The sequence below is a fragment of the Oncorhynchus keta genome, chromosome 30 (genome assembly GCF_023373465.1).
Source record: "Oncorhynchus keta strain PuntledgeMale-10-30-2019 chromosome 30, Oket_V2, whole genome shotgun sequence".
NCBI classification, from domain to species: Eukaryota; Metazoa; Chordata; class Actinopteri; order Salmoniformes; family Salmonidae; genus Oncorhynchus; species Oncorhynchus keta.
This window is the reverse complement of record NC_068450.1, coordinates 42,023,823-42,312,180: the sequence shown is the minus strand read 5'-3', so window position 1 is coordinate 42,312,180 and position 288,358 is coordinate 42,023,823. Positions and strand designations below refer to the sequence as shown.

At 42.3% G+C, this 288,358-nt stretch overlaps 6 protein-coding genes across 7 annotated transcripts; 5 read left to right on the top strand and 1 right to left on the bottom strand.

The window, feature by feature from the left end:
• Positions 1-4,561: 4,561 nt before the first annotated feature.
• Positions 4,562-25,249, top strand: sash3 (SAM and SH3 domain containing 3). Its single transcript, XM_035744675.1, has 8 exons — positions 4,562-4,739; positions 9,999-10,088; positions 13,789-13,926; positions 18,274-18,412; positions 18,498-18,655; positions 21,791-22,009; positions 22,299-22,443; positions 24,200-25,249. Exons 1-8 carry the CDS (start codon positions 4,671-4,673, stop codon positions 24,442-24,444), a joined length of 1,203 nt encoding a protein of 400 aa, XP_035600568.1. The 5' UTR covers positions 4,562-4,670; the 3' UTR covers positions 24,445-25,249.
• Positions 25,250-33,406: 8,157 nt separating this feature from the next.
• Positions 33,407-77,600, bottom strand: LOC118363617 (palmitoyltransferase ZDHHC9-like). Its single transcript, XM_052488451.1, has 9 exons — positions 76,639-77,600; positions 57,938-58,098; positions 48,150-48,308; positions 46,529-46,666; positions 45,235-45,281; positions 44,817-44,921; positions 39,060-39,163; positions 38,573-38,660; positions 33,407-38,094 (listed from the first exon to the last, which is right to left on the bottom strand). The coding sequence occupies exons 1-9, from the start codon at positions 76,800-76,802 to the stop codon at positions 37,891-37,893; spliced, it is 1,170 nt and encodes a 389-aa protein (XP_052344411.1). The 5' UTR covers positions 76,803-77,600; the 3' UTR covers positions 33,407-37,890.
• Positions 77,601-147,793: 70,193 nt separating this feature from the next.
• On the top strand, positions 147,794-241,193 carry LOC118363616 (short transient receptor potential channel 3-like). The gene is made up of 13 exons (XM_035744673.2): positions 147,794-148,087; positions 161,575-162,349; positions 163,448-163,498; positions 177,463-177,648; positions 183,039-183,203; positions 185,827-186,043; positions 192,392-192,625; positions 216,038-216,302; positions 217,464-217,659; positions 223,747-223,956; positions 233,801-233,875; positions 239,152-239,227; positions 239,596-241,193. Coding segments are annotated over exons 1-13 (2,604 nt in total). The 5' UTR covers positions 147,794-148,085; the 3' UTR covers positions 239,748-241,193.
• Positions 241,194-249,059: 7,866 nt separating this feature from the next.
• LOC118363615 (glutathione S-transferase P-like) lies at positions 249,060-252,223 on the top strand. The gene is made up of 7 exons (XM_035744672.2): positions 249,060-249,174; positions 249,434-249,466; positions 250,121-250,227; positions 250,839-250,926; positions 251,018-251,121; positions 251,534-251,635; positions 251,789-252,223. Coding segments are annotated over exons 1-7 (624 nt in total). The 5' UTR covers positions 249,060-249,173; the 3' UTR covers positions 251,978-252,223.
• An 8,102-nt stretch (positions 252,224-260,325) lies between these two features.
• LOC118363614 (glutathione S-transferase P-like) lies at positions 260,326-264,039 on the top strand. Its single transcript, XM_035744671.2, has 7 exons — positions 260,326-260,485; positions 261,293-261,328; positions 262,350-262,456; positions 262,787-262,874; positions 263,002-263,105; positions 263,291-263,392; positions 263,624-264,039. Coding segments are annotated over exons 1-7 (627 nt in total). The 5' UTR covers positions 260,326-260,484; the 3' UTR covers positions 263,813-264,039.
• Positions 264,040-269,078: 5,039 nt separating this feature from the next.
• Positions 269,079-286,111, top strand: LOC118363613 (protein farnesyltransferase/geranylgeranyltransferase type-1 subunit alpha-like). Of its 2 annotated transcripts, XM_035744669.2 has the most exons (9): positions 269,079-269,291; positions 269,629-269,714; positions 271,459-271,573; positions 271,715-271,819; positions 272,096-272,222; positions 274,186-274,334; positions 274,703-274,765; positions 283,799-283,970; positions 285,454-286,111. In XM_035744669.2, exons 1-9 carry the CDS (start codon positions 269,083-269,085, stop codon positions 285,619-285,621), a joined length of 1,194 nt encoding a protein of 397 aa, XP_035600562.1. In that variant the 5' UTR covers positions 269,079-269,082; the 3' UTR covers positions 285,622-286,111. The 2 variants fall into 2 exon arrangements, with proteins under 2 accessions (XP_035600562.1, XP_035600563.1); XM_035744670.2 differs by lacking the exon at positions 269,629-269,714.
• Positions 286,112-288,358: the final 2,247 nt, after the last annotated feature.

The window sequence follows — 288,358 nt, the reverse complement described above, 5'->3', positions numbered from 1 at the left end:
GGCTGTGTGTTTCTCCTGTGAGAGGGATTTACACCTGCACATCCGCTTCAGTTTCTAAATGTGTCATCTCTTGTTCGCTTTCACTTCCAGGGTTCAGGTCTGCTCTGGTAGAAATATTTTGGGTATTTTTGTAAAGCTGGCTCAGTGCTCGAATCCTCAACTAAGCATCTCTATCAGACACAACCTCAACTAGCATCTCTATCAGACAGAAATCACTATAAAAGGTGGAACTCTTCTTCTGGCCAGCAGTTGACTGGCATGACTAGTAACAGTGCCCAACAACAAGTGGGTGAATAGCACGTTGAAAACTCTAATGATGAGCACTCATAGCAGATAGGATGTGGAGGAGTGAAAGCCAAAAGGGATGGCAGCTTTTTTCTCGCACTCTGGTGGAGCTGCCTTCTGTTTCGTAAAGAGGTAAATATAGACAGAATGAGGGAGGAATGACCTTGTTTAACCCATTCATAGACACTACTGCCCGTCGGTGCCTTTTGAGTGTATTTTGGGGAGTTTTGTGAAGAGCCCCGATGCTTGTTCTGAACGTTAAAACACATCACTTGCGGTAATATTTTGGAAACATAAGGAACGTATCTTTTATATATGTAAGAAATAATTTTCAGAAAATAAATGGTTAAATTACTACACACCTTTAGGGAGGGAACTTTTTTTTATAGATAGGGATACATGGAGAAAATCAGACCTGTATAAAATTAATATGAATGGCCCTCCCTTCAGCAAAATATATTTGACCTAAATCCACCCTGAATGCTTTAAATTCCCTATACGCAAAACAATAAATAAAACAAAATGCATAGCAGAGAACGTGTCTACCGTTTACCAGGGCTGTTGTTCAGGGCTGCGGGCCAGAAGGTTGTGGGTTCACAGACCACCGCGGACAAGAGTAGGGATGGAACAATCTCTTTTATAGTAAAAGCATTGCAAGAATCTCTCTCTCCTTTATAGTAAAATTATTACACAAATCTATTATCGTAATTGCAGGTTTGAGAAAAATGGCCTTTTATAAACATTTCATACAATTAATACCACACAAATGACAGAAATTACAGGCTAAGAATGGACACAGATAGCCCTATCAAATCAAATGTTATTGGTCACATAGACATAGTCAGCAGATGTTATTGTGGGTGTGGCAAAACGCTTGTGTTCCTATATCCAACAGTGCAGTAGTATCTAACAGTGCAGTAGTATCTAACAGTGCAGTAGTATCTAAAAACGATTCACAATAATACACACATGTAAAAGTAAAATAATGGAATTAAGGAATATATAACTATTAGATAGAGCAATGTCAGAGTGGTATTGACTAAAATACAGTAGAATAGGATACAGTATATGAATACGAAATGAGTAAATCAGTGTGTAAACATTATTAAAGTGACTAGTGTTCCATGAATTTATATTTAACTAAATCAAATCAAAATCAAATCAAATGTATTTATATAGCCCTTCGTACATCAGCTGATATCTCAAAGTGCTGTACAGAAACAGAGCCCAAAACCCCAAACAGCAAACAATGCAGGTGTAGAAGCACGGTGGCTAGGAAAAACTCCCTAGAAAGGCCAAAACCTAGGAAGAAACCTCGAGAGGAACCAGGCTATGTCGGCTGTCCCGGGTGGAGATTATAACAGAACATGGCCAAGATGTTCAAATGTTCATAAATGACCAGCCTGGTCAAATAATAATAAATCACAGGCAGAACAGTTGAAACTGGAGCAGCAGCAGCACGGAGTCATCATGTCAGGTAGTCCTGAGGCATGGTCCTAGGGCTCAGGTCCTCCGAGAGAAAGAAAGAGAGAGAATTAGAGAGAGCATACTTAAATTCACACAGGACACCGAATAGGACAGGAGAAGTACTCCAGATAGAACAAACTGACCCTAGCCCCGGACACAAACTACTGCAGCATAAATACTGGAGGCTGAGACAGGAGGAGTCAGGAGACACTGTGGCCCCATCATATAACCTTTATTTAACTAGGCAAGTCAGTTAAGAAGAAATTCTTATTTACAATGGTGGCCTTGGAACAGTGGGTTAAATGCCTTGTTCAGGGGCAGAACAACACATTTTTACCTTGTCAGTTCGGGTATTCGATCCACCAACCTTCTGGTTACTGGCCCAATGCTCTAATCACTAGGATACCTGCCGCTTCTGGCCATTAAAGTGGCCAGTGAGTCCAAGTCTACGTACAGTGGGGCAAAAAAGTATTTAGTCAGCCACCAATTGTGCAAGTTCTCCCACTTAAAAAGATGAGGCCTGTAATTTATATCATAGGTACACTTCAACTATGGCAGACAAAATGAGGGACAAAAATCCAGAAAATCACATTGTAGGATTTAAAATTAATTTATTAGGAAATTATGGTGGAAAATAAGTATTTGGTCACCTACAAACAAAGAAGAATTCTGGCTCTCACAGACCTGTAACTTCTTCTTTAAGAGGCTCCTCTGTCCTCCACTTGTTACCTGTATTATTAATGGCACCTGTTTGAACTTGTTATCAGTATAAAAGACACCTGTCCAAAACCTAACAGTCACACTCCAAACTCCACTACGGCCAAGACCAAAGAGCTGTCAAAGGACACCAGAAACAAAATTGTAGACCTGCACCAGGCTGGGAAGACTGAACCTGCAATAGGTAAGCAGCTTGGTTTGAAGAAATCAACTGTGGGAGCAATTATTAGGAAATGGAAGACATACAAGACCACGGATAATCTCCCTCGATCTGGGGCTCCACGCAAGATCTCACCCCGTGGGGTCAAAATGATCACAAGAACGGTGAGCAAAAATCCCAGAACCACATGGGGGGGACCTAGTGAATGACCTGCAGAGAGCTGGGACCAAAGTAACAAAGCCTACCATCAGTAACACATTACGCCGCTCAAATCCTGCAGTGCCAGACGTGTCCCCTTGCTTAAGCCAGTACATGTCCAGGCTCGTCTGAAGTTTGCTAGAGAGCATTTGGATGATCCAGAAGAAGATTGGGAGAATGTCATATGGTCAGATGAAACCAAAATATAGCTTTTTGGTAAAAACTCAACTCGTCGTGTTTGGAGGACAAAGAATGCTGAGTTGCATCCAAATAATACCATACCTACTGTGAATCATGGGGGTGGAAACATCATGCTTTGAGACTGTTTTTCTGTAAAGGGACCAGGACGACTGATCCGTGTAAAGGAAAGAATGAATGGGGCCATGTATCGTGAGATTTTGAGTGAAAACCTCCTTCCATCAGCAAGGGCATTGAAGATGAAACGTGGCTGGATCTTTCAGCATGACAATGATTCCAAACACACCGCCCGGGCAACGAAGGCGTGGCTTCGTAAGAAGCATTTCAAGGTCCTGGAGTGGCCTAGCCAGTCTCCAGATCTCAACCCCATAGAAAATCTTTGGAGGGAGTTGAAAGTCCGTGTTGCCCAGCAACAGCCCCAAAACATCACTGCTCTTGAGATCTGCATGGAGGAATGGGCCAAAATACCAGCAACAGTGTGTGAAAACCTTGTGAAGACTTACAGAAAACGTTTGACCTCTGTTATATACCCTTTGTTGACAATGACAAAGTATTGAGAAATTGTGTTATTGACCAAATAGTTATTTTCCACCATAATTTGCAAATAAATTCATAAAAAAATCCTACAATGTGATTTTCTGGATTTTTTTTCTCATTTTGTTTGTCTTAGTTGAAGTGTACCTATGATGACAATTACAGGCCTCATCTTTTTAAGTGGGAGAACTTGCACAATTGGTAGCTGACTAAATACTTATTTGCCCCACTGTATATAGGCTAGCAGGGTTGCGTAACCCTATGTGTTCATCTTATCAGATTTCTCCATTGCCAAATCAGTGTGTGTTGTTTGATACAAAACTGTCCCTGTTTGCAAATAATTAAATCTAAGACATCATCAGGAATCTGAGCATGGTACTTTCGAAAGTTAGGCCAACCTTTCCACCCCAGACAGAGTAGGCCTACCGACACAGAAAATTGTCATCTTTAACTGCTGGCTACTCTTGTTCCGTGGCTTAACCCCTATTTTATGTTAGCTATCCCTTATTTTAGACAAATTGGATTAGAACCATTACTTTTTCTGACTATATCAACCAGTGGAGGCCGGTGGGAGGAGCTATAAGTGGACAGGCTCCTTGTAATGGCTGGAGTGGCATAAATGGAACAGTATCAAACGGTGTCGAACCAGATGTTTGACTCTGTTCCATTTATTCCATTCCAGCCATTACAAGGAGCCCATCCTCCTATAGCACCTCTCACCAGCATCCACTGATATCAACCATTAGTATTGTGAACTTAAGAGATGAATCGGCACTTTCACCAGCAATGTACGTCGAAAAAAGCCTGGCACCCAAGGTTATTAAGATAATGAAAAGAAAAAAAAAATACAAGCAATGTTGAGTTTCTCTGTCAAACCCAAACCAAAGCGCATACAGACGTTTGCTTCTCCACTTCCTGTGTGGTCACGTGTCTTCCTCTCAGTCTCTGCTCCACTCTGTCAAACAGGAAGTCACTCTTTTTTTCTCTCTACTGTTTTGTCAGAGCTCTCTAGAAGTGACATCAGAGTGACAGGAGCTGCTGAAGTCTGTGTTGGTGCCTGTCTCTCCACTGTTTGACCAAAAAGAATAGCAGGAGGAACCGTAGAGGAACAATGTTACGGCGAAAACCTTCCAACGCCTCAGAGAAGGAGCAGGTGCAGGAGAAGGTGCAGAAGAAGAAGGTGAGGAGGTTCGGGTTGTCTGTTTTTGGATGGGAGGATTGTGTCTGTGAGTCATGCTGATACAAAGTGCAAAGACAAAGAGGAGAAGAGCTGTCTGAACACCTCATAAAGGGCTTTGGACGGCAATTTTCTTTCTTCTCAAAATGAGCAGTGATCAAGTGAAAAAAAAAGTTCTTTGCTAAAACGAGAGCAACACAACGTGTTCATCTTATTGATGAATGAACAGATGATGAACAGTAATTTAGAGTGCTACTTTCTCTGGCTCATTCCCTTGTACAAACTCAAACACTGACGACGGTGAGAGGCACATTAGCCCATTGTCTGTATGTGCAGCCAACACAGACAGGTTTTGCTACACAGGCTTAGATGAAGAAACCTTTGTGGTGACCTGAAAAGAAAAACTTCTGCAACTTGCAAATGAAATAGATGAGAGCCTTGGTTGTCAGGGTTAAAAAGACAAAGTATTGCTTCTCTTGGCACTAAACCTTAGTTCCTCTAATATTGCTGTATGATTCATTGCTATTGGCCATGGACGTAGCAGCTAAATTCAGTTTGAGTCATACTTAGGCATTTTGTGGCTTCTCGCTCTAAAGCTCTACTGGCTTGGTTGGGTAACAGCTATTCTCCTATGTTTAACACCAGTGCCCTTATTTTCCATCTGCATGCATATTCTACGCTTCTATCCAAGTTTCATCATTACACATCTCATCACCTCACTGCTCCTCACCACCATGACACTTCAGTGGGTTTTGATGCTAGACAAGGCAAATGATTAGCTCCTCAGCAAGATCACCTAATGGATATTAGATTATACTAATGCCTATCACGATAAACTACACAAACGCCATCTTCTCTGAGAAGTTGTTCCCTCTAATTCAGTGGCATCAGGAAGAGATGACAGAGCACTATTGCCACCAAGGCTGTCTAGTCACCTGCAGCAATTGGATGCTGACAGTTGCCCAACATGTACCCCCATTCTGTGGATTTTTTAAATTATTTTTAGGATTCTTTAGGCAAGAAGGAGAGGTGGATATGAACATAGGCCATGGTGTCATATGGAAAGTAATGGCTGCTTAGGGGAGAGTGGGGTAAGTTGAGAAGCCCTTGTTTCTAGGAAACCATACACAAAATGTTTAATAATTTCATGGAGTCTGTGAAGAACAAAACATGAAAAAAGGGTAAGCAAGTTAGGTCCAAAAAACAGTTAGAGGTTTCATGATGCTTTGCCTTGGGGTCAGTTGAGCTCATAGCAAGTTGAGAAAATTGAAGTGTTTTCTTCCCAGGCATAATGCAAGGCATTCTTTCTGATCCCATGAAGTAAAAAAAAAAGAGCCTGTACTATGTTAAGTGTTTTAAAAAAAGTAGTAAGTGTTTGGTGTTAAGCCTGTGTTAAAAGATTCTTAAAATGAATAAAAGATTCTTAAAATGAATAAAAGACTAAATGGGGCTCCCGAGTGGCGCAGTGCTTCGCAGTGCTAGAGGTGTCACTACAGACCAGGATTCAATCTCGGGCTGTATCACAACCATCCATGATCGGGAGTCCCATAGGGTGGCACACAGTTGGTCCAGCGTCGCCCGGGTTAGGGGAGGGTTTGGTCGGGGGGCTTTACTTGGCTCATCGCGCTCTAGCGACTCCTTGTGGCAGGCCGAGCGCCTGTAAGCTGACCGCTGTCGTCCAGTTGAATGGCGTTTCCTCCGACACATTGGTGCGGCTGGCTTCCAGGTTAAGTGGGCAGGTGTTAAGAAGCGCGGTTTGGCTGGTAATGTTTCGGAGGACACATGACTCGACCTTCGCCTCCCAAGCCCGTTGGGGAGTTGCAGCGATGAGACAAGATCGAAATAGGGGAGAAAAAGGGGGCGTGATTGCGTTGAATGGGTGTTTGAAAACTAAATATAGACATGGTTTTGAAAAAGTAGTGTCAATATTTAATTCAGTACAGCAATTTGTAGGCGACTTAACTTAACCTGTCCCGTGGCTCAACATGCCCCATATACCCAGGATAAGTTGTGCCAAGAGACCACCTTTTTTGGACTCAGTTATGTTCTCAAAACTATAATGTTTTACATTAATTCTTATTTCCAGGGATACACAACATCCTGAAATGTTATGGAGATAGCTTTGTTAGAAAGAATACAATAAATTCCTTGACGGAGTGATGCTGAATATCAAAAACACATATATTCTCAACTTACCCCACTGCCATGTCGCTATAGAGAACTCCAAGTGGAAACTGTTTGACTGCATCAACGAATTCTGTATTGATTCTCAGTGCAGTATCAAATTGAGACTCAATCATAAAAACGAAAAGCAAAACAAATCTATGTAAAGAAACATTTTGAAGAATGTGTCCTTTTTATTGCTTGCTATTCTTAAACAACTTTATTGTGTTAGAGCTCTGATGCACAGATGGGGGATATCTTTGATTCATAGCTGAAGTGTATAATCAGAGATGAGAACAGACGCAAAGGCTAATTAAGGGGTTTATTGAAATGCATTGGAGAGACTAGAGATGGAGGCATAGAGCAAATAGAAGCACACTAGTCTATAAAAACAGCACACGTGACTTCAGCTTTTATCTTTGCCATATTCTGGGAATCAAATCAAATTTTATTTGTCACATACACATGGTTAGCAGATGTTAATGTGAGTGTAGCGAAATGTTTGTGCTTCTAGTTCCGACAATGCAGTGATAACCAACAAGTAATCTAACTAACAATTCCAAAACTACTGTCTTATACACAGTGTAAGGGGATAAAGAATATGTACATAAGGATATATGAATGAGTGATGGTGGCATAGTTAAAGTGGCTAGTGATACATGTATTACATAAGGATGCAGTCGATGATGTAGAGTACAGTATATACGTATTCATATGAGATGAATAATGTAGGGTAAGTAACATTATATAAGGTAGCATTGTTTAAAGTGGCTAGTGATATATTTACATCATTTCCCATCAATTCCCATTACTAAAGTGGCTGGAGTTGGGTCAGTGTCAATGACAGTGTGTTAGCAGCAGCCACTCAATGTTAGTGGTGGCTGTTTAACAGTCTGATGGCCTTGCGATAGAAGCTGTTTTTCAGTCTCTCGGTCCCAGCTTTGATGCACCTGTACTGACCTCGCCTTCTGGATGATAGCGGGGTGAACAGGCAGTGGTTCGGGTGGTTGATGTCCTTGATGATCTTTATGGCCTTCCTGTAACATCGGGTGGTGTAGGTGTCCTGGAGGGCAGGTAGTTTGCCCCGGTGATGCGTTGTGCAGACCTCACTACCCTCTGGAGAGCCTTACGGTTGAGGGCGGAGCAGTTGCCGTACCAGGCGGTGATACAGCCCGCCAGGATGCTCTCGATTGTGCATCTGTAGAAGTTTGTGAGTGCTTTTGGTGACAAGCCGAATTTCTTCAGCCTCCTGAGGTTGAAGAGGCGCTGCTGCGCCTTCTTCACGACGCTGTCAGTGTGAGTGGACCAATTCAGTTTGTCTGTGATGTGTATGCCGAGGAACTTAAAACTTGCTACCCACTCCACTACTGTTCCATCGATGTGGATAGGGGGGTGTTCCCTCTGCTGTTTCCTGAAGTCCACAATCATCTCCTTAGTTTTGTTGACGTTGAGTGTGAGGTTATTTTCCTGACACCACACTTCGAGGGCCCTCACCTCCTCCCTGTAGGCCGTCTCGTCGTTGTTGGTAATCAAGCCTACCACTGTTGTGTCGTCCGCAAACTTGATGATTGAGTTGGAGGCGTGCCTGGCCACGCAGTCGTGGGTGAACAGGGAGTACAGGAGAGGGCTCAGAACGCACCCTTGTGGGGCCCCCGTGTTGAGGATCAGCGGGGAGGAGATGTTGCCTACCCTCACCACCTGGGGGCGGCCCGTCAGGAAGTCCAGTACCCAGTTGCACAGGGCGGGGGTCGAGACCCAGGGTCTCGAGCTTGATGACGAGCTTGGAGGGTACTATGGTGTTGAATGCCGAGCTGTAGTCGATGAACAGCATTCTCACATAGGTATTCCTCTTGTCCAGGTGGGTTAGGGCAGTGTGCAGTGTGGTTGAGATTGCATCATCTGTGGACCTATTTGGGCGGTAAGCAAATTGGAGTGGGTCTAGGGTGTCAGGTAGGGTGGAGGTGATATGGTCCTTGACTAGTCTCTCAAAGCACTTCATGATGACGGAAGTGAGTGCTACGGGGCGGTAGTCGTTTAGCTCAGTTACCTTAGCTTTCTTGGGAACAGGAACAATTGTGGCCCTCTTGAAGCATGTGGGAACAGCAGACTGGTATAGGGATTGATTGAACAGTATTCTATAATGTTATTGATTGCGTCTAAGCCTTGTCGATCTGGGTAAGCCGTGTCTCATGCTGCATGCTGGTATAACCTGGTTGGGATCAGCCCACTGTATTGATTTGTGACCCAGGAAAGGTACAAAATGCACTTTTTAATACAGTCACCATCTGTGCAGGCAGCTTTGGGAGCAGCAGTGTCCTTTTGAGCTGTAGTCAGATATTGATCAGGATATACTGTAAGGATACATATCCCATAATATATGACTAAATATCCCATGACAACCTGCCGAGCTAGCGTCATGACTAAGCCTGTCTGATATAGATTTATTCTGTGAATCTCGACTGATAAGGACGTGATACCACGTATAGTGAAACATCAGTGTGTAAAGTACCATCTCAGGAGTGATTTTAACCAACAACACAAACAAACTCTGCACACAGCTGTTTCTAATGTTCTGAGAAATGTCTATCAGGTACATTTAGTTGAATGTAGCCGCTTCATGAAATAAGAGGAATTGGTTTTGTTAAATTCTCATTTTAATAAACTTGATGATTCAGAGTTTGTCATTACTGTAAGTGCTCAACAAGAGGCCTGAACCATAACCAGGCTTAAACCCCCAAAGAGTGGCCACAGTGGCATTTTGGCTCTTCTCAGCTGTGTCTGATATTTTTTTTTTAGATTTGAGGAAGAAGAAACTATTTAAAAGAAGTTGCCAAAATGATAAATTCTACCATGTGTTCTCTACTGTATTTTAGATATCATGCCAAGGTTCTATTTCCTCCTGGCTCATTGTCTCTATTACAACTGTCTGCGTATTTTACTAGAAGAACTCTCTGGGTGCAAAAATATGTTTGACGAAATGTTGTACGTTTTTAAAACCACATGACTTGAATGTCGAGATTATATTTTTTATGACTCATATGTGTATTTCGCTAGGTCTCCCCTACATTAATTCTCTGTGTCCTCCCTCTGTCTCCAAAGCTCACCCTGCAGAGGTCCAGCAGCTTCAAGGACTTCATGAAGCCCAAGTCCCCAGTAGTGGTGGACAAGGAGTTCAACTTGGACTACACAGTAAGTTTACAGTGAGACTGACTGGCTTTGAACCCAGGTCTCCAGTCTGCTGTGTTAGTCTTCTGAGCTAAAGCCTAGGCATTAGCTTGGGAAGCTAAAGCAATTTTTCAGGCCTATGGGGAAGTTTACTATTCACATGAGCATGGTTCACCGAACTACCACTATTAAAAACAAAAGCATCTCCTGTCTTCCATTGGCAGCCATATGTATTCACATAATTCCATCAGGTTACAGTTTAATAGCAAAAATGGATTGAATAAATACAGGGATGGTTTCAAATTCAATCTCTTAGTTGACTGAAATTCTAAAAGTACTTGTTCCTTGACGGAGGACATACTGGTTAACGTTCATGCAAACAACTGAGTTTCAACCATACCCACATTGACACTAAATTGTCTATTGAACACAAAGGGAAAACTGACACCAGTGTTTGAATCTTTAACGATAAATGGAAGTTTGCAGTTCGTGCTTCCCAAAAATTGCAAAAAAAAACAAAGAACTGTCGACAACTGACACCAACAATAGCCGAGGTCTGGACTTCCTCAGTTTCACGTTGATGACAATATAATCAAACTTGACTGGATAGCATTTATTTCTCTACTCTATTTTACAAACAGTATGACTGGAAGTTAGACAGAGGTAGAAGTTTAGAAGAGGTTTTCAACAATGAGAGGAAGTTCAGAGGATGAAGCTTAGAGCTGCGGGCAAATTAAACCACATTGAGAGACAGAAGGACAGAAATACCAGAGCAGGATGTCCTCTGTGAAAGCCAGTCAAGCAGAGAACCGCTGGCTGCTGTGTCTTCCAGACAGTCTGCTGCTTCTCAGCCAGATCCCATTCACCACAACTATTCCACCTCCAGAGATGATTAAATAATGAGATATCAGCCTAAGCAATGTTCTATTGATTTTGTAGGTGAGTGCGTGCATCCATGCTTTTGTATGTGTTTCTGCATTTATTTTCAAGTTTTGCTCTGTATGTATATGATAAATCTGCAGTATGTGTTTACAGTACTTGTGGTGATGTGGTCTGTTGTGCTGAAGATGGGGTTGTAGGCTTCCATGTTCACCATGAAGCCATACTGACACAGCACTGCAGTCCTGTGGGGAGGAGCTAGTATGACTCACTGCGCCATGCTCTGCTCTTCTCTCTCTCTCTCTCTGGGCCTTCTGCCGGTGACACACATAAACTGTCATCACAGCCAAGCCTCACTGGAAGCACTCTCCCCGACACAGCGTCCCAATCACTGATTCACGTCACACACTGCAATCCGTTTGTGTGTGTGTGAAGCGTGCGCATGAACCACTCTAGAGCACATCATCACACAAGTTACATTGATCACTTACATTTTTGTGAATGAAATCAGTTAGGTTAGGTGTAGGGCTGTTATGGTGACCGTATTACCGCCTCAGTGGTCATGAGTCATGATCACAGTCAAATTCCACGTGACCGTTTAGTCATGGTAACTAGGCTTCTTCTCTAAGCTCTGATGCTGATGGTCATAAGTAGCCTACCAAACTTGCCAACTGCCTGGTACTCAGCCCTCTATTGTTCTTCTAATCACTCTGACGTCAATGCAAATGTGATCAAAAATCAAATCAAACACTTAATGAGAGCCCATGAACTCATGTTGCGCAACATTTATATAGGCTATGCAATTGCGTGAGAAAAGAGTTGAGATGCCTCTTAAAAAATCCCATCAGCTTTCTATAGGCTAGGCCTACTATATTTATTTCTCAAGTTTACTAATATTAAGCATTTTGCTTATCTTTTACAACAGGAGTATAGCCTACCTGGGTGGCATGAAAATGAACCATGGGAAGAGTCCTCCATTCGCTTTTTAAGTGCATAGATGACATGTATTCTTTTCATGTATATTATGTATATTATTTAGTGAATGTGAAGATGAGATTAAATGAAGAATAATCTGATGGGTGACAATATTCACCTATCACTTATGAATGATGCTCCGCTTGTTCAGTAAAGAAAGAAACAGTGCATGCCTTTTTATTTGCCGACTATTTCAAAATCATAGTCGCCCACCTCATGTAGCTTAGCCCATAGTCCTATATGTCTGGATAAGGTTTGTGTCACAACTAAAGTGACCAATTCAATTATTAAAATAAGTAGAGGCTGGGGCCTCCAGAGTGGCGCAGGGGTCTAAGGCACTGCACTTGAGGCATCACTATAGACCCGGGTTCGACCCCAGGCTGTGTCATAAACGGCCGTGGGGAGTCCCATAGGATGGCGCACAATTGGCTCAGCATCGTCTGGGTTAGGGGAGGGCTTGGCCAGGGGGGCTTTACTTGGATCATCGCGCTCTAGCAACTCCCTGTGGTGGAAAGGGCGCCTGCAGGCTGACCTCTGTCGTCCAGTTGAATGGCGTTTCTTCCGACACATCGGTGCAGCTTGCTTCCGGGTTAAGTGGGCGGGTGTTAAGAAGCGCAGTTTGGCTGGTCATGTTTAGGAGGACGCATGACTCGACCTTGGCCTCTGCAGCAATGAGACAAGATTGAAATTGGGGAGAAAAATATAAATATATAATAATTAAGCAGAGCCTACCGGTGTAGAGCCTAACTGGCATAGATAGGCCGCACGTGAGTTTCAAGTCCATTTTCACCATAAAAATTCACCTTTATAATAAAGCATTACATGCATAATTGCATTTGCGGTCATTACTAACAATTGGATAGAAAAGGGGGTTAAAAATAAATACATGTTGCCTGTGGTATGTGGTCTGATATACCACGTCTGTCAGCCAATCAGCATACAGGGCTCAAACATCCCTCCCATCAAACATCCGGTTTATAATACGAATTGACATATCAGAGAGCCATGTGAGATAGGTGCTTTGGAGCACAACGATTGGCAGCTGGGAGAAGGGAATTCTAGTTATTATATTCAGTCCAAGAGCACAACGACCACTTTGGCCGCAAAAGGCCAGTTTGTTCTAGAGGGCGTTACGGCCACACAAGGGGGATGCCGCCAGGAAATTCGAGGCCTGGTGAGAATATTATCAAGTGCTTGTCAAATTGTGAATGAGAGACTGATGAAGTGTGTGTAGCCTGCACAAGAAACAAAACAGAGCTTTGCATGCAACATTTTTCAAATCACCATTCAAGTAGCATCATGCCTTAGAATGTATTCAATAATATTCTTCATACTATAAAATATAAAATAATGCCACGGAATTCTAAGCAAATCTTGTCTTCTAAATGAACTAGTGTAGCTCACAATATGGTATAGCCAGATCAGGGCCTTTTAGAAAAGGGCATCTCGGAGTATGCTAATCTGTTATTCTGAAATAGACTACATTTTCGTCATGTTTCTTTAGACTTGTCTGATGAATAATGAACGGATTTGTTGTGATGGTGTAGGCTACTTTAATAGGATTTATTAGACTTTTAAAATGCATGCTAGATGTTCCAAAGGTCTGCATCAGTGGCTTGTGGGCTATGCTTGGAAGACAGGAGATGCTACACCTGTTTATGTTAATTAAAAGGTCAATTACCGTGAGACCGGCAGTTATTTACTTGACAATCACCGGCTGACATAGTTTAATGACCGCACCAGCCCTAGTTAGGTGACCCTGTGCACTTCATTTGTGATCCACATAGATTAAAAACAGCACACAACACCCACATCTTGAAAAGACAGACTTATGTGAATGTTGAAATGGTAACCAAAATGAACCTTTTAGGTGCCAGAGGATATGCCTGTGGAGGATGCATTGAAGAGTGGCAGTAAGCAGGGGAAGAAGTCGTGGCGTAAAGTCATCTCACGCACCATGACCCGCAAAACCTCCAAGACGGTACAGAAGGCCCTGGCAGAAGAGGGGGTAAGTGTAGCGTGATATACTACAGTGCCCATAACACTATGGTTTGGTCTGAACAAAGATGGTTCCAAAGCTTACAACGTGATGTCTGTCTTCTTACCAATAAATCATCATAACTGACAGGTTGTCTAATAAAATGGCAATTAAACTCAGCAGGACCCTAAAAACCCCCAAAAATCCAAATAATAACCCAGATTTTCATTGTAAAGGGTTTACACTGTTTCCGATGCTTGTTCAATGAACCATAAACAATTAATGAACAAGCACCTGTGGAACGGACGTTAAGACACTAACAGCTTACAGACGGTAGGCGATTAAGGTCAAAGTTAGGACACTAAAGAGGCCTTTCTACGGACTCTGAAAAACACCAAAAGAAAGATGCCCAGGGTCCCTGCTCATCTGCGTGAACGTGCCTTAGGCATGCTGCAAGGAGGCATGAGGACTGCAGATGTGGCCAGGGCAATAAATTGCAATGTCCATACTGTGAGACGCCTAAGACAGCGCTACAGGGATACAGGATGAACAGCTGATAGTCCTCGCAGTGGCAGACCACATGTAACAACACCTGCACAGGATCGGTACATCTGAACATCACACCTGCTGGACAGGTACAGGATGGCAACAACAACTTCCCGAGTTACACCAGGAACGCACAATCCCTCCATCAGTGCTCTGACTGTCCGCAATAGACTTAGAGAGGCTGGACTGAGGCCTTGTAGGCCTGCTGTAAGGCAGGTCCTCACCAGACATCACCGGCAACAACACCGTCGATCAGACAGGACTGGCAAAAAGTGCTCTTCACTGAAGAGTCACAGTTGTCTTACCAGGGGTGCTGGTCAGATTAGCGCTTTTCGTCGAAGGAATGAGCATTACACAGAGTCCTGTACTCTGGAGTGGGATCGATTTGGAGGTGGAGGGTTTGTCGTGGTCTGGGGCGGTATGTTACAGCATCAACAGGCTGAGCTTGTTGTCATTGCAGGCAATCTCGATGCTGTGCGTTATAGGGTAGACATCCTCCTCCCTCATGTGGTACCCTTCCTGCAGGCTCATCCTGACATGACACTCCAGCATGACAATGCCACCTGCCATACTGCTCGTTCTGTGTGATTTCCTGCAAGACAGGAATGTCAGTGTTCTGCCATGGCCAGCAAAGAACCCGAATCTCAATCCCATTGAGCATGCCTGGGAACTGTTGGATCAGAGGGTGAGGGCAGGGCCATTCCCCCCAGAAATGTCCAGGAACTTGCCTTGGTGGAAGAGTGGGGTAACATCTCACAGCAAGAACTGGAAAATTTGGTGCAGTCCATGAGGAGATGCACTGCAGTATTTAATGCAGCTGGTGGCCACACCAGATACTGACTGTTACTTTTGATTTTGAAAAATTATTCCATGTCTGTTAGTCACACGTTGTGGAACTTGTTCAGCGTATGTCTCCGTTGTTGAATCTTATGTTCATACAAATATTTACACATGTTCAATTTGCTGAAAATAAACACAGTTGACAGTGAGAGGACGTTTCTTTTTTTTGCTGGGTTTATATTGTAAACATCAACATTATTTATATTCCAAAAATCAAATATAGATTCAAATATGTGATATATTTTTGGGGGACATAGATATTTAGTTTACCCCTGAAAGCGACACACTATATTTCCTGAATATCATATGACAACTAAAATAAAGGCAACATAAAGTGTCTTAGTAGGGAGTTAGGCCACCATGAGCCACCAGAACAGCTTCAATGCACCTTGCCATATATTCTACAAGTGTCTAGAACTCTATTGGAGGGATGCGACACCATTCCTCCACAAGAAATTCCATAATTTGGTGTTTTGTTGATGGTGGTGGAAAACGCTGTCTCCGGCACCGCTACAGAATCTCCAATAAGTGTTCAATTGGGTTGAGATCTGGTGGCTGAGACAGCCATGGCATATAGTTTTCATGCTCATCAAATCATTCAGTGACCACTTGTTATCTGTGGATGGGGGCATCGTCATCCCATGAGGGCATAGCCATGATAGACAAAATAATGGCCTGCCCAGAATGTTTAAACATGACCCTAAGCTTGATGGAATGTTGAATGCTGAATTAACTCAGAAACCACACCTGTGTGGAAGCACCTGCTTTCAATTTACATTGCATCCCTCATTTACTCAAGTGTTTCCATTATTTTGATAGTTACCTGTGTCACTACTGTACCCCTTTTTATGAATATCTTCAAAAGGTTGATAGTGCCTCCCCCTAGTGGACACATTTCAAAAAGCATCCAAACAAAGGCTTTCACACCTATAACTCATTCTACCATACAAGGCTCAGTGGTGTAAAGTACCTAAGTAGTACTTTAAAGTATTTTTACTTACGTCGTTTTTTAAGGTATCTCCGAAATAAAAGGGGGTTCCCGAGGAGCGCAGCAGTCTAAGGCACTACATCTCAGTGCTAGATAGTTCACTACATACCCTGGTTCAATTCCAGGCTGTATCACAACTGGCTGTGATTGGGACTCCCATAAGGCGTTGCACAATTGGCCCAGTGTTGTTAGGGTTTGGCTGGGGTAGGCAGTCATTGTAAATAAGAATTTGTTCTTAATTGAATTGCCTAGTTAAATAAATAAAACAATTATAATCTACTTTTTACTCCATACATTTTCCCTGACACCCAAAAGTACTAGTTACATGTTTTATGCTTAGCCGGACAGAAAAATTGTCCAATACACACAATTACAAAGAACACACGGTCATCCCTACTGCCTCTGATCTGGCGGACTCACTAAACACAAATGCTTTTGTAAATGACATCTGAGTGTTGGTGTGCCCATGGCTCACTTTCCGAACAAGAAAATGGTGTTTGATCACCTACCAACCAGTAAGAATTCCGGCTCTCACAGACCTGTTAGTTTTTCTTTAAGAAGTCCTCATGTTCTCCACTCATTACCTGTATTAACTGCACCTGTTTGAAGTCCTTACCTGTATAAAAGACACCTTTCCACACACTCCAACCTCTCCACAATGTTCAAGACCAGAGAGCTGTGTAAGGACATCAGGGCTAAATTGTAGACATGCACAAGGCTGGGATGGGCTCCAGGACAATAGGCAAGCAGCTTGGTGAGAAGGCAACAACTGTTGGCGCAATTATTAGAAAATGGAAGAAGTTCAAGATGACGGTCAATCACCCTCGGTCTGGGGCTCCATTCAAGATCTCACCCTGTGGGGTATCAATGATCATGAGGAAGGTGAGGGATCATCCCAGAACTACACGGCAGGACCTGGTCAATGACCTGAAGAGAGCTGGTACCACAGTCTCAAAGAAAACCATTAGTAACACACTACACAGTCATGGATTAAAATCCTGCAGCGCACGCAAGGTCCCCCCGCTCAAGCCAGCGCATGTCCAGGCCCGTCTGAAGTCTGACAATGACCATCTGGATGATCCAGAGGAGGAATGGGAGAAGGTCATGTCTGATGAGACAAAAATAGAGCTTTTTGGTCTTATCTCCACTCGCCGTGTTTGGAGGAAGAAGGATGAGTACAACCCCAAGAACACCATCCCAACCATGAAGCATGAAGGTGGAAACATCATTCTTTGGGGATGCTTTTATGCAAAGGGGACAGGACGACTGCACCGTATTGAGGGGAGGATGGATGGGGCCATGTATCTCGAGATCTTGGCCAACAACCTCCTTCCCTCATTAAGAGCATTGAAGATGGGTCGTGGCTGGGTCTTCCAGCATGACAACGATCCGAAACACACAGCCAGGGCAACTAAGGAGTGGCTCCCTAAGAAGCATCTCAAGGTCCTGGATTGGCCTAGCCAGTCTCCAGACCTGAACCCAATAGAACATCGTTGGAGGGAGCTGAATGTCTATTGCCCAGCGACAGCCCCGAAACCTGAAGGATCTGGAGGTCTGTATGGAGGAGTTGGCCAAAATCCCTGCAGCAGTATGTGCAAAGCTGGTCAAAAACTACAGGAAATGTATGATCTCTGTAATTGCTAACAAAGGTTTCTGTACCAAATATTAAGTTCTGCTTTCCTGATGTATCAAATACTTATGTCATGCAATAAAATGCAAATTAATTACTAAAAAATCATACAATGTGATTTTCTGGATTTTTGTTTTAGATTCCATCTCACAGTTGAAGTGTACCTATGATAACAATTACAGACCTCTACATGCTTTGTATATAGAAAACAGTGCCGATTTTGCAGGTTATCAAATACTTGTTCTCCCCACTGTATGTATATACACAACACACTTTTTTTGTATAACGAATATATGTCTATGGTTAGGGCATATTTTGACCTGAAGGCTCGGTCTGTTGTTGAACACCTAAATAATATCCTTTATGTATACAGGGGGAGAGTGGTGAGGAGGGCTCCCTGTCTCCCACCACAGACTGGATGCCAGGCCTGACAGCAGGCAATAGGACATCTGTGTGCTCCAATGGCTCAGAGGACACTGTTCACAGCCCCGTCTCTCGCCAGCTCTCTGGGTGTAAGTTAAGATGGATATATTTAATTTAACCAAGCCAAGTGATTTCCAGTGATTGTCTGACTATGGGTGTTGTGTATTACAACAGGTGGGGACCGCCAGAGCCTGGACAGTGGCTACAGCCAGAGAGATAGCATGAGGCTGGAGGAGTCCAGTACTCCCTACACAGGCCCCTTCTGTGGTCGTGCTCGTGTCCACACAGACTTCATCCCCAGCCCCTATGACATAGAGTCCCTCAAGCTCCAAGTAAGTAGCCTGGTTTAACCAGACTGACGGTCCACTTACACCATCTTTGGGCTAGGTGTGCCGCTAGCGCCCCACCTCGACAACATACGGTAGTAAAGTTGCAGAGTGTGAAATTCAAAATACAAAATTCGTAATATTAAATGTTCATGAAAATATAAGTGTATCACATCGTTTAAAAGCGTAACGTCTTGTTCATCCAGCCGCTTTGTCAGATTTCATTAAGGCTTTACGGCGAAAGCACACCATACGATTATCTGAGGACAGCGCCCCGCATACAAACACATTAAACATTTTCCAACCAAGCAGAGGCATCACGAAAGTCAGAAATGGCGATAAAATAAATCACTTACCTTTGAAGATCTTCCTCTGTTTGCATTCCAACGGGTCCCAGCTACATCAAATAGTCATTTTGTTCAATAAAGTCCTTCTTTACATCCCAAAAAAGTAAGTTTAGTTGGCGCGCTTGACTCAGTAATCCAATGGTTTCCCTCGTTCAAAATGCATACAAATGAATCCCGAAAGTTACCAATAAACTTCGTCCAAACAAGTCAATGTTTCTAATGAATCCTTAGGTACTGTGATATGAAAATAAATGCTAAAATTAAGACTGAGAATAGTATGTTCATTACCGGAGATAAATAACGAAGTGCGCACCCTCACCAACGTGCACCACAACACTACAGCCAAAATGGGAGCCACTTACAAAAACTACAAATTCAATTTTTCAAAAAATAAGCCTGAAACTCTTTCTAAAGACTGTTGACATCTACTGGAAGCTCTAGGAACTGCAATCTGGGAGGTATTCCATTCACATTCCCATAGACAGCCATTATAATGAGTGGTGAGCTCAACGACAAAAAAATCCCGGATGGATTCTCCTCAGGTTTTCGCCTGCTATATAAGTTCTGTTATACTCACAGACATTATGTTAACAGTAAAGAGTTTTCTATCCAATACTACCAATTATATGTATATCCTAGCTTCTGGGCCTGAGTAACAGGCAGTTTACATTGGGCACGTCAGTCATCCAAACTTCCGAATACTGCCCCCTAGCCACATTCAGACTGGTTTAACCAGTAAGGCCCTCCTGAAAGAACTTGTTAACAGATTGTGAACAGATTGTGAAATAAAAGAATGGTTCCTTAGTATTCATCCATGGCTGAATCTATATAGAGGCCAATTGTACTGAGCGCTGACCAGATTAGACATGTAGCCATTATTAGAGTAGCTCAGTGAAGTATAGAATTACACAGACCGACTTCACATACTGTATACCACAAAATGTATGTGATCATATACTACTTAACTGGAATGCAGATAATGCTTCAATCGAGGTAGTCATCCACTGTTTCTCCTGCAGAAAAGTGACAGAACGAACCACTTCACATAGTACTACAAAATGCACAGTGCCTTCAAAGTATTCATACCCTTTGACTTATTCCACATTTTGTTGTTGCAGCCTGAATTCAAAACGGATTATATATATATTATATATATATATATATATATATATATATATATATATATATATATGTGTGTGTTTTTCTCTCAGCCATCTACTCACAATACCCTATAATGACAAAGTAAAAACATGTTTTTAGTAATTTCTGAAAATGTATTAAATGAAATGACACGTAGTCCACCTGTGGCCAATTCAATTGTTTGGACAGGATTTAGAAAGATATACATCTGTCTATATAAAAGTTCCCACAGTTGACATTGCATGTCAGAGCAGAAACTATACCATGAAGTACAAGGAACTGTCTGTAGATGTCAGAGAGAATTGTGATGAGGAAGATACTGTATCTGGGGAAGGGTATAAAACAATTTCTAGAGTGTTGAAAGTTTCCAATAGCACAGGTGTCTTCCTCATTGGGAAATTGAAAAGAATATTGAACTACTCAGCCTAGAGCTGGCCATACAACCTAACTGAGCTACCGGGCAAGTAGGACTTTAGTCAGGGAGGTGGCCAAGGACCCATGACCATTCTGACAGAACTTGGCTGAGATGGGAGGACCTACACCAATTCACCAATGGGCTTTATGGGAGAATGGCCAGACACTCTTGAGAAAAAGGCACATGACGGCACGTGAGAGATTCTGTGGTCTGAAAACCAGGCACAGCTCATCACCAGTCTAACACCGTCTCTACCATGAAGCATTGTGGTGGCAGCATCATGCTATGGGGATGCTTGTCAGTTGCAGGGACTGTGAGACTGGTAAGGTTAGAGGGAACAATGAATGGAGCTAAATGCAGACAAATCCTTGAGACCTTTCTTCCGAGTGCAAATTACCTTAGACGGGAGAATATTTACATTCCAACATGACAATGACCCCAAGTATACAGCCAAAGCAATGCTAGAACAAGAATGTGAAAGTCCTTGAGTGGCCCAGCCAAAGACCATACTTGAATCCCATTGGAAAGACTTGAAGATTGCTATTCAACGCCACTCCCATCTAATTTAAAGCTGCAATATGTAACTTTTTTGGTGAACCGACCAGTTATAGATCTGTCATTCTCATCGTGCGCTATTTCTGTTTCCCGTTCTTAAGTTTCATTTTTGCATCTTTTACTTACGGTTTTGTACACCAACTTATGGAAAATATATTTCACTGCGGTTATGATGGTACAACGATTCTCTACACCATACTTGCTTGTTATGTCATATAAACTGAAATGATCTATACTATTAGCATTTTAGCAACCAGGAAAGGGCAGAGTTAACAGCTTGAGAATATCTGCAAGGAAGAAAGGGAGAAAATCCCCAAATCCAGATGTGTAAAGCTGACAGTCATACCAAAGATGACTTATAATCACCCTCAAAGGCGCTTCTACAAAGTATTGACTCAGGGGTGTGAATACGTATGCAAATTAGATTTTTGAATTTCATTTTCAACTAATTTGCAAAGTAATCTAAACATGGTTTCATTTTGTCATTATGTATTGTGTGTAGATGGGTGAGAAAAATCTGTCATCCTTTATTTAATTCAGGCTGTAACATAACAAAATGTGGAATAGGTCAAAGGGTATGAATACTTTCTGAAGGCACTGTATGTGGTCACATTGTATTATATAACTGGGAAGCAGATTGGATCTAGTTTGAATCCAGGTATTCATCATCACTTTCTCCCGCAGAAAGGCGACATCATCCAGATCATTGAGAAGGACCCGGTGGGCACATGGACAGGGAAGCTTAACAACAAGGTGGGCACCTTCAAGTTCATCTATGTCAACATCTTACCGGATGAGGTCACGCCGCCCATGAGGAAAATGTGCTCCAGCAAGAACCGCTTCTCCAAGGCCAAAAACAAGCCCCAGACCCTGGAGGAAGTTCTGGAGAGGATCGGTCTCACCGTAAGACAGTCATATCCTCTTAATCTCATACACATTCAAATAGACAATTGGCTTAGAGAACGCAGTCAAAGAGCAATCATTATTAACTCCGATCAGTTCAGATTTGGAAAAGGTGATGTATAAAGTGATGTATAAAGACATTAGTGAAACTGGATAAGTATCTGACAACGCATCTCATGTAATTGCATTGCATTCGTAGCCCTCAGAAATCCCTGTCAAATTATTAATATTTATATTTGGATTATTATGAAAAACTAATGCTGATGTGATGATTCTCTCTGTTGTTCAGGAGCTGGGCTCTTTGCTGTCTATGCACGGCTTCCAGAGCCTGGAGGACTTTGGCGGCCTGAAGGAGTGTCACCTCAACGAACTTAACATCACAGATGCTGAGCAACGTGCCAAGATTCTGACTGCCTCTGAGCTGCTGCGTGACTGTAGGTCCACACTCAATTCATTTACATTACATTTAAGTCATTTAGCAGACGCTCTTATCCAGAGCGACTTACAAATTGGTGCATTCACCTTATGACATCCAGTGGAACAGCCACTTTACAATAGTGCATCTAAATCTTTTAAGGGGGGTGGGGGTGAGAAGGATTACTTTATCCTATCCTAGGTATTCCTTAAAGAGGTGGGGTTTCAGGTGTCTCCGGAAGGTGGTGATTGACTCCGCTGTCCTGGCGTCGTGAGGGAGTTTGTTCCACCATTGGGGAGCCAGAGCAGCGAACAGTTTTGACTGGGCTGAGCGGGAACTGTACTTCCTCAGTGGTAGGGAGGCGAGCAGGCCAGAGGTGGATGAACGCAGTGCCCTTGTTTGGGTGTAGGGCCTGATCAGAGCCTGGAGGTACTGAGGTGCCGTTCCCCTCACAGCTCCGTAGGCAAGCAACATGGTCTTGTAGCGGATGCGAGCTTCAACTGGAAGCCAGTGGAGAGAGCGGAGGAGCGGGGTGACGTGAGAGAACTTGGGAAGGTTGAACACCAGACGGGCTGCGGCGTCCTGGATGAGTTGTAGGGGTTTAATGGCACAGGCAGGGAGCCCAGCCAACAGCGAGTTGCAGTAATCCAGACGGGAGATGACAAGTGCCTGGATTAGGACCTGCGCCGCTTCCTGTGTGAGGCAGGGTCGTACTCTGCGGATGTTGTAGAGCATGAACCTACAGGAACGGGCCACCGCCTTTATGTTAGTTGAGAACGACAGGGTGTTGTCCAGGATCACGCCAAGGTTCTTAGCGCTCTGGGAGGAGGACACAATGGAGTTGTCAACCGTGATGGCGAGATCATGGAACGGGCAGTCCTTCCCCGGGAGGAAGAGCAGCTCCGTCTTGCCGAGGTTCAGCTTGAGGTGGTGATCCGTCATCCACACTGATATGTCTGCCAGACATGCAGAGATGCGATTCGCCACCTGGTCATCAGAATTCCATATAATAACATACTAGAATCACACAAGAAACACTATAGGGGGCCCATGATCACAAAATAAATCACAGAAAGACTAAGCACACAGATGCAATGCTTTACTACAGGTAGATGATGCCATAATGTACCTGTAAGCAATCACTCCATTGTATGTATTCATTTCTCATTTACATGGGAGCATAGCCTCCTATGTGGTACTTCAAGATGTAATGGAATGCAGGACATTTTCAGCAAAGCCTACAACTGTTCTCTGTACAGTGCCATCTTCAGCTTTCTCTCCTTTCTTGGGAAACTGCTACCTAATTAGCTTAATTTCATGAGCCAAACTGTACAGTAAAAGGTACAATATTCCGCTCACAGGTTACTACATTGGCCTGTAGGAAACCCCATTTGGCCCTCAAACACTTTGATATGGGAGCTCTCTTCCCTCGAGTCAGATAATTAGCCCTCATTTAAAAACACCTGTTTCCGACCAGTTATGATCCATATCATTATGGCTGTTTCCTCTGTTCTGAACATAAGTGCTTGGTTGGCTGTTAGCTGCCCTCAGACTTCAACGTGCTTCCCTGTTTTAAATTACGTACACCACGACTGGGATTCAAACGAACCACACTGCGCTGACGTTGCACTGCACTTGACTTCAAAGGCAATTCCCCTGATGTTAGAGGCACATGGCATACTGAAATAATGCATTTGGACCAAAACTGAAATTGATGGGATCGTTACCTATGCTGTATTGATGATGCTGATTGTTTTGGTCTTTGTCCCCCTCAGCGGATGAAGAGTCTGAGCCAGAGGAGGAGGAGGGAAGTAGCACTGAGAAGGGTGACGTACCCAGGGACTCTGGCTGCTTCGAGAGCACAGAGAACATGGAGAACGGGCACCATGAACCAGAGGGAGAGCCTGGTATGGAGCAGAAGTCTAACCAGGAGCCAGAGCAGCAACAGAGCGAGGAGGACCAGCTGAGTTCTGTTGAGGAGCAACTGCAGGAGCTTACGGTGGATGAGGAGATCTCCTGAGAACTGAAGAGAATAGAAGCTCTGGAATTGAAGAGAACCTTGGTTGGTTGACTTCACTAATGGACATTATTCAAAAGCCCACAACAATTGGTTGATTTATTCAAACCATCAGAATAGTGATAATCAGGATTAAGCCATATATACTGCAAGGGAGTGTCTTTTCATTTGTTGCCCCCATACTTTTGTAACAAAGAGCCATAGGGACTGCAACCGTAGCATGCGCTCCGCCAGTAACTATTGAAAATGTTTTGGAAGAATGCAAGACCTTTGTTGAAAGCTTGGTGTGGCCAGGCCTGTAAATACAAACGTGTTATCCTTTTCCATGATACCATGGCATTTGAGCAGTTCTGAGTGGATTTTATATATACTAAAAAACGGTAATATTCTTCTGTGCGTTTCGGACTTGATATAGTCACGTAATTCCTCTTTCCCGTGTCTTTAAAAAAAAATCCTTTATTCTGTCATCTTCAATCTATTACTTTTGAACATTTTTTAGGCATTTCCATTTTAAAATGTTTTCAATGTGTTGTGCTTTTGCTTGAATGTTTGTTGTTGTTCAACCGTTATTTTGGTAATAGACAACCAATTCTTGAATATGACCTATGAATGAATGTTTCTATAGTTTGTGGACTGTATATAGCGTTTCAGACATTTGACAGCACAAAAGTCACATCTCATGTGTTCAGAGTTACTGTATATTTGCTTTTACCTTTTTGTTGTGTTGATCAAAGTTAATATCTGTATGTCTGTCATAGTAGTTAGGTTGACTTTTCTGTATTCAATTTGAAATAAAAACACACTTTTATACCAGTGTAGATTATTAAAAGAACTGATTGTGATCATATCTTCCTGACCACCTCCGAAAGGAGGATTTGATTGGTTGGACAGGCTATGGCGATCATGACATCAGCCAGTCAGGAACAAGGGCAGGGGTAAAAATACATGTCATCTGTGTGCACTTGAATAGTGAATGGAGGCCGCTTTACCACCAGTTCGTTTTTCAATCATACCAGGTAGACACCTCCAGTTATTTCTCTCCACCCATCAACCCATCTGCGTGACAGATGATATTCCTGGTAAAATTAAGGCGAAGGGAAAACCAGTCACCTCTTCCCCTCCACCAACATACACGATAAGATAGATGACCTTAGATTGCGGATTTGCTAGTTTTTGAGTCTCAAAACTGCGATTTTCTGAAACATGGGTTCGGGCAAGATGCTACTCGATGGATTCTCCATTCACTGGGCAGACAGGACAGTGGAGTCAGGGAAATCGAGGGGGGTTGCCTCTACACGCTAACCCCAGCGCTGGAAGTGTCAACCCACTGTTCATCTGTCTTGGGATAACTGATGCCGACCCTTCTAGGTCCCGAGGGAGTTTTCAGCTATTATCGTGACTGTAGTATACATTCCACCTCAGGATAAGAAAGATAACAAGCTGGCCCTTAATGAAGTCTACAAGGCTATAAACAAGCAAGACAATTTACATTCAGAGGCTCCTTTTTTGATTGCGGGCAATTTGAATTCTGCATCACTAAGACACATGATGCCCAACTTCCATCAACATGTCTCCAATGCCACTAGGGGCGATAAAGTCCCAGACCACTGATATTTTACCAACAAGCAACCATACAAGGCCCTCCCTCAGCCGCCATTTGGCAAATCAAATCATGACTCCGTACTCCTGCTTCCTGTTAACCTGTTGAGTGTAGTATTTTGATTTTTGGATAAAAAAAACATACCCAAATTTAACTGCCTCTTTCTCAGGCCCAGAATATGCATATAATTGTCAGATTAGGATAGAAAACACTATTGTCTGTGAGTTTTATAGAACTGATATTGCATGCGAAAACTTGAGGGAAAAATCAACCAGGAAGTAGACTATTTTGAAAGCTCCATGTTCCAATGAATGCCTTCCCTCCATTTAAAGGGATATCAACCAGATTCCTTTTCCTATGGCTTCCCCATGTCTTTAGACATGGTTTCAGGCTTTGATTTTGAAAAATGAGCGAGAAAGACCACATCGCGTCAGTGTATAGCTGGGTATCCCCAGAGTTTTGCTTGCGCAACAGTTGACAAATCTAAAGTCCCGGTTGATATATTATCGATTATATATTGAAAAAACAACCTGAGGATGATTATAAAAAATGTTTGACATGTTTGTGAACATTACGGATACTACTTGGAATTTGTCTGCGATGTCGTGACCGCTCGAGCCTGTGGATTTCTGAACATAACGCGCCAAACAAATGGAGGTATTTTGGATATAAAAATAATATTTATGGAACAAAAGGAACATTTATTGTGTAACTGGGAGTCTCGTGAGTGAAAACATCCGAAGATCAAAGGTAAATGATTAATTTGATTGCTTTTCTGACTTGTGATCAATCTACTTGATACTAGGTGTTCATAATGTTTTGTCGAGTGATCGATAAACTTAAACGCTTGGATTGCTTTCGCTGTAAAGCTAATTTTCAAAGTGGATTAACAAAAGGCTAAACTGTGTTTTGCCAAATTGCACTTGTGATTTCATGAATATAAATATTTTTTGTGATATTATTTGAATGTGGCGCTATGCAATTCAGCAGTTGTTGATGACAATTATCCCGCTAAAAGGATGAGTAGCGTCAAGCAGAAACTCAAACAGGAAGTACCCGTGACTCGCTCCGTTGAGAAATGGTCACCAGAATCAATTATGCTTACAGGACTGCTTTGATAGCGCGGATTGGAATATGTTTTTAGACTCCGCCGATAACTTTGATGAGCTTAATTACCTCCGTCACCGGTGTCGTGACTTGACTTTAACATTATTCTGAAGACTTATTTATTTAATTACCTAAATATGTCTAATTGTTACCCAATTAAATGAATCATTAACTAATTAGGATCTGGGACACCACGAGAGTGGTTCTTTAAAGAGTTACCATCTCCTGAATTAAACACGAAAAAGGTCTTTACCTATGACATCTATAAACAGTCAACTTATTAATCATAACCTCGTATCATATCATCATTCTGAACAGTCGTAACCTTGCATCTGCAAAAACCTGAGCCTTTCTTATGATTCAGTACTACACAAATTGGTTTCATTATTTATTTACTAGGTAATTAAAATGGTAACACAGGCTAAACATACACACTTAATACCCTAGCAGACTGACAACAATATGGCTAATTGTTACAAAAGACATGGAGAGAGAAGGACAGAGACACTTAACGTCGCTACATTTAGAAACTACAAATGTATACTTTGCACACGAACCGTCGCCCGCTTGGCATAAGAAATCAGGAATACATTTACCTGAAATGTCTTGGTTCACCGTGTATCTCCCGGAACCGGACCGCCTTGGAAAGTGGGTTGGGCCTTTTTCGGGGCACGCTTGTAAAGCTCTGATGATGCACAAGAGTTCCAACAAGTCTTCTACTGTTGTTCTCCTCTGAAGTTGTCTGGTACCCGGTGACTTGTAGTGTAGTCCTGAACAGAAAAATATGCTTCTTTGAAGATGGGCTCGCCAGCTCAGTTGCAGTCACCAATGCTCTGGATAACACAACAGCCTAACCAGCTCTGCTAGGGTGAGTAAAATTCTCAGAGTGAGCTGTTCTCTCATTTGGGTCTGGAAGTAGCTAGCCAACGTTAGCCAGTTAGTTTGGGTGCTTGACTGCTGTTGTTCGGTCAGAATGCTCAGATCAACCCTAGTCCTCGGCCAGAGTGTCCAGTGTGCGCTCTTAACGCTCCGAGAGCAAAACACTGAATTTACGAATGGACAGTCAGACAACGCTTTGAGTTTACGAACGTCCAGAGCACACTCTGAGCACTCTCTGGCACTCCAGATTAAATTTACGAACACACCTGTAGTATAAACCAGCTTTAACACCCTGACTACACCGCTCGCATAACGTGCACTGCAAAATAAATGTAAAAATCTATATTATTAAATTATCGCACCCACACTGCTCGCGCGTGTCAACGAATGTGTGAGTTTCCAAGGCCTAAATTAGAAGTGAGTTTTATTTGTGACGCAGATCACGCTGCAAGTCCTGCCTCTCCCATCTCCTCATTGGTTTATAGAAGCAGATACCCACGTGCCATCTCCTCATTGGTTATACCCTCGTGGGTGATTGAAAGACGAATGGTGTTGTCGGTCGTCGTGGTAATACTATGAATGTTTAGATGCCAATCACAATATAAGTTAAAGAAAAAGCCTGGAAAGAGGAGAGATGACTAGAAACAATTCAGTTGACCTCTTTATGTCTGGATTCATTGTCGGAGAAGAGGACCTTGTGCATTTCGGGTATAATATAAATAACAACTCAATGTTTATATCCCAGGACAAATTAGCTAACAGCAAGCTAGCTAAATAGGACAAATTAGCTAGCAAGTGCAAGCTAGCTAAATTGCCACAAATGTTTAATGCTTTTCGACCTGTCACCAAATTAATGTAATTGGTTCTGAGTTTGTTTTGATATTTTAACCTGCGTGTCGTGATCACGTTTGGTGTGGGGACAAACTACATGTATGCACGATGGCGCACGCGTGCAGCCGGTTTGGGTTCCGTGTTAGTCTTTAAATCTTTGGTTGTTTATAACATGGCCTCACATGTGAATCCTTAAAGAGATGGGTGGGACTAAGACTTTAGAGGGTGTGAACGATGCTGAATAGGTGTAGACAAAGAAGAGCTCTCCAGTGGGTGTACCAAATATTCAAAGGCCATTTTCTCAAAAGTGAGGTAACAAGTTTATCAAATTTCAAAGCAGAATGACTTTCCCATTGTTCCTCAACTGTAGTGTATGAAATACTGTTTCTAGCTCGGAGTCTCTACTTTTATCCAATGTAAAAAACACAATTACATATTTTGCTCCATAAGACCGATTCGAGCCTGTCAGTCACATATACAACTTGCACTCCCACACGTAGACGTACGTATGTGGTGTAAAATGTATTACGAGAAATTAATAGGTTACTAGATTTGATAAAGTAACAATGTATGAATGTATAATGGGTTACTGGAGTTTAACTTGCTAGGTAGAGACTTAGTATGGACAGAGCACGCCATATATAGGGGACTGATCTACAGTGCCAGCACAATTATAGTGAAAGTTGATCCTAGAAAGAGACTAGCCTCGAGATACATTTTTTAAAAGGACGCTCCCTCCAAAGTTTCTTCCCCTCTGAAATGTCAGTATTTTACAAAAATTCAGCGCATTACATTACATACATAGACATGTAATAAGTGTGAAGCAGAAAGTGAATGTACTACAGAAATAATTATATAGAGTAACATTGTTAAGGTAAATGAAAAACAATGGCTTCCAAGACTGACAAAGTTATGTTTTTAAACCTTGCAATAGGGGGAAAAGCAGAACATTGTTTGAGAGTGAAATTAGTGTATTAGCAGTAGAGATTGAGAAGGGCTTCCTATTGGGAAAGAAGGTAGTCCTAGTTGAAGGAAACAGTGAAAGCAACAAAGTGAATGGTAATATTAGTGGCTTTCAGATAGCACTCTAATAATGCAAAATCTTTGTAAATGTTTCATTATAGAAAGGGTCACATGAACAGAGGGATGGAACATTGGGACTGATATTAATTTAGAGGCCGCCATCTGGTGTTTGGGTTAGAGATAAGTTTCCTGGGGAACAGTGGATAGCCGTCAGTACTCACTGAACTCAAACAAGGTGATAGTTGTACATTTGAGATCGAGGTATGAATAATTGAATAAGACACGTATTTGACAAGTTCCAATTATTATTACTAAAATTCTATAGTTTGGGTAGCACAAATTATATAAGAAGGAAATATCATCTACAAACATAATCTATTTCCATTACGTGGAACTGTGTCCCGAATTGAAGTATATTCAAGTTAATGTTTTTAGTACCAACTACTGACTTAGCAGATTTGTTAAACAACAGGTTTCATATTTTGACTAGTTTATGTCCCAGGGACAGTTAGCACAGGACTGTATGTCAACGCAATAGTTAAATAAGAAGGTGCCTATTCATCTTTATGGAACATCATGTCAGCTGATAGGTCTGAAGTTTAAATCTGTATATGCATGCATCAAGACTTCCTGCCCAAGATGCAGTAAACTCGATTAATGATAAAGGTTTAGGACTGATTAAAATGTAGCATAGTGAAAACTAACATGTTTATTTTCTTTCTTCAAGGGCTTCTTCAATGTCCTCTACCAAGTTTTTGGTGCCTTGGAGTTAATAAAGGTAACTGAATCCGGCTGGTAAAGGAGCCCCAAATAAAGTAAGGTCATTTTGTTTGTTTAGTTTATATTTATTTGTTAGTGGTGTTGATACTGATTTATTGTGTGAGGTCTATTTATTTTAGTGGGTTTTTCACAGGTTAGAAAGGATGCACCTTAAAGGGCACACACATTAATTTTTCTGAAGTATCTATTGTCAGAGTTTGTTTGCACACATGTCAATTCTCCTGATAAGAAATGTACTGAAAAACCCAATGTAAACCTGATACACAATATGTTTGAAATATCGTTAAATAACATGCGGTAAAGGGAAATAAACACTCAATGGGGATGAATGACCTTTGACATCTGTTCTGACTTTCTGGTGAGGCCTGATCACAATCACTAGAAAGACTAGAGAAATTGGTTGAGATTTATTGGGTTATGTAAACACTTATAATTAGGAAGAAGTTTATCATCAACAGTCCTATGTGTGATTTGAAACATGAGACGGAGAGAGAGAGAGAGAGAGAGAGAGAGCGCTGACCCTGAATGAGGGACACCTGTCTAGTCTACTCTACCATTACCTTATGGGAGAGAGTTAAGTTAAGATAGTCATCAAGGGTTACAATTCTAATTTGATTTGTTATTTTAATTAACAGGCAGTGTTGTTTTTTGGGGGGCGCATGAATCACGATGTGAGTCGTGTCCAAAAGGGGGAATTACCAATTCCCTGGAGCTCTTTGCTAAATATGCAAATAGATTTTCTTCCCATGCCTCCCTGTAAAAGGAAAAAAGGTATGTTGTTAATGATTGACAGTTACTCCAAATTGATTGAAGTTTTCCCCACATCGAGTGATATATTATGAAGTGTATTTCTGTCGTTTTGTTTTTGTCTTGCTTCAATACAAATCTCATCAGATTGGGTTTGGTGGATGGCCGGGATTTCTCCATAAGAATTAGCCCTCCAACTCCCCGACCCTGTAACTCTGTGGTGAGATCGCCAAGATGATAGGGGAGAGTATAAGCCAATTTGGGGGGAAAAAAATGGTTTCGACTGTGTATTATTCTGACATTTGTATTAAGAATATTGGCAGTAGTACTAATTTGTCATACAATGAATAATTTGTCATAAATAAATTGTCTGGATTTCCTGAATCAGAAATGCCCTAAACTGTTGTTCCGATCTGTCCTCTCTCGAGGTTATGGCAAAGATGACCACAGATGGTATCTAGATGCATGGAAGGGATAATTTGACTGAGAACAGTGTAAACCTCATACCCTCTAACCGGCTGAAGTAATGGCGACAATGGCGTTCACTATGGTCCTTCTCCACTTCTACCGTGAGATCTAAATCCGAGCCGGCAATCTGTACAAAGCATCCAGTCGAAGCTATCAACTGCCTTTTCTCTCAGGATTGCGACATGAGTCCATGTGGAGTGAGCATGGAGAGAGATCCCATCCAAACTTCTCTCATGCTGCAGGTGTACTGGTAGGAAAATACATAATGGACTGTAAAACACAGTTGTGGCTCAAGTGAGAGAAATCGGGACACTATCAAGGGCCATCCACTTTGAACCACTGGGAGGACGAACTGAAACGCCAGAAGAATGAATGTTGGGAGGGAGGAGGGTGGTCAACCATGCTCGTAACTAATTTAGGCTTATCCAAAATTGTTCATTTGGGGTATCAGGTTAATTGTGGAGGTCTGCACACTGCGAAATGTATATTACTTTAAACTAGAAATACATTCAGATATCGATCTTTCCTTAACATGCCACTCGCAACAAAAGCTCCAGCTGAAATGTCATTGCCAGAATCCATAAATTAAATTGTGTAATGAAGCATATGTGTAACTGTATGAAGCGAAGGTCTAAAGCCATGGTTTTACAAGGACTGTAGAACCCAGAATGAAGGGTTTAAAATAATGAAGTGTCTCGTTTTGTGTTGATTTCCCTTACTTTAATAGGAGTACAGAACCTTTTGATAGAAGCTATAATCTAATGTTTAAATGAAAATGTAATGATAATTATCACAGATTGAGTGATAAAAAAAATGTATGTTTGTGCTTTTCTAATAACCAATTTCTGTGCTCATGCAAGTTACTGATTGCAGATATTGATGGTGTGGATTCGTTCAATTTGGCAGTACACCCAGAACCTTGTTCTGAGAACGAAAGACCTGTTTCAGGGGCTCAGCTTAGGGAGACGAAGCCTCGTGCGGTATTGGTCTGTCACATGCATGAACTAGTATTGGTCGGTCACATGAATGAAGCAAACGTGATGAATTAATTATAAATGATGAATAAGCTAAAATCATACAAATATAACTTGTCTGCAGAATAGGGACAGGAACTAAAGGGACTGCCCCGGTAGAGCTTCTGACAGACGTTCACAATGGTGCATCAAGTTTGTTGGAACCGCTCCAGTTAACTGTTGAAGTCAATCTTAAATTATACATAGAGTGTCCCATATGGAAGAATTTACACGACAGAACGTTCAAAACAATATTGTGACCAAACATGCAACCCATGAATAGGAGGACGGGCTCATTGTAATGGCTGGAGCGGAATAAATGGAAGTATCAAAAAAACATATAGAAACCACTTTTGACTCAGTTTCATCCATTCCATTCCAACCATTACAATGATCCCGTCCTGCTATAAATCCTCCCACCAGTCGCCACTGATAGCCTACTTTACTGATTTTCAGTTTGCTTCCTTCCTTGACTGGTTTTTGCCTTCTCCCAGGATCATAAGGAAAAATCATCGAAAACAATTGCTATGTTTATTTACAATCCCCTTCTCCAAAAGGATTGCTCATTTACCTAGCGCTTATCAATTTATAAATTGCAGTTCATGGATATTCTATCAGAAAATATAAAGTAGATGCTTTGTCTACTTGGAGCCGTCAGGTTCGCTCGACCTTGGGCTCTATTCAATCTGTAAAGCTGCTTACAGATTCCACGCTAGAAATCTAAAGTGAATTTCCGATTGAGCCGACATATGCAGCATTTACCGTGAATGCAGTCTCTGCTAAAGCAGGAACATTGCCATTACATTTCAGTCACGCTGTAAAGCTGAATTTTTACAATGCGGATTGAATAGAGCCCCATATTCCTGGTTCTCTCACGCATAAAGGTGGTGGAATGTAAGGGAATTAAGTCCAGGTCAGAATATGGTGTAGATGTAGCCATACCTTCGCTACACCTTCATTTCTGAGATATCCACTCCAAACAAATAGCGGGTGAATAGTCACTGAGATGGGGACCAGAGGGTCAATCTCGCTGATGTCAAAGAATGTCTATTTATAGCCCTGGTTGCACCTTGCATTAACATATGGTTCTCACGATCTGATCAAGATGATCCAATTACTATCTGTTCATGGTTCTGTGTCTACTCATGGTTTTTTAAATGTCTCTTATCCTTCCACTGTGTGTATTGTGACCAGATTTCCTGGTCCCTCCATGTATGAAAAGTATTTGACAGATATTATTTGGCAGTCAGCGGTCAAAATCCTTTCCATGCAATAATTCAGAGACAAGATGATTAATAATAATGACAACATCATTCAATTACCAGACATGTCAATCAATCATGTAAAAAGAAGTGAGAAATACCATGAAATATACGTAATCACAATGTTATTACTAAACAATGTGAACATAAATATTAGTCCATCAGTGGTATTGTATCTACTGCATTAAGTACGGTGTTATGTAGATCAGAGCATTCAGATCGGAGACCCTCGTCACGTACTTTTCACATTATAAATCAAAAATCATACATCCAAACATTGAGAGAAAAAAGTCCAAACTTCCCAAGTCATTGTATCGACACTTACTATATGCCCATAACGATAACATTAATAGTACAAGGGTCCAATTCCTTCAATTATCTTTCAACCAGCTTAAACTGTAACATGAACATTCCCTTTTTCATTTGTTAAATCACAATCACCAATACAGTCACACTTTCCATTGACAGCAATGCAGCAGCACAGTTATCTACGGAGAGAGAATTTTTACAACTGGCTAGAACAGAATACTATTCAGGGGGGGGACCGAATCAACTTAAATTGATAGGATTGGTTTGAGGGTAGACCTAACAACTGCTCCGAAAGACAAAAATAGATGTAAAAAAAAAAATCCTGAAAGGCCTTCTCAATACACACACACACATTCAGGAAATACTGTACAGCACTATTTGATTAAAACATCCATTTGTTGTCCATTTCAGAAGGCGGCTTACATTCTCAGCAGCTCTGGGGTAAAACATCCCCTAGGTACAGATCTATAGTAGGATCGGCATCCCCTCCCCCAATCCTAACCTTAAAGGGATACTTTGAGATTTTGTCAATGGGAACCTTTATCTACTTCCCCAAAGTCAGATGAACTCAAGGATAGCATTTTTGTGGCTCTGCGTGCAGTTTGAAGAAAGTTGCTAACTCTAGTTAGCATTGCCTAGCGAAACTACCTCCAACTTCGTTCATACTGGACGCAGAGACCATTGGTGGGGAAAATTCTAAACTGACACTGACCGGCGTCTAAGGGCAACAGCTCAAGTATCCTTCCAGAATCTGTAGACTACGCAAGTGAATATAGATTTGGCTTTCATCTTTCCTTCCCTAAAGTAATCTCTTCCATGACCTTCACCGGATTGTTTGATAGTCTACTCCAGATGTAAAAAAATAGTGATAAAAACACTGCAAGGGTCTAGATGGAAACAACTAGTAACTCCCCTACTCACATTTCCAATACAAATACACGTTTTCACCAGAAAAGAGAATCTTTGTGAAATTAAATCAACAAAAGTATAAAAACACACTGCTTGGCCATATACAGTAGCTCTGCAATCCTTTCCATTCATTAAATCGGATTATTTCAGTATCATTCTGTTCATATATAAATAAGGCAATAGTAAACATGATGCACTGCCCTCATTTGGGCCAATTGAGATAATGCGTGTGACTAAACACATTTTCGCTTCAGGCCAATCAGTATAATTTAGTAAATACTGGATCTCTATGGCAAGATGCATCATTCACCCAAGTTTCATCAATACAGGGCCAATGGCAGTCAGATATTGCGTCTGAATGAAAGGACGGACACAGATCTACAGTCCTCTTCATCGTGGGGTACAATTATCTTGGGCATATGAAAAGGATTAACGACTTTCAACGTGGTTATACTGTTTCTATACAAGTATACATCACAATTACTCTGCCTTGCATACAACACAAAGCGTAACACAAACTCTCTCCAACCACTATCAGTTTAACATATCACCCCAACAGTCAGGCAAGCCAGTCTCACCGACTTATCTCTTTGTGAATCCTGTCCCTTCGAGTTGTCTTGTACTGAAGCACCTGCAATACTCAACCACCTTGCCCCACCTCTCACAAACCCCCATAATCCTCTGCTCCATTTGGTGTGAAATTAACAGAATGTGTTGACGGGAGAAGAGAGAAAGCAGCTTCAGTTTAGATTTTTTTCGGTTTGATAATGAGCCAGTCACGGATAAGAGAGGAGGCATGGAGGCGTGGAAACAATGAAAGCTTTCCTCATCAATGGATCATGACATGGAGCAAGGACACAGAGTTGACAGTGAACGCTAGGAGGACAAATTCAGGAGTTGCATGACTTGCAAGAAACAGGGCAGGCCTTCATACACAGGCAAATATCTAACACTGGACACATGCACTTTCCAAAAACAGACAACCTGGGTCACTTCTCTTTTCATCAGAAATAGATCCAAGTTTTTTTTTTTTTTTTTTTTTTTTAAACACCTACATACGGGTATGTACATTTAAACAATGGCTTTACTTCATCTTTTTTTTTTGCAGTCTCATTGGTAACTATAAAAAGCGACTTTGTTTCTCGTTGGACAGTCTGCGTGTACGATTTGGAGTGCCGAGTCATGAACTGGTGTCTGAGGGTCTTCTCTGTAGATAGACAACCTTACAGTTATAGTGATAGCGCAGCTTCTCGATAAGGCACTGTAACTAGTGTCTACTGTCAGCAGCAATCAGGCCTTCTCTGTCACACACATACACCACACACACAGACACAGGTTGGGGTTTCCAATAAAAATGCAGTCAATTCAGAGGGTGTTTATTGGAACATTTATTTCATTTTACTTTCTTGAATTGACTGAATTGAAATTCCCAACACTGACACACACGCCTACCCAGACACACTCCGGGGACAGTGGCAAAGTGTCCATTTCTAATGCTAGATACAGGAACTGAGCGTACCCCCTGCAAATGGTCAGCGCAAATGTGGATGTTTAACTATTCCAGAATAACTGGACCTTTTGCTATAACAGTATAAAAATGGAAGGACGGTAGCCCGAGGTGGCACCTTCATCTCAACAAATCTAGTCAGAGATTTGAATGAGGATAGAACTCGACGCAGCAATATCAGTGGAAATCAGGTACTGTTGTTTGACTTCCCGGAAGAGACAACATGGTGGCTGACATATTGCCTCCCATGGTAAATGTTTCCTTTCACCACTATGTTGTACTGTTACAACACACCCTAAACAAGTTGTCAGGCCTTATATTTTCATTATCCAAACGGCCAACATTGCCATTAATTGCATAGGGGGCTGTTCGTGTGGTTCAGTCGAGAAGATGAGAACGGTCTAATAGTGTGTATGTGTTAAGAGGGTTTACAACACAAAAGCTAGTATGTTAGAACTGGCCTTTTCACATTTTAAAAAGTCATCATGGCTATAAAACAAAAAAAAGACAGAAAAAGTAGAATTAACTAAATCAGAGCGAGTCCACAGGTAGCCATATGCCAGAGGCGCCTGGGTAAGGGTGCACATTTTAGGACACCCTCAGCCTCACACTACCTGGGGAATATAGTCATCTGCATCCAGTGACATCGCAGTTCTTCCCAGTTTCACCATTCTCTGTGGTTATCCACGCAATGTTCAGGGGAACGAGAAAGGTGCTGAGCCACCTGCCCCTAATACCCTACCCCACCCTTCTGAAGTGTGAATGTCTATCAAGCAGTCCTGCAGTCACTGAGTTAGGGGAGAGGCAGTGTTTGGTGTGGGGCACCAACTCTACATATCTGGTGGAATGAGCAGGGAGTCAGAGCCCTGCAGTCATTTCCCACTCATTACAGGCAGATAGATGCTTTTCACTCATATAGAGGTTGATTAAAGTGTCTCCTCACAGGTCCAGACAGAGCGTTTTAGTGATAAACTGACTTTGGGCGGGGCAAGGAAGGAGTCTCCCACCACGCAGCTAGAGCGCCTTCTCCTTGGCGATAATGATGGAGGCCTCCACGTCAGTTTCAGGTGAGGCCAGGGGGGGGACTTTGGCGGGAGTGGGCGGCTTCTCCTTGGGGGAGGGGCTTCCTTTCTCTGCGTGGGAGATGGCCGAGTCTGCGATGCTGGACTTTGTGTCGTCAGGGGTGTGCTCGTTGGGGATGAGTGGAGCTGTAGTTTTCTACAGAGGGAACATGAAACAATAAGGATACTAATAGTAGCCAAAGACTGTAAACTATTGATATAACTATTGATATTTGAATTCAGGGGATGTGAAAAGGCAAGATACTGCACCAGTAAAAAAATACTGACAAAGTGAAGCACAAAATGGCTACAGTAGATGGCAACTGTAGACATTGCAATGTACAAAATGGCTATAGTAGGATAGACTAGACACCAGTACAAAATGGCATCTGTACAGACACAAAATGTCTACAGAACTGTGAGCTGCAGAGTACATTAATAGTATCTTTTTAAAAAAAATTATAAAGGAAAATGGTTTCTGCTCTACAGTACATCGTTCACACCCTTTGCTCTCCTCCCTCTATGCAATTGATTTAGGCTATATTGTATGCACGTTCACTGTACTAATGCTTTGTCTGGCAAGCTGAAACCATTTCAGTGCCAGACAGTAAATTTGTGTGCGTGCGTGGGCTTACTATGGTCTGTGGCACTGGATTGCTCTGGGCGGCAGTGGACGCAGGAACAGGCAAATCATCCTGCGTCAGCCCTCTTCTGTCCAAGACACTGCCAAGGGGAGACAAACATTTATCAACAACACCCTATTCACCACTGAACAGAAAGGAGAAAGCGAGAGAGAAACAAGAGAAAGACAAAGGAGGGAGGTCAGGAGAAGAGGATAAAGGGAGGCTACAGGATGAGAGAGAGGAATAATAGAGACTAAGCGAACAAGAATGTCGTGAGAGTGAGACGAGGGAGGGAGGGAGGGTCGGAAAGGGCGGGAGGACCAGAGGGTGGCTATAGAGGAGAAGAATAGTAGAGGGAAGTTAGCAAGAGGAAGATAAAGAGAAGAAGCAAGAGAGAAAGAGACCGTGAAAGGGTAAAACAATGAAAACCACAGCAGCAGAGTATTTTCTACACTAGTTAATCCTATGAGCACAGAATTGTGCTCCTTCTGTACAGTACCTGGGGTATGCAGGCCCACATAACACTTCACAGCAGTTCTTGACAATGTTCTTGTGGCTGTAGGGGTTTTGCAGCCTGTTCTTTCCCGACCATGAGCCTTTGATCTGTAAAACACAAAATACAGCCACCCGTAAAAAAATAACAAATATTTTGATTAGATCAGTATTGAAACCCCTGAGTCAATCACCTTTGGCAGTGATTACAGCTGAGTCCAGCTGAGTCTTTCTGGGTAAGTTTCTAAGGAGCTTTGCACTCCTGGATAGTACAACATTTACACATGATTATTTTTAAACTCTTCTAGCTCTGTCAAGTTGATTGTTGATAATTACTAGACTGCCATTTTTTGGTCTAGCCATAGATTTTCATGCCAATTTAAGTCAAAACTAACAAGGTCACTTTGGAACATCTAGTGTGTTTGACCTTGAGTTTTAGGTTATTGTCCTGCTGAAAGGTGACTGCCTCCCAGTGTCTGTTGGAAAGCAGACTGAACCTAGGATTTTGCTTGTGCTTGGCACCATTCAATTTTTTTAAGTCTTGAGAAATTCAACAGTCCTTAAACAATTACAAGCATACCAATAACATGATGCAGCCAACACTATGCTTGAAAATATAGATTGGCACTCAGTGATGTGTTGTGTAGGATTTGCCCCAAACATAATGCTTTCTATTCAGGACAAAATTGAATTGCTATGCAGTAAAACTTTAGTGCCTTATTGCAAACATGATGCAAGTTTCGGAATATTTTTTATACAAACGTCCTTTTCACTCCTCATTTGTCTCCTATCACAGCCATTAAACTGTTTCAAAATCCCTGAGAGGTTTCCATCCTCTCCGGCAACTGAGTTAGAATGGACACCTGTATCTTTGTATTGATTGGGTGAATTGATACACCATCCAAAGCTTAATGAATAGCTTCACCATGCTCAAAGGGATATTCAGTGTCTCCTTTACCAACAGAGTTCAGTGTGTCAAATCGGAGCGCCTGTTGTCCGGACCTCTGGCAGTCTCTATGGGGGTGCCACGGTGTTAAATTCTCGGAACAACTATTTTCTCTGTATATGTCAATGATGTTGCTCTTGCTGCGGGTGATTCCCTATTCCACCTCTACTCAGATGGGCCAGATGTATACATAATGGTGTCTTCTTTGGACAATGTGTTAACAAACCTCCAAACAAGCTTCAATGCCATACAACACTCCTTCGTGGCCTCCAACTGCTCTTAAACACTAGTAAAACTAAATGCATGCTTTTCAACCGTTCACTGCCCACACCCGCCTGCCCGACTAGCTTCACTACTCTGGACGGTTCGGACTTAGAATATGTGGACGACTTCAAATACCTAGGTGTCTGGCTAGACTGTATACTCTCCTTCCAGACTCATATTAAACATCTCCAATCCAAAATGAAATCTAGAATCTGCTTCCTATTTCGCAACAAAGCCTCCTTCACTCACGCCACCAAACATACCCTTGTAAAACGGACTATCCTACCGATCCTCGACGACGTCATTTACAAAATAGTCTCCAACACTCTACTCAGCAAACTGGATGCAGTCTATCACAGTGCCATCCATTTTGTCACCAAAGCCCCATATACCACCCACCACTGCAACCTGTATGCTCTAGTCGGCTGGCCCTCGCTACATATTCATCTCCAGACTCACTGGCTCCAGGTCATCTATAAGTCTATGCTAGGTAAAGCTCCGCCTAATCTCAGCTCACTGGTCATGATAACACCCACCCGTAGCACGCGCTCCAGCAGGTATCTCACTGGTCATCCCCAAGGCCAACACCTCCTTTGGCCGCCTTTCCTTCCAGTTCTCTGCTTCCAATGACTGACACAAATTGTAAAGTCGCTGGAGACTTATTTCCCTCAATAACATTAAACATCAGCTATCTGAGCAGCTAACTAAGTCGCTGCTGCTGTACCTAGCCCATCTGTTAAATAGCCCATCCAATCTACCTACCTCATCCCAATATTGTTTTTATATACTTTTCTGCTCTTTTGCACACCAGTATTTCTACTTGCACATCTGCACATCTATCACTCGTGTTAATCTGCTAAATTGTAATTACTTCGCTACTATGGCCTATTTATTGCCTTACCTCACGCCATTTGCACACACTGTATATAGACTTTTTCTCTATTGTGTTATTGACTGTACACTTGTTTATTCCATGTGTAACTCTGTTGTGTCGCACTGCTTTGATTTATCTTGACCAGTTCGCAGTTGTAAATGAGAACTTGTTCTCAACTAGCCTACCTGATTAAATAAAGGTGAAATAAAAATTCAAATAAAGTAGTGTTCTTTGTGAGGCATTGGAAAACCTCCCTGGTCTTTGTGCTCTAAATTCACTGCTCTAGTGGTGGACCTTACAGACAGAATTATGTGTAGGGTACAGAGATAGGTAATAACAATTTATGTTGAGTCCATGCAAGTTATTATGAGACTTGTTAAGCACATTTTTACTCCTGAACCTATTTAGGCATGCCCTAAAAGGGGTTGAATTCTTGACTCAAGACATTTCAGATTCATTTTTAAAATTAATTTGTAAAAATGTCTAAAAACAAAATGACACTGACATTATGTGTAGATCAGTGGCACAACATCTAAATGTAATCCATTTTAAATTCAGGCTTTAACAAAATGTGGAAAAAGGCAAAGGGTGTGAATACTTTCTGAAGGCACTGTAGCAAGGAATACATTTATTGCGCCATCTCTTCCACGCAGGGTAAATTCCATTTCAATTCGGTGAACTGAAATCCAAGTCCATTCATTTCTTTTCAATGAGGTATATTGTAATTTCAGTTCTGTAATTGACTGAATTGGAATGGAATAGACCCCAACCCTACTTCTGCCAAAAGCAAACAAAGCCCTTACAGACAGATCTCAGACACTGCCTGTCTGGTTACCATTATTTTTTAAGTTTTAAATAGGGGATATTCAGTATTGCCTCCCCCTACTAGAATAATTTCCTTTTAGTTAAACCTTATTCAAAAGTACAGTTCCATTTTTAGATTGTAATCCCACAGGGTTACAATTGACCTACAAAAAAATATCTGGTGAGGGATTTAATAAATTCCTGATCAAAGTATAAGATAGGCATGTTAATATGCATGTATACAGGGCATATTGTCATTAAAATGACCAAATTCTTTAACACAATTCTGTGTTGACAGGTAGTGATACTAGGATATATTTCTCCAAAATGGAAATAATTCTTTACACAAAGAGTTATCAATGCATGAAGTATCCAGCTGGTAGGTTTACAAAGCTACCCAAAATGTACCAAAGTTACCGGAATCTTCGGTAATTATCAGGTAATCCACAGTAATTTAGGTAATTTATACTTGAACAAAAACAAGACAAACGCACACAAAATACATAAAGTATGTAGACACCCTTTCAAAATGAGTGGATTTGGCAATTTCAGCCACACCCGTTTCTGACAGTTTTATAGAATCGAGCACATAGCCATGCAATCTCCATAGACAAACATTGGCAGTAGAATGGCCTTACTGAAGACCTCAGTGACTTTCAACGTGGCAACTTCATAGGATGCCACCTTTCCAACAAGTCAGTTCGACAAATTTCTGCCCTGCTAGAGCTGCCCCGGTCAACTGTAAATGCTGTTATTGTGAAGTAGAAACATCTAGGAGCAACAACGGGTCAGTAAGCCACGAAGTGGTAGGTCACACAAACTCACAGGACGCGACCCCAACTGCAACCAGATTGGCACCAAAACAGTTTTCAACATGGCCTATTGACAAAATAAAATAAATATGTGTAAAAAAAGTATATTTCATGCTGAAACCCTCATATTAGACATCAATAGTTTTTACTATGTTTACGGTTTATATTTAGGATGATGTTTTACAGCTTTGTTATATACATTTTTATTTTAAAGTCATCTTATTTTATATATTTTACAGGTGATAAAGCCACACAGGGGGCCAGAGATTATTACAGACTGCTGTGATAACCTGAAGTACCCAAAAAGGCCACTAGATGTCATTGATAAAATTCCTTCAAAACCCACAAGTTACCAAAATTCTGGTTGTTTACTGGTAAACTTAGGAGGTTTCCAGTAATATACCGTCCCTTTGAAACCCTACCTGCTGGTGAATGTAATGGAAACAGAAATTCCTCAGGGTGTTCAGAAATATACTAGACCGGTCCTTTCAGGTTAGACCTCAGATATACACTGAATGTACAAAACGATACAAATACCTTCAATAACTAATGTGTGGAAATCTACCCAAACATGTAAAGGAAGATATTACATTTTTCTACCTTTGTGTACCTATACAGGACACGTCAACAAACTCATCGCATATCCATCACGATGCATTTCTGTGTAGTACAAATCAGGACCTATTCGGCTACAGTCATTCTGTTATCAGGTGTTAATCCACTTCCCAAAATAGATTTTTTTTTCCAAACTCAAGGTGTCATATCATAGCCAATATTGTTTGCAGACATCTTTGCATTTTAATTCAGGAGAGCTATTTAACTGACTTTAAATTTTTTTTTTTTTACTTGTTCACAAATGGAGGGCTTTTAAATATATATTTTTTTAACCATCATTCTGTTACAGAAATGTACATCTGCACAGTGAAATGTGTTTTTGTACCATTTTTATTGGAAATGGTTGAAAGTAGTCCTTGTGCATATAAATATAGACTTGTATGGTTTGTTAAACTTTTGTTTCATGGTTTTGTCATTATGTTACCATGGAATTGTCCTCACTATTCAATAGGCTTTTGTAAACTTGATGATTTATTGTTTATGTAATGCCAATGGATTTGAGTGTCTAAGACTGCTATGTAGTTATTAATCAAACTTGAAATTAGAATTAAATCACTTCTGCATTGCCATAGTCAGGCAGTAAAGCTTTGTTCCCACCATGGTCATGAAATCACACCGGTCTTGGGTACTGCATAAAAACCTACGACCATTACAGGTTGACTTCCCTCACCAGCCTTGCATTCATCAGAATACAAAGTCTTTGCCTGCATTTGAAAACAAAGAAGCAGCTCCTATCAACTGACAGGGTCAGGTCTTATTGCATTATGGTTAAGGTTAGGATTAGGGATAGCGTTAATCTGATCCCAGATCTGTGGTAATGTAAAAACTTTAACTAGAGTCCCGACTGTGTAGTCGCTACATTAGACGAGTTACCTCCTACAACGTGCCAATGTTAGACAACATCAGTTTAGCATAGAGGAAAGGTGGGACGTCCGGCTTTCTTACGTCACTGCCTTATCCGCTTGTTGCCCTAGTGTAAACACCCCTCGGACACAAAATAGTATCTAGAATATTTTGAATAAGTGCATTTCTCAAGTGGCTAGTTTGCGTCAACCTTGAATAAAAACTGCTGCAAAGGTTTGGCCTGCAAACTTTGGCTTCAAATTTCAACGTTCTGTCATGTCTGCCTACAAGCTATGGTAAGACTTTTTCATATGCACAATTCCTGTCTGCATTTTAAGCCCCGCCTACCCAATCTCATGATTTCTTGGGAGAGTTGTCTGTCTGAGGAGGACCCTTCGTGGATTTATTTTTCCCTTTTCAAAGTTACCAAGAGAATCTCTCATGATTTCTGAGACTACCAGCTGTGTCAATAATCTAAAACATCCTCCCTTCCTCATTTCCATAATCACCCGTGCTGGATAAAAAGAGGAGAGGCAGACAGTTTAAACTGTTGAAACACAGCCCCTGTAATAGGAGTAGTGAATGGTAGAGAATAGATATACTCACATCCTCATTGGTGGTCTGGTTGAGGGAGATGAGATAAGAATGGAAGCCTGTCAGTCCCACTACTGACCACAAGGTGAAGAAACACACCAACACTTCCAGCACAGTGGGATGGGGTTAAAGAAACAGGACAGAAACAGTAACAGTACTACAAGCACCAAGTCCACAGGTCAAGGATTGGTCTTTGTCGAACATGCGGTTACGCCAATCACTACTGATTTACATCATTTTATGTTAAATGCCCCAGGGATGATTCATTTTATAACTTCATATAACATGATTTGACTCAAACCTGTCTATCTTACGATTATTATGAATGTCTGATTCTTTTAGGTTTAAAAAGTAAACTACAGTGGCCCTATGGGTCAATAACCAGATGGTATTGTGAACTGTAGATTTATGTGGAACTGAAAGGATATGTCCCAGGTGTGTCTTGTAGTGTCTTCACAAACCCAGAGTCCACCGAGCCTGTAGAGAGGAGCACATAGTTAAAGAATGTTCTGTGGAGCATATACAGTGCATTCAGAAAGTATTCAGACCCCTTGACTTTTTCCACTGTGTTAGCCTTATTTTCAAATTGATTCAAATGTATAGTTTTTTCCCCCTCAAATCTACACACAATACTCCATAATGACAAAAATCTGTTTTTTAGGCATTTTTGCAAATGTATTAAAATTAGACATTTTACTCAGTACTTTGTTGAAGCACCTTTGGCAGCGATCACAGCCTCAAGTCTTTTGGGTCTGACACTACAAGCTTGGCACACCTATATTTGGGGAGTTTCTCCCATTCTTCTCTGCAGATCCTGTCAAGCTCGATGGGGAGCGTCGCTGCACAGCTATTTTCAGGTCTCTCCAGAGATATTCGATCAGGTTCAAGTCTCTGGCAGGGCAACTCAGACATTCACGGATTTGTTCCAGAGCCACTCCTACGTTCTCTTGGCTGAGTGCTTAGGGTCGTTGTCCTTTTGGAAGGTAAACCTTCTCCCCAGTCTGAGGTCCTGAGTGCTCTGGAACCGGTTTTCATCAAGGATCTCCATGTACTTTACTCCCTTCATCTTTGCCTCGATCCTGACTAGTCTCCCAGTACCTGCCACTGAAAAACATCCACACAGCATGATGCTGCCACCAACATGCTGCACCGTAAGGATGGTGACAGGTTTCCTCCTGACATGATGCTTGATAATCAGGCCAAATTGTTCAATCTTGGTTTCATCAGACCAGAGCATCTAGTTTCTCATGGTCTGAGAATCTTTAGGTGCCTTTGGGAAAATTCCAAGCAAGCTATTCTGTGTATTTTACTGAGGAGTGGCTTGCGTCTGGCCACCGTACCGTAAAGGCCTAATTGGTGTAAACTTGCAGAGATCGTTGTGCTTCTGGAAGGTTCTCCCATCTCCACAGAGGAACTCGAGCACTGGCAGAGTAACCCTTGATTTCTTGCCTCAGCGGAACTAGGTCTCTTTTTCATCATATTTTGTCCGCATCCCTCACTCTCACTGACCCTTCCCGATCGAATACACCCTATCAACTGTCAAGAGTCACGGTTTCCCCGCACACCTGTGAATGTCCTATCGCGCAAATCTGTAAACACAGCCTTAAAAGTACTGCCATGGTCTGAAACTGAGCTGAATCTACATTTGCTTTTTAAAACTCTATTCTGCTCTGGTCTCGACTGACACCTATGTAGCAAAACTATGAAGGAACAGCAGCACTCACGCATCACCACGTGTACGATGGCGAAGGTGAAGATGTAGATGGTAAGCAGGGACAGGGACAGAGTGAACAGGTAGAAGTAGCGGTAGTTCCTCTTGCCCACACAGTTGCCCACCCAGGGGCAGTGATGGTCAAAACGATCTGTGGAGAAGGAGCGGGAGGTGGTCAAAGATGGAGAGGAGAGGGAAGAGTTTCTGTGGACACGGGATCAACATGTACATTTCAACACACACAGAAACAAACTAAGTTCAATTTAACTTGTGGAGTTGTAAAGGAGTGTGTTGGATAGACCCTTCCCCAAAGTTCTGCTGGTTAAAGGTTGAACAAAAATGAAAATAATTAAATAAGAAATTGATTTAGCTGGGTAGTCATTGAAAACTCCTTCAGACAATAACAACCAAGTTCAACAAAGGTAAAGTAGCTATTAGCCAATGTCCTCTGCTTACAATAGGTTCCAATCACTCAAAAACAAGCACGCAGTTCACAGGAAATAAGAGCCATTTCCCTATAATTCCTTTTTCTCTGATCTAAATATAGTGACCCCTGTTTCTTCATTACACTAGGACCAGAGCGAAGCTATCCAGGGTCAGACAGCTTTACACTTTTCTCCCCGTGGCAGACAACACGTACACATTAAAACATATATGATGGCAGCATGCAGGTGGGGCACTTCTGCATTGAAGCATATCGGGAATGAGGAAAAACCATAAATATGATTTGTTGATGTACTGTATATAGAAAGGAGCCCAGTGTGTATAATCAGCTACTAAATATTGTACGACAGGTTCATGGAAAACGCCTTCCTTCCAGCTATTAACCGCACCCACTAGTTTTACTCAAATATGTGAACAATCTATGTTTTTATTCACTACAATTCCGCAACAGACTTGATTGCATTGAAGAAAGGTCATGTCTTTTGTTTTGTCTAACTCCTGTGCAAAGACAGATTACCATTAAACCCACAGCCTTTATTGATTCATTGATCATATTGATGATCCCTTACTGCAGAGTGAAGGGGCCTGAGCCATAAGGAGGCTGGCTGGCTGTCCCAGGCTGCTGTGTCATGCTGGTTGTGTGAGACCAGCATGACACGGCACACAGATTTTGGGGGAGGGGGTCATACACAATACCTGATGTTTAAAGGCCAAATGCATGGTTCAATCATGACTAGCCAAAATACTGTTCTTCTGCAAAGCTTGACATGTTCATGCACACACATGAAAAACTATCCTCAAGAAACATTCCAAAGAGTGCTTTGTAGAGATCTGGGGAGAATGAATCAAACATGCCAGCATTCCAAATCCCCACTGGAAACCCATTTAGCTATAGAATGTCCATCTCCGGATATGGAAATTATCAATAGAGCTTTAGATTAAAACTATTTCCAATAAAAATGTTCTAAAACACTGACAAATAAATGTAGGTAAGTTCAAGGCTTGAGCAAACAAATAAAAACTTGCATCAGCAGAATGTGTCCTTCACACGCTGATAAAAAAAATAAGCTAGTTTTCACACAATACCCAGTCTCTGAGTGAATTGAAATGAATGTTATTTTCAGACCGAGTCTTCTTTCATGATAAGAACAAGATGAATTGACTGAAGGGAGAAGAGTGCTCTCTCTTACCCACACAGTTGTCACAGATACTGCAGTGTGAGGCGCGAGGCGGTCGGAAGATCTTGCAGGTGTGGCAATACTTCAGTTTGACGATCTGCCCGTTGATTTGGACGTTGCGGATCCGAGGTGGAGGCCGCTGCCCAGCCGGGACGTTTCCATTAGCCGCCTCTGAGACAACAAAAAGGTGGCCATTTGGGATCATACTCATTTAAGAAATGGAGTCATATCTATTCATGTTCATACTGTGTAGTGCAAGTTTCACACGCAGGTTAAGCCTAAATTGCCTTTAAATCAAGAATAATTATAATTTGGCTTCAGACATGTCTTAATCATGGATGATAATCCACATTTAATAAGTTAGAAGTCATAGATCGACCACAGGAAAATTACATTAAATCAACTAAATATACCAGACTTAACCAGAATTCAAACAATTGACCCAGAGTGCCTCTACCACACACATAATCATATAGTAGAGCATCAATTCTATTCCATCGCCACACTTCAAAGTATTGTATTCAAAGCTTCCAGTCGGGTTTAATATCTACACAGTGAGGCCGTGAGTTTAGATCCACAATGGCGGTTAAAAATTAAGGGCTTTGGAAGCACACACAAATGTGAATCGTCGAACCTTGAGAATGTCGCTTCTGCCCAAGGTTCCACACACAGACCGGTCAGTTATTTACCATGATGCTTAAGCATAGCAGGACTGTTGTTTTTTAAAACGTATTAACCTGGACCTGGGACGATGGGTCTTGTTGTGCCAGGGTATGTAGTCCTGTTTACAGTAACATGAATCGCTTAAAAGGAAAAATCCACTTCTTCCTTTAGAATTTAGTGTTAAATAACGCTTTTTTTGTGAACAAATGTTTCATTGTGGGGTTATGACGTTGGTTAGCAACATGGGAAATAGCTGTGGGAATCTGTTGCAATGCTCTCTCTATGGGCTGGCTGGCTAGCCAATAACACCAAAGACAATATCCGCATGTAACATGGCTGGTTAACTAACATCGCCTAAACAAACTGGACTAATCAATTTAGGAGTCAACATTCTCACCATGTTCAACCTGAATATCGATGTGCCTCAGAGTGGAGTTGAACATGCTCAACGGCATAATTTATATACTTTTGAGGAGATAGGAAAATGTTGTCATGCTACGTCAATGGGCCGCTTTGTGCATTCTGGACGATTCTGGGACAAGGAGCTCTCCCCCTTCAATGTGAGTCTATTGGGCGCTAAACTCAAAACCCCAACATTAAGACGAATTTCGTCAACAATAAGTATAAAACAGATATGCGATGTGAAATAATGAACTTGCGAGACGCAGCATGACAACGGGAGCACGATTGGTCAGTCATGTCTGTTCATTGGATTCCCATCTCCTTTCTATAATATCTCTGGGCAAAGGCACCATGCAAGTCACTAGACTAAAAGAGAAAAATAGGAAAAATATGCTATACCCTACGTTAAATTGTAAAAAAATGTATCGAGGTAAGAATATCACAAAAATATAATAAATTGCTCATTCGAGAGAAGACATCCTCCCGAGTTATGAAAATCAGCCAGTACGGAAATCTGACATTTAATAGATGTTTCCAATCTAAAAGTCGTATTCCTGTTAACATCCAGTCTGAGCGACTTTATCACGTTGCTACGTCCACTCAGATACACATGAAAACATTAAATGATCCAGGGAATCGATAGATCAAATCAGAAAATATAACATAAAACATTCAAAATGGTTGAACCTTTCCTTTATGGTTCATTTGAATAAACGGAATAACATGACTGAATACTGCCAGTAGGAATACCTGCTAGGACAGGTGAAGACAGCACAACTTGACCCAAAAATCGAACATTTACAGTCCCGAAAGCATTGAGGCCATACCACCTCATAACACTTCCAAAGTCTTTGCATGGTTAAAGCAGAATATATTAAGGATTTTGCTACCGCCATTGATGAAAAAAAAGTCAACACTGAACAAGCCAAATCAATAGTGTACAGCACACAAGATGGCGGGCAAATGTCTTCTTCACATAGTGAACAAACACTTAAAGAAACACCAGGCTTTTAATAAATCTAATCACATGTGAATCAAAACCACTTTCTACTTAAAACCATTGCTTTGTGGATTAATGTAGCTAGCTAGTGTAACGGTATAGCTTCCGTCCCTCTCCTCGCCCCTACCAGGGATCGAACCAGGGACCCTCTGCACAAACCGACAACAGACACTCTCGAAGCAGTGCTCAAAAGCCATGGCCCGGGGCACAACTACTTCAAGGTCTCACAGATTGAAACGCTATTAGCGTGCACCCCGCTAACTAGCTACCATTTCACATCGGTTACACTAGCAGTCCCTTGGGAAAAGTCGGTCTTCATCGGCCCAATTCATTATGTATTTCAGGAGGATCTTATACTGTTAGCATTCCTTTAGGAACTAGCCACTAATGGGCCAAGTGACAGCACCGCAGCTGTGTGCTGCCCTTTAGGACTCCCAATCACGGCCGGTTGTGATACAACCCGGAATCGAACCAGGGTCTGTAGTGACCTGTAGCACTGAGATGCAGTGCGTTAGACCGCTGCGCCACATGGCACAGTCCTCTATGGAATTCTACAGTATTTCAATTAAATGTTTCAAGGACAAAATTACATGTATTTAAGTACTTTATTGTTGTAGTGGGGACAGTACTCTCCAAAAATGTATTGTATATTAACAGTGCCTTCACTGTATTCAACCACATTTTTGGTGTTACAGCCTGAATTTAAAATGGATTTAATATAATTTGTCATTGGCCTACATATAATACCGATAATGTCAATGTTTTTATACATTTCTAAAAATATATTTCAAATAAAAATATGAATATGAAAAATATGAAACAAGTCAAGTATTCAACCCCTTTGTTATGGCAAGCCTAAATACTGCATATTGGTGGTTTATTTAACATAATATTTTTACAAATGTACAACATTTTCCTCCACTGAGTATTTTGTGTATATCGTTGACAAAATGTCAAAATAATTTGAATCCCACATAATTTGAAACTCACAGGGTGTGAATAGTTTATAAAGGCACATAATATAATTTATAATTATACATTAAGGTGTCTGCAATAGAATAAACATGAGAAAAAAAACTAATTTAGACATAAAAATGCATTTCGACAGCTTCCAAAATCTATTTTTTTATTTTACAATGGAGGAGTCCCACCAAGATGGCTACACGGTGGGGTGTAGCCATCATACAGCGCCACCTGTCAGTCATACAGGGTTTTATACACGTCGTTGGGCTCAAAACATCCGTGCCCACTAACACACCCCCACGTTCCATCACAAATGCCACCACCTGCCACACTAGCGAAAGATGGCATATTAAAACCGCACACATTCTGGGGGGGTGACGCAATCTCTATTGCACTCCACACTGACCTTTCCCACCTGGACAAAAGGAACACCTTTGTGAGAATGCTGTTCATGGACTAAAGCTCAGTGTTCAACACCACAGTGACCTCCAAGCTCAGGACCCTGGGACTGAACACCTCCCTCTGCAACTGGATCCTATACTTCCTGATGGACTGCTCCTAGGTGGTGAGGGTAGGCAACAACACACCCGCCACGCTGACCCTCAACACGGGGGCCCCTCAGGGGTGTGTGCATAGTCCCTGTTCATCCAGGACAGAGTTGTCGCGCACGACTAACGCCATCATTATAACGATGGTAGGCCTGATCACTGACAACGACGAGACCGCCTATAGGGAGGTCAGAGATCTGGCAGTGTGGCACCAGGACAACAACCTCTCTCACAACATGAGCAAGACAAAGGAGCGGATCGTGGACTACAGGAAAAAGGAGGGCAGAGGAGGGCTCTTCCCCCTAAAGAGGCTGAAAAGATTTGGCATGGGCCCTCAGATCCTCTTCAAGTTCTACAGCTGCACCATTGAGAGCATCTTGCCTATCTGCATCACCGCTTGGTATGGAAACTGCTTGGCAGCCAACTGTACAGCCCAGTACATCACTGGGGACAGTCCCTGACATCCAGGACCTCAATACTAGACAGTGTCAGAGGAAGGCCCTAAAAATTGTCAAAGACTACAGCCACACTCTGCTACAGTGGTACTGGAGCGCAAGCATTGACCCCCTTTTTATGCACACTCACTGGACTCTGCCCACACACACGTAATACATCCTGATTGACTAGTCACTTTTACCCCTACCTACATGTACATATTTCCTCAACTACCTCATACCCGGTACCAATACTCATTGTACACTTACTGTACAAAACATTAGGAACACCTGTTCTTTCCATGACAGACTGACCATGTGAATCCAGTTGAAAGCTATGATCCCTTATTGATGTCACCTGTTAAATCCACTTCACATCAGTGTAGATGAAGGGGAGGAGACATCGATTGTGTATGTGTGCCATTCAGAGGGTGAATGGGCATGACAAAATATTTAAGCGCCTTCGAACGGGCTATGGTAGTATGTGCCAGGGACACCGGTTTGAGTGTGTCAAGAACTGCAATGCTGCCAGGTTTTTCACGCTAAACAGTTTCCCCGTGTGTATCAATAATGGTCAAAGGACATCCAGGCAACTTGACAACTATGGGAAGCATTGGAGTCAACATGGGCCAGCGTCCCTGTGGAATGCTTTCGAAAATTGAGGCTGTTCTGAAGGCAAAAGGGGGTGCAACTCAACATTAGGAAGGCATTACTAATGTTTTGTACACTCAGTGAGCACAGTTACATGCACACAATAATACGATTATGGAGGATAGTCAGATTAACGCAATAGTTTAAAATATTTACATACTTTGGAAGATTAACAATTTCCCCTAATAATCCTGTTTACATGGACACATCAAAATCAGACAACTTGACTGGACTTTTGATAAATGCAGAAAATCCAGAAGAAAATAAACGTTCTACTACAGCGACCATATTATTGCCAAGTTGTTTGACTCGGAGTTCGGACATGTACATTTTGGATGTGAAAACTATTTCCAAGATGCATTCTTTCAGTTTTTCTGAACCCACTTCACTCGCACATAAGATAGAGGCTACCACTGCTGGCATATGTGCAGATCAAATATACGACCAGAACTGTGATTAAGCTGTTTACATGTCCTAATAATTCAAAAGATTGCTCAGAAAACCAGGTGTTTTAAATCAGCGTATGCTTACTTTAATTTTAAGATAAACAGGGTAAGGGTTTTCCATGACAATTTCCTTTCTCTGCCTGCTACTATAATACGTGTAATATTATTATTCGTGTGCATGAAAACATAGCCTAATTTTATTGTGTCCAAAATCTTTATTACTTATAACTCCGCATTGTTGGGAAAGGTGCTCGTAAGTAAGCATTTCATGGTGAAGTATACACCTGTTGTATTCAGCGCATGTGACAAATAAGATTTGATTTGTTAATTAAAAAAGGCAAGCTGAATTGAAGTTGGTGGTTTCTTTTTCTCGTACAAACATGTTTGAACAGCTTGATGAGGATGTGACTTATTTTTGGCATTTGAGCGATTTATCTCTTGTCATTTTATGCGACGGTGTGGTATGTGTGGGCTCTGTACAAGTTTACACTGAGGAAGACACGTTTGGGAGGAGCGAAAAATCTGTTATCAGGGAAGGATCGATGCACGCCAACAAAGCAATCTGTGGCTCAACATACTCCATCTGCTAAACAAGGTAATGTCACAAACTGAACGGCCGTGCTGTTCTAAGTAGTGCCATTGCGGCCATTGTTAGCCCAAACATGAGAACGTTATCCCAAATTCATTAGCATGTTAGCCCATGTTAGCCCAACAGTAAATAGCTTAGCTGTTGTTAGCATGTTAGCATGTTAGCAAAAAAATCCATTAGCATATATCTCTATGAAGTCAGACTGGAAGGCATGTGTCAGAGCAGTCACAAAGGGAGCATATCGTCCCAATAGGCAATAGCATGTTAGCACAATAGCCGTTGGCATGCATCTCAGTGCTTTCTGACTGGAACGCTCGAGTCAAAGCCGTGACAAAGGGAGTGCTGCCAGCCCAGGCACTTCCAGTGGACAACCTGCAGCAACGGCAATCATTTACAGCCTTGTTCTGTCATCTGGAGAGGACCTCTTACCAGTCCCCCCCACCCACGCCTCTAGACCGCAACGAGAGAGAATAGGGACACATGGAGGGCAATGTGAATCTTCACCGCCCAGACAGAGAGGCTGCACACTGAACAGCTAGAGAGGGAGGGAGGGAGGGAGGGTTGGGCTGTGGCATGGCTATTGCAGAGCAGACAGGCGTTTTCCTCAAGAGATAGAAAAGAGAAGCTGGCTGAAATAATGGCAACAATTGTGGATAGTGTTGGATCCTGTATTTTACATTATAGCCATTAGATATATGATTAAATATTATCTGATGTTGGTTGTGTGAGGTGTCTGTATTTGTGCACTGGAGCATCATTATGAGATTAAACAACTGCTTGCTACTTGCCTGTTTGTGTGTGACAAGAACTGAGTAACATGGTGTGACCTGCATGTTGCAAAACTGTAGATAACAGCCCAGCAGATGCTTTGTCCTTGCGTTTGTATGTAACAATATTGAGCACATGGTGTGACTTGCTGCATCTTACAAAGTTGTGATAGGGAGGGGTGGTCATCACGAGGTTTAACTGAGATAGAAAAATACAGAAGACGCAATGAGTTGGGGGGGCACATTCAGAGCGGGGTGTTGCGAGAACAAGCGGCCTTTTGTTAGATAACAGGAGCCAGGTGCGAGATAACGGTATGGAGCATGAGAGCCTGGATGTTCTTCACAAGCAGCAGTTACATCTATCAACAGAAGCGCCAAGAGGCGGGGACCCGCCTGAGCGCCTGCAATAGGCTGGGCAAGTTTAAACCACGCCCAGTCTCTACTGTGATAGACAGTTCCAACCAGTCTGTTGGCCTTTCGCAGTATAAAGAAAATTGTTTTACATACGTCTTGTCAGTTCCCTGTTCTGCCCTGCGTGGTATTACAGTGAGCCCGTATATACGAAAGTTGCATTTGCCATTTATTACTTAGCTAATAAACAATACATAGTATAAAATCGGTGACTCATTGTTATATTTATCCTGATACCAGATTTGAATTTACGCAACTCTAACAATAGTCCACTAGGGAGTGGTCAGGTAATCAAAACAATGACATGCATGTGCAGCAAGTTCATTCAGACCCACATCTGGCTAGGTTATACAAAGTAACATAGGAAGATTGTCTGCAAAATATCCCTATTTGGTTGTAACTTCATAATTAATGCTAATGTTGTTTAGATAATGACAACGTCACAATGCTTCGCTGTTGGGCCAAATCAATGAATTCAAACTCCGTCAAGGCTTGAAACAGTACACTTCAGATTGGAGAAAATAAATCTGACTAGGGGATGTGCTCAGAACAGCATGGATCATGAACCTTTAGCGATATAAAGCATAACAAACACGAATTAAAACAGGCTGAAGCTCTGGTCTCTACTAGATGTCGACCGACTGATTTTTCAATGCCGATACCGATTATTGGAGGACTAAAAAAAGACGATACTGATTAAAAATCGGTCGATTTATATATAATAATGACAATTACAACAATACTGAATGAACATGTATTTTAACTTAATATAATACATCAATAAAATCAATTTAGTCTCAAATAAATAATGAAACGTGTTCAATTTGGTTTAAATAATGCAAAAACAAAGTGTTGAAGAAAGTAAAAGTGCAATATGTGCATTGTAAAAAAGCTAACGTTTAAGTTCCTTGCTCAGAACATAAGAAAGCTGGTGGTTCCTTTTAACATGAATCGTCAATATTCCCAGGTAAGAAGTTTTAGGTTGTAGTTATTATAGGAATTATAGGACTATTTCCCTCTATACCATTTGTATTTCATATACCCTTGACTATTGGATGTTCTAATAGGTACTTTAGTATTGCCAGCCTAATCTCGGGATAGGCTTGAAGTCATAAACAGTGCAATGCTTGAAGCACAGCGAAGAGCTGCTGGCAAATGCACGAAAGTGCTGTTTGAATGAATGCTTACGAATCTACTGCTGCCTACCACCGCACAGTCAGACTGCTCTATCAAATCATAGACTTAATTATAATATAACAAACAGAAATACGAGCCTTAGGTCATTAATATGGTCAAATCCGGAAACTATCATTTTGAAAACAAAATTATTATTCTTTCAGTGAAATACAGAACCATTCCGTATTTTATCTAATGGGTGGCATCCATAGATCTAAATATTGCTGTTAACATTGAAGGTTGTGCAATGTAAGTCATAATTATGTACAATTCTGGGAAATTAATTACGGTCTTTGTTCGGAAAAAATGGCCTTCACACAGTTCGCAACGAGCCAGGCGGCCCAAACTGCTGCATATACCCTGACTGATTGCACAGAAAGCAAGAAGTGACAATTTCCCTCGTTAAAAATAATTTATGTCAGCAGGCAATATTAAATATGCAGGTTTAAAAATATATACTTGTGTTTTGACTTTAAGGCATTGATGTTTATGGTTTGGTACACATTGGTGCAAGACGGTGCTTTTTTCGCGAATGCGCTTGTTAAATCACCCGTAGGCTGTGATTCAATGACAAATTAACAGGCACCGCATCAATTATATGCAACGCAGGACAAGCTAGATAAACTACTAATATCATCAACCATGTTTATTAACTAGTGATCATGTTAAGATTGATTGTTTTTTATAAAGTTTAATGCTAGCTAGCAACTTACCTTGGCTCCTTGCTGCACTCGCATAACAGGTAGTCAGCCTGCCATGCAGTCTCCTCATGGAGTGCAATGTAATCGGCCATAATCAGTGTCCAAAAATTTAGATTAATCGATCAACCTCTAGTCTCCACACTACCTCACCTCACTTTATTCATGCACCTAGAAGGCTTTTGACATCGCTTGGTTCCTAATTCACAGTCCTCCCGCAGCCACCCGGTGACATTTGTTCCATATCCGGAAGTGACCTCGCTAGCCTTTAACCCTTAGGCATTTCATGTACAACAAAGGATTAGATCGGTATGGGCAGCATGATAGTAGCTCCACCTTGTTCTCCGATTGGCTAGATAGCTAGATGGAACTCTTTCAGAACTACAGAAGTGTCACACTACGTTGATCCAGTTTAGGTTTCGAATATACACATTTAGGGGGTTGGCCTAGGGCAGGGATCAGCCTGACTAACCAGTGTCTGTATGTAGCCTCGCTACTTTTATAGCCCTGATACTGTTATTTTCCAGTCTTTTTACTGTTGTTTTATTTATTTACCTACCTATTGTTCACCTAATACCTTTTTTTTGCACTATTGGTTAGAGCCTGTAAGTAAGCATTTCACTGTAAGGTCTACTACACCGGTTGTATTCTGCGAACGTGACAAATAAACTTTGATTTGATCAACCAGATTCAGAAGAAGATCATTTTGAATATTTTGTAGACTGCAATTTGATTGCAAGAAGCCCAAACAGATATTATATTTGACCAAAACATAATCATGTCAAGCCTTGCTTACGATCTTGTATACGATCACATGTCTCTCTATTATGCGGAAGGATACTTTGGGACAGATTCCCAAAATGACAACCACTTGGAACTGATTTGCTGGTGTTTTTACAATAAATAAAATCACCCGCCGGCCAAATTCAGCTGGCCGCCAGTTGGGGAACCCTCACCTAAGATTTTTTTTCTAGACAGGGCTTATAGAAGAATGAGGGAGGCATGGATGGGAATTATTATTATGATGACACAGGTATGGGTCAACTACTCACCAATTTCCATCTCAATGAAGGAGGCCTCCTCGGGGAGGGCGCGCGGCAACACCCCCGGGTCACTGAAGCTGGTCCTTAGCAGCATGGCCATGACAAAGAGGAAGAGGACCACAGCGAAGACGGGGATGGCAGGGGACAGGTGGGTTGCCAGGTATGGGCATCTGCAGATGTGATAAGAGAACCATAGGTTAATAGCAATATTCAAGCAAACAATGTACCACACAATGTTGTCTCTTAATAATACTCCCTACCGAGTGATTATAATGCGATTGACCCATAAAACATTAAGCTAAAGCAGCATAGTTCGTGCCATGGTGATAATTCTGTTTAGTTATGTTGATGCAAATTCTCATGAATTTAGTGGAAAATTACAATTTCTTGCATTCAATTTCATACCAAAACTAATGCTCCTCATCTGATATAAAATATGTATTTACATGACCCAGGAGCTAATCTATTTTTCCTTTTATGGCAGCACAACAATATGGCTGCGAAGATAACAACTTCATCAGGGGGTGGAAGAATCCCTCTGCTTATACACGAGAGGGTATTAGCGTCCCAACATTGTCAACAAAAGTGCTGCACAGTCGGCACTGAGAAACAAGCCTGTACACATTCTTGTAGAGCCGTGCTCAGAAGGTCACTGTCGCAACTGTGCTGTTAGCGCAGTCTGGGCTGCAACCCTTCCCCTAGGGCCACACACACACGCGCAATTGCAGCTATGGCCCAAGAATCAACAGCCGGAGACCGTGTTTACTCTTCCGAATGCTCACACTCTGTAGGGGGAGGGGGGAGTGCTGCATTAACATAAAACCAGTTGGCACGTGTAAACTGACAATAGAGTAAGGATACCATTCTGCAGCCAGGATGCCCCTCTAAAAAAGGCCCTTTTTCCCCCGAAGGTAGTCTGTAAAGTGCTGCGGCAGATTGGTAAGCACCGCAGGCCACTGCATTGAGCTATTAATAGAAAAGCTGCACTTCTCTCCTCCTTCCCCATGCGAAGAGATCACACATCCATAATGTAAGGGTAATATATTATGGTAACATTTCCCTCTTCATAATGAATTAGCAGCACATTTATAATACCTTGTGCGCTATATATGCCACATGGAATTCATTGTGAAGGGAGCATTGGAAAGAAGACGGGGTCAGACAGGACAAAGTATTGCATGTTAGACAGCGCATGGGTGATGAGTCATCATGAGTGTTTTTCACAGTGCCTGTGAGCAAAATGGTGTAATGCAGAGTTTCCCAAACTCGGTCCTCGGGATCCCCAAAGGGCACATTTGTTTTTTTTGCCATAACACTACCTGATGAATAGTTGAAAAATCAGCTGTGTAGTGCTAGAGCAAAAAACAAAAATGTGCACACCTTGAGGTCCGGACGACCGAAACCCTGGTGTAACAGGATATAGGTTTGATTATGCAAGAGGTATGTAAAAAGGAAATCATTTTTTCAAAACACCAGATTTCTAAAGACTGGATCTCCAGACAAAATCCCAAAACATTATCAATCCAAGAAGATTCTTTCTAGTTCAAAAACAAACATTCTCCCCACTCAGTCTGTTACAAATGCTGTTGTGATCTAAGCCCCAAGGCACCGACTGTCATTTTCAGTTCCCATTTAAAATGTTCAATTTCCTCTTTTTATTTGGGTGCCATTTTATGCTGACTCAAACACTGTCCTACACCACAGTGGAAACATACTGTAAGAGTGAGGAAGAGGTTAAGGGGAGGGGTGTAGCTCCAGTGTACAAGAGTGAGCCAACAAAATACAAGGTAACAATGTTCCTTTCACATTATGGAAATGGACTTGATTTCAGGACGCATTCCTTTTAACTCTTAGTAGAGCAAAAAGGCGCTATGTAGATTAGACGGGTACGTTTGCATACTGGTGCCATACTTGCAGGACAGGTCCGATAAGTTTCCCCCAGTACCTGGTTCCAGATCTTTTTTTGCGGTGTGTTCAACTCCTTTGCCTTGACAACAACCATATGAGTTGGCAAGACCGCACAAACAGATCTGGGACCAGGCTTCCTTTTCTACACTAAATGGGAAAAAAATGATAAGGGAGAGATCCATCCAATCAATATAGATTTCCACTGGTTCGAGCCCTGAGACAGTTGCCTAGAGCTTGCTTACTGCAGAGTCACAGACAGAGGACAGGAAGTGAATAAAGAGAACGGAGAGGGAGGCAGGATAAGGAAGCTTGGTCTCAGCCCTCTCGCAGTCTCTCAATTATGTATAATTCCAGCACTGATGAATGGTTGAGCATTCTAGTCACACTGTCATCACCTGGAATTCCTGGACATTACCAGTAGCCAAAACCAGTGTGGTACCAGAGCCATAAATTTGGCTTTGGGTGGCTCTTAGAGCCTGAACGATTTAAAAATCAGTTGACCGATATAGAATGATAATATTTGTATCAACGTTTAATCCACCGAAAAGGACCGATATAAAATGCAGAGAAAAAGCTAAAAAAAAATGTTTAAAGGACCGGACATAATCCCAACATAACTACACCAGTCAGAGAAGAGAGAACTAAATTCAGTGGCTACAGCTCTACTATTGATTAAAACACCACAACATTGAAAATGTGTTCTGGCACTCCCAAAAAAATGTGGTCACATTTAAGCATGTCCATGTTATTATTACGTCAACAGCGTAGTCAACTCACGTTCAGATTCGTAGTTCAGTGTTATTTGCCTCTGGGAAATCGAAAGATTATTTAATGTAATTCTTAATATATTCTCTTAATAAATTATTTTGTTTGTTCTTCCTCTACCTCACTGGGACCCAAAAATATATAAAAACCCTGATTCTTGCGATAGAGGCATTTGGAACGTCACACTAAAACATACATTTAAATGAATCGAGTCATTGAGCAACACAATTCATTTAAGATACCGGTATCTAAATCTGTAATTTCGCTGCTCTATCCCTTTAGAATTTTACCAATAGCCCATCATGCATGCTATGAACCCTGTAAAAGGTATCACACACTTTCCTAAACACATGAGGCTGAGCTTGTAACAGCAAATTCTTGGAAGCAGAGATAACATATCACCCCTGGAAATGTTTGCAATGCAAAGGCACCACCCTTACCTGGTACCAATTAGAATAGCTAACTGATGCAGAGTGAGAAGTTCACATCCAACTTTTAACTACTGGAGGGGAAGGGACATTTGCATGAGGGCCCTCTAATCTAGACTTTGAACCATTGAACTTCACACACACACACACACACACACAGGGGAGAGGATATGTACAGGACTCGTTAAGTAACAAGAACTGTTCCCTTCGTGTTGAGGTGTCGATGAAACGGGCTCAATTATCAAAGTTGGAGACATAGTTGAAGTCGGAAGTTTACATACGCCTTAGCCAAATACATTTAAACTCAGTTTTGACACTTCCTGACATTTAATCCTAGTAAAAATTCCCTGTCCGAGGTCAGTTATTTTTAAGAATGTGAAATGTCAGAATAATAGTAGAGAATTATTCATTTCAGCTTCTATTTCTTTCATCACATTCACAGTGGGTCAGAAGTTTACATACACTCAATTAGTATTGGGTAGCATTGCCTTTAAATTGCTTAACTTAGCTCAAGCGTTTCAGGTAGCCTTCCACAAGCTTCCCACAATAAGTTGGGTGAATGTTGGCCCATTCCTCCTGACAGAGCTGGTGCAACTGAGTCAGGTTTGTAGGCCTCCTTTCTCGCACACGCCTTTTCAGTTCTGCCCATAAATGTTCTACGGGATTGAGATCAGGGCTCTGTGATGGCCACTCTACTAGCTTGACGTTTGTTGTTCTTAAGCCATTTTGTCCACAACTTTGGAAGTATGCCTGGGGTCATTGTCCACTTGGAAGACCCATTTGCGACCAAGCTTTAACTTCCTGACTGATGTCTTAAGATGTTGCTTCAATATATCCACATAATTTTCCTACCTTAGGATGCCATCTATTTTGTGAAGTGTACCAGTCCCTCCTGCAGCAAAGCACCCCCACAACATGATGCTGCCACCCCCGTGCTTCACATTTGGGATGGTGTTCAACTTGCCAGCCTCCCCCTTTTTCCTCAAAACATAATGGTCATTATGGCCAAACAGTTCTATTTTTGTTTCATCAGACCAGAGGACATTTCTCCCAAAATTACGATCTTTGTCCCCATGTGCAGTTGCAAACCGTAGTCTGGCTTTTTTTTAATGGCGATTATGGTTTCAGGTTGTGTCGATATAGGACCTGTTTTACTGTGGATATAGATACTTGTGTACCTGTTTCCTCCAGCATCTTCACAAGGTCCTTTGCTGTTGTTCTGGGTTTGATTTGCACATTTCGCAACAAAGTACATTCATCTCTAGGAGACAGAACGAGTCTCCTTCCTGAGCGGTATGATGGCTGTGTGGTCCCATGGTGTTTATAGTTGTGTACCCTTGTTTGTACAGATGAACGTGGTACCTTTAGGCTTTTGGAAATTGCTCCCAAGGATGAACCAGATTTGGAGGTCTACAATTGTTTTTCTGAGGTCTTGGCTGATTTCTTTTGATCTTCCCATAAGTTCATGCAAAGAGGCACTGAGTTTGAAGGTAGGCCTTGAAATACATCCACAGGTACACCAATTGACTCAAATTATGTCAATTAGCCTATCAGAAGCTTCAAAAGCCATGACATCACATTTTCTGGCATTTTCCAAGCCGTTTAAAGGCAGTCAATTTAGTGTATGTAAACATCTGACCCACTGGAATTGTAATACAGTGAATTATAAGTGAAATAATCTGTCTGTAAACAATTTTTTGATAAATTACTTGCGTCATGCACACAGTGGATGTCCTAACAGACTTGCCAAACCACTAGTTTGTTAACAAGAAATTTGTGGAGTGGTTGAAAGACGAATTTTAATTTCTCCACCTAAGTTTATGGAAACTTCCGACTTCAACTGTATCTGCCCCATTTCCTGAACGTAGATTACACCCACTCTTGGACAAAACAACCGTTTACAGTGTGGCAAAAATGTATTTAGTCAGCCACCAATTGTGCAAGTTTTCCCACTTAAAAAGATGAGGCCTGTAATTTTCATCATAGGTACACTTCAACTATGACAGACAAAATGAGAAGAAAAAAATCCAGAAAATCACATTGTAGGATTTTTTATTAATTTATTTGCAAATTATGGTGGAAAATAAGTATTTGGTCAATAACAAAAGTTTTACAGGCCTCTCTCATCGTTTTTAAGTGGGAGAATGCACAATTTGTGGCTGACAAAATACTTTTTTGCCCCACTATATTGAGCATGCATTTTAACCCAGGACTAGGCTAAAACTGTGTCTGGGAAACTGGCCCATCATATACTTCACAAGTGGAACTCTAAAGTAGAGATGTTGCAGACTTCAAATATTAGTAGTCCTCATGCTGAGCAACACCACCATGCCTGAGCATCAGAGGGATATGTCATGCCTAACTACTTCCTACCCAGTCTTAACTTTAGCCGCCCGTCGGGGGCGGAAGTGAAATCACAATACCATTGAATTGTGTACCGTAATGCTGCGCTAGCAGATCTGCAGTGGGACAGCTGTGAAACTTACATCTTTTGTAAGGATGTCTGCCCACAACTTTCTCCCTCTGTCTCACTCTCTTTCTTTCTTTCTTGGGCACTGGAGAGAAAGAGCCCACAAATTACAATTGGCTGCTTCTCTCTTTCAGATGCCCACAGGAAATAGTTCCATAGAGGCCCCAGTGATCTCATTCACAGTCATCTCAACACGTTCAGTAGTACACGATTCCTTCATGTTTGTTCTAGATAGTATATTTCTACATGAACTTTCCACAATGCGTGTGCCCAGTTATCCTCCTGACATATTTGCTTGAGACTTTCAGCTATGGCCACAAGACAAAGTGCTGGCTGGAAACACCCCTTTAAAACAATAAGAAATAATCCCAACCTACAGTAAAGGTGCATTTTAGTGGCATAAAATTACATTAAAGCTGAATAATGAACTTAAGACAACACAATTGTTTAGTAAACTTAAGGACAATCTTAATTTATGTGCGTTCGGAATTGAAAACGGTCTGATCTTAGGTCAGAAAAAAAGTTGAATCAGCAACAAAAAGTTGTAACACAGTGGAGCAGAACAAAGTGTTGAATTAATCAGATAACAACAATTTGATTCCAGAAACATGAAATACCACACCAGTGACCTCTGACAGAGAGAGGGAAAAGGAACAGATTTTCCACAATACTAAAGGGCCCAACAAGCAACTGCAAAACATTGGTTGTGTCCCAAATAGCACCCTATCCCTGACAGTGCACTACTTCTGACCATTTGAGATGTAATACACATTGATCTGCAAATTGGGAAGGGACTGAAACCGTAAGACTCAAAATGCTGCTAAAGTGGCTACGAGGCAGTACGCGCACCTGAGTCCAGGCCTTTAAAATTTGACATCAGACAGAAGACATCTCTTGGGATAATAGTAGCAGCTGTCATCCATTACATAGCACTTTGATGAGGAGGCAAATATGTATTAAGTGTGCGTCCCTAGCTCGCCTGCTTGTATTGAAGTACAGATACGAACAGGATAATTTCACTCAAATTCACATAAACACACAACCTTTAACAAGCAAGCTTTTAGTCAACAAAGACTCCATTTCATTGTTATTGGAAGTAGATACAGTAGGTTTTCCCAGCTGAATAAATAAAAAAATAAGCGCATTGACTGGGTTATGTTCATTAGGCACAAAAACCTTGACGAATCATTTTAATTTCCCGTTTTAGAAATGGTGTTACATTGTGCCCTACTGAACACAACCATGCTTATTGTTATTGGAGCTAGATGCAGAATGGTTTCCAAGAAGCTGAATATAAATTAGGGATTTTACTGCATGGCTCGTGTTTATTAGACAGGGAAACAGACAAATGAATGAAAATCCAGAAGGTTTACAATTAGGGAGTGTTACAATGAGAGGTTAGATTTAGTTTCAGGGCTTAATGGAAAAAAAATTGGAATCCATTTTTTGGTCCCCACAAGGATGTTAAAACAAACAAGCAGATATGAGCAAGAACGCAGGCAGGAGAAAGCGAGAGAAAGAATGAAATAGATGCCTGGGAGACCTTGGGGCCTGTTACTAGATCCTCTGGCCAGAGTCAGACTGCAAGGTCAGCACTTGGCAGTGCTCTTCTCTCTCACCCTCCTTCCTCGTCACACACAAAATATATGAGGGAGCTGACAAGCAACGCTCTGCTAGGCTAGGTACACACCCCGGACGCCATACACCCCCCTACACAGGACACACACATGCTCTCGCTCTCAGTTACATGGGCAAACACAGATGATACACTGCCCTTGTGTGCCATGCTCCTGCTTCATCACTCACACTCCCCCTCTGGAGAGCTGAGCTGTGGAACATCACAGGCACAGTAAGCAGGTCCATGAGGACACACAGCCAGGCCTTCAGTTCAGAGAGCTAAATGACTAAAAAACTGGCATGTATGCATGGATGCCAAGGGAAGCCAGGCTTACCCAGAAAATATTATTTTGTGTTTCATCTCTGTGTTTCACACAATTCGCAAGGGGCTGAATGTACACTACATAACCAAAAGTATGTGGAGACCTGCTAGTCGAACATCTCATTCCAAACTGCATTTGGAGGCAACTTCAGCACAATAACTGTTAGTCGGGAGCTTCACGAAACGGGTTTCCATGGCCGAGCAGCTGTACACAAGCCTAAGACCACCATGTGCGATGCCAAGCGTCGGCAGAAGTGGTGTAAATGCTCGCCGCCATTGGAGTCTGGAGCAGTGGAAACGTTCTCTGGAGGGATGAATAGCCCTTCATCTGGCAGTCCGACGGACTAAATCGGTGTTTGGCGGATGCCAGGAGAACGCTACCTACCATAATGGATAGTGCCAACTGTGAAGTTTGTTTAAGGAGGAATAATGGTCTGGGGCAGTTTTTTCGTGGTTCGGGATAGGCCACTTAGTTCCAGTGAAGGGAAAACTTAACGCTATAGCATAGAACATTCTAGACGATTCTGTGCTTCCAACTTTGTGGCAACAGTTTTGGGGAAGGCCCTTTCCTGTTTCCGCATGGCAATGCCCTCGTGCACAAAGCGAGGTCGATACAGAAATATAGTCATGTCATGAATCACGGTGTCAAGACATATGTACTAACAGATTATAGAGCAAACAACTCAATTATCACAACACAGGTTGTAATTTGGCTTTTTTCCCCTGGATTGGCTTCCCCCAGTGAATTTACTCACACATCACTACTGCTATCAAAGCCTGAGCCTGTTCATTCGGTACCAAATGGAAGAAAACCGACAAACTGAGGAACCTAGTCCAATAAGAAATGCTAATTTCCATTTTCTGTTTAAAAACATGCCCTAATAAACACAACCCTGCTCTCTGCCACAGAGGTAAGCTCCCATTCAAAGCACAAACGCCACTGAAATGCATGTCTGAAATTCTATTATAAACAAAATGGTGAAATGTTACTGAGCAGGGGCACTGAGGAAATAGTAAGCCCACGTACAAAGACCACACGAGCCGTGAATCCTATTATATGAATCAACGCCGGGAAAAGACTGCTTCATCCTATCAATGGCTTCTACCAATTTGGCTCATCTGTTGTGTGCTTGTTGCTCATTTCCGCAATTTAGCACAGCTACTCTTCAGGGGTAGCTGTTCAGGGGCAGCTACTCTTCGGGGGTAGCTGTTCAGGGGTAGCTACTCTTCGGGGGTAGGCGCTCTCGCCGGACTGCTGATGGTTGGAGATTAGTAATAAGAGGGCTACCCGGTTGGTTGGTTGTTGTTGGACTGGGTCCAGCCCACTCGTGAAGACACTGCTTCTCTGTTCCCCCATCTATGCCTTGTTGCTTCTTTCTAATCCTAAATCCACATTAAAAGGAAGGGCCCTAAAGCAGTGAATTGATTCCCAAGGGAAGGAAAGTTAGTGGGTGGAGAACAAAGATGAGAGATCAGAGTGTAATGCAATCATAGAATTCCACTGAAGTTGTTGGCCTTGAGCTGTCAGAAGTAGTTTGTGTTTATTAGTAACCTGACTACCCATCCACATTGCTCCAGCCAAACTAGCGTTTTTTTCTCCACGATGAGTCTGGATTGGCTTTCCTCCCTGACATTTTCTAGAATGCAAAACACAATCGACCGTTCTGATTGGTCCTCGAAACAGAACTTTGATAGTCTGAAATGGTTAGACTGTTCAGAGACTCCAAATCGCTGATTCATTTGTTTTGAATATTGCCGCTCATTTTGGGAGGTCTGCACAAACAACTTCTAGGATGGCAGCGGAATTCAATTCAGGATGAGCGGTCAGGCAAGTTCATTAGGACTACACAAAGCAAAACTTTTCAAAAACGTTTTTGGAAAAAGAAAAATGAGAATTTCTTAATGAAAAAGTTCAGATAAGACCTCAGTTTCACACCGTTTTCTTCTGAAAAATGTATGTATTCAGTGCAGAGAAGATGCTAAACCAATTTTTATTTTACCTTTATTTAACTAGGCAAGTCAGTTAAGAACAAATTCTTATTTAATGACGGCCTAGGAACAGTGGATTAACTGCCTGTTCAGGGGCAGAACGACAGATTTGTACCTTGTCAGCTCGGGGATTTGAACTTGCAACCTTCCGGTTACTCGTCCAACTCTCTATAAACACTCGGCTACCCTGCCGCCCCAATGATGATTATATTGACCGGTCTCTTATTGGTGTAAAACCATGAAAGCACAGCCACCAAAAGCAGTTTCCGTGAACGCACACTACTCCAGTTAAACTAGTTTAGTAACATTCTTGCTAAATTAGGAATGTCAAACCTTTGCCAGACACCAACCAGAATCAGAGACGCTCCCCGTTTCCAGATGAAGAATCTATCCCATAGATTATCCATGGCAGCCTTGCGCCACAATGTGCTGTCGCCAAACTCCGCTATTGTCATGCACATACATACAGCACATGGGACAACGCTAGATCCATGGGAATCTAAGTAGAGACATCTCTTTAGGTGAAGATGGACTTTTTTTGGACCCATGATCGATGCCATTTTAAAAGATTTCGAAATCCATGTCAGACATCTCTTAATCTCTTAAAATATATATTATAGTGCAAGTGAAAAATCCCAGGTATCACTTCTCAGTTTCTAATAGAGTGCCTGTAGCTGTTGGTTAGTGGTAGTAAGCTAATCAATCAAACATGACTCTTGAAAAGCATCAAAACCACTGTGCCTATCATCAGCAAATTTCCATTAGCCCATCACAGGGCTAGAATAGATACGTCTCAAATTGCTCCGTAATGGAGTTTTGAATTACAGCCCCTGTTCCCCAGCGCAATATCCATGTTAATATTCAGGCGTCCCCCCATGAGGGACAATTGTAATATGAACGTAGCGTGCTAAACGCTAACAACACTCTCGCCATTAGTCATTGTTGGGCCTGGTCCAACCTCAGGCGCTAAGCTAGTGGAATCGGTATCAGTCTCAACTCTGGCCCTGGGGGCGGACAACGGTTCCCTCTGTGGGGACTCAGCTGAGAACTTGGTATGTTCATTAGGGCAAAATGTTTTAAAACGCTTTGCAACGTAAAATAGATTATTGATTGGAGTCCAGAAAGTCCCTCCTAGTTTCAGTCCGTTTTCTTCCATGTGGTGCCTAATTAACACAACCCAAACTCCCAGTGAGTGCACACAGAGATGGAAAGGGCTTGGCACTCACAGTAGCCCCAGAGGCTACAGGAAGCTGCAGTCTGCAGCCACTACCGCAGCTCCTCAGCAGTCCACTAGATGATTACATTAGGTCCAGTAGCTTAGCAGTAATGGTCCCTGTCTAGTGGAATTACATAGTGAAAATTGAGTCCATCGGCTAGAATATCATCAAAATCCCAAAAGTTATTTGTCCCTTGCTTCGTAAACAGGCTTAGACTAACAGTGAAATGCTTACTTACAGGCACTTCCCAACAATGCAGAGAGAAGAATAATAACGAGGAATAAATACACAATTAGTAACGATAACTTGGCTATATACACCAGGTACCAGTACAGAGTCGCTGTGCAGGGGTACGAGGTAATTGAGGTAGATATGTACAGTGCATATGTACAGTATTCAGACCTAGACTTTATCCACAATTTGTTACGTTATAGCCTTATTCTAAAACTGTCACCACAGTCTGAGGTCCTGAGCAGGTTTTCATCAAGGATCTCACTGTACTTTGTTACGTTCATCCTTGCCTCGATCCCAGCTAGTCTCCTAGTACCGGACACTGAAAAACATCCCCACAGCATGATACTGCCACCACCATGCTTCACCGTAGCTCTGACACAGGTGTGCGCCATTTCAAATCATGTCTAATCAATTGAATTTACCACAGGTGGACTCCAGTCAAGTTGTAGAAACATCAATGATGCTTAACGGAAACAGGATGCAACTGAGCTCAATTTCGAGTCTCATAGCAAAGGGTATGAATACTTACGTAAATAAGGTATCTGTTGTTTTGTTTTACCTTTTCGCTTAGTCGTTATGGGGTATTATGTGTAGAGTGCTGAGTAAAAAAAAAATCTTTAACAATTTTAGAATAATCAAATCAAATTGTATTTGTCACATGCGCCGTAATGCAGTAATGGTTACTCACAAGCACTTCACCAACAATGCAGTTAAGAAAATACCCCCAAAAAGAGATAAAAGTAATAAATAATTAAGGAGCAGCAGTAAAATAACAAGTGAGGCTACATACAGGGGGTACCAGTACAGAGTCAATGTGCGGAGGCACCGGTGTCGAAGGTAATTGAAGCAATATGTACAGTTGAAGTCGGAAGATTACACACACTTAGGTTGGAGTCATTAAAACTCGTTTTTCAACCACTCCACAAATTTCTTGTTAACAAACTATAGTTTTGGCAAGTAGGTTAGGACATCTGTGTGTATGACACAAGTAATTTATCAAACAATTGTTTACAGAGATTTCACTTATAATTAACTGTATCACAATTGCAGTGGGTCAGATGCTTACATACACTAAAGTTGACTGTGCTGTTAAACAGTTTGGAAAAATCCAGAAAATGTGATGTCATGGCTTTAGAAGCTTCTGTTAGGCTAATTGACATCATTTGAGTCAATTGGAGGTGTACCTGTGGATGTATTTCAAGGCCTACCTACAAACTCAGTGCCTCTTTGCTTGACATCATATGAAAATCAAAAGAGCTCAGAAAAACAATTGTAGACCTCCACAAGTCTGGTTCATCCTTGGGAGCAATTGGTGCGAATTGTGCAAATCAAACCCAGAACAACAACAAAGGACCTTTGTGAAGATGCTGGAGGAAACAGGTATACAAGTATCTATATCCACAGTAAAACGAATCCTATATCAACATAACCTGAAAGGCCACTCAGCAAGGAAGAATCCACTGCTCCAAAACTGCAACTGCACATGGGGTCAAAGATCATACTTTTTGGAGTATTGTCCTCTGGTCTGATGAAACAAAAATAGAACTGTTTGGACCATAATAACCATCGTTACGTTTGGAGGAAAAAAGGGGAGGCTTGCAAGCCGAAGAACACTATCCCAACCGTGAAGCACGGGGGTGGCAGCATCATGTTCTGTTGTGGGGGTGCTTTGCAGTGGGAAGGACTGGTGCACTTCACAAAATAGATGGCATCATGAGGGAGGACAATTATGTGGATATATTGAAGCAACATCTCAAGACAGTCAGGAAGTTAAAGCTTGGTCACAAATGGGTCTTCCAAATGGACAATGACCCCAAGCAAACTTCCAAAGTTGTGTCAAAATGGCTTTAGGACATCAAAGTCAAAGTATGGGAGTGGCCATCATAACACCCTGACCTCAATCCTAGCAAGGAGGCCTACAAATCTGTCTCAGTTACACAAGCTCTGTCAGGAGCAATGGGCCAAGATTCACCCAACTTATTGTGGTAAGCTTGTGGAAGGCTACCCAAAACGCTTGAGCCAAGTTAAACAATTTTTAAAAAGGCAATGCTACCAAATACTAATTGTGTATGTAAAATTCTGACCAACTGGTATTGTGATGAAAGAAATAGACAAAATCAATCTACTATTATTCTGACATTTCACATTCTTAAAAAAAGTGCTGATCCTAACTGACCTAAGAAATTATCATTTTACTAGGATAAAATGTCAGGAATTGTGAAAAAGTTTAAATGTATTTGGCTAAGGTGTCTGCAAACTTCAGACTTCAACTGTAAATGTAGGTAGAGTTTAAGTGACTATGCATACATAACAAATAGTAGCAGCAGCGTAGAAGGGGGAATGCAAACAGTCTGGGTTTGATTGGATGTTCAGGAGTCTTATGGCTTGGTGGTAGAAGCTGTTAAGAAGCCCCTTGGATCTAGACTTGGCTCTCCTGTTTCGCTTGCCGTGCGGTAGCAGAGAGAACAGTCTATGACTAGGGTGGCTAGTGTCACAATTTTTAGGGCCTTCCTCTGACACCGCCTAGTATAATGGTCCTGGATGGCAGGAAGCTTGGCCCGGGTGATGTACTGGGCCGCAGAGAGGTTGTTGTCCTCCAATGGTCATGTCTCTGACCTCCCTATAGGCTGCCAACATTGTTGGTGATCTGGCCTACCACTGTTGTCATTGGCAAACTTAATGATGGTGTTGGGAGTCGTGCCTGCCTGTGCAGTCATGAGTGAACAGGGAGTACAGGAGGGGGCTGAGCACACACTTGAGGGGTCCCATGTTGAGGATCAGCGTTGCTACCTTTAACACCTAGGGGTAGCCCATCAGGATGTCCAGGATCCAGTTGCAGGGGAAGTGTTTAGTCCCAGGGTCCTTAGCTTAGTAATGAGTAGTTTATGTGTCGGGGGGCTAGGGTCAGTTTGTTATATCTGGAGTACTTCTCCTGTCCTATTCGGTGTCCTGTGTGAATCTAAGTGTGCGTTCTCTAATTCTCTCCTTCTCTCTTTCTTTCTCTCTCTCGGAGGACCTGAGCCCTAGGACCATGCCCCAGGACTACCTGACATGATGACTCCTTGCTGTCCCCAGTCCACCTGGCCATGCTGCTGCTCCAGTTCCAACTGGCCTGGGCCCTAGGACCATGTCCCAGGACTACCTGACATGAGGACTCCTTGCTGTCCCCAGTCCACCTGGCCATGCTGCTGCTCCAGTTTCAACTGTTCTGCCTTATTATTATTCGACCATGCTGGTCATTTATGAACATTTGAACATCTTGGTCATGTTCTGTTATAATCTCTACCCGGCACAGCCAGAAGAGGACTGGCCACCCCACATAGCCCGGTTCCTCTCTAGGTTTCTTCCTAGGTTTTGGCCTTTCTAGGGAGTTTTTCCTAGCCACCGTGCTTTTACACCTGCATTGTTTGCTGTTTGGGGTTTTAGGCTGGGTTTCTGTACAGCACTTTGAGATATCAGCTGATGTACGAAGGGCTATATAAATAAATTTGATTTGATTTGATTTTGACTTTGAGGGCACTATGGTGTTGAACGCTGCGCTGTAGTCCATGAATAGCATTCTCACACGTGTTCCTTTTGTCCAGGTGTGAAAGGGCAGTGTGGAGTGCAATAGAGATTGCATCATCTGTGGATCTGTTGGGGCGGTATGCAAATTGGAGTGGGTCTAGGGTTTCTGGGATAATGTGTTGATATGAGTCATGACCAACCTTTCAAAGCACTTCATGGCTACAGAAGTCAGTGCTATGAGTCAGTAGTCATTTAGGCAGCTTACCTTTGTGTTCTTGGACACAGGGATTATGGTGGTATGCTTGAAACATGTTGGTATTACAGACTCTTACAGGGAGTTAGAGTCTCTGGTGGCACAGCTAACACTGCGATGCAGTGCCCTAGACCCCTGCGCCACCCGGGAGGCCCTAGCTATATGTCTTAACCTCTTGCGCCGAGCCATCCCGGATCCGGTATCGTGACTACAGCCTCAAGCTCATTACCATAACGCAACGTTAACGATTTCTAAAAATCACAAATGAAATTAAATAAATATGCCTGATCTCAAGCTTAGCCTTTTCTTAATACTGTCATCTCAGATTTTCAAAATATGCTTTTGAACCATAGAAAATAAATCATTTGTGTAAGAGTATTGATGGCTAGCTTAGCATTTAGCACGCAACATATTCACAAAAACCAGCAAAGGAATCAAATAAAATAATTTACCTTTGAAGAACTTCAGATGTTTCAATGAGGAGACTCTCAGTTACATAGCAGATGTCCAGTTTTTCCTGAAAGATTCTTTGTGTAGGAGAAATCGCTCCGTTTTGTTACTACACATTTGGCTACCGAAACGAACCGAAAATTCAGTCACCTAAACGTCAAACTTTTTCTGAATTAACTCCATAATATCGACCGAAACATGGCAAACGTTGTTTGAATCAATCCTCAAGGTGTTTTGTCAAATATCTCTTCATTGATATGCCGTTCGTGGAAGCATGGTTTTTCTCAGAATCCCATGGAAAAATACCAGCAGCTGAGTTTTGCGCAGGACACCATGCGGACACTTGGCAAATGTAGTCTATTATGGTCAATCTTCCAATGATATGCCTGCAAATACGTCACAATGCTCCAGACCCCTTGGGGAAACGATAGAAAGGGTAGGCTCATTCCTGTCGCATTCACAGCCATATAAGGAGATAATGCAAAACGTAGCCTCAGAAATCCTGTTCATTTCCTGGTTGCAGAAACATCTTGGTTTTGCCTGAAGCTTTTGTTCTAGGGCACTCAGTGAAAATCTATGCAGCTCTGGAAACGTCAGTGTTTTCTTTCCAAAGCTATCAATTCCATGCATAGTCAAGCATCTTTTCGTGACAAAATATTGCGCTTAAAACGGGCACGTCTTTTTATCCAAAAATGAAACACTGCCCCTGTCTGAAGAGCCTGAAGAGGTTAACAAAAGACTTTCGTCTGAGTGTGCTAGGGCGCAGAATAACTGATGAATTTACGAACGCTCAACACCCGTTGAATATGGCCGGTGTCAGTAAACGTAGACAAAAAAAAAGCACAATTAAATTGTTGCCAGCAGCACAGTTAGTCAACAACTCCAACATAACAGCTTAACCAGCTCTGATAGGGTGAGTAAAATGGTCAGTGGGGTGTTCTCTCATTGTGTCCGGAAGTAGCTAGCAAACTAGCCAATTATCTTGGGTGCTTGACTGCCGTTGTGAGGTCAGAATGCTCAGATCAACCTTACTCCTCGGCCAGAGCTTCCAGTGTACGCTTGAATGCTTTGAGAGCGAAACACTCTGAATTTATAAAACAGGCAATCTGTCACCAACGCTCTGGATAACATAACCCAACCAGCTCTGCTCGGGCGAGTAATGTTCAGTGAGCTGTTCTTTCATTTGGGTCTGGAAGAAGCTAGCAAGTTTTCTTAGGTGCCTGACTGCTTTTTAAGTTTATGTTTATGTTACTAGTTTTTGCTTAGGAGCCAGAGAAATGCTGCCCTGCGAGTGGTCATGTGCTGAATGCACGGAAGTGTAACAGTTTAACTTTAGACCGTCCCCTCACCCATACCCGAGCGTGAACCAGGGACCCTCTGCACACATCAACTACTGACACCCACGAAGCATCGTTACCCCATCGCTCCACAAAAGCCACGCCCCTTGCAGAGCAAGGGGAACTACTACTTCAAGGTCTCAGAGCCAGTGACGTCACCGATTGAAACGCTATTTAGCGCGCACCGCTAACTAAGCTAGCCGTTTCACAGAGCTGCACCTCGAGGTGTTTTTATATATATATATTTTTTTTTACAAAGGTGTCATGGACACTGCAGAATATGCCATTTCTGATACTTTATAGAAATCTAAATGTTTTACCTGCGTGTGACTCTGAAGGAGGATCTGATAAAGTGACTCTCCTTTCCTTGCATCTGTCAATTACAAGATGCACCCATCTTTTCCATGTATAATTTGACAACTGGTAGGGCTAATATTGTCACTCAGATTGTCAATGTAATCGTGTCTATAGGCTAATTCACGTGAAATTAGTTTCGGTATAGTTTCTATGGCCCGGCTGTGCAAGCTGACTGGCATCGTTTGTTCCCCGCTCATCATCATGGATAGAGTCAAAGGTATATTTTGCATTATCTTAAAGGCCTACGGCAACACATAGCATGTTTTCGTTTCCCTTACAATACATTTTTTAGTAATAGAGTTAGTCGATAAAACAGTCTTGTAACAGCTGCTTTTTACAAAGTTAAAGAGAATGGTATCAACTTACAAGGCGCAAGGTCAAATTATTAACATAATAATAATAATAATAATAATAATAATAATAATAAATGCCATTTAGCAGACGCTTTTATCCAAAGCGACACAGTCATGTGTGCATAGATTCTACGTATGGGTGGTCCCGGGAATCGAACCCACTACCCTGGCGTTACAAGCGCCATGCTCTACCAACTGAGCTACAACGCTGACAAACTCATCATGACACTATTGTTGTTCTAAATTAAAATCAACCTCTTCACCATCATCCTTCAGTTAGGCTTAATTTAAAATTCAATTGTGAAGTAACTTGCACAATTATCGCCAATTCGTCATTCATTCATTGAGCCGGCATAGTTTGCGTTATAGTAAATTAAACAGTCCCATAAAAGCTTCTTTCCACAAAGTTAAACGTAAAAGAGAATGGTATCAATCCACAAGACGCGCGGTCATCATACATTTCATGCCATACATTTTATGGAGGAAAATGTATTGTGGTTTCAGCGAGAATGCAAAACAACAAACTTCTTTCAGACTGAATATCCATGGTAACCATGGTAACAGTCTGCTTTAAGCAAGCGTTGGGCCAGTAACCTAAATGTCGCTAGTTTGAATCCTAATTGCTTCAGCGTCTCCATCGATAATGTTAGGCCCTGGCGGTGACCCGACTCACTGAGGGTGTCTCAGGGGAGTTGGGATATGCACATTTTCTCAAATCAATTTCACAGACGCATATTAATACACACTTGTACACGTGTGAAAGAGGACAAATAAGCACCAAATAACATTATTATAATAATCATATCTTATTCAATCATAACTTAATAAATATAACCTACATTTTAGGCATACTTCAGGTTATTATTTGCATCTGACTTTCCGGCCTATGGGAAAAGCGCCTCATCTAGGCTCCAGGCATAAACTCTTTTTTTTCCCCCTTTACTCAGTCGGGGTCTCAATTTACTGTTAAGAATTGTAGAATACACAAGGTGCAAGTCGGAAATTTGGTTGCGCATCAGCAATTTGTCATGTTATGTCAGTCACTGACAGTCACTCAAGTAGTCTTGCCAGCTATCTAAATTTATAGTAATCATGGCCAAATACAGACCAGGCCCTGAACTCCAAGGGGCCTCTATTGATTTTGCTAGTCACTCTCAATCAGATATCATTAACATGGCATAAATCATGGCAAAATGGGTAGAATTGCAGGGAAGTAACTGTATAACAGATTTTTTTTTAAGTGTAATAAAATTGCAAATATTGCTTCCCTTCCCATGGAAAAATGTGTAGAATTGCAGGAAATGCACTTTTGAATTATATGTATATTTTTTTTGGGGGGGGGGGGGTTAAAAGGCTGGAGCAGGCCCTGCACCTCATCCTAGAAAACATTTGACACTTGAACTGATGGTGCATGTTCAGGATTTCTTGAGAAAACACGCCCTAATTATGTACATATTGTTTGATCGTCGCCCAAATGAATATTGGAGATTAAACTATACTTACTCGAATGCGAAGAACAGGGAGCAGGTGCCGACGATGAGAAATACGGTTAGATAGAAGACGCCTTTCTGCCGGGCCATCATTACCCGTCCATCGCAGCAGAAAGAGTTTTTCCCCGGGAGCTTTTCCCATTTTCGTACCTTCCTTGCAATCATTACCGCCGACATACTGACAGATTACGTTCAACTCAGTAGTGACATATGATGTGTAAAGGCCACAGTATGTAGGCCAATTGGAAATATGTCCTTGCCTTTCAAAACGACAATGATATGGTAAAGTCAATTGCCTTGTAAACAGGCAGAATCACATCCGCGAGATGGTTAAAAAAAAAAAACATCTGAAACGGGCGATTCCAAATGACTCAGAAGCTCACAAATATGATACAAATAAAAATGAACTTTTGTTGATTTAAATCTGGTAGCCTAGTCAAGCGCCATCAATAAACCTTTAGTCCATTCAGTCTGATGCGACGAATGTCTTTCTTCGGCAATCCGCGTTAATTGCTTGTCGTTTGTTTCATACATTTGCACAAAATCCATGCATCCATATTTTCGGCAATGAAAGTTCTCTTTTCAGCGTGGCCACCTTCCAGTGCCAGAGGGCTTCCTTTGTAGAATAGAACACTAATCAGGTTCCCAAATTATCCCTTTAATAATGGAATTTGTTTGAATTTGATCAAAATGCTGGCGGCAGATTTTCTCGGGCCATAGGAAAGCAATCCAATCTTGGTACTCGCATCGGGAGTGGACCTTGACCGAGTGACGTTCATACCATCTCGATAATACTGATCATACGCGCGCACCACACAGGTTTGGTTTATGACGGTTGCTATTCAATAAGTCTCACTATTAATCAAAAAATAAATAACCACATCAGGCCTATCTTAAATAGCATATAAATTATCGTAGCCTAAAAAGAAGGTGTGTTCGCTGTGCTTTACCGCAAGACGCGAGTTTGGCTCGTACTTAATCAATGGGAGCAGAGAACACGCCCAGATTGAAATGTTTTCTCTTAAGGGGGCAGGCAGTACAGTGAAATAGAAATGAACAAAGGAGCGTGAGTGCCCTGAAACATTGGCGTTAGGCTACGGTATAGCGTTAAAACATCCTTAATGTTCGAATTAAGTCATGATGAAAATATTCCCAGACACAAAATATTAGCAAGTTTTGTCTAACAGAAATAATGAATTCTATTATTTTCTATTCTATTGTATTATACTCCACTCCATTCTATCGTTTTCTAATGTGTTCTATTCTGTTATCTAGCTTATTTCCTAGGCTTGAGTATCTTTTATCATTGTCAATCGTTGAAAAAAAAAAACTATTTCGGGCAATTTTGACTGTAATATATATTCTCCATAGAGAGCAAAGCACACATATGTTAGCCCTACACATGAACATAATATCATAGGTAGAACATATCTATCCTTTACAGTACAATTAGTCAATGGAAACATAGTATCAAAGGTCAACAAATAGGGGGAAATTATTATTGATCGGCATTGGTTTAAAGTCCCCATTTTCACAAGTTGGGCCAATGAGCAAATCCTTGCAGCACTTCCGGAGATCCACTGTGCAGGACATAATGCATGCTTAAAGAGCATCAGGAGCAACACCAGTGAGGATGAGAGGGTTGTAAAGGAAGTAGTGGAAGAGATGGGAGGGAGGGGGTTGGGCAGACCCCCCCCCCTTCTTCCGGAGGCAGTAAACAAGTAGTACCAGAACCTCTCTGTCTCCACCATCACCACCAGGAATCTGTCTATTTCCACCCACACAAGAGGATCATGGGTAATATATGACTTGTCAGAGGATGCCATGGATGAGCGGTATACAACTCAGGTTAAATGTTTACTACAGGGCGGCAGCGTAGCCTAGTGGTTAGAGCGTTGGACTAGTAACCGGAAGGTTGCGAGTTCAAACCCCCCAGCTGACAAGGTACAAATCTGTCATTCTGCCCCTGAACAGGCAGTTAACCCACTGTTCCCAGGCCGTCATTGAAAATAAGAATGTGTTCTTAACTGACTTGCCTGGTTAAATAAAGGTAAAATAAAATAAATTACTACGATATCATCATACACAGTTGTTTTCTGATTCATAATCTATCGCTTTTGTTTTACCCCCAAACAGTGGGGAGAAAACAGGCATGAATATATCATGTTTCTGTTAATTGATGTAACACAAAACAATTACATTTACACAAAACATACTCTGGAATAGGTTATGCCACGTACACTGAGTGTACAAAACATTAGGAACACCTGCTCTTTCCACGAGATAAGGAGAATCCAGGTGAAAGCTATGATACCGTATGTATGTCACCTGTTCAATTCACCTCAATCAGTGTAGACCAGAGGTTCCCAAACGTTTTATAGTCCCGTACCCCTTCAAACATTCAACCTCCAGCTGCGTACCCCCTCTAGCAACAGGATCAGTGCACTCTCAAAGTTTTTTTTTTTTGCCATCATTGTAAGCCTGCCACACACACACTATACAATACAATTGTTAAACATAAGAATGAGTGTGAGGTTTTGTCACATCCCGGCTCGTGGGAAGTGACAAAGAGCTCTTATTGGACCAGGGCACAAATAATAATATAATAATCAATAATTTTGCTCTTTATTTAGCCATCTTACATATAAAACCTTATTTGTTCATAAATAAATTGTGAATAACTCACCACAAGTTAATAAGAAGGGTGTGCTTGAAAGGATGCTCATACCTCTGCAATGTTGGGTTGTATTGGAGAGAGTCTCGGTCTTAAATCATTTTCCACACACAGTCTGTGCCTGTATTTAGGTTTCATGCTAGTGAGGGCCGAGAATCCACTCTCACATAGGTACGTGGTTGCAAAGGGCATGAGTGTCTTAACAGCACGATTTGCCAGGGCAAGGTACTCTGAGAGCAACCATATCCAGAAATCTGTCAGTGGCTTCTGTTTAAATTTCATTTTCACAGAACCGCTTGTTTAGATATCGGTAAGTGGACAGGAGGCAGGGCATGAAAGGGATAACAAATGCAGTTGTTTGTGTCTTCCGTTTTGGGAAAATAACTGCGTAATTGCGCACCCAGCTCACTCAGGTGCTTCGCTATATCACATTTGGCATTGTCCGTAAGCTTGAGTTCATTTGCACACAAAAAAATCATACAATGATGGAAAGACCTGTGCGTTGTCCAGAAAAGAGCTCCAACTTAATCATAGCCTCAATTTTGTTCCGCACATTAAATATAGTTGCGTAGAGTCCCTGTAATCCTAGATTCAGATCATTCAGGCGAGAAAAAACATCACCCAGATAGGCCAGTCGTGTGAGAAACTCGTCATCATGCAAGCGATCAGATAAGTGAAAATTATTGTCAGTAAAGAAAACTTTAAGCTCGTCTCTCAATGAAAGAGAAATGTGTCAATACTTTGGCCCTTGATAACCAGCGCACTGTTGTATGTTGTAAAAGCGTTACATGGTCTCTGCCCATATCATTGCATAATGCAGAAAATACATGAGAGTTCAAGGGGCCTTGCTTTAACAAAGTTAACCATTTTCACTGTACTGTCCATTTTGGACTGTCTTCCTTTGGCAGCAAGAGCCTCTCGGGGGATGCTGCAGTGTACCCAAGTGGTGTCTGGAGCAACTGCTAGCAGACCATTTACCACTCCACTATGTCTCCCTGTCATGGCTTTTGCGCCATCAGTACAGATACCAACACATCTTGACCACCAAAGTCCATTTGATGTCACAAAGCTGTCCAGTACTTTAAACATATCCTCTCATGTTGTCCTGGTTTGCAGAAGAGGATGTCTTCCTTAATTGACCCCCCATAAATGTAACGGACATATACCAGGAGCTGTGCCAGGCCCATCATGTCTGTTGACTCATCCAGCTGTAACGCATAGAATTCACTGGCTTGTATGCGAAGCATTAATTGTTTCAAAACATCTCCTGCCATGTCACTGATGCGTCGTGAAACAGTGTTGTTTGATGAAGGCATTGTCTGTATAGTTTTTTGGCCTTTTCCCCCAGCATTGTCCCAGCCATATCCCTGGCAGCAGGAAGAATTAAGTTCTCCACAATAGTATGGGGCTTGCCTGTCCTAGCCACAGTAGCTCACCATATAAGACGCTTCTAGCCCCTTCTTATTAATGGTATCTGTTGCTTTTATCCATGTCTTACTACTCAAAAGTCCTCTTTATTGTCGCTCAATAAACTCCTGTGTCTTATTTTTGAAATTGTCATATTTTGTTTCTAAATGTCTGTGCAAGAGTGAAGGTTTCCTGCGAGAGAGTAACGGTTAATGTGACTAGGCTACCTGTATTTGACATCGTGTTGTTATTTCGCTGAACACAATATGGTTTAATTACATTTTTGGTAGTGAAACGAGGCTAGTCGGCGAGAAAAAAACTCACCCAAAAATGTATAGCCCCGTTGGAAAATATCAATGTACTGTTTGAAAATGTGAAGAATTAAAATTTGTACAAATGTGAATCACATTTTTATTCGCCTTACCCCCGATGGCATTGCACGTACCTCTGGTTTGGGAATACCTGCTGTAGATGAAGGGGAGGAGACAAGTTAAAAGAAGGATTTTTAAGCCTTGAGACAATTGACACATGGATTGTGTATGTGTGCCATTCAGAGGGCGGATGTAAGTGCCTTTGAATGGGGTAGTAGGTGCCAGGCACACCGGTTTGAGTGTGTCAAGAACTGTAACGGTGCTGGGTTAACGCTCAACAGCTTCCCGTGTGTATCAAGAACGGCCCGAAACGAGATCAAGCCAACCTCACATAACTATGGGAAGCATTGGAGTCAACATGGGCCAGCATCCCTGTGGAACGCTTTCAACACCTTGTAGAGTCCATGCCCCGACGAATTGAATGAAGCTGTCCTGAGTGCATAAGGGGGTGCCATTAAACATTCGTATGGTGTTCCTAATGTTTTGTACACTCAGTGCATGTTCTTTGTACGTTCAATAATTTAGTGTCTGATTACTGAACTACAATTTACATAAAACAACTCAACTCAATTTCCTGGGATATATCAATGATACTGTTGGTTATTTATATACCCCTTAACCTGTCTGTTGAAAATGTTACCTCACATAGGATGCCAACATATCCATTTAATTGGGTAGACCTTTGTAACGACAATGATGTCACCATAGGCTACACTCTAGGCTACCAAGAACCATAATGGTTCTTCGGCTGTCCCTGTCGGAGAACCCCTTTTGGTTCCAGGTAGAACCTTTTCACCCTTGGATGTACCATTGTACTGTCTTTAACTATGGGAGATTCTTAAATGGGGAAAAATCTGTCCTCTCCTCGACTCCTACGTCCTCCTCTCCTCCTTGACCCTGAAGCCGATAAGTGGTCAAGTTGTTGAGGAGAGTGTATATTCGTGAGTAGGCGAACAAGAGGAGTGTCCTCCTCTTCTCTATTACCTACTTCACCACAGGATGCACAAGAGCATCCTCCTGGCGCCAAGCACATAAGTGTTTTAACATCCACCACACCCACTTATAATCAATCAGCTGTTGTTTTCTCAAAGGAGAAAAGCATGCACACATTTAAACACTACTTATCCTTGTATCTATCAAATGTCTGCCACACCTAGTTACATTCGTTTTGATCAATTTACACATTTATTTTGGGATTCCACCCCTATAAATGTAATTTGCCTGATGAAGCAGGAGTGGAGAATAATTCTTTATAAAAGCGCATTTGTTTCTCCTTTCCCCTCTCCTTGCCGCCTCTCCTCGAGAGGACGGAGGAGAGGAGGCAGAAGGCGATCAAAAACAATTGAGATTTTCCCATGTGTGTGGGTGTGAGGCTGGAATCTGATGACGTGCGTTTCCAATTTTGACCTGTGGGAGGCAACTATGTCTCAAAGTGTCTCGTGCTTGTGTGGCCTTGTCAGGTGGCTCCCTCGAGTGGTTAGACATAATTATAACAATTCAGGACCCAGAAAAGAAAAAAAAAATTAACATACACATTTCTTGTCCAAATTATCTTAAAATGTTAGGATTTTCTTTCAGGTTTGAGTTTCATGTGACTAAGTCCTGGTTCTCTGATGGTAACATCACAGGGAAGCTCAGGATAGCCTCACTGAACTGCAGTTGGAAGACTGGTGGGTTTATATGCTGGTTAACATTGCATGTAATAATTCTCAATGGATTGTATGTGTTACAGGAAGGCTTTAAAGTCTTTAAAGTATCCCATCCCTATGGGCAGAAGAAGCTGGGTGCCAGGTGCCAGATTACTCAAGTGTGTGGGATTGGTGGGAAATCAGTTAAATAAGAGTGAGAGATGGATTGAGTAGCCTAGCCTCTTGACATGCCGGGGGTTGGCCCGCGTCCATTTGAACCCTTTCTTTTGGCATGCCTATTTGTGTATTCAAATTGGTATAATATTATTTGTCACCATCAACTGAACATAATCTAACTTGCTTGGGCTTGGCGACACAGGAGTCAGAACAGCGCTCAAGTTGGACCCCTTTATGGAGGCCTACTCTGTCTCTGAATTAGCCTACAGTACATGTAGGCATACCGGTCCGCTGACTCTTACTTTCATGCTAAAATCAGACAGGCCTAACTAGGACCCACAGACAGTGAAATTAGGTTCATCAGTAGGCTGGCTAGTCAGTTCTGTAATGTAGGTCAACTATGATCAAATTGAACTCAATGGGTGGATTGATTCTGTCTGCAGATGGCAATCTCTCCGTCTGGAAACGAAGATAAATCATTGCATTTTGGTCAGCAGTCTCTCCTCAACTTACATCTTGCTTTATTAAACCAATATGTCAAAACAATTCCATCCAACCTATAAGAAGGTATTGTGACTCAATTACAAAATTGCTTAAATCTATAGATCTTCTAAGATTTAGACTACAGGAGGGTGATGGGCTATATGAATAAGGAGCTATGATGTTATTTTGAATTGATTGTGCACCTTGTTATGTTATTATGCAACATGGACTCAGGGGTAGACGTAACATATTAAATGTACATAAAACACTCAAATTAGAATTATATTTTATGTTTCGTATGGTATGTCTTAATCGTGGATGTCCATCATCCATTTTGTATGATATGTTACAAATTACAATGTGTTGTGGCTCTCTAACTATACCAAACGTAACATGTCATACTCATTTGAGTGTTTCGGATTTACATTTACTATGTTAGGCCTAGTCTTTGAGACCAGGCTGTATTATGTGTTGGCCTACAGATGTGTTTTGGTTAATGATTTTTATAGTAGGTGGCAGAATTGTACTGAAATAACATACTGTATGCATGTAATCTGAAATTAGTATCTCTGTGTGAGATGGTAATCTGAATTTGTCAAATAGCACCCAGCTAATCTTCATTTGTGCCTTTGCTTCATATATGTAACAGTTCTGAAAATATATAGATTTTTTGTTATGAAATATATATATGTATTTTGCCATTGCATAGAATCCATATTTAGCATTCAGCACATGCACAGCTGTATCTAACAAACAATGCTACAGAGCTCACTGGGGTCTATGATCAAAAAGACAAAAACTAGGACCCAATGAAGGAAAAGGAACAGACATGGAACGAGACAGTGTCAGCACACGGGTAACACAACGACATACGACAATTCATCCTGAAGCGGGGAACAGACAGATATAGGGGAGGTAATGACACAGGTGATTGGGTCCAGGTGAGTCCAATAGTTGCTGATGCGCGTGACGGGGGAAGGCAGGTGTGCGTAATGATGGTGGCAGGAGTGTGTGATGCTGGGGAGCCTGGCGCCCGGGAGCAGGCGTGACAAAAACAACATAGATCACTGAGACAAAAGGAATAGGCTATACACTGAGTATACCAAACATTAGGAACACCTTCATGAATATTCCACAAGCATGCTGGCCCATGTTGACTCCAATGCTTCCTACAGTTGAGTCAAGTTGGCTGGATGTCCTTTGAGTGGTGGACCATTCTTGATACACACAGGAAACTGTTGAGTGTCAAAAATCCAGCAGCGTTGCCATTCTTGACACAAACTGATGCGCCTGCCACCTACTACCATACCCAGTTGTCTGTCCCATTCACCCTCTGAATGGCACACATACACAATCCATGTCTCAATTGGCGTGATCCTGGACAACACCCTGTCGTTCTCAACTAACATCAAGGCGGTAGCCCGTTCCTGTAGGTTCATGCTCTACAACATCCGCAGAGTACGACCCTGCCTCACACAGGAAGCGGCGCAGGTCCTAATCCAGGCACTTGTCATCTCCCGTCTGGATTACTGCAACTCGCTGTTGGCTGGGCTCCCTGCCTGTGCCATTAAACCCCTACAACTCATCCAGAACGCCGCAGCCCGTCTGGTGTTCAACCTTCCCAAGTTCTCTCACGTCACCCCGCTCCTCCGCTCTCTCCACTTGCTTCCAGTTGAAGCTCACATCCGCTACAAGACCATGGTGCTTGCCTACGGAGCTGTGAGGGGAACGGCACCTCAGTACCTCCAGGCTCTGATCAGTCCCTACACCCAAACAAGGGCACTGCGTTCATCCACCTCTGGCCTGCTCGCCTCCCTACCACTGAGGAAGTACAGTTCCCGCTCAGCCCAGTCAAAACTGTTCGCTGCTCTGGCTCCCCAATGGTGGAACACACTCCCTCACGACGCCAGGACAGCGGAGTCAATCACCACCTTCCGGAGACACCTGAAACCCCACCTCTTTAAGGAATACCTAGGATAGGATAAAGTAATCCCCCCCCCTTAAAAGATTTAGATGCACTATTGTAAAGTGGCTGTTCCACTGGATGTCATAAGGTGAATGCACCAATTTGTAAGTCGCTCTGGATAAGAGCGTCTGCTAAATGACTTAAATGTAAATGTAATGTAATTGTCTCAAGGTTTAAAAATCCTTGCTTAACCTGTCTCCTCCCATTGATATACACTGATTGAAGTGGATTGAACAAGTGCCATCAATAAAGGATCATAGCTTTCACATGGATTCACCAGGTCAGTCTATGTCATGGAAAGAGCAGATGTTCTTAATGTTTTGTATACTCAGTGTATTTCTTGCAGCAAATATTTGACAACAAAAATGGCACTATGACTTTTGTTCGTATGCTTTCAAAAACACTTGCGTTGATTTATGGGCCGATTAATACATGTATACATGAATCTCGGGAACGATTAATACATGAATGAGTAACGTAGCATTTCATGAAGCTCACTGCATTTTTTAACACATTGCAAAAGTGAACGTGGACCCGATCATAACGCTCTCTCTTTTCTGTTTCTTATCTCTAGAACTGACTATCTTCAGGCAGTGTTTTATGACATCTATGTTGATAGTAATTAGCTAAAGATCACAACCTAGCAATATATGTCAAAATGCATAATTTATTGTGTGTATTGACAAACCAAAGGGCTGAGAGAAATTGCTTCTCCGTCCTACATCTTTGGCATTCGTTCAATGTCTTCTGGAAACATGCTTCACTTTGGCCACTAGATGTCTCTAGAGTGCTTTTATACTTATGGCAAAGTGACAAGGATTATATTATCTTTGTGGCTTATTCAGTTCATAGCCTGTCCAATTATTTTTGTTATTCAGTCAGATTTTTACAATTGACTTGTCAACTTGTGTGCTTATCCTGTCAATTTCATATGACAGCCCTGTGTTTACACCACAGGAGGCTGCTGAGGGAAGGATGGCTTATAATGTCCGGAAAGGAACAAATGGAATGGAATCAAACACCTGGAAACCATGTTTGGTGTATTTGATACCATTCCACTAACACCGCTCCAGCCATTACCACGAGCCTGTCCTCTCCAATTAAGGTGCCACCAACCTCCTGTGGTCTACTCCCTCTGCACAAGTTTTTGTTACGCAGATGCACACCTGGGTCGTGTTCATTGGGGCACACTGTAGCAAAATGTTTTGCAACGGAAAACAAAAATGAACATTCCATTTTGGACAAGTCCAAGTAGTACCTCCATGTTGCAGTCAGTTTTCTTATGTTTGGTGGCTAATGAACACATCCCTGATACTGCTCACCTAGTGAATGCAGGCATTGTGCTCCCAGACACAAGAAGGTGCTTCACTAGCTTTGAAAAAGAGCTCTGTTAAAACGCTTCAGCTTTTCACTAGGAAAACAGCACAATTTAAAAACCAATATCTACTTACCTTCCAGACAACCAGCCCTCAAGTCTGTTTTAAAGAGCTTCATCTATATTATTTGATGATTTTATGGAAATAATGTACTGCTTGATGTTATCAAGTGATCGATACTGTAATTACCCAGTATAAAAACGGCATAAGAAATCACAGGAGGTTGGTTTCACCTTAATTGGGGAGGACGGGCTCATGGTAATGGCTGAAGCGGAATCAGTAGAATGGTATCAAATACAGCAATTACATGGTTTCTAGGTGTTTGATGCCATTCCATTTGCACCGTTCCCAGCCATTTATGATGAGCCATTCTCCCCTCAGCAGCCTCCTGTGTATGAAATGCTGATTTAGCTGATGAATGGTTGCTATTTCTGGATGGCGGCTATGAGCTCTAGTGTGAGAATCCTTGCCACAACCAAACTGCATGATGATAACTTAGTTGGAGCTGGGGAAAAAAATGGAAAATAATGGTGTGTCTCAAATGGTGCCCTATTCCCTTTCGTGCACGACTTTTCACTAGGCTCCATAGGGAATAGGGAGCCATTTGGGATGCAGCCTATGCCTGTGTTAGTATTGGGTCAGTGCAGAAAAGTTGTCCACATGAACTGTGTTCTACAAACAGCCATTTTTGACCACCATTCTTTAAAAAAATGTTATTTACAACTGAGTCCGTGTACGTAGACTGCAGTTATGTCACGGCGGTTAGAAATCTAGTTGAAATTCAATGGCATCCCTCAATGCCCTGCAATACAGACAGCAAGAAACAGACAAGTGGACACAAACTGCACTGATACTGTCTATAAACACACACACACACAATATTTATACTAAGTGAATGGGTCATTTGGGACATGGCTTCCAGTAACCGATGAGACTGCGAACTAACCTTTCAAAATATATTAGTCTATTCAATAACAAATATGGAATGATTTGTCCCCTTACAATTTCTTGATGATGAGCCGTTTTTTTGAATCAGCTGTGTAGTGCTCAGACAAAACCCAAAACGGACCCCAGGACCGAGTTTGGGGAAACCCTGCTCTAATGGTTGACATTCTGGGTATCCAACACATAAGCACCATTAAAATACAATGAACATTTTTACAAAACAGGTGGTCAAAACGGTTTACGTTTATGAGTAGATCGATCCTTCTGAATAGGCTTAAAATGTTTAGAGAAGTGGGCATAATAATATAGAAGTGGTGTCCCCCAGGGCTCTGTTCTAGGCCCTCTCCTATTCTCGCTATACACCAAGTCACTTGGCTCTGTCATAACCTCACATGGTCTCTCCTATCATTGCTATGCAGACGACACACAATTAATCTTCTCCTTTCCCCCTTCTGATGACCAGGTGGCGAATCGCATCTCTGCATGTCTGGCAGACATATCAGTGTGGATGACGGATCACCACCTCAAGCTGAACGTCGGCAAGACGGAGCTGCTCTTCCTCCCGGGGAAGGACTGCCCGTTCCATGATCTCGCCATCACGGTTGACAACTCCATTGTGTCCTCCTCCCAGAGCGCTAAGAACCTTGGCGTGATCCTGGACAACACCCTGTCGTTCTCAACTAACATCAAGGCGGTGGCCCGTTCCTGTAGGTTCATGCTCTACAACATCCGCAGAGTACGACCCTGCCTCACACAGGAAGAGGCGCAGGTCCTAATCCAGGCACTTGTCATCTCCCGTCTGGATTACTGCAACTCGCTGTTGGCTGGGCTCCCTGCCTGTGCCATTAAACCCCTACAACTCATCCAGAATGCCGCAGCCCGTCTGGTGTTCAACCTTCCCAAGTTCTCTCACGTCACCCCGTCAAAACTGTTCGCTGCTCTGGCCCCCCAATGGTGGAACAAACTCCCTCACCTCTGGCCTGCTCGCCTCCCTACCACTGACGCCAGGACAGCGGAGTCAATCACCACCTTCCGGAGACACCTGAAACCCCACCTCTTTAAGGAATACCTAGGATAGGATAAAGTAATCCTTCTCACCCCCCTTAAAAGATTTAGATGCACTATTGTAAAGTGGCTGTTCCACTGGATGTCATAAGGTGAATGCACCAATTTGTAAGTCGCTCTCGATAAGAGCGTCTGCTAAATGACTTAAATGTAATGTAATGGCATATGCATGCATACAGCTAAGATAAACCCTAATAACAGAGGACAGCATAGATATTAACATGAAATAATGAATTATTGACATTTTTATTAAAGGTTGGAGATGAGGCCATGGTGGCTGCAGATCTCCCGCTTGGCCGGTCTGTGTGGGACAGAGTGGAAGGTTGTCACCCACCTCTGCTGTCCAATAAACCTGTCCTGTCACAAGTCCAATAATCTCTCCACCCCTCCCCGCCTTCTCCTTCTGTCACCTGGGTCGCTTGCCAGCAGTCTGTCTGCCAACACATGTCAATGCTGATGAGCGATATCCCATCGCTGTGAGGCAAGAGAGAGGGAGACCTTGTGGGATTTGGACTGGTGGCCTTGATGTTGCTGACTAGGCTGTGAGGGAAAGAGAAGGAGCGTGTGTTTGTGGACCGTGTCAGGGCCGTGACCAGGATCTGAGTTTTAGTGAGGTCCGGACGGACCTAAAATTATATTTGGAGAACAGCAAAACCAAGGTAAAATGACCCCAGTCATTATCACATCGGTAGCTATAGCTTCATTAACCTCAGTCGATCGACAAACACATTGCCTATTAGCTATATACAATTAGCCGCTACACATTAACTCACATTAATTTAGCCCTGGGATCAAAAACAATAACTTAATACGTACAGAGTGATCAGTGTAGGAAATAAACTATTTTATTAACAAAAAAAAGTAAACAAATGAGTTTGCTTCACAGATTTTTGTGGTGTGCCGTTCTATAGCTAATTTCCTGCAGTTCTACACATTTTGCCATGTGGTGGGGAGGAATGTTTACAGTTTACAAGCTAATGCCATGACTCATGTCATTTTCATATGATATCTGAGTGAGAGTGACTAACAAAATCAATGGGGGCCCCCTGGGCACGTGCCCTGTGTGCCCGGTTAGTATGATAGTATGATAGCTGGTTAGACTAACAATAAATTGAGACGTCATCTGAGTTCCAAAAACCAAATTCTATATTTTAAAAAATATACATTAAAATGTATTGTCCACCGGAGCTGTTGCCAGAGAATTTAATGTTAATTTCTCTACCAACACCGCTTTGGAGAATTTGACAGTGCGTCCAACCCGGCCTCACACATACATTTACTTCGGAAAGTATTCAGACCCCTTGAATTTTTCCACATTTTGTTAATTTACAGCCTTTTCTAAAGCCTTTTTATCCCATCTACACCAAGTCATAAGGTCGAAGGAATTGTCCGTAAAGCTCTGAGACAGGATTGTGTCAAGGCACTGATCTCGGGAAGGGTACCAAAAAATGTATACAGTATTGAAGGGCCCCAAGAAAACAGTGGCCTCTATCATTCTTAAATGGAAGAATTTTGTAACCACCAAGACTCTTCCTAGAGCTGGCCGCCCAGCAAACTGAGCAATCGGGGTAGAAGGGCTTTGGTCAGGGAGGAAACCTGGCACCATCCCTACGGTGAAGCATGCTGGCGGCAGCATCATGCTGTGAGGATGTTGAGACACGGCGGTTGGAACCAAATATTGCACATTTGGACTCATTAGACCAAAGAACAGATTTCCACCAGTCTAATGTCCATTGCTCATGTTTCTTGGCCCAAGCAAGTCTCTTCTTATTATTGGTGTCCTTCAGTAGTGGTTTCTTTGCAGCAATTCAACCATGAAGGTCTGATTCACGTAGTCTCCTCTGAACAGTTGAGATGTGTCTGTTACTTGAACTCAGTGAAGCATTTAGTTGGGCTGCAATTTGTGAGACTGGTAACTCTAATGAACATATCCTCTGCAGCAGAGGTAACTTTGGGTCTTCCTCTCCTCTGGTGGTCCTCATGAGAGCCAGTTTCATCATAGCGCTTGATGGTTTTTGTGACTGCACCTGAAGAAACTTTCAATGTTCTTGAAATGTTCCGCACTGACTGACCTTCATGTCTTAAAGTAATGATGCACTGTCGTTTCTTTTTTCTTATTTGAGCTGTTCTTGCCTGAATATGGACTTGGTCTTTTACCAAATAGGGCTATCTTCTGAATACCACCACTACCTTATCACAACAAAACTGATAGACATTCCACAAATGAACTTTTAACAAGGCACACCTGTTAATTTAAATGCATTCCAGGTGACTACCTCATGAAGCTGGTTGAGAGTGTGCAAAGCTGTCATCAATGCGGGTGGCTACTTTGAAGAATCTAAGATCACTTTTTTGGTTACAACATCCATATGTGTTATTTCATAGTTTTGATGTCTTCACTATTATTCTACAAAGTAGAAAATAGTACAAATAAAGAAAAACCCTTGAATGAGTAGGTCTGTCCAAACTTCTGTCTGGTACATACAATTAAGTTGGATTTGTTAAAACTTTGGAAATGTGTGCGTTTCCAAGTGCCTTACTACGTTAAAATAATTTCTGTATGTCGTGTTATACCGTTTCAACTGTAGCTCACTGTGTATGAAGCATAATATATTTGTGTATATTCCTTATAACCGAAGGCACACGAGGTAACGTTACTCATTTCATAACATTTATGGTGTTATATTGAATTGTGCTTATGTACAGTTGAAGTCGGAAGTTAAGATACGCTTAGGTTGGAGTCATTAAAACTCATTTTTGAACCACTCCACAAATTTCTTGTTAACAAACTAGTTTTGGCAAGTCGGTTAGGACGTCTACTTTGTGCATGACACAAGTAATTTTTCCAACAATTGTTTACAGACAGATTATTTCACTTATAATTCACTGTATCACAATTCCATTGCGTCAGAATTTACATACACTAAGTTGACTGTGTCTTTTAACAGCTTGGGAAATTCCATAGGCTAATTGACATAATTTGAGTCAATTGGAGGTGTACTTGTGGATGTATTTCAAGGCCTACCTTCAAACTCAGTGCCTCTTTGCTTGACATCATAGGAAAATCAAAATAAATCAGCCAAGAAATCAGCCTCAGAAAACAATTGTAGACCTCCACAAGTCTGGTTCATCCTTGGGAGCAATTTCCAAACTCCTGAAGGTACCACGTTCATCTGTACAAACAATATACACAAGTATAAACACCATGGGACCACGCAGCCATCATACCGCTCAGGAATGAGAAGTGTTCTGTCTCCTAGAGATGAATGTACTTTGGTGCTAAAAGTACAAATCAATCGCAGAACAACAGCAAAGGACCTTAACAGGCACAAAAGTATCTATATCCACAGTAAAACAAGTCCTATATCGACACAACCTGAAAGGCCGCTCACAAGGAAGAAGCCACTGCTCCAAACCCACCATAAAAAAGCCACACTATTGTTTGCAACTGCACATGGGGACAAAGATTGTACTTTTTGGAGAAATGTCCTCTGGTCTGATGAAACAAAAATAGAACTGTTTGGCCATAATGACCATCGTCATGTTTGGAGGAAAAGGGGGAGGCTTGCAAGCTGAAGAACACCATCCCAACCGTGAAGCATGGGGGTGGCAGCATCATGTTGTGGGGGTGCTTTGCTGCAGGAGGGACTAGTGCACTTCACAAAATAGATGCCATCATGAGGGAGGAAAATCATGTGGATATATTGAAGCAACATCTCAAGACATCAGTTAAAGCTTGGTAGCAAATGGGTCTTCCAAATGGACAATGACCCCAAGCATACTTCCAAAGTTGCGGCAAAATGGCTTTAGGACCACAAAGTCAAGGTATTGGAGTGGCCATCACAAAGCCCTGACCTCAATGAGAGGCGTGAGAAAGCGTGTGCGAGCAAGGAGGCCGACAAACCTGACACAGTCACACCAGTCATCAGGAATGGGCCAAAATTCACCCAACTTATTGTGGGAAGCTTGTGGAAGGCTACCCGAAACGCTTGACCCAATTGAAACAATTTAAAGGCAATGCTACCAAATACTAATTGAGTGTATGTAGACTTCTGATCCACTAGGAATGTGATGAAATAAATAAAAGCGGTATTAAATCATTCTCTCTACTATTATTCTGACATTTCACATTCTTAAAATAAAGTGGTGATCCTAACTGACCTAAGACAATGACTTTTTACTCTGATTAAATGTCAGGAATTGTGAAAAACTGAGTTTAAATGTACTTGGCTAAGGTGTATGTAAACTTCCGACTTCAACTGTGTGTGTGTTTGTCTATGTATATATGTATATGTATATATGTGTGTGTATATGTTCAGCTGTACAGTATATACACATGGCTGAACACTAGTATCTATCTATCCTATGAAGAAATTATGTTCATCTTCATAAATGTTATCAGGAGTCAAGAAAGATGAGAGAATATAACCTACATTCTGGAGATCTCCTTGGACATAGAAGGTCATTTTTTGTGCAAGGAGAAACGCTTCTCTTCATTAATATTCATTAGATGACTCATAATTACAAGATCAGAGACCTAACTGTCAGAAAACTCCTGCTCTGGCAGCTAAAGATGGAACCAATTAAGGCAATATTATAGTGATTAAATGACCACAGGCATTTATCAAGCCATTCTGAAAAGAAATGGAGAACGAATAAAGTCTATTTGATTTGAAGAGAATATATTTGGAGCAGGTGGTTTGGGCTTTATCATCAATCATAGATTTGTCCTTAAATTCAATATAGCCTACAGTGTTAGGTTTTGAGAGAGTTTAGTGGTTTGGCCTCAGTCTATTTTCTCTATACACATTCCATCCACAAGGGGCATCAGCCTCCATTGACAGATGCTTGGTGTACTGGAAAGCTTGATAATGGAGTGATTGCTCACAGGCAGGGCCGGACTGAACCTTCAGGCAGGGCCCTAAGCAAGATTTGGTTGTGTGTACATTTTGGGTCCCCTCTTGTCTTGAAGGTGGAGAAAAACATTTACCTCTTGAAGTTCAATTCTACACATTTTGCCATGGGGCTTAGAGAAAATGTTGACATTTTTTAACACATTTCATGCAATTCTGCTCATTTTGCCATGGGTTGGATAAACATGTTTGCAGTTTTAAAGCAAATTTCCTGCAATTCTACACATATTGCCTTGACTTAGCATGTTAATATGATATCTGTGGTCCTTCTGTGGCTCAGTTGGTAGAGCATGGTGCTTGTAACGCCAGGGTAGTGGGTTCGATTCCCGGGACCACCCATACGTAGAATGTATGCACACATGACTGTAAGTCGCTTTGGATAAAAGCGTCAGCTAAATGGCATATATTATTATTATTATTATTATATATCTGAGGGAGAGTGACTAACAAATTAATTAAGGAGAGGGAGAGTGACAAAAAAATGTCAGGGCCCTCTGAATGTCAGGGCCCATGGGCAAATGCCCTGCATGCCCACGTCAGTTTTCGGCCATTACTTTCTACAAGTTTAGATAGCTGTCTAGACTAACTTGCAAAATATTTTGTTGGTCGGGGCCCACTAGCGGCCGGATGCCCTAAGTGACTGCTAATGTCGCTTATGCTTGGGGCTGGCCCTGCTCACAGGTGTGGATGATTTGATGGGTGATTGTGGATCTGAGAAGTTGCTGGAGAGTAGCCTCCATACTCGGCATACTTTTCCCGGTTTTGGTTTGAATCCCGTTCATTTGGCATGCCTTTTGTATATTATTATTTGCGTCACCAATCGGACCTGCTTGCGTGGGCCGAATACAGTGTCTCAGCCAGCTGTATACTTGCCCATATAAAATACAACACCCCAATCCCTTACCTGACTTCTCATGTTAAGTGCATCCACTCAGAATTTACAGGGTTTAGCTTATCCGAGCTTCCAAAGATTGGGCAAGAGTAGGAGGTTTAGATGGGGCTGCTAACCGGTTTTGTAACAGGACATAATTAGAGCTACCGACATCAGTGGAGCGCATATTTTTCAATTTGTAATACAGACATTGATGTATTGTGATCATTAACTCTTCAAAACACACACACACACACACACACACACACACACACACACACACACACACACACACACACACACACACACACACACACACACACACACTGCAGCATGCACTCACACTGACTAGCTAGCACAAAGCTTTCCAGAGCTCTAAATTATATTAGCCTTTTATATGCAACCTCTCCTCCACTCAACCTCATCCCACAAAACTCTCCGATTTACTGCCGGGATGAAGCACTGGAGATAAAACACACAGCAGGGCAAAGACCAATCACTGGCCGGGCCTCTCTTCACTAGTCACTCACATACAGATGAGAAAGGGAAGGGGAAAAAGGGGTCTATATTTCAAAAGGGATGAGATATGACTCAAGAGTCCGTACAACATTTACACAGTAGGAAGGAACAAATTGACAAATTGATAATTTTAGGCCTGAAAATTGATCATTTTAGGCCTGACTCCCAGTCCCAGCGCGCTCATTTGTTTTCCAGGGAGCAACTCCGTACTGGGTCTGTTTAATATTTAGATGACCTGACACACAAGATCAGCTAATCAACTCCTCCATTCTCATGCCTTTATTGTTGGCAATTACAGCTTCTAACAAATCTCTGACACCCAATTTTCACAGCATCACAAAATCCACCACTGTGACCCACTGGTTTTCAGGTTCCTCATCATTGCCCCAATTTTAGAGGAACAGGAGGTTGTTCTGATGGGGAACGGGAAGTAGCAGGGTGTGGTGGAAGAGTCGAGTGAGGGAGAGAATACTAATAGTGGATGGTCAGACAGCTTCCTCTCCTCACTAATGCCCGGCATATTTATGAGCTAGGAACTATATTGGAAGGAAGGCAGGGAAAGATTGCAAACCTCTCCCTCTCTATCCATGCATTCACTCTCTTGGTGTTGAGTAATGTAGTGTATCCATCTGAAACTCTATGAAAAACGTTAGAGTTGTGGGAGATTATTATTATTTGTGAATTCTAATGTGAATTTGTCTCAAGTGGCTGCCCAAGGGAGGCTGGTTTTGGGGTGAATAACTTTGCAGAGGATGTTAAAAGATTAGTCGGTTGGGTCAATATGTTCATTCCCGTCATCAACAATGCTGCTGGACAATGCTAATGTGTCCCATGGCACATTTTTTAACTAGACAGCTGGACAAAAGAAAAGATTTGACCAAAAATACATTACACTGTAACGAGTGCACTGAGAGTCAGGAAGCAAGTTCAGGGAGTGAGTGTTTTAATAAATAAACTTAATAAGAAATACAAACAACGCACAGACATGACACTGGAAAAGAAACAGTAACACCTGGGGAAGGAACCAAAGGGAGTGACATATATAGGGAAGGTAATCAGGGAGGTGATGGAGTCCAGGTGAGTCTGATGACGTAGGTGCCAGGTGTGCGCCATAACGAGCAGCCTGATGACCTAGAGGCCGGAGAGTAAACTAGTATTTTGTGCTTCTTCTTTGTTATATATTACTGAGAGCTAAGCTGCACTGTGCAAACTGGATACTATGTGGGTACTATTTAATGAAGCTGCCAGTTGAAGACTTGTGAGGCGTCTGTTTCTCAAACTAGACACTCAAATGTACTTGTCCTCTTGCTCAGTTGTGCACCGGGACCTCCCACTCGTTCTGTTCTGCTTAGAGACAGTTTGCGCTGTTCTGTGAAGGGAGTTATCTGGGCACAGAGCGAGACCCAGATGCAGACACGAGAGGCAGATGGTTTGAGTCTCTGATATTTATTATAATCCAAGGGGCAGGCAGGAGAATGGTCGTGGACAGGCAAAATATCATAACAAGGTCAGAGTCCAGGAGGTACAGGGTGGCAGGCAGGCTCGAGGTCAGGGCAGACAGTATGGTCAGGCAGGCAGGGTCAGAGTCAAGGCAGGCAAGGATCAAAACCGGGGGGACTAGCAGAAACAAGGCAAAAGCAGGCGCACGGAAAAACACGCTGGTTGACTTGACAAAACAAGATGAACTGGCAACAGACAAACAGGGAACACAGGGATAAGTACCCAGGGACTAATGAGGAAAACAGTTGACACCTGGAGGTGGGTGGAGACAATCACAAAGACAGGTGAAACAGATCAGGGTGTGAACGGAGTAGTACACAGCATTGTACCAGATCTTCAGTTTCTTGGCAATTTATTGCATGGAATAGCCTTCATTTCTCAGAAGAAGAATAGAATGACAAGTTTCAGAAGAAAGTTATTTGTTTCTGGCCATTTTGAGCCTGTAATCGAACCCGCAAATGCTGATGCTCCAGATACTCAACTACTCTGATGAAGGCCAGTTTTATTGCTTCCTTAATCAGTGCAACAGTTTTCAGCTGTGCTAACAATTGCAAAAGGGTTTTCTAATGATCAATTAGCCTTTTATGATAAACTTGGATTAGCTAACACAACGTGCCATTGGAACAAAGGAGTGATGGTTGCTGATAATGGGCCTCTGTACGCCAATGTAGATGATATTCCATTAAAAAAACTGCCGTTTCCAGCTACAATAGTCATTTACAACATTAACGATGTCTACACTGTATTATGATCAATTTGATGTTATTTTAATGGACAAAAAATGTGCTTTCTTTCAAAAACAAGGACATTTCTAAGTGACCCCAAACTTTTGAACAGTAGTGTATATACAGTGGCAAGAGAAAGTATGTGAACCCTTTGGAAATACCCGGATTTCTGCATTAATTGGTTATACAATTTGATCTGATCTTCATCTAGGTCACAACAATAGACAAACAGTCTGCTTAAACAAATAACAAAGAATTATATGTTTTCATGTCTTTATTGAATACACCGTCTAAACATTCACAGTTCAGGGTGGAATAAGTATGTGAACCCTTGGATTGAATAACTGGTTGACCCTCCTTTGGCAGCAATAACCTCAAACAAATGTTTTCTGTAGTTGCAGATCAGACCTTCACAATGGTCAAGAGGTATTTTGGACCATTCCTCTTTACAAAACTATTTCAGTTCAGTAATATTCTTGGGATGTCTGGTGTGAACTGCTCTATTGAAATCATGACACAGCATCTCAATTGGGTAGAGGTCAGGACTCTGACTGGGCAACTCCAGAAGGCGTATTTTCTTCTGTTGAAGCCATTCTGTTGTTGATTTACTTCTGTATTTTGGGTCGTTGTCCTGTGCATCACCCAACTTCTGTTGAGCTTCAATTGGCAGACAGATAGCAGGAGAATGTTAGGCTAAATGTCTTGATAAACTTGGGAATTTATTCTTCTGTCGATGATAGCAAGCTGTCCAGGCCCTGAGGCAGCGAAGCAGCCCCAAACCATGATGCTCCTTCCACCATACTTTACAGTTGGGATGAGATTTTGATGTTGGTGTACGGTGTCTTTTTTTCTCCACACATAGTGTTGTGTGTTCCTTCCAAACAACTCAACTGTAGTTTCATCTGTCCACAGAATATTTTGCCAGGAGCGCTGTGGAACATCAAGGTGCACTTTTACAAACTTCAGACATGCAGCAATGTTTTTTTTGGACAGCAGTGGCTTCTTCTGTGGTGTCCTCCCATGAACACCATTCTTGTTTTGTGTTTTACGTATCATAGACTCGTCAACAGAGATGTTACCATGTTCCAGAGATTTCTGTAAGTCTTTAGCGGACTCTGTAGGATTCTTAACTTCATTGAACATTTTACGCTGTGCTCTTGCAGTCATCTTTGCAGGACGGCCACTCCTAGGGAGAGTAGCAACAGTGCTGAACTTTCTCCATTTATAGACCATGTGTCTTACCATGGACTGATGAACATCAAGGCTTTTAGAGATACTTTTGTAACCCTTTCCAGCTTCATGCAAGTCAACATTTCTTAATCTTCGTTCTTCTGAGATCTTTTTTGTTCGAGGCATGGTTCACATCAGGCAATGCTTCTTCCGTTTATACTATTCAGGCTACTATGCCTTCTGTTGACATTTTAAAAACATTCCTAACTATAACAAACGCGTTACACTAGATTTTGATCAAGACATCGCCACGATTTGAATGTCTATTCAGACACTGTAACATCCATAACGGAGGATGTAACATCCATAACGGTCGTTTTTTGCTCTCTAGAATAATAATGGGAATCTTTTCAAAATTATAATTTTTTTGTGTTGCAAAAGTGTGTTGACAAAGGTGCTTGGTCCGAAACATGCCAGCAATAAATATCAATGAAGGGAATTCAGCTACCATCGTGAACCTTCTTTTACTGAAGGTGAAAGGACTCCTAAGAGTTTCTCCACAGTTAGTCATAGTCAGATGGCCAGGAAGCAGGGTGGCGTAGGAGGGAGGGGGGGATGTCGACCATAAAATCATTCAGCCTCTGTCATCGCCAATGGGAAACGCCCAGAGGTCACAGGGGACACAAGCTGCGATTACACACAGAGACGTTCTGTCTGTATCTCGCAATCCACTTACCAGCCACCATCTTGCATTGAATTACATTGTTAAATGTAACACTACTGCTTTTTACTCCCCCTCTATACCAGAGCAGGTTGGCATTTATTGTCATAAATCTTGCCCTGGAGGCAGCTCTGCAAAATGGTCACTAGCTGGCACAGCCATAAAGTCATAAAATCTAAAATAAAATTTTAAACCTAACCATAACCTCACTGCGAACCCTTATGCCTAACTCTAACCTTAAATAAAGACCAAAACGCACATTTTTGTTTTCATAGATTCTTATGATATAGCCAATTTAGATTTGATATGTAATTGTGCTTGGGTTGGTCTTGAAAACGACTTGAAAGCAAGACTCCTACCACCTATGTAAATGTGTCTTTAAATAAAATGTAAACGTTAGAGGGTGACCTGATATTACACCCTGCAGCTACCTCTAAGCTCTACGAATCTATATTTGATACCATCACAAGACCTCCATGTTCACCTGTCCACTTTTATCAGTTTTTACTGAGCCATTGTTTTGCCAGGGGATTAAAGCAGTCTGGCTTCAATAAAAGCCCCCTCACTCTCTTACAGTCTTCAGAAGCTGCAGGAATCATACATCAAAGCCAAAACAGACACAGAAGTGCTGGCCATAATCATGTACAGTGCATTCGGAAAGTATTCAGGCCCCTTGATTTTTTCCCCCCAACATGTTGTTATGTTACAGCCTTATTCTAAATTGAAAGGTATTTGTTTTATATTTTTAATACATTTGCAACCTGTTTTTGCTTTGTCATCATGGGTTATTTTGTGTAGATTGAGGGGAAAAAATGAATTTATTCTAAAATAGATTAAGGCTGTAACGTAACAAAATGTGAAAAAAGTAAAGGGGTCTGAATACTTTCCAAATGCACTGTAAGCATAGCAAGGCTATTACAATACGAACAATGTAAGGATGAAATGTTTGTGATGGTTTTTATCCAGTGAGGGGCCAAAACAACTATAAACCCTCAAAATGTATAGTCGTCCAACGTGAGCAAGACAAAGGAGATGATCGTGGACAACAGGAAAAGGCAGGCCAAACATGCCCACATTCACATCGACAGGGGTGTAGTGGAGCAGGTCAAGAGTTTCAAGTTCCTTGGTGTCCACATCTCCAACAAACTATCAGGGTCTAAAAACATCAAGAAAGTCATGAAGAGGGCACAACAATGTCTTTTCCCCCTCAGGAGAGAAAAGATTTGGCATGGGTCCTCATATCCTCAACCAGAGCATTGCTGGTTGCATCACTGACTGGTACGGCAATCGCTCAGCCTCCGACCGTAAGGCACTACAGAGGGTAGTGCGAACTGCCCAGTACATCACTGGGGCCAAGCTTCCTGCCATCCAGGACCTCTGTACCAGGCGGTGTCAGAGGAGGGCCCTAAGAATGGTCAAAGACTCCAGCCACCCTCGTCATAAACTGTTCTCTCTGCTACCATACGGCAAGCGGTTCTAGGTCCAAGAGGCTTCTAAACAGCTTCTACCCCCAAGCCATAAGACTTCTGAACATCTATTCAAATGGCTACCCAGACTATTCGCATTGCCCCCCAGCCTTCTCCACACCACCTGCCCCAATGCATAGTGCCAACAGTCAAGTTTGGTGGAGGAGGAATAATGGTCTGGGGTTGTTTTTCAAGGTTGGGGCTAGAGGCCCCTTAGTTCCGGTGAAGGGAAATCCTAACGCTATAGCATACAATGACATTCTAGGCAACTCTGTGCTCCCAATTTTGTGGTAACAGTTTGGGGAAGGCCCTTTCTGTTTCAGCATGGCAATTCCCTCCTGCACAGAGCATGGTCCACACAGAAGTGGTTTGTTGAGATTGGTGTGGAACAACTTGACTGGCCTGCACAGAGCCCTGATCTCAACCCCATGAAACACCTTTGGGAGGAATTGGAACGGCGACTGCAAGCCAGTCCTAATCACCCATCAGTGCCCGATCCCACTAATGCTCTTGTGGCTGAATGGAAGCAAGTCCCCGCAGCAATGTGGAAAGTCTTCCCAGACGAATGGAGGCGGTTACAGCAACAAAGATGGGACCCACTCCATATTTATGGCCATGATTTTGAAATGAGATATTCGAAGAAGTGTCCACATACTTTTGGTCATGTAATGTATATTGAAAGCAGGTGCTTCCACAAAGGTGTGGAATTAACATCCCATCGTCTTTGGGTTTATGTAGAAAAATGCTGGGCAGGCCCAGTTGCCCATTATTTTGGCTGCCATAGCTAGAGATCTCAGTGACTTTGAAAGAGGGGTGATTGTTGGGGCACGTTTGGCAGGAGATTCAGTGAAGAAGACTACTCAACTTGCTGATGTTTCACGATATGCCATGGCCACCAGATCTCAACCCAACTGCACAACTATGGGAGATTCTGGAGCGGCGCCAGAGACAATGTTTTCCACCACCATCAACAAAACACCAAATTCTCGTAGAAGAATGGTGTCATATCCCTCCAATAGTTCCAGACACTTGGAAAATCTATGCCAAGGCACAATGAAACTGTTCTGGTGGCACAAATTTGGTCAAAGGAAGAGTACAACCAACTGTCTCAGTCATGGGAGGTAAAACTCTAACGTTAAAGGCCCAATGCAGCCATTTTTATATCAACATGAAATCATTTTTTATTTACTTTAACAGATTTCCATTAAAATGGGAAACTATAGCTTTGGGGGGGGAAACAATTTCTCAAGCAAGAATTTTGCTAGGACTGTCTGGTAGTGGGTTGAGTGAGGAGAGGGGGAAATGGAAAACTAGCTGTTATTGGCAGAGAGGTATGGGACTATTTGTTATTGGTTTACTAAACAATTTACTGCATGGTGATGTCATCATGGAAGTATAAACTCCCACCCACTCCCGCCCTACTGATTTTAGAAGGTCCTGTGTAGATTGTATTTTCAACCAGCAACTATCAGGAAATAACACCAATCAAATGTTTTAACACTTTTACAGTGTGTGACGACCCTCCCACTCTGTCTGCCGAATTCATTCTCTTTGCTCTTGTTTTCCTTAATAGGCTGTCGGTGGGCGGACCTGGGTGGGTCGTAAGCGAAATGAGACACACCTTGGCTCGGGTGTGTCCTGGGGATAAATACACCTTTTCCCCCATATATCGAGTAGACTCTCTTCACGTGGACACAGTGTTGTTTTTGGATGTGGCAGTTTGGGGCTTCTTTGTATTCATTTGTTTTGGCACCTCTCAACACCCCTCATTATCAGGTCTATGAGTGTGTCTACTCACTCACTGACACTACTGACCACACACACACACCATTGCTACTTGGAAACAGTTTACTTTATTTAATAAATGTTTGTTATTTCTTTATATCTGCGTTGACTCCCTTTTCATTACGGTCTACAAGCTGGTTCGTAACAAGTGTTCATTTCATCAGCTGTTGTACAATATGATGAAACACAGAAAAACTATTTTGACTGCACTGGGCCTTAACTCAAAGGCACACTGGGAAATATGCAGATAACGTATCAACAGCACAATATGGTATGTCAAGGTTCTTTGTTCATTTACTAAATATCCCCTCAACTTTTCTGATTACCTGTGTTCATTCACCTGCATTCACAAATGTGACTATATCGAGAGGTAAAACACAAATCCAGGGGGATAGAAACGTGGACTACATTTAGAAAACGTAGCAAACAGAAACCATGCTGTTTGGATGGCAGCTGAGAGGGTTATTGTGTACAATGTGCTGCTGCTTCAGGATTTTTTTTCCAAATATGTCACACATGGCTTCAGTTCACACCCTGCCAGACCTCGGTTCAAATATTTTTTTTTAACAACCTCAAACCCTGCCCATCTGGCACTCCAGGCAGTACAGAGCAAATACTCAATGTAGTTTAACGATTTCAAATAGTATTTCAACCCAGGTTTAGAATACTAAACAGTAGCGAACATACCATAGAGTACTCGTAATGAAAAGATTCTAGTGTTTTCTCCCAATTTGATATGAGTACAATTCAGGGTACAGTAAACAAACAAATCACTCAAAAATGGCCTCAAGGGGCAGTCGATAACTCATTCACCTGTGCCAGAACTCTTCACTCAGGTTGCATTCCTCTGCTCAGACATTGCAAGCATCAACCAATGTTTGCGTGCCACGTCCTCGGCTGAGCCCTTGAGCACCAGATTGCTATAAAATATGATACGGTTTGCAGATATGTAAAATACCTATCCAGGCTTTGTAAGATCTATAAGGGTCAGATAGGTCTGAGCAGAGGAACACAACCTCAATCTTAAACTCATTAGAAAGACTGCTTTCCTGACCGGAGACTTGCTAAAAAAATGTTTAACTAGGCAAGTCCATTAAGAACAAATTCATATTTACAATGATGGCCTAGAAACAGTGAGTTAACTGCCATGTTCAGGGGGGAAAAAACGACAGATGTATACCTTGTCAGCTCAGGGATTCAATCTAGCAACTTTTTGGTTACTAGCCCAACTCTCTAACCTCTAGGCTACCTGCCGCCCCAAAAAGGCTGCTAATGTCAGCCTTTTTCAATTATCCTTCCTAATTGAATCTGAGACGTTCCCACTACACGCTATTCAGCTGACTCGACATATTGGAGGATTTCACTGACGCCTGAATGGTTCAGATTTTTTATCGAGGGCACACCAGGTCATCTGCTTCCCTTTAGCCCACACTGACAGCATACTAATTTATGCTAATGATTATATACAACTTTATCACGATGGATGTTATTAGATGGCTAAATGTTTTGAGCCACTACGAACTGACCAACATGTCTCGAAACAATGTGCCACATTCTTCAACTTTCTCATTTCAAATTTTAACATGAATGTTAATTAAGTTAGTTTGGGTGACAAACTGCATAACTACACTTAACAAAAGTATAAACGCAACATGTAAAGTGTTCGTCCCATGTATCATGAGGTTATATGCACAAAAACCATAAGCACAAAAACTTTATTTCTCTCAAATTTTGTGGACAAATGTGCTTACATCCCTGTTAGTGAGCGTTTCTACTTTGCCAAGATAATCCATCCAGTTGACAGATGTGGCATATCAAGAAGCTGATTAAACAGCATGATCACTTGTGCTGGGGACAATAATAGGCCAAAAATAGGCCAATTCCACAGATGTCTCAAATTTTCAGGGAGTCTACCTACAATTGGCATGCTGACTGCAGAATGTCCACCAACATTATAAATTGTTAAAGCAGCATAGCTTTCTCCAACTGTAGGCCCTGAGTGTATTTGTTTGACTTATTTTTTTTTAACAAATCACTACATTTGGCATAAGCCCCCATAGAGAAATTCAGACACATATGTTCAACTCATAGCTTATTCAGTGACTGAAAAGTAGCTAGACTCGGGAGCTCATGGGAACACAGGCTACATTAGTAATGTGGTTAGACATCATTACACCACGGTCAACAATAATTGGCAACTAGTTAATCTTCAGACACCAATCATCCTCTGACCACCATATTTAGACTCATTACCTCAGTCTTTAATGGTAGAGGTTTTTTGTTGTTGCTGCTCCCTTGGCAGAGAGCTCCTTTTTCTTTACGCCCATTCAGCACCAATCACACCCTTTTAGGCCTTAGTCCCACCCACCTCTTTAAGGAGTCACATGCGGACACATGTCTGTCTATGGCCTTGTACTAAATCGAGTGAGGGTAAGGAATATCTCCAGGTAAAAATACACTTTACCTAGTCCTTAGCTTATACCCTAAGCAGGGGTGGCCAATTCCAGTCCTCGAGGGCCTGATTGGTGTCACAGTTTTGCCCCAGCCCCAGCGAACACACCTGACTCCAATAATCACCTAATCGTGATCTTCAGTTTAGAATGACATCTGATTAATCAGCTGTGTTTGCTAGGGATGGAGAAAAAGTGTGAGACCAATCAGGCCCTCGAGGACTGGAGTTGTCCACCCCTGCGGACTAACCTGACTTTGGTGCAGGTCATGTTCGTCTTCAAATTATTGTCTCTGGTAAACACACACTATATCAAATCAAATAAAATCTGATAAGTTTATTTTTCACATGCACAGGATACAGCAGGTGTAAATGGTACAGTGAAATACTTTCTTGCCATATCAATATCAAAAATAGAAAATGTGTAAATATAAAAGTATCATAACAAATAGAAAAAGTGTCAATGCTAGTACAGAAAGAACACAATAATATACACTATGTACAAGAACAATATCAATAATGGCAGTGATACTGGTAATAGATGAGGTAGTTATAGTATATGCATATAATCAGGGTTGGAGTGTCTGAGCAGCAGGATACATTTATAATAAGAGTCATGTGAGTGTGCATAATCAGTGCAGATAGTCTGAGGGTGCAGGTAGACAGCCATTGATTAGCTGTTCAGCAGTCTTACAGTGGTGATGGACTGGGTCGTCTGCATCATGCATCAACAAGGGAATCTACATTCTGAGAGCCTGTTTCTGTCCTGCCCTCGACTTCGATGCAGGGCATGTGATGTCCTTGGCTTCTTCATCCAAAAACACCCTGATCTTCTCAAAAGTATATGTCTGTCGAGTTGTGTCCAGTCCGGGTGGTGTTTGTACAGGCAGGCCATCTCTTGGAAGAAGGACGTCAGCATTGCGCAGCAACTGAAACCTGTCCCTGATTGAGTCTGGGCTCCTGCATTTTTCAGCATGTTTTTACAAAAATATAGTTTAAAGTGAGATAAACTTGGATTTTTACAGGACATATACAGGATACTACCCTCCACGACAAACTTCACTCCAAATCAAAACTTCAGACCTACAACCTGATTTTGGACAAATTTACCTGGAAGGATTCCTACTACAAAAGATGTCTATACAGCAAATGCTCTGGCAAACCAACGACCAGCAAAAGAGGCACAAGAAACCTGAAAACACCATCCAACCTGGAACTGAGTGAGTAATGTTTAGTCTGAAGCTACTTTTAAAAATAAATCACAATTATATATATTTTACTTTATAAGGTGCAAAGTGAGAGGTGTCAAAGCCCCTGAGCCCAACAATGGCAGGAGCCTTTAAAACCCTCGATCTGTGCAGAGGCCATTACAATACAGTTCCCCCTGGATTTATCTCTATTTTGAACTGGTATACCGCCAGGACACTTCAATTGTAAATTACCGCAATAAGAAACACTATTGTTGACTTGATCACAGAATATATCCTCCTTGCAATCTCCAAAATACAAGCCACAGGACAACTTTGTTTGGACGTCGTAAAGGACCATTTGCCGAAACTGAAGAGTTGTAGCTATAGCTTTTTCCACGTGGAAAAATAGGTATTGAGGGACAGAGACCTGCTGGCCAGCTGGGATTACTATAAGGAATCTGCCTCCCGAAAAAAAGCTTCTCCCAAGTGGGTGTGACACCTACTTCCGTTGCCTGCTGTAATGCTGCTTGGATTCCACCTGGTGATCTGTTCACTTTCTGGCCTGTCTCCCCCTGTCTGGTACAGGTACCCCCACCACACTCCCCCCTCTCTCCTGAGCTTTCGCTCACCTCCAGCACATACGCACTGTTGGGGTGAGTGACTCTGAACTTACAATGGCTAGTCCCAAGCCATTATATTTTTTTCTTGTGCTTTATGCTTTTTGCCTCATGACTCCTACGGGCTTTGTTGACTATGAACTTGCTTGTTTACCCAACATTGGGACAGACTGTTTGTTCCCACACCTGGAACTCTGAGTCTATCGGTTACTCGGACTCTTGGCCTCCCATCCTATTCTAACCACCTCTCGCCGGCTTTGTATTCATGTTACCTGATGAAATTGCTGTACATTATGATCTTGTTGCCATCTAATACACAATTTAACTGTAATAATAGAGCTCTCCCTGTCCTGCCGTGCCTTGATTGTGTTACTGCTGATGATATGGAAATGTGCATGTACACCCTGGCCCATCTACTGTTGCTAGCCCCAATTCTGACTTGTGCTCTGATATCTGCTTCACTGATTTCTGCTCTCGTAAAAGCCTTGGTTTTCTGCACTTAAACACTAGAAGATTATTACCTATTAATGTATCAATTGAAAGTGTGGGTTCACAGCTCCAATCCAGATGTGTTGGTCATTACTGAGATGTGCTTAAGGAAGAGTGTTCCGAACACTGATGTTAACCTTTCTGGTTATAGCCTTTTTTGGCAAGACAGATCTTCCAAAGGTTGGGGAGTGGCAATCTTAACCAAGGATCAACTTCAGTGCTCAGTTGTCTCCACCAAATCTGTCACCAAACCATTTGATTTGCTGATTTTAAGCATTAAACTTTCAAATAGCTCTTTGTTGATTGTTGCTTGGTGTTCTCGTCCATCATCAGCACCAGCCTGTACCCTAAATGCCCTCAGCTCTCTCCTGACCCCTTACACTAAGTCTGAAATTGTCCTTCTAGGTGACCTAAACTGAGGCATGCTTAAACCACCTGACCAAGACCTAAAGCAATGGGACTCCCTAAATCTTTCTCAGATTATTACCAATCAAACAAGGTATGACTCCAAACACCCAGAAAAGGCTACTCTCCTTGATGTTATTCTCACAAATCATGCTGATAGGCATTAGACTGCTGTTCTCTGTAATGTCCTTAGTGATCACTGTTTTCCAGCCTGTATTTGTAAGTGCTGCTCAGTGAATCGACCTGTCCTGATTTGTCATAGTCGCTTGCTATCATCACCAAGCCTATCACTGACCTTTTTAACCTCTCTGTATCTGACCGTCTCTCCCCTCTGGGGTGGTTCCCAGTGCTTGGAAGACCGCCATGGCGTGTCCTTTATTTAAATGGGGAGATTAAGCTGTTCTAACTGTTATAGGCCAATTTCAATTTTGCCCTGTTTATCAAAAGTGTTGGAAAAACTTGTCAACTGACTGGCTTTCTTGATGTCTATAGTATTCTCTCTGGTATGCAATCTGGTTTCCGCTCAGGTTATGAATGTGTCACTGCAACCTTTATGGTCCTAAATGATGTCACCATTTCCCTTGATTCTAAGCAATGTTGTGCTGCTACTTTTGACTTGGTCAAAGCTTTTGATATGGTAGACCATTCCATTCTTGTGCACCGGTGAAGGAGTATTGGTGTGTCTGAGGGGTCATTGGCCTGGTTTGATAACTACCTCTCTCACAGAGTGCAGTGTATAAAGTCAGAACATCTGATGTCTCAGCCACTCCCTCTCACCAAGGGAGCACCCCAAGGCTCAATCCTAGGCCCGCGCCCTTCTCAATATACATCAACAACGTAGCTCAGGCAGTAGGAAGCTCTCATCCATTTATACAGTATGCAGATACATTCTTATACTTAGCTGGCCCCTCCCCAGATGTTGTGTTAAATGCTCTGCAACAAAGCTTTCTTAGTGTACAACAAGCTTTCTCTGCCTTGTTCTGAACATCTCCAAAACAAAGGTCATGTGGTTTGGTTAGAAGAATACCCCTCTCCCCACCGGTGTGATTACTACCTGTGAGGGTTTAGAGCTCGAGGTAGTCTCCTCAAGGACTCCAGAGTGGCACAGCAATCTAAGGCACTGCATCTCAGTGCTAGAGGCGTCACTACAGACCCTGGATCGATTAAAGGCTGTATCACAACCAGCTGTGATTGGGAGGCCCATAGGGAGGTGTACAATTGGCCCAGCATAGTCCGGGTTAGGGTTTGGCCGGGGTAGAACGTCATTGTAAATAATAATTTGTTCATTGACATGCCTAGTTAAATAACAACAACAAAAAACAAATCATACAGGTCCTTGGGAGTGTGGCTAGACGGTACACTATCCTTCTCTCACCACATATCAAGCTGCCGGATAAGTGTTACGGATACAAGCATCCTGTGTGTGTGTATTTCTTTTCTCTCCTTCTCCCCTTACAGGTGGCAATCATCACTCTCCAATCAGTCACCAATCAATCATCAATCAGAAGACAAACCTGCTGCTGTTTCCTACCCAATCACAGTTCCTTTCCCTTGGTTTAAAAACCCTGTCAGTTGTTTGCTCTGGAGCTCAATCTCTCTGTAAATGCCATATTTCTGTAGATTGTGCTGGTTCACCCTCTCTGACTATGTCTCTATCGCTCTTTATGTATTGAGCTATCTTTTGTTTGAGGACCTCCATATCACTTTGTCCTCACCTGTGAGTATTGTTTTTGGTTATGGTGTTTGTTTGCTGGTGGGAAAAGGGGGAACCAAGACAAGTTGCCCATGGGCATACGCTACCTGTAGGTAAACTTCATAAGGTGAATGCACCAATTTGTAAGTCGCTCTGGATAAGAGCGTCTGCTAAATGACTTAAATGTAAATGTAAACTTTTAAAAACACTAGTTAGAACTAGGTGGACCACCCATTGTATTTTTGGTTAGTTAGCTGTTGTTGAAATAGGCTAGTCTAGCTTATTTTTATTGTTCCTTTCCTTGGGTCCAGCTCAGCCCCTTCCCCCCCATTACCGTGTGTTTTCTAATAAACCATGTGTGACGGTAATTTAGTTGTCTGGTTATTTTGTTCTCACTTTTTTTTTTTTTTACTTTTATAATTTTCACGAGTTATGTTACGGGTCTCGTTACCATCTCCCCTAGACTGTCGGGCCAAAAGGGATTCGTAACATAAGGTTAAATCTAGACTTGGTTTCCTATATGGTAATCCCTCCTATTTCACCCCAACTGCCAAACTAATCCTGATTCAGATGACCATCCTACCCATGCTAGATTACGGACACATAATTTATAGATCAGCAGGTAAGTATGCTCTCGAGCGGCTAGATGTTACATATTTCCTCCTACTCAAGCACAATTTAACCCCGGCGCTCTAGGCTAGTGTCCATAGGGTCTGTGCAGCACACTGAACATTTTACATGTTCTGTTATCTCCACCCGGCACAGCCAGAAGAGGACTGGCCACCCCTCATAGCCTGGTTCCTCTCTAGGTTTCTTCTTAGGCTTTGGCCTTTCTAGGGAGTTTTTCCTAGCCACCGTGCTTCTACGCCTGCATTGCTTACTGTTTGGGGTTTCTGTACAGCACTTTGATATATCAGCTGATGTAAGAAGGGCTATATAAAATCAATTTGATTTTTAAAAAAATAATTACATCCCTGGTTGTACATTTAGCTAGCCACCATACAGGAAATGATGCCTTATGAATCTGAAGATAACGCTAACCAACTAGCAAGCTAGGTTTAATGTTAGCTAGCTGTTAGCCAGTTAACGTTAGCTACTTGCTAGCAAACAGTAATGTTAGGCAGATTAACTTTCTGACTAAACTAGTCACGAGATCAATGTCTCTACATCTACAGTAGCTAATGTTACTCTTACCATAAACATCAGGGGTGTCAAACTCATTCCACGGAAGGCCGAGTGTCAGAGGTTTTGGTTTTTCCTTTCAATTAAGACCAACACAACCAGTTGAGGGAAGTTTCTTACTAATTAGCACCCTTAATCCGTCAAAGTACAAGGTTGGAGCGAAGACCCGCAGACACACGTCCCTCCGTGGAATGACTTTGACAAGTGGTATACATGGATAAATGCTTCACGGCCGACTGGAAGTCCTCTGTCATTTGCGTTTTTTCTGTTCAGCTTGCTTGGGACGTTGTGTCATGTCGTTCCAGTTCACACTGATGAGTCCCAGATGAGCTGCTACATGTTAGATTCGTTTTTCAATTTTAATTTAACTGTCATTGAAGTTGGTGGCAACTACTGGTTTTAGATCTGAGGCGAGAGAAACTATTGCCATGTTTTGGTAACGGCTTGGAGTGACATCATACACCCACAGCCTCAACCGGATATGAATGACTCGACCGGATAAGCGATAACCCAGCATGTTGATAAATTATTCTAAGAAAAGTTCATGGTTAATAGTGCCATTCTTTTTAATATCAATGCCAAACTAGTATGGGTCATCATGGTAATGTCTTTGTAGGCCTTAAAAAGTTTCAAGTTGATAGCCCATTCTGGAGTGGATTTATAAATGGAGACACAGCATCTGATTTCCTGATTCATCAGTCCCTCAGCCATCTCTTAACCAATCCTTTATCTTTTCTCAAACTACTGTAAGTTAAGAGATGTACCTACATACTGAACGGTGGTGTTATTTGGACTTATGATTCATGAGAAGTAGTTTTTCAAAAGGTTTTTCAAAATGTAAAGATGGAGAAAAAGCTGTCCTGATAGACCTTATGGGTCCTTTAGGCAAATAGGTTCAGCTTGACGAAAGACACAGCGTTTCAAGTCTCTAGGTCAAATGGGGGAAGGATTTGAGGGTTTAAGTGAGACTGCTTATAACAGTTCCACCAATAGGCCAATTGGTGCCATTCTTTTAGACCAAGTTACTCATGGCCTTTACTTTCTGTGTGACAAATTAGAAAAAAAGTTACCAATGTATGCTTGAGTTATTTGACCATGTCAAGAAAAACATTCTTTAAGAACCCCCGGTAATATGGTCCACCCCAGTCCTTGAGGAAAAATGTGCTATTGTTCCATCTGTCTGTGTTTCCTCCACCTTGTTTTATAAGTGCTGCTCTGCTGCTTTCATCTCCTCTCCTGCATCAGTGTTGCGTCTATCATGGCTGACAAAGAGTCGAGACTTATTGTACATCCAACTAGCAGGGGCTGCCAGGTCTGATGTGCAATAAGACCATCAGGACATAAGGCAGCCAGCCAGGCACAAAGCCCCACAAGCTCTCCCCAAGTAGACAATAACAATTCAGCACTTTTGTACTCCGCTATAGGGATCTAGCAATGATTCACAAACTTGTATTACATAACTGTGTACAGAAACCCCTAATAAGCCTTATACAGTAGTCACTGGGGTGGGAATGTAGTACTGAAAAATGTTTGTCCAATAATGTGACACTAAATCCTTGGTAGTTGCTACTAATTCTCCCTGTATTTGAATCCATGTATTAATATCGGGGGGTGTTGTCTACCAGCAAAAGGGCTTTGGTGAGACTTCCTGTTGGCAGAAAAACTATATCATACCTCATAAGAGAGGTGAACTAGTCATGGTAGGTTTGTCTCCAGGGCATTATCCATACATGCAAAGTCAAATTAATACAAAGCTTAGTTGTCATGAATGTCACCTCTTTGTCAAACAAATGGCCAGAAAAGGAGAACCAGGAATCTCCTCACTGAAAAAATGGAACCATCTACTTTTACCCAATTACACACTATATAAACACAACTATCTGTAACGTACAGAAGTTTAACTGTACATACCCCTGGGTTTAAGATTCCACCCAAGGTTATTATAGTTGTGTTCGATGGGGTTGAGGTCAGGCTATTTTTACGTGCTACAGGGCTGAGCCGTTGCTGCCCCTAGACGTTTCCACTTTACAATAACAGCAGTTGACTGGGGCAGCTCTAGCAGGGCAGAAATTTGCCAAACTGATTGTTGGGAAGATGGCATCCCATGACGGTGCCACATTGAAAGTCACTGAGCTCTTCAGTGATACTATTCTACTGTGAATGTGTCTATGGAGATCGTATGGCTGTGTGCTCGAATTTTATACACCTGTCAGCAATGGGTGTGGCTAAAATTGCCGAATCCACTAATTTAAAGGGGTGTCCACATACTTTTGCATATATAGTCTAGGTTTGGTTTGGTTTGGTTTAAATTATATATAAATAACTCCAAATGTGACTGGTGCACTTAACCAGCATGATTACCACAGCATTCTTGAGCGATACGCCATCCCATCTGGTTTGGTCTTAGTGGGACTATTATTTGTTTTTCATCAGGACAATGACCCAACACACCTCCAGGCTGTGTAAGGGATATTTTACCTAGGAGAGTGATGCTGCATCAAATGACCTGGCCTCCAGAATCCCCCGACCTCAACCAAATTGAGATGGTTTGGGATGAGTCGGACTGCTGAGTGAAGGAAAAGCAGCCAACAAGTGTTCACCAAATGTGGGAACTTCTTCAAGACTATTGGAAAAGCATTCCAGGTGAAGCTGGTTGAGAGAATGCCAAGAGTGTTCAAAGCTGTCATCAAGGCAAAGGGTGGCTATTTGAAGAATCTCAAATATATTTTGTTTCGTTTTAACACTTTTTTGCTTACTACATATTCAATATGTGTTATTTCATAGTTTATGTCTTCACTATTATTCTACGATTTAGAAAATAGTACAAATAAAGAAAAACCCTTGAATGAGTAGGTGTTCTAAAACTTTTGGACCAATTGTGTACATCTTGTTTGGCCAGCATTGTGTCAAGTCACTCCGGTTCACACTTCCCGTGGTATGTGCAGAAAGTAGCCCATCACAACTTTTTCCAACTGATCTGTTGATAGCCCCTGCTAAATTCAGGGCATCAATGTTGTTGAGAAAAGCAGCAAAACTTTTGCAATTCTCCATGGTTAACAACATATATATATTTTTAAATCTACGGTAGAAAGGATTATCATCAACACATTCTGACCAACTCACGTTATAGACAAGCATGCTACATGGCAGACCAATCCAAATTCATCTCCCGGCATGTTCAGCTCATCCATTATCTCAGCCGAATAATGACTCATGGGAAGGTTCCTGCCTTTTTTCTGTGATAAAACCAACTATGCTCGTTAGTTAACAATTATATTTGTATTTACTGATGGCAAACTGCTGTAGGTGTTGCATCAAAGATGACTGCCAGAGGATTCAGTATGCATGCGAAGCGCTCACGCAGCAGCTTCAGGAGGACCCGTGCCAACTGTTTTGCAACAGTAGTTGACTGCAAGTGTGCCTCAAGGTTGAGAAGACCCGGCACCACATCAGACAGCGAATGGCTGTCAGTTTGAAGTTGGTCGTTTGGATTGCGAACAGCTCTAGCAATTTCCTAAGCTCTTCTAGCGTGACCCAGTCACACTCCTTGCTCCCCCTTAGATTTCTTCCCTGTTAGCTAGTGATCTTGATTCCGCCATTAGTACGTGAGCCCCCTAAACGGGACCAGATCATTTAACTTTGCATCTTGATTGACCTTGCAGCATGATTGATTCATTTCAGACAAGGGGCCTCATATATCAACCCTGATTGAATTTCGTACAAAAATTCTGGCGTAAATGGAGATTCTAGGATTTGCGTGCCCCACAAATTATTGGGATTTATGCAACATATACATGCACGCGACATATAAATCTGAGCCATATTATATTTGTGCGGTCTGGCGCAAGCGTTACAACCACGCCTGGAAAACGCCTTCCATTCAACTTTTAAGGTAACAAAAACACAGTCATTTGCTGTATGATTTGATGATGTTGGAACTGGACCATGGTAGTTCCTAAAAGAAAGCTCATTGGCAAATGTGATCACATTTCTGTAGAAGTGTGGGCAAAATGTTTCAGTGACTTTTCCAAACTAAAAATGCATGCAGCTTAGCAATTGCCAAACACTGCCAGCGCATTCTGCAAGATCGACTGCCCTTTCAAACAATTTAAAAGTAAACTCTACAGCCAACCATTCTATGCAAAATATTAATTGTTGTTTAATATTGTGTTTATCAATATGTTATTGTGTTTCTTTCTCTTGCCTTGGCATAGACTCTGAATTGAAATAGGCTAGGCTACATACTGTCAAGGCTGCCGGTCTATTTACTTTTCAGCATGCTTGTTTTAGCTATTGAATGAGCAATTGATAAATGGTAGTTTAATATTTGTTGTCTAATTTAATCCTTGTGTGGTGTTTTTGTTATTCACCCAATGTTCGCAGGTCTGAAGGACCCACAACATTATTTGGTTTTTAATACAATACAGCCATAACAATTTACGTAAAAATACTTAATACTTAGATGTTGACTTATATCAATTACAAGCAATATAGACAGCATACATGGTTAATATTTGCCATTTTCCTCTGCTAGATCACATTTATCAATACAAGCGGTATTTGTTTTTTTGTTGATAAAACTGAACAAATTGGAAGGAACGAACCATCAAACAGGCAAAGCGTCAATGCAGGACTAAGATTGAATCCTACTACACTGCCTCTGACGCTTGTCGAAAGTGGGAGAGCTGAAAAACTACTACGGATTACAAAGGGAAACCCAGACACGAGTTTCCCAGTGACGCGAGCAAAATGCCTGCTATGATCACTTCGAGGCAAGAAACACTGAAGCATGCACGAGAGCACCAGCTGTTCTGGATGACTGTGTGATAGCGCTCTCGGTAGATGATGTGAGCAAGACCTTTAAATGGGTCAACATTCACAAAGCTGTGGGGCCAGACGGATAACCAGGACATGTACTCAAAGCATGCACGGACGAACTGGCAAGTGTCTACTGACATTTTCAACCTCTCCCTGACCGAGTCTGTAATATCTACAAGTTTCAACCAGACCAACAGTCCCTGTGCCCAAAGAAGCAAAGGTAACCTGCCTAAATGATTACCGTCCCGTAGCACTCACGTCGGTAGCCATGAAGTGCTTTGAAAGGCTGGTCATGGCTCACAACAACAGCATCCTCCCAGATACCCTAGAACTACTGTCAGGATTTGGCCAGGGTTGTTCCGGTTTTTGGTCACTAGATGCCCCCATTGTGCCTTTTGACCTTTTGTTTTCCCTTGATCCCCATTATTATTTGCACCTGTGCCTCGTTTCCCCTGAGTGTATTTAAACCCTTTGTTTTCCTCAGTTCTTTGCTCTGTGTTTGTATGTTAGCACCCAGCCCTAGTACTCTGTGAACTCTTGTTGATCCCGGTGGACTCTCTTGTGGAATTCTGTTTTTTTGTTCTTGTTTGTTTGTTTTTGAGTATCTTTTGAGGCTTTTTGTGCTATACCTTCCACCTTGTGGATTTACCTTTTTGTCTTGGAGTATTACCTTTGTTCTTGTGGAATTGCTTTTGAGGTTGTGGAGTTACATGTTTTGCTGAAGAACTTCACTTTTTACTTCATTAAATACACCGTCTCAAGTACTGCTGTGTCTGCCTCATCTTCTGGTTTCTGCCGACTATTCGTGGCTCAGTTGGTTAAGTGACTGTTTCTCACTCCGGAGACCCGGGTTCGTAACCGGGTCCTGACAGAAACACAGAGCCAAAAATGAACCCAGAGGCAGCCAGTTCCCAGGACCTTGTTGTCATGCTGTCCCACCACCAGGAGACTGTCCAACGCCACGAAGCCGCCCTGGTTCAGCAAGAGGCCTTAATGGCTAGACATTCTCATCTTCTGTCGGAGATGCTGACTTCCATAAAGCAGATATCTGATCGACTTACCCCGGCAACAGTTCCCGTCCCAGTACCTCAGATTCACGTACCCATGGCAGTTAACCCTCTGGCTGAACCTCGTCTTCCACCTCCCCAACGGTTCTCAGGTGATCCAAGTGCTTGTAAAGGGTTTCTCACCCAATGTTCTCTCTCCTTCGAGCTGCAACCCTCGTCGTTCCCCACCGACCGGTCTAAGATCGCATATATCATCACCCTGCTGTCTGAAAAAGCCCTGGCCTGGGCTACTGCTGTGTGGGATGCCCATAGTTCCTGCTGTGCCAGCTACTCTGCCTTTGCTGAGGAATTCAAACGAGTGTTTCAAGGCCCAAGCAGTGGTCCTGACTCAGCCAAACGGCTCCTGACTCTCCACCAAGGTCGGCGCAGCATGACGGACTATGCCATCCAGTTCCGCACGGTGGCAGCAGCGAGTGGCTGGAACAACGAGGTGCTCACGGTGTGCTTTCTGAAAGGCCTTTCCGACACTATCCAAGATGAACTGGCCACTCGGGAACCACCAGACAATCTCGAGTCCCTGATCAAGTTGGCCTCACGCATTGACCAGCGTCTGAGAGAGAGAGAACTCAACCGTAGACCTCTAGCCCCTATCAGTCCCAGCTCCGAGTCCCCACCTTTATCCTCGCTGGCTCCACTGGAACCCATGCAGATTGGACGCATCTCCCAGGCTGAGAGAGACCGCCGGATGAGGGAGCGACGCTGTCTATATTGCGGCAAACCGGGCCATTTCCGTTCCACGTGTCCCGGGCTCCAGGGAAACGCTCTGTCCCGTACAGACCGGGGGGAACTGTAACGGGAAACATAACCTCCTCCCATCCGTCCAACTCCTGTCTGCTCATTCCAGTCACCCTTTCCTGGGACAACCACAAGCTACACCTTCAAGCCTTGGTAGACTCTGGAGCCGCAGGTAACTTCATGGATGGTGTCTGGGCGAAGGAGAATGGCGTTCCCTCTGAACCTCTAAGTGACCCCATGAGGGTTACTACATTGGATGGAAGCCCTTTGGGATCTGGACTTGTCACTCATGTCACTACCACCTTGCGACTTTCAGTTTCACAACACCAGGAATTGATGAACTTTCATTTGATCTCCTGTTCCGAGTTCCCTCTCGTCCTTGGATACCCCTGGCTTCACAGCCATAACCCTCACATCGACTGGTCTGTGGGCACTATCAAGCAGTGGGGTCCTATGTGCCAAGCTACTTGTATTTTCCTGAATTCCCCGAGTTCTACTCCCGAGTCTTTAGAATCCATCGACCTGACCCGAGTTCCCGAGTGTTACCATGACCTCAAACTGGTATTTAGCAAACAGAGGGCCACCATGCTACCACCCCATAGACCTTATGATTGCCCCATCGAACTGTTTCCGGGCACTTGCCCCCCCCAGGGGTCGGATCTTTTCCCTATCTCCACCCGAACGAGCTGCTATGGATACCTACATCAAGGACGCTCTGGAAGCAGGCCTCATGCGTCCATCCACCTCCCCGGCGGGAGCAGGGTTTTTCTTTGTGGCCAAGAAAGACGGTGGATTACGTCCTTGCATCAACTACCGGGGACTCAAGCCATAACCGTCCGTAACCGTTACCCGCTACCCCTTATGGCCACAGCCTTCGAGCTGCTCCAGGAAGCAGTTGTTTTCACTAAGCTTGACCTGCGGAACACATACCATCTTGTGCGGATCAGACCTGGTGACGAGTGGAAGACCGCTTTCAACACGCCTACTGGTCACTATGAATACTTGGTGATGCCCTTCGGCCTGACCAACGCCCCAGCGGTGTTCCAAGCGCTCATAAACGATGTGCTTAGGGATATACTTAACATATTTGTGTTCGTTTACTTGGATGACATCCTCATCTTTTCGAGCTCTCTTCAAGAACACACAAAGCATGTCAGACAAGTACTCAAACGCCTCCTAGACAGCCATCTGTACGTTAAGCCGGAAAAATGTGAATTCCATTCATCCCGAGTACAATTCCTGGGATTTGTAGTGGAACCCGGTCGAGTCCAAATGGACCCCAGAAAGGTAGGGGCGGTAGCGGATTGGCCCACCCCCAAATCCGTTAAGGAAGTTCAGCGTTTCCTGGGCTTCACTAACTTTTACCGCAAGTTCATCAAGAACTTCAGCTTGGTGGCAGCCCCTCTCTCAGCTTTAACCAAGGGTGGCAATGCAAGGTTTTTGTGGGGAAGAGAAGCTGAGACGGCCTTCCAAGGACTCGAGCAGCGCGTCCTCTCTGCTCCCATCCTGATACTACCGACTACGGATGAACCGTTTGTGGTGGAGGTAGACGCCTCAGAGGTTGGTGTTGGAGCTGTCCTGTCTCAGAGGGGTGAAGACAAGAAGATTTGCCCTGGCAGCACACGGGGCAGGCATTGACGAAAGTGGCAACGTCTTCTCTTATGGTAGACCACCAGAACTTACGCTGGATGAACTCCAAGGTGCGACCTACGCCCGGGTGACAGGTGAGGCGAGAGGAGTGCCCCCACAGAAGGACCTGAGTCCTCACTGCCTTGGGGACAAACAACCGATTGGCAGGACCTCCTTTCGGGTCCGGTTCAATAGCTTGAGCTCGTCTCACAGTATCCTCAACTTGCCACGAGATCGGAGCCACGATCTTAGCAGCAGGAAGGACAGGCATGTCCGTGTCATCTCGAATGGCAGGAGCGTAGACTTGGGACAGGGCATCCGGTTTGAGATTCTTCGACCCGGGCCGATAGGTGAGGATAAACTGGAATCGATTGAAGAAAAGAGACCATCTAGCTTGTCTAGAGTTCAACCGCTTCGCCTGCTGGATATACTCCAGATTTTTGTGGTCCGTAAGCACTTGAAACGGGTGAGAAGCCCCCTCGAGCCAGTGTCTCCATTCCTTCAATGCCATCTTAACCGCTAGGAGTTCACGATCCCCCACATCGTAGTTCCTCTCAGCCGGGGTAAGCCGGTGTGAGAAGAAAGCGCACGGATGAAGCTTCTCACCTCCGCCCGCAAGGACTCCTTCACCCTTTACCTGTTCCCCACAGACCCTGGTCCCATATCTCGTTGGACTTTATTACTGGTCTTCCTCCATCCCATGGCAATACTACTATCCTAGTCAAAATCGACAGGTTTTCAAAGACGGCCAGGTTCGTCCCTCTGACTAAGTTACCTTCTGCCAAGGAAACGGCTTAGTTGGTAATTAATCATGTGTTCCGAGTCTTCGGCATTCCTCAAGATATGGTTTCTGACAGAGGTCCCCAGTTCGCCTCTAGGTTTTGGAAGGCCTTCTGCCAACTCATGGGGGCTTCTGCCAGTCTATCTTCAGGGTACCATCCGGAGTCCAACGGCCAAACAGAGAGGATGAATCAAGAGCTGGAAACCACCCTCCGATGTATGACTCGTAATAACCCGTCCACATGGTCGTCCATCATTGTTTGGGCCGAATACGCGCACAACACCTTGCGCTCCTCCTCCACTGGTATGTCCCCGCACGAGTGTCAGTTTGGCTATGCCCCTCCATTGTTCCCGGACCAGGAGGCAGAAGTCAGAGTGCCTTCAGCCTTGAAGTTCGTCAGACGCTGTCGGCTTATGTGGAGGAAGACCTGTCTTAATCTTATGCGTTCCTCACAGAGGTACCAACAACAAGCCAACAGACGTCGCCGTCCCGGGCCTACCCTGCGCCCCGGCCAGAGTGTCTGGCTCTCCACAAGAGACTTACCACTACGGGTGGAGTCTCGCAAGCTGTCCCAAAAATACATTGGTCCCTTTAAGGTTGCCAGGAGAGTTAACCCAGTTTCTTATCGCCTACACTTACCCAGATCCCTTAAGATTAATCCCACGTTTCACATTTCCTTATTAAAACCTGTTGTTTTTTCTCCCCTTGTCCCGGCAGACAGACCTCCGCCTCGTGTCATTGGAGGCCAGCCGGCTTATACCGTCCATCGGATACTGGATTCCCGCCGGGTGCAGCGGTCCTGGCAGTATCTGGTGGACTGGGAAGGCTACGGTCCCGAGGAGCGCTCTTGGGTTCCTGCCAAAGACATACTGGACCCTGACCTCATTCGTCAGTTCAGGGCCCTCCACCCTGAGAGAGCTGGTAGGAACATCAGGAGCCGTTCCTAGGGGGGGGATTCTGTCAGGATTTGGCCAGGGTTGTTCCGGTTTTTGTTCACTAGATGCCCCCATTGTGCCTTTTGACCTTTTGTTTTCCCTTGATCCCCATTATTATTTGCACCTGTGCCTCGTTTCCCCTGATTGTATTTAAACCCTTTGTTTTCCTCAGTTCTTTGCTCTGTGTTTGTATGTTAGCACCCAGCCCTAGTACTCTGTGAACTCTTGTTGATCCCGGTGGACTCTCTTGTGGAATTCTGTTTTTTTGTTCTTGTTTGTTTTTGAGTATCTTTTGAGGCTTTTTGTGCTATACCTTCCACCTTGTGGATTTACCTTTTTGTCTTGGAGGATTACCTTTGTTCTTGTGGAATTCCTTTTGAGGTTGTGGAGTTACATGTTTTCCTGAAGAACTTCACTTTTTACTTCATTAAATACACCGTCTCAAGTACTGCTGTGTCTGCCTCATCTTCTGGGTTCTGCCGACTATTCGTGGCTCAGTTGGTTAAGTGACTGTTTCTCACTCCGGAGACCCGGGTTCGTAACCGGGTCCTGACAACTACTCCAATTTACATACTGCCCTAATAGATCCACAGATGACGCGATCTCATTCACACTTCAGACTAACCTTTCCCTACCTGGACAAAAGGAACACCTATGTGAGAATGCTGTTCATTGACTACAGCTCAGCGTTCAACACCATAGTGTCCACGAAGCTCATCACTAAGCTAAGGACCCTGGGACTTAACACCTCCCTCTGTAACTAGATCCTGGACTTCCATACGGGCCGCCCCCCAGGTGGTAAGGGTAGGCAACAACACGTCTGCCATGCTGATCCTCAACACTGGGGCTCCTCAGGGGTGTGTACTTAGTCCCATCCTGTAATCCCTATTCACCCACGACTGTGTGGCCAAACCTGACTCCAAAACCATCAATAAGTTTGCTGACGACACAACAGTGGGTCAGCCTATAAGGAGGTGGTCAGAGAACTGGCAGTGTGGAGCCAGGACAACAACCTTTCCCTCAATGTGAGCAAGACAAAGGAGCTGATCGTGGACTACAAGAAAAGGCGGCAGAACAGTCCCCCACTAACATTGACTGGGCTGTAGTGGAGCGGGTCGAGAGTTTCAAGTTCCTTTGTGTCCACATCACCTACGAACTATCATGGTCCAAACACACTAAGACAGTCGTGAAGAGTGCACAACAAACCTTTTCCCCCTCAGGAGACTGAAAAGATTTGGCATGGGTCCCCAAATCATCAAAAAGTCCTACAGCTGCAACGCCGAGAGCATCCTGACCAGTTGCATCACATCCTGGTATGACAACTGCTCAGCTTCTGACCGTAAGGCTCTACAGAGGGTAGTGCGTACGACCCAGTACATCACTGGGCCAAGCTTCCTGCCATCCAGGGCCTATATAATAGGCGGTGTCAGAGGAAAGCCCGTAAAATTGTCAGACTCCAGTCACCCAAGTCTTAGACTGTTTTCTCTGCTACTGCACGGCAAGCGGTGTCGGAGCGCCAAGTCTAGGACCAAAACAGCTTCTACCCCCAAAAGCCATAAGACTGAATAATTAATCAAATGGCCACCGGACTATTTACTTTGACACCCCCCTCCCCCTCCATTTGTTTTGTACACTGCTGCTACTCGCTGTTTTGTTTTCTATGCATAGTCACTTCACCCCTACCTACATGTACAAATTACCTCACCTAGCCTGTACCCCTGCACACTGACTCGGTACCGGTACCCCCTGTATATAGTCTCGTTATTGTGTTACTTTAGTTTCTTTGGTAAATATTTTCTTAACTCTTCTTGAACTGCACTGTTGGTTAAGGGGTTGTAAGTAAGAGTTTCACGGTAAGGTCTACACTTGTTGTAAATAAAGTTTGATTTTATATATTTGTTTTGTCCCTCCCCAATTTGCACCTGGCTGGGTTAGAGTGGGGGAAAATACAGATGTGTTTTTAAATGTATCAAAATAATGTATTATTAGAACATTGTCCAGGTTGCCACAATACATTGTGTAGTTTCACACACCACAAAGGGTAAAGAGTGTGAGAAAAATATGAGACACTGTGAGGGTCAGCCACATTCACCCAGTAAAACCTTGCAAAGGGACTGGGGGAAACCCAGCTGGCAACCACACATATTAGAGAAGGGGAATGCCTTAATCAGCGCCCAGTAGGTGGCGACTCCCCTGGTGAAGTGCGCCACCACAGAGGATGGTGCTGGGAGGCCAGCTAGGCTATATGCTTGCAGGATAGTGTCAACAATCCAATGTGACAAACAGTTCTTTTGAGAGAGGCTTACCCTGTATTTCTCAAGCACGCAAACAGCTGATCCGAGCGACGGATCGACCGAGTCCGCCCCACATATGCGCTTAGGGATCTCACATGACACAGAGTGCGTACATCATCATCATGAGCCCCAGGGGGCATGGAGGTGGATGAGGCTCTTAACAACATTTCCCTGTTCACGTGACCTGGGGGCAGGGCCTTTAGTAGGAAGGCAGGATTAGACCGCAGAGTAACACTGGCCTAACCCGGGCCTAGCCGATAACACTCATCACTAACAGACAGAGCATGGAGCTCGCCAACCTTCTTCGTAGAGGCAATGGCCACCAGAAACGCTGTCTTAGCGTCTAACGGTTCAAAGAGAGGTCTGGATAGTACTCCAATAACCAGATGCAAATCCCATTTGGGAACTGAGGGGTGAAATCGATGGACTCCCTCAAGCAGAGGTGGGCAATTCCAGTCCTCCAGGGCCTGATTGGTGTCACAGTTTTGCCCCAGCTCCAGCTAAGCACACCTGACTCCAATCACCTAATCATGATCTTCAGTTAAGAATGCAATTTGATTAATGAGCTGTGTTTGCTAGGGATAGAGAAAAAGTTTGACACCTATCAGGCCCTCGAGGACTGATTGGTGCTGCCCCCCCCTGCCCTAAATAAAACCTTGCCATGAGCGGGTTAGCTGCCAAGCAGACCATCCCGCTCTTCATTATGACATTCTGAAATGGCTGCATACCTTAAGTGTGGATGCAGCCATGCCAGCATCAAACTAAGACCTCAAGAACTGGAGCACAATTCTTATGCCGCAACAAGTTCTTGATGATCCGATAAATGGTTGATTTAGGTGCAATCTAACTGGCAGCAATATCCTTGCCTGTGAAGCCCTTTTGTGCAAAGCAATGATGATGGTACGTGTTTCCTTGCAGGTAACCATGGATGACAGAGGAAGGACAATGATTCCAAGCACCTCCCTCCTTTTGAAGCTTCTAGTCTCTTATTCAAACTCAATCAGCATGACAGAGTGATCTCCAGCCATGTCCAGTTCATTTGCATGGCAAAGAGGGACTTTGCAATTCATTTAAATCAATCTGATCACTCTTCATAACATTCTGGAGTATATGCAAATTGCCATGATACAAACTGAGGCAGCAGACTTGTCATTCTCAAAACATTTGGCCATGACTGTACTTTGTATTCCTCATTTACTTAAGTGTTTCCATTATTTTGGCCTAAATTTCAATGAATTATGGGAAGCTGTAAAATAAATTCATTTTTTCTTTACCAGGGCCTGATGGAGTCCTTATTTGTTTTTCTGGAAAGAAGTGGGCCCTCTGCTGATGAACATGATCAATACTTCGATTCAAAAGGGTTCCTTCAGAACATCTGTAAACACAGCTCACATCTTTCACTGTTATTGAAAATGGATACAACTCCTGTGTTATGTTCTAATTATTGTAATATGTCGCTTATTAATTCAGATTAAAAAGTATTTTACAAACTAATGCAAGGGGATCAAACGGGATTTGTTAAGGGCTGCCTTGTATCAGACAATCTAAGAAGACTATTGCATGTGATTCATTTCGCTCCAGATTCAAACGCTTCCTCTGCTATCTTATCATTAGATGTTGAAAAAGCCTTTGATTAGGTTAGAATAGCAATACTTATGGATGGTACTACTGTAGGTCATCTGGTCTTAGGTGCTAAATATATCAATCTGATTAAAGTTTTATACCTCAACTCTGGCGCAATGGTGATGACTGGTAATAATTGTTCATCTCCAGAGTGGCTATGCCAAACCCAGCATCATATGATGTGTCACTCCCTGGCCATAGAGAGGCTTTTATTCTCTATTTTGGTTACGCCAGGGCGTGACTAGGGTGGGCATTCTTGTTTCTTTACTTCTATGTTTTCTATTTCTTTGTTTTTGGCCGAGTGTGGTTCCCAATCAGAGGCAGCTGTCTATCGTTGACTCTGATTGGGAATCATACTTAGGTAGCCTTTTTTTCCCACCTGTGTTTTATAGGTAGTTGTTTTCTGTAGAGTTGATTTTGCCTTACAGAACTGTTTGTTTTTCGCTTTGTTATTTTGTTAGAGTATTTTGATTAATAAAGTATCATGAACACTTACCACACTGCGCTTTGGTCCACTATTCCTTCCGACGATAGATGTAACATGATGCAAAATGCACCATATGTAGATAATTTATGTATTTCAAAAGTTACATACATTATCTTGAAAACTTTTGGGACTATGTCAACAATAAGCCTTGTTCACACTGCAGGCCTTAAAGTGTCAATATGTCATTTTTGAGGTGACCTGACCGCATTCACATAAAAATGTGAGTTATAGATCTACACTAATACTTGAAAGCAAGTCTAAGAAGTGGTAGATATGTTATATGTGTGCTACTTCTATTCTTAAGTTTTGTTTTTGCTTCTTCTACTTTAAGTTTTCTACACCAGCTTCAAACAGCTGAAACAACAGTATTTTTGCCTATGAAAAATATTTTTCACAGTGGTTTAGAAATCAGGCAAACTATTAGTTTTAGCAACCAGGAAATGGCAAAGCATTTTCTGCATAGTGCAACTTTAATGCTCAAATATTATTTGTTTTAATCCATTTTAAAATACTGACTGTCCAAACAGTGACCAAATAGGATTTGTGTGTGTTCAGACAGCAGTCGTTTTCTGACATGGCTATGCTAGTTGTCATAGTAACGATGGGTGTTTGCACAGTGGTGTAAGCTGACTGGTGGTGCTGTGCTTCCTATCCCTCAGAAGTTCTGTGACAAGCTAAGGTGACACAATGCCTACCATGGTTGTTTCCCAGTTGCTTTGAATGTTTAAAATCATAGTGTTAGAACACTTTTAAAGCCTCAAAGGATAAGATGATCCAACTTTCAAAACAAGTCATTTTTGGCTAGCCAAGGCAGTCCACTAGGTTGCTGTTCAGCTTTCTAGCACAATCAATCATTTATTTCTAAACAATTAACAAGCTAATTAGCTACCACATGTGGTTGTCAAACTGTCAACAGAGAGGCTAGTAAGCAACAAGATATGCCAAATAACTGTCTGAAAACCATTTGTGGGCAAATCAACCAGATTTGAATGTTCAGACACAAGTCACATGGCCAAGAATCAGATTTGTATCTGGCCTAGGAAGGTAGTTTGAAATGTGGCTTGAAATATCGTATTCCATGTGCTTTTTGAATGTTCAGACTGCAGGAAACATTTTTGATTATGAACACGGCTTTAGATATCAGGGAGATGACATTTACAAGAGTCTGGAAGCGATTGTGACCAAGAATTATACTTCCTTTTTAAAATAAGATTTAATGTGATTATATAGATGGACTCAGTCCACATTATTGTTCCAGTCTAGCAATTAAAAATAAATGTGTTGCCCCGTATCACCTCTAAACTCTATAATTCCTCTGTGGCAAGTAACAGGATATTGGGACAGGCTTCATAGTGCAATTTCCAGTTTTATTTGGAATAGGAAAATAATAAAATATATAAAATGTCTTTAGTACCCTCCCCGTTATGTACCTTCTGTTCACAGAAAGCCATCGGCTCATTTATGCATGTAATGTGGAATTCTCATCAGGTTTATTGTTTTTGAAAAAAAGATCACAATATCCCTATCCCACATACTTGGGAGTCGATGTACCTTGCTCTCCTGTTCTGTTGCTTTTGAATGGCAGCACATCAGTATCAATGTCGTTAGATCACAAAAGGACAGTGGCTAGCAGGCCTAACCACTGCAAAGATCATATTGCCTAAGATGGAAGCCCTAACATACACTGGCATGGCTCTAATGGCTATTCTCGTTTTTGAGATGCTGTTCTTTTAGAATTGACCACTGCTCATTGTCATGGAGCCAATGAAATAACCTTATTAATGTGGTCAAATGCAACTGAAAGTGTAAGATCTCTTACTATGAGAAGTTCAATCTAAAGGGTCACTCGGGTGGGAGGTGTTGGGTGGATTTTATTTTGGGTTTATTTTCTAATTAATCTTGTTGTTTATACTTGTAGTGGTAGAATCCATTAGAGTAGCATCTATTGTTTCTTGTACAATGAATGTACCTTATGTTATTGATAGGCGTGTAATTATTATCATGTGATATGGATGTGCAGTGACATGGTATGTCATTTGTCCAGTGCTGTTTATTCTGCCGATTAATTGAATACAGAATAATAATACAAGTTGTAAAAAATAAAATGAAAATAAAACATCCCATAATGCTAAGGGTCATGTATAAAAATGCTGGGCAGACCATTATTTTGCCAATTGTTGTAGTTACCATGGCTATGCCCCCATAGGATGACAATGCCCCGATCCACAGGGCACGAGTGGTCAGTGAATGGTTTGATGAGTATTGAAAACGTTGTAAACCATACGCCATGTCCGTCTCAGTCACCAGATCTCAACCGAATTGAAGATTTAGGGGAGATTCTGGAGCGACGCCTGAGACAGCGTTTCCCACCACCATCAACAAAACCCCAAACGATGAAATTTCGCAGGTATGTGTGCAGTGGTAGAACGCCATGCTCTCAAGAACATTTCGATTTTCGGGCATTACTAAATTACATCATAGCTCTTGCACGGACCAATTTAAAACATTTAATCTCCATTTTTGTCAGAACTGCCTCTTATCTTTCGGTCTCATTAAATGTTTTGATGCGTCTTTGCCTCTGTAATGAGGTTAGCTACACACATACAGTATGCACACGCGCAAACACACAGTTTCAAATATACAGGGCTTCAAACATCTGAGACTGCCCGTTTCCCTCTCTGTCAGCACGGATGAATCCAGATGGAGGGATCCGATGTATCAAACTTGACAACACACACTCCAACCAATCAAAGAACATACAGTGTGGACCCAGACCCAGGAAAGCCATTATCTGAACAAAGTAAACATACCATTTACCCATGCACATGGAAGTCTGGGGAACTTGTGTGTGTGTGTGTGTGTGTGTGTGTGTGTGTGTGTGTGTGTGTGTGTGTGTGTGTGTGTGTGTGTGTGTGTGTGTGTGTGTGTGTGGTGGGAGCGCGTGTGACTCTAGAAACGATTAGCTGGATCTCTCTGTTCTGTTCTCTTCATGGACTATGTTTGATGATTAACTATCCATCCCTGTGCCCACATCAGTATCACTCATGCGTAATCGGGTTGGCTGGCATTTGTCTGAATCAGTCGGGGCGGATGTACTTACTCAAGTGTTCTGTTTCAGGGAAATGTACAGTCCCAACCCCCTTAGCTTTATTACTAAACTCACCATAAACTCACTATAGTAATCATAGAGTATAGCTCAGTACCACAAATACTATAAAATTCACTAGATTAAATGCTAGCCATTCTGCTCACAGAGCCAATAATGTTATTTTTATATACAGGTAGATAACCAGGCAATTCCAATCGAAATTCACTTTCTGAATTGAAAATAGCCAGTTAAGGTCTGTGAAGATTATTGTCAATTCAATTCCAGAAATGATCAAATTGAAAAAGGAATTGACCCTGGATGTTCCGCTTACAGTCACTTCGGAGCCAATGTGTTGCTTTACTGACCACCAACATGGCCTTGATATCATAGTATAATATAACCACTAAGCATAGAGTATTGCTCCCAGAGACAGGACAGCGGAAGGCAGAGGCCAAGACATTAATAAACCTATTTACATGAATAACACAGCCCACATGGCATAATCTACAGCTGCCATCAGAGGCTCTGACTGCATCCAAAATGGCACCCTATCCCCTTTACCGTGCACTACTTTTGGCCAGAGTCCTTTTGGCCCTGGTCAGACGTAATGCACTATAACAGGAATAGGGTGCCATTGGGGACGTAGCCTCTGAGACCGCTGTCACAATCTCCTGTCATGTGGGCATCAAATGATGTAGCCAGGCAGTGCTATAGCGACACGAGAGATGGACAGGGACATTTCATAACAACTAGCCAGTCTGGAGCCATGCACATGCAAAGGCTTTTGGCTGCCGGAAGCTGTTGATCATACAAGGTCTGACGTAGTGCAGGGGTACCATGTCATTGGTTAAGAGTGGGGGGAGGGTTGTGTGTGTGCTCGTGCGTGTTTGCATCTGTGTTAGTGGACAATAGAACAAGGCCCACAAGCAGTAACCCTGACACCTTTCTGACAGTAACAAATGCCACAGGCCAAGTTATTGGAAATAGAGATTAGGGAGATGAAGGTACAGCAAAGAAAGAGAGAGACCTTGAGAAGAAGTCAATAGCATAAACATGTATCAGGCAATAGTTACACCCAATTCTCATTCTCTCCATTCATGAAAAACAGAAATGGTATCACTGTAAATAGACAGGCTTTTAATTTCAAAGGAAGGGGGGAGCGAGTGAGAGACCTTAACCGAAAGTCAATAATGTAATTTCTTTTCAAGTTAATACTAACACTCATTTCTCACTACCCATTTACCAGTTACACCACACCTAACACACAGTGAGGTGCTCTCAATCATGAAAATGCTGACTGCAACTGCCAAACGTGCTACTGGCCCTAATCGAAGGGTGTTGAGCAGAGCAGGTAATGTACAGTGCCTTCGGAAATTATTCAGACGCCTTAACTTTTCCATATTTTGTTACGTTACATCCTTATTCTAAAATGGACCCCCCAAAAAATCCTCAGCAATCTACACACAATACCCCATAATGACAAAGCAACAACAGGTTTTTAGAAATGTCTGCAAATGTATTTTAAAAACTTAAAAAAATATTCAGGCCCTTTACTGTTCAACTCAAAGTTGAGCTCAGGCTTATCCTGTTTCCATTGATCATCCTTGAGATGTTTCTACAACTTGAATGGAGTCCACCTGTGGTAAATTCAATTGATTGTACATGATTTGGAAAGGCACACACCTGTCTATACAAAGTCCCACAGTTGACAGTGCATGTCAGAGCAAAAACCAATTAATGTGGTTGAAGGAATTGTCCAGAGAGCTCCGAGACAGGATTGTGTCGAGGCACAGATCTGTGTTAGGGTATAAAAAAGCTCCCCAAGAATACAGTGGCCTCCATTTTTAAATGGAAGAAGTTTGGAACCACCAAGACTCTTCCTAGAGCTCGGGGCCAGGCCAAACTTAGCAATCGGGGGAGAAGGGCCTTGGTCAGGGAGATAGTCACTCTGGCAGAGCTCAAGAGTTCCTCTGTGGAGATAGGACAACCATCTCTGCAGCACTCAACCAATCAGCCCTTTATGGTAGAGTGGCCAGACAGAAGGCACTCTTCAGTAAAAGCCACATGAAAGCCAGCTTGGAGTTTGCCATAAGGCACCTAAATACTCTCGAACCATGAGAAACAAGATGGTCTGGTTTGATCTGATCTGATGAAACCAAGATTGAACTCTTTGGCCTGAAGGCCAAGTGTCACGTCTGGAGGACACCTGGCACCATTCCTACAGTGAAGCATGGTGTGGGGATGGTTTTCAGCTGCAATGACTGGGAGACTATTTGGGATCGAGGCAAAGATGACTGGAGCAAAGTACAGAAAGATCCTTGATGAAAACTGGCTCCAGAGCAAGCAAGCACCTTTTGCTGTCTGCCCAGAGGGTGTGTGGTTGCACACCCACACACAAGCATAAACTTCTCAACCTTAAAGAGATCCTTCAACACATTAGAAATCACATAAACTTAAAAAGGTTAACATAGATTTTTCCCTCATTCCTCACTTTTGAGAGTAATCTAAATAAAATGAAAAATGACGAGTAGGCATACAGGTATCAAATGTTCACACAAGCAATTTCCACTCAAACATGTGAGGGGAAAGAGGCTCTCCTTCCACAATGACCATATACTTTTGGGCCTTCTGGGCCTCTACTCCTGACCGGCTCCTTTCACTCAGGACTCCTTTATCATTTTTTTTTTATATATAATTAGTTTTTTACCCCCTTTTCTCCCCATTTTCATGGTATCCAACTGGTATTTACAGTCTTGTCTCATCGCTGCAACTCGCGTATGGAATTGGAAGAGACAAATGTCGAGAGCCGTGTGTCCCCCGAAACACAACCCAACCAAGCCGCACTGCTTCTTGACACAATGCGCACTTAACCCTGAAGCCAGCAGCACCAATGTGTAGGAGGAAACACCATGCACCTGGCGACAGCGTCAATATGCACTGCACCCGGGCCCGCCACAGGAGTCGCTAGTGCGATATGGGACAAGGACATGCCTGCCGGCCAAACACTCCCCTAACCCGAACGACGCTGGGCCAATTGTGCACCAATTGGGCACCGCCCCATGGGTCTCCCGGTCACGACAGAGCCTGGACTCGAACCAAGAATCTAATGGCACCAGACCACTGCGCCACAGGCCCATTATGCTCAGGACTCCTTCTACGATTACCACCTTCTCCGCAAAGACATTTACATATAAATCATTCCATCTAACCCATAACACATTCATTGCTCTCTACCTATATAGTTATAAACACACTAAAACACTTGCTCAAGTCAGTTGCAAAAAATGTGTTTCCACCAATCCCTCATATGGAACAATGATCACTTTCATGTTCTACCTAACTAAAACCATATTGACTTTCACAGGGAAGAGAGGACACATGTTATAACATTTACCAACCTTGATAAGAATGATATTGGGGCAAGCTACATTCTAGTGGCTCCCCTCACTGTCTCTAGAAGTCTTGCCTTCCCAAATCATAATTAGACCCATTGATAAATTATCCAACCCAAAATTCGAACGACATTGCTTTGTGATTCATGTTAGTTATATCACTCCAAGTTAAAACCCTCAATGTAGCATACACCGACACTAGAAGAATGTACATTTACATGAACATACAGTATATTTTATTTTATACTTCTAGTATTAACTTCTCTCATCACGGTCATAATTACAGATCAGTATCTTAATGCATTCTTAGTCAAAATGACTATAAATTGTGCAGTATGTAGTCCTCCACAATCAACTTGATATCCCAAATAAACCATTTTGGGCAAGTCTAAATGGGCACGGCACTCATTCTTCTGAAGTCTCTTCGTTGTCTTCTTCAGATAGCTTTACATTTCCTCTTCCCAATGGCTGTAATGGCTCTCTTCTATCTCCTCCTCTGACGAAGAGGTGGAACAAGGATCGGACCAAAATGCAGCTTGATGATGATTCATGATATATTTTAATGAAGGAAAAACTATACATACAGAAACTACAAAAATAATGAAATGAAATAATGAAAACCGAAACAGCCCTATCTGGTGCAAACACAAAGAAAGGAACAATCACCCACGAAACACTGAAAGAATATGGCTGCCTAAATATGGTTCCCAATCAGAGACAACGAAATCACCTGCCTCTGATTAAGAACCGCCTCAAGGCAACCATATACTTTCCTAGACAACCCTACTCAACCACAATCCCAATACCTACTAAAACCCCAATACAAAAACACACCACAAAATAAACCCATGTCACACCCTGACCAAATAAAGAAAGAAAACACAAAATACTAAGACAAAGGCGTGACAATGGCATACATGTTCAAAGTGGATGGCCCATGATAAGGTCCCCATTTTCAATGTATGAGGAATAATCTGATTTTCCCAGACAGACTCATGTCTCACCTGAGCCGCCACCACCTTTATCACCCATTATGTCTTCTCTATTTGCCGACCAGTATACCAGAAGAGAATGAGAGACGTTTAGAACGAATCTCTCTCAATGCTCACTCCATGTGGACGGTCTCAGGACTCATGTAGAAGTGGTGAAGAACAAGGCCATAGTGAACGCCATTGTCACCATTACTTCAGTCGGTTAGTGGTGGTTGAGGATCACACTGTTCTCGGTCTAATTATCCCTTCCATGCATTTAGTCGCCTTTGCCATAACCTCGAAAGAGGACAGACCAGAACAACGGTTTAGTTTGGGGCATTTCTGAGTCAGGAATTCCAGGAAAACTCTTCACTGTATGACAAATTATTACTTCAACAACTATTCTTAATACAAATGTCTAAGACACATGTCAAAGAGAATAACAACACATAGTTGAAAAAGAATTGTAGACCTCCACAAGTCTGGTTCATCCTTGGGAGCAATTTCCAAATGCCTGAAGGTCCCACGTTCATCTGTACAAACAATAGTATGCAAGTATAAACACCATGGGACCACACAGCCATCATACCGCTCAGGAAGGAGACCCGTTCTGTCTCCTAGAGATGAACGTACTTTGGTGTGAAAAGTGCAAATCAATCCCAGAACAACAGCAAAGGACCTTTAAGATTTAAGATCAAAATTATATATATCCTCTTAGTCCTACAGCAGGGCAAAAAAGTATTTAGTCAGCCACCAATTGTGCAAGTTCTCCTTAAAACATGAGTGGAACAGCCTGTAATTTTCAATAGGTACACTCTAAATCTTTGACAAACAAAATGAGAAAAATTACTTTAAAATCACATTGTAGGATTTTTAATGAATTTATTTGCAAATTATGGTGGAAAATAAATATTTGGTCAATAACAAAAGTTTATCTCAATACTTTGTTATATACCCTTTGTTGGCAATGACAGACGTCAAACGTTTTGACTGTAAGTCTTCACAACTTTTCTTCACACTGTTGCTGGTATTTTGGCCCATTCCTCCATGCAGATCTCCTCTAGAGCAGTGATGTTTTGGGGCTGTTGCTGGGCAACACGGACTCAACTCCTGGAAAGATTTTCTGGGGTTGAGATCTGGAGACTGGCTAGGCCAGCACCAGGTCTTGAAATGCTTCTTTACTGGAAGCCAGTGGAGAGAGCGGAGGGCGGTGTGTTTGGGATCATTGTCAAGCTGAAAGACCAGCCACGGGCATCTTCAATGCCCTTGCTGATGGTAGGCTTTGTTAGGGGTTTAATGGTCCCAGGCAGGTCATTCACTAGGTCCCCCAGTGTGGTTCTGGGATTTTTGCTCACCGTTCTTGTGATCATTTTGACAACGTGGTGAGATCTTGTGTGGAGCCCCAGATCGAGGGAGATTATCAGTGGTCTTGCATGTCTTCCATTTCGGATGTTGCTCCCACAGTGATTTCTTCAAACCAAGCTGCTTACCTATTGCAGATTCAGTCTTCCCAGCCTGGAATGACAGGTCTGTTTTGTTTCTGGATCCTTTGACAGCTCTTTGGTCTTGGCTCTGGGAGTTTGGAGGACACTGTTTGAGGTTGTGGACAGGTGACTTTTATACTGATAACAAGTTCAAAAAGGTGCCATTAATACAGGTAACGAGTGGAGGACAGAGGAGCCTCTTAAAGAAGAAGTTACAGGCCTGTGAGAGCCAGAAATCTTGCTTGTTTGTAGGTGACCAAATAAATTATTTAAAAATCCTACAATGTGATTATCTGGATTTTTTTCTTATTTTGTCTGTCATAGTTGAAGTGTACCTATGATGAAAATTACAGGCCTCTCTCATCTTTTTAAGTGGGAGAACTTGCACATATGGTGGCTGACTAAATACTTTTTTTGCCCCACTGTATATCGACATAACCTGAAAAGTCGCTAGGCAAGGAAGAAGCCAGTGCTCCAGAACCACTATAAAAAAGCCAGACTACGGTTTGCAACTGCACATGGGGACAAAGATTGAAAAATAGAACTGTTTGGCTACAATGACCATCGTTATGTTTGGAGGAAAAGGGGGATGTTTGCAAGCTGAAGAACACCATCCCAACCGTGAAGCACAGGGGTGGAAGCATCATGTTGTGGGGGTGCTTTGCTGCAGGAGGGACTGGTGCACTTCACAAAAGAGATGACATCATGAGGAGGACAATTATGTGGATATATTGAAGCAACATCTCAAAACATCAGTCATGAAGTTAAAATGTGGTAACAAATGTGTCTTCCAAATGGACAATGAACCCAAGCATACTTCCAAAGTTGTGGCAAAATGGCTTAAGGACAACAAAGTCAAGGTATTGGAGTGGCCATCACGAAACCCTGACCTCAATCCTATAGAACATTTGTGGGCAGAACTGAAAAAGTGTGTGCGAGCAAGGAGGCCTACAAACCTGACTCAGTTACACCAGCTCTGTCAGGAGGAATGGGCCAAAATTCACCGAATTTAATGTGGGAAGCTTGTGGAAGGCTACCCAAAACGTTTGACCCAAGTTAAACGATTTAAAGGCAATGCTATCAAATAGTAAACTTCTGACCTGCTGGCAATGTGCTGAAATAAATAATAGCTGAAATAAATCATTCTCTCTACTGTTATTCTGACATTTGACATTCATAAAATAAAGTGGTGATCCTAACTGAGGATTAAATGTCAGGAATTGTGAAAAATTGAGGTCAGGAATTGTGAAAAACTGAGTTCAAATGTATTTGAATAATATGTAAACTTCCGACACCAACTGTATCATTTTATACACTTCTATATCCCACTCAAGGTGTATATTCCAACCAACTTGGAGTAACTGTCAATCATTACCAACATGTATTTCTTCCTTTTACAGTCCGGCATGTGAACAAAATAAATGTGCATATTTAACCAAAAAGCCTTAGGGGACTGGTAATCCCCCCTTTTGACACGTGACTCACATTCTGATTAATGTAAAAAAAAGATTAAAAAAGAACACCATGTTAAATAAAAATAAAACAAACATTACAACAAATCAAATTAAAACTACCCCCATTAATATCTCCAGAAGGAAAAAAATTCATAGGTCATAGTAAAATAGACTAGAGACAGGCTTTCCTCATTCAGGGGAAGCGCTCGCTCTCTCACCCCTGTGGTCCGAATCACACATAAGAGTATTGACAAATTATAAACTTCTTCGTAATTATCCGTTTTAAATATTAGCTTTAATCTCACCCAATATCCAAATCAAATCTAATTTTATTTGTCACATACACATGGTTAGTAGATGCTAATGCGAGTGTAGCGAAATGCTTGTGCTTCTCGTTCCGACCATGCAGTAATATCTAATAAGTAATCTAACCTAACAATTTCACAACAACTACCTTATACACACAAGTGTAAAGGAATGAATAAGAATATGTACATAAAAATACATGAATGAGCGATGGCCGAACGGCACAGAGGTCAAAATTCAATTTGTGTGCTTTATAAAGTGCATCCTTTGTTAACTGTAAAAAAAAACACTAAACCCAAATAAAATAGACAAATAATTCAAATTCACACACAATTCACAGACCCACTCTGACTCTCACTCAGTCAAAACAGAAAACAAAGGTGGTGCCCCAAAAAGACAGACCAAAAAAATCGCTCGACGCTTTGTAAAATGTATCGATTTATTTGCTCAAAGTTCTGGTTCAGGTGCCATGTCTGTTTCTCTGTAAAATGACAAATCAGCTGCTGTCGTGCAGTCGAAGTAGGAAAGACACACTCACGCACACTGACACAGTTCATGTAGCCTACTGTTACCAGTTAGGCCTAATATGTTGGCTGTATATTGTATTAAATATATTTCATACCTGTTATATACTGTAGTAGTCTAATTAAGAAAGGGGGTTTCAGGCGAACATTTAGGCTATATTGAAGTAGCCTAGTGTCTTACAAGTTGTTAGACACATATGTAAAACAATAGGCTAACGAGTAACAGCAAAAGCACTAGCTCATGTCAATCTAATATCCCCCATAGTACCACTTTAGTTGTGATACAAACTTTATCAAAACATAAACTATGGGCAAGGTAACATCAGGTGTGCAACTATGATGAAAAATGACGATATATAATTCAAAGGGATATGCTAATATTGCCACTCAGACTATTCTTGATTTAATCTTGTCTTTAAATATACTAAATAATATACAGTATGTGGGAAATTTGTTTTGATTTAGAATGGACCATTATCATGCACCTGTCTCGAAACATGGGCAGGGGGAAAAATAACCTTTAAAAAGCTGATGGGATCCTCTTCTTTTTAATAGAGGCCATCACTCTGTTTTCTCGCACAATTGCATATCCTATAGAAATGTTACGCAACATGAGCATATGAGCTCTCCTGAAGTGTTTGATAAGATTTTTGATTACATTTGCATTGATAAAGTGATAAGAGCAGTGGTTCTTAACCTTGTTGGAGGTACTGAACCCCACTAGTTTCATATGCGAATTCACCGAACCCATTGCACTTCCGGCGCCGACAGAGATGGCCGCAACTCGCGACCAAAACTAGCGTTCTAGGAAACTATGCAGTTTTTTGTTTTTTTTACGTGTTATTTCTTACATTGGTACCCCAGGTCATCTTAGGTTTCATTACATACAGTCGAGAAGAACTACTGAACATAAGAGCATCGTCAACTCACCATCAGTACGACCAAGAATATGACTTTCGAACAGTTTTGAAGCGGATCCTGTGTTCTGCCTTTCACCCAGGACAACGGAATGGATCCCAGCCGGCGACCCCAAAAAACGACTTCGTAAAAGGGGAAAACGAAGCGGTCTTCAGGTCAGACTCCGGAGACGGGCACATCGTGCACCACTCCCTAGCATTCTCCTCGCCAATGTCCAGTCAGAGACTGTATCGTTCTTTGCTTCACGGAAACATGGCTCACTGGAGAGAAGCTATCGGAGTCGGTGCAGCCAGCTGGTTTCTCCACGCATCGCGCCGACAGAAACAAACATCTTTCTGGTAAGAAGAGGGGCGGGGGCGTATGCTTCATGGTTAACGTGACGTGGTGTGGCCACAACAACATACAGGAACTCAAGTCCTTCTGTTCACCTGATTTAGAATTCCTCACAATCAAATGTCGACCGCATTATCTACCAAGGGAATTCTCTTCGATTATAATCACAGCCGTATATATTCCCCCCCAAGCAGACACATCGATGGCTCTGAACGAACTTTATTTGACTCTTTGCAAACTGGAATCCATATATCCGGAGGCTGCATTCATTGCAGCTGGGGATTTTTCAAGCTTCACAAGGCTAATCTGAAAACAAGACTCCCTAAATTTTTGTCTGAAAACAAGACTCCCTAATCAGGCCAATCACATCAAGATTATGTCTGAAAGTATCAGCATATCGATTGCGCAACCAGGGCTGGAAAAACCTTGGATCATTGCTATTCCAACTTCTGCGACGCATTTAAGGCCCTGCCCCGCTCTCCTTTCGGAAAAGCTGACCACAACTCCATTTTGTTGATCCCTGCCTACAGACAGAAACTAAAACAAGAAGCTCCCGCGCTGAGGTCTGTTCAATGCTGGTCCGAACAATCTGATTCCACACTCCAAGACTGCTTCAATCACGTGGACAGGGATATGTTTCGTATTGCGTCAGACAACAACATTGGTGAATACGCTGATTCGGTGAGCGAGTTCATTAGAACGTGCGTTGAAGATGTCGTTCCCATAGCAACAATTAAAACATTCCCAAACCAGAAACTGTGGATTGATGGCAGCATTCACGTGAAACTGAAAGCGCGAACCACTGCTTTTAATCAGGGCAAGGTGACCGGAAACATGACCGAATACAAACAGTGTAACTACTCCCTCCACAAGGCAATCAAACAAGCTAAGCGTCAGTATAGAGACAAAGTAGAATCTCAATTCAACGGCTCAGACACAAGAGGCATGTGGCAGGGTCTACAGTCAATCACGGATTACAAAAAGAAAACCAGCCCTGTCACGGACCAGGATGTCTTGCTTCCAGGCAGACTAAATAACTGTTTTGCCCGCTTTGAGGACAATACAGTGCCACTGACACGGCCCGCAACTAAAACATGCAGACTCTCCTTCACTGCAGCCGACGTGAGGAAAACATTTAAACGTGTCAACCCTCGCAAGGCTGCAGGCCCAGACTGCATCCCCAGCCGCGCCCTGAGAGCATGCGCAGACCAGCTGGCTGGTGTGTTTACGGACATATTCAATCAATCCCTATCCCAGTCTGTTGTTCCCACATGCTTCAAGAGGGCCACCATTGTTCCTGTTCCCAAGAAAGCTAAGGTAACTGAGCTAAACGACTACCGCCCCGTAGCATTCACTTCCGTCATCATGAAGTGCTTTGAGAGACTAGTCAAGGACCATATCACCTCCACTCTACCTGACACCCTAGACCCACTCCAATTTGCTTACCGCCCAAATAGGTCCACAGACGATGCAATCTCAACCACACTGCACACTGCCCTAACCCATCTGGACAAGAGGAATACCTATGTGAGACTGCTGTTCATCGACTACAGCTCGGCATTTAACACCATAGTGCCCTCCAAGCTCGTCATCAAGCTCGAGACCCTGGGTCTCGACCCCGCCCTGTGCAACTGGGTACTGGACTTCCTGACGGGCCGCCCCCAGGTGGTGAGGGTAGGCAACAACATCTCCACCCCGCTGATCCTCAACACTGGGGCCCCACAAGGGTGCGTTCTGAGCCCTCTCCTGTACTCCCTGTTCACCCACGACTGCGTGGCCACGCACGCCTCCAACTCAATCATCAAGTTTGCGGACGACACAACAGTGGTAGGCTTGATTACCAACAACGACGAGACGGCCTACAGGGAGGAGGTGAGGGCCCTCGGAGTGTGGTGTCAGGAAGATAACCTCACACTCAACGTCAACAAAACTAAGGAGATGATTGTGGACTTCAGGAAACAGCAGAGGGAACAACCCCCTATCCACATCGATGGAACAGTAGTGGAGAGGGTAGTAAGTTTTAAGTTCCCCAGCGTACACATCACAGACTAACTGAATTGGTCCACCCACACAGACAGCATCGTGAAGAAGGCGCAGCAGCGCCTCTTCAACCTCAGGAGGCTGAAGAAATTCGGCTTGTCACCAAAAGCACTCACAAACTTCTACAGATGCACAATCGAGAGCATCCTGTTGGGCTGTATCACCGCCTGGTACGGCAACTGCTCCGCCCACAACCGTAAGGCTCTCCAGAGGCTAGTGAGGTCTGCACAACGCATCACCGGGGGCAAACTACCTGCCTTCCAGGACACCTACACCACCCGATGTCACAGGAAGGCCATAAAGATCATCAAGGACAACAACCACCCGAGCCACTGCCTGTTCACCCCGCTATCATCCAGAAGGCGAGGTCAGTACAGGTGCATCAAAGCTGGGACCGAGAGACTGAAAAACAGCTTCTATCTCAAGGCCATCAGACTGTTAAACAGCCACCACTAACATTGAGTTGCTGCTGCCAACACACTGACTCAACTCCAGACACTTTAATAATGGGAATGGATGGGAAATGATGTAAAATATATCACTAGCCACTTTAAACAATACTACCTTATATAATGTTTACATACCCTACATTATTAATCTCATATGTATACGTATATACTGTACTCTATATCATCTACTGCATCCTTATGTAATACATGTATCACTAGCCACTTTAACTATGCCACTTTGTTTACATACTCATCTCATATGTATATACTGCACTCAATACCATCTACTGTATCTTGCCTATGCCGCTCTGTACCATCATTCATTCATATATCTTTATGTACATATTCTTTATCCCCTTACACTTGTAAGGTAGTATTTTTGGAATTGTTAGTTAGATTACTTGTTGGTTATTACTGCATTGTCGGAACTAGAAGCACAAGCATTTCGCTACACTCGCATTAACATCTGCTAACCATATGTATGTGACAAATACAATTTGATTTGATTTGATTTAACTGGAAAAATAAAATGTGATTTTTTCAAATTCAAAACATAGGTATATATTTTTTCTGGTGCACAAAATGAACCGTGCGTCAACATCACTGTGTTCAAAGAACAAAATCATCAAAACATGATTTTCACACAAAAACTAAAACATAATAATGAATATTTACTGCAAATCAGTGTGACTTCTGCTGTTTCCTTTCAGAGACCAGTTCAGAAATGCGCGGCTTCACCTTGGCATTTTTGCAACAAAGTCTCTTCCTTTTCTTCGTTTTTATGTCTAACAACCTCAAAAAGGATTGCTCGCAAAGATATGTTGTAACAAACGGTATGAAAATCTCCAGAGCTTTCTTAGCAATAACAGGGTACGTTACCATTTGTTGACACCAAAACGTTGAAAGCGTTGTTGTTCTGAAGAGTTGCTGTTGAACCTGGCTCTATTGAATTTCAATGATTTCATCGAGGTATTCATCATTGACATCTGTTGTCTCAACACTAAACATGAACGGCTGTCTCACCCATGCTGGATATGACTCATGTAGGGCAGTATCCGTCGAGAGACTTTGCAAGCTCATCTAAGTATTTGGCAATTGCTTGCTTCAGTTCAGCGGGTACAGAAATGTCTCTGATTCCAGATACATCTTCGATCTTACTTACACAGTCGTCCAGCAGGGGAAAGTTTGCAAAGTTATCGTTCTCTGTTCATCGTATCCATAACGGTAGCTTTTTTTGAAAATCCTTCAGGTTTTCCTCCGCTTCGATGATGTTGTCTCCACCGCCCTGCATCTTTTGATTGAGATGATTGAGAGCTGCGAAGATATCAGCCATGTACGCTAAAATGAGAATGAACTCAGAATTTTTGCAGCAATCTGCATGACAATGTTGGTGCTCTTGCAAAACAGGGCTAATTCCACACGCACGGCAAAAACACGATTCAGCACCTATCTCGGGATAACCACCGAAAGTTAAAATGGTACAGAAGTACCTCGAATTCAGAGCCCATTTCTTTACACAGCTCACTGAAGATGCGGTGCCTCAGAGCACGAGTTCGCACATAGTTCACGCATTCCACTACAATTTTTAATACTTCTGCCAGTTTTGGAGGCAAGGTTTTTGTTGCCAACGCATGCCTGTGCAGAATACAATGCGTAACAATGATGTGTGATGCATCGGCTTTCACTAGCGCACCAAAACCAGACTTTCTTCCCAGCATGACTGGAGCTCCGTCCGAACAAATTGCAGAAACCATATCCCACGAAAGATTGTTGTCTTTGAAGAAGTCATCCACAAGTTTCTTCACATCGGCTGCCTTAGTTGTTGTTGTAAGAGGCTTACAAATTAAAAAATCTTCCGTTATCACGTCGTCTTTCACATAGAGCACGAATACAGCAAGCTGGCTTAGATTGGAAACGTCTGTGGTCTCGTCGAGTTGAAGGCTGAATTTTGCCGGGCTTGAAATCAGATCTGCAACTACTTGAGCCAAGATGTCTTTGCTCATGTCCTCTATTCTGTCGCTGATGGTTTTATTTGAAAGAGGATTTTGGGATAACTTAACTTCAGCCTCTTTTCCCAGCATGATATTCACCATCTTCAATACAGCTGGTTTTATGAGAGTTTCACCAATGGTGTGTGGTTTTCCCTGCTTTGCGATCAGGTAAGCAACTTTGCACGATGCTGTGAGGATCGGTTTGTTGATGGGTACAAAGCCGAGAACAGGCAGAGTAGCCTTTTCATCGAATCTGGCTCTCTTCACCTTGAATTCAGCGAGCGTTGTGTTCTTGTATTTTCCATCTCCATGCAGCTTAAGGAAGTGTTCTCTTAGTTTTGACGGTGCTAAACTAGAATTGCTCAACTTGGCATTGCAAATCATGCAGTTAGGACGCTGACTCCCATCACGTTCCGTTATACATGTGAATCCATATTGTACATATTCGTCCGACCACTTTCTTTTTTTGCTCGACATAGTAAGTATGAAGGGATTCAAATATTAAGAAAGAAATCACAAGGCGTACCATCACGACAGTCACAAGTCGACTACTGAGCATACCAAATTCCCTGCAGCACAGATAGGCCAAGCGATGTAGCGTGATCACCTGCAGTCAACGATGGCCAAGCGTGTCATCATGAATCATATGAGTCGGATGTGTGTCTTGACCTCCGCTGAACCCTTGAGACTGACTCACCGAACCCCTGGGGTTCGATCGAACCCAGGTTAAGAACCACTGGATTAGAGGGACAATAGAGTGCTGAGTACCAGGCAGTTAGCAAGTTTGGTAGGCTACTAATGACCATCAGCAGCATCAGAGCTTGGAGGAGCCTAATAACCGTGATTAAACGGTCACTTGGAATTTGACTGCCTTCATTACTCATGACCGCCGGTGTGGCGGTAATACGTTCACCACAACAGCCCTAGCAATAGCCATCTACTAGACATATGTGCAGTGCTTTTTACTAAACACAAGTCATCATGTATTAATAGTAAAGGTCAATTCGGGGACTTGCTGTGATTTTAATTGTTTTATCAATGTTTCTTCCCTTTTGAATCTCAGTCTCTTCAGCCCAGCTAGTGAGTTTGAGCTGTAGTAGCAAGTGACTATGGTGTCAGATTACATTACATAGCCACCACACTGAAGGTTGGAAAGCCCTCCTTATTTCATTCGCTGAAAGGCACCACTTCTTGGCAAAAAGATACGCATTCACGTGCCGCACTGTCCAACGAACCACAACACAGGAAATCTATCTGCATCCACATACAACGTTCTTTGTTAATGAAAGAACTAGTTTATGTTGAATTCAGTTCCTTAATGAAGCCTTTGGATGTATTACACTGTAACAGGGTTCTTCCGTCGAAGGAGAGGCGGACCAATACGCAGCGTGGTTGAAGTTCATGGTTTTTTAATAAGAAAAACTATACATGAACAAACTACAAAACAATAAATGTGAAAACCCGAAACCAGTCCCGTATGGTACAAACACTGACACAGGAGACAATGACCCAAAAAACCCAACACCAAACAGGCTACCCAAATATGGTTCCCAATCAGAGACAATGACTAACACCTGCCTCTGATTGAGAACCATATCAGGCCAAACACAGAAACAGACAAACTAGACACACAACATAGAATGCCCACTCAGATCACACCCTGACCAAACAAAACATACAAAGCAAACTATGGTCAGGGTGTGACATACACAGTCAAAACATTAAGGAACTGTCAATCTCTCTCAATTTTCTTCTTTTGAATTATATGTGGCCTAATATTTAAACATTTAGATGAGTGGGCAGGGGGGGAAAACTTAAAATGCACTCATTTTAAACATGTAGTTAGTTATAAGGTATTATATAATCCAATGGTCATCTATAAGGAATTGATTCAATGAATTCATTTGTCTAATATATGTATCTATTCATTCACCACTAGGAAGGGTTCATTTAATTTTAAGGGTCCGTAAAATAACATTTATAAGGCATTTAGGGGTAAGAATAAAATATATACCTAAAACTTATTAAGCCCTTTAGTCCTTTCAATAAACCATTTGGAAGACCTTATTAATAAGAGCTGTCCTAACCTGTTAGAAGCTGTCAGCTGCAAGCACGCGTTTGCATGAATCTGCCTGCATCAAAGTGTGGAAAATGGTTTGGAAATTATGAAGATGTATCAATCAATCGCATCGCCTGTCAGTGTAACGGAGGTGTTTGTGAGCAAAATGAACATTTTGCCTTCTCTGGAAGATAATGGAAATAATATTCTTCTTCTTGTTTTTCTTATTTTTTTAGTGAACCACCTTTGTTTGATGAATAACCTTGCTTGAGACCTGATGACTTGATTTAGCTTGCCAAGCTAATGTATAGGCTTTAGCTCAGTGGGCTAACACAGTCTTGTAGTAAAAAGGAAACGTGGGTTTGAAACCCGGTGGGTCACACTGGCAGTTATAAATTGCAATGCCACGCAATGGCTAAATAGGTACTGTGTTAACTCTGAATGGAGGGAGTTTACACTTGATTTAGGAATTGGCAGTCCCATTCAAGCTCATTCCGATATCACTCTCTACCTGTAAATTTGGCTCCTGCTTCGCACCAGTCACTGCGATCTAAGACTTCCAAGACACACCATAATGCCGGAACAAGCCCGGTGCCCAACAGACGGATCAAGCCTCTCTCTAATACAAAACACCAGCCAAAATACTGTCCAAACACTACAGTTCACCTCCTGTTCTCAATTATAACTTCTTTAGAGGACATCAAAAATCCACCAACTCAAAATGTTGTAACACGATCTGTCAGATGCTTTAAGACAAGAGGACTCTCACCACGTTGTGGAGCCCCCAAAAAACAGACAGTTTTGTCTGACTGAGACATATTCCACACTTCAAGACACAGCCACGCAGAGCCTCTTGTGTCAAGTGGGCCACACACAGCAATAGAATCAGTACATCAATAGAGGTTTGGTTATGCTGCAGGTGGTCTCTCTGTTTATTGGCTAACTCCCCTTATTTTTAGAGGGAGCACAGAGGGATATGTGCTAATCATGTTAATGGAAAAATTAAAACCCAAAGGACAGCCTGGTAGCTGGTTGGATGGCAACATCAGTGTTCTAGCCTTCACATGGTCAAGCCTGGAGTTATCACACTCATTGGGGACCTATGGAGCATACATGTCTGTACAGTACATGTGAGAAGTGATATTGTTTTATTTAGGCTACTATAGCTCATATGATTGATATATAATTATTGCTGGTGCATTTTATACCGGCCGCCCCACAGCTGAGGGTAGGACAGCAAATACTTTCCATAAACTGCAGTGAGCTCAGTAATGCCGTACAACAAACTAGTAATATGTTCCAACCTAGTCTCCATTCTTCCAGTACCCAATGCACCTTCTGATATGTCCATTCATATTGTCCATGAACTTCAATCCAGTTAGCAGCATATGTTGAACGATTTGAGTGAGAACACCAACTTGGCACTGGCCCAAATGTGTGCCCACAGTGATTTCTCTGCTTGCGTTGATGTTTGAGGTGCTAGGAACACCATCAATTATATCCTTTCTGCCAGGGATGACAGGATGTCGATCTTCCTCTTCCTGCTCTGGACCCCCTGGACTCCTCCGGTGCCTGTTGTGTTCTTTGTCCTCATCAGAAGACACAGCATAGAGGTTGTGAGATCTGAGAGTGGCTGCTCTATATTGTCACATCCTACTTCTTCTAAGCAGCCTTCGAGTGACTCATGACTGCTGTCCATTCTCAGAATATGATCTGATTACCTGGCATTGGTTTATTAATGAGGCATGCAGTTGCACAATAATTCAAACCCAGCATATTGATTTGAATCCCTTACATATTTTAGCAGTGGTGCCATCTGCACTGTGCTGCAAATCGCTGCATAGGGTGATATGTTGGTTGTCTGAGAAAGTTCATGTTTCCCAAGACAGACACTTGCAGCATGCAAGTGAGTATATCCTCCAACCCCTTGGTGTTGAATTGGAGTAAACGAAATAGCTTAGATCACTGTACCATATAGTCTGGATGGGCAGACAAATGCTGATCAGCTGCACAGGTGTGCTGAGTAAGAAATGCTGCAATGCTGTCCTCGATGAGCAGGCTACTGCGGTGAGAGGAGCGGTCCAGGGATCTGAAATGACCAGGTGTGGGGAGCCGAGTTGTCCATGGTGCTGAAATGGGAGACACAATTGAGTTATAGTACACCGAGTTATCTATGGTGCTAGAGTTGCCAACATGGTACTTAGTGGCATTGTCCATGGCACTGTAATAGTAGCCAACACGGTACTATAGTACACCTTGCTGTCTATGTTGATGAATGGCCAATTTGGTACTTAGTGGAGCTGTTCATGGGTCTGAGATGAACAGCGCTCTGCTGTGTTGAATTGATCTATCTTTGGTGCTGAAATGAGAGCTGTATGTCTTGCCATGGGTTTTCAACATAATTAATCGGATTCACATCAAAATTGCAGCGACGTAAAGTACTTAAGTAAAAATACTTTAAAGTATTTGGACTTTTTCTCAAATAGTATTTTGCTAACTTTTACCTGAGTCATTTTCTATTAAGGTATCTTTACTTTTACTCAAGAATGACAATTTGTTACTTTTTCCACCACTGCAAAATTGCAATATTGACAATATTATAACAACAAAAAATGTATCCCCTTTTTCTCCCCAATTTTGTGATATCCAATTGCGATCTTGTTTCGTTGCTGCAACTCCCCAACCGGCTCGGCAGAGGCGAAGGTTGAGTCATGCATCCTCCGAAACATGACCCGAAAAGCCGCACTTCTTAATCACCCACTCGATTAGCTGCACCAATGCTGCACCAATGTCTTGGAGGAAACACCATTTAACTGACGACCGAAATTAGCTTGCAGGCACCCGGCTGCCACAAGTAGCTAGAGCGCGATGAGCGAAGTAAAGCCCCCGGGCCAGACCCTCCCCTAACCCGGATGACGCGGGGACAATTGTGGACCGCTCTATGCAATATATTTTATTGCATCTCAGCCGCATTTAACCCCCTAGACCTAGAGTCAATTGACGCACCAGTGCAAAAAAAATCCCATCTAAATCCATCCGTTTTGGTCAGGGACCACAACTGTCATGGGACCCGTCTGAAGGTAAAAGGCACCAGTTTAAAAAAAAACAAATGGATGTGTGAAGGTAGTTTGGTGCCTACCCCAAAAAATGGGGTTAAATAATTATGTGTTAAAAATATCTCCTAGATTTAGGACAGACACTTCAAAACCTTATTTCTTCTGATTATTGTTTTGACTGTCCTTGAATGTGTTATTCAATGTGTTTCTATGAGCTTTAGTAGTAAAAGCCAAAATCACAATTTGATAAAATAATTTTGTCATCTTTTTTTTATAGTCCTAAAGGGGTCCTACATTTCTAATTCAAATAGCTAAATGATAGATAGTATGATCATCTTAAAACAATTCCATGTCAGTTTAGAACCCCCCCAACGATTTATACTTCAAATACATTTTGATATATAATTTTTAAAATGAGTTTTATGGTCTACTATAGCGTTTTTTATATTGTCACTCGCGACCTTTGGAGTCAAACATTTCACACATCCCCCAGTAATTAAGCGTTTTATATCTACCGTTTACTGTCTGCATATTTAATGTACAGTATGCCTGTTTGAATCATGTAACAGTACCTTTGGGGATATGGTGTCACCATGCATACATACTTTCATGAGAAATTAGAACCACTCTAGAAACTGAGAAACAAATTAGATTGCTGTAAGAGTGCTCCACTGGTATTCAGATGGCTGAGCGCCACATCAAACCAACAGCTCTCTCTAGCAATAATGGAAAGCAAGCAAACATCTTTCAGTACCAAGGCAAACACTTCACCTGTTACTTGTGTGATTTTAATAGCCTATAGCGGTGGTGGTGGCAGTGGTAAAGATGAAGACAGTGAATGATGAGCGTTCATTTGGCAGAAATGGGCTGGACCACTACCACCTCCCATTCAATCAATTTTGCAAACTAGCCGGGAGTTGTACGACGACCTGGGGAAATAGACGGTAGCCTGGCTGAGAACTCAAGCACACGCCGGCTTCATTCTGAAGCCCAAACTGACGTGCTGACTTCGGAACTTTGTCACACATAAAAATGAGACAGTAGAGAGAGACAGAGAGAGAGAGAGAGTCACTACAGCCCATATGTTAATTAACGAAGGCCAGAAAGTATCACAAGAGAGTATCGTTCTTCGAAGAGGAGGACGAACAGTGCTGGATAGATGAAAACGACGGTGTGAATGAACATGACCTAATACCCGTTCAACAAGTCCGGAACTCGTCGGGATATTGTGCTTATAATATGTGAGTAAACTAGCCTACTGTCTATGGAGAACTCATATTAGGATTAACATGTTTACTTAAAACTGCAGAAATGTCATTAATTATTATTTTATGACACAGGCTACTTTAAATATACTTTTCTGCCTTTGGTCCAATGAAAAATCATAACTTGTCATGCGCTCTTCGAAGATCAAGACTATTCACATTTGTTGCACTGACATGTCATATAAAGTCCTCCGATACGAAGCTTTTAACCTGGTAGCTAATAGTGCAATGGTGTTGTTTTGGGCCAAACCCAAATGTAGAATTATATCCCATTGTCGTAATCTAGCTGCATTTTTTGGACATTGGCAGCGCTTGTGACAATACTTGCGCCACCTCGTTCGCTTGTCACACATGACATTGTGCAGACAAGAGAGCGTCAGTTTGGTTGATAATGCATGACATGCTGACTAGACCGCGTCCGCGTGCGCCATCGCATGTTCGTTTTGTCCACCCACATCAGACGCGATCAGGACACACAGGTTGAAAAATCAAAACGAACTCTGAGCCAACTATATTCATTTGGGGACAGTTCGAAAAGCATTAAACATGTATGGCAATTTAGCTAGCTAGCTTGCTTTTGCTTGCAAATTTGCCCTGGGATATAAACATTGGGTTGTCATCTTACCTGAAATGCACAACGTTCTCTACTCCTACAATTAATCCACAGATAAAAGGGGAAACAGAGTTTGTTTCTAGTAATCTCTCCTCAATCAGGCTTCTTCTTCTTGGGTACAATGATTGAATAACATTTTTTGTGTACATTTATTTTGCGACGCAAGCGGTGTTGTCAGCGTGTAAGCCGACATGTAGCCTACATACACTACATGACCAAATGTATGTGGACACCTGCTCGTCAAACATCTCATTACAATATCATGGCCATTAAATGGAGATGCCCCCCTTTGCTTCAATAACAGCCTCTACTGTTCTGGGAAAGCTTTCCACTAGATGTTGGAATATTGCTGTGGGGATTTGCTTCCATTCAGCCACAAGAGCATTAGTGAGATCAGGCACTGATGTTGGACAATTAGGTCTGGCTTGCAGTCGGCGTTCAAATTCATCCCAAAGGTGTTCAATGGGGTTGAGGTCAGGGCTCTGTGGAGGCCAGTCAAGTTCTTCCACACCGATCTAGACAAACCGTTTCTGTATGGACCTCGCTTTGTGCATGGGGACATTGTCATGCTGCAACAGGAAAGGGCCTTCTCCGAACTCTTGCCACAAAGTTGAAAGCACAGAATCGTGTAGAATGTTATTGTATGCTGTAGCGTTAAGATTTCCCTTCACTGGAAGTAAGGGGCCTAGCCCGAACCATGAAAAACAGCCCCAGACTATTTTCCTCCTCAACTAAACTTTTCATAGTACCATTGGCACTATGCATTTGGGCAGGTAGCGTTCTCCTGGCAACCGCCAAACCCAGATTCGTCCGTCGGACTGCCAGATGGTGAAGCCTGATTCATCACTCCAGAGAACGCATTTCCACTGCTCCAGAGTCCAATGGTGGAAAGCTTTACACAGTTTGGAACTTGGTAGTAAGTGTTGCAACCAAGGACAGATCATTTTTACGCTCTATGCGCTTCAGTGGTCCCATTCTGTGAGCTTGTGTGGCTTACCACTTTGCGGCTGAGCTGTTGTTGCTCCTAGATGTTTCAACTTCACAATAACAGCACTTACAATTGACAGGGGCAGCTCTAGCAGGGCAGAAATTTTACAAACTGACTTGTTGGAAAGGTGGCATCCTATGACGGTGCCACGTAGAAAGTTTCTGAGCTCTTCAGTAAGGCCGTTCTACTGACAATATTGATCTATGGAGATTGCATGGCTGCGTGCTCGATTTTATACACCTGTCAGCAACGAGTGTGTCTGAAGTAGCCAAATCCACTAATTTGTCTATGTAGTTTTTGTGTATATACAGTTGAAGTTGGAAGTTTACATACACTTAGGTTGGAGTCATTAAAGCTCTTTTTTCTACCACTCTACAAACTTCTTGTTAACAAACTATAGTTTGGCAAGTCTACTTTGTGCATGACACAAGTAATTTTTGCAACAATTGTTTACAGACAGATTATTTCACTTAGAATTCACTGTATCACAATTCCAGTGGGTCAGAAGTTTACATACACTAAGTTGACTGTGCCTTTAAACAGCTTGGAAAATTCCAGAAAATGATGTCATGGCTTTAGAAGCTTCTGATAGGCTAATTGACATCATTTGAGTCAATTGGAGGTGTACCTGTGGATGTATTTCAAGGCCTACCTTCAAACTCAGTGCCTCTGCTTGACATCAAAATCAAAAGAAATCAGTCAAGATCTCAGAAAATAATTGTAGACCTCCACAAGTCTGGTTCATCCTTGGGAGCAATTTCCAAATGCCTGAAGGTACCACGTTCATCTGTACAAACAATATACGCAAGTATAAACACCATGGGACCATGCAGCCGTCATACCGCTCAGGAAGGAGACTCGTTCTGTCTCCAAGAGTTGAACGTACTTTGGTGCGAAAAGTGCACATCAATCACAGAACAACAGCAAAGGACCTTGTGAAGATGCTGGAGGAAACGGCAGTACAAAAGTATCTATATATAGCCACAGTAAAACGAGTCCTATATCGACATTACCTGAAAGGCCGCTCAGCAAGACAGAAGCCACTGCTCCAAAACCGCCATAAAAAAAGCAAGAACACGGTTTGCAACTGCTCATAGGGGCAAAGATGGTACTTTTTGGAGAAATGTATATTAGATTAAGCATGAATCCAGTGTATAAATACATATGCAGTGTGTATAAACAGTGTAACTAAAATACAATGTACAGCAGTAGATACTGTATATTAGATTAAGCAATAGCATGAATCCAGTGTATAAATACATATGCAGTGTGTATAAACAGTGTAACTAAAATACAATGTACAGCAGTAGATACTGTATATTAGATTAAGCATGAATCCAGTGTATAAATACATATGCAGTGTGTATAAACAGTGTAACTAAAATACAATGTACAGCAGTAGATACTTTATATTAGATTAAGCAATAGCATGAATCCAGTGTATAAATACATATGCAGTGTGTATAAACAGTGTAACTAAAATACAATGTACAGCAGTAGATACTGTATATTAGATTAAGCAATAGCATGAATCCAGTGTATAAATACATATGCAGTGTGTATAAACAGTGTAACTAAAATACAATGTACAGCAGTAGATACTGTATATTAGATTAAGCAATAGCATGATTCCAGTGTATAAATACATATTTTTTTATTTATTTTTTTATTTCACCTTTATTTAACCAGGTAGGCTAGTTGAGAACAAGTTCTCATTTGCAACTGCGGCCTGGCCAAGATAAAGCATAGCAGTGTGAACAGACAACACAGAGTTACACATGGAGTAAACAATTAGCAAGTCAATAACACAGTAGAAAAAAATGGGCAGTCTATATACAATGTGTGCAAAAGGCATGAGGAGGTAGGCGAATAATACAATTTTGCAGATTAACACTGGAGTGATAAATGATCAGATGGGCATGTACAGGTAGAGATATTGGTGTGCAAAAGAGCAGAAAAGTAAATAAATAAAAACAGTATAAAAACAGTATGGGAATGAGGTAGGTGAAAAAGGGTGAGCTATTTACCTATAGACTATGTACAGCTGCAGCGATCGGTTAGCTGCTCGGATAGCTGATGTTTGAAGTTGGAGAGGGAGATAAAAGTCTCCAACTTCAGCGATTTTTGCAATTCGCTCCAGTCACAGGCAGCAGAGTACTGGAACGAAAGGCGGCCAAATGAGGTGTTGGCTTTAGGGATGATCAGTGAGATACACCTGCTGGAGCGCGTGCTACGGATGGGTGTTGCCATCGTGACCAGTGAACTGAGATAAGGCGGAGCTTTACCTAGCATGGACTTGTAGATGACCTGGAGCCAGTGGGTCTGGCGACGAATATGTAGTGAGGGCCAGCCGACTAGAGCATACAAGTCGCAGTGGTGGGTGGTATAAGGTGCTTTAGTGACAAAACGGATGGCACTGTGATAGACTGCATCCAGTTTGCTGAGTAGAGTGTTGGAAGCCATTTTGTAGATGACATCGCTGAAGTCGAGGATCGGTAGGATAGTCAGTTTTACTAGGGTAAGCTTGGCAGCGTGAGTGAAGGAGGCTTTGTTGCGGAATAGAAAGCCGACTCTGGATTTGATTTTTGATTGGAGATGTTTGATGTGAGTCTGGAAGGAGAGTTTGCAGTCTAGCCAGACACCTAGGTACTTATAGATGTCCACATATTCAAGGTTGGAACCATCCAGGGTGGTGATGCTAGTCGGGCATGCGGGTGCAGGCAGCGATCGGTTGAAAAGCATGCATTTGGTTTTACTAGCGTTTAAGAGCAGTTGGAGGCCACGGAAGGAGTGCTGTATGGCATTGAAGCTCGTTTGGAGGTTGGATAGCACAGTGTCCAATGACGGGCCGAAAGTATATAGAATGGTGTCGTCTGCGTAGAGGTGGATCAGGGAATCGCCCGCAGCAAGAGCAACATCATTGATATATACAGAGAAAAGAGTCGGCCCGAGAATTGAACCCTGTGGCACCCCCATAGAGACTGCCAGAGGACCGGACAGCATGCCCTCTGATTTGACACACTGAACTCTGTCTGCAAAGTAATTGGTGAACCAGGCAAGGCAGTCATCCGAAAAACCGAGGCTGTTGAGTCTGCCGATAAGAATTTGGTGATTGACAGAGTCGAAAGCCTTGGCGAGGTCGATGAAGACGGCTGCACAGTACTGTCTTTTATCGATGGTGGTTATGATATCATTTAGTACCTTGAGTGTGGCTGAGGTGCACCCGTGACCGGCTCGAAACCAGATTGCACAGCGGAGAAGGTACGGTGGGATTCGAGATGGTCAGTGACCTGTTTGTTGACTTGGCTTTCGAAGACCTTAGATAGGCAGGGCAGGATGGATATAGGTCTATAGCAGTTTGGGTCCAGGGTGTCTCCCCCTTTGAAGAGGGGGATGACTGCGGCAGCTTTCAATCCTTGGGGATCTCAGACGATATGAAAGAGAGGTTGAACAGGCTGGTAATAGGGGTTGCGACAATGGCGGCAGATAGTTTCAGAAATAGCGGGTCCAGATTGTCAAGCCCAGCTGATTTGTACGGGTCCAGGTTTTGCAGCTCTTTCAGAACATCTGCTATCTGGATTTGGGTAAAGGAGAACCTGGAGAGGCTTGGGTGAGGAACTACGGGGGGGCGGAGCTGTTGGCCGAGGTTGGAGTAGCCAGGCGGAAGGCATGGCCAGCCGTTGAGAAGTGCTTATTGAAGTTTTCGATAATCATGGATTTATCGGTGGAGACCGTGTTTCCTAGCCTCAGTGCAGTGGGCAGCTGGGAGGAGGTGCTCTTGTTCTCCATGGACTTCACAGTGTCCCAGAACTTTTGGAGTTGGAGCTACAGGATGCAAACTTCTGCCTGAAGAAGCTGGCCTTAGCTTTCCTGACTGACTGCGTGTATTGGTTCCTGACTTCCTGAACAGTTGCATATCACGGGGCTATTCGATGCTATTGCAGTCCGCCACAGGATGTTTTTGTGCTGGTCGAGGGCAGTCAGGTCTGGAGTGAACCAAGGGCTGTATCTGTTCTTGGTTCTGCATTTTTTGAACGGAGCATGCTTATCTAAAATGGTGAGGAAGTTACTTTTAAAGAATGACCAGGCATCCTCAACTGACGGGATGAGGTCAATGTCCTTCCAGGATACACGGGCCAGGTCGATTAGAAAGGCCTGCTCACAGAAGTGTTTTAGGGAGCGTTTGACAGTGATGAGGGGTGGTCGTTTGACTGCGGCTCCGTGGCGGATACAGGCGATGAGGCAGTGATCGCTGAGATCCTGGTTGATATGCAGTGTTTATAAACAGTGTAACTAAAATACAATGTACAGCAGTAGATACTGTAAATTAGATTAAGCAATAGCATGAATCCAGTGTATAAATACATATGCAGTGTGTATAAACAGTGTAACTAAAATACAATGTACAGCAGTAGATACTGTATATTAGATTAAGCATGAATCCAGTGTATAAATACATATGCAGTGTGTATAAACAGTGTAACTAAAATACAATGTACAGCAGTAGATACTGTATATTAGATTAAGCAATAGCATGAATCCAGTGTATAAATACATATGCAGTGTGTATAAACAGTGTAACTAAAATACAATGCACAGTAGTAGATACTGTATATTAGATTAAGCAATAGCATGAATCCAGTGTATAAATACATATGCAGTGTGTATAAACAGTGTAACTAAAATACAATGTACAGCAGTAGATACTGTATATTAGATTAAGCAATAGCATGAATCCAGTGTATAAATACATATGCAGTGTGTATAAACAGTGTAACTAAAATACAATGTACAGCAGTAGATACTGTATATTAGATTAAGCATGAATCCAGTGTATAAATACATATGCAGTGTGTATAAACAGTGTAACTAAAATACAATGTACAGTAATATAAATATTATGATGAGCTACGTTGGGATTATAGTAGATAAATTCAAGGTGTGAAACAGGAAGTTCAATGTCTCTAGCATATAGCAGTGTTGGGTGTGTGCGTGTGTGTGTTTGTGAATATGAGGTGTTTGTGATGGCTTGTGTGTGTTTGTGTGAGTGAGTGTGCATCACCTGGTAGACGGTTAGTGGTGACTGTTCAACAGTCTGATGGCCTGGTAATAGAATCTGTTTTTTAGTCTCTGATGCACCTGTACTGCCTACGTCTGTCAGACGGTAGCGAAGTGAACAGTCTGTGGCTGAGGTCCTTCTTGGCCTTCCTTTGACACCGGGTGCTGTAGAAACTATTGCTTTTAAAAACAAAATGAATGAAATGAACAAAATGAAACAGTTAACATCTAATAGTCAAATCATAGTGTAAAAGAAGGTGAGCTGGTTCTACCTTTTTTGGCCATTTTCCGGTGTTTTGTGGTGGAAAACTGAGCAGGTTGAGCACAACACGATAACCCTGTTACGCATAGATAGACAGGCTAGAAATGTTTTATACATTTCTTTGTTCAAGTGATGCTTGCATTGAATTGCCCCTCCCTGTTGCACACAACAAGGGGACTTATGCTACGGTTAAACCTGTGACTTTTTTGGGCACTTAATAGGCACTTAGTAGTCATTTTATTTAACCTCGCAAAATGGTTGAACATGTGCTCTTTATGAATGTTAAAATTAGGTTAAATAAAATGTTTGTTTTCTAATCACCAAGTTCCACTACTAATTGATGGCGCAGTCCTACTACAGTATGTGTTTTTACACATTTTTACACGTTGGATTGGGGTTCTAATTATGGTGCAAAGCAACTGTATTGTCAAAACAAAAATCCTTGGTAGTTTGTTCCAGCGCAGTGGTAATATTTCCCTTTCCTGACTAAATTGGACAAATTCTGACCTGGCATATGCTTTCTTTTGGACTTAAGGTATATCAGACAGGCTACAGGACCAGTGATTTATTAATGAATGTAAATAACAGACCTGTTCAAAATGTTGTCCTGATCAAAATGTAGTCCTGTCACTCAAAGTCCCATTGCAGCTTACGTGTACTAAAATCCTCTGGAGTGTCATGGAAATAGTGTAGGTCTACAATAGTAATTAGTACAATAATAAGGCCCCACAATAGACTAACATACTGTCTAGTAGGTGTACTTGTACGTTAAGCAGCCTCACTCTACAGAAACAGGAGACAGGCTCCTGCACTATGGGCCGTTCAGTCTCTGACAAGGCTACTTACAATAGCGATTGAGGCCTTTGTATTGTATAATTAGTTGGGGCCGAACCTGCGACTAGATGGCTTTGTCAGGTCCAGGTATTTTCTTAGGCAGTGTATCAGGCCAGTCAGTGTCCCCACCAGCTGTGACTGTAAAAAAGGCCTGTACCTTTGACTTTACCCGATACCGAAGTTTGGCTGCCGCCTAAGTTATCAGTGTGTTTACTGTTTACTATTCAGGGCCAGTGAAAATTGTCGAAGCAGCGAGTAGAGATGGAGAAGCTATGGCAGCGGATGTCAGTCGGTTGAGAGATCCTGAAACACTAACCATGAAGGTTGATTTACTGCGCAGGTGACTAATTTTACAGGACAAACTAACAAAAATGTATGAAACTGGACATTGTCAAAGCGGCAAAAAGATTCTTGGATCTCCAGGATTTCACGGCTGAAACAACGCAGGGTATACTGTCTGAAGATGCTTCCCCTCTCAGGCCTCAGAGCCTGTGTAGTAATCTTGAGTACTTTTTACTAAGTGAAGGAGTACATTAACTTTTTGTTTAGTTTTTTGAAAATTACATTAGTGTGTCCTATTTTTATTGTTTATTTATTTATTGTTAAAGGATCTCAGTTTTTACCCCACCCAGTAGGTGGCAGCAATACACCTATTTGGATGTAGTATGTCAATAAAATCTTAAAGAAGAAGATTGTGCATTCCATCCCTTGTGGGTTTTACGTTTCCTGTCTTCCTTGTAGGCCAAGTGTTTCCTCAAGTAAGTTTAGAGTTCCCTGCTTTCCCAGTAGGTCCAGTCTATCTTGCCCCCTCGGTAGGTCAAGAGTATCTCGGCCCTTTGTTCGGTCAGATGTGTCCTTCTCCCCCAGTATAAAAATGTTATCTTTCTTTTTTTCTACTTTTTACCCCTTTTTATCCCCAATTTCGTTATTTCCAATTGGTAGTTACAGTCTTGTTCCATCGCTGCAACTCACGTACGGACTCGGGAGAGGTGAAGGTCGAGAACCATGTATCCTCGAAACATGGACCTGCCAAGCCGCACTGCTTCTTGATACACTGCTCGCTTAATCCGGAATCGAGCCATACAACTGGAGACCGAAGTCAACGTGCATGCGCCCAGCCCGCCACAGGAGTCATGATGTGTGTTTTGTCCTACTTTTTAATTTTTAATCCCAGCCCCCATTCCCTCAGTAGGCCTTTTCCCTTTTGCTAAACCGTCATTATAAATAAGAATTTGTTCTTAACTGACTTGCCTAGTTAAATAAAGGTTAAATAAAATGTATGAATTAATTGTATAAAATATTCTGGGCCCTCAGTTTCCTGCGCCATTGAGCTCGGAAATAACACAGTTTGTAGGCATTTGTGCAAGGGATAAGAGGTCATTAGGTAGGCCTGCTTCTTTGCGTAATCAGGTGCTTACTCAACATTGACAGGAGTGCTCTAAACCAAAGACAATGACTAAATTGACAACTCATAAATAAAATGAAATAAACCAAAACTTGTTTCTCAGAATCATAGGTTGTGCATTCTGCAAACAATGTGTCGACTCCGACAATAAGGACGGTAAAAGACTGGAATAATAGTATTTTGAATGCATTAACATAAATCACCGTACCAAACAAACGTTGTAGATTAGAAATTGTAGGAATGAACTGTAAATGCGCTACTGGTGATACCGTGTATGTAATGGGGATTTGATAGACACTAACAATCAAACGCAAACAAATCAAATTAAATCAAAGTTTATTTGTCACGTGTGCCGAATACAACTGACAGTGAAATGCTTACTTACAGGCTCTAACCAATGGTGCCAAAAAAGGTATGTGTGTGTGTGTGTGTGTGTGTGTGTGTGTGTGTGTGTGTGTGTGTGTGTGTGTGTGTGTGTGTGTGTGTGTAGGTAAGTAAAGAAATAAAACAACAGTAGAAAGACATTTGAGAAAATAGAAACAGGGCTACAGTGGGGCAAAAAAGTATTTAGTCAGCCACCAAGTGTGCAAGTTCTCCCACTTAAAAAGATGAAAGGCCTGTAATTTTTATCATAGGTACACTTCAACTATGACAGACAAAATGAGAAAAAAAACAGAAAATCACATTGTAGGATTTTAATGAATTTATTTGCAAATTATGGTGGAAAATAAGTATTTGATCACGTACAAACAAGCACGATTTCTGGCTCTCACAGACCTGTAACTTCTTCTTTAAGAGGCTACTCTGTCCTCTACTCGTTACCTGTATTAATGGCACCTGTTTGTACTTGTTATCATAAAAGACACATGTCCACAACCTCAAACAGTCACAATCCAAACTCCACTATGGCCAAGACCAAATGTATTAAAACACACTGTTTTTAAATCAAGGTCTACAGTAACCTCTACAGCACTCTGTAGGGTAGCACAATGGTGTAGCCGGAGCACAGCTAGCTTCTGTCCTCTTCTGGGTACATTGAGTTCAATACAAAACCTACAAAACCTTATACTATTGCACTTTTGGAGCTAGGAACACAAGCATTTCGCTACACCCGCAATACCATCTGCTAAGTATGTGTATGTGACCAATAAAATTTGATTTGATTTGATTTTTAGGAGGCTCATGGTTCTCACCCCCTTCCATAGACTAAACAGTAATTATTACAACATCCGGAGGACGTCCTCCAACCTATCAGAGCTCTTGCAGCATGAACTGACATGTCCTCACAATCAAAGGATCAGATAATTAATCACTACTGAAAGCATAAGCCTCAGTTAGCTAGCACTGAAGTGTATACAATGTGTTGAGTAGTTGACTCAAAGAGAGAGAAAGACAATAGTTGAACCGTTTTGAAGAAATTAATTTAAAAAATAAAGGAGAAGCAAGAGAGCGAGAGAGAAGTATTTCATAGCCAAAACAATTAAACTCAGTTTTTCACAATTCCTGACAATTAATTATCTGTCTTAGGTCAGTTAGGATCACCACATTATTTTAGGAATGTCAAATGTCAGAATAATAGTAGAGAGAATGATTTGTTTCAGTTTTATTTCATTCCTCACATTCCCAGTGTTATGCTGGTGAGTGAGGACCCAAAAGCGGTTTAACAGAAACAGAGTCTTTTAATGTCCAAACACAGGGAAGGCATATATCCTCTTCAGATGTATCGATTGACAAAATAGACAACCCGCAGAGAGGGCGACAAATAAATCATAAAGTCCTCTGATCTTTACAGGAGAGTCCCCTTCTAGCAGCAGAGGAGAATAGCAGGGTTAGCGGCAACAGACTGCTGGTCTCTCCGGGTAGGCGCGGGTTGTAGAGGACAGAGGTACCTGATCACACGTAGCATCTGATGAAGAGGCAGATTACGACAGGACGGGACAAGGGTGAAGCAAACGAGAATCTGACAAAGACAGAAGCAGAAACAGAGAGAGAAATAGAGACCTAATCAGAGGGGAAAAAGGGAACAGGTGGGAGAGAGTAAACGAGGTAGTTAGAGGAGATGAGGAACAGCTGGGGGAAGGAAAGGAAGAGAAGGTAACCTAATACGACCAGCAGGGGGAAACGAAGTGAAGAGAAAGAACAGGAACAAGACATAACATGACAATACATGACACCCAGTGGGTCAGAAGATTACATACACTCAATTAGTATTTGGTAGCATTGCCTTAAAATAGTTTAACTTTGGTCAAGCGTTTCAGGTAGCCTTCCACAAGCTGGGTGAATTTTGGCCCATTCCTCCTGACAGAGCTGGTGTGACTGAGTCAGGTTTGTAGGCCTCCTTGCCCACACATTTTCTATGGGATTGAGGTCAGGGCTTTGTGATGGCCACTCCAATACCTTGACTTTGTTGTCCTAAAGCCATTTTGCCACAACTTTGGAAGTATGCTTGGGGTCATTGTCCATTTGGAAGACCCATTTGCGACCAAGCTTTAACTTCTTGTCTGATGTCTTGAGATGTCATGCTTCAATATATTCACATAATTGTCCTTCGTCATGATGCCATCTATTATGTGAAGTGCACCAGTCCCTCCTGCAGCAAAGCACCCCCACAACATGATGCTACCACCCTCGTGCTTTACAGTTGGGATGGTGTTCTTCGGCTTGTAAGTCTCCCCATTTTTTCTCCAAACATAACAATGGTCGTTATGGCCAAATAGTTCTATATTTGTTTCATCAGACCAGAGGACCTTTCTCCAAAAAGTACTATCTTTGTCCCCATGTGCAATTGCAAACCGTTGTCTGGATTTTTTTATGGCGGTTTTGGAGCAGTGGCTTCTTCCTTGCTTAGCGGCCTTTCAGGTTATGTCAATATAGGACTTGTTTTACTGTGGATATAGATACTATTATACCTGTTTCCTCCAACATCTTCACAGGGTCCTTTGCTGTTGTTCTGGGATTGATATGCACTTTTCGCACCAAAGTATGTTCATCTCTAGGAGACAGAACGTGTCTCCTTTCTGAGCAGTTTGACCGCAACTCCAATTGACTGAAATTATGTCAATTAGCCTGTCAGAAGCTTCTAAAGCCATGACATCATTTTCTGGAATTTTCCAAGCCGTTTAAAGGCACAGTCATCTTTTGACCCACTGGAATTGTGAAACAGTGAATTATAAGTGAAATAAACTGTCTGTAAACAATTGTTGGAAAAATCACTTGTCATGCACAAAGTAGAAGTCCTAACCGACTTGTCAAAACTATAGTGTGTTAACAAGACATGTGTGGAGTGGTCAAAAAACGAGTTTTAATATCCAACCTAAGTGTATGCAAACTTCTGACTTCAACTGTATATACTGTATTCTATCCTATTCTACTGTATCTTAGTCTATGCCGCTCTGACATTGCTCTTCCAAAGATGTATATATTCTTAATTCCTTTCCTTTACTTTAGAGTTGTGTGTATTGTTGTAAAATTGTTTGATATTTCATTCAGTACAATACAAAACCTTGTTAGATATTACTGCACTGTTGGAGCTAGAAACACAAGCATCTACACATCTACTAACATCTAACATCTACTAAACACGTGTATGTGACAAATAACATTTTATTTTATTTGTACAAATACTTACCAAATACCCTTGGATATTATTAAGCCAAAATCAAAAACAAGTAATCGAATGTGCCTTATGCCTATGACTCTCATCTCTGGAAAGAGCAATTGCTCAGATTCAAACCTGGCTGAGAAACCCATGATATGTCAGTGCAAACTGTAGTTGTATTACTCATGCATCTGTTGTGTTTCATTAAAATGCTATTAACGCCAGGAGGCTTTCTCACTCGGTATGTGTGGCGCTCTGTCACTGGCTCACCTCTCACTGAGACGGCTGGGGTGGCTGGGTTCTAATGAATACACTGCTGTCAGGCTGCCACTCTCCATTCTGTTGTGAAAGTCGGGGTGGCGTGGGGTGGTGGAATTACGTGGCTGTGGGTCAAGGAACAACAGAGACTGTGCAGACAGCAAAGTTGATACCCTAGATGAGCCCTTATGCCAGAACGTAACATTAGCTCCGAGCTTATATTACTGGTCTCTTTGAATGGTGAAGGGTCTTTTAGTAGACTTTGTAAAACAGGGCTACAACTGAAGTCATCTATTTATAGTTGAAGGACAAAGCAGCTTGTTTTAACTTGTAGAGGGGCAATTTTCTTTATTTTTTGGTAGTAAACTTGGTGGGAAGTATGTTTGCAAAAGTCAAGGCTCTTCACAGAGGAAGTAACCATGATGTTGTTTTCTCCGTCTCTGCAAGGAAAAGGGCGGCGGACCTTGAGCTCCCCGGCCAGCGGCGGATGACAGGGGCGCGGGAGAAGGGTCGTCGACCAGCGATGCGTGGGCCGGCCTTCATGTTCAACGACCACACCACCAGCATGACCGCCGAGGAGGAGCGCTTTCTGGACGCCGCCGAGTATGGCAACATCCCTGTGGTCCGCAAGATGCTGGAGGAGTCCACCACGCTCAATGTCAACTGTGTGGACTACATGGGCCAGAATGCATTGCAGCTTGCGGTGGGCAATGAGCATCTGGAGGTGATGGAACTGCTCTTGCGGAGGGACAACCTGGCACGCATCGGTGACGCCTTACTCCTGGCTATCTCAAAAGGGTATGTTAGGATCGTGGAAGCCATCTTGGCCCATCCATCCTTCCAAGCCAGCGAGCGGCTGACGCGGAGTCCGTGTGAGCTGCAGGACGATGACTTCTACTCGTATGACGAGGATGGCACACGCTTCTCGCCCGACATCACCCCCATCATTCTGGCTGCACACTGCCAGAAGTACGAGGTGGTACACATGCTGCTGTTGAAGGGCGCTCGCATTGAGCGGCCACATGACTACTTTTGCAAGTGCCCAGAATGCACCGAGAAACAGGGCAAAGACGCTTTCAGCCACTCACGTTTGCGCATCAATGCCTACCGGGGCCTGGCTAGCCCGGCATACCTTTCACTGTCTAGCGAGGACCCGGTGCTCACCGCGCTGGAGCTCAGCAATGAACTGACCAAGTTGGCCAACATCGAGAAGGAGTTCAAGGTAGGACACTTTTGAGCTACTTGCACTCAGGATTGCAAAATTCTGGAAACGTTCCTAAATTCAGTTTTTAAAAAAACAATCTATTTCTAAGAACGTTCTCAACATTGTTTGGTTTTTCAGAAAAACCTAGGAATTTGGTGAAATGTACAGAATTTTGCAAACCTTCCACTCAGAAGCTTAATGTTCAATGTCTGTTGTTATTTTTTGCATTTATTTTGATGGCATAACCATGTTTGATTGGTTTCTTGGCATAGTATCTACTAGGGCTGGGCGATATGGCCAAAATTCAAATTTCAGTGTTTCCTAGGGGACCCTATAATCTTTGGCTACATTAAATCTTTATTCATATAGCCAACATATTCATGCTTCGCACATTCCTCTTTGATTTAGAAGATACTGTTGCACAAACAACATGCTGATTTAAGCCTCTACCAGTACTGGTATCAGGCTGTATTAGCAAGCTACGTTTGCTCTGACTCTTATTAGGTAGTTAGCTAGCCAGCAGACTAGTGATTAGCATTAGTGGCTAAAACAACTTAGCTTAACTTGCTAAGAAAATACAAACTAGCTGTTTGCAGATGTAAGAAACACAAACTAATACTGTAATTATAGAACACTTGTGGATGTATATTAAGGTCAAAGTGGAAACAACGTCGTTGACCATGCAGACTGAACGAAAGTGTCTCGCAGTCAAGCAAAAACAAATGCGCTCCTTGAGTGACAGGGGTTGGGACAAGGTCTGTGTGGAAAGCGACTTGGTGAGAGAGAGAGCGGAGAGGGATGACTCAAGTAGCGGAGTAAACTATAAAAATGGGTGTTACACACGCCGTATCACATTTAACAAACCAAACATTAAAATACCGTTATAGAAGGCCGTGCATAAATACCGGTATATAGTAAAATACGATATATCTCCCAGCCCTAGTACCTACAAGATTGATGATTGTTATCAGGTAAAGTATTGTACAATAGCAATGTGTTGATGCTGCTTAACTGCTCCTTTAATTTCTGCCTCATGTTTTCATTTAACACTGATGTTGTCATGTAATGAATCTTCAACCTGTGTGTGTATGTGTGTTATGCTGCTGCCACCACCAGGATAAAAAGAGCCATAAAAAAGAGACCATGCAGCACAATTGCTTCTCCCTGGTAAATATGTTTAATTACATCAATTCATTGACATTGCAGATAAACATTCTGAAATAGACTTGAATTACAAGAGCAGTTAATGGGAGATAGGGGGGGCGAACATGTCCTCTTAAGAACTTAGATTTTTTTGTATTGCTTGTAAAAATGAGTTCACTTGAACCACATTGCCACAAAAGCTTGTTATCTAAATTTGCTAAGATGTCCCATGCTGTTAAACATATGAAACATTAACAACCATTTTGAGCTTGTATGATGCAACAAGCTACACTGAATTTGTTTGAAATGAGAACATTTTAGGAAAGGATGCTTGTTTGTAGGCTGGATACCAGTCTTTTTAGCTAACATTCCACTCCTTGCCACTCCCCACTGGGCACAAACTGGTTAGATCAATGTTGTTTCAACATAATTTGTCAATGTATTGTGAGGTGGAATCTACATGGAAAATACATTGGATTTGAAAAAGTCAAAACTGTTGTTTTGAGAGGGAAATTACAACCACATGACTGTCATCATGGTAACCAATTGTCAACATTGACAAACCTTGCATAAAATGTGTTGAATTTCTACCTTTGAAACAATGTCAGATCTTCAATGTAATGTCCACTGTAAGAAAAAAACTATAGGCTGGGCACCACCTCCTACTGGAAAGTTGATCTACCTATAGATACCCTTTGGTATCCCATCCAGGGTTTTAACCAAACCCGGTCCTGCTTAGTTTTGATATCTGTCACCATCTGTTACCAATGTGCTATCGTGAGGATGATTGTTGAAAAATCTCAATTTAGTAGATTCACTGGTGATATCAAAGTCATTCCAAAGTGTAGGTTTACAGAGCAAATGAAATGTAACCATACTGTATAACATCAATGATGCTATTTAGGCCTGTATGGGATTTGTGAAGTCATCAACAGCTATTGTTCAAATTCAACCCAGGATTAAACTAAAAATAGACAATACATATAGTCCTAGGTTTTCACACGTTACATAGCTCAATATCCGGCCTCATACAGGGCTTGTTATCTTTTTGCTCTGAAACCGGTTTTCTTCCATCTGTTCTCTGAATTGTCATTTTGCCTCCCTCTGTGAGAGATCATATCAGAACATGTTCTAGTGAATCAAGCGCAGTAAATGGTTCACTGCCTCTTACCACATGGTGCAATGCTTCACTTTACAGTTGGATCACAATGTTCAGTTATAAGTAACTGGAAATGTAGGAATCGGACTTGCCTAAAACTGGATTCAAATTGTCTCCCATTCTATTCTGTCTATGGACAGATGGATTACGACAATCGATCACAATTAGAAAGAATAAAGCATTAGACATGAACAAAGTGGCAGAACAAAGTACACTCTGAACGTCGAGTTGTTCCATGGAAATTAAATCAAGAATAAATGCTCTCAGCAAACAATCACATTTGGACTGTTCTCCATGCTCCTATCCGGCAGGCAGTACCGGTGTATCAAGGCTTAGACCAACAGACTCTTAAACTGCTTCTATCCCTTGGCCATAAGACTGTTAAATGGCTAACAACTACTGCTCCCCCTCACACCTACGCTGCTGCTAAAATGATTTAGTTTATTATTGAATATTAAAACATACAATCTACTTGCAGTGAAGCCGCTTAACATTTACATTAGATTCAGACATCTAACAGATACCCATCCAGAGCGACCCACAGAAGCAACCGGGGTCAACGCCCTGCTCAAGAGCACGTTGACAGATCTCTCACAAGGTCAAAAACTGGGACCTATTATTCTATCGTCGTTCTATCCCCAGCCCAGCAAGTCCACTCCCACTTGTCTCCAATCTAATCGAATCCACAGATTGCGAGTTGAAGATTAATACTTTTACTAAGAGTGACCGACCATGTCTCTCAAGATCTCCCAACAATGCTATATCTAGGGTCAATTTTAGATTAATATTATGCTTTTTCAGCCATTCCTGAACTTGAGACTGTGTATCCTCACAACATAATCTGAAGAGCTGCAATGATTGTATGACCCAAATATTAAAAAAACAATTGGTGACAAGAATTTTATATAATAATTTAAGTCTTGAATCTTGTGTCGTTTTATTTATCAACTCTTATCAATACAACCTGTAGCATGAAAATGATACATCAGAAATCTCTTCCCAGCAATCTGTAAGGCACAGGTTCAAAATCCTGGTCCTCAAATGAAACTGGTATACTTTCCTATTTATGCTATTTTTAATCCTCCGCCAGTTTGATCCTTTATATTGGGAAGACGGACCAGTTCCCTACCTCCTCCCGCTGCCACCTGCTTCTTCCATTTTTGGGGTAATGCTGTAGTCAATTGGTTGTAATCTTGGATTGAGCAAACCTTCCCACACAATTCTGATAACTTCATGAAAGACATCTACCATTCCAATTTACAATATCATTTAAAAGCAAAATACAATTTTCAAACATATTTTCCATAAATACAGGACTTTTATCCACCAGCACATTTGAGTTGTAAAGTTATTATTGATTTGATATATTACTACCACTATGCTGCTGTTCATTGATTGCCATTAGTATCTATATATTTATCCTGCTACTGGTCACTATTACTCATGTATGTATTATCATTAGTATATTATCATAAGTATTTATATATTTCTGCTACCAGTCACTTGTCAGCCCTGTTTACATGTACTATATACACTACATGACCAAAACTATTTGGACACCTACTCATCAAACATCTCATTCCAAAATCATGGGCATTAATATGGAGCTGGTACCCCCTTTGCTGCTATAACAGCCTCCACTATTTTTGAAGGTTTTCCACAAACTGTTGGAACATTGCTGCAGGGACTTGCTTCCATTCAGCCACGAGCATTAGGGGCACTGATGTTGGGCGATTAGGCCTGTCTCGCAGTCGGCGTTCCAATTCAACCCAAAGGTGGTTGATGTCTGGGCTCTGTGCAGGCCAGTCAAGTTCTTCCACACCAATCTCGACAAACCATTTTTGTATGAACCTCACTTTGTACACGGGGGTATTGTCATGTTGAAACAGGAAAGGGCTTTCCCCGAACTCTTGCCGCAAAGTTGGAAGCACGGAATCTTCTAGAATGTCATTGTATGCTGTAGCGTTACATTTACATGACATTTAAGTCATTTAGCAGACGCTCTTATCCAGAGCGACTTACAAATTGGTGCATTCACCTTATGACATCCAGTGGAACAGCCACTTTACAATAGTGCATCTAAATCTTTTAAGGGGGGGGGGGGTGAGAAGGATTACTTTATCCTATCCTAGGTATTCCTTAAAGAGGTGGGGTTTCAGGTGTCTCCGGAAGGTGGTGATTGACTCCGCTGTCCTGGCGTCGTGGGGAGTTTGTTCCACCATTGGGGGCCAGAGCAGCGAACAGTTTTGACTGGGCTGAGCGGAACTGTACTTCCTCAGTGGTAGGGAGGCGAGCAGGCCAGAGGTGGATGAACGCAGTGCCCTTGTTTGGGTGTAGGGCCTGATCAGAGCCTGGAGGTACTGAGGTGCCGTTCCCCTCACAGCTCCGTAGGCAAGCACCATGGTCTTGTAGCGGATGCGAGCTTCAACTGGAAGCCAGTGGAGAGAGCGGAGGAGCGGGGTGACGTGAGAGAACTTGGGAAGGTTGAACACCAGACGGGCTGCGGCGTTCTGGATGAGTTGTAGGGGTTTAATGGCACAGGCAGGGAGCCCAGCCAACAGCGAGTTGCAGTAATCCAGACGGGAGATGACAAGTGCCTGGATTAGGACCTGCGCCGCTTCCTGTGTGAGGCAGGGTCGTACTCTGCGGATGTTGTAGAGCATGAACCTACAGGAACGGGCCACCGCCTTGATGTTAGTTGAGAACGACAGGGTGTTGTCCAGGATCACGCCAAGGTTCTTAGCGCTCTGGGAGCAGGACACAATGGAGTTGTCAACCGTGATGGCGAGATCATGGAACGGGCAGTCCTTCCCCGGGAGGAAGAGCAGCTCCGTCTTGCCGAGGTTCAGCTTGAGGTGGTGATCCGTCATCCACACTGATATGTCTGCCAGACATGCAGAGATGTGATTCGCCACCTGGTCATCAGAAGGGGGAAAGGAGAAGATTAATTGTGTGTCGTCTGCATAGCAATGATAGGAGAGGCCATGTGAGGTTATGACAGAGCCAAGTGACTTGGTGTATAGCGAGAATAGGAGAGGGCCTAGAACAGAGCCCTGGGGGACACCAGTGGTGAGAGCGCGTGGTGAGGAGACAGATTCTCGCCACGCCACCTGGTAGGAGCGACCTGTCAGGTAGGACGCAATCCAAGCGTGGGCCGCGCCGGAGATGCCCAACTCGGAGAGGGTGGAGAGGAGGATCTGATGGTTCACAGTATCGAAGGCAGCCGATAGGTCTAGAAGGATGAGAGCAGAGGAGAGAGAGTTAGCTTTAGCAGTGCGGAGCGCCTCCGTGATACAGAGAAGAGCAGTCTCAGTTGAATGACTAGTCTTGAAACCTGACTGATTTGGATCAAGAAGGTCATTCTGAGAGAGATAGCGGGAGAGCTGGCCAAGGACGGCACGTTCAAGAGTTTTGGAGAGAAAAGAAAGAAGGGATACTGGTCTGTAGTTGTTGACATCGGAGGGATCGAGTGTAGGTTTTTTCAGAAGGGGTGCAACTCTCGCTCTCTTGAAGACGGAAGGGACGTAGCCAGCGGTCAGGGATGAGTTGATGAGCGAGGTGAGGTAAGGGAGAAGGTCTCCGGAAATGGTCTGGAGAAGAGAGGAGGGGATAGGGTCAAGCGGGCAGGTTGTTGGGCGGCCGGCCGTAACAAGACGCGCGATTTCATCTGGAGAGAGAGGGGAGAAAGAGGTCAGAGCACAGGGTAGGGCAGTGTGAGCAGAACCAGCGGTGTCGTTTGACTTAGCAAACGAGGATCGGATGTCGTCGACCTTCTTTTCAAAATGGTTGACGAAGTCATCTGCAGAGAGGAGGAGGGGGGAGGGGAGGAGGATTCAGGAGGGAGGAGAAGGTGGCAAAGAGCTTCCTAGGGTTAGAGGCAGATGCTTGGAATTTAGAGTGGTAGAAAGTGGCTTTAGCAGCAGAGACAGAGGAGGAAAATGTAGAGAGGAGGGAGTGAAAGGATGCCAGGTCCGCAGGAGGCGAGATTTTCCTCCATTTCCGCTCGGCTGCCCGGAGCCCTGTTCTGTGAGCTCGCAATGAGTCGTCGAGCCACGGAGCGGGAGGGGAGGACCGAGCCGGCCTGGAGGATAGGGGACATAGAGAGTCAAAGGATGCAGAAAGGGAGGAGAGGAGGGTTGAGGAGGCAGAATCAGGAGATAGGTTGGAGAAGGTTTGAGCAGAGGGAAGAGATGATAGGATGGAGGAGGAGAGAGTAGCGGGGGAGAGAGAGCGAAGGTTGGGACGGCGCGATACCATCCGAGTAGGGGCAGTGTGGGAAGTGTTGGATGAGAGCGAGAGGGATACAAGGTAGTGGTCGGAGACTTGGAGGGGAGTTGCAATGAGGTTAGTGGAAGAACAGCATCTAGTAAAGATGAGGTCGAGCGTATTGCCTGCCTTGTGAGTAGGGGGAAGGTGAGAGGGTGAGGTCAAAAGAGGAGAGGAGTGGAAAGAAGGAGGCAGAGAGGAATGAGTCAAAGGTAGACGTGGGGAGGTTAAAGTCGCCCAGAACTGTGAGAGGTGAGCCGTCCTCAGGAAAGGAGCTTATCAAGGCATCAAGCTCATTGATGAACTCTCCGAGGGGACCTGGAGGGCGATAAATGATAAGGATGTTAAGCTTGAAAGGGCTGGTAACTGTGACAGCATGAAATTCAAAGGAGGCGATAGACAGATGGGTAAGGGGAGAAAGAGAGAATGACCACTTGGGAGAGATGAGGATCCCGGTGCCACCACCCCGCTGACCAGAAGCTCTCGGGGTGTGCGAGAACACGTGGGCGGACGAAGAGAGAGCAGTAGGAGTAGCAGTGTTATCTGTGGTGATCCATGTTTCCGTCAGTGCCAAGAAGTCGAGGGACTGGAGGGAGGCATAGGCTGAGATGAACTCTGCCTTGTTGGCCGCAGATCGGCAGTTCCAGAGGCTACCGGAGACCTGGAACTCCACGTGGGTCGTGCGCGCTGGGACCACCAGATTAGGGTGGCCGCGGCCACGCGGTGTGGAGCGTTTGTATGGTCTGTGCAGAGAGGAGAGAACAGGGATAGACAGACACATAGTTGACAGGCTACAGAAGAGGCTACGCTAATGCAAGGAGATTGGAATGACAAGTGGATACACGTCTCGAATGTTCAGAAAGTTAAGCTTACGTAGCAAGAATCTTATTGACTAAAATGATTAAAATGATACAGTACTGCTGAAGTAGGCTAGCTGGCAGTGGCTGCGTTGTTGACTTTGTAGGCTAGCTGGCAGTGGCTGCGTTGTTGACACTACACTAATCAAGTCGTCCGTTGAGTGTAATAGTTTCTACAGTGCTGCTATTCAAAGCTAGCTGGCTAGCTAGCAGTGTTGATTACGTTGCGTTGCGTTAAAAGAACGACAATAGCTGGCTAGCTAACCTAGAAAATCGCTCTAGACTACACAATTATGTAGCTAGCTACGATCAAACAAATCAAACCGTTGTGCTGTAATGAAATTAAATGAAAATGTGATACTACCTGTGGAGCGAAGCGGAATGCGACCGGGTTGTTGAGTGCGGAAGTTCTATTCAGTAGACGTTGGCTAGCTGTTGGCTAGCTAGCAGTGTCTCCTACGTTAAGGACGACAAATAGCTGGCTAGCTAACCTCTGTAAATTAAGATAATCACTCTAAGACTACACGCTCTAAACTACACAATTATCTTGGATACGAAGACAGCAAAGACAACTATGTAGCTAGCTAACACTACACTAATCAAGTCGTTCAGTTGAGTGTAATAATTTCTACAGTGCTGCTATTCGGTAGACGGTGGACGTTTGCTAGCTGGCTAGCTGCTGGGCAGATAGCAGTGTAGACTACGTTAGGACTACAAAATACGAAGTTGCAATAGAAGTGCTGACTGTTTCACTTTGTTGTCCTCTTTCTTTTCCTTTTTCGTCTGTCCTTCTTTTGTCCTTATTTTGTCTTCCTTTCTTCTGTTAACTAGATATTTTTTGTAATTTTTTTGTATATAAAATTATTGTATTTTTTGCGTTAAGATTTCCCTTCACTGCAACCAAGGCGCCTAGCCCGAACCATGAAAAACAGCCCCAGACTATTATAGTTGGCACAATTAATTTGGGCAGGTAGCATTCTCCTGGCCTCTGCCAAACCCAGATTCGTCCGTCGGACTGCCAGATGGTGAAGCGTGATTCATCATTCCAGTGAACGCGTTTCCACTGCTCCAGAGTCCAATGGCGGTGAGCTTTACACCACTCCAGCCGACGCCTGGCATTGCGCATGGTGATCTTAGACTTGTGTGCGGCTGCTCGGCCATATAAACCCATTTCATGAAGCTCACAACGAAAAGTTATTGTGCTGACGTTGCTTCCAGCGGTAGTTTGGAAGTCGGTAGTAAGTGTTGCAACTAAGGACAGACGATTTTTACGCGTTACGTGCTTTAGCACTCGGCGGTCCCGTTCTGTGAGCTTCTGTGGCCTACCACTTCGCGACTGAGCCGTTGTTGCTCCTAGACGTTTCCACTTCAAAAGGACAGACATTCGACGAACTGACTTGTTGGAAAGGTGGCATCATATTCCACTAATTTGAAGGGGTGTCCACATACACTATACATACAAAATGATCTGCCTATCATGTCTACACTGACACTATTACACACACACTCACATACACACTCTCACCACCATGCAAACACCACTTATGCTGCTGCTATACTGTTTACTATTATTATTGTTGTATATTATTATTATTATCTATCCCGCTACAAGTCACTTTCTCTTAATCCCTGCCTACAGGGATGCATCTTTAATTGTGTTCTTAGAGCAAGGTTGAAAGAACGTGATAGATTTTTTTTCACTCCAAGCTACATGTTTTCAAAGATAATATTATTTTAATTTCCATAATTACTGCACTTTGCTGAACTCATAAAAGTGGCGTCTCGGCAGTATTGGTTATTAGCTGTGTCTATTATAGGATGATAGTACTATAATATTATAGGGATTGAATGAAGCTCAGTGTTCAATTCAAATCTCCCTATCACCATATCTCAGCCAATATAATACCAATCTCGATGAAAATTAGCAAATCAACTTGATTGGAGGTACACATCACACTCCCTGCCTCTTGTATGAGCTGTTCGGCTGTTACCGAGAACCACATGCTAGATTTTTTAACAGGGTTGTTAGCAATTTATTTTTTGGAGTATTTCATACCCAGCTCAAATTCTAAACGTCAGATTAAAATGAGACTACAACATCCATAAAGTGACTATAGGACTTTAAAATAATGTCTGATTAAGTTTTGTCGGCGCAACAGTTTTTATTAAATGTTTAATTTATCGCCCTCAGTGCTAATTTCTGTCTGTTAAGAACCAACAATGTTCTACCTTTTTGTAGCATTTCTGACAATGCTAACATCATTTTTTAGCCGAAACTCAGAGTTCTAACACCGGATTGGTTGCTCGGCAACAACACAGTTGCTTGCACCATGCTACCACTGCCGGTCATAATACAGTGCCTTGCGAAAGTATTCGGCCCCCTTGAACTTTGCGACCTTTTGCCACATTTCAGGTTTCAAACATAAAAGATATAAAACTGTATTTTTTTGTGAAGAATCAACAAGTGGGACACAATCATGAAGTGGAACGACATTTATTGGATATTTCAAACTTTTTTAACAAATCAAAAACTGAAAAATTGGGCTCAAGCACATTACCATAACGCAACGTTTCCTATTCATGAAAATCGCAAATGAAATGAAATAAATATATTCAAACACAAGCTTAGCCTTTTGTTAACAACACTGTCATCTCAGATTTTCAAAATATGCGTTACAGCCAACGCTAGACAAGCATTTGTGTAAGTTTAGCATGGCATAATGCTATGCTAGGCTGTGCTGGCAGCAGGCAACATTTTCACAAAAATAAGAAAAGCAACCAAATTAAATCATTTACCTTTGAAGAACTTCAGATGCTTTCACTCAGGAGACTCCCAGTTAGATAGCAAATGTTCCTTTTTTCCAAAAATTATATTTCTGTAGGTGAAAAACGTCATGTTTGTTCATCCTGCTTGGCTGAGAAATCGACAGAAAAATACTTAAACTATAATGCATTAGCACAACGCAACTTTTTCTATTCATGAAAATCGCAAACTAAATGAAATAATTATATTGAAACACAAGCCTAGCCTTTTGTTAACAACACTGTCATCTCAGATTTTCAAAATATGCTTTTAAACCAAAGCTACACAAGCATTTGTGTAAGAGTATTGATAGCCTAGCATAGCATTAAGCCTAGCATTCAGCAGGCAACATTTTCACAAAAACAAGAAAAGCATTCAAATAAAATCATTTACCTTTGAAGAACTTCGGATGTTTTCAATGAGGAGACTCTCAGTTAGATAGCAAATGTTCATTTTTTCTACAAATATTATTTGTGTAGGAGAAATCGCTCCGTTTTGTTCATCACATTTAGCTAAGAAAAAAAAAATGAAAATTCATTCACTACAACGGCAAACTTTTTTCCAAATGAACTCCATAAATTCGACAGAAACATGGCAAACGTTGTTTAGAATCATCCTCAAGGTGTTTTTCACATATCTATTCAATGATAAATCCTTCGTGGCAGTTGGGTTTCTCCTCAGTAGCAAACAGAAAAGTACTTGCAGCTGGAGATTACACAATAATTGCAACGGAGGACACCAAGCGACCACCTGGTAAATGTAGTCTCTTATGGTCAATCTTCCAATGATATGCCTACAAATACGTCACAATGCTGCAGACACCTTGGGGAAAACGTGGAAAAGGTAAGCTGACTCCTAGCTCCTCCACAGCCATATAAGGAGTCATTGCCATGAGGCGGTTTTTAAAAAAGCGGCACTTCCTGAATATATTTTTATCTGGGTTTTTTCTGTAACATCAGTTCTGTGGCACTCACAGACAATATCTTTGCAGTTTTGGAAACGTCAGAGTTTTTTCTTTCCAAAGCTGTCAATTATATGCATAGTCGAGCATCTTTTTGTGACAAAATATCTTGTTTAAAACGGGAACGTTTTTCATCCAAAAATTAAAAGAGCGCCCCCTATATCGAAGAAGTTAATAGACCAGAACAGCTCAAGGACAGAACTACATCAAGCATTGCACAGACCAAGCGAAGTATGGTAGGATGAGGTAGACAGATTTCAGACAGGACAAACACGGCAGTTATCTATGCTACATTTCCTCGAAGAACAACCAAGACCACACAGCCGAGAAAACAAATCGTTTTGTTAAGAAATAATAAAAGTAAGGTATACCAAACCTTTTTTTTTACATACTCAGAGGACTGTTATTAGCATGTTTTAACCACTCCTATAAAACAGGTGAAGGTCTGATTTGAATTATTTCTGAAACAGGACCGAAATGGTAAATATAAAGATCCAGTCCGTAAAAAAAATTGGAGGCCCCTTACACTTCAGTGTTGTGATGCAAACATTCTAGCCAAATGCGTAGGGTTTAGAATTTAAACGGTATTGTCAGATATTATTAATCCTAATCCTATTTTTTTTACATGGACAATACATCGGAGATAATTTAAGACAAGTACTGGAAACAATAGAACACTATGAAAATTCTGGGAAACCAGGCCTGGTATTCATAGCTGACTTTGAAATGGTTTTTGATAAATTACGATTGGGATTTATAAAAAATGCCTGGAATATTTAATTTTGGAGAATCACTTATATAATGGATTAAAGTTATGTATAGTTACCCGAGGTGTAAAATAGTAAATAATGGCTACTTTTCAGAAACTATTAAACTGTGAAGAGGAGTAAAATAAGGTTGTCCTCTATCGGCATATCTATTATAGCCATCGAACTGTTAGCTATTAAAATCAGATCCAACAATAATATCAAGGGGCTAGAAATCCAGGGCTTGAAAACAAAGGTTTCATTGTACTGTGATAATTTGTTTTTTTTATCCACAATTTTGATAGAGGATCTAGATACTTTTTCTAACCTCTCATGATTACAACCAAAGTACTATATTAGGTATTGGATCACACAAAAATACAACTTTTACATTACCGTGTAGTTCATTAATAAAATGGTCTGACAGTGATGTGGACATACTCAATATTCATATCCCGAAATAAATAAATAATCTCACTACAATAAATTTGAATAGAAAGTTGTGAAAAATAGATATGAAAACTGGATGTTGTTCATCGATAGGTGGGAGAGGTTGAGGGGAGCTGAAGGGTGGGACTAAAAACAATATGAAAACTAATGCAAAATATAGTGTGTCTGTAAAATGTACCGTGCCTTCAGAAAGTATTCAGACGCCTTGACTTTTTCTACATTTTGTTACGTTACAGCCATATTCTAACATTGATTAAATAAATAATGACAAATCTTAAACATTTTTTCGAATAACAAGTAAAATAGAAACTGAAATATCACATTTACTTAAGTATTCAGACCATTTACTCAGTACTTTGTTGAAGCACCTTTGGCAGAGATTACAGCCTCGATTTGGGGAGTTTCTCCCATTCTTCTCTGCAGATCCTCTCAAGCTCTGTCAGGTTGGATGGGGAGCGTCGCTGCAAAGCTTTTTTCAGGTTTATCCAGAGATGTTCGATCGGGTCCACGTCTGGGCTCTGGCTGGGTCACTCAAGGACATTCAAAGATGTGTCCCGAAGCCACTCCTTCATTGTCTTGGCTGTGTGCTTAGGGTCGTTGTCCTGTTGGAAGGTGAACCTTCGCCCCAGTCAGGTCCTGAGAGCTCTGGAGCCGGTTGTCATTCAAGGATCTCTCTGTACTTTGCTCCGTTCATCTTTCCCTTGAGCCTGACCAATCTCCCAGTCCCTGCCACTGATAAACATCCCCACAGCATGATGCTGCCACTACCATGCTTCACCGTAGGAATGGTGCCAGGTTTCCTTCAGATGTGATGCTTGGCATTCAGGCCAAGCATTTCATCAGACCAGATAATCTTCTTTCTCATGGTTTGATAGTCTTTAGGTGCCTTTTGGCAAACTCCAAGTGGGCTGACAAATACCTTTTTACTGAAGAACGGCTTCCGTCTGGCCACTCTACCATAAAGGGCTGATAGGCGGAGTGCTGCGGAGATAGTTGTCCTTCTATAAGGTTCTTCCATCTCCACACAGGAGCTCTGGAGCTCTGTCAGTGTCCATCGGGTTCTTGGTCACCTCCCTGACCAAGGCCCTTCTCCCACGATTGCTCAGTTTGGCTGGACAGCGAGCTCCGGGAAGAGTCTTGGTGGTTCCAAACTTCTTCCATTTAAGAATGTTGGGAGTCACTATGTTTTTGGGACTTTTAATGCAGCAGAAATGTTTTGGTACCCTTCCCCAGATCTGTTCCTCGACACAATCCTGTCTCGGAGATCTACGGACAATTCCTTCGACCTCATGGCTTGGTTTTTGCTCTGACATGCACTGTCAACTGGAACTTGGTGTGTGCCTTTCCAAATCATGTCCAATCAATTTAATTTACCACAGGTGGACTACAATCAAGTTGTAGAAACATCCAAGGATGATCAATGGAAACAGGATTCACATGAGCTCAATTTTGAGTCTCATAGCAAAGGGTCTAAATACTAATGTAAATAACTAATAATACTTGTGCAAAACTTTCAAAAAAACTGTTTTTGCTTTGTCATTATGGGTTATTGTGTGTAGATTGATGAGGAAAAAATGTAATCTAATTGACTTTAGAATAAGGCTGTAACATAACAAAATGTGGAAAAAGTCAAGGGGTCTGAATACTTCCCGAATGATCTGTATATGCACACACAATTTTGTTGTATGTATTTTTTAATATAGGCCTATTGTAAATGTGTATTATTGTTGCGTCGGCATCTTTATTGCAACAGGGAATACAAGTACAAACTTTAAGCTATATATTATTTTGACAGAGGTAATGAACTGTCCATTGATCGGCACAACAATTGATAAAACAGCAACAATTACATTATCTGATCCATAGCACCCCCTGATAAATCAAATTTAGGAAAAAAAAAGTCCCAAAAATATATATACAGTGTATATATATATATATATATAACATTTTAATATTCACCAATGTTTGTGAACTAGGCCTTTATTACTCCTGTATGAGCGGAGAAATGTACTTGTTAGCAGAGCAGAGAAAAATACTCCTCAGCACCGCCCCAAAACATCTTCCTGCGGCCATGACCTGAACTCCCCCGTGTACAGTGCACAGTATTAAGATGTAAATGTATTTCAGATTTTCATACTTGAGTAATAATAACATTTTATGAAATGTGCATATATATATAACACTGCCAAGATCATTGCACACAGATATTCTCCAGTGTTAATCTGCAAAATTGTAATTATTCGCCTACCTCCTCATGCTTTTTGCACACAATGTATATAGACTCTCTTTTTTTTCTACTGTGTTATTGACTTGTTAATTGTTTACTCCATGTGTAACTCTGTGTTGTCTGTTCACACTGCTATGCTTTATCTTGGCCAGGTCGCAGTTGTAAATGAGAACGTGTTCTCAACTAGCCTATCTGGTTAAATAAAGGTGAAAAAAAAAAAAAAAAAAAAAAAAAAATTCCCATTGAGTCACCACTACCGTAGGCATATGGCTCTTTTTGTCCAGCCAAGTAGTGCTCAGTTACTCAGAAATGCTAAAAGGGTTTTCTAAGAATTTGAGTTGTTTTCTCACTGATATAGCTTCTATAACAGTATGGTTGCTGAACAAAATACCACTAACTTTATATTATACTCGTGTCACATATTTCTTTTGTAAATTAGATTTATGCAGACGAGCTTGCATTTCCCTGTCTACAGCAGCTGACTTGGCTCTAACCTGTGTTTTCTCTCCCTCTGTCCAGAATGACTATCGGAAGCTGTCTATGCAGTGTAAGGACTTTGTAGTGGGAGTGCTGGACCTCTGTCGGGACACGGAGGAAGTGGAAGCCATTTTGAATGGAGATGTTACTGCTGAGAAGGAGGCGGGGAAGGGCCTTCGCTCTCTCCTGAGCAGGGTCAAACTGGCCATCAAGTACGAGGTGAAAAAGGTAAGTAGCTAACCGTTTCCTTTATCTATTCTAAGGCCTTGCAAGCAGTTGACTTCACTCTCTAATCTCTATCTTGTAAGTTATTTCTAGAATATACAGTAGTTCAGTCAAAACAATTACCAAGACACACCACGTTACATCCAAATGATTCCATTGTTACTTGCCTGTGTACCAGATCTGCTTCTCTGGCCCTTCTGTCCTTTCTACACCCCTCCACCGGACCTGCCTAAAATATTACCTCGTAAACTTTCACCCGAGCAACAACAAAAAAAAATGCGCATGCCTTCCAACTCAACAGGGCAACTTTTGTAACATTATCTATTTCATATGCAGCATCCATCCATTTTTCATCAACATTTTGTCTCTACACTTTTTGCAACAGTTAGCAATTTGCATTGCTCCGATGCTGGGTGCTTTTGTTTTTTGCCAGAACTACAATATCTGATACTAGAAATCCCTATGCTGTACCTCCACGTTCAGGGGTCAACTAATAACTAAACATAATCTTCCTGTTCAGAGTGCCTAGAAGTAACACAGCATAATTCCAACCAAAGCACAGTCAACATATTGAATGTACATGCACAGTGAGCCTCAAAAGTATTGGGATACTTGAAATGGTACAATAACTATGAGGTTAAAGTGCAGACTGTCAGCTTTAGTTAGAGGGTATTTTCATATATTGGGTGAATTGTTTAGAAATTACAGCATTTTTTGTACATAATCTCCCCCTTTTTATGGGACCAAAAGTATTGGGACAAATTCACTTATACTGTATGTGTGTTAAAGTAGTAAAACATTCAATATTTGGTCCCATATTCATAGGATGCAATGGGTCATATTTGGAAAGATTGATCAATCTATGAGATTCCAAACTATTTTCAACCACTCAAAAAAGACAGCTAAATGTTAGTTGAAATCCCAATGTGTTATCACTATGCTTTGAACCATTTTAAAAGCACAACCAAATTCCAATGGAAAATCAATGTCAGATTTTTTTATTTAGATTGTCAACTAAATGAGTTATCGCTGCACTTTCAACCATTTTAAAAGCACACCAAAATTCAAATAGGAATACAATGTCAGATATTTTGTGTATTTATACAACAGCTTAATGTGTTGTCACTGTGCTTGATCTAATAGCACAACCAAATTACATTGATTACAGTTAGTTGAGATTAGAGGTCGACCGATTATGATTTTTCAACGCCGATACCGGTTATTGGAGGACCAAAAAAAGCCGATACCGATTAATCGGACGATTTTTATAAATATATTTGGAATAATGACAATTACAACAATACTGAATGAACACTTATTTTAACTTAAATAATACATCAGTAAAATCAATTTAGTCTCAAATAAATAATGAAACATGTTCAATTTGGTTTAAATAATGCAAAAACAAAGTGTTGGAGGAGAAAGTAAAAGTGCAATATGGGCCATGTAAAAAAGCTAACGTTTAAGTTCCTTGCTTAGAACATATGAAAGCTGGTGGTTCCTTTTAACATGAGTCTTCAATATTCCCAGGTAAGGAGTTTTAGGTTGTAGTTATTATAGGAATTATAGGATTATTTCTCTCTATACCATTTGTATTTCATATACCTTTGACTATTGGATGTTCTTATAGGCACTATAGTATTGCCAGTGCAACAGTATAGCTTCAGTCCCTCTCCTCGCCCTTACCTGGGCTCAAACCAGGGACACATCGACAACAGCCACCCTCTAAGCATTGTTACCCATCGCTCCTCAAAAGCCGCGGCCCTTGCAGAGCAAGGGCAACCACTACTTCAAATTCTCAGAGCGAGTGACGTCACCAATTGAAACGCTGTTAGCACGCACCCCGCTGACTAGCTAGCCAATTCACATCAGTTACACCAGCCTAATCTCGGGAGTTGATAGGCTTGAAGTCATAAACAGCGCAATGCTTGAAACATAGCGAAGATCTGCTGGCAAATGCACGAAAGTGCTGTTTGAATGAATGCTTACGAGCCTGCTGCTGCCCAGTCAGACTGCTCTATCAAATATCAAATCATAGACTTAATTATAACATAATAACACACAGAAATACGAGCCTTAGGTCATTAATATGGTCAAATCCAGAAACTATCATTTCGAAAACAAAATGTTTATTCTTTCAGTGAAATACGGAACCATTCCGTATTTGATCTAATGGGTGGCATCCATAAATCTAAATATTGCTGTTACATTGCACAACCTTCAATGTTATGTCATGATTATGTACAATTCTGGCAAATTAATCACAGTCTTTGTTAGGAAGAAATGGTCTTCACACAGTTTCGCAACGAGCCAGGCGGCCCAAACTGCAGCATATAACCTGACTCTGTTTGCACGGAACGCAAAAGAAGTGACACAATTTCCCTAGTTAAAAGAAATTCATTTTAGCAGGCGGTATTAACTAAATATGCAGGTTTAAAAATATATACTTGTGTATTGATTTTAAAGAGAGGCATTGATGTTTAACGTTTGGTGCAACGACAGTGCTTTTTTTGCAAATGCGCTTGTTAAATCATCATGTAACGGTTGTCGTCTTCCTCTTCTGAGGAGGAGTAGAAAATATCAGACCAATATGCAGCGTGTTAAGTGTTCGTCATATTTATTACACTGAACACAGAAAACAAACGAACAAGCAAATAAAGGAAAATCGAAACAGTCCCATATGGTGAAAACACTGAAATGGAAAATAACCACCCACAAACAAGAGTGGGAAAACAGGCTACGTAAGTATGGTTCTCAATCAGAGACAACGATCGACAGCTGCCTCTGATTGTGAACCATACCAGGCCAAACACATAGAAATATAAACACAAGAACAAAACATAGAATGCCCACTCCAACTCACGCCCTGACCAACCTAAAATTGAGACATACCAAAAGGAACTAAGGTCAGGACGTGACACATCACCCGTTTGGCGAAGTAGGCTGTGATTCGATGAGAAATTAACAGGCACTGCGTCGATTATATTTAAAGCAGGACAAGCAAGATAAACTAGTAACATCATCAACCATGTGTAGTTAACTAGTGATTATGTTAAGATTGATTGTTTTTTATAAGATACGTTTAATGCTAGCTAGCAACTTACCTTGGCTCCTGGCTGCACTCGCGTAACAGGTAGTCAGCCTGCCACGCAGTCTCCTCGTGGAGTGCAATCAGCCACAATCGATCAATCGATGTGCAAAAATTCAGATTACCGATTGTTATGAAAACTTGGCACTAATTAATCGGCACTAATTAATCGGCCATTCCGATTAATCGGTCGACCTCTAGTTGCTATTACATTAAAGTACATGGTGCACAGATAACTTTCTTGATAAAAACATTAAGAAAACAAAAGAGATACATTGATTGTAGAAGGAACAAAACTGAACTACCCCCTACGGCGATCAATGGGGAACCAGTTGATAGAGTGACCATCGGAAAGTTTTCAGACCCCTTGGCATACTAGTCAGGATCGAGGCAAAGATAAACGGAGCAAAGTACATAGATCCTTGATGAAAATCTGCTCCAGAGCTCTCAGGACCTCAGACTGGGGTGAAGGTTCACCTTCCAAAAGGACAACGACCCTAAGCACACAGCCAAGACAATGCAGGAGTGGCTTTGGGACAATCTCTGAATTATCTTGAGTTGCCCAGCCAGAGCCTGGACTTGAACCCGATCGAACATCTCTGGAGAGACCTGAAAACAGCTGTGCAGCGGCGCTCCCCATCCAACCTGACAGAGCTTGAGAGGACCTGCAGAGAAGAATGGGAGAAACTCCCCAAATACAGGTGTGCCAAGTTTGTAGCGTCATACCTAAGAAGACTCCAGGCTGGAATCGCCTCGAGTCAATTGTTAGCAAACATTTCTAAAATCTTGTTTTTGCTTTGTCGTTATGGGGTTTTGTGTGTAGATTGATGAAGGGAAAAAAATATTTAATTTTAGAACAAGGCTGTAACCAAACAAAATGTGCAAAAAGTCAAGGGGTCTGAATACTTTCCGAAGGCACTGTATATAATTCCATACATTTTTTTCAACTGGTACTGGGAGACCTTCAAACGATTCTTGTGAGGCCTGTGGGTGTCCTAGAGCAAAACAACAACATGTACGTTCATGAGAGTATCATCTTTCCACAGAGGGGTCATAATAGTTTTGTAGGCCAAACCATTCGGACGCTACAGACAATTCTGTGAGATTGTCCTTATCCTGTAACTGCAAAGTTCATTTTCACCTCTCAACTTGTCCCAGGCTTTTAGTACCTCCCTCACAGTACACTCCCAAAAATGTATGAATGTCACACATTTCTCCCTTTCCAAAGAATCTTTAATAATAGACTCGCTGCTCCTTATTTATAGCCGTTCTGGCGTCGCCTTGATTCCTCATTCAACTGCATAATTAATCTGCCATATTTTCCAATTCAATCTTTGCTAGCCTCCTAGGAAAAAGGGAGAGCTGATGTAGGACAACCATGACATTAAAAATCCAAATGCACAGAGGTGTGTTATTCATTAACCTTGCACACTTGAGGATGGAACTTGTTCCTTACTACAGGTGGTAATGCACCTCTCACTGGCCCTGAATTCACGAGTCTGTGTCTCGAAATGAACTTGAACAAGTGATTCTCGAAGTCCCTGGGAGCAACAGCTTGTGGGTCAATTCCATTTCGATTCAACAATTAGAATTTGAACTGGAATTGGCCACCACTCCCATCCATTATCTTTTTCTTAAATTGGAATTGCATGTCTATCTTTTCCCATATTATTATCAACATGTGAACCCAAACTATTTACCTCCCCTTGAGACAGGTTGATGTTCTTATCTTGTGGTGTTTGGTCTTTACAGAGCAAATAACCAAATGTTTACTATTTTGAAATGGTTATGGATTGACTGGGCTGGCAGACAGTGTCAAGGAAACCCACAGAGAGAACTGTCCACTTCATTAATGTCTCGGTGGGTTTTAAACACTTCCATTACAGGGAACACCACCTCCCCAGTTCTTCCCACACCAGCCGCCACTGGCAAAAGCCTAATGCATTTCTCCCAGATTTGATCAAGCCTGTTAATGTGATTATATGAGAAGCTCTCTCTCTCTCGCACACACTCACTCACACACATATACACACACAAACACACTTTATAGGCCCACTTAAAATGCAAATGACCAACCGATGACTGGTGCCTCCACTCCAGCAGTCCCTTTTCCTGATTTCCCCCTGGCCTACAGGATATATTCGGAACTGGGTCTTCGTACTCATTTTCCAGACTAAACTGCGTGACAGCCTAGAGGATGAACCAGGCCTGCCACTCAGCCTCTTGTCTTCCCAGACTGCTTGCCCATTGCATTAACTTTTACATGACATATTTTATTTCCGGTTCTCTCTCTCCTCCCCTACAGTTTGTGGCCCACCCCAACTGCCAGCAGCAGCTGCTGACGATCTGGTATGAGAACCTGTCGGGCCTGAGGGAGCAGACCATCGTTGTGAAGTGCCTGGTGGTGGTGGCGGTGGCCTTTGGTCTGCCCCTACTGGCCATGGGCTACTGGTTCGCTCCCTGCAGTCGGGTAAGAGTACCACGTCCTCTGACCAAACCGCCGAGTGTCGTTTACCAACCTGAAACACTTGGTCAGAATTCAGATGTAGTCTTGGTCAGAGCAATGTTGATGGAGTATGTTGTTCACAAGGCTGCACAAAAATAAAATATATTGTTTCAAAGAGTTAAAGAGGGGCAAAGTGCAGTTTTGTTTTTACCGTTTTGCCTCTTATTTGTCAACTCATGCACAATTTGTCTCTCCTTCACATCGGAGTGCCGGTGCAGGCTCTTTGCATGTCTTGACCAATCAGATTCACTGAAAATACAGGTCGTGTGGGCTGGACACAAAGCTCAAGGCATGCTCTCCACTTTCCTCCGGTAATTATTTAGTAGGCTACTAACAACAGAAGCTGCAGAGTGTAGCCTACTATGCGCCCTGTCCCTCTGGCCAGGGTAAACGAAGCGGTAACGTTGTGTATTGATAGACCATTTGTTTGTGAGAAAATGTGAATGGGGTCAAATTAGGTTAAAATTCATACTTGGGCTGACTAGGCCACCTAGACTTTTTTTTCTATCCAAAATGATTAGAACGCAGTTATTTACAACTCTACAAAGTTCAAACCAATACATATGATTGGCCCTAAACCTGCTGTTTCGAATCTCTCTTTCTTTATTTCGCTCTCTCTGACCTGCTCTCTCGACTTCTGAATACTCGGCTATGAAAAGCCACCAACTGACATTTACTCTTGAGATGTTGAACTGTTGCAACCCTCTTTAACCAATATGGTTATTATTTGACCCTGCTGGTCATCTATGAACATTTGAACTTGTTGAAGAATAATCTGGTCTTAATGGCCATACTCTTAACTCCACCCATCATAGCCAGAAGAGGACTGGCCAACACTCAAAGCTTGGTTTCTCTCTAGGTTTCTTCCTACGTTTCTGGCATCCTGGGGAGTTTTTTTTCTAGCTACAGTGCTTCTGCATTGCTTGCTCTTTGGGGTTTTATCTGTATAGCACTTTGTGACAACTACTGATGTAAAAGAGCTTTATAAAATCAATTAGATTGATTGAATCTGATTGCTAATTGTTTTGCAATGTGAAAAGTAATATCTGCCAAACGAGTATAGATATAATTATGGCATGCAAGGCCACCCACCTCCATCATTCCTGCCACTCAGAACCTCACAACTGGAGTATGTCTCGGCTGAAATACAGAGACTGTGTTTGGACAGAATTCACCAATTGTGTTCCCTTCAATTATCTAAACTCAAACCAGAGCATATGAAGCGTATCGTGTCTAGCCCATAGAATGACATATACAATAGTAATGTATAGGGCCTCTTTTGTCCATGTACCCTAACTCTTCCTCTTAAAAGTAAAACAAAGACATTTACAGCCACCTTTGAGTTAAGTAAGTAAGTCTAGGAGTGTGAGTGCATAGTGTGTTTATTTGTTTATATTCACTTACCCTGCTTTTTAAAAAATGTTTATTTCACCTTTATTTAACCAGGTAGGCTACTTGAGAACAAGTTCTCATTTACAATTGCGACCTGGCCAAGATAAAGCAAAGCAGTTCGACACATACAACAACACAGAGTTACACATGGAATAAAACAAATATACAGTCAATAATTCAGCAGAAAAATAAGTCTATATACAATGTGAGCAAATGAGGTGAGAAAAGGGAGGTAAAGGCAAAATAAACGTTTTTTAAAAAGGCCATGGTGGCGAAGTAAATACAATATAGCAAGTAAAACACTAAAATGGTAGATTTGCAGTGGAAGAATGTGCAAAGTAGAGGGAAATAATGGGATGCAAAGGAGCAAAATAAATAAATACAGTAGAGGGGAGAGGTAGTTGTTTGGGCTAAATTATAGATGGGCTATGTACAGGTGCAGTAATTTGTGAGCTGCTCTGACAGCTGGTGCTTAAAGCTAGTGAGGGAAATAAGTATTTCCAGTTTGAGATTTTTGTAGTTCGTTCCAGTCATTGGCAGCAGAGAACTGGAAGGAGAGGCGGCCAAAGGAAGAATTGATTTGGGGGTGACCAGAGAGATAAACCTGCTGGAGCGCATGCTACAGGTGGGTGCTGCTATGGTGACCAGCGAGCTGAGATAAGGGTGGACTTTACCTAGCAGGGTCTTGTAGATAACCTCGAGCCAGTGGGTTTGGCGGCGAGTATGAAGCGAGGGCCAGCCAACAAGAGCGTACAGGTTGCAGTGCTGGGTAGTATATGGGGCTTTGGTGACAAAACATCTGGAACTGTGATAGACTACATCCAATTTATTGAGTAGGGTATTGGAGGCTATTTTGTAAATGACATCTCCGAAAGTGTCAGTAGTATAGCAAGGGTCTCTTGCGACGCTCCAATGAATGTTAGTGTTACATTTTATATCTTAAGGGATGTTGTTTTCAACGCTCCAGATTTCACTATAAAAATAATTTCCATAAAGTTAAGTGGTTGTAGCATAGTTACTCTATAGACTTATGGACTGTTTTCTCGCTTTGCATCCCACTGACCCCCACTGAAGATATTACTTTCTATTACTTACCTACTGTATGCAAGTTGAATGCACTGAGTGTAAGTCACTCTGAATAAAAGCATCTGCGAAGTGACTGAAGTGTAAATGTGATGCTTTTTATTTTATGTAGCTGGGAAATGTCCTGCGCAGCCCCTTCATGAAGTTTGTGGCCCATGCCGCCTCCTTCATCATCTTCCTGTGCCTGCTGTTGTTCAACGCATCGGACCGCTTCGAGGGAATCCGCACCATGCCAAACGTGACCGTCACTGACCACCCCATGCAGATCTACCGGGTCAAGACCACCGAATTCAGCTGGACCGAGATGCTCATCATGGTCTGGGTCACAGGTGAGACAGGATTTATTTGTTTAACATTTTGTGGTACTGTGCAGGGTTGCACTGCACCAGAGGGGCTTGGAAATGTGTGGTCAGAGGCAAGGGGATAAATCAGAGCCACGTTTCAGGGGCGCGTAAAGATTCCATAAAGTTTCAAAGGAGAACAACCTCTGTGATTAAACAATAATGTTCAACGATGCCTAAAAGTCTAAGCCTCCAGGGGGGCTTTATTGCTATAGGCCATAGAAATGCATTGAATAACACATTCATAAATGGAAAAATAGATGTCTGTCCTATATTTAGGATATATAAGAAAGCTCAGGAAATATATACTGTATGTATATATACGATTTCCATACTTTCATTCATTTGTTTTGAACCAGTACCGAGTTACCCTCATACAAATCCTGTGACACTTGTGGGGGTGGTAGAGCAAAACGGAGAACACCACTGTGTTCGTGAGTGCCTTAGTAGTTTGTGGCCCAATAGCCGTTTTCGTGATAGGAACAATTTTTGGGATATCGCCTTGTCTGTCAAACAGTGCTGTAAATCTGCCACCTTCCACTGCAGATGCGCAGGCACTTCAATCGACTCTGATTTTATTTTTAAACTGAAAGTAGCTTTTCTCCAAAACCAGTACTTCTGTCAGTTAATTAGTTACCCAACTAAAGTTACCCAGACAAAATTTATTCACTGTTTACCGGATTTTCCCCTCAGAAAAGTGAGACGAGCAGAAAAAAACCCAAATAATAATTAATTCAGTGGATAAGGAATAACAGTACTTTATCACATTGTCCTAGGCTATATGGACATGAACAATAGGCAAAATATTCAATTTCAGACTGATTTCATGATTATTATTAATACACAAAGTAACATCAATGAACATTATTCACATAGGATGTTATTCTATCATATTCAAACAATAAAAAAAAATAAAAAGTTATGTATGAATGTATTATCAGTTCATGAATCTACTTAATTGCATAGCCTAACAAATTAAAGAATGATTGACAATAAATAATTGTAATCAAATTCAAATGTTGATCCATAATAATGAGTGACCTGAATGCATCTCTATAGCCTTGGCGTTAACAAAATATTCATACAAATATGATTAGGCCTCTCATAGACTAGGCCTTTTAGAAAGAGGTTCAATCAAGGTAGATCTGCCAAATTAACATAGCATTGGAAAAAATACATAAATCCAGCCTTAGAGGATAACATTTCATCATTATCCAAAAGAAGCAATTAGAAGCATCAATCTATATAGAGCAAGCGTGACTAAATTCGAGCCTAGGAACTTTGTTCACCACATCCTCCTTCGATTGTCTCGCCTGGCTACCACGAAAAGCCCCCACCTGCTGATCTGCACGAAGTGTGTGCGTGCCACTGGCGATGTACTTTGCTCGACATGCTAGCTGTTCTCGGGTAGTACCAGTAAAATGTAAGTTATGAATCGCAAATCACCTTACAACTGACACACTTCGATTTCATCAATCATTTTGACTTCAATTTGGTTGTCCAAAATACTATCAGCTCGCACTGCGTCTTTGCTGATGAATGCCTTGATCTCTGGCCAGTCAAATGGTTAAATTACATTGTTATTTAATCTATTAATCGCTTCTGAAAATGATGCAATAACCATGAATTTAACCAACTGTTTGTTTATAATGAAGGACTTCCTACATTTAACCTGGACACATAAATAGTAGGAATTTGCGTTGGCTTCAGCCATGACTGCATGAAAAATGAAACATCTGCACGTCACCTGCAGGTGCGAGTGTGTGTTTCACTGTCCAATCCGAGGCTCGTACATGATCTGAGCGTGTGATCTGAGGCTGTTTGGTCTCTTGGGCATCAACTTTGGTAAGGCTCAAGGGAGAGCGGACAGGGCATTATACACAAAGAGCCGCATATATTGGCAAGAAAATAACGCATCTGATTTTTACTTTTTTTGGGGGTGTGGAGAAAAGTGAGGCGGGACATACGCTAAACAGTAATTCAACTTTGTTCGGCTAAAAGTTATGGTATCAATATTATTGTAAGGATGAGGGGACCCTCAATGGTATATAGAGCAAGTCAGGATGTCATGTGAAACCATGTGTTCTGATATACTACTCATATAGTAGTATTTGGTTTTCGAAAAGACACTGAAAATATCAACATTCATATACAAATTCCTTAGAATCCCTATATTTACATATATTTACTTTAGACCATATTAAACAGATATTTGAAACAAACAATTCAAGATGGTGCCGACAGACATGGCAGCTCTGCTTCTAGCTCCTAAGCAACTTTGCAGTATTTTATTTCTTACACTATTAGCTCAGAGTGTTTTTTGGTGTTATTACATACAGCTGTAAAAAACTTTTGCATATCAAAGCGATGGTAACTCACCAGCACTACGACCAGGAATATGACTTTCCCGAATTGGATCCTTTGTTCACACCCCCAGGGCAATTGAACTTATCCCAAATGCTGCTCCAGGATGCCACCGCCCACTTCTAGACCAACTCAGGAGGCAGGCGCACCATCTACCACTTCCGAGTATATTACTCTCTGGTGATCAGACTCTGGACAGTAAAGTAGACAAGCTCAGGGACTGTAACATACTCTTGTTTCATAGAATCATGGCTCTCTCTGGATATACTGTCCCCGTCCATACAGCCAGCTGGGTTATCAGGACATCGCACAGACAGCAATGAACATCTCTCAGGGAAGAAGGTATTTTGGTTCACCTGACCTAGAATACCTTCTGTAGCACAGTTGGTAGAGCATGGCGCTTGTAACGCCATGGGTAGTGGGTTCGATTCCCGGGACCACCCATACGTAGAATGTATGCACACATGACTGTAAGTCGCTTTGGATAAAAGCGTCTGCTAAATGGCATATATTAATACCTCACAATCAAATGCTGACCGTATTGCCTCCCAAGAGAATTGTCTTTGGTTATAGTCACAGCCGTGTGTATTCCGCCTCAAGCCAATGATATCTTCCTGCGTTCCGTTCCTCCTCAAGACACAAAGGAATTCTCCAGTTGGAACTTTATTGAAGATTTATGATAAAAACATCCTAATAATTGATTCTGTACTTAGTTTGAAATGTTTCTTTGGAAATTTTTGTCCGAAGAAATGGTCGACCAGCACCAGCATTTGGATAGGTGTACCAAACGCGCAAACAAAAGTAGCTAATTGGACATAAATAACGGACATTATCGAACAAATCAAGCATTTATTGTGGACCTGGGATTCCTGGGAGTGTATTCTGATGAAGATCATCAAAGGTAAGGGAATATTTATCATGTAATTTCTGATTTATGTTGACTCCAAAATGGCGGCTAATTGTATTATATTTCTGAGCGCCGTCTCAGTTTATTGCATGGTTTGCTTTTTCCGTAAAGTATTTTTGAAATCTGACACAGCGGTTGCATTAAGGAGAGGTATATCTATAATTACATGTATATAACTTGTATTATCATCTACATTTATGATGAGTATTTATGTTTAATTGATGTGGCTATGCAAAATCACTGGATATTTTTGGAACTAGTGAATGTAACGCGCCAATGTAAACTCAGATTTTTGGATATAAATATGAACTTTATCAAACAAACATACATGTATTGTGTAACATGAAGTCCTATGCCATCTGATGAAGATCATCAAAGGTTAGTGATTCATTTTATCTCTATTTGTGCTTTTTGTGACGACTCTCTTTGGCTGGATAAATGGCTTTGTTTATTCTGTGGCTTAGTGGTGACCTAACAATCCTTTGTGGTGCTTTCGCTGAAAAGCATATTTGAAATCAGACACTGGTGGGATTAACAACAAGATTACCTTTAAAACAGTATAAAATACATGTATGTTTGAGGAATTTTAATTATGAGATTTCTGTTGTTTTGAATTTGGCGCCCTGCACTTTCACTGGCTGTTGTCATATCATCCGGTTAATGGGATTGCACCTCAAAGAGGTGTTAAACCTATATCATTGACTTAGTCACTAACCCCTTCAAATAGGGTTAATAAAAACAGCTGCAACAACAGCAAAAGCATAAGCAATACAACCAAACAAGATTTTCTGATTTATTATCAAGAAGACTGTGTTTCAGAGAGGTGGTCGTTTGATTTCTCAAACCTGATGACATGCTGAATATTCTCACCACAACACTTGGGATGCACGGGCAGAAACCAGATCCAGTTCCACAAGGCACAGCTTTGGATAAACAGCCATCCTTGCCTGCCAGAACTGGAGAGGTGACTCTACCAGGTATTTCCGCAGCTCACTCGGGACACTTAATGCCCTGCCAGGTTGACCCCCCGTATGGACAGTGACCTCAGACACAATCTTCGAAGTGAGGAAATCCGTATTTCTGAAGAACTGTGTTTGAGATGCTTGCTGGATTCAACGTGCTGGCATCTTGCTGGAGTCCTGCTGCTCCACAGCTGTACTCCTTGATTTGCTGAAGTACAAAACACTTCCCTCGTCAGTGGCCATCACTGAAGCTGGAGACTTATATTTCCCTCGCTAACTAAACATCAGCTATCTGAGCAGCTAACCAATCGCTGCAGCTGTACATAGCCCATCTGTAAATAGCCCACCCAATCTACCTACCTCATCCCCATTTTGTTTTTATTTACTTTTCTGCTCTTTTGCACACCAGTATTCTACTTGCACATCACCATCTGCTCATCTATCACTCCAGTTTTAATTTGCTAAATTGTAATTACTTTGCTACTATGGCCTATTTATTGCCTTACCTCCTCACGCCATTTGCACACACTGTATATAGATGTCTTTTTTTTCGATTGTGTTATTAACTGTATGCTTGTTTATTCCATGTGTAACTCTGTGTTGTTTTTTGTGTCGCACTGCTTTGCTTTATTTTGGCCAGGTCGCAGTTGTAAATGAGAACTTGTTCTCAACTAGCCTACCTGGTTAAATAAAGGTGATATTTAAAAAATTAAATAAAAAACTTTTTGCTAACATCTCCAGCAAGCTGCACTATCTTAGCCCACTCACACACCCTGCTCACCCTCGGATTTCCTCCCTCTTAGCTACTGATGGTGATGCCCAAGCTAGGTCTATTTGAAACATCGGCATATACTGGCAGCATTTACCCGCCAGATTCAGAAGCTCTAAAATGCCATGAGAAAAAAACTCCATTACAGTTTAAAAGAAACTAAACATAATTTAACATAGTTTTTATTTGATTTATTTTGCAGTAATAGATTATAGTTTCAGTATAGTTTTAAAGATGTTATGTGTTTTAAAGAGGCAGATGGTTGGCGTCTTACAATGTTTATTAATCCAAAGGGGTAGGCAAGAGAATGATCGTGGACAGGCAAAAAGGTCAAAACCAGATCAGAGTCCAGGAGGTACAGAGTGGCAGACAGGCTCGTGGTCGAGGCAGGCAGAAAGGTCAGGCAGGTGGGTACAAAGTCCAGAAACAGGCAAAGGTCAAAACTGGGAGGACTAGAAACCTGGAGGGGGTGGAGACAATCACAAGGACAGGTGAAAACAGATCAGGGCGTGACTATTTCAGTTTACTATATTAACATTTTTTTAATTTAGTAGACACTCTGATCTGGCGTGATTTAGAGGAGAAATTAGGGTTAAGTCCCTTCCTCAAGGGCATCTCAACAGACTTTTCACCTAGTCAGCTCAGGGATTAAAACCAGCGACCTTTTGGTTACTGGCGCAACTCTCGAAACTGCTAGGATTTTCCTTTTCAGCATATACTAAATTGTTTTTCCAAATGTAGTTTTTATTTTGGTTTTCGTTTACTAAAATAACCTTGCGGCAGAGGCTGCCGAACTATCGTCAAAAGTCAGACTAGGCCCACTGCATAGTTTCAGATGGCTCTCTATCCCCACTCTTCGATCAAAACAGAAATTGACATTTTTTGGTTTGGTGCAGCAATAGAGTTGTGTTTGTACCAGGGCTTAGAGTTTTTAATCTGTAGTGTCTGTTTAAATAAATGCACAGTTAGATTCATTCAGTTGATTTAAATAAACAAATGAACCTATTTTCAGGCCCTCAATGTGGTTTCTTTAGGTAGACATTAGGTGATTACTGAATCAACACACTGCAGTCTCACTATTGCCAGTCATGTTAATTAGTGCATGACATAGCAAAACAATTCGCAATGGAAAACGAAAATGAGCATTCTTACTGGATATGTCCAGATAGTCCCTCTTCGTTTCAGATCTTTTTTTCAGTTTGATACCTAATTAACACAACCCATTTCCTCTTGATGTTGTATCCCCTGCAGACATTTTTCTCTCAGTTTCAGAACATTTTAATCTGTTTGGTGCCTATTGAACACAACCCACAACTTTGTTGATTCCTCTGCAGGGATGATGTGGTCGGAGTGTAAGGAGCTGTGGACCGAGGGGCCCAGGGAGTACATGCAGCAGCTGTGGAACGTTCTGGACTTCGGCATGCTTTCCATCTTCATTGCCGCTTTCACCGCTCGGTTCTTTGCCTTCCTCCAGGCCACCAGAGCCCAGCAGTACGTCAACGAAAATATCCACACCACCGACCTCTCCCTAGTGACCCTACCGCCGGAGGTCAAATACTTTACCTACGGTGAGAGAAGAGCTACTGTGTCGATGCACCCAATCAAATGTTATTGTCACAGAAATAGTGACACGGGCAATAAATACACAGTGAATAATATTAAGGAGTAAAAGTAGCATGTCTACATAGAGAGTACCAGTACTGAGTCGATGTGCAGGGGTACAAGGTAATTAAGGTTGCTATCAAATCAAATTTTATTGGTCACATACCCGTGATTAGTAGATGTTATTGTGGGTGTAGCAAAGTGCTCGTGCTTCTATCTCCGACTGTGCAGTAATATCTAACAAATTACACAACATATACCCAATACACACAAATCTAAGTGGGAATGAATTAAGACTATATACATATGGACAAGTGATGTCAGAGCGGAACGGACTAAGATACAGAAAAATGTTTATACATATGAGATGAGTAATGCCAGATATGTAAACATTATTAAGTGACTAAGATACCATAGAATTGTATAGACAGTATATACATATAAGATGAGTAATGCCAGATATGTTAACATTATTAAAGTGACTAGTGTTCCATTCCTTAAAGTGGCCAGTGATTCCTAGTTTATGCCTATAGGCAGCAGCCTCTAATGTGCTGATGATGGCTGTTTAACAGTCTGATGGCCTTCAGATAGAAGCTGTTTTTCAGTCTCTCGGTCCCAGCTTTGATGCACCTGTACTGACCTTGCCTTCTGGATGATAGCGGGGTGAACAGGCAGTGGCTCAGGTGGTTGATGTCCTTGAGGATCTTTTTGGCCTTCCTGTGACATCAGGTGCTGTAGGTGTCCTGGAGGGCGGGTAGTTTTCCCACGGTAAAGCGTTGGGCAGACTGCACCACCCTCTGGAGAGCCTTGCGATTGCGGGTGGCTGTAGTTGCCATACCAGGTGGTGGTACAGCCCGGCAGGATGCTTTCAATTGTGCATCTGTAAAAATTTGTAAGGGTTTTAGGCCTAATTTCTTTAGCCTCCTGAGGTTGATGTAGATGGGGGGGTGCACCCTTTGCTGTTTCCTGACGTCCACGATCATCTCCTTTATTTTGTTGACGTTGAGTGAGAGGTTGTTTTCCAGGCACCACACTCTCAGAGCCCTCACCTATTCACTGTAGACTTTCTTGTCATTTTGGTAATCAAGCCTACTACTGTTGTATCGTCTGCAAACTTGATGATTGATTTGGAGGCGTGTATGACCATGCAGTCATGGGTGAACAGAGAGTACAGGAGGGGGCTGAGCATGCATCCTTGTGGGGCCTCATTGTTGAAGATCAGCGGAGTGGAGGTGATGTTTCTTACCTTCACCACCTAGGGGCAGCCTGTCAGGAAGTCCAGGACCCAGTTGCACAGGGCGGGGTTCAGACCCAGGGGCTCAAGTTTAATGCTGAGCTTGGAGGGTACTATGGTGTTGAATGCTGAGCTATAGTCAATAAACACTATTCTTACATAAATATTCTACTTGTCCAGATTGGACAGAGCAGTGTGCAGAGTGATGGCGATTGAATTGTTTGTGGATCTATTGGGGTGGTAAGAAAATTGAAGTGGGTCTAGGGTGGCAGGTAAGGTAGAGGTGATATGATCTTTGACTAGTCTCTCAAAGCACTTTCATGATGACAGAGGTGAGTGCTACTTAACCTCATAGTCCGCCCCATCCCGCATGCGGTCGCGTTACTACAGCCTCAAGCTCATTACCATAACGCAACGTTAGCGATTTCTAAAAATCGCAAATTAAATGAAATAAATATGCCTGCTCTCAAGCTTATCATTTTCTTAACAATCCTGTCGTCTCAGATTTTTAAAATATGCTTTAGAACCAGAGAAAATCAATAATTTGTGTACGAGTGGTGATAGCTAGCTTAGCATTTAGCATTAGCATTTAGCACGCAACATATTCACAAAAAACAGCAAAGGGATCAAATAAAATAATTTACCTTTGAAGAACTTCAGATGTTTCAATGAGGAGACTCTCAGTTACATAGCAGATGTCCAGTTTTTCCTGAAAGATTCTTGTGTAGGACACAACGTTCCGTTTTGTTACTATGCATTTGGCTACCGAAACTAACCGAAAATTCAGTCACCAACACGTCAAACTTTTTTCCGAATTAACTCCATAATATCGACTGAAACATGGAAAACGTTGTTTGAATCAATCCTCAAGGTGTTTTGTCATATATCTCTTCATTGAAATGCCGTCCCTGGAAGCCTGCATTCTTCTCTGATTCGGATGGAAAAATACTGGTAGCTGACTTTTGCGCACCAATTTCCACGCAGACACCGTGCGGGACACTTGGCAATTGTAGTCTCTTATGGTCAATCTTCCAATGATATGCCTACAAATACACCACAATGCTGCAGACACCTTGGGGAAACAAGAGAAAGTGTCCGTTCATTCCTGTCGCATTCACAGCCATATAAGGCGATCATGGAAAACGTAGCCTCAGAAATCCTGTTCATTTCCTGGTCGGTCAAACATCTTGGTTTTGCCTGAAGCATTTGTTCTAGGGGACTCACAGTGAAAATCTTTGCAGTTCTGGAAACGTAAGAGTGTCTTCTTTCCAAAACTATCAATTCCAAGCATAGTCGAGCATCTTTTCGTGACAAAATATTGTGCTTAAAACGGGCACGTCTTTTTATCCAAAAATGAAATACTGCCCCTATAGGACTAACAGGTTAAGTTCAGTTACCTTTGCCTTCTTGGGTACAGAAACAATGGTGGCAAACTTGAGCATGTGAGGACAGCAGACTGGGATAGGGAGATATTGAATATGCCCGTAAACACACCAGCCAGCTGGTTAATGGTGGTTAATGGTTAACACATTTAAATATTTTACTCAGGTTGGTCATGGAGAAGGAGAGCCCACAGTCCTTGGTAGCGGGCCACATCGGTGGCACTGTGTTATCTTCAAATCGTGTGAAGAATGTGTTTAGCCTGTCTGGAAGCAAGATGACCCGGAACATATCCCAGTCCACGTGATCAAACCAATCCTGAAGCGTGGATACCAATTGGGCAGACCAGCATTGAATAGTACGAAGCACATGCACTTCCTGTTTGAGTTCCTGCCTATAGGACGGGAGGAGCAAGATGGAGTCGTGGTCAGATTTGCTGGTAGGAGGGAGGGGGAGGGCCTTGTAAGCATTCCGGAAGTTTGAATTGCAATGGTCGAGAGTCTTAGTAGAGCGAGTAGTACAGTCAATGTGTTGATAGAACTTTGGCAGCCTAGTCCTCAGATTTGCTTTGTTAAAATCCCCAGCTACTACAAATGCACCCTCAGGATATGTGGTTTCCAGTTTGCATAAAGTCCAGTGAAGTTCTTTGAGGGCCGTCAAGGTTTCGGCTTGAGGTGGGATTTAAACGCTGTGTCGATGATGGAGGAGAATTCTCTTGGGAGATAATGGTTGGCATTTAATTGTGATGTATTCTAGGTCGGGTGAACAAAAGGACTTGAATTCCTGTATGTTCCTAGAGTTACACCATAAGTCATTAATCGTGAAACAGACCCCTCCGCCCTTCTGCTTTCCAGAGAGATATTTATTCCTGTCTGCGCGATGTACTGAGAATCCTGCTGGCTTTACCGAATATCCCGAGAGAGCCATGTTTCTGTGAAAGAAATTATGTTACAGGCCCCGATGTCTCTCTGGAAAGAAAGACTGAACATTAGCGAGTAATATACTCGGAAGCAGTGGGTGGTGTGCGCACCTCTATGTCAAACCAGCAGGCCACCTTGAGTGCCTCTCCTCCACCAGCGATGTTTTGGGTCGGCCTTTGGAATAAGTTTAATTTCTCTGGGAAGAGTGAACAAAAGATCTGCTCCAGGGAAGTTGTATTCTTAAGTCGTAATGCTGGTAGTTCTGATGAGTTACCGCCTCTCTAATATCCAATAGTTCTTCCCGGCTGTATGTAATACAACAAAACAATTCCTGAGCTAAAAATGTAAAAAATAGTACATAAAGAAACCAAATACTGCAAAGTTTTCTAAGAGCTAGTAGCGATGCTGGCATTTCCGTTGGGGCCATCTTCCAGTGTCTTCCAGTGCTATGTTCATATAGGTAGGGTTAAAGTGACTAAGCAAAAGTATAGAAAGCAGACAGTAGCGTGTGTGTGTGGCGTCTGTATGCATGTGTGCGCGTGCTATGTGTGTGTGCGCATGCTGTGTGTGTGTGCGCGTGCTGTGTGTGTGTGTGTGAGTGTTGGGATGTCAGTGTGAGTGTGTGGGTGTGGGTGGAGTCCAGTGTGTGTGCAAAGTGTGCAAGAGAGTTAGTGCAAAAAAGGGTAAATGCAGATAGTCCGGGTAGCCATTTGATGAGCTATTTAGCAGTCTTAAGGCTTGGGGGTAGAAGCTGTTCAGGGTCCTGTTGTTTCCAAACTTGGCAACAGTGTATGACTTGGGTGGCTGGAATCTTTAACCATTTTTTGGGCCTTCCTCTGACACTGCCTGGTGTAGAAGTCCTGGATGGTAGGGAGCTCGGCCCCAGGGATGTACTGGGCTGCACTCACTACTCTCTGTTGCGGCTTGTGGTCGGATGCCTTGCAGTTGCCATATCAAGCGGTGATGCAGCCAGTCAAGATGCTATCAGTGGTGCAGCTGTAGAACGTTTTGATGATCTGAGTGCCCATGCCAAATATTTTCAGCCTCCTGAAAAGAGGGAAGTGGCGCTGATTTGCCCAGTTCACAACTGTGTGGGTGTGTATGGACCATGTTAATTCCTTATTGATGTGGACACAGAGGAACTTGAAGCTCTCGAACCGCTCCAATACAGCCCCATCGATGTGGATGGGTGCATACTTGCCCCTCCGTTTCCTGTAGTGCACGATCAGCTCCTTTATCTTGCTGTAGTTGAAGGAGAGGCTGTGCCTTGAAGATCCACACTGCCAGCTCACAGATGTACTCCCTATAGACTGCGTCATCGAAATCGGTGATCACTCCTACCACCGTCTTGTCATCAGCAAACTTGATGATGGTGTTGGAGCTGTGCGGGCCATTCAGTCATGGGTGAACAGGGAGGAAGGGACAAAAGCATAAGCCCCGTGTTAATGGTCAGCGTGTCGGATGTGTTGTTACCTGCCCTGGGAGCGGCCGGTCCAGAAGTGCAGGATTGAGTTGCAGAGGGAGGCGTTCAGTCCCAGGGCCCTGAGCTTGGTGATGAACTTGGAGGGCACTATGATGTTGAATGCTGAGCTGTAGTGAATGAACAGCATTCTTTCTTCTTTTTTTTAAGTAAAAATCTTTAATACACAGAAGCATCCAGGGTGTTGTATGTGTTTATTTGAATGAGAGTGTGTGTATATGCATGTCTACAAACACCTGCACGGCATCAGCCTCAGGCAAACAGCATTCTTACATGGGTATTCCTTTTGTCTCGGTGGGTGAGGGCAGTGTGGAGTACAATAGAGAGTAATTTGTGGATCTTTTGGGACGGGATGTGAATTGGAGTGAGTTCATGGTGTCTGGGATGATGGTGTTGATATGAGCCATGGCCAGCCTTTCAAAGCATTTCATGGTTAAAGATGTGAGTGTTATTGGGTGATAGTAATTTAGGCAGGTTACCTTGGCGTTCATGGGCATGGGGACAATGGTGGTCTGTTTGAAACAAGTTGGTATAACAGACCGGGTCAGAGATGGTTGAAAATGTCAGTGAAGACAGTTGCTAGCTGGTAAGTGCATGCGCTGAGTACGCGTCCTGGTATCCCATCTGGCCCTGCGGCCTTGTAAATGTTAACCTGTTTAAAAGGTCTTAAAGGTCTTACTCACATCGGCTACGGAGAGCGAGATCACACAGTCACCCAGAACAGCTGGTGCTCTCATGCATGGTTCAGTGTTGCTTTCCTCAAAGGAGCATAGAAGGCATTTAGCTTGTCTGATAGACTCATGTCGGTGGGCAGCTCACGACTGGGCTTCGCTTTATAATTCATGATAGTTTGCAAGCCCTGCTACATCAGTCGAGCGTCAGAGCCAGCATAGGATTCGATCTTTGTCCTGTATTGATGCTTTGCGTGTTTGATGGCTTGTTGGAGGGTGTAGTGGGATTTCTTATAAGCTTCCGGATTAATGTCCCGAACGTTGAAAATGGCAGCTCTAGCATTTAGCTCAGTGCGGATGTTGCATGTCATCCATGGCTTCTGGTTGGGGTATGTACGTACAGTGGTTCCTCCTTTAAAAGTTGTGAGCTTCCACTGCAGGACTTAGAGGTACCCAGCGTCTCTGCTTCATTGTTCCAGACCACCGCAAGGGGGAGTTAGAGCACACATTATGCATTTGGGTCCAAAGGTTTTTATATGACCAATCATATCGAGTGGTTCCAATGACAAAATAATGTTATGCCACCCGTCGCTGGTGACTTTCTCCAGCAAAGATGTCTGACAAAAACATTACGGTGGAAGCAAATGTAAGAAATTATGATGTCATAACGAGTCAAGCAAAAACAATTTAGGAATATGTTAGAGACATATTTGTAGAGAGAAACGTTTGTGCATATTTTTTGTCATAAAGTTCATTTACGAAAATTGCTATTTAGCATGTTAGCTGACTAGCTAACACTAGCCAGCTAGCTAGCTAGTGTTATGACATGAGTATGAAATTGTAATGTGTGTTGTACAAAGCTGAGGTAACTATTTACTTGTGTAGTTGAAGATAAAAATAACTGTGTCCCTATGGATGTGTAGCTAGCTCCAGTATGTATCTGATCTGTGTATAGACCCTAAAACGTTAGGTTTTGAACTAATATTCATACCAATCTATGAACCTCGGGTATCATAGTTGTTGTATCGACTTCAAGTCTGAATGGCATTAATGAAGCCTATGGATAGAGTAGAATATAATAACTTTATTGTGCCATGGATGCAAGTCCTATATACATGTACTGTAGTTATTACCACGCATGAGATCCCCATATTGTAGCCTGTACATGGAATATATTCACTGATCATGTACTCTTTCTTGGCAAATAAAGGTGCGGTTCAGGTATGAATCTCTGTGAGACATTCTTTTTCAGTCATATCCAATACCAGATGTATAAAACTCCATTCTTTGAATGATGCTGTGTCTACATGTATGTTTTACAATTATACACTTCAACAGTGTTTACCGCTCCTGTGACATCAATGATTACACATTGTAACAATGCAATAGACTAGAAACATGATTTAAGTAAAGGCTGATTTGAAATTCATATATACAGAAAAAAACAGTACACTACACTTCCTATGCATATCTAACTCCCTTCATCTGCATTAATCTGAGGACACAGGATAGGTGTAGTATTTCAATGATATACTTAATTTCAACCAGTGAAGAATGTGAAACGCTTTATTGAAAGTTCCTTATCCAGGTGAGAGAGTAATAGGATACGGCATGTGTCAAAATTATTGATTGCTGACCTTATGGCCTGATGACGTGTACATGTCTGAATATGGACCTCCGGCCCGCCCCCCCCTGTTCCTGTGTTCACGTGTTAGAGGGTGTGTGTTATTTTGTAGCTTTATGTTATGCTTTGAAGTAGGCCTGTTGTTTGATGTCTAGGGGGGTTGGTTGAACTGGGGAGGGTGGTGTTTGAGTGTTTGAACTTTTGGGGCCCGTACGTCCCCCCACCCCCCAGTTTTATCTCCCTTATGGTTGTTATCTATGAAGCAGGAATGTCCAGGCTTGTGTATCTGGGGCCTAGGCTTTATAGATGTCCAGAACAAGCCATTTTTTAAGACCTGAATATTAAACATCTAAAATATGTCTACAAGGGGAATTCTCGGAGTGCTCTGTAGCTCATGTCACGAACCCAACGCCAAAAGCTTGGAGGATATTTTGGTAGAGGCTCCCGAATGTTTTAACGGATTTCTGTGTACAAGCGAGGGCCATATTTCGTACATATTCAACCCGGAGGAATCTACGGTTAAGATATTCACAGACAGCGTGTCCCAACCCTTTTATCGTGCAGAACCCGAGCCTTTTTCTCCGGGCTAAGGATGCGAGAATGGCTTAAAATAAGGCTAGCTTTGTGTCAAATGGAACGTGCCCTGAGTGCTTCAAGGCTGCCAGGATATGCGTTGGAAGAACAAGACTGTGGACGCCAGGATCTAATGGCTCTGAGAGTCACTTCCATGGGGTATACCCCGGACTCCAGAGTGACAATTTTAGCATGTGAACAATTTGACAGGTCAAATGCTACGAAAACGGTCAGTTCATATGTATCCTCCAAAGCATGCAAGGATGTACATTTTTTTTCAAATAATGTTCAGTTTTAAATGGCGCGATTACCACATTTTCCGAACCCTGATGAATAAGCTGGACAGTCTTTTCGAAAATCGTGAACAATTACGGTGATGGCCGAGGATATCGTTGAGACATACCCCGGAACAACAACAAGTTCGAAGGCGGATCTTTCCCTGGCAGGAAAGTGGACAGAGCTTCGACGGAGCGCGGAAAAGACTTTGTGATGGGGAATTGGAAACGGATAATGTTCAGGGCTAACAGGACCCCTATATATGTAATAAATAGTTAAAATACATGTTGAATTATAACGTGTGTTAAAATGTAGGTGTTAATTTTTGAAAATGTATACCCCCCATTTAACTAAGGGGTAGCGCTCTTTTCTCTCAAGCTAGGGTCTGGCGCAGACTGTAAGATCTGAAAAAAAACATGTATTATTTTATAGTCTATTCCTACATGGGTATGTTATGAACATTACGTTTTATTAAAGTTTGTAATAATGTACAAAGACCTGCATCCAAGTTTTTTTTTTATTTTTATATAAAACACGTGTGCTGCATGTTTAAATATTATTCAAATGTGTTACTTAATTTAAACATGTCTTAAAGGTTGTACGAAATATTTTGGAATTCAATTAAAGGAATGTTTAAAAACGGTATCTCACCCTTTAACTATGGGAAAAGCCTATTTAACAACGTCTTCCAGCCCTGTCGCGAAGTAAAATAGAATCAGAGTGTTTGGGTGTGTGGGAGTGGTCTTGAGGCGTAGCAACAGGCGTGTGTGTGTGTGTGTGTGTGTGTGGTTGTGTGTGTGTGTTACATAAATCCTAAGGTTGGGGGGTTTCAACCAGGGGTCCCAGAACTCTTATCTGTAGAGAATCGTTTGAAACCAAGGTTTACATTATCCGTCATATGGCCTGTCAAGATATAGGCCTACAGCCCGGGTTAAACACTGATATCTAATCAACACACAGGGATTCTAGCAAACCCAATGCAGACAGAACGGTACTTTGAATTCAAAGCCTTTTGGGGGGTTCTAAAACAGACATACATGGGGTGGGGTGTAGCATACATCTCTCAAAAAAACTCATTCCGTACTTTTAGATAGTTAGGGACAGAACTATTTTTTAACGTTGTTAGCATTGCTTTAGCGCCAACATAAAGGCCCGAATATTGAGCTGCACGGACAGATTAAAATAAGGGGCCCTCAAGGAAAACTTTTCTTTCCCCTTTGTCGCACCTGCAGTGAAAACATACAACAAACCCCATGTGATCACACCGATCAAGAAAGAGCACTGACAGGTGTATGGGTCACAGCTGAATTCTCTAAGGCTTTAGAGATGGGGTATCGTGTGGCCAAAATCTTTGAAGTATGGAACTTTCCAAAGAAATCAGACACTCTTTTTAAAGAGTACATCAAGACCTTCTTGAGATGTAAGCAAATGGCTTCAGGCTATCCTGCATCGGTCACAGATCAAGAAAGTAAAGACAGGTACATTCAAGACTATCATGACAGAGAAGGCATCCTTCTTGACCCTGACAGAATAGAGGTCAACAAAACCAAACGAAATGTGTCGAAATTGTACCTAAATTCGCTTTGGGGCAAATTAGCGCAGAGGTGTAATATGCTGACAACGTCGATTATTAAAGACCCTGAAGAATTTTGGAATTCATTTTTTCGGACCAATACGAAATTTCACATTTTCATTCTTGAGTCAAGACATTGCCTTGGTGCAATGGCGACGTAACAAGAAGTGGGTTCTACCCCCGGGTAATGTAAATGTGTTTCTTGCAGCATTTACCACGGCCTATGGCCGACTTGAACTGTACAAGCTCATGGAGCAGCTTCAGAGGCGGGTACTTTACCACGACACAGACTCTGTGGTCTATGTAAGCAAACCAGGGGATTGGAGCCCCCCACTCAGCAACTATCTGGGTGGCTTAACGAGCGAACTCGCAGAGGGTGACCATATCACAGAATGGTCATCCTGTGGGCCCAAAAGCTATGCTTTTAGAACGCTAAAGAATCACGTGGTATTGAAAGCCAAAGGAGTGACTCAAAACTATGAAAATGCCCAGCGTGTAAACTTGGAATCAATCACACGCTTGGTCGAGGGGTTCCTAAATGACAGGAATAGTGACTTGGAGATTTTGAGCTCCTACAAAAAGATTGTTAGGGATAAAAAGGGCTTCCATCTGAGGAATGCCCCACTCATTAAAAGATTCAGGGTTGTCTATGACAAGAGAGTGCTTTTGCCTGACGGGACTACATTGCCCTATGGCTACTGACTTATGCTACAGGCGTGACTCAAAAACTATGAAAAAATACCCCTCGTGTAAAAACTAGGAATCAATCACACGTTTGTTTGAGGGGGTTCCTAAATGACAGGAATAGTGACTTTGAGATTTAGGAGCTCCTACAAAAAGATTGTTGTGTATAATAAAGGGCTTCCATCTGAGGAAGGCCCCACTTACTAAAAGATTCAGGGTTGTCTATGACAAGAGACTGCTTTTGACTGACTGGACCACATTACCCCTTTGGGTGTTGACTTATGCTACAAGCTACAGGGGTCTTAAAGCTTAAGATATAATGACTGCTGTAGAAGGTTTTGACCCCGGTTGCAACTACCATTTTTGGCCTTAATCGCAGGGCCTTGAATAGTGGTAAAACTTGTTTTGTAAAAAGTATTTTAGAGAATTCTGAACATGTGTTATCTCAAAAGCCTGATAATGTTGTGTGGTGTTATTCATGTTATCAACCTCTGTATGATGAATTGTTGAAGACAATAAAAATCAAGTTTGTTGAAGGAATACCTGATACCCTGTCTGATGATGAACTTTTACCTCCTCATAAAAACAATCTGTTGGTTTTGGACGATATGCTATTTGCAGGTAGCGAACATCCCGAAATTGCCCGAGCGTTTACCCAATATACTCATCATAGAAACCTGTCCGTGCTTTACTTGGTGCAGAATGTGTTTCACCAAGGTAAAAATAGCCGCACCATCAGTTTGAACGCCAATTACATGGTTTTGTTCAAAAATCCTAGAGACAAACTACAAATTAACACTCTAGCTCAGCAGATGTACCCGGGAAGGAAATCCTACTTTATGGAGAGCTACGAGGACGCAACCCAAGTGCCATTTTCATATTTAATCGTGGATTTAAAAGCAAATACTCCAGAACACCTGAGGCTACGAACCGGTCTGTTCCCGTGGGAGTGGCCAGCTGCGTACATTCCTAAAAAAAAGTAGCCGCTATGTCTCTGCGTTTAAAAAGAAACTTGCCCCTCTTGAGAAGCCTAGTTGGGGCTACATCTAATGAACAGAAGGCCATCTTGGGTCACTGTTCTTCAGATCTCATATTATCCCTATGTGAGATTGCTTTGAATCTTCTCAAAGGACGCATTCCACTCACCCTGACACAATTGAAAAAATTAAAGAGACAAAAGACCTCGATCAAGCTCTTTGCCAATAAAAGGGTCAGTCTTCAAAAGAAACGACATAGCATACAACAGTCTGGCGGTTTTATTCTACCTTTACTAAGTATAGCCGTTCATCACCAGCCTTATTGCAGCCCGACGTGGTGGTTGAACACATAGGGTGATGGCCAATAAAATGTATCTGGTGCCACAACAAGAGTTGGATAGACTTAAAAAAAACAAATGCAGGGGCCCCCGAAAATATCAGACAAACAGCGGGAAATGATTTGGATACGGCCATGAAGGATATTTTGAATCAAAAAGGATTGAACCCCTATGATAAGGTCCAAAAATACACAAACCTCTTGCAAAGGTATTTGTCCTTGGTGAAACAAGGGGAGAGAGAGACAGGCCATTTAACTATTTCCCTACAGGACCCTTTAAAAGATGACGAGCCTCGCGAGAGCCACGCCCCTGTAAGGCCTGTACCTGCGAGCTTACCATCTGAAGATCAAATGCCTGTTGAAGATAAAGTTATGCATGACTTGTTAACCCATGTTCCGGCACGTAACAGGAAAAATGTTAGCTACATTATGAACAAGCTAAAAGACTCAAATGGGGCAGCTACTTGGAATGACAAATGAGAGTTTATCCTTCAGGGGGCTGTTGTCAAGGGTTCACATATACTTGACTTGCTTAAAAGTACCACATCTGCCCACAAGGTGGCTGATGACCGAAGACCTCCAGGGTGGCTTCAGTTTCTTAAGGCCCTGGCCATCCTCAACATACCCCTCTCGGGTGTACCCAACTATAAGATTCGGCAACAGATTCACTCTTTAAAACACAAACCGTCACCGAGATACAGCACCCCTAAAGATGCCCCAAAACCCTCGCATCCTTATGAAATGAATGACGATAACCCATTTACCCCCCTGAACGCCTCTGGACCTTTCCCTAATCCCGATCTCTCTGGGTGGTTAGCCTTTTGAATGACTTTTGAATGACTATGATTAAATTCAATAAATTTTATTTGAAAAATAAGCAATTTAACATTTGTGGCATTCTTGAAACATTTGGCGTGAGCATACGTCTTGATTACACGTTCTTAGAGGATACACATTTGAACACTTTTGATATTTTCTAACAAAACAAGCTACAACTTTATCATTACTTCTTAAATCATCCTTATAAAGAGACATAACATCTTCAAAAGAAACTCCCGGGCTCTTTGGCATAGGTAGAATACACAGTGTTGACCGCATGTCGTTGAAAGGATATCTTGCACCTGTTTGATATTGTAGTATATCTTTGAGCCATTTTGGTCAGAAATTCTTTAATAGATTTGGGGAAATGTGAAAAACCGGGGAAAACCACAGGAATCAAAAAAAGTTGAGATTTTCTTCCTCTTCTAAGGTCACAGCTAGCCAATGTTCACCCGGCATGTTTTTAGGATGGGTATTGACAATAAACATTGCAGGCCGCACCTTCCATTTCTCCATAGGTAATTCATCACAAGCCAACACTCCGCAAAATTGTTTTCCAATCAGTCGGCTCATCAGCCCTTCCAACTCTTGGGTATTCATGTCTTTTGCTCAACGATCCGTAATAATAATCTACTAAAACCTGTCTTCGGCTATTCACCTCCAAGATTGAATCAGAGCAGGCATAAACAATCATGCTAACGGTACAGGCTAAAGGTGTACGGAAACGCATTTCCAGCCTGAGGTTACCTTGGGACACCACAGAAAGATTTCCTGAGGTGTCATCATCTGGGGATAAATTGAAAGCATACATTGTGTAACCCTCGGCAAAATCATTTCTGTCAATAGGTAAAGAGAGATCTTTTAGATGCCTCCCGGTAGCCAGGAATAGATTGTAAAATTCTCGCACAGATATGTTGTTATTAAATTGCGGTTGGAAAGCCTTAGCAGGGACCTGCGTCCGTCCTGACACAGAGCGACATACTCTGCATTGAAGTGTTGAAAATTAAAGGGTTTTTATTTAAGCTGCCCGTATTGGAGGCGTGATCAACCAAACCTATAACTACGTATCGCGGTAAAGGGCCTAGAAATAGGTTTTCTTGACTGCAGATTCTGCTGCCCACAGGTATGCTAAAGTTTTCATGGTAATTCTTTGGAGAGGGTAAAGGGCATTTCCTTTCAGCAAAGCCTGTGAGTGACCCAGACGAACTGCCGGAGATACCGATACGTTTTTAATAAAAAGCGTGGCCCCCAACACTTTTAAGCTAAAGTCCCCATCCGTTGCAGACATTAGGCAAAACTCATCCTTGGCCCTGGTTAATTTTAGTCTTAAATCAACCGCATTTAAGAGTAAACGTTCTTGAAAGAAAATGTCAGAGTGTATAGGGCCTAGCAGATGAAACTCTCGAGATTCTGCACAGTAGCGAGCCCGGGCGGCCAGGCCTTTATTTGCACCTGTGGATGGGCCTGTCGATTCCATAGAGCCTCCTGCAGTATCCTTGCTAAAAAGCCCTGCGCTGAATTGGGTCTTGAGAGTGTCTTCAGAGTAGTTGAGTAAGCATTCCATGATGGCACGGTAGGGATATGTGGCACTGCTTTGACTGATTAGCCGTTCCACCAAAGTCACATCCACTTGGGAGAAGATGGTGGCCACTGGGTAATTAATGAGACTCACTTTGGCATCGTTTGCAATATCAGTACCATCTCTTTTGGTACTTTTAGACGCAAATGCACCAAGGTGTTGTTGAGGTCCAGATAGTTGTCACCGTGGCCTGGTATGAAAAACTCTATGGGGCCGTTGTCTGTAATGGCAGAGAGTGGGGCTATCTCCACATAACTGGACCTCTCTACTGAATGTTGGGTTAAGGGGGCCGTGAAAAGATCGAGCTCTGTTTTTATAGCTTCAGAGGACATGCGGTGTAAAAGAGCCATGGTGCTTGTTCTTTTAGAAAATACTTCCGAGTATTCTTTTTTACCGTTTTTGGTCCAGACCTCCTCACTTTACCCCGTCTTTGACTAACTGAGTTTCTTTTAACCGTTAACCTCCGTTTTTAGGCGCAAGTCTTCGCCTTATACCGGGCGGTCTCTTTTTCGGTCTTCGAGACAACATCATCAACCCCGAGCCTTCTTGACTCTCGACATCTGGTGACGCCCTTCTGGTTATCGCATTGGCGACAACCTCACTTACTATATTTTTGCTGCTGATTTTAAATGCGGTTTGGCTATGCTGAAGCCTCTCTTCATAAACGGTAAAACCATCCTAAAGAGGTTACGAAATATCCCTCCGATCCCCGAACCATACATGGTGGGCGATCCATAATATCCTGGTAACCCATTACCCACTTGATCCACATAGTATGTGACATACCGGTTAGGGTCGAGATGTCGGTGTTCCATCATTTTAATTTAGATGTATTATGTATATAAAATATATAATACTAATATTATATATGTAGAGAGGTTTTGGTGGGTCTAAAGTGGAGTTTTACAATCGTTTTACCATATGTAAATTCAATGTTTTCGTTCTGATCCGTTTAAAGCTCAACAAGAATGTTTTCAATATATTTCTTGCTTACAGGTACGTAGTGTGGCTTGTCGTAGGTGACAGTGACGATGTACCCATCCTTTCCATCTATATGAACCGTTCTCAGGAGTGGCATACAGCTGTCTCCGACCCTTTGATAGGATATGATGTCGGTATACTCAAATATGTTGTAAAATCCTGCATGTATATCCGCGGGGAATGGGAATAATTTACCTCTCACATATGTCCATTTATTGGGCCCCATCCCTAACATGTAGGCTAAATTACCACTGGTCTTTATCCCCCCGGAAGCATCTCCTGAGATTTGTACCCTTTTATGTATAGGGTTGTACATCAGGAATATTTCCATACTGTTCTGCGATAGCCGTTCATTCAACTCGGAGACGAGCCTTTCGACGGTTCTATAGAACCCTTTTTTAACCTTAATAAATTTAGCAGGTTCCGTTAACTTTTTGAAATAAAATTCCCGGTCCTTATCTTTGATATTATACCAGCTATGGGGGTATGTAATCTCGCTGAGCCCTACTTCCCAGGCCTCTGATAACTCTATAGGCTTTGGAAAATTGGTTGTATAATTAGAACTCTGATTATTACGATATATGTGTGCGGACGCATTACTGGGGAGAGTCAGGTAGAAGCCGCTGTGTTCCATTATGCGCTCCGGTGTACACCCGAATGAGGATGTATTTTATCATGCATGGGGTTTAAATTAACCCCTGATGCCTCCACTACATCCTTCTCTAATACCCAGCTGTTGAATTTTAGCGGCCAGTTTTTCCAGCGGACCAGCACCCATTTTTGACCTTTCTCTCTCTTTTGATCTAGAATCTCTTCTCGTGAAACACCTTGTCTTTACCAACCGTTACCTTCTGTAATTCCTGCTCATAAAAATATCCCGTTATAAGTTCCCCGTCATAATCTTTTAATATGTAGACCGGGGTATGCGCGGCAGACATTCTGTAACCGTGAAAAGCTCATCACTGTATCCTTGCACGTATTTTTATCGAAAACACCCCTCAACTTGGATATACGAACCAAGTCCCCCACAATAAATTTAAAATGTATTTTTTTCTTACGGCGAAGAGGGAGCAAACCATACAGATTTTTAAAGACTTGAAAAGAGTTTTCCGAAGAGACTTCGGAGGGTTTCATCCTTATACTTTTATGATAACTATTGTTATACGCAATTACTAAATCTTGAACTATATCTATATATCTATGCGTGTTGTGCACTGTAAAATAGCGCCACATCCTCTCCTTCAGAGTCCTGTTAAAGCGTTCAACCACAGAAGCTTTCAAATCCGATCCTGTAGCAAAATGTACTATATTGTGCTTTTTCATTAGTTTCTGAAAGGTCTTATTAAAAAAATATTTTCCGCCATCGGTCTGCACTTTCTTGGGGGCGCCTCCTTCCTTCAAGATAGAGGCAAATGCCCTGGTCACCTCAGCGCCGCTCTTATTCTTTAAGACCCGGACAAAAGCTATTTTAGAGAAAATATCTATGACCGTTAGCATGTAGCGGTTTCCTTCATTTTTATCTGCAAGGGCCTGCATGTCACATAGATCCGCCTGAAATTGGGACAATGGGTGTGTAGAAAAAACTCTATTTCTAGGAAAATGTTTTCTCACGGGTTTATGTAGAGTGTGCGCATCTTGTTCGGATAGCCACTCAGTGACTTTAGCATCGCTTAACCTGTGACCTGTTTCTTCGGCTAAAGCGCTGTAAACGCTCCTTACCACCATAAGACCCCGGGTTAGAGGGATTATAATAAATGTTTTTCAAAATCTGCTCTGCCATCCTTCTTGCCTCTCTGAGGTACAATAATGTTAATGAGCCACTTTCAAATAACAACAACATTTCATTTTCATTTTTGGGATTTTTATTTTCATGAAAACATTAGGTATTACGTATACAGACAATCCCTAATTCGTTGCAGGATACATGCCCCCCCCCCCTTTCTCTATGATCGAATCATGTAAAACCTTGTATATTTGGCTTAGATTAACAGGTTTGTTTCGCTGAATTTTTACAACAGACACATCCGCTATAAAAGTATATAAACAACAAATATGATACATGGTACAATTAAAGGGTGTTTCAAACAAATAAAGTAAAATCTTAGACAAGGTTGTTTCTAGTTCTTCAGAATCACCACCAAGCCGGGTTACCATTTGTGTCCATTGTAGAACCTCGCCAGCATGGCGTACATGATTCATGATTTGGTCCATTTTCAAAACACGCTCTACATTAGCCCCGGAATTGGGGGTTTTGTAGAACGAGACATTGTTCACTTTATTTTCAATAATTTGATGCATAACACTTGTAAGTTCTCTCAAAAGAAAAAATGTATTTATTCTATCTAACATGGTATACATATAAGTTACCCATTGCTCTACATCTAAATAACAAAAATGTCACTCAGGCTCTTGGGGTTTATTGAGCCAGAAAGTCATCACATCCGACACCACAGCCTCCCTGTATTTGTTATCCTCCACCAGGGTGTGTCGGATTTCTTTGAGTTTCTCGTGTATGTGAATTGCCTCCTTTAGCTCGTGTAGGAATGCTTCGGTTACCCTGTAAACTCTGGGGATAGACGGCACAAGGCCCATAGCCTCCAGGGCTCTGACCAGCGATGGTATAAACCGGCGGGACCAAAGTATTTTCACCAGCGCCTCAAAATTGTTGAAGAAGTAGTATCTTGGGGGATCGTATAGGCAGGGGTGCCTTCGCTGGCTGGGGTGATTAATCTCACAACCGATGCATTTTTCTCGTATATATTCTCCAATCACCACGTCTAAAAGCGCGGCTACTGAGGCCTTGATTGTGTCAACAAAAATAGTACTGACCACCCCATCAAACACGTCCTCAGGTTGTGTACAGGTAGGGGGTGTCGAGGGTCTTGCCAGGGGGGAGTAGAATGGAGGGCTGCGAGGCATACAATCCTTAGTGTCGGGAGCCCAGGCCGTTTCGGAGTTCGGGTATGCGTTAGGAATATCCATGGTCAATGCGTAGGTTAAGAACTGTAGGTTTTAAGAACCAGCCTTTTATTCTTGAACCAGCCCTCGGGGTATCTGGGCGGGGTTAACAACACCGCTTACCTCGCTTTCTTTGGGGGCTGCCTCTCCTGACGTTGTATCTTCTTGGGGTTGCTTTGAGTCGTAATCCTCAGGATTCGTATATATTATGCACTTCTTTATCCGTACAATGCTCTGGCGCTTTTGGCTCTGTACAAACAGAGCGTCCAACATCTCCAACATTTTCAATTCCATTAAAGGCCAGCTTTTAAGGGGTATAAGCATTCGAAGCCGGAAATCCCCGTCCGAACCTCCATCCCTGATGTTTTGGTTTCGGATTTCCGCGGTGCTGACGTAAAATTCCACGCACCCGCAAGGCCGTCCATTTTTACGTTGTAATTTAACTGTGAAATACTCTTCCTGAGGTGTCCGGGGTACCTTCCCAACGGGTCTCGTAGCCTGTGAACAAGCTGTAACCCTTGGTGATACGGCTCAGTTCGGGACACAAAACCTGTCGAAAAACCGTCCAGTCTTCAACATCATAAGTCACGCCTAATTTCTGGTCGGTATATTCTTCTCCTTCGGCTAACGTATAGAGTTTCACGCTACAGGCCAAGTAATCAAACAGATGCCCCCAATGCTGTCCGTTAGACATCAACACTTCATCTTTCAGCGCCGTTGCGGGCGGTATCTGGGTTCTATACACGTTTAAAAACCGATTTTTTTGGTGCATCGTATATTGCGGCTGTATACTTTGCCCTTTCTCGATGTTTCAGACGCGGTCCTGCCTCCGAGGCTACAGTCATCACAGCTTTGCCACTGATCGCAAAATCCATGTTTAAAAAATAGGGTTTACGGTTCTGGGTTCGCAAGCCTTGTTCTGGACATTTATAATGCTGAGGCCCCAGCGCTATAGCCCCAGACATTCCTGCTTCATCAGATAACAAACATAAGGGCGATAAAGATGGGGGCCATGGTCCCAAAAGTTAAAACACTCAAACAACACCCTCCCCAGTTCAACCAGCCCCACCTACTCATCAAACAACAACCCTACTTCAAAGCATAACATATAGATATAAAATAACAAACACCCTCTAACACATGACCACACGAACAGGGGGGGGGGGGGGGGCACATATTTAAACATGCACGCGTCATCATGACGTAGGGGGTAGTCCGGGGTATACCCCATGGAAGTGACTCTCAGAGCCATTAGATCCTGGCGTCCACAGACTTGTTCTTCCAACGCATATCCTGGCAGCCTTGAAGCACTCAGGGCTCGTTCCATTTGACACAAAGCTAGCCTTATTTTAAGCCATTCTCGCATCCTTAGCGCTGGAGAAAAGGCTCGGGTTCTGCACGATAAAAGGGTTGGGACACGCTGTCTGTAAATATCTTAACCGTAGATTCCTCCGGGTTGAATATGTACGAAATATGGCCCTCGCTTGTACACAGAAATCCGTTAAAACATTCGGGAGCCTCTACCAAAATATCCTCCAAGCTTTTGGCGTTGGGTTCGTGACATGAGCTACAGAGCACTCCGAGAATTCCCCTTGTAGACATATTTTAGATGTTTAATATTCAGGTCTTAAAAATGGCTTGTTCTGGACATCTATAAAGCCTAGGCCCCAGATACACAAGCCTGGACATTCCTGCTTCATAGATAACAACCATAAGGGAGATAAAACTGGGGGGTGGGGGGACATGTACGGGCCCCAAAAGTTCAAACACTCAAACACCACCCTCCCCAGTTCAACCAACCCCCCTAGACATCAAACAACAGGCCTACTTCAAAGCATAACATAAAGCTACAAAATAACACACACCCTCTAACACGTGAACACAGGAACAGGGGGGGGCGGGCCGGAGGCCCATATTCAGACATGTACACGTCATCAGGCCATAAGGTCAGCAATCAATCATTTTGACACATGCCATATCCTATTACTCTCTCAGGTGTTTATAAATACATAATACATGCATTATAATTATGATCATTGTTATATTATAAATAAAAGTTAAATCTGTATTTCAATGCACATATGGTGTGCATTATTTAAAAAAAGAGGAGGTCGCGAGAGAGGTGTCTAAGACAGAAAGGGAAAGAGGTAAGAACTGAGGAGCGGTGAAGACAGCAGTGCTACACTAATATTCTCTTGGTTCATCACAATTACATAGTGTCTCGAGCTGTGTCTCCTAACCAGCCTTGGGCCCCCAGTTGGCCCGAAGGTTATCTTAAGAGCGGGTGAGGTGGCGATGACGGACTGGCTTCCTCTCTCACGTCAACAAACTTACTATGCTGAATTCTTGACGCACAACCGAAGGTGCTGCCATGCCCTGCCATCACGCGAGGCACTAAGGCAGATAATGAGCATGGAAGAGGGCGAGGAACGAGATTGGAGTAACAATCCAGGCTATTTGCTCTGAGACCGGCATAATAATGTAATGAAACGAGCAGGGAGCAGGTTTCGAGCCCTCAACATTCTAGCCCGAAGTCCAGCACGCTATCAACTGTGCCCAAATGTATTAGTTGGGATTGGGGCCAATTGTGGCTAAAAACACTTTATCAATTGGAATCTTTAACAAGTGGAAAGGTGAAAAAGTATTATTATTAGTTTTTCACAATGGGTTATTAGCTGAACAATAGACTTCAACCTTTACTAAGGAATTGTCTAATAGCCGAGCTAAGTGTGAACCCCCCAACTTGCAACAAATCATTTGTATCTACCTTTCCACATCTACCGATACACGTATCTACCTACACACGGTTAATGTTCTGAAAAGCAAAATATATATACATATATTGGTCATGGGTCCTGAGTGGCGCAGCGGTCTAAGGCACTGCATCTCAGTGCAAGAGGCATTACTACAGTCCCTGGTTCGAACATAGGCTGTATCACATCCAACTGCGATTGGGAGTGCCATAGTGCGGCGCACAATTGGCCCAGCGTCATCCGGGTTTGGCCGGTGTAGGCTGTAAGAATTTGTTCTTACCTGACCTGCCTAGTTAAATAAAGGTTAAATTTAAAGAAACAACTGGCGGCAACCGCAGTGCAGTCAATAGGAGGTGAACAGTGGCTGGTGCTGAAAATATAGCTAACTTGTGATGCAACTGTTGCACACCAACAGATGGAGAAAACGTACACCCGTCGAGCAATTCATTTCAACAATATTCTTCATTTTAATTTGACTTTACAAACAACAAGAGGGCTTAATAGGAGTTTATTTCTTCGGGGCCTAGACCTACAGTGGGGAGAACAAGTATTTGATACACTGACGATTTTGCAGGTTTTCCTACTTACAAAGCATGTCTGTAATTTTTAGCATAGGTACACTTGAACTGTGAGAGACAGAATCTAAAACAACAATCCAGAAAATCACATTGTATGATTTTTAAGTAATTAATTTGCATTTTATTGCATGACATAAGTATTTGATCACCTACCAACCAGTAAGAATTCCTGCTCTCACAGACCTGTTAGTTTTTCTTTAAGAAGCCCTCCTGTTCTCCACTCATTACCTGTATTAACTGCACCTGTTTGAACTCGTTACCTGTATAAAAGACACCTGTCCACACACTCAATCAAAAAATTGCATTAACAGAAAAAAATGTCTGGCAATTAAATAACGTGCCACAGAATACCACAGCAGCCAACAAGGTGTGCTGCAGTATGACACAACTTTTAAAGGAGGAACCACTGTACGGTCACTATGAAGACAACGCCGTCGATGCACTTATTAATGAAGCTGGTGACTGATGTAACTGATTTCCCAAAGGAAGGGAGAGGGAGGGCCTTGTATGCGTTACTGAGTGTGGAGTAAAGGTTATTTAGAGTTGTGTCGCCTCTATTTGCATAGGTGACATGCTGGTAAAAATCTGGTAAAACGGATTTTGTTGAGTGTGGTGTTAGTGCCAGCATTGGTTTGTGGTGATAAATAGACAGCTACAAAAAAAATATAGATGGGAACTCTTGTTAAATAGTATGGTCTGCAGCTTATCATGAGTGATTCTAACTCGGGCAAAAGAAAACCTCTAGACTTCCTAAACATTAGAGATCGCGCACCAGCTGTTGTTATCAAAGAGACACACCGCTGGCCCTCTCGCCTTACCCGAGTCTGCCATTTGATCTTGTCGATGCATAGAAAAAACAGAGTTGGATATCCATGTCCTCGTTCAGCCACCACTCCGAGAAACATAGGATATTACATTTTTTTCAGGTCCCGTTGATAGGATTGTCTCAAACGGAGCTCAACCAGTTTCTTCTCCAGTGACTGCACGTTCGCCAACAAAGTTGAGGGCAATGATGGTCTACTTGCTTGCCAACGTAGTCAAGACACCACCTCGCTTGCCTCTCTTTCGCTGCTGCTTTCTCTTTCGAGTCCCAGGGATCAGGGCCTGGTCCGGGGTAAGCAGAATGTCCAAAAATGGTCATCAAATCGAGGTTAATGATCACTGTTCTGATGTCCACAAGCTGTTTTCGGTCATATGAAATGATGGCAAGAAACATTATATACAAAAAAAATGTAAGATCAGCAACAACCAAATTATTTTTAATGCAGACTTCGCCAGGAACAGCGATCCACTGCAGCACCATCTTCTTAAACCTGTGATAGGTACAGTTGATACAAGTAGGCATCTTGCACACATCTACAAATACCACCACAAATGTCAATACAGATGTTTCCTGATCACTTGCCCTGCAAGACGTGTAACAGTGTTAGCAATGATTATGCTTAAGGGCAGGCACACTAATCTCAAGAATCACTAGATTCTTACCGCAGGTTAAGCTCTAATTGTCTAATCGTACACAGTGACGTACACATACAGAATGACTTTAAGGGCAACATTATCCACCTAGTACACTGCACGCAGAAGGGAGACAAATGATCATTAGGTATATCATTAGAACATGCAAAAGGGCAAACATATAAAATCACATAAACACCTGTTTTTAATTTGACATTGAGAGCGTAAGTGGCCTTTGCAAATCGTGGTAGCACCTTATTTTATAGTCCTGTTTCGTTTAGTTTTAGCTGACGTTTACTGAGAAATTGTATGTATTGGTGCTTGTGTTGATGAATCCTAAAGATACAAAAGACTACTTTTAGGGGAATTATTATACAATTACTATTTGCTCTATTATTTCAAAGCCCACAAAGACATAGTGTGAGACTGTAAAACAAAGTGTAACCCAACCATTGTGCAGAACTGTCATATAACGCAATGCATTAAACACATTGTTCATGTTGCTGTTGCCCATTCCTCCACATAGCAAGGGACAAGTGGCTGCCGTCAGACCCCCAGCTGATCTCAGAAGGGCTGTATGCCATCGCTGTGGTACTGAGCTTCACACGCATCGCTTACATTCTGCCGGCTAATGAGAGCTTTGGACCACTCCAGATCTCCCTGGGCCGCACGGTCAAAGACATCTTCAAGTTCATGGTCCTGTTCATCATGGTCTTCCTGGCGTTCATGATCGGCATGTTCATCCTCTATTCTTACTACTTGGGTGCCAAGGTCAACCCGGCCTTCACCACGTGAGTGCTATAGCAGACATATAGAGGACACTTGTGTATAGAGAACACTTATTGGAATAGACATATGGTGAGACACTTATGGGAACAGACTTATGGGAACAGACTCACCACATTTTGAGAACATTAATTGATGGTCACTCAGGCAGGTCTGGAGTCAGTGACAGGAACAGTTACTCCGTAATGGACTGACAGTCAGTAGGGAGGCTTTGTACACATTCAACCATATTGTTTTGTCCCTAAAATGAATACACTCCTAAAACATCAGACTTGAGAATACGATTGGTACACATTTACAAAGTAATATTGCTTGGGCTCTATCTACATTAAAAAACTCCAACAAATGAGTTCTCCATTCATGTTGGAAGCTCTTTTCTTCCTCTATTGAGCCCATTCATGCAGTGCTAGCTCATTCAGTCTATCGACTCAGTCATTGTAGTGCAGAATGAAGTTGAAAATGGCCAACCTTGGACTCCCTTTCTAAGAGTTCTTCAAAACTGAATTGGAAAAGGCACCGCCGAGCTTGTGGCAGCTCAGCAAACATAACTAATTTCACACTGGAGTGGATTACCGCCAAGGTTACTGTTTCCGAGCTGAGGCTGAGAGAAAATGAAATCCTTCCCATTGTTATGGTTATTATTTTCCTCTATTGTTCTAGTGTCCATATTGCATTTCTTTAGTCAAGCTGCCTTGGCATAAATGGAACACACACACACACACTTACAAATGCAACACATACACACATCTAACATTGCCAAGAGCCACAATGGTCATTTATGCTCTTACCAAGGACATCTGTGGAATTCATAAAATACAGCAACATCACCTGAAATAAAAAATATATATAATTTCATGGCAAAAATTCTCACGTTATAAATGTTTCTCAAAGGGACTTTGGCAACCAGAATACTATAACACAGGATGATACATTTTAGTATTAAGCAAGACATATGCCAATATATTTGGTTCATTCCCCACGCACTTAGGCTACACATGAGGTGACATCACTTTATTTAAAGCAGCACTTTATCACCTGCCACTTTGGGCAACAGCCAAATGTAGTTTGTGATTTCGCTAGGGCACAACAACAAACTAGAAACCCCTAATTTGATCAGCCTGTCCTATAGCTTTCTTAACCCCTTCCTTCCTTCCTTGTCACCATAGTGTGGAGGAGAGCTTCAAGACTCTGTTCTGGTCTATATTTGGACTGTCCGAGGTGTCCTCTGTGGTGCTCAAGTACAACCACAAGTTCATCGAGAACATCGGCTATGTGCTCTATGGAATCTACAACGTGACCATGGTGGTGGTGTTGCTCAACATGCTGATCGCCATGATCAACAGCTCCTATCAAGAAATCGAGGTGAGTGACTGGTGTTGTGAAGTTGCCCCTAGATACTGATCTTGGGTAAATAAGAGAAATTCCCCACTAATCATTAAGGTTAGGATTGGGGAAGGGAAGCAGATCCTATATCTGTACGTAGGGGGAAACTTCACCGCAGAGGTAAGTCAGTGGCATCTGTAGACCCACCATGTCATCTGATTATAGGTATAGGGATACTAGTGTATTTTTGTGTAATATTTTTGTATGCAGGGCATTCGGAAAGTATTCACTTTTTCAAAATGTTGTTACGTTACAGCCTTATTCTAAAATGAAAAAAAATATCTCATGAAGTTACACACAATACCCCATACCCCATAATGACAAAGCAAAAAACGTTTTTTTAGAACTTTTTGCAAATGTGTAAAAAAAAAACGGAAATATCACATTTACGTAAGTATTCAGACACTTTATTCAGTACCTTGTTGAAGCACCTTTGGCAGTGATTACAGCCTTAACTTTCTTGGATATGACGCTACAAGCTTGGCACACCTGCATTTGGGGAGTTTCTTCATTCTTCTCTGCAGATCCTCTCAAGATCTGTCAGGTTGCTGCACAGCTATTTTCAGGTCTCTCCAGAAATGTTCGATTGGGTTCAAGAAAGGGCTCAGGCTGGTCCATTCACTGGTCTAATGTCCATTTCTCGTGTTTCTTGGCCCAAACAAGTCTATTCTTCTTATTGGTGTCCTTTAGTAGGGGTTTCTTTGCAGCAATTTGACCATGAGTCACGCAGGACTTCATGTGTCTTTTACTTGAACTCTGTGAAGCATTTATTTGGGCTGCAACTTCTGAGGCTGGTAACTCTAATGAACTTTATCCTATGCAGCAGCATAAACTCTGGGTCTTCCTTTCCTGTGGTGTTCCTCATGAGAGACAGTTTCATCATAGTGCTTGATGGTTTTTGTGACTGCACTTGAAGAAACCGACTGACCTTCATGTCTTAAAGTAATGATAGACTGTAATTTCTCTTTGCTTATTTGAGCTGTTTTTGCCATAATATGGACTTTGTCTTTTACCAAATAGGGCTATCGTCCTGTATACCACCCCTACCTTGTCACACAACTGATTGGCTCAAACGCATTAAGAAGGAAAGAAATTCCACAAATTAACTTTTAACAAGGCACACCTGTTAATTGAAACGCATTCCAGGTGAATACCTCATGAAGCTGGTTGAGAGAATGCCAAGAGTGCGCAAAGCTGTCATCAAGGCAAAGGGGGGAAACTTTGAAGAGTCTCAAATATAAAATATATTTTGATTTGTTAAACACTTTTTTGGTTACTACATGATTTCTTCCTTTTTTATGTCTTCATTATTATTTACAATGTAGAACATATAAAAATAAAGAAAAACCTGGAATGAGTAGGTGTGTCCAAACGTTTGACTAGTACTGTATATCAGTGGCCGTCTGTGACGTTGAAGATGAGGGAGGAAGATTAATGGCCTTATTTCTATTACAGCATATTGTATGACTGTCATTCATATTCCATTCACTCAGTTCAATGAAACAATTGAGTTTCTATTGAACAAATTCAGGTATGTTTATCCCCGTTTTGTTCCGTTTGCTTCTGTTTAAGATGTATTTTTTTACAGAATCGGCGGAATGAATACACCCTTGATCATACAAAAACGGTTAACTTTCATAGCCACAAACAAACAGCTTGTTGTATTCCTTCTCACATATATATACACAACCGTTCAAAAGTTTGGGGTCACTTAGAAATGTCCTTGTTTTTGAGGGAAAAGCTATTTTTTTGTCCATGAAAATAACATCAAATTGATCAGAAATAGTGTAGACCCGTGGTTCCTAACCTGGGTTCGATCGTCAGTCTCGGTTTCGGCGGAGGTCAAAACACACATCCAACTCATATGATTCGTGATGACATGCCCCGCTTGGCCATCATTGGCTGCAGGTGATCACGCTTCATCACTTGGCCTATCTGTGCTGCAGGGAATTTGGTGCGCTCAGTGGTCGACTTGTGACTGTCGTGATGGTACGTCTTGTGATTTCTTTCTTAATATTTGAATCCCTTCATACTTACTATGTCGAACAAAAAAAGAAAGTGGTCGGACAAATATGAACAATATGGATTCACATGTATAATGGAACGTAATGGGAGTCAGCGTCCTAACTGCATGATTTGCAATGCCAAGTTGAGCAATTCTAGTTTAGCACCGTCAAAACTAAGAGAACACTTCCTTAAGCTGCATAGAGATGGAAAATACAAGAACACAACGCTCGCTGAATTCAAGGTGAAGAGAGCTTTGTACCCATCAACAAACCGATCCTCGCAGCATCGTACGAAGGTGCTTACCTGATCGCAAAGCAGGGCAAACCACACACCATTGGTGAAACACTCATAAAACCAGCTGTGTTGAAGATGGCGAATATCATGCTGGGAAAAGAGGCTGAAGTTAAGTTATCCCAAATTCCTCTTTCAAAAGACACCATCAGCAACAGAATAGAGGACATGAGCAAAGACATCTTGGCTCAAGTAGTTGCAGATTTCAAGTAGTTGCAAAATTCAGCCTTCAACTCGACGAGACCACAGACGTTTCCAATCTAAGCCAGCTTGCTGTATTCGTGCGCTATGTGAAAGACGACGTGATAAAGGGAGATTTTTTATTTTGTAAGCCTCTTACAACAACATGAGTTGGCAACAAAAACCTTGCCTCCAAAACTGGCAGAAGTATTAAAAATTGTAGTGGAATGCGTGAACTATGTGCGAACTAGTGCTCTGAGGCACCGCATCTTCAGTGAGCTGTGTAAAGAAATGGGCTCTGAATTCGAGGTAATTCTGTACCATTCTAACATTCGGTGGTTATCCTGGGGACAGGTGCTGAATTGCGTGTTTTTGCCGTGCGTGTGGAATTAGCCCTGTTTTTGCAAGAGCACCAGCATTGTCATGCAGATTGCTTCAAACATTCTGAGTTCATTCTCATTTTAGTGTACATGGCTGATATCTTCACAGCTCTCAATCATCTCAATCAAAAGATGCAGAGCGGTGGAGTCAACATCATCGAAGCAGAGGAAAACCTGAAGGCTTTTCAAAAAAAGCTACCGTTATGGATACGATGAACAGAGAACGATAACTTCGCAAACTTTCCCCTGCTGGACGACTGTGTAAGTAAGATCGTAGATGTATCTGGAATCGGAGACATTTCTGTACCCGCGGAACTGAAGCAAGCAATTGCCACACACTTAGATGAGCTTGCAAAGTCTCTCGAAGGATACTTCCCTACAAGAGAGTCATATCCAGCATGGGTGAGACAGCCGTTCACGTTTAGTGTTGAGACAACAGATGTCAATGATGAATACCTCGATGAAATCATTGAAATTCAGCAGAGCCAGGTTCAACAGCAACTCTTCATTTGTCAACAAATGGTAACGTACCCTGTTATTGCTAAGAAAGCTCTGAAGATTTTCATACCGTTTGTTACAACATGTCTTTGCGAGCAATCCTTTTTGAGGATGCTGGACATAAAAGCAAAGAAAAGGAACAGACTTTGTTGCGAAAATGACATGAGTGGCACTTGCCAAGGTGTAGCCACGCATTTCTGAACTGGTCTCTGAAAGGAAACAGCAGAAGTCACACTGATAACTATTCCATGCGAGAAATTTCCAAGAAACTGAAGATCTCGTACAACGCTGTGTACTACTCCCTTCACAGAACAGCACAAACTAGCTAACACAACGTGCCATTGGAACACAGACATGGTTGCTGATAATGGGCCTCTGTATGCCTATGTAGATATTCCATTAAAAATGAAACGTTTCCAGCTACAATAGTCATTTACGACATTAGCATTGTCTACACAGTATTTCTGAACAATTTGATGTTATTTTAATGACCAAAAATGTGCTTTTCTTTCAAAACCAAGGACATTTCTAAGTGACCCCAAACTTTTGAACGCTAGTGTATATACAGTTGAAGTCGAAGTTCACATATATTTTTCAACCACTCTACAAATTTCTTGTTACCAAACTATAGTTTTGGCAAGTTGGTTAGACAAGTAATTTTTCCAACAATTGTTTACAGACAGATTATTTCCCTTAATTCACTGTATCACAATTCCAGTGGGTCAGAAGTTTACATACATTAAGTTGACTGTGCCTTTAAACAACTTGGAAAATTCCAGAAAATGATGTCATGGCTTTAGAAGATTCTGATAGGCTAATTGACATAATTTGAGTCAATTGGTGGTGTACCTGTGGATGTATATCAAGGCCTACCTTCAAACTCAGTGCCTCTTTGCTTGACATTATGGGAAAATCAAAAGAAATCAGCCGATAAATTGTAGACCTTCACAATTTCCAAATGCCTGAAGGTACCTTGTTAATCGGTACAAACAAGAGTGCGCAAGTATAAACACCATGGGACCACGCTGCGATCATACCGCTCAGGAATGAGAAGTGTTCCGTCTTCTAGAGATGAATGTACTTTGTACTTTGTTGCGAAAAGTGCAAATCAATCCCAGAACAACAGCAAAGGACCTTGTGAAGATGCTGGAGGAAACAGGTACAAAGGTATCTATATCCACAGTAAAATGAGTCCTATATCGACATAACCTGAAAGGCTGCTCAGCAAGGAAGAGGCCACTGCTCCAAAACCTCCATAAAAAAGCCAGACTATGGTTTGCAACTGCACAAGGGGACAAAGATCGTACTTTTTGGAGAAATATCCTCTGGTCTGATGAAACAAAAATAGGACTGTTTTTAATGACCATCGTTATGGTTGGAGGAAAAAGAGGGAGGCAAGCCGAAGAACACCATCCCAACCGTAAAGCACGGGGGTGGCAGCATCATGTTGTGGCTGTGCTTTGCTGCAGGAGGGACTGGTGCACTTCACAAAATAGATGGCATGAAGGACAATTATGTGGATATATTGAAGCAACATCTCAAGACATCAGTCAGGAAGTTAAAGTTGAAGCTTGTTCGCAAATGGGTCTTCCAAATGGACAATGACCCCAAGCATACATCCAGGTATGGCAAAATGCCTTAAGGACAACAAAGTCAAGGTATTGGAGTGGCCATCACAAAGCCCTGACCTCAACCCTATAGAAATTTTGTGGGCAGAACTGAAAAAGCATGTGCGAGCAAGGAGGCCTACAAACCTGACTCAGTCACACCAGATCTGTCAGGAGGAATGGGCCAAAATGCACCCAACTTATTGTGGCGAGCTTGTGGAAGGCTCCACAAAACGTTTGACCCAACTTTTCAATTTAAAGGCAATGTTACAAATACTAATTGAGTGTATGTAAACTTGTGACCCACTGGGAATGTGAGGAAGAAATAAAAGCTGAAATAAATCATTCTCTCTACTATTATTCTGACATTTCACATTCTTAAAATAATGTGGTGATCCTAACTGACCGAAGACAGGGAATTTTTACTGGGATTAAATGTCAGGTATTGTGAAAAACTTAGTTTAAGTGTATCTGGCTAAGGTGTATGTAAACTTCCGACTTCAACTGTGTGTATATATATATATATATATATATATATATAATTCTGTTGCATAGCATATGCTAGGCAGTTATGCTCTGACGTCTCTGATTGTGAAACATCAGGTCAGTAATGAATATTTCTTAAATCAGTCATTTCAAGATGATCCTTGTTATGTGTAATGGGAATATCTTTCACTGTTTCATACTTGCCTCATATGACCACAGCACAGCTGTACTAAAGCAACAATGAATCACGCCCCCTTGTGTATTATTGCTTTAATACATCATTTTTAGATGACCCATGTTATGTGTTGTGGGAATTTCCTTTGCTAATCCACTAAACAAGCAACAACAGGTGACATGAGGCCTCTGCTGTAATTTCCTATCAGAGACAACATTTAGTGTATGACTTTAGATGGCAGTATTAGGCAAATGCTGTTATCTAAAAGTCACAAACTACTGTTATCTCATAGATTATGCCTACAGCAAAGGAAATTAACAGGTTATCATCAGTTCAAATAGTTTTTTGATAATGTGTGTTTGTAACATTAGCTAGCATCACTAAGTAAATCTCTTAAGGGGGTGTTTTCTCAGAGAGAGAAATAACTCTGCTTATCTCTCAGGACGATGCGGACGTGGAGTGGAAGTTTGCACGCTCCAAGCTATGGCTGTCGTACTTTGACAACGGCAAGACACTGCCTCCTCCCTTCAGCATCGTTCCCACTCCCAAGTCCTTCTACCACCACATCAGGTGGATAGTCGGCATGCTGCATTGCCGACAAAGGAGTGTGAAGAAGGATCTAGAGCTGGGGTTGGACAGTTCAAAGTCCAGGGTATGGATGCATGTGTGTGTGTGTGTGTGTGTGTGTGTGTGTGTGTGTGTGTGTGTGTGTGTGTGTGTGTGTGTGTGTGTGTGTGTGTGTGTGTGTGTGTGTGTGTGTGTGTGTGTGTGTGTGTGTGTGTGTGTGTGTGTATGTACAGTGCCTTCAAAAAGTATTCATACCCCTTGACTTATTCCATATTTTGTTGTTACAGGCTGAATTCTAAATGGATTCAATATTTTTATATGCTCAACCATCTTCACGCAATAAACCATAATGACAAAGTGAAAACATGTTTATAGACATGTTAGTACATTTATTGAAAATTAAACACAAAAAATATCTAATTGAAACAAGTTTTCACACCCCTGAGTTAATGTTTTGTTGAAGAACTTTTGGCAGCGATTACAGCTGTGAGTCTTTCTGGGAAAGTCTCTTGTGCAACATTTTCCTATTATTCTTTTCTAAATTCTTCAATCTCTGTCAAATTGGTTGTTGATCATTGCTGGACAACCATTTTCAGGTCTTGCTACAGATTTCCAAGCAGATTTAAGTTAAAACTGTAACTCGGCCACTTAGGAACATTCACTGTCTTCTTGGTAAGCAACTCCAGTGTAGATTTGGTCTTAAGTTATTGTCCTGCTGAAAGGTGAATTCATCTCCCAGTGTCTGGTGGAAAGCAGACTGAACCAGTTTTCCTGTAAGATTTTCCTTGTGCTTAGCTCCATTCCGTTTATTTTTCTATCCTGAAAAACCCACTCATCCTTAATGATTACAAGCATACCCATAACATGATGCAACCACCACTATGCATGATAATATGGAGAGTGGTACAGTACTCCGTAATGTGTTGTATTGGATTTGCCCCAAACATAACACTTTGTATTCAGGACAAAAAGTTAATTGCAGTATTACTTTAGTATCTTGGTGCAAGCAGGATGCATGCTTTTCAATATTTGTATTCTGTACAGGCTTCCTTCTTTTCACTCTGTCATTTAGGTTAGTATTGTGGAGTAAGTACAGTGCTGTTGATACATTAAACACTAAAGTCACCATTGGCCTCAGGGTGAAATCCCTGAGCCGTTTCCTTCCTCTCTGGCATCTGAGTTATAGGACAAACGCCTGTGTCTTTGTAGTGACTGGGTGTATTACACCATCCAAAGTGTAATTAATAACCATGCTCAAAGAGATATTCAATGTCTGTTTTTATATATTTTCTTTCTAGCAATAGATGCCCTTTGCGAGACATTGGTAAACCTCCCTGGTCTTTGTGGTTGAATCTGTGTTTGAAATTCACTGCTCGACTGGGGGACCTTACAGAGAATTGCATGTGTGGGGTACAGAGATGAGTTAGTCATTAAAAAATCATGTTAAACACTATTATTGCACACAGAGGGAGTCCATGCAACTTATTATGTGACTTGTTAAGTACATTTTTACTCCTGAACATATTTAAGCTTGCCATAACAAAGGGGTTGAATACTTATTGACTGAAGACACTTCAGCTTTTCATTGTTTTTTTTATATTTTTTATTAATCTACTTTGACAATTTTTTTCTGAGGTCTTGGCTGATTTCTTTTGATTTTCCCATAATGTCAAGCAAAGATGCACTGAGTTTGAAGGTAGGCCTTGAATCCACAGGTATACCTCCAATTGACTCAAATGATGTCAATTAGCCTATCAGAAGCTTCTAAAGCCATGAAATCATTTTCTGGAATTTTAAAAACTGTTTAAAGGCACAGTCAACTTAGTGTATGTAAGATTCTGACCCACTGGAATTGTGATACAGTGAAATAATCTGTCTGTAAACAATTGTTGGAAAAATTACTTTTGTCATGCTCAAAGTAGATGTCCTAACCGACTTGCCAAAACTATAGTTTGTTAACAAGAAATTTGTGGAGTGGTTGAAAAATGAGTATGTAAACTTCCGACTTCAACTGTATATGTATGGAGATGACTGTTCTCTAGAAATTCCCATTTAAGACATGTTTGAACCAATGTAGTTTGATGTCTCTCTCTAATTTGATCCCTTTGAGGACATAATTTATTTAAAACTTGAATCAGTAGGCCCCCATGGCATATATTCTTTCTCTATGTGACCCTCTCTCTTTCTCTGTCTCTCTGTCTCTGTCTCTCTGTCTCTGAGGGTGCGTTAGTAAATTCGCTCTATCTACTCAAATTTCAGAGCACTCTAGCCTTAGTGTGCCAGAGCGCAGAATAATTGATTAATTTACCAACACTCAACACCGGTTGACTATGGCCAGTTTCAGTAAACATTGGAATACAAGCATAATTAAATTGTTGCCATCAGCACAGTTACAGTCATCAACCCTCTATATATATATATATAAGTGTCAGATTGAGGTGTTCTCTTATTTATGTCTGGAAGTAGCTAGCAAGCTAGCCAACATTAGCCAGTTAGCTTGGGTGCTTGACTGCCATTGTGAGGTCAGAGCACTCAAATCAAACCTACTCCTCTGATCTGCTCCAAGTGGGAAAACCAAACGGACTAAAGCCCTGAGCGCACTCTGGCACTCCAGATTGAATTTACGAACACACCCTTACTGTCTCTCTCTGTATCCCTCTTTCTCTCTCGTTTTCCCTTTACATTAACAACATTTGACCACATTGATTTCTTCTCTGAGGCATATTTCACATGGCAATCTGACAAGGGGAAAGGAAATGTTACGGCATTCTTATCTCAATAGGCAAGCCACAAGGAAGACTCGTTGCAGTTGGTCTAAATATTGTCTTTAACAGAAACCTGCATAGTAACATAGACCCCTTTCCATTACACGAAGCCAATCGCCATCTGCGACCATTCAACATAGCTTAGATTTACGCTTTTATAACTTTTTGGGGGATCTCATACGTTTACAGTGATGTTTTGAACATTTACAGTGATTGCTTCAACAGTCGCTAAGATTATATTTAGTTGTGAACTTTGCAAAATAGCTATTTTGGATGCAGCAGTTGTCAGCTAGAATGCGAACGCTAATTGACATACAGTTGGCTGTAGCAAAAGCTAGCCAAAGAGCCATTTTATCTTAGTTGAAGTTGGAAGTGTTTTTTAAAAAGTATAATGCAGTTGACTTGCGATGATGACACAAACATTATATTAAGCAGGACATTCATACGAGCGTTAAAATCCAATTGTAATCCAAAAGTAGTGTAAAATGCACTTGGAAGCAACATGTAAATAGAGGCTTTTTGCTGGCGTGCTATAAGAACTCCCCCATGTTCTGCCACCAACTTGCCCGCATCGCGCTCATGGGGCAATGTTTGTAAACACAGAAAGGGGTCTATAGTGTGTTATGTTGTTTTTGATTTTAAAACATGCAAATATGGGGTACATTGAATTCCAGTGCTTTATTGTCAGACACCCGCAATTTATTTATAATATTTTTTTTGGGGGGGAGGGGCTAGAAACAAAATGGGTTGAAACCGCTTCTGTTACCCTGAACCCAAGGTATTTCTTCCATTATCTACCTATTGATCGGTTGGGTGGGGGGCTAAGAATGTCAGGTATACCCCCTGTTAGCCTGTAGGGAATCAAAGAGTGGCTGGGTAGTGGGAAGAAGACATGACTGATGACTAATAAAGCTCTCTGTGCACTTGAGGCCAGATGGCCTCTGGTCATATATATTTATTTTTTAACCACACTATCGAACTATACTTGGTAAGTGAAGCCTCTCCAAGCTCCTTAGCCATAAGACACTGACAGCTAATGCACGGCCTTCATCAGAGCAGTGACAGTGACAGTTGAGACCCTGGTATTTTTACAATGTTTCAGGAATGATGCAAAACAATGTGGTATTCATTTGTTGATCCCCCAAAATGTATGCGTGCGTGTGTGCTGGCGAGTGTTAAAACCAGGGGTTGGAACCAAAATGATTTTCAAATCATTTTGTTCTGAACAGAACAACTATTTATTTAGCTTCATACCACGGTTCCTACCAGCAAAACAAGGTTCTGAACTGGTTTGAACCAGTTCATATGGTTCCTTTCTGTTTATTTTTTAACCTGTGAAATCAACCGTTTTTAACATTTAGCTCATTACATGACTTCACCAATCAGTGTGGAGAGAGCAGGCAAACTAGTTATTTACATGTGTGTAGCCTATGGCGCAAGATGCTACTGAATTTGTGTAGGTGGGGAGAGAGCAAGAGAGATATTTTGTGGGTGGGGAGAGAGCGAGAGAGTTGAGGAGGAGGCTTGAAGCGCTGGGCATCTTGTTATGACATGCATTATCTAAATTAGGTCCACAGAATTATACCAAGGAGGAGCGGCTTTTATGGAGGAGCTTTGAATGTCCTTTGAGCTAGCTAGCTGACACGCTTGAGCTAGCTAGCTAACAGGCTCGTGATTGCAGAGCGGCACCAGAATTAAAAACACATCTTAAATTTTGTAGTTACTAAATCCAACGTGAAACGTAATAACTAGGCCTATAGTATCCTTAACTAGCATTGAAAATGTTGATCCATTCTTCTCAAGCCAATTACAAATGTCTCTCCCTATCTTCTGAATCAAGCTTGGAATGTCAGTAAAGGAGTCTATGTTTAGGGTGGGGGAGGATCGCAGGTAACTTAAACATGCACACTCACAGGAAAAGATTTTCAGCTTGCAGGCAGACACTGGAATACAATTCTGAGTGACAGAGTAGGGCTTTGTTGCGTTTTGTTGTGGGACTAGAAAATAAATGCCTGGAATGTAAAATAATTATATATATTTTTTATTTTTTATTTTTTTTATTTCACCTTTATTTAACCAGGTAGGCTAGTTGAGAACAGGTTCTCATTTGCAACTGCGACCTGGCCAAGATAAAGCATAGCAGTGTGAACAGACAACACAGAGTTACACATGGAGTAAACAATTAACAAGTCAATAACACAGAGAAAAAAGGGGAGTCTATATACAATGTGTGCAAAAGGCATGAGGAGGTAGGCGAATAATTACAATATTGCAGATTAACACTGGAGTGATAAATGATCAGATGATCATGTACAGGTAGAGATATTGGTGTGCAAAAGAGCAGAAAAGTAAATAAATAAAAACTGTGGGGATGAGGTAGGTGAAAATGGGTGTGCTATTTACCAATAGATTATGTACAGCTGCAGCGATCGGTTAGCTGCTCAGCTAGCTGATGTTTGAAGTTGGTGAGGGAGATAAAAGTCTCCAACTTCAGCGATTTTTGCAATTCGTTCCAGTCACAGACAGCAGAGTACTGGAACGAAAGGCGGCCGAATGAGGTGTTGGCTTTAGGGATGATCAATGAGATACACCTGCTGGAGCGCGTGCTACGGATGGGTGTTGCCATCGTGACCAGTGACCTGAGATAAGGCGGAGCTTTGCCTAGCATGGCCTTGTAGATGACCTGGAGCCAGTGGGTCTGGCGACGAATATGTAGCGAGGGCCAGCCGACTAGAGCATACAAGTCGCAGTGGTGGGTGGTATAAGGTGCTTTAGTGACAAAACGGATGGCACTGTGATAAACTGCATCCAGTTTGCTGAGAAGAGTGTTGGAAGCAATTTTGTAGATGACGTCGCCGAAGTCGAGGATCGGTAGGATAGTCAGTTTTACTAGGGTAAGCTTGGCAGCGTGAGTGAAGGAGGCTTTGTTGCGGAATAGAAAGCCGATTCATGATTTGATTTTCGATTGGAGATGTTTGATATGGGTCTGGAAGGAGAGTTTGCAGTCTAGCCAGACACCTAGGTACTTATAGGTGTCCACATATTCAAGGTCGGAACCATCCAGTGTGGTGATGCTAGTCGGGCATGCGGGTGCAGGCAGCGATCGGTTGAAAAGCATGCATTTGGTTTTACTAGCGTTTAAGAGCAGTTGGAGGCCATGGAAGGAATGTTGTATGGCATTGAAGCTCGATTGGAGGTTAGATAGCACAGTGTCCAATGACGGGCCGAAAGTGTATACAATGGTGTCGTCTGCGTAGAGGTGGATCAGGGAATCGCCCGTAGCAAGAGCAACATCATTGATATATACAGAGAAAAGAGTCGGCCCGAGAATTGAACCCTGTGGCACCCCCATAGAGACTGCCAGAGGACCGGACAACATGCCCTCCGATTTGACACACTGAACTCTGTCTGCAAAGTAATTGGTGAACCAGGCAAGGCAGTCATCCGAAAAACCGAGGCTACTGAGTCTGCCGATAAGAATATGGTGATTGACAGAGTCGAAACCCTTGGCAAGGTCGATGAAGACGACTGCACAGTACTGTCTTTTATCGATGGCGGTTATGATGACGTTTAGTACCTTGACTGTGGCTGAGGTGCACCCGTGACCGGCTCGGAAACCAGATTGCATAGCGGAGAAGGTATGGTGGGATTCGAGATGGTCAGTGACCTGTTTGTTGACTTGGCTTTCGAAGACCTTAGATAGGCAGGGCAGGATGGATATAGGTCTGTAACAGTTTGGGTCCAGGGTGTCTCCCCCTTTGAAGAGGGGGATGACTGCGGCAGCTTTCCAATCCTTGGGGATCTCAGACGATATGAAAGAGAGGTTGAACAGGCTGGTAATAGGGGTTGCGACAATGACGGCGGATAGTTTCAGAAATAGAGGGTCCAGATTGTCAAGCCCAGCTGATTTATACGGGTCCAGGTTTTGCAGCTCTTTCAGAACCTCTGCTATCTGGATTTGGGTAAAGGAGAACCTGGAGAGGCTTGGGCGAGGAGCTGCGGGGGGGCCGGAGCTGTTGGCCGAGGTAGGAGTAGCCAGGCGGAAGGCATGGCCAGCCGTTGAGAAATGCTTGTTGAAGTTTTCGATAATCATGGATTTGTCGGTGGTGACCGTGTTCCCTAGCCTCAGTGCAGTGGGCAGCTGGGAGGAGGTGCTCTTGTTCGCCATGGACTTCACAGTGTCCCAGAACTTTTTGGAGTTGGAGCTACAGGATGCAAACTTCTGCCTGAAGAAGCTGGCCTTAGCTTTCCTGACTGACTGCATGTATTGGTTCCTGACTTCCCTGAACAGTTGCATATCGCGGGGACTGTTCGATGCTATTGCAGTCCGCCACAGGATGTTTTTGTGCTGGTCGAGGGCAGTCAGGTCTGGAGTGAACCAAGGGCTGTATCTGTTCTTAGTTCTGCATTTTTTGAACGGAGCATGCTTATCTAAAATGGTGAGGAAGTTACTCTTAAAGAATGACCAGGCATCCTCAACTGACGGGATGAGGTCAATGTCCTTCCAGGATACCCGGGCCAGGTCGATTAGAAAGGCCTGCTCACAGAAATGTTTTAGGGAGCGTTTGACAGTGATGAGGGGTGGTCGTTTGACTGCGGCACCGTAGCGGATACAGGCAATGAGGCAGTGGTCGCTGAGATCCTGGTTGAAGACAGCGGAGGTGTATTTGGAGGGCCAGTTGGTCAGGATGACGTCTATGAGGGTGCCCTTGCTTACAGAGTTAGGGTTGTACCTGGTGGGTTCCTTTATGGTTTGTGTGAGATTGAGGGCATCTAGCTTAGATTGTAGGACTGCCGGGGTGTTAAGCATATCCCAGTTTAGGTCACCTAACAGAACAAACTCTGAAGCTAGATGGGGGGCAATCAATTCACAAATGGTGTCCAGGGCACAGCTGGGAGCTGAGGGGGGTCGGTAGCAGGCGGCAATAGTGAGAGACTTATTTCTGGAGAGAGTAATTTTCAGAATTAGTAGTTCGAACTGTTTGGGTATGGACCTGGAAAGTATGACATTACTTTGCAGGCTATCTCTGCAGTAGACTGCAACTCCTCCCCCTTTAGCAGTTCTATCTTGACGGAAGATGTTATAGTTGGGTATGGAAATCTCTGAATTTTTGGTGGCCTTCCTGAGCCAGGATTCAAACACGGCAAGGACATCAGGGTTAGCAGAGTGTGCTAAAGCAGTGAGTAAAACAAACTTAGGGAGGAGGCTTCTGATGTTGACATGCATGAAACCAAGGCTTTTTCGATCACAGAAGTCAACAAATGAGGGTGCCTGAGGACATGCAGGGCCTGGGTTTACCTCCACATCACCCGCGGAACAGAGAAGGAGTAGTATGAGGGTGCGGCTAAGGGCTATCAAAACTGGTCGCCTAGAGCGTTGGGGACAGAGAATAAGAGGAGCAGGTTTCTGGGCATGGTAGAATATATTCAGGGCATAATGCGCAGACAGGGGTATGGTGGGGTGCGGGTATGGCGGAGGTAAGCCCAGGCACTGGGTGATGATGAGAGAGGTTTTATCTCTGGACATGCTGGTTGTAATGGGTGAGGTCACCGCATATGTGGGAGGTGGGACAAAGGAGGTATCAGGGGTATGAGGAGTGGGACTAGGGGCTCCATAGTGAACTAAAACAATGATAACTAACCTGAGCAACAGTATACAAGGCACATTTGAGAGAGACATACAGCGAGGCATACAGTAATCACAGGTGTTGAATTGGGAAAGCCTTCTAAAACAGTGGGTGAGACAACAGCTAATCAGCTAGCATAACAACAGCAGGTAAAATGGCATTGACTAGGCAACGGGGCCGACAGATAAAACAAACAAGCAGAATGGAGTACCGTGATTAATGGACAGTCCAGCGTGCATCAGCTATGTAGCCAAGTGATCAGAGTCCAGGGGGCAGCGGTGGATGGGGCAGGGGGGCTGAACTGGCGAGTGTTATCCAGGTTAAAAAAAGAACAATGACTAAGTAGCTTGTAGCTAGCTAGCTGGTTAGCTTCTGGAGGTTCTTGAGTGTGTTCTAAAAATAAAGATAATAGCGATTCCGTATCACATTGGGTGAGGCAGGTTTCCGGAAGGTATAAACACATTTTTTTTAAATCGGGAAGAGATAGAAAGTACATATGGGCCACTGCGTTTTTGGGACGTGGCGATGCAGACGGTTAGCAGACCTGTGCTAACAAGCTAACAGATTAGCAGGCCGGGGTAAACAAGGTAGTAGTTAGCGGACCTGGGCTAAACAAGCTAAACAAGCTAGCAGTTAGCATGCCGAATTAGCAAGCAAGGAGATAGCGAGGACTAGAGAGTTAGCCTTTGGAGGACGTTGCGATGGGGTGAGTCTGTTTATTCCTCTTCATGCAGTGATATCGATAGACCGGTTGTAGGTCCAGGTATTGTAGCCCAGGAGTATGCTAGGAGCTCTGGCCGGGCTAGCTTCAAGCTACGTGGGTGGAAACGCTAGCCAGGAGTAATCAACCAGGGTTGCTGTTTAGCTCGATAGCTAGTTGTGAAGATCCAGCTGAAGAATGTTCCGTTTGTGGTGGGAATCCGGGGGTAAAAATTAAATAAAAAAATTAAAAATTAAATAGGTCCGTTATGCTCTGGTTAGCGTTGCGTTGTTCGAACTGGCGAGAGCTTTCCGAGCTAAAGGTTAGCTGATGACCAGTTAGCTGAAGACCGCTAGCATAGCTGGCTAGCTTCAGTTGAAGGGTTCCGGTTTCGAAGTAAATATAAATGCTTTAGGAAAAGTAGCTACATTGGCGGGTTGCAGAAGAGTATTTGGAAGCTTAGGTTTAGCAAAATGTTTTTAAATATATGCGAAGAAAAAAATATCTAAAATATCTAAAACGAAAAAGAGACGATATTTACAGAGAGACGATACGACAGGACGATTTACTGCTACGCCATCTTGGATTCATCGATGAAAGGTTTAACCAGTTCCCATGACTTTTAAATAACGTTCTGTTCCAGAACATTATGGAGCACTTTCGTTCCAGGTTCCATTTCTGTTCCTTGAAAGATTGAGTTATTTTTTGGTTCTGATCCGGTTCCAACCTCTGGTTAAGACTCTCATTGATAATTTGTCCTTATTTTTATAATGGTTAATTGAGTATCCAGATAAAATATCCAAATGTACTTTTGTTTGTGCCTGTCTATTTTTGCAGCTCAATCTCTTCACCCAGTCCAACCTACGCATTGCAGAGTCCCACAGCATTCTGAACCAACCCACCTGCTATCAGGTAAGCGGACCTCTCCGTCAGTCTAAATATAATGTTTATCAAAATGTCACATTTAAAGACTGACTGCCCATAAAAAAACAACTTCTCATTTTGAAAATGGCCTATGTGGCATCAATATGAGTCAGAAACATGTATTCTTGTGTCAAAAATGACTACAAAGTATAAATAGGATAATTTTGGTCATAAAGCCAGTCTGGTCATAATCTGAGATTTGGGAGATGATAGGTATGTCACGATGAAGGGTACCATGACAGTTTTCCTTGGGTTGATTTAAATCCTGCCCACAGCAGCCAAGTAATCATTTACAATTTAGCAGACGCTCTTATCCAGAGAGACTTACAGAAGTGAGAAGCGGATCCTGTGTTCTGCCTTTCACCCAGGACAACGGAATTTATCCCAGCCAGCGACCCAAAAAAACGACTTCGTAAAAGAGGGAAACGAAGCGGTCTTCTGGTCAGACTCCGGAGACGGGCACATCGCGCACCACTCCCTAGCATACATCTCGCCGATGTCCAGTCTCTTGACAACAAGGTTGATGAAATCCGAGCAAGGGTAGCATTCCAGAGGGACATCAGAGACTGTAACGTTCTTTGCTTCACGGAAACATGGCTCACTGGAGAGACGCTATCGGAGTCGGTGCAGCCAGCTGGTTTCTCCACGCATCGCGCCGAGAGAAACAAACATCTTTCTGGTAAGAAGAGGGGCGGGGGCGTATGCTTTATGGTTAACGAGATGTGGTGTGGTCACAACAACATACAGGAACTCAAGTCCTTCTGTTCACCTGATTTAGAATTCCTCACAATCAAATGTCGACCGCATTATCTACCAAGGGAATTCTCTTCGATTATAATCACAGCCGTATATATTCCCCCCCAAGCAGACACATCGATAGCTCTGAACTAACTTTATTTGACTCTTTGCAAACTGGAATCCGCATATCCTGAGGCTGCATTCATTGTAGCTGGGGATTCTAACAAGGCTAATCTGAAAACAAGACTCCCTAAATTGTATCAGCATATCGATTGCGTAACCAGAGCTGGCAAAACCTTGGATCATTGCTATTCTAACTTCCGCGACGCATATAAGGCCCTCCCCCGCTCTCCTTTCGGAAAAGCTGACCACGACTCCATTTTGTTGCTCCCTGCCTACAGACAGAAACTAAAACAAGAAGCTCCCGCGCTGAGTTCTGTTCAACGCTGGTCCGACCAATCTGATTCCACACTTCAAGAAAGCTTCCATCACGTGGACTGGGATATGTTTCGTATTGCATCAAACAACAACATTGACGAATACGCTGATTCGGTGAGCGAGTTCATTAGAACGTGCGTTGAAGATGCGTTCCCATAGCAACGATTGAAACATTCCCAAACCAGAAACCGTGGATTGATGGCAGCATTCGCGTGAAACTGAAAGCGCGAACCACTGCTTTTAATCAGGGCAAGGTGACCGGAAACATGACCGAATACAAACAGTGTAGCTAATCCCTCCGCAAGGAAATCAAACGAGCTAAGCGTCAATATAGAGACAAAGTAGAATCGCAATTCAACGGCTCAGACACAAGAGGTATGTGGCAGGGTCCACAGTCAATCACGGATTACAAAAAGAAAACCAGCCCAGTCATGCGGACTCTCCTTCACTGCAGCCGAGGTGAGTAAAACATTTAAACGTGTTAACCCTCGCAAGGCTGCAGGCCCAGACGGCATCCCCAGCCGCGCCCTCAGAGCATGCGCAGACCAGCTGGCTGGTGTGTTTACGGACATATTCAATCAATCCCGACCCCGTCCTGTGCAACTGGATACTGGACTTCCTGACGGGCCGCCCCCAGGTGGTGAGGGTAGGTAACAACATCTCCACCCCGCTGATCCTCAACACTGGGGCCTCACAAGGGTGCGTTCTGAGCCCTCTCCTGTACTCCCTGTTCACCCACGACTGCGTGGCCACGCACGCCTCCAACTCAATCATCAAGTTTGCGGACGACACAACAGTGGTAGGCTTGATTACCAACAACGACGAGACGGCCTACAGGGAGGAGGTGAGGGCCCTCGGAGTGTGGTGTCAGGAAAATAACCTCACACTCAATGTCAACAAAACCAAGGAGATGATTGTGGACTTCAGGAAACAGCAGAGGGAACACCTCCCTATCCACATCGATGGAACAGTAGTGGAGAGGGCAGTAAGTTTTAAGGTCCTCGGCATACACATCACAGACAAACTGAATTGGTCCACCCACACAGACAGCATCGTGAAGAAGGCGCAGCAGCGCCTCTTCAACCTCAGGAGGCTGAAGAAATTCGGCTTGTCACCAAAAGCACTCACAAACTTCTACAGATGCACAATCGAGAGCATCCTGTCGGGCTGTATCACCGCCTGGTACGGAAACTGCTCCGCCCATAACCGTAAGGCTCTCGAGAGGGTAGTGAGGTCTGCACAATGCATCACCGGGGGCAAACTACCTGCCCTCCAGGACACCTACACCACCCGATGTCACAGGAAGGCCATAAAGATCATCAAGGACAACAACCACCCGAGCCACTGCCTGTTCACCCCGCTATCATCCAGAAGGCGAGGTCAGTACAGGTGCATCAAAGCTGGGACCGAGAGACTGCTTCTATCTCAAGGCCATCAGACTGTTAAACAGCCAACACTAACATTGAGTGGCTGCTGCCAACACACTGACTCAACTCCAGCCACTTTAATAATGGGAATTGATGTAAAATATATCACTAGCCACTTTAAACAATGCTACTTAATATAATGTTTACACACCCTACATTATTCATCTCATATGTCTATGAATATACTGTACTCTATATCATCTACTGCATCTTTATGTAATACATGTATCACTAGCCACTTTGAACTATGCCACTTTGTTTACATATTCATCTCATATGTATATATATATATATAGTTCTCTCACGTCACCCCGCTCCTCCGCTCTCTCCACTGGCTTCCAGTTGAAGCTCGCATCCGCTACAAGACCATGGTGCTTGCCTACGGAGCTGTGAGGGGAACGGCACCTCAGTACCTCCAGGCTCTGATCAGGCCCTACACCCAAACAAGGGCACTGCGTTCATCCACCTCTGGCCTGCTCGCCTCCCTACCACTGAGGAAGTACAGTTCCCGCTCAGCCCAGTCAAAACTGTTCGCTGCTCTGGCTCCCCAATGGTGGAACACACCCCCTCACGACGCCAGGACAGCGGAGTCAATCACCACCTTCCGGAGACACCTGAAACCCCACCTCTTTAAGGAATACCTAGGATAGGATAAAGTAATCCTTCTCACCCCCCCCACCTTAAAAGATTTAGATGCACTATTGTAAAGTGGCTGTTCCACTGGATGTCATAAGGTGAATGCACCAATTTGTAAGTCGCTCTGGATAAGAGCGTCTGCTAAATGACTTAAATGTAAATGTAAATGTATATACTGTACTCGATACCATCTACTGCATCTTGCCTATGCCGCTCTGTACCATCACTCATTCATATATCTTTATGTACATATTCTTTATCCCTTGTGTATAAGGTAGCAGTTTTGGAATTGTTAGTTAGATTACACGTTGGTTATTACTGCATTGTCGGAACTAGAAGCACAAGCATTTTGCTACACTCGCATTAACATCTGCTAACCATGTGTATGTGACAAATAAAATTTGATTTGATTTGACATTTTCATACTGGTCCCCTGTGGGAATCGAGCTCACAATCCTGGCATTTCAAGCGCCATGCTCTACCGACTGAGCCACGCGGGATATCATCAATTTGGAGCACAGCTGCACGGTACCTGATCATAATGCCCATGGTCAATTTTGTTTGACATTCAATATCCCAATGGGGCTAGTTAGGGACCATCAGTAAATGACCTCAATGTATATGGGACGAATATTTAAGAAAGGTCAATAGCTCCAAATTTCAATGACTTAAAAACCTCAAGCCAATTATAAATTGTAGAAATTAATATACAAATATTGAAAGCATTTAATGAGACAACTAAAAGATGTGCAACATGAAAATATTCTCCAATTTATTTTGTGTAATTTATTGACGGTTCCTAACCAGCCCAGAGAGAGGTTATCCAATGTCAAACCAACTTTGCCATGGTCGCACACCAGCCAGTTTAAGCTAATTTGCGAAAGAAGTTGGCTTGCACTAGCTTGCCTAGGCGACTTCGAGACACAAGACCTGGGCCTGATTTCCCAATAGCGATGGAACCTAGGTTTACCAGTGTGTTAGCGATGCATCTTTCCTACAACGGCCGAAGATGTAACATGCGTTTCACCACGCAGAAAGAATGGTCACCAAGTGTGTCGTTGGAGCATATGTCTATACTGATAGGATCAAAAGTTAGGGATTGCTGCTCTCGGGTCAGCTTTCTCTATTCAAATCTTTCCTTAACATTATTTCACAATACACAATACTGATGATCAGCTCCTAGAGCGATATTACCACCTACGTCTGCAAATATTGATTCTGATTATTGTAATGCTTACCCAATTAAAATGCACTAACTCACTGATTTGGTACATGATTGCACGCATGTTATAGGCTATACTGTACATCATAAACTATATTGAGAAAAATGACAAACAGTAGCCTAAAAGTAGCAAAATAGAACTCAATTTATTGAACATGAAATGTATTTCAATATGATTGATATAAGCCTTAAGCCTTTATTTTAATGCAGTCATCTCGGTTTTCATTTAAATAATATTGTTATACTCTGCTTGTTTGTATCAATTGCATAGACATCGACAACTTTGTTTTGAAGTCATCGGTAGCCACAGATGTTTAGCGGAGATCTTCTGTGTATACAGTGATGCGGGAGGGGGGAAGGGGGAATCTAACCATGCATTTAGCTGTTCTACAAGTTGTCTGAGGCATGCGTTAGATTACCTGCATTTTCAAGTGCATTGTTAATTATGATGGTTTTGGGAAACAGCTCAGAGTTTTAACGATGCTCATACGAAAGTTCTAACGATGCACTTAGCCTTAAGATGGTTTTGGGAGACTGTTTCAAGTTATCTAGAAAGATGAGTGACTGTAACGGTGTACTGTTTTGGCAGAGTGCATGTACAAACACTTGCCACTTGCAAACACACACATAGGAGACCCACAATAAACCACTACCTCCAAGACAACTCTCGTTTGTCTTCAGTCATGGCTGCTGCATTTGTTAATGACCAAGCTGAAGAACAAGACCAAATCAGGAAGTTTAGCCCCACTTTAACATAACAGCATATAGACCTACATTTTTACCATTTTCCTTCCTTGTTACAGCAAATCATGAAGCGACTCATCAAACGCTACGTTTTGAAAGCACAAGTGGACAAAGAAAACGACGAGGTCAATGAAGGTAAAGTTGCATCTTCACTTTTACTTTGACGTACTTCATCAGAAATAGTCTTTGAGAATATTTTGCGGTGTTGTTACACAATGCAGAAAATGAACAATTCTCAGGGGTAGAAAGAGGTCTACAAACTGCAAATTCCACAGGGTTCCCATTGGTGTTTGAAGCTCAAATAAACCGTGCTAACTGCATTGTGTACAGTATATAAAAAAATATATTGAATTATGGAGAGTGCATCAGTTCAACATTGTCATGCAGGGAATATTTCAGTAAATATTTCATTTGAGAACCCTTTAACAGAATTCTTCAATACAAACAACTTGAACGGACCTCACATTATTTCTGTTAGGACCTCACATTATGTTACTTTGCAGGTGAACTGAAAGAAATCAAGCAGGACATCTCCAGTTTACGTTACGAACTCCTGGAAGACAAGTCTCAGGCTACAGAGGAGCTGTCCTTGCTTATCCAGAAACTGAGTGACAAACTGAACCTAGGCCCTACTACACGCTTGCCCTACAAGTGACCCACTCCCCCGCCAACCCACAGTTCAAGAGATGCAAGAGGGAAGAGTATATCAAAGCAGCCAACATCCCAGCATTTCCCCACACACTCCACAGTAACCCACTGACCAGGTTGTTTTGTAAATGATAATGTGCTATTTTGCATGAAGGTAGTTTAAACAGACAAAATCAGCACAAGGAAATAGCAAAAAGGATTGCCTCACTCTTCTGTTGTAGGGAGAGGCTGCCCTTAGATGTTAAGATTGGGGGAGCGGAAGCTGATCCTAGATCTGTGCCTAGAGGAAACTTCACCTGAAAGCCATGATTTTCCATTATGACAAAGATTGTGTTAGTGTTGGAGATTTTTCAGATTAATATTAAATATTGGCGGGGCTTCTAAGCTGACATATGGAACTGTTTTAAGATGGTCATACTGTGGATCATTTAGCTATTTGAATTAGAATTTTTGGACCCCTTTAGGTATCCCCAAAAAATGATTAGATAAAATATTGAATTTGGCCTTTACTACTATAGTCCAGAGAAACACATTGAATAACACATTCAAACAGTCAACAAATAAATCATGAGAAACAAGGTTTTGAAGTGTTTGTTCTATATCTAGGAGATATAAGAAAGCTCAGGGAATATATATTTTTTACACATATTTAACCACTTTTTGGGGTAGGTACAAAACTACCTTCATGCTTCCATTTTTTTGTAAAACCGGTACCGGTTACCTTCAGACAAATCCCATGACACTTGTGGGGGACATAGAGCAAAACGGAGAACATCATGTTCGTGAGAATCTCCTCTTTCCATACTGGGGTTATATAAGTTCGTCGCCCAAACGGTTCGGGCGCTACAAACAGAAGTTGGCACGTCGACGGTACCAACTTCAGACGAGTCCCCTGACACTTGTTGGGGTCGTAGAGCAAAACGGACACCACCGTTGTGTTCGTGAGAGTCTCCCCTTTCCATATAGCGATAGGCAATCCACCTACAGACGTTTTCGTGAGATCACCAATTTTCAGGATGTCTCACCGCTCTAGCTCTGCCACCTTTCACCACAGATGCGGAAGTGCTACATCAGCAGATGAGGTGGATTGAGATGCGTCCAATGCAAAGAAGCAGATACAGTATTTTATGCAACAAATAGTGCTATAGTCTCTGTTAAGACATATACACTTATGGCCAGGGCTATCAAACTCATGCTATGGCCGAGGGTCTGCTGGTTTTTGCTTATGCTTTTCAATTAAGACCGAAACAACAAGGTGAGGGGAGTTCCTTACTAGTCAGTGACCTTAGTTAATTCATCCAGTACAACGGAGTAGCGAAAACCCGCAGCCCCTCGGCCCTCCGTGGAATGTGTTTGACACGTGCTTTAGGCAATGGTTGTGTAATACTGGTTTCATCCGTTTCTTTCTCTCGTTAGAGATTTTGAACCAAACAGTAGGTTTATCTGACAAGAATTTCCCTCAGAAATAAAAAATTATCAGTCATTGATTAATGTCATTGTGATGTTTTTTTGCCCCCCGAAATCCATCTAGTTGGAAAGGCACCTTTATTTTCTACATAAACACTGGTCTTGTTGGTCTTAGTGTTTTGGGTATTTTGCAGGATTCTAGAAATTGTATGTTTTAGAATTGTCCAGCCCTGGTCCTGGAGTGTGTAAAATGTGAATACAGCCAACAGTATAGGGGAAAAACATATATATATTTTTTTATTTATTTCACCTTTATTTAACCAGGTAGGCTAGTTGAGAACAAGTTCTCATTTGCAACTGTGACCTGGCCAAGATAAAGCATAGCAGTGTGAGCAGACAACACAGAGTTACACATGGAGTAAAATATAACCTGTAACACCTTCATAAGCTCGACATTAAGATTCAGAAATGCCTATTTCAACAACCACAGGGTGCTCATGTAAATATAAACATATAAATACCATATAAATAGAACTGGTATAATGGGCCTGAAACCCACAGCCTTTTGACTGGTAAACTCATTAGTGCACTTAAGGCCTAATTGAACTGCATGGTGGACGATCATTCTATTCATTCTAATTCTATGGATGTAACAGCCATCTGACATTATTGTTACGATATACAGTAGTTGACATTCCATCTTAGATGGGACTTGCTTGAGTTTTTCTCTCAGGTCAAATGTTACAAATTCTATATATAACATGCCTTTTGCAGTATATTCTATGCTATAACACATATTTATATGTGGGTCTCCTTATTCCTTTTAAAATTCCTTGTACTGCAAATGTCAAATACAACATACAAGGCTATGTCGAATACATTGCCACCTTATTGATCGAGGTCCTTGTGTGGGTCAACCTATTTTCTCTGTGTAGAGTAGCCCTGGTGTAAAATTGTGGATAGAAAGTGGATATTGCCTCTCCGGGGCCAGGGTTGGTTAAGCATTTATTCGTATGGTAAATATCTTTAGATTTCCTTAATAACCTATGCAGGATATTTCATTCCCTTTGTCCGATAACCATTTTGTAATTATACTAGGGAACAGAAACATGCATTTGAATCCATATTGTATTTGATAGAAATCCTTTCCTTAGGATGTTCTTAGACACTGTAAAGAATGTTTTTTCTAACTCAATGACTGTAGCATTTCAGTTACAGTGGGGCTAAAAAGTATTTAGTCAGCCACCAATTGTGCAAGTTCTCCCACTTAAAAAGATGAGAGGCCTGTAATTTTCATCATAGGTACACTTCAACTATGACAGACAAAATGAGAAAAGAAAATCCTGAAAATCACATTGTAGGATTTTTTATGAATTTATTTGCAAATTATGGTGGAAAATAAGTATTTGGTCACCTACAAACAAGCAAGATTTTTGGCTCTCACAGACCTGTAACTTCTTCTTTAAGAGGCTACTCTTGTCCTCCACTCGTTACCTGTATTAATGGCGCCTGTTTGAACTTGTTATCGGTATAAAAGACACCTGTCCACAACCTCAAACAGTCACACTCCAAACTCCACTACGGCCAAGACCAAAGAGTTGTCAAAGGACACCAGAAAAATAATTGTAGACCTGCACCAGGCTGGGAAGACTGAATCTGCAATAGGTAAGCAGCTTGGTTTGAAGAAATCAACTGTGGGAGCAATTATTAGGAAATGGAAGACATACAAGACCACTGATAATCTCCCTCAATCTGGGGCTCCACGCAAGATCTCACCCCGTGGGGTCAAAATGATCACAAGAACGGTGAGCAAAAATCCCAGAACCACACGGGGGGCGTAGTGAATGACCTGCAGAGAGCTGGGACCAAAGTAACAAAGCCTACCATCAGTAACACACTACGCCGCCAGAGACTCAAATCCTGCAGTGCCAGACGTGTCCCCCTGCTTAAGCCAGTACATGTCCAGGCCCGTCTGAAGTTTGCTGGAGAGCATTTGGATGATCCAGAAGAAGATTGGGGTAATGTCATGTGGTCATATGAAACCAAAATATAACTTTTTGGTAAAAACTCAACTCGTCGTGTTTGGAGGACAAAGAATGCTGAGTTGCATCCAAAGAACACCATACCTACTGTGAAGCATTGGGGTGGAAACATCATGCTTTGGGGCGGTTTTTCTGCAAAGGGACCAGGACACCTGATCCGTGTAAAGGAAAGAATGAATGGGGCCATGTATCGTGAGATTGAGTGAAAACCTCCTTCCATCAGCAAGGGCATTGAAGATTAAACGTGGCTGGGTCTTTCAGCATGACAATGATCCCAAACACACCGGCCGGGCAACGAAGGAGTGGCTTCGTAAGAAGCATTTCAAGGTCCTGGAGTGGCCTAGCCAGTCTCCAGATCTAAACCCCATATAAAATCTTTCGAGGGAGTTAAGTCTGTGTTGCCCAGCAACAGCCCCAAAACATCACTGCTCTAGAGGAGATCTGCATGGAGGAATGGGCCAAAATACCAGCAACAGTGTGTGAAAACCTTGTGAAGACTTACAGAAAACGTTTGACCTCTGTCATTGCCAACAAAGGGTATATAACAAAGAAATTGAGATAAACTTTTGTTATTGACCAAATACCTATTTTTCACCATAACCTCTTAAGACTAGGCCTCAATACTGCCCCCTTTGGAGGAAGTGCGTGCCCATAGTAAACTGAAAATATTTTTTCCCAAAATTGCTAATATATGCATATAATTATTATTATTGAATAGAAAACACTCTAAAGTTTCTAAAACTGTTTAAATTTTGTCTTTATGTAAAGCAGAACTCTCAGGGCAGCCTTTCTCCCAAACTCTCTCTTGTCAAGAGAAAAGTTGGGTCAACTTTGATGTCATCGCCCCCACCCTTCCCAGGCAGCTACCGATCTGGGAACAGTGTGTATGTGTTCAGCGTGATGCCTGCTTTCAAATGGCGCGTTCATTGTGAGAATCCCGCGAGCCCTCGTCGTTTGGCAGGCGAAAATGTTAGTGTCACTCTCAAATACAGGCACTCTATTGCGCACGGCCGATTTGGGGCACGTTCTTTTCCAAGGAACAGCAATTGAAGGCGGTTTGTCTGTTCGCGCTGATCATTGTTTTACATGCTAAAAACATCATAAAGCTCGATTCTGCACATAGTTTGACCAGTTTAGTCGACATATAATATGTAAATTTGAAGTTTTGATGCGCAAGAGTGCGGGATCAGAAGTAATTTTGGGTGCATTTCAGCTGAAGCTGTTAGCATATGCTAATACAGAGACACACAACGTGAAACCAAACGATGTATTGGGTAAGTATGACTCCTTCTACGTCTTCTGATCGAAGAACATCAAAGGTAAGGGAATATTTATGTGGTTATTTTGGGTTTCTGTGGACTCCAAACGTAGAGGAGACATACTGCTAATATCTGAGCGCCGTCTCATTGTATAGCCAGTGTACGAATTCTGTAACGTTAAAAATAAATGTAATACAGCGGTTGCATTAAGAAGAAGTGTATCTTTGTAACTATATGTAGAACATGTATATTTAGTCATGTTTATTGCTTGTTATCTGACGTTATCTGTCGGAGCTATCATCATTTCTCTGGACATTTGAGTAGCATTTTTTGAAATGTCGTCATTGTAAACAGAGATTTATGGATATAAATGGCATATTATTGAAAAAAAAATGTCTTGTGTAACATGTACTATTACTGTCATATGATGAAGATTATCAAAAGGTTAGTGAATGATTTATTTTTTAATCCTGCTTTTATAATTTTATATTTTCTGGGACAAAATGGCTGCCTCTCATCTTTTGTTTCGGTGGTGGTCTAATATAAATATGTGCTATGTTTTCGCCGTAAAACATTTTAGAAATCTGACTTGCTGGGTAGATGAACAATGTGTTTATCTTTCATTTGAGCTATTGGACCTGTTAATGTGTGGAGGTTAAATATTTCTAAGAATATTTTTTTGCATTTTGCGTTATGGTAATGAGTTTGAGACGTAGTCACGATACCGGATCCGGGATGGGTCGCCGCAAGAAGTATAATTTGCAAATAAATTCATTAAAAATCCTACAATGTGATTTTCTGGATTTTTTTTTCTCTTTTCTCATTTTGTCCCTCATAGTTGAAGTGTACATATGATGAAAATTACAGGCCTCTCTCATCTTTTTAAGTTGCACAATTGGTGGCTGACTAAATACTTTTTTGCCCAACTGTATAGTGTTCTCTTTTCAATCTAGTTTTCAGGACAACAGAAATAGTTGAAAACAAATATTTGTATGCATAGAGTTGAAGTCGGAAGTTTACACACACCTTAGCCAAATAAATTTAAACTCAGTTTTTCACAATTCCTGACCATTTCATTTAGGGTTACCACTTTATTTTAAGAATGGAAAATGTCAGAATAATAGTAGAGTGATTTATTTCAGCTTTTATTTCTTTCATCACATTCCCAGTGAGTCAGAAGTTTACATACACTCAATTAGTATTTGGTAGCATTGCCTTTAAATTGTTTAACTTGGGTCAAATGTTTCAGTTAGCCTTCCACAAGCTTCCCACAATAAGTTTGGTGAATTTTGGCCCATTCCTCCTGGCAGAGCTGCTGTAACTGAGTCAGGTTTGTAGGCCTCCTTGCTCGCACATGCTTTTTCAGTTCTGCACACACATTTTCGAAGGAATTGAGGTCAGGGCTTTGTGATGGCCACTCCAATACCTTGACTTTGTAGTCCTTAAGGCATTTTGCCACAACTTTGGAAGTATGCTTGGGGTCATTGTCCATTTGGAAGACCCATTTGCGACCAAGCTTTAACTGATGTCTTGAGATGTTGCTTCAATATATCTACATAATTGTCCTCCTCATGATGTCATCTATTTTGTGAAGTGCACCATTCCCTCCTGCAGCAAAGCACCCCCACAACATGATGCTGCAACCCCCCGTGCTTCACGGTTGGGAAGGTGATCTTCGGCATGCTAGCATCCCCATTTTTCCTCCTAACATATTGATGGTCATTATGGCCAAACAGTTGTATTTTTGTTTCATCAGACCAGAGGACATTTCTCCAAAAAGTCAGATCTTTGACCCCATGTGCAGTTGCACACCGTATTCTTGCTTTTTTATGGCGGTTTTGGAGCAGTGGCTTCTTCCTTGCTGAGCAGCCTTTCAGGTTATGTCGATATAGGACTCATTTTACTGTGGATATAGATACGTTTGTACCTGTTTCCTCCAGGATCTTCATAAGGTCCTTTGCTGTTATTCTGAGACGGATTTGCACTTTTCGCACACCAAAGTACGTTCATCTCTAGGAGACAGAACGCGTCTCCTTCCTGAGCGGAATGACGGCTGCGTTGTCCCATGGTGTGTATACTTCTGTACTATTGTTTGTACAGATGAACGTGGTACCTTCAGGCGTTTGGAAATTGCTCCCAAGGATGAACCAGACTTGTGGAGGTCTACAATTTTTTTTCTGAAGTCTTGGCCGATTTCTTTTGATTTTCAAGCAAAGATGCACTGAGTTTGAAGGTAGGCCTTGAGACACATCCACAGGTACACCTTTAATTGATTCAAATGATGTCAATTAGCCTATCAGAAGCTTCTAAGCCATGACATAATTTTCTGGAATTTTCCAAACTGTTTAAAGGCACAGTCAACTTAGTGTATGTAAAATTCTGACCCACTGAAATAATGATACAGTGAATTATAAGTGAAATAATTTGTCTGTTAACAATTGTTGGAAAAAATACTTGTCATGCACAAAGTAGATGTCCTAACCGACTTGCCAAAACTAAAATTTGTTAACAAGAAATTTGTGGAGTGGTTGAAAAACAAGTTTTAATGACTCCAACCTAAGTGTATGTAAACTTTTGACTTCAACTGTATATGAAAATCCATAGCTGCTGTGTTATAAAGAAGGCTTTAGATAAGCAATGGAAAACCTCATACAATATATCTCATATATACAGTATGTAATATTTAAATGTGCAATATTATCAAATAGTGATTTCTTGTAGGCCTCTCCACTAGTTTTGGATAGATGCACCAACTATTTTGTGGAGAAAAGCTGGCATCATTATTTTTTTGGTTGCAGTAGGGAGTTTAAAACATTTAACTTGTGCATTTTCATATATCCATATGTATGACTTTATTTTGATGGTTATAATTACATAATTGTACAATAAGATGATCTAGAAATGATATGGTGATGCATATTTTTAACCTGTTTTCTATATAAAATTCCTTTGGAAAAAAGCAGAGTTGGAATGATTTTGTTGTTTATTTTGTCATAAGTAAATGTAATACAAAGGTTGGGACCAGGCAAAGCATTATGTAAACATAAACACTATGTAAAATGGCAACCTTTGGAGTTAAAATACACTCCTCTTTTAGCACAAACAAAAGGAGATGAGAAAACAAACATTGTTTAATACAAATCCAACATATTTCATGTTTTATTACAATCCTGTTTAGTCATGGGTAAATGTAATACTAAGATATTAGGTAGCAAAGCCCTTTTATCAAGTATAAACCTGGTAGTAGAGCGTCACCATGAGGGAAACGTTCAATAGCACACAGTGGGATCCTTGCAAATAGTCTTTCCAAGCTAGAGGGCAGTGGTGCGCTATAGGAGATTGGGATTTAGGTCCCAAATCAATCAAACTTCACTGAGGGTTCACTCAGACTGTATATGCTTTCAGTATAGTTGTTGTTTCTCATCAATAAGGGAAGGAGAGGAAGGAGAGGAAGAAGTGGAATTGTTTCAGGCGTTTTAATGTGGTTAAAGTAGCTACCCAGTGAAAATCACATTTTTAACAGTTCATATTCTTTTAACTCATATCCAAATGATGTTGACTCACCCTATACTCATTTTTGTGGCCAAAGCATAGATAGGAGAAAAAAAACCACCTCAAACTAAAAACTGCTTGCTATTTCCTAATAGAACATGTCATATTCATGAGGAGGATGGGCTGGCCAATCAGCGGTCTAGAGGAGGATGAGCTGTGGTCTACATGCGTTCATATTTTTAATGACCAGTATATGCCCAAACCATTCTGTTGTTGGGATACACCCACACCATTCCAACACAGAAAAGCTATTGTAATTATAGGTCACATGTATTAGAAATCTGTAAACACTGGGCAGGTACTTTAACATGTCCAATACAGCATAAATATTCTGAAACCACAATGTGGTTTTCTTTTATCATCAGATACCTGTGCATACACTGAAAAATATATATAAACACAACATGCAAAAATGTCAAAGATTTGAATGAGTTACAGTTCATATAAGGAAATCAGGCAATTTAAATAAATAAATGTAGCCATAATCTATTGATTTCACATGACTGGGAATACAGATATGCATCTGTTGGTCACAAATACCTTTGGGTGTGGATCAGAAATCCAGTCAGTATCTGGTGTGACCATCATTTGCCTCATGCAGCACAACATATATCCCTTGCATATAGTTGATCAGGCTGTTGATTGTAGCCTGTGGAATGTTGTCCCACTCTTCTTCAATAATTGATCCCAGACTAGTAACACAATTATTGCTGTGTGAAGTTGCTGGATATTGATGGGAACTGGAACATGCTGCCGTACACGTCAATCCAGAGCCTCCCAAACATGCTCAATGGGTGACATGTCTGGTGAGTATGTAGGCCATGGAAGAACTGGGGCAGTGTAGCATTTTAGCAAAATAAACTTTTTGTCCACATGGAACATTTCTGGGATCTTTTCTTTCAGTTCATGAAACATGGGACCAACACTGTTCAGTATATATCATCATGACTCAGCCAAAATAGTTGACCTTCTGCTTTCTGGCAAGTCTAACTGGTTCACTGGCTGGGGGAACACCTTTATTTCTAATACATAACTCTCCTCCCAAACGTGAATGTGCAAGTCATATTGCAAAACCAACAAAGGTGTATATAAGGCCAATACAAAGAGGAGAGCAGGTATTGCATTTTGCGTTAACACACTACTTGGCTCTACAAACCACCGCTGATAGCAGAGAGTAAGTGAATGCATAGCAAAACTTTTAATCTACTCTTCTTGCCTGTTTAGTTATAGGTTATGGTTGATTTGTATAAAAAGGGTAGAAAACATGTACATTCAATATATTTATGCAAGTGCTGCTGGATATTCTGAAGTAGGAAACTGACAATAAAGAACATTGACTTTGTACTGCACACTTCAGAGAGGTAACTAGTGTGCAGAGCCTTTAATTTTCTGTCTTTCTTACTAATAATTACTGTTTTTTTTTCTCTCTTTAGTGTCTCTCACACTCACATATTTTCCAGTCCGAGGTACTGTATGTTGACCTGATCAATGTTCCATCAATGTTGAACTTTTCAGTTTTAAGAATGGACAGCTATTGAAGTGCAAAATACTGTAGCCAACATTTACCCTGGTTGTCAGTCTGTTTCTTCTCTCTTGCCAACACTTTATGGAATTTTCATGCAAAACTTGGCTATTGAAGTAGACTTTTTAAAGACCCAATGCAGTTAAAAACGTGATTTACCTGTGTTTTTCGATATAGATAATTGTATCATTTTAATTGAAAACAATAACGGTAAGGTACTTAATTGTTACCCAGAAATGATTTGATATTGAGATAAAAAAAATGGCTACATTGGACCTTTTAACCTCTTCTTCTAAACACAGAAATTATAGAGTTTGGATATAGAGTTTGCTTATTAAACAGTAAATTGCATTTTGCCCTTTAACTCTCTTTATAACCTTGTTGTAAGAACCAGACATTTTGTGAGGCCGTACTAGGGTTTCATTTGGTAGAGATTAGGCGCGTTCTCACTGCACCTTAGCTCAGGGCTAAGAGCCTCCTTCGTCCGGGGCTAAGAACAATGCGGTGTGAAAAGGCCTATTTTTTCCCCTGCCCCGTATAATTAAGAATTAGAATACAATGTATTTGAATAGGATCTCCATGGTCTGTGCTTTAACAGGTCGTGCTGAGGTCATCCGAGTGATGCTCAAAGACCAAGGGGCAGAGTTTGATGAGAAGGTCATCACCATGGAGATGTGGAAGGAGAGCACTCTCAAAGCCAGCTGTGTGAGTAACCCGGTAACCAGTGTACCATAGTCAAGTTATGTTACTGCATTTCACATCACTTTTACATGCAGACAAAAATGTCTTCATTAATTCAGGGGTTGGTGGGGAGGGAGTAACCTTCGGGGGGAAAAAAGTACTTTCAAAAAGTGAATAAATGTGTATCCTTGGCTGAATGTTTACTGATACACCGTCGACAATGTTCTCCTAAAAGGGTCCGTTTAGATAGCAACTGAGCAAACATGACACTGGCAACCCGGGCTTCTAAGCAACATTACCCATGTGGGCCTTACAGAGAAGGAGAGAGCCCCTAACAAGCCTTACAGGGGGAGGTTGGATGCAAGATCAGCCAAACAGAACTTGATAAACATATCAATAGAAAACATACCTACCACAAATACTGTCTTTATAAAAAAGCTCACACGGTGTTGTTCATGCACTTATAATGCATTATGAAGAGGGTATTCATAGGAGGTATTCATCTCAGAATCATGAATTTGAATCATGACGTTGAGATGCTAAGTGATTCAGGACATGACAAATCACAATTATGATTTTTGACAGAGGATTAGAAGTGAATTGTTGATCATTTTTCCTTTGCATTTTGTACACAGTTGTTTGGTCAGCTCCCTATATTTGAAGATGGTGACCTCACTTTGTACCAGACCAATGCCATAAGGAGACATCTCGCACGGAAACTTGGTAAATGGAGAACAAACAGACAATCCTGCTTGCAACATATTGAAATTCATATTGACTCACCCAATATGTCTTGATCAATCCTCTGCTCCAGGACTCTATGGCAAAGACCAGAGGGAGGCTGCTCTCATTGACATGATGGATGAAGCCATTCAGGATCTCCTAAACAAATACATAAAACTGATGTTCGAGAAAGATGTAAGTGTTCAAATGTATGGTAAATGTAACCAATTTGATCTAAACCCATCGTCTCCCTCATAATACAGATCTGTTGCTGGATCTTAATTTGACCAGTTTTGTCACAGTAGTAAAATAATCCTGCAGCAGGAGGATTTGATTATTCTCAAAAAGGCTTTTACAGAAATGTGTTTTGTTTACGTGAGAGATCTAGTGAGAGAAAGATAACTGTTTATGGTACTACTAGGGCACTTATAATTTCCTGCAGAGCAGGAAAATTCTCTGCGACAACAGTGATCAAATTAATATAGTATATGTATATCATAGTATAGTATTGACTGTAGGAAGAATTGCCACTTACCTACTGTAACTGCAATGCAAGTTTGATTAGATTGAGCCCCAAAATGATTAAGAATGATATTTGGTTCCCCAGGACTCCGGTAAAGAGGGGTACCTTAAAGCACTGCCAACAGATCTCAAGCCCTTCGAGAAAACCCTGTCCGGCAATAAAGGAAGTTTTCTGGTTGGCGACAAGGTACATTCACTTATGTTTTCTAATTATCATCAAAGACGTCAACTGGCATATACTGTACATGGGGGTAGGGATAAGGGGTTAGGGGTTAGGGCTTAGGGGTGGTTTTGGAGCTGGACTTCTCATGTACTCATGCTCTCTTCCTCTCTCTGGCAGATCTCCTTAGCTGACTACGCCCTGGTGATCCTGCTGATCCACCACCAAGTCCTCAGCCCCCCCTGCCTGCATGCCTTCCCCTCCCTCCAGAGCTACCTGAAGAGGCTGTGTGCCCGACCCAACCTGCATGCTTACTTTCATAGCGACGACTTCAAGAACAGACCCATCATTCCTGGGAAGAGAACCTAAAGTCCATGTGGCCTTAGTCCTCTTATCGTACCTCAATATTATATCATATCTAATATGCCACAATATGTTTACATTCAACCAGAATGGATCACCTTGAATTGTAATTTGGCTGTATATTGAGTACTGTGTGTCTTGGTGGAGTAGGTTTCTGTCTGTTTGTGCCTGTTACCAGTGCTACCCACTTGTGGCGAGGAGTGTTAAAAATGATGTTATTGTTTAATAAAGGACATTTGCATATACATAGAATTTTCGCTATTGTTTTGTGTGTCAAAAATATTGGCAGATACGTTTTATATAAAAGCAATAACACCCTTGAGGCTGTGGTCTATCAGATATATTGTAATGACAAGGTCATTTTCCAGCCACCTTCTCCCAGCCGTGACAATATATCCAATATACCATGCCCTCCTGGGCTTCATTGCTTAAATATTTTCAATTTAATATTTTCCTTTTAGAATAAGTGGTAGTGGATCCTATTGACACTTGTAGAAACAATTGACTAAAACATTTTCTCAAGTATTCTATTACAAACAGCAGCTCAACTTACCTACAGTGAAGAGCCAAATGTGCAAGTCATGGTTGTTGTCAGGTGTCAAGTTAAGAAAGAGTGTGAGGAGACAATATATAGGGAAGGAGGATCAGGTTTGGTATTTGCAGTCATATATAGTGAGCATTTATACTGAACAAAAATACAAACGCAACATGTAAAGTGTTGGTCCCATGTTTCATGAGCTGAAATAAAATATCAACAGAGATGTTCCATACACAAAAAAAGCTTATATCCATCAAATGTTGTGCAAACATTTGTTTACATCCCTGTTAGTGAGCATTTCTCCTTTGCCAAGATAATCCATCCACCTGACAGGTGTGGCATATCAAGAAGCTGATTAAACAGCATGGTCATTACACACGTGCACCTTGTGCTGGGGACAATAAGAGGCCACTATAAAATGTGCTGTTTTGTCACACAACACAATGCCACAGATTTCTTACGTTTTGAGGGAGCGTGGCATTGGCATGCTGACTGCAGGAATGTCCAACAGAGCTATTAACAGAGAATGCAATGTTAATTTCTCTAGCATAAACCACCTTCAGTGTCATTTTATAGGACTTGGCAGTACATCCAACTGGCCTCACAACTGCATACAATGTGTAACCACGCCAGCCCAGGGCCTCCACATCCAGCTTTTTCACCTGCAGGATTGTCTGAGACCAGCCACCCGGACAGCTGATGAAACTGAGGAGTATTTCTGTCTGTAATAAAGCTCTGTAATAAAGCCCTTTCTAAATCTTGTGGTGGAAAAACTCATTCTGATTCACTGGGCCTGGCTCCCCAGTGGGTGGGCCTGGCTCCCCAGTGGGTGGGCCTGGCTCCCCAGTGGGTGGGCTATTGCCTTCCCAGGCCCACCCATTGCTTTGCCCCTGCTTAGTCATGTCAAATCAATAGATTAGGGCCTAATGAATTTATTTCAATTGACTGTTTTCCTTAAATTTACTGTCACTCAGAAAAATAATTGAAATTGTTGGATGTTGCGTTTATGTTTTTGTGCAGTATAATTGAAAGAGACTCATTGGGCTTAGGAAATGTCAACTTTTTGCAGCTCTACATTTGTTTGCTCTCAATTTCCCAATTTACTGTGGTTTGGCCTAATTTCAGGCATGCATGAAATTCATGGACAGTTAAACTGTAGCATGTTCATGGACCACACCTTAGAGAAGGCATTTTTAAATGCTCACATGAGGAGATATGCTTGAAGATACATCTACAGTACACTCTTAGAAAAATTGTTTAATTGGTTCTTAGGCTGTCCCCATAGGAGAACCTTTTATAAAATCCTTGTTTGTTCCAGGTATAACTTTTTGGTTTCAGGTAGAACCCTTTCCACAGAGGGTTCTACATGGAACCTGAAATGGTTCTACCTGGAACCAAAATCGGGTTTTACCTGGAAACAAAAAGGATTATCCTATGGCGACAGCGGAAGAATCCTTTTGGAACCCTTTTCTCTAAGAGTGTAGACAGGCTGACTTAGAATGATAAACAGCTTTTCTGGTATGCACTGGCTGGCCACAGAAGTCTTTATGCAGATCATGAGATTTTGCCAAGTCATAGAAATTTCCATAATAGTTGTCTGTAGATGTATAGTACTCACATTTGCGTTACCCCATATTTACACCAAGAACCTTCCAGAGACATACATAAAAAGCACACATCTTGCCTCAAGTCATTAAGCCTATATTTTTCCAAAGAATAGACCTAGGTTAATATTGCAGTTAAGTACACTGAACAAAAATATTAACGGAACATGCAATAATTTCAAAGATTTTACTGAGTTACAGTTCATATAAGGAAATCAGTCAATTGAAATAAATTCATTAGGCCCTAACCTATGGATTTCACATGACTGGGCAAATGCACAGCCACGAGGGGGCCTTGGAGGGCACAGGCCCACCCACTTGGAAGCTAGGCCCAGCAAATCAGAATGAGTTTTTCCCCACAAAAGGGGTTTATGACAGACAGAAATAATCCTCAACCCTGGTCATCCCTACTGCCTCTGATCTGGCATGTGCCCCTGGCTATCCTTATATTTAAAAAAAAAAATCTTAATATAAGTCATTTGAAATTATCTATAATTTTACTTTTGATACTTAAGTATATTTTAACATTTACATTTACTTTTGATATTTAGGTACATTTAAAACAAAATACTTTCATACTTTTACTCAAGTAGTATTTTAGTGGGAAAATTCAGTTTTAATTGAGTGATTTTCGAGAGTAACAATTAGGTACTCTTCCCACCACTGTAAATAAGTAATTGACTTGCAGATGATGAGAATGTGACTATAGACTTGAAGGTCACGCCTTCGACTTTGCTTGGGATTTGCATGACTGATATCGCAAGACTACAGCATATTGTTGGAAACAAAGAAGCTTTGGAACTCATTCAAGGCAACAGCGTAACTTCAGTGATGGTAAATCAGTATGACTTTGCAGAAAGCTGTGGAACGCCGTTTGGGTCATAAACCAAGGGGTCAAAACGCAATCTTTTGATACTACGCAGGTGCGGGCGCAAAGTTAACGCGTTCACTCGTTAAGTTAACGTCTTCACGCGCCAAGTTAATGCCTACACCGTCAAATATGCAGGTGCAAATGTGCTTGCAGGTGGTCCAATGTTCTAAATAAAATGCTGCAAGCAGTCCTGCACAGTCAAATTAACGCCTACAGCTGCTAAATGTACACCTACACACGATAACTTAACGTGTTCTTCAACATGCTAATTTTACTAACCAATTTCCCTAGCTCCTCCTTTCAAACAGATGTCATTAATCGGTGTACAGTCAGTTTAAAGCACCAACACCATATTGTGAGAAATAACTTCCTTATCCATTGCAAACATACCCTAAATGGCTGCACTTGGCTTCTGCTCTCCAATAATCCTGGACTTGATGCCCTTCAGTCCACGTTAACAAGGTTGATTCGGGAGGGACAAAATGGCACCGTAGAGAGAACACTGTGTTCCAGCGAACTCCCATGGCATTTGTTAATTTATCTTTTTATATAGATTTTCTAGCTTGAAAAAGTGGTAGAATTGGCTAAATAGGCTATCCTACAATGAGTATTGACGGCTATTTCTCCAAAATTTCTGATAGCATGCCCAGCAGCACTACTAAGAACTCGACCAACATTAGAGAAGCTAACACCATTGCGGATCCAGGCACAATGGACCTGGTAATTCAAAGAATGACGGATAACATTACTAAAGTGATCGATGTTAAGATAGGAATGGTCTTGGAAGCAATAGCAGGCCATTCAGAAGAACTACAGATGGTTGTCAAGCTTGTGGATGAGGCAGAAGGAATAATTGCTACTGTGGAAACTTCAAACTACATCAAACTTCAACTACATCAATGGACACTAAGATAAAGGCACTTGAGAAACAGGTGCGCAAAATGGCGGAGCACATTGACTATGACTAAGATTATGGTCAATGGATCACCTAAAAAACTCTACACACCTGAAGAGGCTGCTGCATTTATTGACTCTCTCGGGTAAATAACTTTAAGCTGCACCTCCACAGCATTGGATAACTTTTACATTTGAATCTGATCATGAAGCAGTGATGTGAGTTCTCAAGTGCTCCTGTTCAGTAATATTCGTATCTTTATTATTTTCTTGCTAAAGCAACTGCCACTATAGCTCAGACTGAGATATGTGTGAATCTATATTGGTGCCCAGGCTTGGTTTTAGGTGGAAGAGCCTCAATCTTCTTTTATTGATTTTCATTTCCATATATATAAAGGATGAGGCTATAGAGTAGCTATGCGGACTTAAGAGTCTACATTGGAGAGTTCAAATTCCCTGCATGTTAGTGTAAAAGTTGTTAAAGTACTGTGTGAGTTTCACCAGGTTTATATATTAATATCGCATGTTGATTTGTTATTATGCATGTCTGCATCCTGGGAGTAGGGGAGTGTGTACTTACGTTTTGCCCTGCGTGCTCGTGCTCAAATCATTTTGATGCACTATGAGAGAAAGAGTCTATGTTTCTCAGAAGATATGTGGCTCTACAAATGTTTTATTTTATTTTGGATGCAGATGCAGGATGCAGAGAGTGAGTTCTGCTTGATTAAAACTACCACACACAACGCAGAGTTACAGCGGTGCAGTAAAGCACCGGCATTAGCTAGTAGGAAAACCCCCTTTTGGATCTTTACATGTTTCCTTTTCGGGTTTAGTATAGTTCAGGGTTCATATCATTTGTTTATGCTCGGGGAGATTGAGGAGAGTTCAACACATGGGAAAAGGTACCACCCCATCTTTACAGTAGGATTCAATCTGGATATCGTTTGGTCAAAGTGCAATGGCAGGTAACAGACTGTGTGTATGTAAATGCAACATTAGAGGGAGCCATAACCCCATTAAAAGGAAGGTACTGCTGAAGTTAATGAGCAGCAAGGTTGACTCACTTTTGCCTCTGATGCCAACCAAATTAACGTGATGAGGGACAAGGTTGATGATTGTGGCTTAAGAGATCCTGCTTTAATCCGGCAAAAATAGACATGGTTTTTAGGGATGCTGACGGAGAAGGGGCAGCTGATGAGGGTGATCCCTCAAGAGAATGTCTTGGGCTGCTAATGAGTGCCATCCATTCCTCTGCAATATTTGGAGGGACCTGATTGGCAAAAATGTTATGTAATGTGTCCTTCATTTACTGTTTGTCTTCCGTGTGACAGCACTCTATGATGGTGTATACAAGCAGGAGGCCGCATAATTGCGGTCTGTCTGGTACTTGGGGGTGTAGAGCCACACATTTTTTCAGAGAGGCTATACAGGCAAGTGTGTCGCCTACAACCTCCTGTGCCAAAACTGAAAGAATTGTGGAATATGACTCAGAGGTTGAGGAAGGTAAGTAACTTTAGACTGTCATGGATATTCTGTGACTGTTAATTTGCACTAAGTTTGAAAAAATATTAGGGTTGTAGTTGTTCATGAATACTTTTCCACATGGATTTGGTTTCTTTTTGTTGGCAGTCAATCTTTTTTAAGGGTAGTGATAATCAGTTTATTGTTCTGCTAATTTGTCCCAAAACACTTATTGAACTATCTAAGATCCAGTTAGCACAAACTGTTGACGAGGCACAGGAAGCGGTCATAGAGGCCACCAAACAACTGGTCATGTTGGGTTCAGTGCGATACATTCGTACATTGGAGGAGAGGGATGCCCTGGTGGAGTCAGCCACAAAGTTCTACATAGAAAGCAGGCTACGGGATGAGGAATCTCATAAGTTGAGTTAAATTCTTCAGGGCAAATTCATTATGTGACTTTTTTTTGCTTTATGATTTAAAAGTGTCTGGATTGTCTAGGTCTCCTGCCTTACATGAATAGACCCTCAAGCCTCTTCAGAGAGGTTTTCATCTACGCTGAGAAGCCTCTTTTGGACAATGACTTAGCTTCTCTCTTCAAAGCAGAGCTCGCCCCACCTGGTACCAATCAAAGAGCATTAGAGAGCAGAGTCGTATGTTTCTGGAGGGACTGGCTGCTGGAAGTGGAAGGTTAGGTGCAAAACCATGATCATTGAAGTAACACGGCCCACATCAGTAAAATATATCACCTAATCACTCTCACAACTGTGGGACACCATGTTATAACCTTATTCTTTCACGTAATAGATCAATTAAATACCAAACTATTTTCACTTAGAGTATCGTGATCTCCAATAAGTGTTACTTATGGACCCCTCCCATTCTTTTTTCAGAGGGGAACGCATACCCTTTAACGCTGGAGAAGGTTACCATTTTCACTTCGGGGGCTTCAGACATTCCTGGGCTGGGATTCCCAGCGGAGCCACAGATACAGTTCTTACACAAACAAGTTCTACCCCAAAGCCATCAAACTACTAAACATTTAATCAAATGGCTACCCAGACTATTTGCATTGCAACCCCCCTCCTTTTTCATGCTGCTGCTACTCTCTATGCCTAGTCACTTTAATATCTCTACCTACATGCACATATTACCTCGACTAACCGGTGCCACCGCACATTGACTTTGTACAGGTATGCCCTGTATATAGCCTCACTATTGATATTTTACTGCTGCTCTTTAATGACTTATTTAATTATACTTTTATTTATTTAAGGTATTTTTCTTAACTGAATTGTTTGTTAAGGGCGTGTACGTAAGCATTTCACTGTAAGGTCTACATCTGTTGTATTTAGCGCATGTGACAAATAAAAATTGAATTCATTTAAGGGGAATTATCTAAATGTTTATTGCATGACTTTCTAGTAAAGTTCAGAATACTGCAGCCAATGTTAATGGGTTATGTGTCCCAAAAGGATTGATATTAAAGTTTCCGACAGGATTGACCATCAGCAAAAGAAGTTGTGTGGTGAAAGTTTCAAAAAAATTACAACCAATCAGAATCAGTTGGACACAGTAATACATAATGCAGCTTTATTATTTTAATTAATGTATGATTTCTTAGTCGGTAAACTGAGCATTATGCAAAGCAGTTAAGTCATGTATGAAAAAGGACTATAATGTTACAATATGTGCAATGTTACCATAAATAAATCTTACAGTAAATATGGACAACATTTCATTTACATGTGTTATGGCAATAAAAACAGACACTGTAATTTTCACATAGGTTGTGGTGCAGCAAGTTGATGAGGGTAGTGGAGAAGCACTGGTGGGAGAATGGTCATTAAGTCTCACCATCTACTTTGTTTTGCTTACGGTGAGGCTGTTGTCCTATCACCATTATGTCAGATCCCACAGCTCCTCCATGTACTCATGATCACAGGTGATAAGGTGTACAATGCTCGTGTCGTCAGCATGTTTAGGTGTTGGGTCCATTCTGGGGATACACATTCTTGTGATAATGTAAAAAATCTAATTTGTTATTACAGGGTTTTCACACAGAGGCCTGAGTCTGCTAACCAGTTTGTGGGTCAGGATGGTGTTGAAAGTGGAGCTATCAAAGAAAACGCAATCTGACGTATGTAAAATGCATAATTGACAAATCTTTCAGAAATAGAACTGACTTCTATTTTATCCCTGGTCAACGCAGACGCTCGTTGGCGCGCGCAATAATTGAATAACATACATTTATAAATGTATTTTGCAACGCTCGCGCAAGTGATGCGAGTGGTGTAGTCAGCCTGTTAGCCCTTGGCAACGCAGGCGCGAGCAGTGTGTATGCAATAACTGAATAATATAGATTTTAAAATTTATTTCGCAACGCTCGCACACGCAAGCAGTGAAGTCGGGGTATTACTTCACACGAGTAGCATTGACAATATTGAGTTTTGACCACAGGCTTTTTGACCCACACGGCGTTCCATACAGTGATGCCAATTTAGTAATTTTGTTGCTAAATTGTATATCAACTTTTCAGACTCCCCTGGCAACTTTGTTTTCAAACAGCTCCTAGCAACAAATTTAGATACTTTTAAAAATGTATTTGTAACTTTTAGCAACTTTTTAAAAGTGACTCAAACGCTGAATGCACGTATTTACCCTCTAAATTACACAAAAACGATTTTCTCTGTAACACACTCAGTCACAACACGTGCCTGGCTGCAAAAGTGCATTGTGAGTTACGTCAACAGCAGGCACTCAGCTCGTACACAGGCATGCAAATCATTGTTGGCTGACTGCAGCAGTAGTAAGTAGTACGAGATCGACGAGCCAAACCCAATGAATATAGTTGGTCACGAATGTTTGATCTTGAATAGAACGCACAACATCAATCAACATCTTACATCCAGAATTACAGAAAAGAGTGGAAGTCTGTACCGGAACAAATGTCAAATCATATTTTTGCGGAGCTGAGCCAGTCAATTTGAGTAACGTGATTGTGTATTCTACGTAATGACGTGTTTTTACGTACAACGTGATTTAGCAACAAATCAACCTGCCTCAAACAACTTACCCTGAAAATTAGTTGGCAGCACTGGTTCCATAGTTACTGTCAGGGCCACTACGACTCTTACAGCATACAAGTAAGTAACTAGCTATAGACAGTAATGCCTTTTAAACATTGTAAAGCGATGTGCAATAGCTAATCTAAATTAGGATTTTACCCCTCATACTAGCACACAGACAGCTGTCTGTCGTGCACTCACTGTGCCATTTAATGAAGATAGTTTTGAACTAGCCTAGTGATCTAGGACTAATCGTTTTTGCAACTTCATCGTCGACGGTAAACTAAAAAATACGACCGAAAAGCACTATAGTTAGCTGGAAGTTAGGCTATTTTCTTGGTTTAAACGGAGGGTTCTTATGTAACGGCACAACCGAAAGCCCTTCTACCCAGTTATGCATGGTTGACGTTTTTAATTCATTATATTCTAGCTAGCTGAAGGTGCAATGTTTTCACGTGCAGATAAACATTTCGTATTCCAGCATGTCTATATTTTAGTCGGTTGAGATGTGTTGTCAGACAGTGGCCAAAGATTATGTTCCTTGCATAACAGTGGTGTGGGGTGAACTTTACTAGACCAGAAAGTACCCGGATACTCGATATGCTTTAAAGACCCACAGACCTGTCACACTGACAGATTTGATTGGCAACAAAACTATGTCAAGCAATATGTAATGTTGCATGTCATTTTCACATGCAAATAGCACTTGATACTATACATTACTAAATGTACTAAAATCAGCTATGTAATTAGTTGAAATATCAACGGGAGGCAGACTTGTCAGAATCCATGTAATAAGTCAGACTAATTAAACTACATTGATTTTAAAATATTTTTATTTGAATAACTTGACGTGTGTTGTGTTTTTGTATCTCCTCTCCACAGTGGGTCCCTACACAATCACCTACTTTGGAGTCCGAGGTATGTTGAGTCAGTTAATCCTATTCAACATCACATGCTAGAGCCTGGCTATTGTTTTGAAGTAATAATAGCCTACTATTGGAGAGTGCATTCCCTGTTATAAGCTTTTCATATTGATCATTTATTACTAAATCTTTCCTTCAATTTGACAGATGTTATATTGTGATGGAGTAAGATTGCTTGAAGTCAAAGACAAAAGCCTTGCAAATTCTACTGCGCATATTCACAAACTTTGCATTTAAGTGTCATATCCAAAGACCTTATCTGTCATTCATTACCCAATAGCCCAGGGTTTCCCAAATTGTGTGTTTTAGTTTTTGCCCGAGCACTACACAGCTGATTCAAATCATCGACTAATCTTGAAGTTTTGGTCATTTGAATCAGCTGTGTAGTATTAGGGCAAAAACCAAAACGTTCACTCCTAGGGGTCCCGAGGACCGAGTTTGGGAAATGCTGCAATAGCCTACTGCTAGCAGCTTGAATCAACACTCAAAATTGTGTTTCTATTGGTTTTAAACTGTAAGTGAAGTCATCCCAGGTAATCTTAACACCGTGCGTGATCTTTCACACAAGATATGACCTGGATTTCACCCACAGTTGCAGTTTAGCCTCACCCATACATTTTTGATTGTTATCACAGGAAATACTTGGAGTATTAGTTTGGCTCAGCTGGCCCCCATGATCACTGTTCATAAACTTAAACAGTTTTGTTTCCAAAGTACTCCTATTTGTTTACATTATTCATGGTGCTTGAGTAATGAGGAGGGCTGGCTTTCTGTCAGGAGCATGTGACCCAGATTAATGTGGAGTGCACTGGTGAACAATTGTGTCATGGGACTAAGGGTTCATTGACTTGAACCCATAAAATGTTTTTTACTTGAATAATCATGAAAAGTTGTATATATAAATAATTATCTAGTCTGGAAACATATGTATGACTTGCTAGATCTGTGCCAAAGTGTCTTATGATTGAGATCTGTTTTGGTTGACCTGTGCTAACAGAGACTCTTGTTTATCACAGGCCGCTGTGGCGCTATGAGAATCATGATGGCCGACCAGGGACAGGAATGGAAGGAGATCGTGGTGGACTTTGCGGACTGGATGAAGGGAGATCTGAAAGCCACTTGTGTGAGTGGGGAATGGATCATTCATTTGTTACCATCTTTTTCATTTGTCAACCTGTTCAGTTTAGCCAGTGATGGTCTAGTGATAACAGCTGGGATGTGCTTTTGAAGGATGATCGGTTTGTTTAGTGTACACTGTTTGTTTCTACAATCTCTGCCTGCGCTTTCCATGATTCTTATTTAAGTAAAGAGATTAATCTCTTGTTCCATTATTTACCTGTATCTTCTGTTATCATCAATGTAGATTTGATTCAGCTACAACAAATGTAAACCCCCATGTCCCCATTAGTTGTTAAAATCTATAATAAATATCACTTCCATTTTGGGGTTTTAGGTATTTGGTCAGTTGCCCAAGTTAGAAGATGGAGGATTTGCCCTGTACCAGTCAAATGCTATTCTGAGGCACTTGGGCCGCAATCATGGTAATTGATCTCAATCGTTATGTCATATATTTACATTGTTTTCCTCACTCTATTTACCCTTTATAATCTATCAAATATAGGTGAAAGTATAATTGACATTTTATGCTTAACTCGAATACACACACAGATGCCTATGGGAAAGATGGCAAGGAGGCTGCCCTCATTGACATGATGTGTGATGGTGTTGAGGACCTTCGTCTTAAATACGTAAAAATGATTTACCAGGAATACGTAAGTATTTATGAAAGCTGAAAATCAGACTAAGGGTACAGTTCATAAAACATTTTACCTGTACTGTGCAGTAAACATTTGTTTCAAAGTGTAGAGACCAAACATTTTTTTATTTTATTTAATACAGCTTAATGGGTAAACATTTAGTAAGTGTCATTATGATGAATCACTTTGTCTTTTCATAGGATACTGGTAAAGATGTATACATCAAAGACCTTCCTAACCACCTTGACAAGTTTGAAGCTGTGATGGCCAAAAACAAGACTGGTTTTCTTGTTGGCGACAAGGTAATCGATGCTGCAATGCACCCAAAAATGGGGTTCTTGAAAAAATTGACTTCTAATGTAGTACATACTGCAATCATTAGTTGTATATATTTACCAAAATGCATTAACTAAATGGTTTGGTTCTCATGTAATCACAGTAGTGTCTGTTACAAAACAAGAATGAATAGAGCAGGCATCCCCATTGAAGTTAATAATGCGAGATTCTATTTCTATGATCCCTATCCTACGTAGCCTTCCTTTGCTGACTATAGTCTGTTTGAAGTCCTTCTCAACCACCTGGTGCTCTGCTCCAGTTGCCTGGATACCTTCCCCTCCCTGAAGAGTTTTGTAGAGAAGATGTCTGCCCGTCCCAAAATCAAGACCTTCCTAGACTCTGAAGCCTACAAGAAACTGCCCATTAACGGCAATGGCAAACAGTGAATTCTGCTGAACAAAGGAGGTTAAATTCCACCCCTTATACTGTAACCTGAATGGTCATGGATAATAGCCATTTTTTGTGTCCAACTTACACATTAGCCTACAATAAGCTTGTAGTTAACTTTATGTACAATTGTTAGATACTAATGACTTTTGTATGACATGATGAATTGTAATTGTCATGTGTTCAAAAAATAAAGGTCTTTTTGAAAAGCACTTTTGAACTTAAACTTGAAATTTAGTAGACATTTACAGGTTCTGTAGTACATGTATCACTTCTTTGCAGTTCTGTGAATGTTATGGTAATTGCCATTATGACAAGCCATGAAGAAGAATTGGTACAGTACATACAGAAGATGGTCAGTAGGGGGCACTCCTCTCCTTGGCCTTTTGGCATACTGAGGTAAAGACCGATTCAGATTGGATATTCGGCTGTAGTTCAACTTTGTTTTCCACAAGCAGTTAGGGACCATCAACATAGTGACAAATCAAAATGTTCACATTTCAATGGCTCTTTAACCATTACTCCTAAAACTTTAAACTGGTTCTAGCTAACCCGATGGCATAGACACATTGCACTCTTTTTTTTTTGTAGATTTACATCTCGCACTATTATTTATTTACATTTTTGAAATTCAATAGCAACCACACATTTTAACAAGGTTCATGATGTACACTCAGTGGGCCTACATATTGCACACCAATTTGCATCTCATGCGATTTTAGTTTTATTTTAAATGTTTTTCAATGTTTCTAATTTCAATTGCTCCTTGGTCATGTGACCTACAATTCTCAAACTACTTTCAGAGTATCCACTCACTAGCAATATATATTGCACACCCTATAGTTTGTCAATTTTAATCTCAGGTGATTTTACTTGAATTTCTTTGTTTTTCATTGTTTAGAATTTCAATAGCACCTACTGGACAAACAAGGTTTAGGAAGCCTACTGACTACCCTTCTATATTGCACACCCTTTAGTTTGTCCATTTTCATCTAACACGATTTTACATAAATTGTGTAAACTTTAGAATTTCAATAGCCCCTTGGTCATGTGACCTACTGACCTCAAACAAGGTTCACTCAGTGGACCTACATATTGCACACCCTTTCGTCTGTCCATTTTACATACATTTTCCTGCTCTGCCCCCCCTGAAGGATAGTGTCACACACACACCAATTCACTTGGGCCTTCTTCCTGGGGCCTTCCTGACCTCCAGGCAGGCCCCCAGTGACCTCTGACTCCCTGCCTGCCTGCCTGCCCTCTCCCTGGGCCTGTGAGTATAGCTTACTCCCTGGAACTACAGACCTCCAGTCCTCCGCACCTACTCTCCCTATCCAGTCAACACCCCTCTCCGCCTTAGAGTATAGCTTACTCTCTGGAATTACAAAACGTCTAGTCCCGGCTGTCAGGAACCATGTGCACATGGTAACCCAAAAACAGACTCTGTGCACCTGGTGACCTGCCCACTTTTTACCCACTCAGACTAAGTCCCTACTCCAACAGCCTGAGTGCCTACTACACAGCCTGAGTGCTGACCCCAGTCCAGCCGCCCCTGCCCAGACTGAGTGCCCCCCCCCCCCTTGGGGGAGGCCTCCTCGTGCACCTTGTGACCCTTTGACTTCCACAGCGAGTCACAACCTGACTCGAAGTCCCACCAGAGCACGGGCACCTAGTCCCCTACCTATCCAGAGCCCAATGTCTTACGCCTTCTATCCGCCTGCCTGGGCTCTCACACTCTGTGTCTGGCCTCTGGCCCATCTGCGTGCACCTGGTAACCGGTTAGTACAGAAGGATGGTGGTGGAGGAAGACTCCTTCCGTCCCTGACAAAAGCTTGGATCGACGGCTGACTTTCAATAAATCGTAGTGTGTGACGTTCTCTGCTACGTATGAAACCTTGACCCTCAACCTTGACCCATTCACTTGTCTATGAGTGAATTAGCACGAGGTTCCCCACAAACATGCAGTGCGCATCAGGAGAGGGGTGGCAACTCATCCGGCTGCACCCCAACCCCGTCATGAACGGCTCTAGTCACCTGCCAAAAGAAGCAGGCTATGCCGGGCCAACCGAAGATCCGCAGCGCTACGGTATCATTGCGTTTAGGGCTATTCCACAGGTGGTAGCTTCGCAACATTGGCTCCTCAGCCAAGCACATACATCAAATGTCTGAACCTGCGGTTCCTCTCGTACTGAGCAGGATTACTACAGATGGGTACGCTCCTTTGAATTTCATGAAGTTGACATTCAGTGATCCCTGCCCAGTGGGTACCTAGGCTTCTTCCATCCGTTTTCTGAGGTCTGCAGCAAATCAATAGGTGTAGATGGTGCTACCCACATCAGATGTAGTCCTCCCTCCCCATACAAGATACCTCTCTCCACTTCGTAGGGCATGAGCCAGATCCATGCAATTCCGTATCACTGCGGGTTCAATGGGTTAAGTCTCTGCCTCGAGTCTAGTGAGCATAGAGGAGACCTCCCCACCTACAATGTATGATGTCCCGCACTCAGGCAAGCCTGAGGCCTGGTAGTGTCAGCTAATGGTAAGGCACATACCATCTCCACTACATGCTCCAAGGAGCGTGGAGGAGAGCTCCCACATAGAATGTGTGATGTCCCGCACCCAGGCGAACCTGAGACCTGGCAGTATCCATAACCGCTAAACACATTCCATCTCCACCTTAGTGCTCCACTGTTAGCGGGTCCAATCGAAGCCAGCGTTCGATTCAAACCTTTGTGGTTTAGAGTTAGCTAAGTATACAGGGGACGCGTGTTTAAACATTTCACCAGAGCCGCTCTGTGATCAGACTGATGCCAGTACTATACTTTCATCAGCTGTCTCCCAGGACTTAACTCCCCCCTCCCAGCTAAAGCCAGGGATGTGTTCAAGCCATCATTCTCAGATTGGCTTCCTGTCAAGGTCAGGATTAATTTACAAGAGCCCCACAGCAAATCATTGAGTCTGGTGGAACCGCCCACACATTTTCATGCTTGACCGAAAGCCCCATATTCCAGGATCGACTTCCGCCATCCGTAAACGATCAACAGCCATCACCATCTGCAAGTAACTCCAGTTTGGATTGCATCGTTAGCGACACCTGAAAACAGGTGACACAGGGAGGGATCGGAAGAGTCATGGTAGAGGGCTATCTCGTTATCTCCCTTACACCCCGTGTACTAGAGACAGTTTTCCTCCTAGCCGTTGGAGAGACTCCCTCAAACAGGTGACACAGAGTAGGAGTTGGAAGAGCCCTTCAAGGGCTATGGTACTATTTATCCCGAAGTTATGGAACTGACTTTTCCGTCTTTCCTTATCTCCCCTGTCTTAACCTATTCGAGGTAGTCACTCTCAGCCGGACCAGGGTTTCGTTCGACCTGAAGGCACCTTCTGCTCCAGTTTGTTGCTATGTTAGGGCCATCTGCAAGCAGGTAACACAATGTATGGTTTGGGGTCGCCCATATTTGACTTTGCATTAATTCGGGAAGTATGGATCCCCAATGTCCTGGTGTAAGGACTCCTTAAGAAGGTCATAGTTACTCCTGCCGTTTATGACATTCAGAGCAATGGGCAGAAATCACATCACGTCAACACCCACATTGGGGCTTCAGGATGCTTTGTTTTAATTAAACAGTCGGATTCCCCTAATCCACACCAGTTCACAAGTCAGCTGCTAGGCGCCGTCCGAAGTGACCTCACGCGAATAGGGCGGGCGAGCGCCGCAGCTGGGGAGATCCGCAAGAAGGGCCTGGTGCGTGTCCAGAGTTGCGACCGCCAACCGCCGGACCCAACCCCCCACCTGCCCGCCAGGCGGACACCACTCGGACAAACACTGGCACGCAGCTCATTGCGAGACCACGCACGAGAGACCGCGAGATGGGCCGCACAAAGAACTTCCAACGGTGGCGAATGCTCCCCCAGCTGGCGGCTTGAGCCCAGCCCCACTTCGCACCCCGATCTTCGCAACCCGACCCAGCCCTTAGAGCCAATCCTCATCCCCAAGTTACAGATCTGACTTGACAATTTCCCTTACCTACATTGCTATAACATCCCAGAGCCTGTTCACCTTGGAGACTTGCTGCGGATGTGGGTGCAGCCCGGCTTGAGATTTACACCCTCCCCCGGATTTTCAAGGGCCAGCGAGATGTCACCGGACGCTGTCGGAACCACAACTCTTTCCAGGGCTTGGGCCCCTCTCTCAGGGCGAACCCATTCCAGGGTGCCCTGCCCTTGACAAAGAAAAGAGAACTCTCCCAGCTTCTCTGGGAACAGTCGCATTACCGCATTGGACACCTTGCGGCGCCCGTCTTCGCCAGTCCGTGGACAATCTGAAAGTAGTTTGAGGTCATTAGGTCACATGACCAAGGAGCTATAGAAAATCTAAAGTTTACAAAATGAATGTAAAATCGTGTAAGATGAAAATGGACAAACTAAAGGTTGTGCAATGTGTAGGCCCACTGAGTGTACATTCTGATCCTTGTTTGAGTCCAGTAGGTCACATGACCAAGGAGCTATTGAAACGAGAAAGTTTGAAAAATTGTTGTAAAAACGTGTGAGATTAATATGGACAACCTAAAGGATGTGCAATGTGTAGGCCCTCTGAGTGTACATTCTGAACCTTGTTTGAAGTCAGTAGGTCACATGACCAAGGAACTATTGCAATTCGAATGTAAAAAAAGTTTCTACTTAGTTTAAGCTCCCTAACTGATTCAACTAAGAAAACAAAATGCTGCTCACATTTCCACATGTTTATTAGCTTTTGAAAGAGAATAAATGTCCAAATCGTGAAAATAAGACCTGTGCAATTTTTTTACAACATCATGACACTTTGGAGTCGAGTCTGTGGCTCAAGTGGTTTGAAAGCAATTGAGGTTTGAAAGCGCGAATATCCGTCGAATTTCCCAACCTGAAACTGGCTTTAACTCGGTTTTTGGCATTTATGGATAGATCAGTGATGGGATACATTCTTAAACTCAAAACGGTGTACTGAATCTCTCAAAAGATCCAAAACAATTAATCCAGTTTATGGAATAAAATACATGTTCGTGCCAAATGTAATATGCTCTTTGGTAAACCTGTGTGCATACTAACGAAACGCACACATATTCATCAATTCGTAAGGCTATTTATTCGAGAATGAGGTGAAAGATTGCGGACATTAACGCAAAATTTTTAAAAACGTTCCTTTATATACATTTTTATCAGCCCCTACACGGAGCATACGTGCTCCAGTACACTGCTCCTTTACGATTAACAGAGTTGCACAAAACAGGAAATGACATCAATGAGTGCAATAACACAGACGTCCGACCTTACAAATAAGGCAGCTCTTATTCCGTTTGCGACCGAAAGACCAGCTTATTACAGAATGTCAGGTATTGAAGAAACTTCAAATGTTTCCTCAGAATTTCAGGAGGAGAGAAGCGAGGAAGAGGTCGAAGAGGAGATTGGCTATGAAGACCAGTTCCGTTATGTGTTTTACAGGTAGGCTAAGCTAGCTAGTTAGGCTAGCGTTAAGTAGTGTAGCTAGCTGAACCAGTCGAGACGAGTATGACGAGTCCGTGAAGTCAAACATTCTTCTCTGTGTAGCAATACGCCAATTCCCCCCACTTCACTAGCCGGTGTGAGTTCGCTAATTAACGTTAGCTATTGCTCGCCTTGATCTATACTTGATAGTAAGTTTACAATTAGCTAGGTATTCTTGTTTTCTATCTTTAATTGATTTAAAGGTGATACCTAAAATTCACGTCAATTGAGGTAGGCGCATTGGACTAGACTGATGTCTCTATCTTCACCTTCCCTCTCTCGTCCTCGTGTACAGAGACAGGAAAGAATGGGCTGATTTAGAGCCTGTTCCTCAAGATGATGGTCCCAATCCTGTTGTGAAGATTGCCTACTCTGACAAGTGTAAGAAATTAAACTTGGCATATAATTTAAAACCAGCCATCCATATTGTTTTATGTTGTCAGTGTCATGCATTTAGCCTACCAAATACAGTTGAATTTGGAAGTTTATATACACCTTAGCCAAATACATTTAAACTAAGTTTTAAACAATTCCATTTAATCGTAAAAATTCCCTGTCTTAGGTCAGTTAGGATCACCACTTTATTTTAAGAATGTCAAATGTCAGAATGATAGTAGAGATTTATTTAAGCTTTTATTTATTTCATCACATTCCCAGTGGGACAGAAGTTTACATACACCCAATTAATATTTGATAGCATTGCCTTTAAATTGTTTAACTTGGGTCAAAAATTTTGGGTAGTCTTCCACAAGCTTCCCACAATAAGTTGGGTGAATTTTGGCCCATTCCTCCTGGCAGAGCTGGTGTAACTGAGTCAGGTTTGTAAGGCCTGCTTGCTCACACGCTATTTCAGTTCTGCCCACAAATGTTCTGTAGGGTTGAGGTCAGGGCTTTGTGATGGCCACTCAATACCTTGACTTTGTTGTCCTTAAGCCATTTTACCGCAACTTTGGAAGTATGCTTGGGGTCATTGTCCATTTGGAAGACCCATTTGCGATCAAGCTTTGACTTGCTTCATTATATGCACATTTTTCCCCTCTTGATGCCATCCATTTTGTGAAGGGCACCACTCCCTCCTGCAGCAAAGCACCCCCACAGCATGATGCTGCCACCCCTGTGCTTCACGGTTGGGATGGTGTTCTTCAGCTTGCAAGCGTCCCCCTTTTTCCTCCAAACATAATGGTCATTGTGGCCAAACAGTTCTATTTTTGTTTCATCAGACCAGAGGACATTTCTCCCAAAAGTATGATCTTTGTCCCCGTGTGCAGTTGCGAACCGTAGTCTGGCTTTTTTATTGTTGTTTTGGAGCAGTGGCTTCTTTCTTGCTGAGCGGTCTTTCAGGTGATGTCGATATAGAACTCGTTTTTACTGTGGATATAGATACTTTTGTACCCATTTCCTCCAGGATCTTCACAAGGTCCTTTGCTGTTGTTCTGGGATTGATTTGCACTTATTGCACCAAAGTACGTTAATCTCTAGGAGACAGAACACCGCTCCTTCCTGAGTGGTATGACAGCTGTGTGGCCATGGCGATTATACTTATGTACTATTGTTTGTACAAATTAACGCGGTACCTTCAGGCGTTTGGAAATTGCTCCCAATGATGAACCAGACTTGCGGAGGTCTCCAATTTGTTTTCTGAGGTCTTGGCTAATTTCTTTTGATTTTCCCATGATGTCAAGCAAAAAGGCACTGACTTTAAAGGTAGGCCTTGAAATCCATCCACAGGTACACATCCAATTGACTCAAATGATGTCAATTATAGCCTATCAGAAGCTTCTAAAGCCATGACACAATTTTCTGGAATTTTCCAAGTTTAACGGCATAGTCAGCTTAGTGTATGTAAATTCTGACCCACGAATTGTGATACAGTGAAATAATCTGTCTGTGAACAATTATTGGAAAAATAACTTGTCATGCACAATGTAGATGTCCTAACCGACTTGCCAAAACTATAGTTTGTTAACAAGAAATTTGTGGAGTGTTTGAAACACTTAGGTTGGAGTCATTAACTTGTTTATGTGAACTTCAACTGTATCTCTGAAGTCAATTTAAATTATTTCACTTTGCATCAGGAACTTTACATTTCACACGTAACCAAACATGTTACATTTGTCTCCAATAGTCACAGATGTGTATGACTATTTCCGAGCGTTACTGAAGAATGATGAAAAAAGTGACCGGGCACTCTTGCTGACAGCTGAAGCCATTGAGCTGAATGCTGCAAATTACACTGTATGGTAAGCAGGTGTTACTATGATTTATGAACAGAACAGTGGAAAACCAATTATTTTTCTTATTTTCCCCTCTTTTGAAAATGAAATTTGCAAGATCATACAGAAAGGGTCAACTTTTCCTCTATCCATTTTGTGTATGTGAAGGCACTACCGGCGAGTGTTACTGCAGGCCCTGGAGAAGGACCTAAGAGAGGAGATGAGGTACATCACAGCCATCATCGAGGACCAGCCCAAAAACTACCAAGTCTGGTGAGCTTTGCCAATCCAGTGTCACGACCATAGTTGATTTTCGATGAAGCAGACTAAACTCTATGGGCCTTTAAGAACCTAATTTATGTCAAATATTGTGTACTATACTGTTAAAGAAATTAACAAATGTGACTGGATGACAACATCAGGCTGTTTGTCTCCAACATTGGGCTGTGAGCATAAAGACACATTTCCGTTCTCTGCAAGTTGGACAATAAAGTTCTTATTTTTCTTCTTCGGTTCTGCAAAGACTTAACTGTCTGATCCGTATCCTAGGCACCATAGACGAATGGTGGTGGAGTGGCTGAACGACCCCTCAGAGGAACTGGAGTTCATTGCAGAGATCTTAAGTCAGGACGCTAAGAACTACCATGCCTGGCAGCACAGACAGTGGGTCATCAAGGTATGAGCCTCAACAACCAGGCTTCTTTTGTAACCGATGGTGAATTGTTAGCTAGTTATCTGTGTGTGCGCTAGTAGCGGCCATCGTGCAAGTGACATCTCCTGCCCTGAGACTTAAAATCGTTGTCTTGGACCTAGCTGAACCTTTGCTTGCACCTGGGCTTTTCTGGGTCAATGGTATTAACGGTGCTTCTTGAGCAAGAAGTGTTGTTTTGCAGAGTGTCTCTGGTTAAGCCCAGTTTACATTCACATTTACATTACATTTACATTTAAGTCATTTAGCAGACGCTTATATCCAGAGCGACTTACAAATTGATGCATTCACCTTATGACATCCAGTGGAACAGCCACTTTACAATAGTGCATCTAAATCTTTTAAGGGGGGTGAGAAGGATTACTTTATCCTATCCTAGGTATTCCTTAAAGAGGTGGGGTTTCAGGTGTCTCCGGAAGGTGGTGATTGACTCCGCTGTCCTGGCGTCGTGAGGGAGTGTGTTCCACCATTGGGGAGCCAGAGCAGCGAACAGTTTTGACTGGGCTGAGCGGGAACTGTACTTCCTCAGTGGTAGGGAGGCGAGCAGGCCAGAGGTGGATGAACGCAGTGCCCTTGTTTGGGTGTAGGGCCTGATCAGAGCCTGGAGGTACTGAGGTGCCGTTCCCCTCACAGCTCCGTAGGCAAGCACCATGGTCTTGTAGCGGATGCGAGCTTCAACTGGAAGCCAGTGGAGAGAGCGGAGGAGCGGGGTGACGTGAGAGAACTTGGGAAGGTTGAACACCAGACGGGCTGCGGCGTTCTGGATGAGTTGTAGGGGTTTAATGGCACAGGCAGGGAGCCCAGCCAACAGCGAGTTGCAGTAATCCAGACGGGAGATGACGAGTGCCTGGATTAGGACCTGCGCCGCTTCCTGTGTGAGGCAGGGTCGTACTCTGCGGATGTTGTAGAGCATGAACCTACAGGAACGGGCCACCGCCTTGATGTTAGTTGAGAACGACAGGGTGTTGTCCAGGATCACGCCAAGGTTCTTAGCGCTCTGGGAGGAGGACACAATGGAGTTGTCACAATTCACAATCAAAATCGCATACCTTCTAATGAGGCAGAGTGTATATTGGGCTCCTGAGTGGTGGAACGGTCTAAGGCACTGCATTTCAGTGCTAGAGGCATCCCTACAGACACCCTGGTTCGAATCCAGGCTGTAACACAATTGGTCGTGATTGAGTCCCAATAGGTTAATGCACAATTGGCCCAGCGCCGTCCGGATTTGTCCGGTGTAGGCTGTCATTGTAAATAAGAATTTGTTCTTAATTAACCTCTACGGTATCGATGTCCCTATACCGGAACGGTTGAGCTAATGTGCACTAATGTGATTAGTGTGATGTTGTAAGTAACGGCAAACTTTCCAGGACATAGACATGTCTTATGTGGGCAGACAGCTTAACTTATTGTTAATCTAACACTGTCCAATTTACAGTAGCTATTACAGTGAAAAAATACCAAGCAATTGTTTGAAAAGAGTGCACAAAAACAACTTGTCACGGCAACTGGTTTGATACATGAAACCAAACCAATTTATTTTTGCAGGTCTGTGTAAATGAAGTCCCATTTGAATTCTGCCACCAAACAGGCTCTAGCTCTCGTAAATGGACTGCATTTATTATATCACTGTGCAGTTTTATTTTAATACAGTTGTGTGATTGAATCAATGTATTGTCTTGGAAAGTATCTAGTAGTGGATGGATCAAAAATATATCAGAATGACTAGTGATATCTGAACAAGAAAATCCTTTGTGCGGTAAATATTAATCACAAATCTGAATGGACACATGCCATTGGAATAGACAATAGCAAGGACAATGGTGTGTTTGTCTGTCAGTACTAAATAAGTGTACTCCAGAAGTACAAGCTGTGGGACAGTGTGTCTGTACTAAGTTAATTTGTGTCAGTACTAAAGTGTTATATTTTCTAGGAGTACAAGCTCTGGGACAGTGAGCTGGAGTATGTGGAGCAGTTATTGGAGGAAGATGTGAGGAACAACTCGGCATGGAACCAGCGGCACTACATCATCTCCCATACGACAGGCTACTCAGACCCAGCCATACTCAACAGAGAAGTGCAGTACGTACCTGCTCTCCTTACAAGCCGTATCTCATATCAGCCCCAGAAAATGAAAATGGGAAAGGCTTGGTCCAGAAACAACCTCCTAGCCGCTGCCCACTTGGCACTTCAACCTCCAAGCCCCTACCCACTCCATATATCTAAAAGGATGAGATGGGTATGAGCAGCATGATTGTAACTCCACCTTGCCCTCTGATAGGCTTGGTAGGAGTTTAACCGGCATTAAACCTATCAAACCCTTTTGGATTTCCGTGGTTAGGGATTGTTTTTGAAAATGCGGTAGGTCTTGTTTCTGGATTGGGCACAGTTTTCCAGTGTGCTATATCAAACAAATGTGATAAATGTATTCTCCTTTTGTCTTTTTTAAGGTACAGTCTCAAACAGATTAAGAAGGCTCCCCACAACGAAAGTGTGTGGAACTATTTAAAAGGGTAAGCGTCATAGGATTCATTGAGGAGAGAATTAAATCCTACTTACTTTCTGAGTCTACAACGTTATGGGTAATAACACATTTGCCATGCAGTTTCTATCTTCCACCAGCAGATGTCAGAAGTCACCAAAAAAGTGTTGAGAGCCCCACAAGAAATGTGAGCCGTTTCAAGCCAATAGCGGCAATATCTTATATTCAGCACCATGGATAGCAGTCAGATCAAATTACCATGAAATCTGACGTTCAGGTTCACATAGCAGTGGACACAGAGCGGCTGTCTGGTGAAGGTGTAGAGAATGAATCTCGTGAACATACAGTAAATACGCTACAGGAGTGATGTTACTTTTTGATTTGGAAAAAGTCTGGACAACACCCTGTCATTCTCTGCAAATCTCAAAGCAAGGACTCGCTCCTGCAGGTTCATGCTCTACACAACATCTGTAGAGTAGGACCCTATTTCACACAGGAAGTGGCGCAGGTCCTAATCCAGGCACTTGTCATCTCCCGTCTGGACTACTGCAACTGGCTGTTGGCTGGGTTCCCCGCTCATGCGATCAAACCCCTGCAATTTTCCAGAACACCACAGCCTAGTGTTCAACCTTCCCAAGTTCTCCCATGTCACCCTCGCTCCTCCGCACACTCCAATGGCTTCCAGTTGACGCTCGCATCCACTACAACATCATGGTACTTGCCTATGGAGCAGCTGCCCCTTCCAACCTTCAGGCTATGCTCAACCTACACCCCAACCTGTGTAATGGGGATTATTTATTTTCTCCAAAATCTATCAAAATCAAATCAAATGTTATTTGTCACATACACATGGTTAGCAGATGTTAATGCGAGTGTAGCGAAATGCTTGTGCTTCTAGTTCCGACAATGCAGTAATAACCAACAAGTAATCTAACTAACAATTCCAAAACTACTGTCTTATAGGGGATAAAGAATATGTACATAAGGATATATGAATGAGTGATGGTACAGAGCAGCATAGGCAAGATACAGTAGATGGTATCGAGTACAGTATATACATATGAGATGAGTATGTAAACAAAGTGGCATAGTTAAAGTGGCTAGTGATACATGTATTACATAAGGATGCAGTCGATGATAGAGTACAGTATATACGTATGCATTTGAGATGAATAATGTAGGGTAAGTAACATTATATAAGGTAGCATTGTTTAAAGTGGCTAGTGATATATTTACATAATTTCCCATTATTAAAGTGGCTGGAGTTGAGTCAGTGCCAGTGTGTTGGCAGCAGCCACTCAATGTTAGTGGTGGCTGTTTAACAGTCTGATGGCCTTGAGATAGAAGCTGTTTTTCAGTCTGTCGGTCCCAGCTTTGATGCACCTGTACTGACCTCGCCTTCTGGATGATAGCGGGGTGAACAGGCAGTGGCTCGGGTGGTTGTTGTACTTGATCTTTATGGCCTTCCTGTAACATCGGGTGGTGTAGGTATCCTGGAGGGCAGGTAGTTTGCCCCCGGTGATGCGTTGTGCAGACCTCACTACCCTCTGGAGAGCCTTACGGTTGAGGGCGGAGCAGTTGCCGTACCAGGCGGTGATACAGCCCGCCAGGATGCTCTCGATTGTGCATCTGTAGAAGTTTGTGAGTGCTTTTGGTGACAAGCCGAATTTCTTCAGCCTCCTGAGGTTGAAGAGGCGCTGCTGCGCATTCTTCACGATGCTGCCTGTGTGGGTGGACCAATTCAGTTTGTCTGTGATGTGTACGCCGAGGAACTTAAAACTTACTACCCTCTCCACTACTGTCCCATCAATGTGGATTGGGGGGTGTTCCCTCTGCTGTTTCCTGAAGTCCACAATCATCTCCTTAGTTTTGTTGACGTTGAGTGTGAGGTTATTTTCCTGACATCACACTCCGAGGGCCCTCACCTCCTCCCTGTAGGCCGTCTCGTTGTTGTTGGTAATCAAGCCTACCACTGTTGTGTCGTCCGCAGACTTGATGATTGAGTTGGAGGCGTGCGTGGCCACGCAGTCGTGGGTGAACAGGGAGTACAGGAGAGGGCTCAGAACGCACCCTTGTGGGGCCCCAGTGTTGAGGATCAGCGGGGAGGAGATGTTGTTGCCTACCCTCACCACCTGGGGGCGGCCCGTCAGGAAGTCCAGTACCCAGTTACACAGGGCGGGGCAGAGACCCAGGGTCTCGAGCTTGGAGGGTACTATGGTGTTGAATGCCGAGCTGTAGTCGATGAACAGCATTCTCACATAGGTATTCCTCTTGTCCAGATGGGTTAGGGCAGTGTGCAGTGTGGTTGAGATTGCATCGTCTGTGGACCTATTTGGGCGGTAAGCAAATTGGAGTGGGTCTAGGGTGTCAGGTAGGGTGGAGGCGATATGGTCCTTGACTAGTCTCTCAAAGCACTTCATGATGACGGAAGTGAGTGCTACGGGGCGGTAGTCGTTTAGCTCAGTTACCTTAGCTTTCTTGGGAACAGGAACAATGGTGACCCTCTTGTGGGAACAGCAGACTGGTATAGGGATTGATTGAATATGTATGTAAACACACCGGCCAGCTGGTCTGCGCATGCTCTGAGGGCGCGGCTGGGGATGCCGTCTGGCATGCAGCCTTGCGAGGGTTGACACGTTTAAATGTCTTACTCACCTCGGCTGCAGTGAAGGAGAGACTGCATGTTTTCGTTGCAGGCTGTGTCAGTGGCACTGTATTGTCCTCGAAGCGGGCAAAAAAGTTATTTAGTCTGCCTGGGAGCAAGACATCCTGGTCTGTGACGGGGCTGGATTTCTTCCTGTAGTCCGTGATTGACTGTAGACCCTGCCACATGCCTCTTGTGTCTGAGCCGTTGAATTGAGATTCTACTTTGTCTCTGTACTGACGCTTAGCTTGTTTGATAGCCTTGTGAAGGGAATAGCTGCACTGTTTGTATTCGGTCATGTTACCAGACACCTTGCCCTGATTAAAAGCAGTGGTTCGCGCTTTCAGTTTCACGTGAATGCTGCCATCAATCCACGGTTTCTGGTTAGGGAATGTTTTAATCGTTGCTATGGGAACGACATCTTCAACGCACGTTCTAATGAACTCGCACACCGAATCAGCGTATTCGTCAATATTGTTAACTGACGCAATACGAAACATATCCCAGTCCACGTGATGGAAGCAGTCTTGGAGTGTGGAGTCAGCTTGGTCGGACCAGCGTTGGACAGACCTCAGCGTGGAAGCCTCTTGTTTTAGTTTCTGTCTGTAGGCAGGGATCAACAAAATGGAGTCGTGGTCAGCTTTTCCAAAAAGGGTCGGGGCAGGGCCTTATATGCGTCGCGGAAGTTAGAGTAACAATGATCCAAGGTTTTTCCACCCCTGGTTGCGCAATCGATATGCGATGCGTGGAGAACCCGTTGGCTGCACTGCATCGGATAGCGTCTCCAATGAGCCATGTTTCCGTGAAGCAAAGAACGTTAGTCTCTGATGTCCCTCTGGAATGCTACCCTTGCTCGGATTTCATCAACCTTGTTGTCAAGAGACTGGACATTGGCAAGAAGAATGCTAGGGAGTGGTGCACGGTGTGCCCGTCTCCGGAGTCTGACCAGAAGACCGCCTCGTTTCCCTCTTTTTCGGAGTCGTTTTTTGGGGTCGCAGCATGGGATCCATTCCGCTGTCCTGTTTGAAAGGCAGAACACAGGATCCGCGTCGCGAAAAACATATTCTTGGTCGTACTGATGGTGAGTTGACGCTGATCTTATATTCAGTAGTTCTTCTCGACTGTATGTAATGAAACCTAAGATGACCTGGGGTACTAATGTAAGAAATAACACGTAAAAAAACAAAACTGCATAGTTTCCTAGGAACACGAAGCAAGGCGGCCATCTCTGTCGGCGCCGGAAGTTATCAAGTTTCAATACCGGGAATAATTCATATTTATCACGAATCCCGGGAAATATTGCAAAAAAATCGGAAGTGCCCATTTAAAGTGTTTAAAACCAAGATATGGCCACTATGCCAGGGTTCTCCCCAAATAGATGGGCACGGCACCACCTTGTTGGCTTGGCTGCGGCACTATGTGAAGATTTCATAGCAAATTAAACTGATATTTAGTAATGATAGAGTAACTGTTTGATCAGGAATGATGTGAATTGCCAAACAGACGGTTCACAAATTCCGAGCGTTATCATGTTCCTCATTTCAAGGCATTTCAGCAGTAAGCCATCTCGACACAGAGCACACCCCGAGTATAGCGTTGTCGAATCATACATATTTTAACGGCAGTCAAATAAAAGTCAAATGTCCAAAGTTTCTAAGCTTGATGGATAACCTCGTTCAAAGAATGACAGAATATCTCCTATATTTTGGCCAAATCGAGATTCACACATTCTCTACCGAAGTGCTCATGTGGGCAGCAAGTACGAGAAGTGAGAGAAATGTTAGACCTCTATTTTGACATGATGTATAGGCGAGAGATGTGCTTTGATAATGTAACCTATGGATTACAGAAGAAAGTTAGGAATTTTCAAGCAAGACAAGAGTCAGGATTTTGGGTTTCAGTGGGATTGGGACTGGATAGGAAAATAGCCTAGGTTCTAGGACAGGAGAAGATAACAATTCAGTGGCATGACAGAAAATTGTCTGTGACCTAGATGCCTATGTAGTGAATTGTGCATAGGCCTATCAGAGGCACACGCTATTTTATAGGCTGCCCATCTTCCCAAATATTCTGAAACCCTACCTCTTCAAAGTATTTGAAATAATCCCACTGCACCCCCCTCCAAAAAAAGATTTAAGTGAAGACTTGTCTCCCCCCACCAACCCGCTAGCACTGACTTTGCTGATAGCTACTTTATTGAGAAAAAAAATGCTGCAGTGATTAATTGAAAATCTCATATCAAGCCCCACAAGAAATTCTATAATGAAACACAGATGCATGTATTGTAATGCAAACGGGTTGATAATCAATATTTATTATACTGCTTTAACTAAAGTTTTAAAAACAGAATAAAATAAAAGTAAGATGAGGTTTTAACACGTATTGTCCTGTATATTGTAACGTCGCCCATCTCAGATAAGGGCTGTTTCAGTGAGGTATTACTGCCCACATAAGTCATGACCACAGTAAAATTCCACGACTTGCTAACTAACACCAGGTCTCTAATGGCCTGGTTCCCAGCGCTCTATTGTCCCTCTAACCACTCTGACATCAATGCAAATGAAATCGAAAATCACATCAAACACTTGTCATCAAAACAGTAGTAAGCCTATAATACTTAACTCATTGTGATGATCAATTTGAAGAATGTTGAAACAGTGTAAAACGTGGTTGTTGTTGTGGATGTTTCAAAGCCTAACATAACGAAATGGACAGTGCTTTCTAAGGTGACGATTAATTCAGAACATCCATATACACATTGGAGCTTATGTATAGGCAAATGAGCCCAGGCTAAATGAAAAACCTAGATTCAAATTATGATTTTATACAATACACAGCCGACTGCATTATCATGCATGGAAGAAAACATCAAGCAAAGTGGATTTAAGATGTCTTTGGGCCATAGTTGGTCTAGCCCCAGGTATTCCCAAACTGGGTTACACTCAATGCCGTCGGGGTTACGGCAAATAAAAACACGTTTCAAAACGTCCATTTTATTTTCCGAGGGGGCTATACATTTGGGTGAAGTTTTTCCTCGCCCGGGTAGCCTTGTTTCACTGCCAAAAATAAAATGAAGCCATCTAGTGTTCAGCTAAATAACACAATGTCAAATAATTAACATCCAATCACATTAACCATTGTTCTCTCGCGGGAATTCCACTAACGGTCCCGTATGTAGCCAAACGTAGCTTCTACTCATAACATTTGCTCGAAAATGGATAAATGGTTAAAAAAAGTAAGGCCTGCATCCATAGAGGCACATACCAGCTCTACTGGTAGTACTGCTACTACCAGCAGTACTACACCTGCACCTGTCGACAACACACGTTGTTCTGCTTCCACATGCACATCCAATGCTAGCCTCCGTAATTCTACGTTTGTTGTTAGCCCAGCTAGCATGGACACTGACAGTTGTGAATCTGATGCAGCCGAAGAGCTACTGCCCCCTTACCCGGGAAAGCACTGAACAACAGAGGGATGTTGAATCATCGAAGAGGCGCAAATATGATGAGAACTGCATTGATTTGGGGTTCACTTTTCTATTTGGAGTAGTTTCCTCAGGTACATTATTTTCGCACATAACACACGGTCTCACAACTCGATGAAACCTCAACTCATGTGCAGACATTTAGAAACTAATCGTGCCCATTTGGAGAAAAAAAAGCCATGGGAGTTTTTTGAGTGAAAATTAAGACACATTTCAAGTAGTATGACGTATAAAAGCAACAGAGACCATTTTTAATAAGAAGGGGCTAGAAGCGTCTTATATGGTGAGCTACCTTGGCTAGGACAGGCAAGCCCCATACTATTGTGGAGGACTTAATTCTTCCTGCTGCCACGGATATGGCTGGGACAATGTTGGGGGGAAAGGCCCAAAAAACTATACAGACAATGCCTTCATCAAACAACACTGTTTCACGAAGCATCAGTGACATGGCAGGAGATGTTTTGAAACAATTACTGCTTGCATACAAGCCAGTGAATTCTATGCCTTACAGCTGGATGGGCCTGGCACAGCTCCTGCTATATGTCTGTTACATTTATGGTGCCAAGGGAATGCATGACCGCTTTTACATTTACATTACATTTAAGTCATTTAGCAGACGCTCTTATCCAGAGTGACTTACAAATTGGTGCGCTTGAAAGATGTTTTGGTTACTACAGTGAAAATGGTTAACTTTGTTAAAGCAAGGCCCCTGAACTTGTGTATTTTCTGCACTATGCAACGATATGGTGTGCTTGTTATCAAGGGGAAAAGTATTGACACTTTTTTTTACATTGAGAGACGAGCTTAAAGTTTTCTTTACTGACCACAATTTTCACTTGTCTGACCATTTGCATGATGACGAGTTTCTCACACGAATGGCCTATCTGGGTGACGTTTTTTCTCATCTGAATGATCTGAATCTAGGAATCTTACAGGAACTCTGCAACTATATTGAATGTGCGGGACAAAATGATATGATTTAAGAAGTTGGAGCTCTTCTCTGTCTACAGGACCTTCCTGAACAAGAGTCATCGAAGTTGCAACAAGCGGTTCTGTAATCTTTTTAATCATAAACCACTGCCAGATTTCTGGATTGGGCTGCGCTCAGTATCCTGCCTTGGCAAATCACGCTGTTAAAACACTGATGCCCTTTGCAACCACCTACCTAGGTGAGAGTGGATTCTCCATGGAAACTGAATACAAGCACAGACTGTGTGGAAAATTATTTTTAACACAGTCCAATACAACCCAACATTGCAGAGTTATGTGCATCCTTTCAAGCATGCCCTTCTCATTAACCTGTGGTGAGTTATTCACCATTTTTGATGAACAAATAAGGTTCTATATGTAAGATGGTTACGTAAAGAGCAATGTAACTGATTATTATTATTTGTGCCCAGGTCCTATAAGAGCTCTTTGTCACAACCTGGCTCGTGGGAAGTGACAAACGCACACTCATTCTTATGTTTAATACATGTATCGTATAGTGTTGAGTGTGTGTGGCAGGCTTACAATGATGGCAAAAAAACAACATTTGAGAGTGCGCTGACCCTGGTGCTAGATGGGGGGGGTACGCAGCTGGAGGTTCAATGTTTGAAGGGGTACGGGACTAAAAAGTTTGGGAACCACTGGTCTAGCCTATACTCTAAAATTAAACAAATTCAAGTAATCGCCTTTGAACTGTATTATGCATAGTGGACTTAAGCTCCAATGTATATCCATGAGTCCATGGGAGGGAACGTAAAGCCCTATAGGAGATGCTGTTGGTTCACTGATTGTGCAGGGCAGCTGACAGTTAGCCTACAATTAGTGAATTTGATTTTGAATAGCCTAGTAATAGGGCACTTTTCAAAAATGTTTTAAGTTAATTGGGTGACATTTACCTTTAGATATACAGAATCTCACCATGTGTTTCCATCTCCTCCTTGATTCCTTTCTCGAACGCACCGACTGGCTGTCAAATGTTTCGTGAAATATGTTTAGTTGTGAATTTTTTTTTACTGTTGATGTTACGGAACAGATGCTTGGTTTCCAAAATGTAAGCAATAGGTAGGTGCAGGAACAAGTTTAGAGAGCCCATAGCCTACAGAGTTTGGGCTGAATATCACCCGTCTGACAGCGAGACAACGCACCTCGATCCGTGGTTGATGCAGTGGCGTAAATTAAGTGTGCTTATATGTATTTCTAAAGCACATGCATGCTCCGCTGTAACACCGAAGTAGTCTACAAAACGGTCCCGCGGGAAAGCGCACGGCCTCCCTTCGCTATTTGAGTGCGTACAAATTACATGCATTTCCTCTGTCCCTGCCCATTTCATAATGGCCCATTTCTAAAATAAATTACAACTTTTTTTCATGTTTACGTATTAGAAAAGTCAAGATTAAATTGAGAGTCTGATGGCGGTTGAAAATATGATCACTTGATGAGAGAAGAGCTGTGTGGCCTGAGGCAAGGAATGGAGTGCACACTTGCTACTTTCTCAAATCATCAGTCAGCCCATACGTTTTTATTTCTAAAGTTTATCGTTCTCAACTAATGTTGTCAAAACTCTAAATATAGCATATAGGACTTGTTTCAAATAATCACTTATGCGCAACACAGCCACTTCATATGCAGACTTACTCCATAAGGGGAGAAATAAACGTTCTATTTTATTCAGCTAAGTTACATTCTATTCTTCTTACTATAAAAAATGGCACTGCACTTAAGCATTTATTGTCAGCTAAATTAACATGTCTACAGCCTATGGCATGGAGCATAGCCAGATAACATAGGTCTACTGTAGGGAGGCGCAAGGAGAGGTTGAAGAGCCACATGTGGCTTGACCACCTGGTTCCTGACATGGTTTAGGAGCTCTGGATAGTAATACTGCTTTTGCAGAGTTGGTCAAAGCTTTTCACACCCCTCTCTCCCCCCCTTTCCCCCACCCCCAGGATTCTACAGGACCTGGGCCTGTCATCCCACCCGGGTCTCCTGGAGCAGATTCTGGAGCTTAAGGAGACCCACTGCTCGCCCTACTTGTTGGGCTTCCTGGTGGACATCTACGAGGACTTCCTGGAGAACACCTTGGAACACCACGAGGAAGTCCTCAGTAAGGCTCTGGAGGTGAGCAGCACTAGGACCTATCTGGGCTAGTTTAGCACATTGTCCTACTAGACTTAAAGGGATCATTCAGCATGGGGACCTATCTGATTTTAAGAGTTCAACATGGGGACTTCTCCCACTTCAAAGGATAGTTCAGCACATGGACCAAATGTATGGGAAAATGGGCACTATCTTATTTGGTATTACTCTAGAGTTGGGATTATACTGCTTTAAACTAATTTAGAAACATGTGGTGGCAGAAGTGGGATTGTGCACTCAGCTGAAAGTCTTTAGACTTTGAAAGTCTCAGCTGAAAGTCATTTCCTGGAGGATGCGATGGGAGTGCACTTATTTTATTTTAGCCCACCAGTAACACGCTTGATTAAACTAAACACCAGGCTTTGATGAGTTGAAAGAAATGTTCTAGCGCTCGGCACAAACAGAAATGTGCACATTTCATCTTGGGGATCCCCTCAGGAATGCACTGGGAAACTGGTGTAGATGCTGAAGAACTTGGCAACAATGTGCAGAGAATGGAAATTGTGTCTTCTACCATAGCCGAGACGTCTCCTTCCTTTGTTTACCTCGAGTGTAAAACATTGACTGAGTCAATCAGTGTAGAGCAGCCCACGCACAAAGAGTTCAAGGCTGAGGAACAAGGAAAATCAGAATCGGGAAAAAAAAAATCGGAAAATCAGAATTATTCAACCAGTCGGATTTGAAAACGCTTTATCCTATCGCACCGGATCTCTTGCATGTTATTCCAAGTCTCCAATGACAATCTCCCTGGCAGTGTGAGTGACAGATTGTATGTTGCTTCTATTTTCGGCAACTAAATGCTAGGCTGTCTGTCGGAGTTAATTAGGTTTCTTGGGAAGTGTTTTATTTTTTAAAATTGCTGCTGTTTTCAACTGTAAAAAAAAAAATAACACAATTAAAACGTGTCTATGCTTATAATCATCAGCATGGGCGTTGTCTGTCAGAAAAGGCACTACAGGAGCTCTGATGCATATTTGAGTATCCACTACTCAGAAATGCATGCAGCAGGAAGGGATTTCATTCAATTGGTTGTTGAAAATGAGCTTCTTAGTTTTCCTCTTTATTTACTTAGAAAATTGATGTTTCACAACGCTAGTGCATCCGTGAGAAGTGTAAAAGGTATGTTGAGAAGCCACTAGCCAACAACTTCACTACCAGTACTTCTACCATGGCTATGTTAGCTGTAGTAATAGATCATTTGATTTGCACATAAGCGAACAAGCAAGTGTTAGCAAATCAGCCCAAAGTTCCAAACCCTTGGGTTGCAAGACTATGCAAAAAGAAACATTATTATTTTTAAAAATTGTATTTGCATTAAAGTGAACGTTATCTGGTTTCACCTGGCACAATATCAATTATTCCTTTAATATTTCTGCTCTGTTTAAATAGATCTCTTGTCCATCTCTCGTCCTTTGCACCTTCAACCCTTTAATCCTGCTATATCCATAACCCTCTCTCTCTCCAGCTCTGTGAGCTCCTGGCCCGTGAGAAGGACACCATCCGGAGGGAGTACTGGAGCTACGTGGGCCGCTCCCTGCAGACTAAATACGGCTCCAGTGACTCCTGTACCACCACCAGCGCCCCAGGATCAGCCTCAGGCTCCGTTCACCAGGAGACACCCTGCAGTAGCTGAGGGAAGACATAGAACTCAATGGGAGTCAAGGGAGCAACCGCTTTTAACCAGCCCAAGTTTGTTTGGCAATAGCATTACCACATAAAATGAGATAAGTAACAAAATAAACACTTGTAACTTACTGTAAAAGAGGCAACTCACTCCAGATAAGTGTTATGAGATCGGGTTGGATCATCCCTGGATTTCCAAATATGGACAGCTGCTGTCATCGTCATGTATTGAAGTTTATAGCCATAGTTGAGCTAGTTTGGATGTTGATTACGTGAGTGTGTGGTAACGAGGCATTACTGTGAAATTAGGCTCATTTTGGATTTGTTCTGCTACGCAGTACACAGGAACACTAGCTTAGAAGCCGTTAAGCCATTAACAAATCTCTGTGTAGATTCATATTGATGACGTTGCCAAAACACTGTATAACCAGACTCGGCATTGCTGTAGGCTACAGAGTCTTTTGTACGCTAGAACTAATTATGATTATTCTAAACTGGAAGTTTTGCCCTTGTCTTTTTTTCTCTCTCTCGATTCCAACACACGTGCCTCATTCTAACATCCCTACTTTTCAGTCATTCACTCTACTTGGCATAATGGGCCTGTGTTTTGAGTTCAGCCAGTAATCGTCTCATCTGGATTCGCTCCCACTAACGAGCGAGATGAATAAAACACATCCACTCATTGAACAACCATTTCACCGTATTAGCAGTTAGCCACTGAGCTAAAATACATTAACCAGGGATTGTTTTTGGTCATTTAGAAATTATACATCGGAAGCATGACTCAACGTCTTCCCCAAATGAAATTGGCCCCGTGTTGCGAAACACAATTATTATTTTTTTAAACTTTGCTTCGACTAATTTATAGCTGATAGATTTGGAGGGGGAAAAGCGTATCATCTTAAATCACTGGGCTAAAAGAGTCAAATCACAATTAAATGGAGCAGCATGAGCTTAGCTTCCAGGCTTTCTTGTTAATTGATTCTGGAGCCATTGCATCCATCTCTGCAGCTCCAGAGGCCATAAAAGGACCATTGGATCAAGTCATTGGATATCTGAGAGTGGGAGTACCCTTCATGAGACTGTTTCACTGGGCCAGCTATGGAAAGTCCAGTCATCACAAGATATGAAGGGTTGACCTTTTTGAAATGGTTAACTGCATATGGTTCCATAACAATGTATGGCTTTTACACTGCTCTAAGTGCAGCATGTATTTCAATGCAGACATTTTTCAACAGACTGAAAGAAAAAAAAACGTATTCAGTCAGGAGCATTGTGAAATCATGAAGACTTAGGATACATACGACAAGTCTTACAGTACAATGCATTTTAACCATATAATGAATTGGATATGATTGGATTGGATTGGATGATTGGATATGAGTCTGAAAGGAGAGTACAGTCTTACCAGACACGTAGGTATTTGTAGTTGTCCACGTATTCTAAGTCAGAGCCGTCCAGAGTAGTGATGTTGGACAGGCGGGCAGGTGCAGGCAGCGATCATTTGAAGAGCATGCATTTAGTTTTACTTGTATTTAAGAGCAATTGGAGGCCACGGAAGGAGAGTTGTATTGCATTGAAGCTCGCCTGGAGGGTTGTTAGCACAGTGCCCAAAGAAGGGTCAGAAGTATACAGAATGGTGTCATCTGCGTAGAGGTGGATCAGAGACCCACCAGCAGCAAGAGCGACATCATTGATGTATACAGAGAAGAGAGTCGGTCCAAGAATTGAACCCCGTAGAGACTGCCAGTGGCCCGGACAACAGACCCTCCGATTTGACACACTGATCTCCATCAGAGAAGTAGTTTGTGAAGCAGGCGAGGCAATCATTTGAGAAACCAAGGCTGTCGAGTCTGCCGATGAGGATGTGGTGATTGACAGAGTCGAAAGCCTTGGCCAGGTCAATGAATACGGCTGCACAGGATTGTTTCTTATCGATGGCGGTTAAGATATCGTTTAGGACCTTGAGCATGGCTGAGGTGCACTCATGACCAGCTCTGAAACCAGATTGCATAGCGTAGAAGGTATGGTGAGATTCGAATGGTCGGTAATCTGTTTGTTGACTTGGCTTTCGAAGACCTTAGAAAGGCAGGGTAGGATAGATAGGTCTGTAGCAGTTTGGGTCAAGAGTGTCCCCCCCCCTTTGAAGAGGTGGATGACCGCAGCTGCTTTCCAATCTTTGGGAATCTCAGATGACACGAAAGAGAGGTTGAACAGGCTAGTAATAGGGGTGGCAACAATTCGGCAGATAATTTTAGGAAGAAAGGGTCCAGATTGTCTAGCCCGGTTGATTTGTAGGGGTCCAGATTTTGCAGCTTTTTCAGAACATCAGCTGACTGGATTTGGGAGAAGGAGAAATGGGGAAGGCTTGGGTGAGTTGCTGTGGGGGGTGCAGTGCTGTTGACCGTGGTAGGGGTAGCCAGGTGTAAAGCATGGCCAGCCGTAGAAAAATGCTTATTGAAATTCTCAATTATAGTGGATTTATCAGTGGTGACAGTGTTTCCTATCTTCAGTACAGTGGGCAGCTGGGAGGAGGTGTTCTTATTCTCCATAGACTTTAGTGTCCCTTAACTTTTTTGAGTTAGTGTTGCAGGAAGCAAATTTCTGCTTGAAAAAGCTAGCCTTGTGTTTTCTAACTGCCTGTGTATATTGGTTTCTAGCTTCCCTGAAAAGCTGCATTTCACGGGGGCTGTTCGATGCGAATGCAGAACTCCATAGGATGTTTTTGTGTTGGTTAAGGGCAGTCA

Bases quoted from the DNA above. Each gene is read 5' to 3' on its own strand.
- LOC118363617 (XM_052488451.1), bottom strand. From the start codon at position 76,802: ATGTCGGCGGTAATGATTGCAAGGAAGGTACGAAAATGGGAAAAGCTC. The intron at 46,667-48,149 runs GTAAGAGAGAGC...CCTTCTCCACAG, and splicing joins TATCTGTGACAACTGTGTGG to ATCGTTTTGACCATCACTGC. The intron at 38,095-38,572 runs GTAAGCCCACGC...TTCCCTCTGTAG, and splicing joins ATCCAGTGCCACAGACCATA to AAAACTACAGCTCCACTCAT.
- LOC118363613 (XM_035744669.2), top strand. From the start codon at position 269,083: ATGACATCAATGAGTGCAATAACACAGACGTCCGACCTTACAAATAAG. The intron at 274,766-283,798 runs GTAAGCGTCATA...CCCCACCCCCAG, and splicing joins GTGTGGAACTATTTAAAAGG to GATTCTACAGGACCTGGGCC. The intron at 283,971-285,453 runs GTGAGCAGCACT...CTCTCTCTCCAG, and splicing joins TCCTCAGTAAGGCTCTGGAG to CTCTGTGAGCTCCTGGCCCG.
- sash3 (XM_035744675.1), top strand. From the start codon at position 4,671: ATGTTACGGCGAAAACCTTCCAACGCCTCAGAGAAGGAGCAGGTGCAG. The intron at 10,089-13,788 runs GTAAGTTTACAG...TGAACCTTTTAG, and splicing joins AGTTCAACTTGGACTACACA to GTGCCAGAGGATATGCCTGT. The intron at 22,010-22,298 runs GTAAGACAGTCA...TCTGTTGTTCAG, and splicing joins TGGAGAGGATCGGTCTCACC to GAGCTGGGCTCTTTGCTGTC.
- LOC118363614 (XM_035744671.2), top strand. The intron at 262,457-262,786 runs GTGAGTGGGGAA...TTGGGGTTTTAG, and splicing joins GAGATCTGAAAGCCACTTGT to GTATTTGGTCAGTTGCCCAA. The intron at 263,393-263,623 runs GTAATCGATGCT...TATCCTACGTAG, and splicing joins GTTTTCTTGTTGGCGACAAG to CCTTCCTTTGCTGACTATAG.
- LOC118363615 (XM_035744672.2), top strand. The intron at 250,228-250,838 runs GTGAGTAACCCG...TTTTGTACACAG, and splicing joins GCACTCTCAAAGCCAGCTGT to TTGTTTGGTCAGCTCCCTAT. The intron at 251,636-251,788 runs GTACATTCACTT...TCTCTCTGGCAG, and splicing joins GTTTTCTGGTTGGCGACAAG to ATCTCCTTAGCTGACTACGC.
- LOC118363616 (XM_035744673.2), top strand. The intron at 216,303-217,463 runs GTGAGTGCTATA...TTGTCACCATAG, and splicing joins GTCAACCCGGCCTTCACCAC to TGTGGAGGAGAGCTTCAAGA. The intron at 223,957-233,800 runs GTATGGATGCAT...CTATTTTTGCAG, and splicing joins TGGACAGTTCAAAGTCCAGG to CTCAATCTCTTCACCCAGTC.